The following is a 288358-nucleotide window of genomic DNA, read 5'->3' as shown; positions in this document are numbered from 1 at the left end:
TGTCGTGGGAACCACATATGTATCCTCATAGAAGAAGATGTTTCGTGCAAGAAGTTGTGCAGCTAGACACCCTCCAAAGATTAAACTACCAAGCTCCACATGGTATGCTTCAAAGGTTCCTAAAATTGCCTCCATAGGCTCCCACTCACTATAGTTTGAGGGAAAAATATCTACGCAGAGGAACCCAAGAACAATCAAAGCAGTGCTCAGTATACCATTATTAGCACACAATTGATTTACTACATGTGGGAGCAATACTACAAGGCACCTTGCCATCCCACATACGTGCCTATCTACAGGTACATGCAATGGGCTTGGGACTTATTCAAGAAGGAGAAAACAATGAACCCCAAGCTATAGTACAACTTTCCTTGGTTCGCCCCACTGATGTCCTAGAGCCCATGCACAGAGGCCACCATGCTGACAAAGATGCATACATTCATCGACCACTTATTACAATCAGGTCCTTGGACCCAACCATTGTGGGAACCATTGTGCTTCTTCAACTTGTTCATGCTCCTAGAGGCCTTTTTAGATTGGAACCACTACTACGACACTAGCCAAGGCCTTACCTTCAATCTCAACAAAACCCTGAAGCAATTGTTCGGTTACTACTATGAGGGCATCCAATGAATGCCCACATGGAGCCTATAGACTTTTGAAGACATGATGGACCAGCTACTATAAAGTCTATCAATCTCCCCTGCATCCCAGATCGCGGTATGACTTCATCCAAACTTACTCCCTCTACTACCGTTGAGTCTCCTTGCCAGCTCCGAGGACGAATCTGAATTAGGGAGGGGGGGTATGTTAACCACACTGGTAACATTATTTTTAAGCGTGGTTACGCTTCTTGTAACTTGTTATTATGTAACTACACTAAGCACTTCATGTAAATGATGATGAATGGGATGATTGAGCTTACAACATGTGTAATGCCAGCCCCCATAAGAATAAGGCTAGGTGTACATAGAGCTAGGAAATCCATTTTGGGCCCCCAATTGTTAAATGGGCAGCCGGCTATCGTGAAAAGTGAGCTCAGCACCAGAGCCTCACCATCTACAACTTTCTAGGTACATCTCTGGATGGGGGGCCATGGTGGGCAAAAACATGGTCAATGGTACAACCCATCACCTGGAATTTTCCTTCAAATTGTAAACCTCTCCAAACAAAAACTTAAATATTCACAATACATTGATCTCTAATCCTTTGTGAAAATATCTAAATTAGCCTCACAAGTCAACGTAATTCTTTCATGCCTCGCTAACAAGTGGTTACTTCAACAAGTAGTAGCTCAATAAGAGTCTATTTGACTCATTTCATGTATATCTACTTTATAGAACACTTAAATATACATAAAAGCATAAAAGGCACATGGGAAGAAGCACGTAGGAACAGATTCTATTCAACAACATTTGACAAGAACTTGCCACAAAAAGGGACATCATTGAAGGCCGAATTTCTCAAGTGATGAAAGTCGCTTCAATGAAACAGATGAGGAACTAGAACACAATCTCATTCTAATGATTTTATCTACATTCCTCTAGATCCTTCCTTCTCTTCTCCCCCATTATTAACATCTCTTAGTTTCCCAACTAACAAAAATAACATGTAACTCTGCTTATGATTGCCAAAAACAAAGTGAGCATATAATATACCAAAAAAAAAATCAAAGCTCACAAAAATATAAAAATGCAATCACTCCCCCACCACCCCCACCCTGTTAGGAATTCCTGCTAATATCTAACCTTTTCATTTAATCACTAGCCTTTCTTATTCCTATCGGAGGAACAAGGACCTTTGAACATCACTCAACATCAAAAGCCATCACCAAAGCTTATTATTCCTCCCCGCCAAAGGTCTTCATCAATGTGATCACACGAGGACGCAATCGGCATCAGGAAGGGAAAAATGTTAACTCATTTCTAGGGTTGACAAGATATACTATCATTATCTTACATCAAGGAATCAAGGTAGACACACCAAAAGCTCATACATTCAAGATATGAAGCAGCGATTTCCAAATCTACAACTTGGACGGATGCCCGTAATGGTCTGATGGAATATGTATGGCAATTTCCGCTTCAAGAGCATGAGGTAGCAAGTTAGGATGAAGTCGCAAGTGATATACTTCATGGATACGTTATGAGAGTAGTCATTGTAATATCATTAGGCCTCTTATAAGCCTAAAGTGCCCGGTTGGCCAACAACTTAAGTGAGTGTGAACACTTATGGCCATGTATATAAGTGAAAATCTCTCATAATACAAAAAACTCTCCCATTGTGCAATAGAGTTACTTTTGCTATTCCTCTTGCTAATCTTTCTCTAATCCATGCTAGTGAGTGTGTGTGTGTGTGTGTGTGAGTGAAGTGAGGTGGGAGGAGGGACTAGTACACGTAGTGTAATGCGATAGTGTGATAACACTTGTGGGAGGCATGGTGGAATTGCTTCTCAAGGAGTTGTGGAGGAGCTTGCAGACCTCAAGAGTTACGAGCTCGGCCTCGGAAAGATCCCTAAGATAGTTACGGTTCGCGAGGTAATCTTCGTATTAGATGTGTTTCGATAAGGGTTTGTTGGATCCCCAGCAATGGCGCCAAAAATGTTATAGCTCACCCAAACCCTCATCAAACACATTCAACAAGAAGATTACATGGCGAACTGCAACTGTCATGGGGATCTTTCTGATGGTCGAGCTTGTAACCCTTGAGGTCTCCAAGATCCGCAACTCCTTAAGAAGTAATTCCACCATGCCTCCCATGAGCGTTGTCATAGCACTGTGTTGCACTATATGTAGTCATCCCTCCTCTCACCTCACTTCACTCACACACACTCACTAGCATGGATTAGAGAGACATTAGTAAGAGGATTAGTAAGAGCAAGAATCTATTGCACAATGGGAGAGCTTTTTGTATTATGAGATATTTTCACTTATATACATGGCTATAAGTGTTCACACTCACTTAAGTTGTGGCCAACTAGGCACTTTAGGCTCATAAGAGGCCTAATGATATTACAATGACTATTCTCTTAACATATCCATGAATTACATCGCTCTTGGTACTTCATCCTAACTTTCTACCACACGCTCTTGAAGTGAAAATTGCCATACATATTCCATTGGACCATTGCGAGCGCCCATCCCAATTGTAGATCTGGACACTATTGCTTTCATATCTTGAATGTATCACCTTTTGGTGTGTCTACCTTGACTCCTTGATGCAAGATAATGGAAGTAGCTCTTTTTAACCCTAGAAATGGGTTAGAAATGCAAGATAATGGAAGTAGCTCTTTTTAACCCTAGAAATGCAAGATAATGGAAGTAGCTCTTTTTAACCCTAGAAATGGGTTAACATCAATATATCCATCAAATGCAATGGGAAACTCCTCCACTTGCAACACTTATTTTGCACTACACAGGTAAAAACATGCAAGCTACTATTCAATGGGGGCAGGTTCCTATCAAATGCAACACACTCTGAACAGTAGTATTTTGGCAGGTTTTCTATCAAATCCAAGACACTCTAAACCGTAGTATTTTGCCTTCAGAACCACAATCATCTTTAAGAATAATTGGAGCTATTTGTGTGCCCTGTTCAATAGAAACTTTATAGAAGGAATGAGCCATCTTCCCCATTCTCTAGTGTAGTTATTTCTCTCAAAACTTGGGAGGTTATTTTTTTATTTTTAATCACCATAGCAAACTCTCTCAATTTTTGACAGTGAAGATAATGCTTCATTAGGCAAAATATGGAATCTCATTTTTGCCCCTTAAGGATTTCCACACCTCCTCTCTCTAGAAAAATGGGCTCATGGTGAAATTTTTGCAAATCAACTCAAAAGTGAGCGGAGTTTGGACATTTGGAATCTACTCTTTGAGACCTTTCCAATGATATATAGCATGATAATTTTGAATATTCAAGAAGTCCCCAAATTGGTGATGATGTGGCATGCCACATCATCACCAATTTGGAAACTTCTTCAATAATCAAAATTTTCCATCATACTATATATCATTGGAAAGGTCTCAACAATGAGTAGATTCCAAATGTGCAATCTCCACCAACTTTTGATTTGATTTGCAAAAAATTCAAAAAATTCACCATGAGTAGATTCCAAATGTGCAATCTCCACCAACTTTTGATTTGATTTGATTTGATTTGCAAAAAATTCACCATGAGCCTATTTCTATAGAGAGAGGAGGTGTGGAAATCCTTAAGAGGCAAAAATGAGAGTCCATATTTCAGCTAATGATCGATAGGTGCGGTAATCACTATGGACTTTAAGGTTTATAATTTGAAGGCTTTAAAGTGAAATAATAGTATTTCATTTTAGCTCATCGATTGATGGTCATCAAATATTTTATTTTTCTATTATGATTGCCAAGCCAATGGAATCCTAGCAAAAATTAACTTTAATTCAGTATATGGGCTTTTACAGTCCCACAAAGTGCAATAGTTATTATTTCATTTATGCTCATTCAGTAACGATCGCCCCAAAAAATTTGTTGTTTTGTAATGATTTTCAGAACACGTTATATCAAATTTTTAGTGAAAATAGGAAATCTCAATGTTGGCCCACGAAGCCAAAAATCAAAACGCTTTTGAAATAATAATAACAAATTGACATCTTAATATCAATTTGATATCAAGTAATTCCTATTTCTTTTATCAAATAATATCATATTGACACTATTTCACGTAGGGACAAGGGGCATGCCATTTATTTTATCATTTAATAATATCATATTGACATTTTAATAAGCCTAATTTTAGGATTTTTTGAATATTAAATATTCTAATAAAGATTTTTAAGATCTTGGTCTTTAGCTACCATTTTATTTATAACTCTTCTTGATATGCATATAATATGAACTAGTATAAAGTATCCTCTGTAATGCAACACCTAAGTTATGTAAGGTGACATAAACAGCTTATAAATAGCAAATTATCTTATGAGTATAAGCTGACCCTAAGAAGAAAATTATCTTAGGAGTACAACTTGTGCAAGGAGGTCGCATTGCCATCGCCCATCAAGGGGAGAAGAGGCTCACCATCGCCAGCCAAGTTAGCCCTCTTTGCACTATAATGCCATGGTTTTTTTTTACTTTTGGTGGTTTTCCTACAACAAGTGGGGTTTGCCTTGGCCTTGGCCAAGGCTAAAATATATGGCAAACAGCCCTCATCGACGCGGGCTACTTCCGATATATTTTGACCATGGCCTTGCCTTACTTCCCACATGCATATGGGACTTGAAAAGGGCCACCACCAAGGCGACAGTAAGGGCAATCCACCAAGGCGACAATAAGGGCAATCCACCACATGCATATGGGACTTGAAAAGGACCACCACACCAAGGCGACAGTAAGGGCAATCCAGCAAGGCGGCCGATGGGCAACGCTCTCCAAGAATGCCAAGGTGCAATGTCTTCTACACTACTCATGATGGGATTGATGGTTTGAAGCTATGCAATGGTCGAGATTGTCTCAAGATTTGAGAATCAAATGGACACATGCACGCATACATGTGCCTATTGGGTTTGTCACATGAGGGGTGTTTGGTATTGATTTATTGAATCATGAAACATGAAAACTATTAGAGCCTCATACCTTCTAAAACCAGTGCATAACAATCTCTCAACTTGCAAATTCAATGCCAATAAATTTATGAGCTTAGTGAGAGAGATGTCAAGCTCACCAGCCAGTCATAACTACCTTGTAGAGCACATGCTAGATCTACACCAAGCTATGCTGTGTGCACAAACCTAAGTTTCCAAGCCCAACCTTACTGCCATTAGATCCCACAATTCTCTTCTCTATGTATTTTCAATTTTGTTTTTAAGTAAACTTCACAGATCCACCAGACAACATTGACACTTATAAAGCACTTTTTCAGACCCTATCTGATGGTTTGTATGGTTGTTATTGAGATCGGCTAACTGTGATGCTAAGACTCTTATTGAGGATGAGCTATTAGAGAGTCTATCATAAGCAATTAAATCAAATACAATTAAACTTAAGTAGATGAATTGCATAGACAAAGGAAACATATTCACTAAGTAGATGAATTGCATAGACAAAGGAAACATATTCACTAAGCATTAAAGCCATGCCAAGGCCATTGCTTTATTGCTTGAAGGTGGAGGATACATGCATGTAGGAATACCCTTATTTGAAGGAGGATACAAGTTGATGAATGACACTTGTAGCCACCTCGATGCCTTCCTGTGTGCATAGAATAATCTCCTGAGAAGGCATTCTAATCCTCTACTTCCAGGTATGTTATCAAATCCAAGCCCAACTCAGTAACCTTGTTTACAGCTTCAGACAACGAGCACATAGAGTACCTCAAGTTGACAAGGAGGAGCTCAAGGTTGCCAGGCTACACTTCAAACTTCCCATTCTCTTTGGCCAAGGCCAAGGCATGGGTGTGGACCTTGGCCATGGCCTTGGCTATTGCCCTTGAAGTTCCATGATGATTCATGTTTTTGAATGACACTTGTAGCCACCTCAATGACTTGCTATGCATAGAATGACACTTGTAGCCACCTCAATGACTTGCTATGCATAGAATACCCTCCCAAGAAGGCATTATAATCTTCTACTTTTGGGTCTATTAATCAAATTCAAGCCAAACTCAGTAACCTTGTTTACAACTTCAAAAACGACGAGCACATAGAGTACCCTAAAGTTGACAAGGGCTAGGTCAAGGTAGCCAGGCTACACTTCAAGACTTCGCATTCTCTTTGGCCATGGCGAAGGTCAAGGCATGGGTGTGGTCCTTGGCCATGGCCAAAGATGATGGGAAGTAGCCTGCGTCAAGCCATGTCCAAGATCCACACCCATGCCTTGGCCTTGGCCATGGCTAAAGAGAATGGGAAGTGAAGCGTGGCTATTTCCCTTGAAGTTCCATGGGGACTCTAAGTTCATTCTTTTTCTCATGAAGCTCAACTACAAACAGAACAATGTTGGAGAGGATTTCATTGGCTTAGAAGGGATGGTGAGTTGCTTTCAAGCATCTTGATGCAATGGTGGCTTGCGTAACTATTTTATGACCATTGGTGGGAGGAAATTTTGTTATTGACATTTTCTTTTTGTCTTTAAATGACTACCTAGAAAAACAGTGACCTGAAGATTATCTTTTAAATGATGCCATCTATATTTTTTCAATCACTCAATGATGTAACATTGCTAAAATGTCATATGTGATTATCTATGATAATATTGATGATGAATTATTTTATTAGGTGATGGCAACCATGTTTTGTCATGATTTGTTGTTATGTATGAAGTCTCTTTTAAGTTCTTAAGTAACAACTTGATGTTATGTTCTAGTTGTTTTGATGCAACTGGTGGGATACATGTTCTCCATGCATGATTGTTTGATATTTTTTTTCACAGAATGGAGAGAAAAATTGTAGACTCATCAAAGAGTGGGGAAACAAAAACAAATGGCAAGAAGAAAGAGCAAGCACAGTTTTCTCAAGGAACGTAATAAAGAAATTACGGAAAAAGTTAGTCCTCCTAGGATTACCGAGTTGAATGAGGGCTGATAGACATGGATGTGGGATGGATGAAGTGGGGGAGGAAGAGCAAGTTGATGACACAAATTGCAATAGAGTCTTCCCTGCAAATCCTACCATATGTATCCACCTCTGTGAATGAGCCATGTGCGAGTGGGGAAGGTACGTCATCACGATTCGTGGTGAGGAAATCATAAGGAGGACAAAGATTATGAGCTCTACAGTCTGCCCACCTATCCCTTTATGTCGCTTGATTCCACATGCCAAATTCCATGGACTTTGAGATGATGTCTCTTCTCTTAAGGCAGCCTTTCAACATGAGGGTTACATGGAGGAGAAGGGGGTTTTTATAGTTTCCTTGTGTACATCATGTGGGGAGGAGAGCATGGTCATCGAAGACATTAAGCAGAGTTGGGATGAGCACTGGAGGGCTGTCAATATAGAGTTTGAAAATGACATCACGCATAGTGAGATGAGCTGAAAATCTTAGCTAGACACATGATTTATGTCTAGGAGGGAAATCATAGGACAGTGGCATGGTCATCAATCATAACATAGAAGTTCTCTGACACAAAGCGTCGGCATGTGAGAGTGCTTTTCACAATCATTAATCCTAGGAAGGTTAGTGAGATTGCGTTGTTGATGGGACCTCAAAGAATGAATGTGTGAGTGTTTTTTGTTTCTTAATATTATTGAGCCTGTTGTTAGAATTTTACCTTCTCATTTTGTTTTTATTGTGTAGTCTCTCAGCGCATGACTTTGTGGTGTCCTCTCTCAAAGACCAGGTATCAATACTACAAATACTTGAACAACTAACTCTCATGATTATTTGAGAGAGCTTCTGGATTCAGATGTGAACGACAATAGGAAACACCAAGGGAGTCGCCAACCATGGTTCCCCTTGACACGAGATTACCTTGGAAAGCTTGTGTATAATGTAGGTTTCCATGTGCATGTTGGATTACTAGTGTATGGATTGTAATGTGCTTTCTTTTGAGTTCGAATGTGTTGTCTATGTAGGTGCAATATCAAAATACATTGGAGAAGAGACTTGGTCCTTTCAAAGGTCAAGCTTTCAATGAGAAGTTTGCTAAGTTTGAGAAGAAAGAAAGTGAAAACCTCACTCGGACAGAATAGGCAAGGTCTTGAATATTTTAGATCCAAAGTTGGGTGATGAATGGAAGAAGGTAGTACTCTCTTTGAAATGGTGTGAGGATAGTTTTGTTTTGTTGGAGAAGCTTAATTTACTAGCTTTGTGTGATGTGAGCATGGATGTGAGGTTGCGATGGCTTTCACTTTTTGAAGCGAACAAGACTACAAAATCTATGTTTGCTCTTCTCAAGGGCAACCATGAGTATAGAATGTGATCTTCAAACTTTTTTATCTTTATGCGCAGTTTCTTTTCATGATTTATTGTTGCATATGGGATTGATATGTTTTGGCATGCTGTCCTCAGGTATTTCGGACAAAATCATGAAATGTTCTAGATATTTTAGTGGACTATGTGTACATCTAGGGCATTGTGTTGCCATCTGATTACACACTCTAGGATTACTATGAGGAAGTGAAGATAGAAGCACAAAGATACATGTTCCCACTGGTGAGACTAAGGTCCATTCAAGAGATAAAGAGGTGAAGGCTCTGAAGAAAGTGGATATAGTGCAGATAGTTGCACAACATCTAGTGTTCAAGTACATGCAACCTCACCTCTCCCTTTGGAGCCCTCTCTTTGCATGACTTTGTATATTTGTTGTGTTTTCATCAAGTTTTGCATACAACCTAACTTTGCATTGTTTTTTCAAAATATATTTCCTTTGTTTGAAGGAAAGCCAGCTTTTGGGTGGTTTGCCTTTCTGGGAAAGGCAATGGATCTCTATGACTAATGTGGAAACCACCATGTACCCCCAAAATTTTCATTCACGCAACCGCCGCCTGTTAGGAGTTGGATAATTGTCCATGGTGATTGGACATGGAGAAAGACCACATCCTAGAATGAATGAGAGAGAGGCCTTCAAGGTGCATTCTATGATGAAAAAAGGATGCATCGAATGATCCCCCATTGTTAGCACATGGTTTATTGAGAAATTTGTGAAAACTTAATGTGAAGTATGTTATTTGTTCTTCCTAAGTTTGTTTGGGACTTGCAAGTGTGAAACAAAAAGAAAGTAAGTAGCCAGTGTTGTTGAGCCAATCTGGACCACATTGATGATGACTTGTCTACCAATGAGAATGATTTGGCTCGTACTGGGGAGTGGGTGGCTTCCTCCACTCGTAATTGTTGTATGTGAACATTGCATCGTGGTGTTTATGTGATGGTTTTTTGTTATTTTGTGCTTTTGTGCATAGTCTATTTCTTCATCTACATCTACTTTGAAGCTTTGGCAAACCTTCATTTTTTTGAGAGAGAAAACACTACGCTTTGATGGTGTCTCTCCATGCATGGCGTTTCATGGGGAATACATTGTGATCGGGAAGGCTTTTGCTAGTGGTCAGAGAGACACAGTGTACATACGCATTCACAAGTTATTCACAAGGAATAACCATATGAGTGTGTGCACACAAGGAAAGGAAATCAGGTCCCATGGGCGGCAGACTTTGCTATGTTGGACCTCCCATTTGAGGGGGTCTCCATGGGAGTGCATAAAGGCCTCCATGGGATATGTTGACGAAGGACCATGTTTGTTATGGTCTGTCTTTGGCAGCTTATCTTTCCGATAGTGGTCGGTTGGTGGTGGCGTCCTACATGGTAGGTTAGAGCTTTCCTTGAACTCAATTTCCTGTTCATATCATAGGTTCCAACTTAGTCATGAGGTTTGTGCAGGTGATTCTATATGGGGTGGATTGAGCGCTATTCCAGAGTATATGACATGGAGGTTTGGAGATTGTTATCTTTCATCACTCTGTATATATGGTTATGTTGAGTAGGAGGGCATCATAGCAGAGGTAATGTGACTTGTTCTTTTAATGCCCTATGGCAGTTACGTCACTATTTTTTGTTGAAATGAGTGATGCTAGAGTGCCAAGTCACCTAGCTAATTTATTCCACTTGAGCTATCATAGCTTTGTTGTACTTTCCTCATATAAAAGGAGGACATTTGAAGCATTGGAATACAAGCACAACATCGGGAAACTTTTGTTACATCAAAATTCATCTCAATCACTTTCATTGCTCAACTTAAGTGAATTTTCACTGCATTGGGTTTATCTCTAGTTTGCAAATCACTTGTAGAAGGGTAAGACACTGCTTGAGCACTAAAATCAAGGCTCAAGGTAAGACCCCCTTCTAATCATGGAGCATGTAGAAGTCATCTCAAGATTTAATGGTGGTGATGGTTTTTTACATGGCAAAGCAAGACTGTGTACTTGCTTATGCGTAAGGGGCTTTGGCACCTTATTTTGTGAGGATGAAGAAGTGGAGGTTGAGCCACTTCAAAACAACAAAGCATTGGGCCTCATCGCTCAAAATCTTAGTGATGATGTGATTAGTCACATTGCTGGCATCAAGGATGCCAAGTTGGCATGGTAGGAACTTAACAAGATTTTTGGCACCGACTCAAAGAGCTCAAAGATCAACCTTCTCATGCAATTCTACAAGCTCGATAAGAAGGAGACAAAGACCATGGCACAACACATCAGTAAATTCAAAGGTATCAAACAACTTAGTGCATTAAAGAAAGTCATTGGAGGAAGATGAATCTATTGTTGTATTGCTAAAAAGTGTTGACAAAGAACCTTATGAATCAATTGCTGCTACACTTAAAAATGTGCCCAACAGTAAACTTCAAGATGTAGAATATTCTCTACTTGAACAAGAATCCAAATTCAAAAATAAAGAATCATTCAAAACACATTCAAGTGAGCAAGCACTGTATACAAAGGGTGGGAGATTTCAAAGGACAAATCAATCAACATCTCAACTTCCAAGATGCTATCAATGTGGAAAACTTGGTCATACCAAGAATCAATGTCACAATAAAGATAAACCAAAGCTTGTTTGTGACTATTGTGGAAAAATTGGTCACCTAGAGGAAGATTGCTATCTCAAAAAGAAGCAGGCAAACTAAATTGAAGTCAAAGCTGCCCCAACTAAACACGCACTCTTCTAGAGAAAGAACCATTGTACTTTTCACCCCTCTTGTCTCCACAAAAAGTGTGATGTAATCAGCCTCTAAGATGCCATATGATGCACTCAAGTTGAAATTCATTGCCAAAGTAGCATAAAGGCCAAAGAAGCCTAGCACAAGGGGAGAGAGAGGAAGAGTGAAAGCCTAAAAATTTTACCCAATCTAGCATCAAGGTGTTGAAATGAGTGATGCTAGAGTGCCAAGTCACATAGATAATTTATCCCACATGAGCTATCATAGCTTTGTTGTATTTTCCTCATATAAAAGGAGGACATTTAAAGCATTGGAATACAAGTAGAACATCTCAAGTATTTCTATGAGTACAAGTTTCCATCTTGTAACCTAGTTGAACTTGAGTCTACACTCTCATCCACCCCATGAGCATTGTTCATTTTTATCCACCTTAGATTAGTGGTCATTAGTGTAGGATTAGATTAGGATTAGGATCTGATTAGGTAGTTGATTAGGGAGCTTGATCCATAATTTCAACATTTTTATGATGTATTAGATTATGTTGTGTGGTTGTGTTTATACGTGTGCCTCTTATAAAAACACAATTTCGGACTCCTGTGATGTACCTTGTTCACAAAAGAGGGATGTTTGCACCCACTTCCACTCCTACAACAAGTAGACCATTGTTTATTGTGAATGGGAGCCATGGACTCATGTGTTTTGCATTACCTACCGGTGAGTGAGCGCATTATCAGTATTGGAGGTAGGGTAAAAAATAAGACACCTTCAACAATGTGAAAGTGTAGATGGGTAGGCGAATATGCACTCTATAAAAACCTATAAATTTAGAAAATCGGGCAAATCTTTTGAAATTCTTATACAAAATTGTAGTGCCTAGTGTTTCTTCATATCCTCTAAAAATTTGGAAATAATTGGGAAAATAATATTTTGAATGATTGGTATAAAATAGGCTAGAAGTTTTGGAGAACCCTAAAAATAGCCATTGTGCTATGAATAGCCCCTATTTTTTTCCCTCATTAGAGGATTGGAGCTTCGAGGCAGGCTAGAGATGAGCCATACATTTCTATCATGTTTCTTAGAGCTGCATTGCCGTCCATAGGGTATTGTCTTGGAGATGGGGTGTGGCACGATGCCCGCTCTAAAGACATGCCTTCGCTAGGGAAGATCATGTGTTCCATTGGGCATAGATGATGGCATCATCTCTGGCTATGTAGATGCGTACTTGCGCAGCTACATGTGTGCAAGCTCATCTATGAGGATGAGAGTGGATGAGCACTTGGAGGATGCAAGTTCAGGGAGATGATGTGTTTCATTGGATGTAGATGATGGAATCATCTCCAGCTATGCAGATCCATACTTGTGCAGCAGCAACACGTGTGCAAGCTCATCTACGAGGAATGAGAGTGGATGAGCACTTGGAGGATGAGATTGATGCTAATGCAGGGGTGAACCCCATGATGATGACTAGTGAGCTTTGATAGTCCCTCTTTAACTAGTTTTGGTCCTTTTTTGCTAGGTTTAGGATGGAGCTTTGATAGTCCCTCTTTAACTTGTTTTGGTCCTTTTTTGCTAGGTTTAGGATGGAGCTTTTCTACTACACTAGCATTCCCATTGGTCCTTTTTTGGCTTTGTCTCCGTCATATGGAGTGTTTCTTGTTCACTGTTCGTGAGTGACAATGGATGACTATTTTTGTGTTGTATTTTGGGTATTTGGCTTGTCCTTGGGCACTAATAGTTTGGACATCGGCACTTAATTATTTATCTAAATTATTTTTGTGTTGTATTTTGGGTATTTGGCTTGTCCTTGGGCACTAATAGTTTGGACATCGGCACTTAATTATTTATCTAAATTAATGATGTCCTTTTTGTGACTCTCTTTTTGGTTGTTTGGTTTAATTTGAATTAACAAACATACCCTAAACCCTATGGGATTCAATGCAGGCTTCATATTGCCGACACATGTGTAATTTGTTGTCATTGTCGTGTGTTTCCCTCTTTGTGTGCAGAGGCTACAGCTCAAAGAATGGTTGTTGACCAAGAAGTATAAAAGGATGTCATCACACACATCATTAAGCATCGTGATTTTATGTGGATGATGAGTGTGAGGAGGGTTAGATAGTGTGACAACCATCCTCTCGAATGAATACTCTCTCTTTAATTGTCTAGTCGCATGTTTCCTCAATGTCATTGATGTCATGACACGTACGCTTTGAATTCCATTTGGTTTTTATTTGGTTCATGGCTCTCACATGTAATGTTAGATTATCAAAATGAATCAATGCTTGAAAACCACATGGTTGTAGGAGGGTGAGGAGGTGTTGGTTGTTTCATCTATTTTTGTAATCTTTTCAGTGCTTTGAGTATGTTACATGATTCACCTTTTATGATTGCATGTTGAATTGAGAACTTTTAAATGACAATACGTGTTAATATATTCAAAAGCTATTACAAGACCTAGTGGTTTGGATGGATGTAGGAATGGATCCATCACCTAGAGCACTATATGGTTTTTGCAGTCGCTCAAGTTTGGGGCTTGCTTACTTATGTCGCTCGGTGTCTTATAACACTACTTTCTTTTAAGTGCACATGTTTGTTCAATGTAGGTGCAATATCAAAATGCATTGGAGAAGAATCTTGGTCCTTTCAAAGGTCAAGTTTCCAATGAAGAGTTTACTAAGTTGGAGAAGAAAGAAAGTGAAGACCTCACTAGAAAGTACTCAAACAAAATAGACAAGGTATATTTTTGGTGCATTCTTTCGCTTCTACCTTGCAATGCATGTCTTGAAAGTAACTATGACCCTCGAGTTGAAGATTACTTTGGCTTTCAGATCTTGAATATTTTGGATCCAAAGTTGGGTGATGAATGGAAGAAGGTAGTACTATCTTTGAAATGGAGTGAGGATAGTTTTGTTTTGTTGGAGAAGCTTAATTTTCTATCTTTGTGTGATGTGAGCACGGATGTGAGGTTATGATTGGCTTTCACTTTTTGAAGCGAACAAGACTATAAAAGCTATGATTGCTATTCTCAAGGGTGACCACGAGTATATAGAATGTGATCTTCCAACTTCATTGGCTTTGTGGGTGGTTTCTTTTAATGATTTATTGTTGCATATAGGATTTATTTGTTTGGTGTACTCTCCTCAGGTGGCTCCAAGAGAACTTGTTCTTGACAAAATCCAGAAACATTCTCTAGAGATTTTAGCAGACTATGTGTCCATCCTAGAGGGCTTTTGCTCTTTGATTATACACTCCATGATTACTATGAGAGGAAGTGAAGATAGAAGCACAGAAATACATGTTCCCATTGGTGAGAAATACTCAGGTTTGTTCAAGAGACAAAGAGGTGAAGGCTCTGAAGAAAGTGGATATGGTGAAAATGGTTGCACAGCATCTAGTATTTAGGTACATACAACCTCGCCTCTCCCTTTGAAGCCTACTTTGCATGACTTTGTATATTGGTTATGTTTTGGTCAAGTTTTACATACAAACTAACTTTGCATTGTTTTTTCAAAAGATATTTACTCTATTTGAAGGAGAGCCAACTTTTGAGTGGTTTGCCTATTTGGGCAAGGCAGTGGATCTCTATGGCTAATGTGGAAACCACCATGTACCCCCCAAAATTTCCATTCGCTTAGCCATTTGGGAGTTGGATAATTGTCCATGGTGATTGGACATGGAGAAAGGCCATATCCTAGAACGAGAGAGAGAGAGAGAGAGAGAGAGAGAGAGAGAGAGAGAGATGCCTTTAAGATGCATTCTATTGATAGCTGTTTTTTCGGCTATCCACATTACCACAAGGAGCTACCTCGGCCAAGGAAAATCACATAAACTCTTTGTTATAAATACCTTTTCACTGTAAATAGGCGTGTGTGCGTTAGGGACTTTACCCATATCTTCTATATATTTTTTATATTATTAAAAAAAAGTTTTTGCTAGCTACTCATCAAAAATAAATAAAATTATTACGGCCCATTTTGTGTAAATATTTCATTTTATATAAGGGCCTAAATATGGGGATCTCTATTTTCTCTAGTTATGTAAATACTTCATTAAGTGTGTGTATTACAAAACCTAAATATATTTTTATTTATTTATTTATTATTATTATTATTCTTCATAATACTTTTGGACCATCATTGTACATAAGCTTCAACTTCACCATGCATAAGTAAATCCTATGCCCTCACATTTCTACCCACACCATGTAGAAATCCTACTATCCAAATCACTTTTTCCCTTAGACTATTTCATCTTTTATTCTCTCATCTACCCTAAAATAATGAGGGTCTCCCTCCTTTTTGACTTCTATAGTTTAGTATTTTTGTATATATTTTTTACTATTAAATATTTTATATATTTTTATTAAATACTTTTTTATATATCAATTATTTTTGTATATTTTATTCACAATTAGATCTCTTTGTTTATTTTATTTTCCTATCATAATAGCCATATTGTCATGATATGTTGACTAGTTAAATACTAGCTTGTTTTTTCTTATTATGTAAATCCTTTATAAAATGGAAAAAATCTCCTCCATGCAAGTGTCCACATACACTTGAGTCTCTAAGGTCAGGGTATGATGTATTGGGGGGCTCACTCTTGGAGCTATCAAGAAATTCCACCAATGGGGACCCACACAAAGATTTTAAAAATTCAAAAAATACATGATTCTGCTGAATTTTTTGCGCCCGCCTCCACTCCGAATTTGGACTGGTCATCAAAAGACAAAAGTTAGCTCGGGAGCTCAGAAATATGCTCAATTTTTTTGAGAATTTTTGGAGCTAATGGTGGTGAGATATAAATTTTTTATTGGACCCCAGTCTGCCCACTTTTTGGCAAGGTACACCTAGTCTCTTCTCACCTCCCTTACACATTCATCACCTACACACTTACTCATTCCTTCTCACTCCATCAAACCTGCAAACTTCATGTCCTCTCTCACCCTCTCCACCTTTTCCCTCTCCTTCCATCTCCATTTGCTCTCATATCTACTCTACACCCATACCTCATCTCCATTTCTCTCCCTACTACTCCCATATTACTAAATTATTTTCCCAATCTCAAAAAATACATAAAAATTCAGCATGAATGTATCATATTAACCTCTACAAATATGGGGTTTCCATCTACAAAAACCCCCATGTTCTTCACCTGAATCAACTTTTGTAGCGTCAAATGCAAGAAGGAGATCGGCGATTAACTTAAAGATCTACATATGGGAGAATCCAAGCTTCTTCGAGCTTTCAACCACACAAAGGATCTTTCCAAATCTTTACTCCTCTCACTCAACCTCTCAGCCCTTCTCACCCATTTTGTACATTGTGTTACTAACCTTTTATAGTGATTACTAACTACTAACCACTAACATTTGTAAATAAGCACCCACTCTACTACTTTTGGAGTAAGCATTACTACAAGTTATTTGCTCAAACCTCTACATCACACTCTCCTCTCATCTTCAATAATTCTCTCACCTTGAGCCCACATCCATGTGACTCAAGGGATAAGAAGAGGCCCACTCTCATTTCAAAATAAAAAATCCATAATCTATGATTTCCCATAATAAGATTGATTAGGCTTAATCCTAATTGGAGCTTCTCGAACCTATAAATAGAGCCCCCTCCATTCCTTGTAAAGAAGGAGATTACACACATTGTACACCACTCCCAACTCTAGTGTGTAAGGAGATAGTGAACTTGTGAGCTCTCTCTATACATCAATACCTTTGATTGCATAGAGAAGCTTGAAGCTTGAAGCTAGTTATGTCATTGTGAGGGCTTGAGTAATGCCATACTCCCTATCATAATTGTATCTTGCCTTTGTGCATAAATAAGATTAGTAGTTTGGGTGCAATTGTGTACAAAATCTTGGACTCCTACATCTCCAAAGTTGATTTAGCAAAGCGGTCCGATGTTTTGATTTAAGGTAAATACGATCCTTGTATTTTGTGGTGTGATTTTATGCTTGGCGGCTTGAGGGCCTGTTTTTGATTTGTTGCCTTTCATTCCATGGTAAGAGGGTTGTATGGTGAGAGGGCTCCCGTAACCTTAAGACCATGTGTATACCGACAACAAAATCAAGCTTATTAGTGTCTCTCTAAGTTCTTCTCCAAGCTTGGTGTGCATATATTTGTGTTATGCTAGTCTCCTCCACATATAATACCATATGTTATGAGTGTTTGTTGAGGGTGTGTGTGTCTTTTGATTGATGTATATGGTTAGCTTGTATTGATTGGCTACAAGGAAAGATCTTTGGTGTCCTAGTTCATACACATAACTAGGTGGTGCCCCTTTCTTGTTGAGTGTGTGGTTTTGGGGTTCTTATGTTTGTGTTGCATTGTGCCCCAAGCCCATTGAGCAACACGGGAGCCTTGAGGAGTGCTTAGAGGCCGCTCTTCTTGTTGCCCACCCCGGCGGACTGCCTCACTATGATGAAAAAGTATGCATCAGATGATCCCCCCATTGTCAGCACATGGTTCGTTGAGAAATTTGTGAAACTTAATGAAAAGCATGTTATTTGTTCTTCCTAATTTTTTTGGGAGGCTTGCAGGTGAAACAAAAAGAAAGCAAGCAACTAGTGTTGTTGAGCCACATCTGGACCACATTGATGATGACTTATCTACCAATGAGAATGATTTGGCTCGTACTGGTGAGTGGGTGGCTTCCTGCACTCATAATTGTTGTGAACATAGATCATGGTGTTTGTGTGATGGTTTTTTGTTATTTTGTGCCCTTGTACAGAGTCTCTTTTGTTGAGAAATGTGGTGCGAAAGAGCATAAGAAAGAGGTAGGGAGTGAGTTGAGTTGAGTAAGCCAAGAAAGTGCAAAGCCTAGCATGAAGCCACATGAGCAAAGGGGTATATCCCACATTGAGTTGAGTTGCCCAAGGGCGTAATATATCACTTACACACATCTTAAGCCTCTATATGAGTACGAGTCTTAATCTTGTGACCTAATTATACTTGAGTCTATTGCACTTACTCATCAACTTGAGTAAACTTAGATTACATTCACCTTAGATAATTCACTCTAATCATATTAGATTAGTGTAGGATTAGCACTAATCATCTTACACATCAACTTGAGTAAACTTACATAGATCATTCACTGTAATCATATTACATTAGTGTAGGATTAGCACTAATCATCTTACACATGCACATGATATCCATGATTTTGAACATAGTATCAGAGCCTTCCCTATCCCTACATTACTAATCTTAGTCCAGATTAGTCTAAACTCTTCACTAATTAATTTTTTAGTCACACTAATCACAATCTTATCCTCTTTGCTAATTTGTCAAGCCCATTTCTCACTACCCTCTTCACCATTTCCCAAGATACTTTAGGGGCTTCATTATTGCATCGTTGCTAACCCTCACCTCAAGGGGATTAAGCGAATTCATGCCAGCGCGCTGAATTTTGTGAAACAACGCTGAATGCTTTTGTGCTCCATTTGTCGTGCATACTTTGAATTGGGGCAAGCCCCTTTAGGAGCTTGTTAGCAATACCAAGGGAGGAGTCTACAACTCGAATTTGGTAGCATATCATCCACTAAGCTAGTCATAGGAAGCCAAAAACCAATCATCGATTTTAGGAAAAATAAGCTTGTTTCTTGGAGTTTGAGTTGAGTTTTTCTATATAGGCCTCTTCTACACTTCAAGCACAGCATCATCATGCAAAAACCCCCTTTGATGTCTACTTCCACAAGCTCAACTGAAATCTCCAAGTTTCAGCTCTCTTATGTTTTTAGAGAGCACACTATATGCTTTGATGGTGTCTCTCCATGCATGATGGTTCATGGGGACTACATTGTGATAGACAAGGATTTTGCTAGTGGTCAAGAGGCCCAATGTACGCACGCATTCATGAGTTCTTCATCACAAAGAATAATTCTACGAGTAGTGTGCACACTAGGAAAGGAAGGAGGTGCCATGGGCGGCAAACTTTGTTATGTTGGACCTCCCGTTTGGAGGGAATCTCCATGGGAGTCCACAGAGGCCTCCATAGGATATGTTCATGGAGAACCATGTCCATTATAGTCTATTTTTTACGGTTGCTTCTCTTTTTAGAGGCTGCTTCCCTTTTCAACAGTGGTTGGATGGTGGTGGTGTCCTACATGATGACAGGTTAGAGCTTTCCTTGAACTCACTTTTCTGTTCACCAACTTTTTGTCATAGGTTCCAACTTGGTCATGAGGTTTTTGTAGGGGATTCTATGGGGTGGATTGAGCACTACTCCAAAGTATTGACATGGACATTAGTTGGCATATTGTTATCTTTCATCACTCCACATACGAGTATGTTGAACAGGAAGGCAACATGGCAGAGATAATTTTACTTGCTCTTTTAATACCCTATAGCAGTTGTATCACTGTTTCTATGGTGTTGTGTAACTGGATTCTATTGCATGGTTGTGTTTATACATGTTCTTCTTATGAAAACATAGTTTTGGACTTCTATCATGTACCTTGTTTGCAAAAGAGGAATGTTTGCACCCAATTTCACTTCATCAAACAAGTAGAACATTGTTTGAGGCACTATGAATGGGAGCCATGGACTCGTGTTTTGCATTTCCTACCGCCAGTGAGTGAGCGCACTATCAGTAGAGGAGAATTGGAGCTTTGAGCAAGCTAGAGATGAGCCATACATTTCTATCGTGTTTCTTTGAGATGCTTTGCCGTCCACATGGTATTGTCCTAGATGGGGTGCAGCATGGCACCCGCTCTGAAGGCATGCCTCCGTTTGGTGATATATCATGTGTTTCATTGACGTACATGATGGCATCATCTTTAGCTATGTAGAGCCATACTTGTGCAGTTACACGTGTGCAGGCTCATCTACAAGGATGAGAGTGGATAAGCACTTGGAGGATGAGATGGATTCTCATGTGGGGGTGAACCACTCTCATGATGACTAGTGAGCTTTGACAGTCCCTCGTCGACTTCTTTTGGTCCTTTTTTCTAGATTTGGGGTGGACCTTTTATATAACACTGACATTCCCATTGGTCCTTTTTTGGCTTTGTCTCTGTCATATGGAGTTTTTCTTGTTCACTATTTGTACGATGGATGACTATTTCTGTACTATATTTTAGGTGTTTGGCATATCCTTGGCACAAGTAGTTTGGACACCAGCACTGGTTTTTTTAATCAAAATTAGTGGTGTCCTTTGTGTGAATCTCTTTTTAGTTGTTATCTTGAATTATAATTAACTAATATACCCTAAACCCTTTGGGATTCAATGCAGGCTTCGTATTGTTTACACATGTGTGCTTTTGTTATCATTGTAGTGTATTGCCCTCTTATGCAAGGGCTACAACTCAAACAGTGGTTGCTAACAAGAAGTATGAAAGGATGTCACAAACACATCATCAAGCATCGAGCTTTTATGTGGATAATGAGTGTGAGGAGGGTTAGATAGTGTGCTGACAACCATTCTCTCAAATGAATATTCTTTCTCTCTTTAATTGTCCAGTCCCATGTTTCCTCGATGTCATTGTTTTCATGACATGTACAATTTAAATTCCACTAGTTTTTATTTGGTTCATGGCTGTCACATGTGTTGATAGATTATCAAGATGAATCAATGCTTGAAAACCACATGTTTGTAGGGGAGGAAGCATTGGTTATTTTGTATATTTTTGTAATCATTTCATTGATCTGAGTATGTTGCGTGATTCACCTTTTGTGATTTCATGTTGACTTGAGAACTCTTAAATGATAATACGTGTTAATACATTTAGAAGCTATTACAAGACCTAGTGGTTTAGATGGATATAGGTAGGGCCATTGCCTAGAGCACTATATGGTTTTTGCAATCGCTCAAGTTTGGGGCTTGCTCGGTTATGTTTGCCCAATGTCTTGTAACAATCTTTATAAATAATATGTAAGAAGTATTTTTCTTAAGAGATTTTTAGGACGCTTTGAAAGCTTTAGTTATTTTCAACAAAAGGCTTTCTAAAGTTGTATGCTTTTTTAAAGCCTATATAAGGCTTGTAAATATAAGAGAAGGGGAATTGATGTTTTGAAAGAAAGGAGTGTGATGTTTTTATGAGCTTCTACATATGCAGGCTTTTTACCTTTTTTTGTGAGCTTTTTTCCAACTCTCAAGGCCGCCACACCAAGTTTATAGCATCAAGATCAACACCATAGCAACAATATATTTACCTATCACTAAAGATGTCTACACATAACCTATATTATTTCAGAGGCTACACTATTTAAGACAAAAAGGGGACTCTAAGGGGCTTAAATACATACATTAGATTTAAAAAATTGACGATAAAATTTGATACTTTTGACATCAACAATCAGAAGGCTGAAAAATGGTAGAATGGACTCTAAACACACCTATGTTCTGACCATCTTTCTTCGCGCGTAGTCGATGTTCAGGAAAGAGGGGTGCTGCCAACCCCTGGACCATAAATGATCTCAGAAGCTAACAGTCGATTGTCAACTTCTGAGCTCATTTACGGTCCAGGGGGGCTGGCAGCACCCCTCTTTCTTCTTGAACATTAGCCGTAGAGAAAGATGGTTACATAGGCGTATTTATAGTCGATTCTACCATTTTTGGGCCTTCTAAACTCATTTTCAATGTCAAAAGTACCAAATTTTATAATTAAAAAAAGATTGAATCTAATTTGTGCATTTAATCCCCTTGGAGTCCCCTTTTCTCTTAAATAATGTAACCCCTCAAATAATGTGGATTATGTGTAAACATATTGAGTGATAGGTAAATATATTGTTGCTATGGTGTTGATCTTGATGCTATAAACTTGGTGTGATTGTATAATGATGGAATTTTGGGACTCCTTGAGCCCTCTTTTTTAAAAGTATGCTTCTTCTTTCATTTAAAAATTTTCCCCAATAATCTAGAGTTCAAAACAATCTCGTATTTTTTTTTAAAAGCTCACACATAGAAGCTTGCAAAAAAAAAATCTCCAAAAGAAAGCATGGTGATTGACAAGGATAGAAAATGACAATAGTGAGATCTTTCAACATGTGCATACTCATGAGAGAGAGAGAGAGAGAGAGAGAGAGAGAGAGAGAGAGAACTTCAATGTGTTGTACATAGCCAAGAAGCATCAGTAGTATGTTAGAACACCACACCATCATCAATGAATGGAACAATGAGAGTAGCGGTGGGCGGATGGCTGAAAGAGACACACAATATTGGCTTTTCATGTGGCTTCTCTTGCACACGAACTGCATGTGACTTCTTGGCTTTAAGGAAGAGCTTAGAGCTCTTGTGTGTGCCTCCCGGGTTCAAGTCATGCTATTGCATGCTTTTCATGTGGCTTCTCTTGCACACGAACTGCATGTGACTTCTTGGCTTTAAGGAAGAGCTTAGAGCTCTTGTGTGTGCCTCCCGGGTTCAAGTCATGCTATTGCATGCTTTTGGGGTGTGGTGTTCACACCGTAGATGATCATGGTCTTTGTCCACTTCTGTTGGTGTGGCTTGGTTGGTTGGCCATAGTCGCATATGGGACCTACCATTTTCTGAGCTAAAACCCATGAGCTCCTGAGTTAAGGTATCACAAAAGAGGAGCAATTAATAACTTTTTGAGAAAAATCACATGATCCCACCAACATGTTTATCCAAGAAATCTGGATACATTATTAAATTATATATTTCTTACATTCCAAGAAAGAAACATTGATATTACATGATGGCTAGAAAACAAGCACCACAACTAAATATTAGGAGTTACATGTGAGGGTGGTATGGAGAGAGACTAGTGGATTTAAGACACGTGAATGTAGGCATATGTAAAGGAGATTATGCCCATGTAAGAGACTCCTCTCCATGCACTTAATCAACAAAAGTAGGAAGGACAAGGAGTTCATGGGTCTATAGAGGAGATCATCCGTAGATACATAGTAGGATAGACTTAAGTAATGTCATAGAAAAAAGCATAAGAAACAGATTTAAAATTATCCAATTATAGATCTAGATTTTATTTTTAAAATTCATAGTAAATCACATTTTTTGTAAGAATTAACCCATTGAATGCGCTCAAATGGCATTTTCCCTTTGATTTGAGTGGCTGGATGACTATATTTGGACATTAGATGTGAGAATTATGGCAAATTTGAAAAGTTATCCCAAGTGCTTTCGCTCCAGCGCGAAAGGACTTGGGCTTGCCTTCTTTCACAAGCTATCCCAAGAACTTTCTCTAGAGAAATTACTTGGGCTTGCTTTCTTTCACACCAAGTTATCCTAGTTCATGTACATGTAGAGAGGAGATGTTGCTATCTTAGGGACTCCTCCTTAAGTAATTTCCCTAGGGGGAAGTAGAGAGGAAAAGGAGGTCATGGTAATGTAATGGAGAACATAGCCATGCTAGGGACTTTTCCCCAGGTATTTTCTACAAGTAAATAGTAAGGATATGGAGGTCGTGTGCTTGTAGAGGAGGCCATGCCAAGAAATTCTATTGAACATGTATCCCCACTAACTCTTTTTTCTAGTATGTTGCATAATTTCTTGGATAAATGTATGAATTAATGCATGTGAAAAATTATAGCTTGGCATTTTTAACTCGGAGGTTTTAGCTCAGTAAATGCGCACACGTTGCATATTGGCTACTCTTCATGGTTGGGGGATTTTTTCTAGGGAGAATTTTCTAGCGAGTGCTTTTTTGGAATCGAGTGAGAGGATTCCAAAAAAGAGTCCCTCCCCCTCCATCAAGAGAGAGAGGGGTAAAGAGAGTTGAAGAGAGATTCATGACATAATTATTTGAGAGGGAGAGGGTGAGAGAGAGCCAAATGGAGTGAAAGAGAGAAAAACATGACAACATTATATCCTCTACATTGAGGTTATTGCTTCAAAGTGAAAATAAAACCAAGTTCATTCACATACAACTTCCAAATACAGAACTGTTGTACACCATCATCTTTACTTCTCAGGCCTCGCTTGTCCTTCAGGGTGAAGACACAAAGTAAGCGAATGGTGTTCGTACCCTTCCGCACTTCCTCGAGCAAGACATGCTCATATGCATCATCAAATAAAACCATGGGCTTGCCATATGGCAATTAAGCCCACCATTTTGGTCTTCACTCTACAGAAATATCATCATCATCATCACCAAGAAGTGGACAAGATGTGATACCTTTCCATACTTGTGCACCATCTACGGTCTTTTGCATGCACCATCTTCCATACTACCTTTCCATACTTGTGCACCATCTATGGTCTTCTGCTTGACCTCCACATTGGTGGCCTCCCTCACGATACGTGCACCAATAACTTCAATGCTAATATTTGATGAGGTCATCCACAAACAATATAAAGGAGGGTTGTGGGTCGTGTACTCTACTAACAAGGCTTAGCTAAATGGTGATTTACAAAGTGCAATGGAGCTTATGTCTATATTTTTAGTAGTGGGAGAGGTGTACTCTACTTTTGCAAAACAAACAAAATAAAAACACATTTCTTCTTTTTTATTGTCAATAATAAAGGCATCTTTCCTCAAATTTCTACACCACAAAAATAAAGGCATCTTTTTGTACTTTTTGGGGAATAGCAAGTATGTATTATTTTTTTGTACATGTAATTTCAAATAAGGGTCTATGTGCTTTGTGTCCCACCTTACTTCTCCCTTCTCTCTCTAACTCACCATTCCCCTGTCATTTCCCTAAGATTTCTAACTGTTTGATGCTCGTAACACAAATACCATTCATCAATAGATGACCATGTTTTACAATAACATACCTACTTGAAAATGCGTAGCCCATAGCGAGACGGGGGAGAGGAAGGGAGGGAGGGGAGAGAAAGATATTGCACAATCCAACCCTCTACAATGAGGTTGCTTCCACACTGAGGTTACAAAAGTCCTAAAATACTATAGGATATGTGAAATTCCATGCATTCAATGGTCTAAATTAGGCTAGGTTCTCTTACGAGAGACAAGGCATTGTAGAGATCCAATTCCAATAGAATAGGTTGGTGGATGAACATATTCTCATCCTGGATCAAGCCAAGCACACGTAAACAAATGAAGTACAAGTGCTTGCATGAAAGATAAGGCTTCTTCTTGGACTCTCTATTTGTAAAATTTGGACACGTACAACACGGTTTGTCTTTCACATGCACATCATATTTTCCAACATGTGTATCATTCACGTGCAATTCGATCTTGAAAACTTCATGCTTGTGCTCTAGTCTTTGCTCTTTTTCTAGCATCGTAGATTTCATTTTCAAAGCTGCCTTTATTTTTTTTACCACTTCCTCTGATACCGATGTGTGGTACTTGACTCTTATGCCATTTTGTATGCCTGAGCCACGTTCCTCTATGTTAGTAGTGGACCCATATGGTGGTTCTTTGGAACTTGCTATTGTAAAGAACCTTGTAGCCCCACTGCTGCTACTAGGTGGGGTGGGCATAACAGCTTCTGCATTCTTGCTTCTCCACTTGGTATCCACCTTCCCATTATGAATATACCTCCTCGTCTGTGAGGTTAGTTCCCATAGCAATTGGCCATATCTTGGGTGGTGGATTGGGCTTTGGGTCTATGTTGGTGTCCCACAATATAGCAATGAAGCACGTAATCAAGACAAAACCATATCTATTGTATAATGAGACCATTAGGGTGCTTGCACACCCTTTGCAAATCTAGCTATGTGTTTCCCACACCTGTTACCCCCACAAGGCGTTCCACTGCATGTGACCTTGTTGCTAATGCATGTCCTTCGAATTGCCCACATTGCTTCATTCACCTTGTGCTCAATCACACTAAACTCAATCAAGGCGTTTCAACTGCATGTGTTTCCCACACCTGTTACCCCCACAAGGCGTTCCACTGCATGTGACCTTGTTGCCAATGCATGTCCTTCGAATTGCCCACATTGCTTCATTCACCTTGTGCTCAATCACACTGAACTCTATAACTTACATTGTTCTTTTAGGAGTATTGGTTGTATCATGCTCCTTAAAAATGATCTCTTGTGACGTGCACATTCTTTGTCAATGAGGGGGGTAGGCGCCTTATACACGGGTGTTCCTTGTTGCTTGTTTTCAAACCACTTTGGTTGGGCTTGTAGACAACCATTCTTTTAGTTTCTCCAAGCTTCGTCCTCTCCCTATGTGCTTGCCTTGACAATAAGAGACTGCTTAGTGCTTTGCAAAATTGCATTTTCCATATCAATAGTACATGCATCATAAAGAGAAATCTTGCGTCTATATTCTCCCCCTACAAGCCAACTACCATGCTTGCTTTCTGCTAGGTTTGTTCTTTTGGATATTTGGACCATCATTACTTTGTTCTATTATTGTCATGACTGAACCCCAATATGTTATGCAAACCTCCCACCAACTCAAGCAAGAGTCCTTTGCTAAAATATTCCTATCCATCACATGACCATTGCACCCCCATTGACATACCCCCATTGACATATCAATTGAACCTCTACTAGTGCAGCTTCACTCTGGTAGGAGCCATGTGCCACTTCTCATACATTACTTTGTGCTCTCCTTGAGATGTGACACATTGTTAGCCCATTCTTAGGGTTAACAAGAAATACCACCATTATCTTACATCAAGGAGTCAAGGTATGTGAGATCCCCCTGTTCCCACCGAGCAACGGATTCGGGTACTAGCAGCGGAAGTAGCACTTCTCGCACGGGACAGGGGTCCCACATTCGGGGCCTCGTCCACGGATATCCGGACAAGAGACTAATCCGTCGGTTTTTCCAAAACCGAACCCGGAAAAAACTTCCCTTACCTGGAAAGCACGGGCGATTCCACCAGGATAATTTTTTACTCTAACGTAGTCAAGATCATTACTGATCACGCTGATCCAACTGCACCTATAAAGATACTCGGTCGGATCAAGGAAGAAACTTGCACTTGGATCATTGGGATCAACGCTTTTTTTCCCCATCAAGAGGCACAGCCGTTGATTCCTATCCATAGAACAATTACTATCCGGGACTTACTTCATCTATCGTAATAACAGAAATTGAGTCTCGGTTTACGGATCCATCAGTCCAGCCTAACCCCATCCGATCCCATGGGTTAGCCAACCGCCCAACCACTGTAGTGATGGGATCCAATTTGGAATTTGGTTAGGTTTTGTCCCGGGTACCAAGGAAAAGAGTTCCAAGGCCCCCTAGCCGGAATTTCATGCAAACATAAAACTAGCCACACCACTTACACACCCAATATGAAAATTGCCTTTTTCTTAGCATCAGCTAACTTTAAAACAATCCTTTAATGAAACCATAGTACCACTGATCACAATCTCCCAAATTATCCAGTTGATTCATAATTTCCCATCATTCCCTTATCAGAGTATCTATGGCATCATTGGCAACTAGAACGCTCACCACCTGTCCACACAGGGGCCGTTTCAATAGTTCCTAGCCCATAATACTCAACAATATAATCACTTATCAAGATGGACTCTCGTTGAAGATCAGCAAGATCAACCAACAGATCCATATAAAAGAGCCATGGACTCATCCGTTGAGGACCAGCAAGGTCAGTCAACCAGATCCATGCCCGGTTCCAGAAAACAACTCTTACTCCTTGTCCCAATATCTTCCTCGACGCACGCGTGGGTATCCTGGGCGACCCAGAGCCCGAGCACCGTATGGTCAGCACCCTCTAGGATCCTTCGCAGGTGACCTAGCGCTTCACTCATAGGCCGCTTCCTTGGTCCCTCATCCACCGTACCGGAAGCTCACCATTTTAATCGAACCGAGGCTGGTCAAGACCTCGGCCGACCTTGCTACGCGAGACGTCCTCCATTGACTCTCCGTCAGCAGTTGCAACTTTATCAGTTAGGTCTCCACGACCTTAATCACAAGACGGTCAAAATGCTTTCCCAGCATTCTTGACATAAAACAGCCATTTACAAACAGCATTTACAAACAGTTTACAAATACAATTTCTATATTAACTCTCATTTTTCCACATTATCCCTCATGCAATCCACATTACTTATTCCACATTTCATTTATATGTGTACTCATCCAATCATATCATTTTCCATCTCTTCACTTCAGATTCCTTCACATCACATATCATATATTCACATCCATATCCACATCCATACATCCACATCCACATCCACATTCACATCCATACATCCACATCTACATGCTTATCTCCATTTTCACATCCTCATTTATACATCCACATCCCATATCCACATTCATACATACACATCCATATCCGCATTCATACATACACATCCATATCCACATCCACATGCATACATTCATTATCACGTCCTCATTCATACATCCACATCCACATACATACATACATACATTCACATCCACATCCACATTCTCATTCACATCTATACATCCATATCTACATGCACATTCACATCCATACATCCACATCTATATCCTCATTCACATCCATACATCCACATTCATGCATCCACATCTACATGCCTACATCCATACATACAAATCCACATTTACATCCATGCATCCACATCCACATCCTCATTCACATCCATACATCCACATCCACACCCACATTCACATCCATACATCCACATCTACATGCTTATCTCCATTTTCACATCCTCATTTATACATCCACATCCCATATCCACATTCATACATACACATCCATATCCACATCCACATGCATACATACATCCACATCCACATTCCCATTCACATATATACATCCATATCTACATGCACATTCACATCCATACATCCACATCTATATCCTCATTCACATCCATACATCCACATTCATGCATCCACATCTACATGCCTACATCCATACATACACATCCACATTTACATCCATGCATCCACATCTACATCCTCATTCACATCCATACATCCACATCCATACATCCATACATCCACATTCATACATCCACATCCACATCCACATCCACATCCATACATCCACATTCATACATCCACATCCACATCCATACATCCACATTCATACATCCACATCCACATCCACATTCACATCCATACATCCACATTCATACATCCACATCCACATCCACATGCATCTTATCATATCTTATCACTTCCCATATCTTTTATGCATACCTCTATGCATGAAATTCAATTATGCTAAAAGTAACACTTTTATAATAAAATATTCAACTTTTATGCATACCTCTATGCATGAAATCCAATATGATAAAAGTAACACTTTTGATATAAAAAAATTATCCTTTATGCATACTTCTATGCATGAAAATTAAAAATGATAAAAGTAACACTTTTGATATAAAAAATTTTCCTTTATGCATCCTTCTATGCATGAAAATTAAAAATGATAAAAATAACACTTTTAATATAAAAAAATTATCCTTTATGCATACTTCTATGCATGAAAATTAAAAATGATAAAAGTATCACTTTTGATATAAAAATTTTCCTTTATGCATACTTCTATGCATGAAAAATTAAAAAAATGATAAAAGTAACACTTTTGATATAAAAATTTTTCCTTTATGCATACTTCTATGCATGAAAATTAAAAATGATAAAAGTAACACTTTTGATATAAAAAAATTATCCTTTATGCATGATATTAAAATTCAATTTCTCCATGATTATAATGAAATTCTTTCAATTAATCTAGGATGATAATTCCTAGAATATGGTAGGAAGTCCTCTTTTTATGCTTTGAATGAAATTATTTTATGCATAATTTTTATAAAAATTTTGCCATAGCTCCGCTGCTATGACTGATAAATCTCAATTTTTTCTAAGGGATAAAGCTTATCATTAAGGAAATAATTAAAATGATCTCTAATTGGATCATTAATCTATAGTGGATTGAATCATCAATATGCATAAACTAAAAGCATAGAAAAAAGCCATTAAATTGGCCTCAAGCATAGCTTAATCTTGGGTTAAGGAAAAGCTTTATGAAAAGCTTGATTTGGATTGAGAACGGGTCATGAGTATGACCATTTCTTGAGTGAGAGAGAGAGTTTACATAAAAATCATTAGAATTTAAACATAAATGAAAATTAACTTCAATAGCATTTATTAACTTATGTAACTCTTCACTACTATTTAAACTTCAATAGTATTTAAAAAAAAACCATACCAATTAAACTTCTCAAGCTTGAGAGGGGTTGAGAAGAGAGAAACATTGAGAAATTATAGAAAGATCAATATTCACTAATTACCTTACAACTTGCTTGATTCTTTGTTCACGGTAGAGGCCCCCAACCAATCAATTGGTTAAGTATGTTGATGGAGCCACTAATGGGGATTGAAGAAAGAGGGAAGCTCCAAAAACTAGTGAATTATTAAATGAATTCACAGTTTCTGGCTTAGGTGGAGTAGAGTAACGATGCATAAACACTATATATTTTTCAACAAGGGGGAGGCTTCTATTTATAGGAAAAATTGAGCTCCTAACCAAACAAACTGATTCTAGAATTTTCTAAATCAGTTTGGTCAATATTTGACCATTTTTAGGTCAGTTAAGCTAACTTTTTGGAACTAGACTTAAATGAGGAGAGAGGAGAGATGAAATATCTCAATTTTTATGAGTTTAAAACTCATTCAAGCATGTGAAATATGCACCTCCTTTAAAGAACTCCCTTTCCTTACATATGTCATATTTTTAATATTGCTCATAGTTTTTTACTAATAAACCTTGTACATTTTCAACTCTTCATCTTATGTGAAATATGCACCTCCTTTAAAGAACTCCCCTTCCTTACATATGTCATACTTTTAATATTGCTCATAATTTTTTTTACTAATAAACCTTGTACATTTTCAACTCTTCATCTTATGTGAAATATGCACCTCCTTTAAAGAACTCCCCTTCCTTACATATGTCATACTTTTAATATTGCTCATAATTTTTTTACTAATAAACCTTGTACATTTTCAACTCTTCATCTTATGTGAAATATGCACCTCCTTTAAAGAACTCCTCTTCCTTACATATGTCATACTTTTAATATTGCTCATAATTTTTTTACTAATAAACCTTGTACATTTTCAACTCTTCATCTTATGTGAAATATGCACCTCCTTTAAAGAACTCCCCTTCCTTACATATGTCATACTTTTAATATTGCTCATAATTTTTTACTAATAAACCTTGTACATTTTCAACTCTTCACCTCATGTGAGCATTTACTCATTTTTGGGTATTTTCTTTTTACAAGTTGGATTTATCTCCTCCCTACACATGGATTGATGCTATTGGTCCATAGGAACCTTAATTGGACCATAGTCTAAAGATTTCTGAAAATCTAGACCCTTAGGCTAAGGTTCTTTATAGCTATTTTCAATTAATTCCAATTGCACATTGGAAAATTCTTTTTGAATTTCTGTTTCAGGGGAACTCATCTGAATTAGAAGAGATATTTTTCTATCCAAAAATATTCAAAATCTGAATATTCTCTCTCTAGAATATTTTTCTCTCTCTAGGCTAAAACAGATAGAAACAAGGTCTTTATATTTCTGAAGAGGGATTGATTACAGGGAAAGATACTAGACATCAAAAAGGGGGTGGGGGAGGAATCTTACATTCTACCCCACTTAAAAAAATGCGAGATGTCCTCATCTCGCAAACTGGGATAATTTCGCAAGATGCACGAATATGAGACTTAGAGAAAAATTTTAATCAAGATTAACCACCAAGATAAGTCTTAAAGAGAGCAAGATTCAAAATACGAACAAGATTTAAACTTTATTCATTCTCGGAACTTATACAGTAAAGATAGAGAAACTCTTTACACTTCCATAAGCCCGTCCATCATATGGTCACAAAAGCAGTCCTCACAAGCTGCACAAGTATAAGGTAACTCATCTATGGGAATGATTCTGTGGGTTATTGCTGCGCCTATCTCAGTGGTATGAGGTGTTCTAACAAAAGGACCTCTGAGAGGCAAGCCAAAAACGGGGTAAAGGCATATCTTCTCATGAGGAAGAAAACACGCCAGTAAGAAGACCCGCTCAGAAAACCCAGGATGTCTTGATCTCATGACGCAGTAGTATCGGGGACCCAAACCCAAAGCTTCAATAACCATGGCCAAGCGGACATTGTTACGGAAGTGCTGCTGACCCCAGGGTGTTACCCTAGTTATGTCTTGATAGGTCCGCCATTTGGTCTGCGCTACAGAAGTTCCCAAGTGAGGGAAAAGTGAGCGCTCATACTGTTCTATAAAATCCTTCTTCACAGACTCACTTGCGTCTTGAAGGTGAGGAATCATTATGGATAAAACTAATTCTTGTTGCCAAGCCATGAAGGAGATTAGGAAGAAAGGAGATCGATGGGAGTAAGATTACTGTGAGCGACAAGTAAAAGTTACGACTTATATAAAGGAAGGAGCTAACGTAACTTAGAAGCCAACGGTAGCTTGCCACTGAAGTTTTACCGTCTTTCCATGATTTGGGTTTGGCACAATTTTCTATAGAAGGCATTAAGAACTTTGAGATGAGGAGATAAAAGAAGCTCGTAAGCTAAGTCACTTACTTTCTTTGAAGTCAGATAAGGCTCACAATATCTGGGGGATAACTTCTTAAACTCCCCAATAGATAAAGAACTTCTTTTGTGCCGTACTCGAATGAAGACCAAAACCTTGGTATCCAAAACACCGATTTTCACTTCTGAACTCATTGTTCTGAATCCTTAAAACAGCGTGACTCCTGAGAAGTATTCTAGGGAAAGGGTCTTCCTTTTTTTAAACAGAATCTTTCTTTTATTTTTGAGAGGGAATAATTTTAAGATCAAAAAGGGAGATTCTTACTCCTGTATGCCTCGAAGGCTGGGGAGGAATCTTACATTCTATCCCGCTTAAAAAAGTGTGAGATGTCCTCATCTCGCCAAGTAGAGGACAACTCTTTTTCTTAAGATCCAATTTATTCTAGGGTTCCTTATATTCTGGTCAACCCAACAGAATACGGGGATAAATATCCCTTATATAGAACTCATCATTAAATAAATTCATTTCAGATCATATCATTCATATCTTTAACACGATAATGGTCCATCAGATCGAAATTTTTTCTTTCTGAACATTCCTCCACGGGAATTTCAGTCAAGCAAGTTTTCAATTTGTCATCCCTTAACTTGATATACCGAGTCAAGTGTTAACAGTAGTACTTTGACAGCACAATCCACTAATCTCATAGTGATTTGTTGAAATCATTATCATCATTTATCATTACAGGGACTCGTCCCATTCATCCTCATTGCGGTTTTGCTCAAGTTATTATATTTCAACTAAATTTCAAAAATCATCATTTTTCAATCAGAATCCCAATCAATTCATCAGTTCCCAAACAAAATTAAAAATCATATCAACCACATTCAAATTCATCATCTGGATAGCATTAACGCTTATAATTTCAAGTCTTAGATTTACTCGTATATACTGTCAGTAAAGAGCTGCAGTTATACTCTCGGTATATACGGATAGTCACGGCCCTTGGAATTATAAGGTAATTACCATCATGTCTAGGCCTCAAGCAAGTCAGGGATTCTATATAATTGCGGTACTTCTATCTGAAGACCCAATTACCAAAATACGAATTTCAGTTTGAATATCAAATTGTATGAATTATATCACACAATTACAACCTTTTTGTGTTTCTACATAAATTTTTGACATATTTGTCTTCTCAGTTGATCTTTATTAACCAATTCGCTCTGATACCAACTGTGAGATCCCCCTGTTCCCACCGAGCAACGGATTCGGGTACTAGCAGCGGAAGTAGCACTTCTCGCACGGGACAGGGGTCCCACATTCGGGGCCTCGTCCACGGATATCCGGACAAGAGACTAATCCGTCGGTTTTTCCAAAACCGAACCCGGAAAAAACTTCCCTTACCTGGAAAGCACGGGCGATTCCACCAGGATAATTTTTTACTCTAACGTAGTCAAGATCATTACTGATCACGCTGATCCAACTGCACCTATAAAGATACTCGGTCGGATCAAGGAAGAAACTTGCACTTGGATCATTGGGATCAACGCTTTTTTCCCCATCAAGAGGCACAGCCGTTGATTCCTATCCATAGAACAATTACTATCCGGGACTTACTTCATCTATCGTAATAACAGAAATTGAGTCTCGGTTTACGGATCCATCAGTCCAGCCTAACCCCATCCGATCCCATGGGTTAGCCAACCGCCCAACCACTGTAGTGATGGGATCCAATTTGGAATTTGGTTAGGTTTTGTCCCGGGTACCAAGGAAAAGAGTTCCAAGGCCCCCTAGCCGGAATTTCATGCAAACATAAAACTAGCCACACCACTTACACACCCAATATGAAAATTGCCTTTTTCTTAGCATCAGCTAACTTTAAAACAATCCTTTAATGAAACCATAGTACCACTGATCACAATCTCCCAAATTATCCAGTTGATTCATAATTTCCCATCATTCCCTTATCAGAGTATCTATGGCATCATTGGCAACTAGAACGCTCACCACCTGTCCACACAGGGGCCGTTTCAATAGTTCCTAGCCCATAATACTCAACAATATAATCACTTATCAAGATGGACTCTCGTTGAAGATCAGCAAGATCAACCAACAGATCCATATAAAAGAGCCATGGACTCATCCGTTGAGGACCAGCAAGGTCAGTCAACCAGATCCATGCCCGGTTCCAGAAAACAACTCTTACTCCTTGTCCCAATATCTTCCTCGACGCACGCGTGGGTATCCTGGGCGACCCAGAGCCCGAGCACCGTATGGTCAGCACCCTCTAGGATCCTTCGCAGGTGACCTAGCGCTTCACTCATAGGCCGCTTCCTTGGTCCCTCATCCACCGTACCGGAAGCTCACCATTTTAATCGAACCGAGGCTGGTCAAGACCTCGGCCGACCTTGCTACGCGAGACGTCCTCCATTGACTCTCCGTCAGCAGTTGCAACTTTATCAGTTAGGTCTCCACGACCTTAATCACAAGACGGTCAAAATGCTTTCCCAGCATTCTTGACATAAAACAGCCATTTACAAACAGCATTTACAAACAGTTTACAAATACAATTTCTATATTAACTCTCATTTTTCCACATTATCCCTCATGCAATCCACATTACTTATTCCACATTTCATTTATATGTGTACTCATCCAATCATATCATTTTCCATCTCTTCACTTCAGATTCCTTCACATCACATATCATATATTCACATCCATATCCACATCCATACATCCACATCCACATCCACATTCACATCCATACATCCACATCTACATGCTTATCTCCATTTTCACATCCTCATTTATACATCCACATCCCATATCCACATTCATACATACACATCCATATCCGCATTCATACATACACATCCATATCCACATCCACATGCATACATTCATTATCACGTCCTCATTCATACATCCACATCCACATACATACATACATACATTCACATCCACATCCACATTCTCATTCACATCTATACATCCATATCTACATGCACATTCACATCCATACATCCACATCTATATCCTCATTCACATCCATACATCCACATTCATGCATCCACATCTACATGCCTACATCCATACATACAAATCCACATTTACATCCATGCATCCACATCCACATCCTCATTCACATCCATACATCCACATCCACACCCACATTCACATCCATACATCCACATCTACATGCTTATCTCCATTTTCACATCCTCATTTATACATCCACATCCCATATCCACATTCATACATACACATCCATATCCACATCCACATGCATACATACATCCACATCCACATTCCCATTCACATATATACATCCATATCTACATGCACATTCACATCCATACATCCACATCTATATCCTCATTCACATCCATACATCCACATTCATGCATCCACATCTACATGCCTACATCCATACATACACATCCACATTTACATCCATGCATCCACATCTACATCCTCATTCACATCCATACATCCACATCCATACATCCATACATCCACATTCATACATCCACATCCACATCCACATCCACATCCATACATCCACATTCATACATCCACATCCACATCCATACATCCACATTCATACATCCACATCCACATCCACATTCACATCCATACATCCACATTCATACATCCACATCCACATCCACATGCATCTTATCATATCTTATCACTTCCCATATCTTTTATGCATACCTCTATGCATGAAATTCAATTATGCTAAAAGTAACACTTTTATAATAAAATATTCAACTTTTATGCATACCTCTATGCATGAAATCCAATATGATAAAAGTAACACTTTTGATATAAAAAAATTATCCTTTATGCATACTTCTATGCATGAAAATTAAAAATGATAAAAGTAACACTTTTGATATAAAAAATTTTCCTTTATGCATCCTTCTATGCATGAAAATTAAAAATGATAAAAATAACACTTTTAATATAAAAAAATTATCCTTTATGCATACTTCTATGCATGAAAATTAAAAATGATAAAAGTATCACTTTTGATATAAAAATTTTCCTTTATGCATACTTCTATGCATGAAAAATTAAAAAAATGATAAAAGTAACACTTTTGATATAAAAATTTTTCCTTTATGCATACTTCTATGCATGAAAATTAAAAATGATAAAAGTAACACTTTTGATATAAAAAAATTATCCTTTATGCATGATATTAAAATTCAATTTCTCCATGATTATAATGAAATTCTTTCAATTAATCTAGGATGATAATTCCTAGAATATGGTAGGAAGTCCTCTTTTTATGCTTTGAATGAAATTATTTTATGCATAATTTTTATAAAAATTTTGCCATAGCTCCGCTGCTATGACTGATAAATCTCAATTTTTTCTAAGGGATAAAGCTTATCATTAAGGAAATAATTAAAATGATCTCTAATTGGATCATTAATCTATAGTGGATTGAATCATCAATATGCATAAACTAAAAGCATAGAAAAAAGCCATTAAATTGGCCTCAAGCATAGCTTAATCTTGGGTTAAGGAAAAGCTTTATGAAAAGCTTGATTTGGATTGAGAACGGGTCATGAGTATGACCATTTCTTGAGTGAGAGAGAGAGTTTACATAAAAATCATTAGAATTTAAACATAAATGAAAATTAACTTCAATAGCATTTATTAACTTATGTAACTCTTCACTACTATTTAAACTTCAATAGTATTTAAAAAAAAACCATACCAATTAAACTTCTCAAGCTTGAGAGGGGTTGAGAAGAGAGAAACATTGAGAAATTATAGAAAGATCAATATTCACTAATTACCTTACAACTTGCTTGATTCTTTGTTCACGGTAGAGGCCCCCAACCAATCAATTGGTTAAGTATGTTGATGGAGCCACTAATGGGGATTGAAGAAAGAGGGAAGCTCCAAAAACTAGTGAATTATTAAATGAATTCACAGTTTCTGGCTTAGGTGGAGTAGAGTAACGATGCATAAACACTATATATTTTTCAACAAGGGGGAGGCTTCTATTTATAGGAAAAATTGAGCTCCTAACCAAACAAACTGATTCTAGAATTTTCTAAATCAGTTTGGTCAATATTTGACCATTTTTAGGTCAGTTAAGCTAACTTTTTGGAACTAGACTTAAATGAGGAGAGAGGAGAGATGAAATATCTCAATTTTTATGAGTTTAAAACTCATTCAAGCATGTGAAATATGCACCTCCTTTAAAGAACTCCCTTTCCTTACATATGTCATATTTTTAATATTGCTCATAGTTTTTTACTAATAAACCTTGTACATTTTCAACTCTTCATCTTATGTGAAATATGCACCTCCTTTAAAGAACTCCCCTTCCTTACATATGTCATACTTTTAATATTGCTCATAATTTTTTTTACTAATAAACCTTGTACATTTTCAACTCTTCATCTTATGTGAAATATGCACCTCCTTTAAAGAACTCCCCTTCCTTACATATGTCATACTTTTAATATTGCTCATAATTTTTTTACTAATAAACCTTGTACATTTTCAACTCTTCATCTTATGTGAAATATGCACCTCCTTTAAAGAACTCCTCTTCCTTACATATGTCATACTTTTAATATTGCTCATAATTTTTTTACTAATAAACCTTGTACATTTTCAACTCTTCATCTTATGTGAAATATGCACCTCCTTTAAAGAACTCCCCTTCCTTACATATGTCATACTTTTAATATTGCTCATAATTTTTTACTAATAAACCTTGTACATTTTCAACTCTTCACCTCATGTGAGCATTTACTCATTTTTGGGTATTTTCTTTTTACAAGTTGGATTTATCTCCTCCCTACACATGGATTGATGCTATTGGTCCATAGGAACCTTAATTGGACCATAGTCTAAAGATTTCTGAAAATCTAGACCCTTAGGCTAAGGTTCTTTATAGCTATTTTCAATTAATTCCAATTGCACATTGGAAAATTCTTTTTGAATTTCTGTTTCAGGGGAACTCATCTGAATTAGAAGAGATATTTTTCTATCCAAAAATATTCAAAATCTGAATATTCTCTCTCTAGAATATTTTTCTCTCTCTAGGCTAAAACAGATAGAAACAAGGTCTTTATATTTCTGAAGAGGGATTGATTACAGGGAAAGATACTAGACATCAAAAAGGGGGTGGGGGAGGAATCTTACAAGGTAGATACACCAAAGAGGGTCATACATTCAAGATATCAAGCAATGGTGTCCAAATCTACAATTTGGACGGATGCCCGTAATGGTGTAACAGAGTATTTATGGCAATTCCTGCTTCAAGAGTATGTGGGTGGTAGCATGTAGGATGAAGTCCCAAGTGATGTAATTCATGGATATATTATGAGAGTAGCCATTGTAAAAGCATTATACCTCTTATAAGCTAAAGTGCTCGGCCGGCCACAGTTTAAGTGAGTGTGAATACTTATGGCCATGTATATAAGTGAATTTCTCTCATAATATGATAGACTCTGACTCCCATTGTGAAATTGAGTCTTGCTCTTGCTAATCCTCTTGCTAGTCTCTCTCCCTAATGCATGCTAGTGAGTGTGTGTGAGTGATGTGAGGTGGGGTGAGAGAAGGGACGAGTACACGTAGTGCAACACGACGGTGTGACAACGCTCTCGCAGGAGGCACAGTGGAATTGCTTCTCAAGGAGTTGTAGAGCTTGGAGACCTTAAGGGTTACGAGCTCGGCCATTGGAAAGATCCTCATGACAGTTACGGTTCACCAGGTAATCTTATATTGGATGTGTTTCAAGGAGGGTTAGGGTGAGCCATAACATTTTTGGCACTGTTGCCGGGAAGCCATCCCTTGGCTTTTTCCATCGTTTTTCTCTAATCTACACATTATCCATTGCCCATTGTCTTGATTAATGGTTTTCCATTAAAAAATATGTGGATTTGATGGTGATTTGTGTGTGATTTGGTGTAGAATAGCTCTCTTTTTTGTTTTTGTAAAGAATGCTTTTTGCTTAATTTTTACCTTAATTTGTTGTTTTTGTTATTGTTAATGTGGTTTTTCATGTTCTTAGGTCTTTTATATAGAGTGTATTAGGCTTATTTTGCATCTGTTGCATCAAAGAATGCATTAGAATGTAATTTTTAGTGAATGTTAGCTCTCTTTAGAGTTAAACATAGAACTAGAATCATTAATTTTAGCTTAATTTGTGTTTTTTTTTTTGTTGGAATTGTATGCAATAGATTGTTAGCAACCATTAGGAGCAGCTTAACCATTCAAACAAATCTCAAAAATATCAAAAAACTCTTGAAAATGACTAATTTCTCTTAATTGACTAGTTTTTGTCAAATTAAGGTTGATTAATCAACTTCAAGAGACAAAAAATTAAGCAAAATATGTTTTTTTGTCTAATTTGGTCATGTAAGTAGTCGAAATTAGTATTTTTAAGTGTTTTGAGAGCATCTAGATGCATCAAAATACCTAATTACATAAATTTCTTCATCAATTGGAGAAATTTGGCTCTCATTTGCTTTATTTTGCCTTAAAAGAAGAGACTAAAATTAAGAGCTTAATTAATCTCTAATTATATATTAATTTACACATTAGTTAGCTTAGCAATGCTTTGCTTTATCCAATGATATGCTCAATTGTGTAAATTAATTAGGGATTAGTGATTAATTAGAGTCCTTGATTAGTATAAAAGAGGAAAAGATTAGTTAAAGGATTAATCTTTGATTAATTCTTAATCACTTTTTTACATAACTCATTAAGACTAATAAGTATTGAATGAGATGCTCACGAGTTGTCAAATTGTCCATTTTGGGGGTCATTTATGAAGGGCGTAAGGGGGTGTCATAAAAAGGTTCACTTTTTTTATTCCCACTTGTCTTTTTAGAATATGCCCCCCAAACAAGGAAATTTCAAATTTTCACCAGCCTCCAAAAAAAAAATTTGGTTCACGTGTGAACCTTTTCTACACTCTCATGGCGTAAGGTCTCACGCCCAGGAGTGCGCGCACAAAAAAACAAAAAATCAAAAAATCAAAAAATGGTTCATGCATGAACCATTTTCTGCACTCACACCTTAGAGTCTCACGTCCTAGGGATCCACGCCCCCAAAAAAATCAAAAAATGGTTCGCGCGTGAACCATTTCCTACACTCACTCCTTAGAGTCTCACGTCCTCGGGCCAAAAATGTTTTTTTTTTTGAAAAATGGTTCTTACATGAACCATTTTCTACACCCACGCCTTAGAGTCACACCAAAAAAATAAAAATAAAAAAGAAAATCGGTGCACATCCTAAGTGATTCACGACGTGAATCCTTAAGTGTTTCATGGCGTGAAACAGTCCCCGTGCAAAAAAAAAAAACAAATTTAATTTTTCCATGAAGTTCGATTCACGATGTAAAACCCTAAGCATTTCACAGCGTGAAACACTAGGTATCTCACGGTGTGAAACAATCCCAAAAAAAAATCAAATTTAATTTTTTCGTGAAGTCCGGTTCACGTGAAACCCTAAGCATTTCATGACGTGAAACACTATCTCATGGCGTAAACCAGTCCCATTTTTTTTTTATAAAATCCATGAAGCGAGCTTCACGCCGTGAACTGCACCCTGCTAGTACGACGTGAAAGGGGGTCCATCGGCCCAAAAAAACACCCCTGTTTGGAGGCTCGTATCTCTTAAACCGTGAATCCGATGAAGGCACTCTAGTGCTCATCGAAAAGCTGACATCGAGCTCTTCAAATTTGGTCTTGAGTGTCCGAAGTCAAAATTGATCGTCTTGGCCTTCGACCAGTAGCAAAATTCGACACGAAAATCGAGGCAAAAAACAGTCCGAAAAGCACAAAATCGTAAAACATAGCACAAAAACGACTTTGAACCGTATTCAAGCTACTTTTTGAGGGTCTAAACGATAAAATCACAAACGACTCAAAGAGACAAAGTTGTACTCCAAAAATACTACAACTCTCTCATACAGAGGTTTTCCAAATTCCTTTTGGAACACCTTAAAAAACGGGCTACGAAACAGGGATTAAATTCTTGGGAAAAAATTTCATCTTAAGATAGTGATAGAAAATAGGTTTTAGGACCTCCTCTTCCATCTGGGAAGTTACTAGCATGTACTTTTTTTGGAAAAATATCCTTAAGAGATTCACGTGCGTGTAGCGTCTAAGCTAATTAAAACAAACGGCGTTTGACCCAACAAAGAGTACGTCAAGCTTTTTAAGGCTATAACGGACTGTGAGAAAATATATATTTTTTTTAAAAACACGCGCACTTACTCATTAAGGAGCAATTAGGCAATCAGACATGGCAACGAGATAGAGGGACTACGTGGGCCGACACTCTCACTGAACCCAATGGCTGCCATCTTCGAGCCATTGAGATCAATGCCCCAAATGCACCTCCCAATACCATTGGCCATGCCTATAATGGGCTGTGAGAAAATATAAAAAGCAAAAAAAAAAAAAACATATGTGCTTGCTCATTAAGGAACAATTAGGCAATCAGACATGGCAATAATAGAGGAACTATGTAGGCCGACACTCTCACTGAACCCAATGACTGACATCTTCGAGCCATTGAGATCAATGCCTCAAATGCACCTCCCAATACCATTGGCCATGCCTACAACAAGTGTGTCATTGGTTTTTACACCCCCTGTCACTTCAATCCTACTGGGCTTTAGCCCCCTTTACCTAACATTTCCGCCAACCCTTTTCAAACCCTGGATACTCACACCTTAGATATATTGACTAGTCTAGGAAGGGGGGTTGCCCAAGGACCGAGTGAGTTCCCACCCACAAGAGCACTAACATACGACCTCAGTGACTCATACAAAAATACGGTTGTACCAGATCTCCAAAATCATGGGCAAATACGATAGAACAACGGATCTTGTTCAATTCATTCAAATATTTGAACAGAGATGTGAAGCCTTTGGAAATCCCAACTACCCCACCAAGGTACATGCATTGAACCTATGCTTAGTGGGAAAAGCTAGTCAATGGTTCATCACATTGATGTCGGCGATCAAGACCAACTTCAAAACCTTGAAAATAGCCTTTTTCCACCACCACGGCTTTTCAAGATAAGGTGATCGGTGGAGTGCAACGAAAGAACTCTATTCAAATGAGTATAAACCAAACGAAACCATTAGAGACTTTATCCTTCGGATAAAACTTTTGGACTCACGATATAAGTCATGGGAAAAATTAAACGATTCTCAACTGAAGAGATGTTTCATGATGGGCTTAAAGAAAAATAGCTTACACAACTTGATCATTGTATCCAATCTAGAAACATTTGATCAATGTTTTAAAGAAGCAATATGTTTAGATGATAACATGATGGAAGATGATCACGATACGATATGTTCCTCATTTAAACCAAGTGAAGCAATGGCTAAAGAACGATTGATCTCGGAACTATCATTCCCTGAATTCTATGCAGCCTTGCTTAAAAGCTTTCAATCAACATCTCTAACAGAGGATGAGATCCTTCACAACCAAACATCCTTAATGCCTCTACAAGTGCAAAATACCTTGTGTTCAATACAATCACTACGACCATCCCAATCCCCATTGTGCATACAAGGCACCTATTTTTCTATATACTGCATATGTTGTGAACCCTTTGGTCATGATGCTACAAAGTGTCTCAATTCATCAACAAGTGACTCAAAACCTCCATCTCCCGTGCACCAAGCAGAAACAGTCCAAAGGGTAAAAACTACTCAAGAAGTAGTTAATCGAACACTTCAATGTTTCTATTATCGGGGACCACACAAAGTGGCTGATTACAAAGTTTGGAATACTTCCATGCCCACGATCACTAACATTTTGCAACCCCTGTGTGACCGTTGTGGCATCGACCACATGTTCCAACATTTCCCAAGGCGAGTTGCTTCAATGCAACTTGTCTCACAAAATACAACTCTTAACATCTTAAGTGTACAAAACGGGAAATTGTCCACGGTACCCTTGAATGTGCTTACACGCTTACAATCCAAGGCATGAGAGACAGTAAAAAAGAATGCAAAAGATAACACTTCAAAATGGGTAGAAGAACATGCCTTAAAGCAGAAACCAAAAGAGAAAACAAAACCTACTAAAGCCAAGAAAAACAAGGGACAACAAACTATCGAAACCAAGGTTGAAAAAGAGGACAGGGAAAAGGAGCCTGTGGAGGAAATAAACCCAAAAGGGGACATAAAACCAAAAGATCCAAAAGCTACACATGATGCAGAAGCAAGGGCTACCACACAAACCACAAAACCCATATGTGCGACATAGGATACAAAAGCCCAAAAGAAAATTTGATCTTGTCGTATAGACAAACATAATGAAAAGCTGACGATCTTGTCGTATGGACAAACATAATGAAAACATGATGATCTAAAGAAAGTCAAAAGATGAAACAACTTCTAGTACGTCACTTAGTGAGGATGAAATAAGTTCTGGTTCATCACTTGGTGCACTTAATAGGCCAATCAAGAACCTAAGACCCACCCAACCACCCCAAATTGAAAACCATGATCATATGACATATGCGAAATGCAAAAAGCAAGCTCACGAGAGTATGCTTAGCATGGTTGAGTGTCTTACAGGTTCACCGGTTGTGATTGAACCTCATAATGCTAATTCTAAAAAAGTAACAAAAATATAAAACCAGGAGGAGTACTGCTTCACCTTTCAAGAGAGGAAGACATACTCTCTACAGAAGAGTCATTAGAGACAGACTCCACGAATTATGCGGTTGAGAAAGCACGTGAGGAATTCGATAATTCCCTTACAAAATTAAAGCAGTCTCTCAAAACCTCATTTGGAGGAATGCTCTTCTCTCATGGTGGTGAAGCCAGCATAGCATCAACACTCAACATGAGTTATACCAAAGACATAAAGAGCTCCATAGAACGAGACTATGAGGATTCACAAGTTTCCAAAAAGAACTCACTTAGAATTGTCAGAGGACCAAGTGTGCCATTGTACACATTGGACACTCTTGAAAAAGACGAGAGCCAAAAAGAGGACGAGAGTGAATGGGAATATGAAATAGAAACGAGATCTGAAGCTAAAACACAAACTGAAACATCCATGGTTCCTCTTCAAGATTCTATCATGGTATGGTTATATTTCCCTACACGTAATGATGTTGTTAAGCGCAAACGCACGTCGATTAGCCCTCGAGCTAGTCATAACATCATGTCAATAGACACTTGGGTGTCATTGGGACAGCCTAAACTCATCCCTACAGACAATGGTCTTGCAAGAGAAGCTAATGGAGGGTTGTTGTAAGATCAGGGTGTCCAGTTTTGTCCAGTTTATGCTGGACTGGGACAATGCTTGGAGAGAAAATTCGAGAGGGGGGGGAGGCAAGGTACTTCAAATGAGATCAAGCAACTAATAGAAAATATATATGTACTTAAATTAACCCAATATAACTTAAATTAATACAAATTAGTCTAATTAATAAAAAATATGATGAAATGATAAAAGAAATGATATTTCCATACTTAGAGTGATCCAATTTTTTTTCCCATAGATGCACCATTACAAGTACACTAGTCCCTATAGGTTTTAGATGATTTACATAAAAAATGTAATTTTACTAATTATATTATTAATATTTACAGGCCTTCTGATAGCCTCGAAGAATTTTGAAAAAGAGATTATTAAAAATCCAATCATTGGATTTGCAATTTTGACTAACCACCACATTCTACTAATGTCTCACTATTTACCACTCTTTTGATCTACAAGATTGAGCATTTCAAGTGGTAGTTATTGTGGATGCAAAAGTGGCATATATTATAACACTTTAAAGACCTTGAAATATTTAAAGAAAAGAGACAAATAGCTTTCAAATTTTCTTAAAAAATCAAGTTAAGGTCTATATTATGTGAAGATCTAAGGTCCAAAGTGAAAACCTCATATAAGTTTATATGTAAAAGATATTAGCATTTTATGAAATCAGTCCAAATTTGGGACAGGGTGTATACATTGACTTTGTACCTAAGGAAATGAGGACTTTCGACTATCTGAAGCTTAATCAGATTATGCAACTATATTTCTAACTTTGCATGTGATGTTCACCTGAAAGAATTCCCTTTACACAAGACTTGAACATGCCATGTTTGGGGTACTTTGAACATAAAATGTATATTGAAACTATATTCCCAACTTTGCATGTGATGTTCATCTGAAAGAATTCCCTTTACACAAGACTTGAACATGCCATGTTTGGGGTACTTTGAACATAAAATGTATATTGAAACTAACCCCCTTACTTGCAAGCTTTTTGTGGTTATGTGTTGGAAGCAGATTTGATCTTGGGGCGTAAATGGACTATTACTACCCAAGCACCACTGTGCTTTGTGAGCAATAGGGTCATCAAATGATGGTCAACGGAAAAAAGTTGACAATACCATACTGCAAGGAAGAGGATCCAACCTTAATGGATTTATATGATGATAAACGCAAAAAGTTACAAGCCTCTTCCATGAAAACCCCTCTACACAATGACCTACCATCTGTGTCAACGACTGACTCCAATAAAGCATCTACTCTCCATCTACTCCTTTAACCCCATTCTTACAACGAAGTTCGATGCCAAAACCTCGCAAATCAACAGCTATTCCTGAAGAAGTCCCCTCTGCGCAACCATCTATCTCCAATAAGGAACTCAAAGGAAAAGTCCCGGAGCCTATGCCTCTTCATCGACAAACCCCACCAAAGGAGACAACCGCATGCTCGAAAGCCTCATCATCATCAGCCACTCCACAAGAGACTCTAGCCTCATTATCGTCAATAATGCACATGAGTCCCAAACCTATAGCCTCAGTGATGAAGGAGAGCTCACAACATTCCACTTTAACCAAAAAGAAAAACCCACCAAGACAACAAAATCAAGGTATATTAATGGTATCAAAATGTGGGTGGAGAAGCAGCTACTTGTTGCTCAAGGCTACTACAAAGGTTCCAATAAACTTTGGGTGCCTCGACAGTCAAAGCCTCTTCCTCAATGCATCAATCAGGGGCCAAGGAAAAAGAAAAGTACTCCATAACACCGTCCACAAAAGCCTATGCAAGCTCCTCAGGGAACTCTAACATCTCAGCAAGTGTGGGTACCCAAAAGATTACTGCAAGCACAAGGATACTACCGAGTAAATACCAACGCTTGGATTTCCAAGCACATCAAAGTCCCCTAAGCCTTCACAAAGAAAGAAACCTCAGCACCAAAAGAATCAGCCGCCAATTTATAATGTTCATCAAAGGTGGGTGCATATGCACGTACTTCAACAACAAGGATACTCTGATATGGTAATCCCATCATATGGTTGCCAAAATCGAACAACGTAAAGAGAACCTCACCACCGACTTCAACCCCAATAGCTTCCACAAGAATGGAAACTCAAGCAACACCAAGCAAGTCACTCAACCACTCTCGGCATTCAACACCTACATAAGAGCTTGTGTGTTCAAGCAACCCCAATAGTAACCTACCACCTCAACAACATTTGAGCCAAAAATTCAAGAATCAATTCCCACGTCTGCAATGGAGACTTATGAGCGCATCGAAGGCAAACTCACAATTCTCTTTTCACCCCTCTAGATGTGAAATGCAAGTTCAGAAGCTACGCGACAAATATAAGAACCTAGTCTCTCAAAAAGGAGAATAGCCCCACAAGAACTTGTTGCTCGGAAGGTGGTAGGTTTTTTTTTAAAAAACAAGGGAGAAATGCATATGGCAACTCCCAAGGATCTTCAATAGTCATTATATCTTCTTAAGCTTATCGCTTACTATTCTTTTGGCTATGTTAATGTAGCAGCTACTCCATGAGTACATATAGTCATTATATCTTCTTAAGCTTATCGCTTACTATGTTAATGTAGCAGCTACTCCATGAGTACATATCCATACTATAAGATTCCTCCTCAGCCTGAGTAATGAATAAGCCTTTACTTCAATCCCCTGTAATCATTCCCTATTTTTAAATACAAGAAAATATTATTTTCCTTGTTTTTGTCTAGAGAGAAGAAAAATTCTAGAGAGTGGTAATTCAATATTGAGATATTTTTGGATATATAAATTCTACAAATATCAAAAATATGTTTTCCTAAACCAAAAAATCAAAATAAATTTTCCAAGGTGCAGTAGAAATCAATTAAAAATGATTTAAAAGACCTTAGCCTAAGGGTCAAGATTTTCAAAAAAAATTAGATTATAGTCCAATTAAGGTTCCTATGGACCAATAAGATTAATCCAAGTGTTGGGATGAGATAAATCTAATGAATAAAAGAAAATACCCAAAAATGAGTAAATGCCTACATAAGATGAAGAGTTGACTGAGTACAAGATTTATTAGTTAAAAACTATGAGATATTTTAGAGTAATCATACAATTTTGACACCTTGGTAAGGAAAGGGGGAGACTTCAAGGAGGCACCTATTTCACACATGATAATGAGTTTTAAATTCAAAAATATTAAGATATTTTTATCTCTCCTCTTTCTTGGATCAAACTGGATCAAAAAGGGAGCTAAACTAGTCCAAATCTTGTCCAAATTCAGCCAAACTGAAGCTGAAAAATTCGAGAACTTAGTTGGACTCAGTTAGTGGACTCCCTTACCTCTATAAATAGACCCTCATTCTTTTGTATTCTCATCTGTGAACTAGACCATGCTAGTATTACCTTAAAATAAGTATACTTTCTATTATCCTCTAAAAATCCTCTACAATTTGGAGAGATTGGAGCTTCTCTCTCTCTTCAACCTTCCTTGGAGCTTTCCTCTCAACATACTAACCAATTGATTGGTTGGGGGCCTCTTCTGAGAATAGAGAAGCAAGCAAAACAAGAAGTAAGATGTGACTTTATGGTTTTTTCTTTAGTCTTCTGAATGTTTTTCACTTCTCAACCCCTCTCAAGCTTGAGAAGTATTCAAATGAATGGTTTTTCAATGCAAATGAAGCTCTCCAAAGAATTCTAATGATTAATCACAAAAAGTTTACATTTATGCTTAATTAGAATGTTTTTTTATGTATATCTCTCTCCCCCCAAAGAATGGTCATTCCTATGACCAATTCTCCATTCAAATGATACTTCTCATGGAGCGATTCTCAATTCTAAAATCAAACTCTATGCTAGTCAAGCTAGAGGCTAAAGAAATGTCTTTTTAATGCTTTTATGTTACATAAATTACGATAAAATTATGATTTAGATCCATAAATTGGATTTAGATCTATTGATAGTTAATCTATCATAAGTGTATTACTAAGTCTTATGCTTTTCAAAATTATTAAAAATTATCAGTAAATAGCAGCAGAGCTATGGCAAAATTTTTAGAAATTAACACATAAATCATTTTTATGCATAATAAGAAAAGAGAACTTCTTACCATATTCTAGGATTAGTCATCCTATATTAAATGAATAATTCTCGTCATATCCATGGAAAATTAATTTTTAATGCTTATATATAAATAGTTAATTAGAGAAAAAGAGAAATTTTTAGTAAATTTATTTTTATGATAAAAGAAGAATTCTCATGATAATGGAGATCCATGCATTTAATGGAGAAAGATAAAAAATTAGAATATTAAAATAATAGATATTTCATTTAAAATTAAAGAGAAATTTTAGTTAAATTTATTTTTATGCATGAATAAATTTGAATGATGAAAGAGGAATTCCCATCATATTTGGAATTCAATCATTTAAATGAGAAAAGTGGAATTCTTAGTATAATGAAATTAATGGATATTTTTATTTAATTTTAAGAGAAATTTTAGTTAAATTTATTTTTATACATAAGAAAAATTTAAATGATGAAAGAGGAATTCCCATCATATTTGTAATTCAATCATTTAAATGGAAAAAGTGAAATTCTTGTCATATTTAAATTAATTGATATTTTTATTTAATTTTTAAGAGAATTTTAGTTAAAATTATTTTATGCATGAATAAATTTAAATGATGAAAGAGGAATTCCCATCATATTTATAATTCAATCATTTAAATGGAAAAAGAGAAATTCTTGGTATATTTGGAATATTAAATATTTTTATTCAATTTAAAGAGAAATTTTAGATAGATTAATTTTATGATAAAAGAGGAATTCCCATGACATTTGGATTGAACTCATTAAATGAGAAAAAGAGGAATTTTAAGCTTATTTAAAAAATGGATAATTATATTTAATTAAAAGAATAATTTTTATGATATTTAAGTAGAGAAAGATTTGAATTAAATTTTAATGATAAAAGAAGAATTTTTCACCATAATTCCACCTAGGGAATTAAGGTTGAGAAATTAAATGGTAGAAAGAATATCTTTAGATATTTTACCTCGATACGGTTAAAATGGTGCGCTTCCGGTACGATGGGCAAGGACCGATAAAGCGGTCCCTGAGTGAACTGCTAGGACACCTAAGGAGGATCCTAGAGGGTTCTGACTAGGTGATACACGGGCTCGCGGTTGCTAGGACACCCAAGCGTGCGTCGAGGAAGCTTCGGATGGACTAAAAAGAAAGATTTTTGTGAATCAAATTTTGATATTAAATCTTGTTGGTTGGCCAGCTGGTCTTCAACGGAGAGTCCAGATGACCTTAGTGAAGATATCTATATTAGCCTCGTAAGACGATGTAATTCTTTCAATCCACGCTAAAAAGTGGTGACTTTAACACAGAGCAGCTCAATAAGAGTCTATATGACTCACTTCTTGTACTTCATGTATATCTACTTCATAAGAGCACTTAAATATACATAAAAGCATAAATAACACATGGGAAGCTAGGGGGGTTCGTTATAAGTAAACCCTCTCTGTATCACGTGCGTTCAAGGCCTATTTTAGAAATCCCTTATCTGTGAATTTTTCATGAATAAAACATACCCTTTTTCTATTCAACCTGTGAATACTCCCTTTAAATGCTACCCTTCTGTATGTAAAAAATTTGTAAAAAAGGGATGTTAAAAATCCCTTCTATTGAACCCACGTGTTACGCTTACATATTTATGAGTGACCCCCCCCTCCCCCCCGAGATGGGAAGAAGCATGCAAGAACATGTCCTACTCAACAACATTTAAAAAGAATCCTGCCACATGAAGGGACTTCATCGAAGGCCAATTTCTTCAAATGATGAATGTCGCTTCAATGAATCAAATGAGAAATTGAGAATCACCATCTCATTCTGATGATTATGTCTATGTTCCTCCGGATCCTTCCCTCTCTTCTCTCCCATTATTAACATCTCTTAGCATTCCCACTAACACAAATCACATGTAACCTTGCTTATTATTGCCAAAAATAAAGTGAGCAAAAAATACCAAAAAACATGCTCACACAAATAAAAATGTAATTATTTGAAAAAAACCCCACCTCCCCACCCCGTTAGGAATTCCTAGTAAACCACTAACCTTTTCATTCACTAACTAGCTTTTCTTATTCCTTCCAAAGGAACAAATACCATTGAACATCACTCAACATGAAATCCATCGACAAAGCTTGTCCATTCTCCCCACACAAAGGTCTTCAACGTGATCACAAGGACGCTCGACATCAGGAAGGGGGGAATGTTAACCCATTCCTAGGGTTAACAAGAACTACCACCATTATATTATATTAAGGAGTCAAGGTAGATACACCAAAGGGTCATACATTCAAGATATCAAGTAATGGTGTCCAAATCTACAATCTAAACGGGCGCCCGTATGGTGTTACGGAGTATTTATGGCAATTCTCGCTTTTAAGAGCATGTGGTAGCATGTAGGATGAAGTCCCAAGTGATGTACTTCATGGATATATTATGAGAGTAGTCATTGTAATAGCATTAGGCCTCTTATGAACCTAAAGTGTCCGGCCGGCCATAATTTAAGTGAGTATGAACACTTATGGCCATGTATATAAGTGAATTTCTCTCATAATACAATAGAGTCTCCCATTGTGTAATTGAGTCTGCTCTTGCTAATCCTCTTGCTAATCTCTCTTCCTAATGCATGCTAGTAAGTGTGTGTGAGTGATGTGAGCTTAGAGGAGGGATGAGTACACATAGTGCAACACAGCATTGTGACAACACTCTTCGTGGGAGGCGCGGTGGAATTGCTTCTCGAGGAGTTGTAGAGATTTGGGATCTCAAGGGTTACGCGCTTGGCCATTGGAAAGATCCTCATGATAGTTTCGGCCCACCAGGTAGTATCTTATTAGATGTGTTTCAAGGAGGATTAGGGTGAGCTATAACACACACACATACTTTGTTGTGTGGGCCTTGCTCCCAATTAAAAAGGCAAGACATCTCCCTATCTATCAGGACATTATTTTTTCCACCATTGAATACATGTCAAACTATATTCCAAAGAAATTTTCCCTTTCACACCATGGTTTACCATCACCTCATTAATGCATTCCCAAAATAGACATTGGGTCTCCATATCTTCCTCTTTCCTTTCACATGTCGCAATTGTTAGAAGATCCTACACACAGTGTGAAAACTCTAGTCCTTTACGATGTAACACACTTGACCACCTCTGACTAATTTTATATTGACATTTGTAATATGCCACCTTGGATCATACACATGACAAGCCACGGTCATCCAATATGATTTTCATCGGGTGTGGTCGAACTGTATCCATGCATGTCGTAGGTCCCCAAAGTCAGTCTGTCACATTTGATTCAACCAAATCCAACCCTGAAGTGGCTCTAATAGTGGACATCTTGAAATCAAAGCACTTCTCACCTGAGGACCCTTGTCCCACGAACCTGCTTCCATGAAAAAAGTTGTAAGTGCACTCTCATTTCAGCTTTAGAAGTGCATCCAAGCCAAAGATCTTCTTAAAAGACCCGTTTCAGGCTGCACAATTACTGACCTCCAAAACCTAAAAATCAAATTGTTCGGGTTTCACACTTCATTATTTAGATTTTTATAACTCATTTACAAAAACATAACTATCCAACCAATTTAGCTTACCAGCTGTCTTCCACCAGTGGTCCCATCTCCTCTGCAATGTTGATGAACTCTTTTTGCCCAACAAAATGTGAGGAACCACCTTCTTGCACTAGCGTTGCCATCACGATCTCTTTTTCCTCACACATTTGTACCTTTCTTGCCCCAACATTGCGATCTACTCCTAACACCTTGGACACCAAGTTTACTTTGTCCTATCATTTAGTGCCTTTGATGTGCCTGCCCATACATTGTGTTATGGAAGTTGATGTGTATCATTAATTAGCTTATCGTCTCATCGAAGGACATTACATAATAGATGTAGCAATTTCATGTAGCGATGCACATCTCCAGCACTTAGCAGTAATGGCAAAGGAGCTTTCCAAATGCATTGTTGCACTCCTCTTTAGTGGTCGGTGCCTTGATCATGCTTCCAGTAAAATGTGATGTGTTTGAGACCCCATGGTTCTTTAAGCGTGAGCAAAGCTCATTCACACACTTCAAACTACCTAGGCAATGGCTTCTCTGACACACTCCAGGGAAAGCAATATTGGAGGTTTACGGCTTTAACAACCAGTGGGGATCATACTTATGCTCTATGGAGTCCATTCATACACGTGTTTCCATGGTTGGTGGGAACTCAAATGCGATATCACCATCATATTGCCTAGGAATCTCCACAACCTTGATAACCTCTTTGACATTCAACAAAATAGTGGAGCAACGATGTAACAACGATTTAAATTTTCATTGCCTCCTTTTTCCATCTTTCTTTCTCACTTTTTCTTCATCCTTGATCTGCTTCCTCCTCTAATTTCTCTCTCACTTGCTTCTCAACTTTACTATATCACGTTTCTATATCCCCCCCCCCCTTTCCCCCTTTTTCTTCTTATCATTCTTCTTTTCGCCCCTTTGTGTGTTGTGTTCCCTCTTTTTTTATTATTTTTTCTTTCTTCTTTCTTTTTCTTTTCTTTTTCTCTCTCCTCCCTCTCCTTCCATGTCATCTTGCCCTTTTTCTTTTTTCATGTATTTGTTTTTGCAAGGCGGCTCGCAAGAGAGGTCGGAGAATGCCTTGTGTGCAAAACCTTTCTGGGGGCAAGAGATGCATGTTCCTACAAGATCCCCAAAGTTGCTTGGCACATCTGTACAAGGCCAAAAGATGAGGGTGGACCAGGCTCGGGGGGGGGGGGGGGGGGGTCACTTACAAAAAATGTACCTATCACGAGAGTTCAACACAAGGACATTTTAAATAATTCAAACTTATAGAAATATATTTAAAGAGGGGACTTATTTATTATATTTTTAAAAAAATTACAGATTTGAATAGAAAAGGATACATTATATTCATTCAAAAATTCACAGATAAGGGATTTTCAAAATAGGTCTTGAATGCACGTGATATAGTAAGTTTTCATAGAGTGAACCCCTCGAGAGACCAGGAATCCCCAACCTCACCCTTCTTGCAGACAGACTAGCTAGAAAATGGCTTATTAGATGTTTATTATATCCTAAGGAAGATAGGGCCATCCTCTTGCAAAGGACTTTCACCTCTACTCAATCAAAGGCTTCAAAAAGTGGACAAACCTCCCCACTATCCCTCTGTTCTTTGGCCCACTCCAAATCACTCTAGAATGGTTGGAACAAAATCAAGCACTGATCTCAACTAGTAGACAACATTCGTTTCAAATACCATATCCTTGATCTAGACTCAATTGTAGAGCTAAATAATTCCATACCTTCATATAATATGAATAAACTCAATCATATCCTTCATCTAAACTTACTTTGGTTTTCCTTATAGAACTAATTAATTCCATACCTTCATATAATATGAATAGAGCTCACAAACTCCACAAAAAGAGACTAAGCACTTTGGTGACCTATGGGACTACTGCTATAGGCTCTAAAAATATATTAAATCTAGAAACCCTTCAATAGGCTCCAAAAATAGATTAATCTAGAAACCCTTCAATCCTCTTTCAGACTCAACGGAGAAGACTTAGCTCTGATCCATTTTAGAATAAACCATTGGCAGGTTAATACAACTAGCCTTATACAATGCAAAGGGCGCTGCTCACTAAGAAACATTAGGTGGAACCAGTTTGAACATATTCTCCTAATTGCCCCCAACGGTTGACCTTGGGCCACCTATACGCATCAAGTTGCATAATAGATGGCATATCATATGGGACAAAAAACAATGGGATTTCATACTCTCGAAGATCTAGTCCCCCATCATCTCCCCAAAAAAATCATCCTTTGGTTGATCGTACATTAGGCCCTCTTGACGAGCTCTAGAGCACTTAAACAGGGTTTAGGGAACGGGAGCTATGCACGATCTCTTCATTACATGTGGGTTCATATAGGGAAGCTCTAAAATTCCTTCACTATTGCATTAGTTTGTCTCATCCACAAGAATTGAGCTAAAAAGAGTTGCCACTGCGAGAAGCCAATGGCATGTCTGACTATACTTTAGAATTTAATATGTGTTGAATATCTGTGGGCTATTTGGATTAGTCGAAATGCATGTGTGTTTAGTAAATCATATCTCAACATTGTGTTAGGTATGAGGGAAGGTTTATCTATGCAGATGAGACAAGGAATTGAGACGTGTTACAACTATGTCAATACAGAAACTGGTTCATGAATCTGATGAAATAATTTAAGTCCGAGAAGTGAAGGAAGATTGTTTTAGGAAAAAAATGATGGCCAACCAATGAGGAACTTTGCTCCAAGATTCGAGGGGTGACTAAAGAAAAACGCCAATTGATGCATACTTGTGTCCTTTATTTCTTCTTAAGGAGGACCTGTAAGCAATTCTGAACTCCAAGTTAGGCTTCTTGGTGTAAAAAGCCCAAATATCTCTGTTTTATGGACGTATTTCTCTAAGTGCCGCTTTTTAAAAAGAAAAAAAGAAAAAAAGAAAAAAGAAAGTATGCTTGTTACTTAAGGAAGTACAGATATTTCTCACGAAGGAGGAAATATGCATGTGTACGAACGTGGCTTCTTTAATTTTCCTTGACCACCTCTTTTTCAATTTTCGTTAAATTTTCATGGCCTCCTTTTTTCCATCTTTCTTTCTCGTTTTTCCTTCCGTCTTGATTTTCCTCCCCGCCCCCTCTTTTTCATCGCCCCTTTGTCTCTCTTTTTTCTTGTACCCCTTTTTTTTTTGAATGTGTTCCCTCTTTTTTTAAATTATTTTTTGGAGGGATCACAGAATGCCGGTTACCGGCTATGGTAGGTGGCAAGGAGGGCCAGTTGGCTGTGCGAGCGCTGGCCGAGCTCGGTTGTGCCACAGAACCGCCCTAGCCAGCTCATTCGGGCCACGCTACCTCTCCAACGTCCCTGCCTAGCCATCCCCCTGGCGGGTTAGCGGCTATGGTAGGCATCCAGCTGGAGGTGGCAAGGAGGGCCAGTTGGCTGTGCGAGCGGAAGCGGAGGCAGGGTGTGTGGGCAGCAGGCAGAGGTAGGTAGGCCAAGGGGGGTGGCTGGGGAAGAGCGAAGGCAAAGCTAGGGCACCAGGCAGGGAGGTGCGTGGCCCGAATGAACTGGCAAGGGCGGCACAACCGAGCTGCGAGAGGCAGGGGAGGCGATGGAGGAATAACGTGATGCCTTCACACACATCCCCCCCAAAAAAGAGACATTTTGCGTTTTGAATAAACAAATGCTCCTTTTTTAGTGACGTTTCGTTTTATAATACCCCCACGACTCTTCTTTTTTTTTTTTAATTGGACTTGAAATGAGAGGAAATTGCGTATTTACATCTGGCTTGTGAATACCCACACACCATCGCCGGCACATCCACTTGCAACTAGCGCCGCTCAAACCCAGTGCCTCCAGGATATCACTCGGCCTCTTTAACCACTAGACTACAGCCGTGGGTGTCCCCCATGACTCTTCAAGTGCCTGGGGGCTAGGAGGGCTAAGCCTTTTCTAATCAAGATGCCTTCTAATTCTTAAACCTTGAAAAAAACATGGCTTACCCCAATCAAATCAGTTTTTCTCTATGCTAGCCTTTGAAAAATACACTAAAGGTTCTCGGAAAAAAAAACATTAAAGGTTGGTTTTTTTCTAGCACTTTGTGGGGCTAAGCCTTTTCCCACCAGATGTTCTCTTGCAAGATTAGTATAAGACTTGTCACATCAGGTGTACAAGGGTGTAAGATTCCTATAAAACTTGACACATGAGGTGTAAGAGGGTGTAAGAGCCATACATGCTCCTCCCCTAAGTGGACTAATGGAAGTTTAGGAAGCTAATTGCTTTCTTAATTAAAATTCACAATTTTAATCATTTTTTCCATGGAGAATCCATTTCTCCCTCCACATGAACTTGATTTTTCCCAAATTGGAGCATGGGTTGGTGGGCTTTAATCCTCTGTGCATGTGTGCACATAAAGTGCACACTTGCACACAGTTGCAACGGTACACCATGTAATCTAGCACCAAGTTTCCATCATCTAGCAATCCTAATCCTCTTTTGCATTCACAAATCTATGAAACCTTAATCTTGCTTTTATCTTTTGTTAATTATGTTAAGACTTGATAACCTCTTAATCACAGTGAATTAAATAATATTTTCGTCACTTATTTTGCATGTTTTTTGTCATTTGCATACTCATTCTCATCATTTACTTGCATTGAACGTGGCTCCATAATTGACCATATAAATGTCCTTTTCATGAGAATAGGGCATGAGCAATGATGACACTATGTATGTGGAGATGCACCAGCCACTAAAACAACCATCCTGGCCACTTATCTCAGATCCAAAAGTGTTTAAGCCAACTTGGTCCACTTTCCCACTGAAAGCACTAGTACTCATCTTCATCATATTGTTTTTTGATGTATCCAATAACCCTCTTACAACCTTTGAAAGCACTAGTACGCATCTTCATCATGCACCGAAAGGGAGTGAATTTGTGGAAATTTTGTAGCACACACCAATGTAGGATTATCAACAATAGTACAAGCATACTAAGTGAAGGACCATCAAGTATCTAGCTTCCGAGGATAGAAATTTTATAGCACACACTAATGCAAACACTGAAGGATTCTTAACATTAGTAAAAGCATACTAAATGAAGGCATTAAGAGAAATATGGACTCTCCATTTTGCCCCTTAGGAGTGAATAAAAAAAGATTGGCCTGACCAATGAGAGAGCTGGGATTCTAGATCCATGTAACATGGATCTTTTTATCATATCTTTACCCAAATCTCTTAAGACAATAAAATAATAGAGCCCATATCTTAAAAAAATAGAGAAATATCAGATTTCATGTCATAAACTATTCTTTCATGTCAGATATACCTTGTGGTCAGCACATGGAAGTTTGAAAACTTTATTTCATTTTTTTCCATTTTTTATGTTCAACTTTTTACTTTCCCTCCTTTTGCATTCAGGCTACCTTTTCATTTTCCCCCTTTTTTTGGCGGAATTCAGTTTCGCCATATCTTCTGCAACTTTGGTTCTTTCTTCACGAAAATTTATAGGTATGTTGTTCTCCACTATAGCTCTCTCCTCCTAAAATTTCATCTCATTTGGACAAAACGTCTGTGAGTTATGCTCGTTTTCTCACATGAACTTTCTCTTCTCTCTGCACACCACAGATAGCTATCTTGATGTAAAGTGGCATCAAATTCTTGTGAGTAATTATCATATGTTTAGGGTTTGTCTATGTTTTGTCTTAATGTGAGTAATGATCATAGGTTTAGGATTTGTTTATGTTTTGTCTTGATGTGTTGCTGTTTATTTTCACAGGAGCAAGGTTGTGAGCAACAAGGTTGTGTAAATCAAAGCAGTAAGTTGCTGTTTATTTCTTGTTGTTTTAATCTTTATTTGTTGCTTACATTCTTCTTTGCACAGTAATGATTTGAAGTGGCATAAAATACCACAGTAATGATCATAGGTTTAGGATTTGTTTACGTTTTGTCTTGATGTGTTGCTATTTATTTTCACAGGAGAAACAAGGTTGTGAGCAGTAAGTTGATGTTTATTTCTTGTTGTTTTAATCTTTATTTGTTATTTAAACTAAGATTACTTATCAATGCAAGTGCCCATGTGAGGCTTGGATGACTCAGTTACTGGGTGAGTCATGGCATCTCAAGAGAACTCACCCACGATGATATCATTGAGTGCTTGATGGTTTTTATTCATAAGTACTTCATTTTGCAAGACACTAATTGTTTATTGTTGATTGTTGATTTTATGTTTTTATGTTGGTTGTTGTTTGTTTTTTATGACAGGTACTTCATTGCAAGACAAACTTTGTGCACTTGCTTCAAGTTTAGGAGGTGGCGACTTCTACGAGGGGAGTGGCTCAGCTTGGACCAAGACATGCAAGATGGCACGCATTCAGCACTCATTGATGTATGTGGTTATTCTTTGGGAGGGTCATGACCCTTTTAGCGTTAATGTAGAGAGTCATTGGCCCCTTAGTTTTCTGAGGCAGGAAATCCAACTTATGTCCAATAATCCCCCTTGTAATTTCTATTTTAGGTTGGATGGTAGGAAGGTTGGGAGTTGAAGGTAAACATTGCAAAGCATGCAAGCAGTGTGTTGCTCCACACATCCTTGAGATTGTGGAGTCAATGTAATTCTTATTCTTCCAAGCGAATATAAAAAGTTTTTTCTCTAAAAGTGTTGTAAATTTAATTTTTCTTCATTTTCATAAAGTGTTGTGGTTTTTTAAGTCTATTGTGTTTCAAATCCTTTAACCTATAAGAAAATAATGATAAACATAAGTAAGTACAAACGTAAATATAAATATAAGTATATATTTAAGTGTAAATAATAATATAATTAATTATGCTAGAAATATAAATATATTTTTATGATTTGTTAGTGTCATTAATTTTTAAGTATAGATATAAGTTTAAAAATAAATATAACTTTAAGTATATATTTAAGTGTAAATAATAATATAAGTAACTATGTAAATAATATAATATAATAATAATAATATAATGTAATGTGAAATAGAAGTATGATTTATTATTTATTATATTTTAATGAAGTATCCTTTATTTACTAGAGTATAAACATAAGGTATAAAAATAAATATAAGTTTATAGATATTTGTAAGTAATATAATAAACACAAGTATAATATAATTATGCTAGAAATATAAATATATTTTTATGATTTGTTATATTTTAATGAAGTGTCATTAATTTTTAAGTCTATAGATATAAGTTTAAAAATAAATATAACTTTAAGTATATATTTAAGTGCAAATAATAATATAAGTAACTATGTAAATAATATAATATAATAATAATAATATAATGTAATGTGAAATAGAAGTATGATTTATTATTTATTATATTTTAATGAAGTATCCTTTATTTACTAGAGTATAAACATAAGGTATAAAAATAAATATAAGTTTATAGATATTTGTAAGTAATATAATAAACACAAGTATAAATTTATTAAAAATATTATAAATTTAAGTATAAGTATAAATATGAGTATAAGTTATAGATCAAACTCATTTATACTATCTATTCTCTAGCTCTCCCTGTGTGTGCTAGCTCTCCCCACTACCCATCATGGCCACCTCCCTTGCTTTCACTGCACGTGGATTAGCAGCACTCATCACTATGCTCACCTTGGGAACTAGATCTACCCTAGGTTTTGCAAGAGTTTAGACCTCGAGGAGGCTATCATCTCCACCTTAGACCCAAACTCCACCTTACTAGCTGTATTTTGTGATGCAATCGATGACTTCACCTACTCTATCCCACATTCCACCTTGAGTTGGATTCCTTTGGAGTTCCTCTTTGACATGAAGAGTGGATCCAACCACAAGAAGGTGGTGAACAGAGCTCTAGCTCATGTTGGACAAGATTTCCGCACTACCGCTGTCCCAACCTCCTATGAAGAGCACATCCCACTCGATCTTATTGAGCGGGATATTGCTTTTGCTATTTACATCTTGAACTTTGATGTTTAAGAGCCAGAGGATGATGACATCTAGGATCTCCCTCTACTGGAATACATAGACACAGAGCCAGAGGAGACCACTCTAGACCCTATCGTTGAGGCCGAGAGCTCTCGCATGGCGCTTGCATCCATCCAGCCTAATGAAACCCAAAGTCACGACCCACCACTAGCTTCATTGAGTGCCATCACCATTGAAGGGGTGGAGTACCTTCTCATGTAGGATGTGTTGGAGCTCTTGGACTTGAGGGAGAAGGAACTATATAGTATACTTGTGCGAGATGCCAATGATGATTTCTTGGACTTTGATTACCAAGAAGCCCTACCACAGGTTGATGAGGTAGGGCGATATGATGATAGTGTAGATGATATCTCTGTTATCATTGTCGTCCAAAAGCAGATTGAGGATGCAGCTCCTCAATATGAGATCTCAGATGAAGAGTTCGAGCGCTTGAAGAATGAACTCTTCGGACCTCGACCATAGCATGCGACACCTGTGATCCCCAGTCGGACAATGGCAGACCCATTCCAGGAGCACATCTGGAGGCACCCTTGCAGAAGGAGCTTGACGAAGCAGAAAAGGTATCTCCTTTTACCAGTTGCTCCCCAATTTGATATTTAGAGCCTCTAGGGTTGCAGATTCAGGGCTTCCCACGCGAGCCTTCGGATAGTGCACTTCCTAACCTCTGATGGGCATGGGATCATACATGTGAGGTCTACATGCCCTAGAGGCCCTAAATATCAAATTTGGGGCCATTCTTTAAAAAAAAATCATCCTCTCCCATGCATTGCATGATCGATGCTGAAATCAATTTTATTGGTTTGCAGGAAATTCTGTATCTTGATGAATTTGCATCGAGGCTGAGTGGAAGATCTGAGGGCCAAGGAAGGGTTTAGGACTCTGCACTCAAGTACATTGGCAAACTTGCCAATGATGTGATAGTCTTCCACAAGACTTGCTCTCCGGGGTATGCGGAGAACTTTTTGAAGATTATTGCAATTACAAAGGGTGCTGCATTCAAACTTATTTCGACTAAATCAAGTTTGGAAAAAGTTGCTCTACTTCGACGCTCAAAGTTACTTTACTTGTTCTCGACTCAAAGGTCAGGGCCTTTACATTCTGTGGTGGCCCCTGGTGTTGCGAGGGTACACGATCCCATTGTCATCACACTCAGGACAGAGCTTGAAGGGTTCCATGTTTTGATTCCAGCCATCAAGGCGGCTTCAGAGTCTGGAGAGCCTAGTAGTAAGAAGCCGAGGATATAGCTATGATGATTATGTAACTTTGATGACTATGTAATTTTTTATGCTATGAATGGAAATTTGTGTTGCAGAGTTTTTTGTTTAATACGTGTCTTGTAATGTATTTAATTAGTTGACTCAAGCAAATAAATTCAAATTACACACGTAAATCAAATAAACATTGTATCCATTCGAAGACGCATATAAATCAACAAATTATATAAACTCAAATTAAAAGAGACTCAAATTATATAAACTCAAATTAAAAGAGACTTATTTACAACACACGATAAGAGAAAAAAAATTTAAAGATATACATCTAACTTTACATAGCTTTTGAGAATTACATTCATGCGAGATACCAAAATAAAACTAAAGATCCTGGCCTGGAGGATCTCTCCAGCGTCGCATGCGTTGCACCAACTGCATGTCCTTTTCACTTACGGGGTGACCCTCTTCGCATGGACAAGTGCAAACACCGTGTCACCAAAAATGTCCACTAGGTACGCCTCCGCAGCCTCCTGGAGTCCCTCCGAAGCTTTGCCTGTCCACCATGTAGGTGGTGGGCTTGATGCTGCGTGTCACCAAAAATGTCCACTAGGTACGCCTCCGCAGCCTCCTGGAGTCCCTCCAAAGCTTTGCCTGTCCACCATGTAGGTAGTGGGCTTGCCTGTCCACCATGTAGGTAGTGGGCTTGATGCTGCGCGAACCCAGAACCTCCTATCACGAGACGGTCTTGCAGATCCTGCATGATCTCTCGCACCACACGTTGGAAGAAGGAGAGCTTCGATATGAACAAGTTCACCATCTTTTGGTATTTCCTAATCTCACGGCGGAGAGCCACAGTGCCAGGCCTCCACCTAAGCTTGCGATGTTGCTATCGTGGTGGTTGGAGGGGGGGTACTCCACGTCCCACCTTGGGGGGCCAAACTCTCCTAGCAATTTTCTTGGAGCGAGCCATGCTCTTGGAGGTGAGAGAGAGAAATGAAAGATGAGAAATGAGGTGAAATGAGGGTTACTTCCATACTTATAGATGAAAATTTATATATTTTCTAAATTAGCTCAATACATAAATTTGATACTTTTTAATTTTTTAAAATAGTTTTCCTTATCAGAATGAGCTCTAATTTTATGTGTACATATAAGTATCATGGAACATCTCCAAGATAAAATATCAACCCCATCAGAAGTCTGTAGGGCCCTTGTCCAAAGGCTCGCGTGTATAGACCTGCTATTAGAAAAATAAGGCCTCTACACACGAGCCTTCGGACAAGGGCCCTACAGGCCTTTGATAGAGCTGACATTTTATCTAAAACATGTAAACTATATGATCTATGCACAGAATAAATTTCAACCCATTCTGATCATTGCACACCATGCACCCATTTTTTCTAGGAAAAAAAAAATATTATCGTAGAAAATAGCAATTGCACGTGCACATGGACTGGCTTGCACATGCACATGGACTTGCTTGCACATGCACATACATGCTCATGATGTAAGCCACATGATCTATGCATAGAAAAAATTCAGCCCATTATGATCTATGCACACCATGCGTCAATTTTTCTCGAAAAATTTAAGAATATACACCTACACATGCACAAATAAAAAAGCACCTACACATGCACATGCACATGTACTTAGAAGTTTTTTTCCATGAAAATATAAGAATATACACTGACATTAGAAATGAAAAAAACTTAAATATTCAAATCAATGGGCAAGTCCATTACACAACATTGGAAACAAGAAAACTTAAAATATCCAAATCCGGTACATCGCATAAAGTACAACTAGTTGAGTAGAACTGAAGGAAAACGTGAAATCACAAAACGATACGCGAGCATTTACACAGCTCTTCAAACCATGTCATGGTTAAGTTTGAATACATCACTATTGTTACAAATCCTACGAACAAGAGTGAGATCCGAGGGCTTGAGTGTGATGTGTCGGGCATGGATGGCTAACAGCTGACCATCATGCATGAGATCCACCAAGTAACTTTCAGCCGCCTCTTGAAGCGCAAGCAACGCTTGGGCTGACCATCGCTCCACATTACATGCTTGATCTCTTGAAAAGTACTTGTAGTGATTTTCCCTTTGTAGATCTTGCAGTATTTCTCTCACCAACCTCGAGAAAGGCACCTTGGGTATAATCAACTCAGGACTCTTCTCGAACCTCCTAATTTCACGAAGAGCGGCGGTGCCTAGTCTTCATCTTCTCTTCTTATGCGTAGGTGGATGAGCATTTCCAGAGCTGGAGCAGCGGGAGGAGCTTGACCTTCATCATTGTCGGGGTGTCAGTACGTTCACTAGATCCGGATGAATGAACTAGTGTCTTGGAAGGCATGTTGTTTGCTCTTTTCTGAGTACGCACCATACTCCCAAGCTAGAAGGAATGGAGACAAATGGAGGAATGGAAAAAAATAAAGAAGTGCCTTTATTTATAAATGGAACTTACTATAAGTTATTGACACTTACTTTTATCATAAACATAAAATGTTATTTCATAATTACAATTCTATCGATATTTCCATTTGCTACCAACTCTCTCTTGGGTTGTCAACCATTCTGCATGATGTTCTATCGATATTTCCAACTCTCTCTTGAGTTGTCAACCATTCTGCATGATGTTCTTTGGCCATGCTATTTCATATCTTGCTTTCCTCACTTCATATATTGCCTTGCGAACAGTTCTGTGTCATTGGATTTGGACTTTATTAATTTGTCCTCATATCTTATCTCTATTCTCCTATACAACCATTGGAGTAACTACCGCATAGGATTAGAATCATTGATTCTACCTACATGTGCCGTTGCTTTTTGGAATCCGCATCAAGCTTGCCAATGAGATCACTCCATGCCTTGTGTGGACCATATCGCCAAACTTACTTGTTCAGCAAAATATGGATGAGCCTCAAGTATGTGCTGCATTCAAAAACACATGATCCACAATTAAACTCAAAATATTACATTCACAATTTAATTGTAAAAATGAAATGGATACCACTCTGACTATATAGTGTGTAATGCAATTTGAAGTCCATGCCTCGGTCATTGAGTTATGAAAGTTTACACAACTGCCTCTTTAAATGCATTAGCATCATCAGAATTGAATGTCATCTTTTGTAAAAGTGCTGCCAATTTATCAAGTGCAATCCACACATTTGCCTTTGCTATTCGCACTCGTCCCCCATTGCTCCGATCAGGGATAGCCATGTGTAGTTTTTTCCATGCTTCGTACTTCTCTGGTTGTTTTACAAGAAACTTACCGTCTTCATCTCGTGTGGTGGAGAAAAGAATTTCCTAGCCTTCACTCCTCCAAAACACGGTTTGCATGGTAAATTTTCACTCTTTCCTGACTTTTTCTCGTCCTTTTTTATTTCTACTTGGCCCCGGTGCATTGGCCCGGGTGCAATCCAACATCAGTATCTCAAGTAGGCTGCATCTTGTAGGCAAAACACACGTACTCAAACACCAACTTCTCTATTATCCTTACTATGCAATGCAAGGTGCAAAAGTGGATCCTTGTTAAGGGTATTTCTAAAATATGATCCCACTTAGGATCTAATGGCACCAACATTCCATTCCTTTGAACACATTGGTCACGTGTTGGAGCACCATGTTGTCTTGTCCTTGCAATCCATTGTTTCTTCCCATCCTTGCCTTTCTTTCTGGATTGCGTGCAATATAAGCAAGGAAACTCAGTTGATGCTGAATTTGAAACACCAAACATACATTTCAATGTTTTCAAATCACCAGCAAGATGTCATTCTACCTTGTATTCACCAAATCTATCAACATGCAAAACTTCACCATTGTTTTGCCATCGTACAATATCTAGTATCTCTATTAAGTTAAAAAAAATCTTAAGTACTTCATGGTCCTCCTTTGATGTCTCAAATGCAGCAAGCCACCATATTTCATTCTCCGATTGTACACTGAAATATTTTGGAAGTTTTGAATTGATGCTAGGATCCAACGCCCTATTCATTAGTGTCAAGCTAACACGTTCAAGCTTTTGGCCCTTAATGAGTTCACTCTCATCAAGCTTCAAAACAAATTGAAGCTTACCTCTGCACTCTTCGACAGACATATTGTAAAACTTTACCATCACTGCTTGTAGCTTGCATACATTCAATACAAAGTTATTGTTTACATGCAATTTAAAGGGTACTTCCTTTGATCCAGGCTTAAGCATCTATGTATGTTCCAAATGCATTGGCTCACCAATTGTGTCTAAGACTTTTGCATTAAGATATTTTTGTGCCCGCTTTACATGGAATGGTTTAGCGATGGGCATCACCCATCTCTTGTTAAGAACAGCCTTAAACCTTGCTTATAAATCATAGCATAGGATTCGGAGCTAATCCCTACCTTGTCACATATGTCATAAGCATTTGTAGCTGTGAAGGTGTTGCTTACCTCCTTCAAGTGTACTCTTGCAACATCATCACCAATGGTTTTGAATTTGGGATTTTACAATGCATACTTCACCATACCTTTGCTTAAGACCTTTGCAATTACATCATTAACCTCTTCACTTGGATTGGAAAACATATTCCTCATGTTTGCACATTGTGCATAAACCCGCCGATTATATTGCCCACTCCCTCTAGTCAACTCATGAAGTGGTTTGAGCAACCTCACACGCTCACGTGCTTGTTTGGTTTTCGTTGCGGGTCTAGCAACAACAGTATTTGTTGCAAGCATTTCTACTATCTTTTTGTTTTCCTTCTCCAAACCCTGCATTTTGCAATGCAGTTCTACATTGTCTACCTCGACAACATGCACCGCATTTTCCATAACATGTATCGCATCTTGTAGACTCTGATACTCTCTCTCCTTTTCACTTAGTGATTTTATGAGCTCCTTAATCTTTGCATCCATGCCCATCATGGTACGCTGAACAGATGTGTAAACACTATGAGCTTGCATTGCTAGCCTCCTAGTGTATCCCAATAATCCTCCATTACTTTCACACACATATATAATGAAAGATGTAAGCCCACTAAATTGTGGAGGTCTTTGGGTAATTGGATCGGGTGGATAAATATACTCCTCAGTCCAAAGACAATATTAAACTATAACAAAACAATATAACAAATAATAAGATGGACATACCTCCATTGCTCTCTTGTTCTTTGATTCTTTTACTCTTTTGTTTCCAAAACTAAATCAATACTATTAATCAACAATTATATTTCACACTTGCACTCAGAAAATTAGTAATGAACAATCCAAATAGCACATAAATAACATCATTAAACTCAACTATTATCTTCTATTTCACACATGACTAAATCACATTTAGAACAATAAGATGGTCAAAATAGAAAAGAAAACATAATAACTCTGACAAAATTAAACCATAACAAATAACAAGATGTACATAACTCCATTACTCTCTTGTTCTTTGATTCTTATGCAGAGATTAATGAACAGAAAGATGATTGAAGGGAAAGATAAATATGTGGTTCCAACTAAATGGCACCAAATAATAATCAACATACCCTTCAATTTCTCAGTTACCTACTACAGAAGAGAAGAAATCCCATGATTAAGAAGATCTAAACTCATTAATGTGATTTAGGAGGGAAAGAAATCTTATGAGCATACTTACTAAAGAAAACAAACACAGATTTGAATTTTCTTTGTACAAAGGAGGAAAAGTGAAAAACCTAAAGCAATATCTCATCAAAGCAAACTAAAATCGCCCTAAACTGAAACCTCTACTTTTCTTATTCTAAAAAATCTAGAGGTCTCTAAATCAAGAAAAAATTCATAAACCCCTGTATACTTAATGAAAAAATGACGAAAATTAACAGTCACTCTTAGAGCATAGAGGAGACATGGGTAAAAAGAAATTCGAAAATGTGATGTCTACATCACGTTATTCTATTTTTTAACTTCTCCCATTTTGAAATACGTAAATGCAATCTATTTGGAAGGATTTAGAAGCTGAAAAGTCGTGGGGGTATTTAAGAGTGTCACATCTTAGATGCTTCACGTTTTTAGATCAAAAAGAATATTATTATTTCAGATTTGAGAATTTTGAGGACAGGTGGTCCTAACTTTGGAATAGTACTACAATAAAATAATAAGTGAATCTCTTTTAAAAATAATATAAAGAGATCTCCTTGATTCTACAAGACCTAATATTATAACGTTATTTTAGAATCTTTTTCTAGAGAGAGAAGTGAGAGAAACCTCTTAAAGGGCAAAATGGAGAGTCCATATGAGGATAGAATCTACCTTAGAAAGGGGGCCATGTTAACATCCTTTTGGGGTTTAACACATTTTGATGTAAGTGTATACAATTTGATGTATTATTATAATATAGAAAAATAAAAAGTTTACCCAAGAGTAATATACCTTAAGTCCATGTAAAGACTAATGTAAAGCCTTCCTATTTTGTTAGTCTTTTTTATGTTTTGGCCAACCAAGTGTCAACACAAGGGCATGGTACAAAAAATATTATATTGGACAGACTTCTTATGCACTTGTCTAGAGAGAGAGAAAAGAGGAAAGAGGAAGTGAGCTTGAAAGAGTGGATTAGGTTATGCACTATGCCTTTGGTTTTTTATGTGTCAGAGATTGAGTGAAAGAAAGGACCATCACGCATACACCACCAACTGCAATGAATGACACATAATTCAAGCGATTCGAGAGCCAAGAAACTTGGAGCACGGCTCAATGTGGATAACAAGTTCCCAATGGTGATTGCAATCTCATTCTAGCCTTTGGATGACTACTCCTAGTGATAGTCCTTAGCAATCCAAACAAGGTCAATTGACTATCTATTTTGTTTAGTCTTTTTTAAGTTAACACAAGGGTGTAGTATAAAAATAAATATCATTATTGTATGGACAAACTCTTGTGCATAATTAAAATGCTCGTGTCTAACTCATGAGAGAGAGAGAGAGAGAGAGAGAGAGAGAGAGAGTGGATTAGGTTATGCACTGTGCCTTTCTCTTCACTACATAACTTGGGCCCTTTGAGATCAAATGGTGCCGTTGTTTTGAAAAATGCATTCACTTGATGAGTTCTAAGGAAACTCGATTCAAGCTTCATTATCTTCCTCCATAGCCTTTGGATAACCGGTCATAGAGATAAACCTGTCCTTAGGTCTATGGGGCAATCACAACTGGGTCAATTGACTTTACTTTAGCTCATGAGTTTTAAGGAAGCTCTATCTAGCCGTCATTAGCTTCCTCCAAATCCTTTGGATGATCGGTCCTAGTGAAAAACTTGTCCTTCGGTCTATAGGGCACTGTCAATTGACTCACTTTTTTTGGAGAGAAGAAAAGACCAATGTGTATTTGGACATTTGTATTTGTGCATGCATAGGGTAGTAAGATTTTCCTTAAATAACCCTGAGGCCTTTTAGGTTTTGTTGTGGAAATGTATTTCTACGTTGGAAACCATAATCTAGGTGCCCCGTGTGATCACACCTCCATGGGCAGCCACCAAGTGTATGGCCAGCCCTATCAAGAGGCAAAGGGTGCCTACCATGGCACAACCCTCTTGCATGGGACCACCAGCCAAATCCCATCAACCTCCCATCATTTTTGCAAGGTCTGAAAATCGAACGGTCTGAGCACAACCTGCCGACACGATGAGGATCATGTAAGAATAGACCCAAGCATCTCTGATCCTCATACTGCATAATCCATAAGAGGGGGCTGAATCCATCTCAAAAGAGAGAATGGCATATCCCGCAAATCTCAGCAATACTAAAAGGAATATTTGAGAATCCTTGGATCTGATTTTGATCCAATGGTCTGCTTGGTTCGAAGTGATTTATTATGAAGCAAAGAATTTCAGATCCATTCTTTGTTCCAATATTTAGTCCTGCACTAAGCACGTATAGAAAGCAGCTATACCAAAGCAGCCGGAACAATTAAAAAACAGATTTCACTCTCCTCCTCCTGTTGGCATTTACAATGGTATGACATCAAGGACAATGTATTTCATTGAATGAAAAGGGCAGTTTTAAAAATCTGTTTTCCTCTTAAGTTGAACATTTTACAACCTCTTCATATTTGAGAAGAGAAGCAATTATTAGCTACTTTATTGACAAAATTTCAGGCTTCACAGAAGCAATAATTTATGTTTTTGAGGCTTATTGAAGCCTTCTATATATGCAACCTGTTTGAATGCACAAAAACCAAGTGTTCTCTTCTTGTTCGGGCATGCTTTGTCTTGTCAGCCATCCATTGGCAGTGCCATGGGTTGAATCAAAACACCAGAAACTAGGATCCATTCTTTCCATTGTGGTGCACATTATATGCCACCTTACTGAATTTCTGAACGCAAGGTTACCAAATTTTATCTTTAATGGATAGAAGAAACTCTTGCCTCTCATTGTCTCACTTCTAACAGTCCTCCAGCAGGTTGAGATCCACATATTCAACAGCACTCCCTGATAAAAACGTGAGTCACGTTCCCCACCTCAAAAAAAAAACATGTCAATCCAACCTGTTAAAAATCTCCTGGTAATATTCATTCATAACCCTGCTCTGCTTGAACCTGTCATGGCAGCCTGTGCTCACTGTAAATAGTGAAACTGAACTCACTACATTGACGCTGAAGGTCTGGAAGAGGAATGACCTGAATGCCCTTCGAAAGATCCGGTTGCCACACCCTGCAGTAATTCTTGCAACTTTTTTGCATTCAAAGGCTTGCTGATATAAAAATCCATGCCAGCTGCAATGCAACGCTCCCCATCTCCAGACATTGCATGTGCTGTCATAGCTACAATTGGGGTGATGCTATGTTTATGTAGAGACTTCTCCAGCTCCCGTATTTTGGCTGTTGCTTTAAACCCATCGCAAACAGGCATTTGAACCTACAAACAATACAATAGCTCAAACTATGTAAAATCTGCAAACTAAATTACTAAAACAGAACCTGCCTCTATGAAAAGATCTTCAGGAGACTTGAATTCAGATTCAGGGCTTTCTTTGAGAGTTAACAACAAACAACATCAAATCCTATATGACCAATCAGGCTGTAGACTGTTCAGGCCCTTAGGGAAAGTGATACAGCAACGTGCACCCTAGAAATACAGCAACCAATGTGAACCAATTGTATGCCTTACAAGCCCTTAGCACCCTGGCATTACATCATTCATAAACAGATCCTACAATGTTCCTTTGTTACGGGCGAGTCATTTTGTTTTTCTCTGACGCAAGTCTGGCTTGAAGAGGGCAAGATTCCGCCGCCGCCACCATTGGAGCGTAAGGAGGTCGACCCTCCGCTAAACCCTCTTAGTATACTGCAACAAATCTTCGGTCCTACTGCTCTCAATATGACCACAGAAACAACAGCACACATGGTACCAGGCTCTCTTGTGAGTGACACACTGACATTATTAATTACACAACCTTTTCATCATTACCTTGATTTTTCCACGAGTGGATCCTCCTGTAGTCGCAATTTTGGTGCCCACCCGGAGGCAGCTTGGGGCTTAGTCTTCCTCCCCAAAGGCGTTACAACTTGTGGCCGCAAAGTGGCCACAACACGGGATTCTAACTCAAGACCTCCCCTCCCTGAGTCACAAGCCCACATGGCTAGGCTACCCACCTGTTGGCTTGCCATCATTACCTTACATATCACACAATACCTTCTTACATATCACACCACCATGTTAGTTGTTTTTCAACTTTTTTAATTTTTTTAAATAAGGTCAGTCCCATATATGCACTTGCATATAGCCTATTTGGCATGATATCAAACCTACCTAAGCCATCTCTTAACTATCTGGCCACGTATGGTGTCTCTACTTATAAACAAATTGGCTTCTCCTTCTTCAAAGCATTCGGACAAGGCTTCTCTAAAGTTCGCTACGCTTCCTAGCCATCATGCAGTAGATTGCATCTTGGAGGGCCTTCTCTCATCATAGCATCATCTAGGTCCAATAACTTATCACAACTTCCTTCTGGTCGTGCAGTGATCAATGTGGCCGCCTTGAGCGTCCCCCCACCCCCCTGAAAGAGATGTTTCTATTAGTTACCAAGCAAAATAGCCATAATGGCTAAGTACAAACTTGGCTCCACATAGCAAAGCGAGAGTCAAGAAACAGAAAAAGGGGAAGCATGCTCTTCCCCTCTAGCTGGCTCCTCTAGGAGGAGAAGGCTATCTCATACAATGGGGGGCAGGGGAAACAACCACACAGGTGGTCTAGAGTGCAAAGCTGGGTGTGTGTGTCTGTGTGCAGGCTTCTTCCCCCATACCCAACATTGGTATCAGAGCATTAGGGTTAGGGTTTCTGAGCATTGGGGGTTTCTCCCTGCATTCCCTTAGGTCTACTGCCGCACTGCTTGTATCGTACGGCGCCGCCTGTCTACACTTCGCCGCTTCAGATCTGCCGCCGCCGTCCCTACGCCGCCCTGCATCATCCCTGCGCTTCAGATCTGCGCCGCCCTACGTTGTTCCTGCGCCTCAGATCTACGCCGCCCAATTCGTACTGCGTTGCCTGTACTGTGCCGCCTTGTGTACCTACTCGTACTACTGTACCCGCCAACTGTATTACTGTATCTGCGCGATTGAAGCTGCTCCACAACATTGGTATTTCTACAATTTTTTCAAATACTCAGAAATTGCTAAATACACTGCATTAATTTTGGGGCTTTTTACCTTTGAGCTCAAAATTACAACATTGGCATACATTGGCATTGATTTTGCCTGATTCGGTGTGTAATTGCACTAGCAATTTGGGGATTTTGCAAAAATTGACACCATTTGTAGGTCTTTTATAGACATTTGCAGGCATTTTGGGTGTTACAGGCAAGATTCAGTTGACATTGGGGCATTCCCCCCAGATTTTTGGGTGTTACAGCATTACTAGTTTGTACACACTTGTGTGACAGCCATGTCTGGGAACACTAGTGATTTATTTGGAATGCTCTCCGTTGAGGATAAGTTGGATGGCACCAACTATCCTATGTGGGCATACATGATGAAACATGTACTTGTTGCAAAGAATTCGTGGGTTTATGTATCAGGGGCTGATGTCAGGCCTATTGCTCCTGCACGAGCAGCAAGTACTTCAGGAACCATTGATGCAGGTGATGATGTATCTTCAAGTGGTGCTGTATCTTCTGCACCTTTGCCACCCACTCCAAAACAACTCAGATGGGATGCCAAGGATGCTCAAGCACATGCTTTGATTGCCCTTTCATGCAAAAGGTAGGGTTATACCGCACGTTCGTTCATGCACTTCTTCTAAGGGTGCATGGCATGTACTTGCTTCTTTGTATCAGGTTTGCAATGAGGCTCATGTTGCCTATCTTCGCAAGAAGATTGAGTCTGAGCATATGGATGAGGGTGATTCAACGGACAAGTTCCTTACCCGCATCAAGGATTTGCGAGAGCAGCTCATCAACATTGATGAGGTCATTCCAGATGGTTCACTTGTATCTATAGTGCTTCAGGGTTTGCCAGAATCCTATCAGGGTTTTGCTACTACTATTCATCTACTCATGAAAGGTAATCCAAACTTGTATACCTTTGATGAGTTGGTGACTCTCTTATTGCAGGAGGAGTAGTCTCGTTCTAATAGGACCACTATGCTTTCTGCTGATCAGGCATTTGGTGCCTTTGATTGAAACAAAGGTAAATTTGGGGCTGCATCTAGTGGTAAACCTAAGGGCAAACCACATGCCCATTCAGATTCTACCTCGTCTAAAGAGGGTGACAACAAGAAAAAGAAGAGCTGCAACTATTGCAGAAAACCTAGCCATCTTATTGAGGAATGTAGGAAGTGCATTAAGAGTGAAAAGAAAAAGAAGCAACAAGGTTTGGATGCTACTGTGGACACTAAAGAAGAGGTTAACTTTGCTCATGAGGGACATGCATTAGTGGTTACATGCAGTTTGCTTGCTTCTTGTATGTCTATCTCAGCTGGAGATTGGTACTTTGACAATGGTGCTTCTAAGAACATCACTTCTTGCAGAGATCTATTTGCCAATTTGCAGGATTCACCTCCAGGTGGCATAGTTATGTGTGCCAATGATGTCTCTTACTCCATCAAAGGCATTGGCAATGTGGAGCTAACAGCATGTAATGGGGATAGTTTTACTCTTTGTGACACTTTATATGTACCAGGCATTAAGAAGAATCTCATTTCTGTTTCAGCCCTTGCATTATCTGGGTTTAAGGTTCAGTTTTTTGACCATTGTTGCTCAGTGTATGACAGCAGAGATTCAGCCTCTCTTATGCTTTCTGGGACATTATGCAATGGCTTGTATAAGCTTGACATGTATGACAGGAGTACTTATTCTCATGATGCTATGCTTGCATCCACCTCCCGTGTGTTGAGTGACATTGAGTTATGGCATGCTCGGTTTGGTCACTTGAATTTCCCATCTCTTGTACGTTTGCAGAAACGAGGTATGGTGCATGAGCTTCCTCCTATGCAAGTTCCCTTCAAGCATGTATGTGAGGGATGCATCCTTGGAAAGATGCACAGGAATTCCTTTCCTAAAGATGGTGCTATGAGGGCTGTCCATCTATTACAGCTCATTCATAGTGATCTTTGTGGCCCCATGAGGGCTCCATCTTTTGGAGGACACTTGTACTAAATCACTTTCATTGATGACTACACTCGGTTTTGTTGGGTGTATGATTTAAAAATGAAGTCAAGTGCCTTTGCAGCTTTCAGAGACTTTCGTCCCATGGCTGAAAATGCTTGTGGACACAAGCTTGTCACATTGCGTACAGATTGAGGGGGGGATTATGTGTCAAATGAGTTCACAGCTTACATGTAGTTACATGGTATTTCTCATCAGTGTACTACCCCCTATACTCCTAAGCAAAATGGAGTTGCAGAGAGACGTAATCATACACTTATGGAGATGGCACGTTGCATGCTCAAGAGCAAGGATCTGCCTAGTAGTAAACTTTGGCTTGAGGCGGTTGTGTGCGCCAATTATGTGCTTAACCGTTGCCCCATTAAAGCCTTGAAATCTATGACTGCCTATGAGGCATGGAATGGCAGGATTCCAGTGGTGACTCATATGAAAGTCTTTGGATACAGACTCTATGTGCCTAATAGAGGCAAGATCATTGTGTCAAGAGATGTTATCTTTGATGAATATGCATCTCAACCACTTGTCTCATGTACCAGACAGCCATCTATTGGGCCGGAAGATGCATTTGATACTTTGTTGCCTTTATTCAATTCAAATGTGGACAATGTAGAGCCAGTTTCAGCTCATTTACAGCCACCTATGCCTGCTGAAAACCAGCAAAATCAGCAGCTGAACTTGCCCCAAATTGATCCTGAAATGCCTCATATTGATCAGGATACCTTGGGTGATGCATTGGCAGAGGAAGATGCAGATACTAGGAAGTCAAAAACTGTTCCTAGATGGCTGGTTGACACTTTGCGTGATAGCTAACAGACTACATTTATGCCAGGTAGTACACGTGCTACTTCTCGCCATGCATCTTCACATTATGTGGATACAGCTCTTGTTGCCATCGCTTGTAATGAGGAACCCATTTCTCATGTTGATGCATTGGAGGATGACAATTGGATGGCAGCCATGCGTTCGGAGTTGGACTCCATTGACAAAAATGGTACTTGGGAGTTAGGTGACTTGCCTCCAGGCAAGCGTGCTATTGGCACAAAATGGGTTTTCAAGCTTAAGCATAAGCCTAATGGTTCAGTTGATCGCCATAAAGCTCGCTTGGTCGCCAAAGGGTATGCCCAACGTGAGGCATTGACTATGAGGAGACCTTTGCTCCCACTTCACGTATGACTACCATACGTACTGTTATTGCATTGGCTGCCCACAAACAATGGCATGTACATCAGTTGGATGTCAAAACTGCCTTTTTGAATGGCGATTTGCAGGAGGAAGTTTATGTGTCTCAACCTCCTGGCTTTGTTCAAAAAGGTGCAGAAAGTAAAGTATGCCGTTTACATAAACCATTGTATGGTCTTAAACAGGCTCCTCATGCCTTGTACCACAAAATTCATGCATACTTCAGAATAGTTCAACTGAGAGTACACTTTATGTATGCCACATTGAACAATGTTCTCATCCTTATCTTTATGTGGATGACATACTCGTCACTGGCCCTAAAGAGGGTGATATTTCAGCTTTTAAAGCTGAATTGCAGCATGCATTTGATGTCACAGACATGAGGCATTTACATTACTATTTGGGCATACAATTTATACCTTTTGGGGGTATCATGTTATCTCAACGCAGATATGTTGAGCAGCTCCTTGAGCATTTTCACATGATAGATTGTAAACCAGTTTCTACTCCTATGGAACCAGGTTTGAGCATGTTGGTGAGCCTTTTGATGTTGCCACCTATCAGCAGGCTGGGGGATGCCTTATCTATTTATGCTCAACTCGTTTGGACATATAGTATGTTGTTTCTCAGTTGAGCAGATTGATGCATTGTCCGAGCACTATGCATTGGCAAGAGTGTAAGCGTGTCTTTCGCTATCTTAAAGGCACTGCAAACTTTGCCTTGTTTTATGGCAGTTCTTCTACACTATGCTTGCTTGCATTTACAGACAGTGATTGGGCAGGTTGCTATGACACGCGAGTGTCAACCAGTGGTAATTGTTTTCTTGGTGACTCATGCATCTCATGGCTCAGTAAGAAGTAGCCTACAATGGCCACTTCTAGCTGTGAAGCTGAATACAGGGCAGCCTTTACAGCTGCTGTGGAATGTGTTTGGCTACGACGCCTTTTAACCAATCTTGGTGTTGGACAACAATCCCCTACCACCATTTACACTAACAGTCAGAGTGCTTTGGCAGTTGCATGAAACCCAGTATTTCATGCCCGCACAAAGCATATTGAGGTTCACTATCATTATGTCAGGGAAAGGCTCCATGCAGGAGAGATTGACTTGGCTTATGTGTCTACACATGCCAATATAGCATATGGGTTTACAAAGCCTCTTTTTCGAGGGAAAAGTTTGAAGCTTTTCACAAAGCTTTGAGCTTACAGCCTCTACCAGGGTAGTCTGCTACACCCTCTTCGTTCACACCATTCACTTGAGGGGGGTTTGTTGGTCATAACCACTCCCGGCTAGTTCAGGTGTGAACACAACTTACTCACAGGCACTTTTTCCCTGTGACTGGACACAGGTTTTTTCCCTGTGGTGAACACACTTATGTGTGTTGGGCACTTTGTCCTAGGCTACTTTATGTACTCACATTGTACTTTCATTATCATTATGAGTACATCTTTTCCAGCACTCTTGAGCTTTACTCGTTTTCTCTCTCTTGCAGCTGTCTGTGTGTCTGTGTGCAGGCTTCTTCCCCCATACCCAACAGAAGGCCCCACGTCGCTTCCGCATGATGCGGTCAAAGCCACCCTAAAGTTTCCCCCACTGTCCACAGAGGGTATGAATGATATCAAGCCAGATGCCTCGGATGGACACCGCTAGCGGGGTGAGGGTGCCCTCGATGGCCTCACTACATCGAGCTCTCCAAATGTGCCACGCAACAATACTGCTGTGAATCTCCCATCTCTATCTAGAACTTGGAGTCCAATGATCACTGGATGGAGTTGGGATTGGCGCTACAAAAATACGAAGGTGAGAGACCTAAAGGGCTAGTCCCCCACTCTCCTCCTCATATGCCATGATGGCCTCGGCCTCAGTGGCCCAAGCAATAGTGCCCCACATAACTGTGGGGAGGGGGCCCAGTCCCCATAGTGAAAATGTGGAGAATCCGCTACCAAACCTGCCAAGCCTTCGGGCAATCCCAAAGACAATGACGCTGGCCAATAAATCCCCCCTATAGTGGTAAAATGAACCTGTACAAGGTTGGTAGCAGATCACTCTTTGTAGGAGAGTAAGCCCAAAGCTTTGGGGAAAGTGTCAAACCCCTCTCGAGGCAACGCCTTCGTGAACAGATCTGCAACATTGTCATGTGTAGAGCAGTAACATAATGTGATCTCCCTTGCATGTATCCTCTCTTTGACATAATCATAATGAATCTCGATGTGCTTAGTGCATGCATGAAACACTGGGTTTCGTTCCACAGCTATAGCACCCTGACTGTCCATGAGTATGGTAGTGGGTGTATGTTGACACTCACGAAGATCAGCCATCAATCTCCTCAGCCATACACAATCTACTGTGGCGGTAAAGGCTGCCCTGTACAAGTAGACGTGACAACAGTAGGTTGCTTTTTGCTCAACCATGAAATGCATGAATGCCCCAAAAAGGAACAAATCCCACCGGCGGATTTCCCTGTATCATAGTCACCACCCCAATCTGAATCACTGTAAGCAAGTAACTGCAAGCTGCCCCCCCCCCCCCCCCCCCCCCCCCCGCGCCCGGGATATACCAAAGCAAGATCCAGGGAGCCCTGAAGATAGCCGAAGATCAGCTTCACTGCTTGCCAATGCTTTGTACCAAGGTTGTGCATAAATTTGCTACAACGGGAAACCCCAAACGAGGCACAACTCTAGCCTTTTCCATTGCTGTCCGCTCTTGCTCCATTGCTTCCTCTACATTTTGAGGTGTCATAAGCTCATTTATAGGCTGATTTTGAGCACCCAGATGCTGTCCATTTTGCAAAGTTGATGGCTAATCTATTGTGACATCAATTCGCAACAGGAGAAGTCCTTCAAAACATGTTATGTGCGCCTGAAGGTACCTGTCAAAAAAATTCGCAACAGGAGAAGTCCTTCAAACATGTTATGTGCGCCTGAAGGTGGCTGTCCAAAAAAATCAGCCAATGGCTGGTCTGAATTTTCAGCAAACACAACGTCTCTGCTGTCCAACATCCTTTGCGTGGAAGGATTAAAGAGACAGTGGCCTTTACTGCCACTACTGTAACCCACTAATATGCACTTAGTGGCTTTGTCATCAAGCTTACCTCGCAATTACTGAGGTACATGTACATAAGCAATACATCCAAAAACTCTAAAGTGATCAACTTTAGGTTTCCTCTCGTGCCAGGCCTCATATGGCATTATGGTTTTCAATGCTTTGATAGGGCATCTATTCAACACGTGTAGCACACCTTGAATTTATGAGGCGAGCCTTTGCCTTTAGCCATGCATCTAGCCATTTCCATCAATGACCTATTCTTTCTCTTAGCAACACCATTTTGCTGAGGAGAATATGGCATCGTGCATTAATGCTTTATGCCCTTTACTACCATAAAAGCTTTGAAAGCAATGGACATGTATTCCCTCCCTCGATCTATACAGTGGGTCTACACTTTGCAACCTATTTGATTTTCAGCCTGTGCCACAAAATACCAAAAACATGCAAATACATCAGATTTTGCTTTCAAGGGATACACCTAAGCAAATCTCAAGTAGTCATCGATAAAGGTTACAAAGTAAACATGCTTTCCAATAGATGGTGTCCGCATAGGACCAAAAACATCACTGTGCACAAGCTATAATTTCCGAAGAGCCCTTGAAACCAGCCTTCAGAAATCTGACGGGCGGTGAAACAAACACTCCCACATAAAACACTTCATCACCCATGGGAACCTAGAAAAGGGAAACAAACAGGGGGAGCTAGAGTGCTCCTGCAAATAGTACAAGGACACCAATTGGCCACAAAACGCAGTCGCCTCCCTTGCAGTATTTCTTTATTTGAACAAATATAGGTACAAAGTACAGCTTGTCGAATCCTTACCAATAGGATCCCTTTTAGCTTTTCACCCAGGACTTTCCCGATAAGAACTCTCACTAATACAGCAAAGCATTCCAAAGAGAAGGCACACCTGTACAACACCCCCCTGCTAGAAAAGGTCTTCCCCATCTCTACCATGGATCCCATAACCCTTTCCAAAACAATAGTAGTGTTGAACCAAACCACATGTCCTTCCTATAGTCACAGCTTGCATGTAACCTCGAGAAAACTAGAACCTGTTCACATGAATCCAGAGGCATGCTTTCCACATGAAACCAAAGACCTGTATCTGATAAACCATAGACCTATATCCATAAACCATAGACCTGTATCCTCGTTACCAAAGTACTGTTTCTTCTCGAGAGACCAATGTCCTGTTTCCATGACAGATAAATACACATATGCACCATCCAATCACAGTGCCAAAAACCCATAGACCCGCTTCCATAATGCTGGTCTAAGCGTGTCCGGTCTGGCTGCGGAGATGTCTCAGCGATGCGGTCTGCTCCATGCTGCAGAAAACCGCCCGCCTGGCTGTCACATGCAAGTAACCAGCTCCACGACTACCATCACCTGGCCAGAATCGCTGCTGCGTGCCCATCCTCTGCACCCCCTTCCCGCACCTGGCGTCCACACTTGCTTGACTGCCCACCTGTCTAGTCGCTGGTTGCTGGTAGCCTGTGCACATAGCACGTTTGGTGTCCTTTCACTGGCAGCAACCCGCCTGGCTATAGCCATGCGCTCAGCTCGCCTGGCTGAAGCCATGCGCCCAGCCCGCATGTCAGCGCCCAGCAGCATCAGCCGGCGGCGGCACGGCAGCGGCTAGAGGCAGCAGCGCCCAGCAGCAGCAGCAGCAGCATTTGGTGGCAGTAGCGCCCAACAGCAGCAGCAGCCCCTTGCGCAGCTATAGGGGCAGCAGCAGCCGCCTATGCGCAGCAGCGCTCCAGGAGATGCGCCCGCGTAAACCATCCGGCCACCTTTTCTGCTCTCGAATCCGCCACCCTTCAATTTATAAGGAGGTGATGCGCTTTCTCTCAAAAACACCAAAAGCAAGGATTTAAAAAGGCATGCCTCCATAAAAATAATATTTTAAATCATCAAAGGTTTTAAAACCTTATGAACTCAAAATCCCTTTTGTCCCCTTTCACACTTGGACTGGCCACATATTGGTTTCCTTTTCATACCCAAACTTGATGCCTGTTCACACTTGTCCATCCTATGCTCGTGCCCGTGCCCACCTGCTTGTTGTCGAGAGGGAAAAACACAGGGTCGTAACATACCCCCCTCTTGAAAAATAGCAAACGTCCTCAATTGCGCTCAATAACACAGTAAGCATCCAATGAAGAAAGATTCCCCATATGACCAAAGCAATGCCCCTCTAGTGCATCTGCGTGATGAAACAATCATCCTCAACAATAAGACCAAACCGTCACTTCAGAGTGACAAACAACTCTTACTTGTTCCTTCAGAACTTGCAGCAAAAGTCTAAAATCAAGTGGAAACACGTAACCTATGTTAGCCAAAAACAAAACCATGCATCATTCTACATATGAGAAACATATGCATGACACATATATGCATTCGCAAACAATATGCTCCTGAAGATGCTCTACCCACTCCAAAATAACAGTCTCAGGGTTGCTCGCAAGCCTAACACCCATTTATATCCCGCAGGAGTTACGAGTGATGGTACAACATGAGCATATGAAAGCACTCAATGCATCTAAACTATACATCCACTAGGTACTTCCCACATATGTCCCTCTTGATGCTTTACCCACTCTGCTCATGGCCATCCCACAGGAGCCACATTTAGTGATACATCCATGAACATAATAAAGTACTTGATGTATCACACCAACATACATACATCTCATCCTGACACATCCAGAGTATTACCCATGTATTCCCAAGGGTACCAGGATCCAATGGCAAGAGAATACCATAATACCTCGGAAAGTGTATCAATACATGCACAAATAGAGTTCAATCCATATATGAACCAAACCAACTCTAGGACTGCTCGCAAGACTTATGCCCTTCATAGAGTCTCGAAGTGTTAACTCAGGTTGTTGTAAACTTTGAGCTAAACCAAACCATGCCATTCCAAAGGAGATCAACTCCACAAATAGCATCATCTCAATATCCAATTGACCGATCCTCCTGTGGTCATGAACAGCCAAAACCAAAGTCCTATTTCTTCTCAAAAGACCAATGTCCTGTTTCCATGACAGATAAATTCACATATGCACCTCCCAATCACGGTGCCAAAAACCCATAAACCCGCTTCCATCATGCTGGTCTAAGCCTGTCCGGTCTTGGCTCCGGAAATGCCTCAGCGATGCGGTCTGCTCCATGCTGCAGAAAACCGGCTGCCTGGCTGTCACATGCACGTAACTTGCTTCACAACCGCCAGCACCCGGCCAGATTCGCTATTGTGTGTCCATCCTCTGCACCCCCTTCCCACACCTGGCGTCCACCTGGCTGCCCGACTGACTGTCCGCCTAACTGATGCTTGCCTGACTGCCCACCTGTCTAGTCGCTGGTTGCTGGCAGCCCGTGCACATACCACGTTTGGTATCCTTTCGCTGGCAGCAACCCGCCTGGCTGTAGCCATGCGCATAGCCCGCCTGTCAGCGCCCAGCAGCACAATCGGCAACCGGCGGCGCAAGCAGCATCCGGCGGAGGCAGCGCCCAACAACAGCAGCAACAGCAGCAACCGTCTATGCGCTGCAGCACTCCAAGAGATCCGCCCGCGTAAACCATTGTAACTTGGTTGAACACAATGCTAATCAATACACTTAAATACACTAAGATTTGATGGACACTTGTTCAAATACAAGAAGTAAATTGCTGAATTGACAAGAGACACACAATGAGCCGGAACGGCCGACCCCTCCCTAAAATAAAGTATATTGATCTTGGGAGAATCAAGTACATAGTGTCATGGGCATTTCTGACCTGATTTCCATACCAGTGTATATGAATACAGTATTGCAAACAAGTGGTTGTCGATGTAGACTTGCAACCCACACTACCCTCTCAAGTGCCCACGTTCCCTACCATCTGCTCTCTATTGTTCCACTAACACATGGTAGCAACAATCTGCAAGAGAGCACGTAGGACAAGAGAACACTACACAGGGTATGTGATCTTGTAATCCAGTTCCTCCCTCCTGCTACTTGCTCCCATATTTAAGCATAAAAGCTTACCAATAGCAAGTAGAGTCAATGACAGCGGAAGTTTTCGAGATGAAAGTCCTTGGAGTGTTGAGATCTTTGATTTGTCGCCTTTCTTTGCGACATCGACAAACCACTTGTTTGCAATACTGTATTCATATGCAACCCACACTACCCTCTCAAGTGCCCCTGTTCCCTACCATCTGCTCTCTATTGTTCCACCAACACATGGTAGCAACAATCTGCAAGAGAGCACGTAGGACAAGAGAACACTACACAGGGTATGTGATCTTGTAATCCGGTTCCTCCCTCCTGCTACTTGCTCCCATATTTAAGCATAAAAGCTCACCAATAGCAAGTAGAGTCGATGACAGCGGAAGTCTTCGCGCGATGGAAGTCCTTGGAGTGTTGAGATCTTTGATTTGTCGCCTTTCTTCGCCACAAAAGTCTTCAAGAGGATGAAGGGAACCTTGGGAAAGCTTCCCCTATGGTTCAACTTCAGAAAGGAGAGCTGAAATTAAGGTTTTCAGTAAAAAGACCAAAAATTACAGCAATAAAGAGAGCTGTTTTGCTGAATTACAAAAGTCTTCAAGAGGATGAAGGGAACCTTGGGAAAGCTTCCCCTATGGTTCAACTTGAGAAAGGAGAGCTGAAATTAGGGTTTTCAGTAGAAAGACCAGAAATTACAGCAATAAAGAGAGCTGTTTTGCTGAATTTCAGTCATTTTGGGAGTGTGTAGGAGAGCGATTAGCATCCGGAAACAATCTAGGAAACTTGAAAATCACCTTAGCAAGCTTGGAAATGGAGTTGGGAAGGAGAATGTGCAGAAAATGCAGCCCCAACAGCCCTCATGAAGGAGGCGCCAAACTCTAGAGAGAGGAAGAGGAGTGAGGTGGTGAGTTGTCCACTGTAGGCAGGTGCTTTGTGGAGCAAGTTAGAGTGGACACATGACTGGTTACTCCCTTTGTAAAAAGGGGATAAGGTCTGGGCGGTGGACATTGGGTTATGTCCACCTCGGGACATCAGTGTGTGTGAACACCGGGCTGGTCATAATTTATAAGTGAGTTTTCGTCGCCCAAAACTTAACGAAGTGTGTACACACTCACTTTTAAATTAGTGCTAACTCCTAACGCCAAGTTTATGACCAATACTTACCACCTGCCACATGCCACATAACCATGTCAGCAGACAGTTTCACACGCACGGTTTGCAGGCGGGCGTCCCCTTACGTGACGCTAAATATTGGTCAAGCAAGCATGAAAACAGCTTGCAATTTCAATTGCAAGCACATAAAGATGCTATGCAATGCAGCATTGGTATGGACAATCCCCGTTCATGAGACTATATCAAAATAGACGTGCTCCAAGCAAGTACACGAGGTACCAGACCCAATGGAACACCAATCCACCAAGCATTTCCGGGCATGTACACGGAGGCACAAGTCCTAACGGAAAGCCAAGTCTACAGTATCACATGAGTAGCATCAATCCCCAGCATAAACAACTGCCATCGACACCAGTCCAATGTACATACATGATAAGAAAGCACGGGCGGACCAATTGGGTGGCCAAATGGTGACAACCATCCTGCCACCTTTCCTGCTCTCGAATCCGCCACCCCTTGATTTATAAGGAGGTGATGCGCTTTCTCTCAAAAACGCCAAAAGCGAGGATTTAAAACGAATGCCTTCATAAAAATAATATTTTAAATCATCAAAGGTTTTAAAACCTTATGAACTCAAAATCCCTTTTGTCCCCTTTCACACTTGGGCTGGCCACATATTGGTTTCCTTTTCATACCCAAACTTGATGCCTGTTCACACTTGTCCATCCCGTGCCCGTGCCCGTGCCCACCTGCTTGTTGTCCAGAGGAAAAAACACAGGGTCGTAACATACCCCCCTCTTGAAAAATAGCAAGCGTCCTCGATTGCACTTAATAACACAGTAAGCATCCAATGAAGAAAGATTTCCCATACGACCAAAGCAATGCCCCTCTAGTGCATCTGCGTGATGAAACAATCATCGTGAACAATAAGGCCAAACCATCACATAAGAGTGACAAACAACTCTTGCTTGTTCCTTCGGAACCTGCAACAAAAGTCTAAAGTGGAAACACGTAACCTGTGTTAGCCAAAAACAAAACCATGCATCATTCTACATATGACAAACACATCCATGACACATATATGCATTCGCAAACAATGCTCCTGAAGATGCTCTACCCACTCCAAAATAATAGTCTCAGGGTTGCTCGCAAGCCTTACACCCATGTATATCCCACAGGACTTAGGATTGATGGTACAACATGAGCATATGAAAGCACTCAATGCATCTAAACTATACATCCACTGAGTACTTCCCACATATGTCCCTCTTGATGCTTTACCCACTCTGCTCATGGCCATCCCACAGGAGCCACATTCAGTGATACATCCATGAACATAATAAAGTACTTGATGTATCACACCAACATACATGCATCTCATCCTGACACATCCACAGTATTACCCATGTATTCCCAAGGGTACCAGGATCCAATGGCACCAGAATACCATAATACCTCGGAAAGTGTATCAATACATGCACAAATAGAATTCAATCCATATATGAACCAAACCAACTCTAGGACTGCTCGCAAGACTTATGCCCTTCATAGAGTCTCGAAGTGTTAACTCAGGTTACTACAAACTTTGAGCTCAACCAACCCATGCCATTCCAAAGGAGATCAACTCCACAAATAGCATCATCTCAATATCCAATTGACCAATCCTGTGGTCATGAACAGCCAGAACCATATGACAAAGATCAATGTCCCGATCTTCCTCAGTCATACTTTTAGTTCCAAAGGCAAAAGCCATCTCTGTTAACCATAAGTGTAGAGAGTTTTCCATAGTTGCAGTTGTAGTTCATGGTGCGGCCGACTGTGAACCATACTCAACTTTACCATCTCATGTGACTAGTACACAATTTCATAGAAGTCCCATAAGCAGATGTACTGTCAGCCTCAGTACCTCGAGTGAATACAAAGATGTCACCAAGCGACTTCTAGATAAAAAATTAAGCCTGCCTATAACAAGGAAGTGGAGGTGCTACCCCCCTCGTGAGCATCAGGCAATGCTCCAGACCCATGCTCTGCTAAACCTGAATGAGCCGTAGCAAGAGTCAGCTCCAACTCAAAGGCATCAAGATAAAGCTGCAATACCTGAGGTGAATCTGCTAAGTCACCCTCTTGCATCCACTTCGCATCCATCGGTGAATAGTTCTTTAAACTTCACAAGAGAGCGACAGGAAACTTAACCTCGTAATTTTCTTTCCTTATGTGCCAGTATCTGCTCTGGAATAAGAACCTCATCAAGTTCCTCCGCTTCCGTCTGAGCCGCATCTGATACATCCACAGGCACCCAAAACCTGCTTGTACTCCACCCAATTGGTAAGCACAAGTCCCCAATGAAGCATAGTAGATCACCACTGTAAAACATAGAAAGAAGCTGCCTTTCGAACCCATGAAGCCTCCGTGAAGATACCACCGGTAACAAAGTGTCGAAAGCCATAGCCTTCAACCCATCTCTTGCACTGTAAAAATTCAACTCCTTCTTTTTCCTGGCTGACTACTTCCTCTTTTCTCCTGAGCTTCATCTTTAGCTTTTGCTCTTCACCTCATATAGGCAAAGACACACAATCCTGCACTGTCTCCTGTACTTCCTTTTCACCTTCCACATGTTGAAGCTTTTGATGTGACAACCACAGGCTCACCTCCTTGAGAAAGTAGACGATATCCCGGCAATGGAACCATGAAATCGGCCTTCAGAAATCTGACGGGCGGTGAAACAAACACTCGCACATAAAACACTTCAACACCCATGGGAACCTCCAAAAGGGAAACAAACAGGGGGAGCTAGAGTGCTCCTGCTAGAGTGCTCCTGCAAATAGTACAAGGACACCGATTGGCCCCAAAACGCAGTGGCGCCCCTTGCGGTATTTCTTTATTTGAACAAATATGAGTACAAATTACAACTTGTCGAATCCTTTACCAATAGGATCCCTTTTAGCTTTTCACCCAGGACTGTCCCATTAAGACTCTCGCTAATACAACAAAGCATTCCATAGAGAAGGCACACCTGTAGTAGAACACCCCCCTAGTAGAAAAGGTCTTCCCCATCTCTACCATGGAACCCAGGACTTTCCCAATAAGAACTCTCGCTAATACAACAAAGCATTACATAGAGAAGGCACACCTGTAGTACAACACCCCCCTGGTAGAAAAGGTCTTCCCCGTCTCTACCATGGAACCCACAACCCTTTCCCAAACAACAGTAGTGTTGAACCAAACCACATGTCCTTCATATACTCACAGCTTGCATGTAACCTCGAAAAAATTCGAACCTGTTCACATGAATCCAGAGGCATGCTTTCCACATGTACATCGCCCCCCTGGTAGAAAAGGTCTTTCCCATCTCTACCATGGAACCCACAACCCTCTCCCAAACAACACTAGTGTTGAACCAAACCACATGTCCATCCTATAGTCACAACTTGCATGTAACCTCGAGAAAACTAGAACCTGTTCACATGAATCCAGAGGTATGCTTTCCACATGGAACCAAAGACCTGTATCTGATAAACCATAGACCTGTATCCATAAACCATAGGCCTGTATATTCGTTACCAAAGTCCTATTTCTTCTCGAAAGACCAATGTCATGTTTCCATGACAGATAAATCCACATATGCACCATCCAATCACCGTGCCAAACACCCATAGACCTGCTTCCATCATGCTGGTGTAAGCCTGTCGGGTCTGGCTGCCGAGATGCCTCAGCGATGCACTGCTCCATGCTGCAGAAAACCGCCCGCCTCGCTGTCACATGCAAGTAACCTGCTCCACGACCGCCATCACCTGGGCAAATTCGCTGCTGCGTGCCCATCCTCTGCAACCCCTTCCCACACCTGGCGTCCACCTCCTTGGCCCACTGGCTGTCCGCCTAACTGATGCTTGCCTGACTGCCCACCTGTCTAGACGCTGGTTGCTGGCAGCCCGTGCACATAGCACGTTTGGTGTCCTTTCGCTGGCAGCAACCCACCTGGCTGTAGCCATGCGCAGAGCCCGCCTGTCTCAGCGCCGAGCATCATCATCATCAACAACCGGTGTCCCCGGACACGGCAGCAGCGCTCCAGGAGATGCGCCCGCGTAAACCATCCGGGCACCTTTCTGCTCTCGAATCCGCCACCCTTCGATTTATAAGGAGGTAATGCGCTTTCTCTCAGAAACGCCAAAAGCAAGGATTTAAAAACGCATGCCTCCATAAAAATAATATTTTAAATCATCAAAGGTTTTAAAACCTTATGAACTCAAAATCCCTTTTGTCCCCTTTCACACTTGGGCTAACCACATATTGGTTTCCTTTTCATACCCAAACTTGATGCCTGTTCACACTTGTCCATCCCGTGACGGTCCCCGTGCCCACCTGCTTGTTGTCCAGAGGGAAAAACACAGGGTCGTAACATACCCCCCTCTTGAAAAATAGCAAGCGTCCTCGATTGCACTTAATAACACAGTAAGCATCCAATGAAGAAAGATTCCCCATATGACCAAAGCAATGCCCCTCTAGTGCATCTGCGTGATGAAACAATCATCGCGAACAATAAGGCCAAACCGTCACGTCAGAGTGACAAACAACTCTTGCTTGTTTGCTTGTTCCTTCAGAACCTGCAGCAAAAGTCTAAAGTGGAAACACGTAACCTGTGTTAGCCAAAAACAAAACCATGCATCATTCTACATATGACAAACATATCCATGACACATATATGCATTCGCAAACAATGCTCCTGGAGATGCTCTACCCACTCCAAAATAATAGTCTCAGGGTTGCTCGCAAGCCTTACAATCATGTATATCCCGCACGACTTACGACTGATGGTACAACATGAGCATATGAAAGCACTCAATGCATCTAAACTATACATCCACTAAGTACTTTCCACATATGTCCCTCTTGATGCTTTACCCACTCTGCTCATGGCCATCCCACAAGAGCCACATTCAGTGATCCATCCATGAACATAATAAAGTACTTGATGTATCACACCAACATACATGCATCTCATCCTGACACATCCACAGTATTACCCATGTATTCCCAAGGGTACCAGGATCCAATGGCACCAGAATACCATAATACCTCGGAAAGTGTATCAATACATGCACAAATAGAATTCAATCCATATATGAACCAAACCAACTCTAGGACTGCTCGCAAGACTTATGCCCTTCATAGAGTCTCGAAGTGTTAACTCAGGTTGCTGCAAACTTTGAGCTCAACCAAACCATGCCATTCCAAAGGAGATCAACTCCACAAATAGCATCATCTCAATATCCAATTGACCGATCCTGTGGTCATGAACAGCCAGAACCATATGACAAAGATCAATGTCCCGATCTTCCTCAGTCATACTTTTAGTTCCAAAGGCAAAAACCATCTCTGTTTACCATAAGTGTAGACAGTTTTCCATAGTTGCAGTTGTAGTTCATGGTGCGGCCAACTGTGAACCATACTCAACTTTACCATCTCATGTGACCAGTACACAATATCATAGAAGTCCCATAAGCAGATGTACTGTCAGCCTCAGTACCTCGAGTGAATACAAAGATGTCACCAAGCCACTTCTAGATGAAAAACAAAGCCTGTCTATAACAAGGGAGCGGAGGTGCTACCCCCCTCGTAAGCATCAAGCAATGCTCCAGACCCATGCTCTGCTAAACCTGAATGAGCCGTATAGCAGGAGTCGGCTCCAACTCAAAGGCATCAAGATAAAGCTGCAATACCTAAGGTGAACCTGCTAAGTCACCCTCTTGCGTCCACTTCGCATCCATCGGTGAATAGTTCTTTAAACTTCACAAGATAGCGACAGGAAACTTAACCTCGTAATTTTCTTTCCTTATGTGCCAGTATCTGCTCTGGAATAAGAACCTCATCAAGTTCCTCCGCTTCCATCTGAGCCTCATCTGATACATCCACAGGCACCCAAAACCTGCTTGTACTCCACCCAATTGGTAAGCACAAGTCCCCAATGAAGCATAGTAGATCACCACTATAAAACATAGAAAGAAGCTGCCTTTCGAACCCATGAAGCCTCCGTGAAGATACCACCGGTAACAAAGTGTCGAAAGCCATAGCCTTCAACCCATCTGTTGCACCGTAACACTTCAACTGCTTCTTTTTCCTGGCTGACTACATCCTGTCCTTGGTATCTTTTCTTCTGAGCTTCATCTTTAGCTTTTGCTCTTCACCTCATATAGGCAAAGACACACAATCCTGCACTATCTCCTGTACTTCCTTTTCACCTTCCACATGTTGAAGCTTTTGATGTGACAGCCACGGGCTCACCTCCTTGAGAAAGTAGACGATATCCCGACAATGGAACCATGAAATCGGCCTTCAGAAATCTGACGGGCGGTGAAACAAACACTCGCACATAAAACACTTCAACACCCATGGGAACCTGCAAAAGGGAAACAAACAGGGGGAACAAGAGTGCTCCTGCAAATAGTACAAGGACACCGATTGGCCCCAAAACGCAGTGGCGCCCCTTGCGGTATTTCTTTATTTGAACAAATATGAGTACAAATTACAACTTGTCGAATCCTTTACCAATAAGATCCCTTTTAGCTTTTCACCCAGGACTTTCCCAATAAGAACTCTCGCTAATACAACAAAGCATTCCATAGAGAAGGCACACCTGTACAACACCCCCCCTGGTAGAAAAGGTCTTCCCCATCTCTACCATGGAACCCACAACCCTTTCCCAAACAACAGTAGTGTTGAACCAAACCACATGTCCTTCCTATAGTCACAGCTTGCATGTAACCACGAGAAAACTAGAACCTGTTCACATGAATCCAGAGGCATGCTTTCCACATGTACAACACCCCCCTGGTAGAAAAGGTCTTTCCCATCTCTACCATGGAACCCACAACCCTCTCCCAAACAACACTAGTGTTGAACCAAACCACATGTCCTTCCTATACTCACAGCTTGCATGTAACCTCGAGAAAACTAGAACCTGTTCACATGAATCCAGAGGCATGCTTTCCACATGGAACCAAAGACCTGTATCTGATAAACCATAGACCTGTATCCATAAACCATAGGCCTGTATATTCGTTACCAAAGTCCTATTTCTTCTCGAAAGACCAATGTCATGTTTCCATGACAGATAAATCCACAGATGCACCATCCAATCACGGTGCCAAAAACCCATAGACCCGCTGCCATCATGCTCGTCTAACCTTGTCTGGTCTGGCTGCTGGGGAGATGCCTCAGCGATGCGGTCTGCTCCATGTTGCAGAAAACCACCCGCCTCGCTGTCACATGCAAGTAACCTGCTCCACGACCGCCATCACCTGGGCAGATTCGCTGCTGCGTGCCCATCCTCTGCACCCCCTTCCCACACCTGGCGTCCACCTCGTTGGCCCACTGGCTGTCCACCTAACTGCTGCTTGCCTGACTGCCCACCTGTCTAGTCGCTGGTTGCTGGTAGCCTGTGCACATAGCACGTGTGGTGTCCTTTCGCTGGCAGCAACCCGCCTGGCTGTAGCCATGCGCAGAGCCCGCCTGTCAGCGCCGAGCAGCAGCATCATCAACAACCGGTGTCGCCGGCGGCGGCAACAGCACTTAACGACAGAAGCGCCCAACAGCAGCAGCGCTCCATGAGATGCGCCCGCGTAAACCATCCGGGCACCTTTCTGCTCTCGAATCCGCCACCGTTCGATTTATAAGAAGGTAATACGCTTTCTCTCAAAAACGCCAAAAGCAAGGATTTAAAAACGCCTGCCTCCATAAAAATAATATTTTAAATCATCAAAGGTTTTAAAACCTTATGAACTCAAAATCCCTTTTGTCCCCTTTCACACTTGGGCTAACCACATATTGGTTTCCTTTTCATACCCAAACTTGATGCCTGTTCAAACTTGTCCATCCCGTGACCGTGCCTGTGCCCACTTGCTTGTTGTCCAGAGGGAAAAACACAGGGTCGTAACATACCCCCCTCTTGAAAAATAGCAAGCGTCCTCGATTGCACTTAATAACACAGTAAGCATCCAATGAAGAAAGATTCCCCATATGACCAAAGCAATGCCCCTCTAGTGCATCTGCGTGATGAAACAATCATCGTGAACAATAAGGCCAAACCGTCACGTCAGAGTGACAAACAACTCTTGCTTGTTTGCTTGTTCCTTCAGAACCTGCAGCAAAAGTCTAAAGTGGAAACACGTAACCTGTGTTAGCCAAAAACAGAAACATGCATCATTCTACATATGACAAACATATCCATGACACATATATGCATTCGCAAACAATGCTCCTGAAGATGCTCTACCCACTCCAAAATAATAGTCTCAGGGTTGCTCGCAAGCCTTACACCCATGTATATCCCGCAGGACTTACGACTGATGGTACAACATGAGCATATGAAAGCACTCAATGCATCTAAACTATACATCCACTAAGTACTTCCCACATATGTCCCTCTTGATGCTTTACCCACTCTGCTCATGGTCATCCCACAAGAGCCACATTCAGTGTTACATCCATGAACATAATAAAGTACTTGATGTATCACACCAACATACATGCATCTCATCCTGACACATCCAGAGTATTACCCATGTATTCCCAAGGGTACCAGGATCCAATGGCACCACAATACCACAAGGGAGCGGAGGTGCTACCCCCTCTTGAGCATCAGGCAATGCTCCAAACCCATGCTCTGCTGAACCTGAATGAGCCGTAGCAAGAGTCACGAAGATTATCGTATAATAATCCATGCTTAAGAATGGGAAACGTTGCCGGTCTGCCGTTCGGGAGGAAAGCAGTAAAAAAGCAAACGTGGCTCCAACTCAAAGGCATCAAGATAAAGCTGCAATACCTGAGGTGAATCAGCTAGGTCACCCTCCTCCATCCACTTCGCATCCAACAATGAATAGTTCTTTAAACTTCACAAGATAGCGACGGGAAACTTTACCTCGTACCTTTCTTTCCTTATGTGCTAGTATCAGCTCTAAAATAAGACCCTCATCAAGTTCCTCCAGTTCCGTCTGAGCCTCTTCTGATACATCCACAGGCACCCAAAACGTGCTTGTACTCCACCCAAGTGGTAAGCACAAGTCCCCAATGAAGCATAGTAGATCACCACTGTTAAACATAGAAAGAAGCTGCCTTCTGAACTCATGAAGCCTCCATGAAGATACTACCGGTAACAAAGTGTCGAAAGCCATAGCCGTCAACCCATCTCTTGCACCATAACTCTCCAACTCCTCCTTGTTCCTGGCTAACTACTTCCTGTCCTTTGGGCCTTTTCTCCTGAGCTTCATGTTTAGCTTTTGCTCTTCACCTCATATAGGCAAAGACACACAATCCTGCACTGTCTCCTGTACTTCCTTTTCACCTTCAACATGTAGAAGCTTTTGATGCGACAACCACGGGCTCACCTCCTTGTTAAGAAAGTAGAGGATATCCCGGCAATGGAACCATGAAACCGGCCTTCAGAAATCTGACGGACAGTGAAACAAACACTCACACATAAAACACTTATCACCCATGGGAACCTGGAAAAGAGAAACAAACAGGGGGAGCTAGAGTGCTCCTCTAAATAGTACAAGGACACCGATTGGCCCCAAAATGCAATGGCGCCCCTTGCGGTATTTCTTTATTTGAACAAATATGAGTACAAAGTACAACTTGTCGAATCCTTTACCAATAGGATCCCTTTTAGCTTTTCACCCAGGACTTTCCCAATAAGAACTCTCGCTAATACAACAAAGCATTCCATAGAGAAGGCACACCTGTACAACACCTCCGTGCTAGAAAAGGTCTTCCCCATCTCTACCATGGATCCCACAACCCTTTCCCAAAAACCACATGTCCTTCCTATAGTCACAGCTTGCATGTAACCTCGAGAAAACTAGAACCTGTTCACATGAATCCAGAGGCATGCTTTCCACATGAAACCAAAGACCTGTATCTTATAAACCATAGATCTGTATCCATAAACCATAGGCCTGTATCCTCGTTACCAAAGTCCTGTTTCTTCTCGAAAGACCAATGTCCTGTTTCCATGACAGATAAATCCACATATGCACCATCCAATCACGGTGCCAAACACCCATAGACCCGCTTCCATCATGTTGGTCTAAGCCTGTCCAGTCTGGCTACGGAGATGCCTCAGCAATGCGGTCTGCTCCATGCTACAGAAAACCACCCGCCTGGCTGTCACATGCAAGTAACCTGCTCCACGACCGCCAGCACCTGGCCAAATTCGTTGCTGCATGCCCATCCTCTGCACCCCTTTCCCACTCTTGGCGTCCACCTGGCTGTCGACCTAACTGATGCTTGCTTGACTGCCCACCTGTCTGGTCATTGGTTGCTGGCAACCCGTGCACAAAGCACGTTTGGTGTCCTTTCGTTGGCAGCAACCCGCCTGGCTGTAGCCATGGGCTCAGCTCGCCTGGCTGTAGCCATGCACACAGCCCGCCTGTCAACGTCCAGCAGCGGCGGCGGCGGCTGGCGGAAGCATCGCCCAATAGCAGCAGCATCTGGTGGCAGCTGCGCTCCAGGAGATGCGCCTGCATAAACCATCCGGCCACCTTTTCTGCTTTCGAATCCGCCGCCCTTCGATTTATAAGGAGGTGATGCGCTTTCTCTCAAAAATGCCAAAAGCAAGGATTTAAAAACGCATGCCTCCATAAAAATAATATTTTAAATCATCAAAGGTTTTAAAACCTTATGAACTCAAAATCCCTTTTGTCCCCTTTCACACTTGGGCTGGCCACATATTGGTTTCCTTTGCATACCCAAACTTGATGCCTGTCCACACTTGTCCATCCCATGCCCGTGCTCGTGCCCACCTTGTTGTCCAGAGGGAAAAACACAGGGTCGTAACAGCCCTTGTTGATCCATCTTTTGGGAATGCATTTATGTGCATCTTACCCAATATGTATTTCGGTGGCAGCTCTACACGAGGCATGTCCTGCACCATTTGATGCCTTTGCAACAGCATCAGATTGCCATAATTCACATGCCCAAACCTGGTATGCCACAATTCTGCCTCTTGCATGGCAGGTATAAGAGTGGTAACCACATGATCATCATGCTCTCTCCTCTCAAGCAGATATAACCTATGGTACAATGTGCCGGATGTGACTAATGCATAGCCACCTTCACGGTCTTTGACTTTGCACCTATCGTCCTCAAAGTTCCCTGCATATCCTCTCTTAGCAAAAGAGGAGATGGATAGCAAGTTCTTTGTAATCCCAGGCACATATGATACATCTGGAAGACATAAGTCTGCACCATCTATTGTTGTGAGGATCACCTCACCAACACCCTGAACTAGATAAGAAGAAATGTGTGCACATGTTACCCATTGGCCTTCAGGGGCAACCATAAGCTTCTTAAACAAATTCCTCTGTGAGGTAATGTCTTTAGAAGCACCACTATCAAAGTACCATGTGTCGTGTCTTTCATTGACACTAAGAGACATATGCTCTAATGATGCATCATAACTACAAGTAAGAAAAGTCCACTCATCCTGCACAAGATTTACTAACGCATCATCTTTCAATGTAAAAAGCACCTGCATGCAACAACCCAATGCACCGGAGTGCTATGCCAAGCAATCACAAATTCCTGAGCAAACTCTTTGCTTCAATACAAGGCGCAGTAAATGTTTGGAGTGTCCTAACAACACAAACAATGCAAATCTCTTCACAATCAGTGCATAAACATCCAATCAAGGCCTGTAGAATGGAAAGCCCCAAATTTTTGTGTACCAGAGAGCTGAATGCTGTGCCAATTGCACACAAATGCGAAAAGCCCCAAATATGTGTGTTCCCTGCAACAACAATTATGCAATTAGCACTAACTTCTGAAAACCCCCAAATTTCGGCAAAGCCTCCAGCTTTAATTTTTGCAATTGAGCAAAAATTCTACAGTTGCATGCATGAAATTGTCATGTTCACCTTGAATTATGCAATTAGGCATGAATCTCAAAAAATCCCCAATTTTCACTAAACCTTACACCTAAAATCTTCAACTATACTACTGCCTGCACCTAGAATTTTTCAATGAAGCATGTAATTCACAAAAGCCCCAAGAATAGAACCCAAACACAAGTACTTGTAAGCCCTGCACCAGATCTGCCTCTATAGAGTTGTGGAGAGGGGCGTTGTAACGGCGCAGGCACCCAAGTAGATACTCCAATCATAGTTTGAATACACTTGCAAAAGTGGAGACAAGCGAGAAGTGAGCTCGCGCTGCTGAACTTCTGTCCCTTCCTTCCTTGCCCCCGCCTCTGTCCTTTCTGCTCCCGCCTACCCCTTCTGCCTCTGCGGCTCTGCCCCAACTTCTCCCGCTTACCCACTGTCGCCTCCTTCCTTGCCCCCACCTCTGTCCCTTTTGCTCCCGCCTGCCCCTTCCGCCTCTGCCCTAGTTGCTCCCACTTTGCCCCCCACCTTCTACTCCCACATGCCTTTCTCCCGCCCCCCTGCCACTTCCTCTTCCTTGCTCTCACCCGCCTCTTCCTCCCCCACCGCTTCTTTCCTTTAGCAACATTTTTTATTTGGATTCGACTCGGCCGCCCATTGTCAATTGGCTCTATGGCTTCTACTACATGCTACAGCCAATCTTTCGTCACCCCCACAAGCCGGGAGAATCGTCAATTTTTCGCAAAACAAGCTTACCTCTCTTCAGCACGACATTGACATTGAGGTCTAGACCACCCTTGTTGCAAAGGTTTATAACTCCCACCCCTCTCGTTCGCAGGCCCGTGAATGGCTTCTAACAGCTCTCCCTTCGGAGCTGATTGTGCACTTCCAGGATACTTGTCTCCTTGGTTGAGGCTTCTTCTAGGTGGACTTTCATTCTCTAGAAGCCCCTTCTCAGGTTTTGGCTGGCAACCCCTTCCCTCTAGGCCCTAGGAAGATTTTCTTCTTTCAGTACCAGGTAGGCTTTGATCTAGCGGCAGAGGATCAGCGCCTTATCCCAGTCTCACTATGGTTCCCTGCTCTTCCTTGGTCTTATTGGAATCTCTTTGTTTCCATAGGGGCATCCTTTGGCCACGGTTTTAGAGGTACCGGCCCTTCCGGGCTCACCCGCCTCAGCTTCCGTGGCTGTTACCGCCACTTCTGATCGTGTACCCCGAGTCTTTGTGCTTGTTCCTGATCCATGAATTACTGACGACCATATCATGCTTCAGAGACCTAACGGCTCTCATTTCCGCCAGAGGATGGAGATTGAAGGCAGACCGGATTTGCCGTTGACAGGGCCACATTGCTAGAGATTGTCCTAGATCAAGAGGCCATGCTAGGAGGCGGCGTGGTCCTACCCATCAGATGCCTTCTGCAGTTGCCCAGACTCCAGTTGACCCTATGTCCCAAAAGACCACACAGCGTTGGGTTGCGGTTAGAGATGGCAAGCGCCCCGTACCTGCCCCTCTATCTGCACCCCTAGTGGAGCACCCCAACCCTTTTGGAGGATGAGGCTCTGCAAGCACACGATTTGGATCCCTCACAGGAGGATGTTGCATTACAATTACAGGATGATTGCACCCTCGAGGATGATGTTGCGGAGTCGCACTGTCATGGTACCTCTGCAGATTTGAGAACCTGCCCTGGCTTTTCCCCGGAGTGGGAACGAGAGGTAGGGTTTTCATTTTCAGATTTTCCCTCCCTTACCTATGCGAGACGTACCTCGGTCTCTAAAGGGGGTCCTTCAGAGATCTGGTTGTTTCTACTCTGAGTCCTTATGAGGATTGTCTCATGGAACATGGGAGATTTTTTCCGCATCGTCGGAAACAAATTGTCAAAACTCAGCTTCATTGTGCAATCACGGGTGAACCTATGGATGTATTGCTCTTGCAAGAGCATAAATTGGATGCTAGTCAGTGTGGGAGATCATGCAAGCTTCTCTCAGGACACACCTTTTGCTCACCACCTACAGTGGATCCTTCTTATGCAGGGTACTACACGCATTGGTATTCTCAACCTCTATGCTCCTAACCATAGAGGTGAGAGGATTGTCTTTTGGAAATCTCTCACTACGTTGATGCCTCATGCTGAACATTGGATTATTGGTGGAGATTTTAACATGGTTGAGATGCCAATGGATAAAAGAGATGGACATGAGGGTTTGGCGCATCCTCTTGAGAGAGCGTCTTGGGAGAGGTTTATACTCTCCATTCATGGCAGGGAATGTTGGCATGAGGATGACATTATACTCTCCATTCATGGCAGGGATTGTTCGCATGAGGATGACATTTCAAGGAGACCATTCACTCTTCTTTATTCATGGTCTAATAGGAGAAGGGATGCAAGATGTATCTATGCACGGTTAGACCAATTTTATGTGGATGATTGGGTGCTTGACACAGGGGGGGGATATACTTTTATTGTTTGCAGGCACCTCTAAATCGGATCATTGCCCAATGGTTTTACGCATTAGAGATCCAAGTCGCCATGGTTCAGCACCCCATGTACACATCCCTCATCATTTGTTCTCACATGCAAAGCTATCACGTCGCATGCTTGATATTTAAAGATCTCACGATTTCTCGCAGGCCTCGCAAAGTATGGCCTCTACTCTCTGTGATATTAGTGACTTTTATCACACGTGTCATTTCTAAGAGAAAAGAGGCCTTGGATTTAGAAAGGGCTATTAGGCGTAGACTCACTGCGCCTTAAAGAAAGAGCACAAGAAACATCCTCATGCTTAATGGGTTGCAGATTCTTTATGTACTATTAGGGCAAAGCTTCATCACTCTCTTGAGCAATGTGCGGAGTACTGTTACCATGCCCAAGAATCCTTTTGGACGACCCAGATGGGTGGAAGATGCAATAAACATTTCTTTGCTACTCACGGTCTATCTCATGCCAAAGATAGTGTCAAGCAATTGCAGGATTCACATGGCACTCTTCATTCAAATCCTCTTATGGTTAGATAGATTGCCACTGATTTCTATCGCCAACTTCTTAGTGTTGATCCTCACTCTGACTTGAGACATAGGTCACAGAGGAAGGTTTGGAATGCATTGCCACATTTGGTTACTGAGGAGATGTGTGCCGTTCTGGATGACCCTTTGTCTATCCAGGAGTTCAGTCGTGCTCTTCATGCCTTACCTCATGGTAATTGTCTAGGGGAGGATGGCCACTCTCCTATTTTTTTCATTACTTTTTGGAATGAGATTGGGGCTAAGATCACATCGGCTCTCCAAGAGATGTGGGACACAGGTTCTATGCCTTCTTCTCTCGTTGCCTTCTTCTCTCATTGAGGGACTTATCTATCTTATCCCTAAGAGTGGGGATAAGACATTGATTGGCCAGCGGAGACCTATCACCTTACTTGGGACTGCATTAAGATTCTTGCTAAGGCAGTGAGCATTAGATTGCAACCAATTTTGCAGGATGTCATTCATGATACTCAGAATGGATTCTTACATGGAAGGAGCATCTTTGATAACATTTTCTCGTTTTGGGAGGCTGTGGAATGGGCCAAAGCGAGTAATCAGCCCTTAGCCATTCTGCTCTTGGATTTTGAGAAGGCCTATGATAGAGTGGATTGGGACTTCCTTGAGGGTACTCTTAGCCATATGGGTTTCCCTCAGAGATCAAGGGAATTTCATGCATGTATCGTGATGCCCATAGTAGTGTGCTCGCTTGCGATGATAGAGGAGAGCGGTTTCAAATCTCTCACTCAGTACGGCAGGGTTGCCCTTTAGTCCCATTATTATATATCATAGTTGCAGAGGACATGAGTATCTTCCTCTGCTCCACTGCTGGTATTTTTATGGATTGAGGTTGCATCTTCGTAGTCAAGAGGAGCTGGTTGACTCTGAGTTAGCTGCTGACACAGCCATGTTCTTGGAGGCCACACACATATACTTACGTTCCTTCCAGGTAGCATTGGAAGAGTTTTGTTTGGCAGCAGGGGCACTCATTAATTGGCACAAATCTGTTGGCTTTTGGATTAGTGACTCACCGAGAGTTGCTTGGGGTGCAAAGCTTGGGTTTTACTTGGATCAGTAGAGGATGCATTGCGCTAGATATTTGGGATGCCAGGTTGGAGTTGATATTTCTCCTGCACAATAGTTTGCTCCGGTACTTATGAGCATCCGGAGGAAGCTTCTTCATTGGAGCTCCATGAGATTAGATTTAGCCTCCAGAGCTTTGGTGGCTAGTCAAGTATTGCTTGCCTCAACTTGGTTTATTGCCTCTTGTTGGCGCTTCTCTCGTGCGTGCATTGGTCAATTGCAGAGATTGATCCACAAATTTCTTTGGTCGGGTTTGGATGGCACCACAAACACTCATGCCAGGGTAGCTTGGCTCACAGTTATTTAGCCCAGATGTCACAAGTTGGGCGGAGAACTACCCGGAACAATAATGAAATAGACCAACACTTTAGATACCAGATACAGAGCATCACAACATAGCGGAAGAACCATATAAAATACAAATGCACCGCACTGAGCCAGAACGGCCGGTCCCCAATAGGAACTTCTTTATTCACACAGAAGCTTTTACAAGATACCAAGGTGCGGGTGCATTCAGCACCGGATTTTCCACAAAGCATTAGCACAAATCTTGCTCAGATATCCATCCAGTGCTAAGATACAATCATAGCTCCAAAAGCCATCTGATAAATTGTCTCAAAACAGTCCCAAAAAATCAGCTCGTAATCAGCCCATAAGCTGTCCATAAAACAGCCCGGTACGGAGCCCAAAATATCCCCGAAGTCCATGCCAATTCAGCCCCAAAACAGAGCCATAAATCAGTCCCAGAGGAGCTCTCAAATCAGCCCCTCAATCAGTCCATAAACAGTCCATAAATAGCTCCCAAAAAAAGTCAACCAGCTCTTTGGCTGCTTGGGAGGAGTCAACCTGCTGAAAACAGCCTAGAAACTGCTGTACGGCCAGTGCAAGAGAGAAATAAAGAAAGAAAGAAAGATATATTAACGTCTACGAGAGGCCAAAGTCGGCCTATGAGAAAAAAAAATACAACTGTGTTCTTCCGGTCATCGGAAGAAAAGAAAAAGAAAGAAAAGAAAAAGTGTGCATGTGTCTGGATACAACTGTGAATCATCATGGATCGGTGGAGAGCAAACTGCAGTCAGCCAGCAAAAGAGAGAGAGAGAGAGAGAGAGAGCTCCAGAGTGATGCACGCTCCCCCCCCCCCCCAACCAGCCCCCAAGCCCTGCTTTAATAGAGTAGAGTTGCTATATTTGCAGCACTGTTCCCTTTTTGCCCAAAATAGCTGAGCTTGCCCAAAAATATCAACTTTTTAGTTTTCCTTGGCTTGTACTCCAAGTTTTTGCCGAAAAATATAAACTTTATGCTTTCCTTGGCTTGTACTCCAAGTTTTAGCCCAAAAATAATTGAACTTGTCCAAATATATCAGCTTTTATGCTTTTCCTGGCTTGATGCCCAAGTTTCATCTAGGCGCCTCGTTTTGTCCACTTGTCCAAGCCCAAAATAATAATATGTCCAGCCCGTCTTTAATGATGTGAGAACACGCCGACTTATAAATATTATAAGTCACTTTATTGGATAAAATCCCATGCTGCACATGATGTATGGCCATCTTTCATGCCAAACCATGCCAATAAAATGTTGTAGCTTTCTTCTGTGGAAAATCCCCATTCACACCTTGGTGGTTCTACCCTGTGTGTGAAACACTAGTCAAGATTGGTGAAGGGACCAAATGGTGACACCTGATGAGAGGGGGGGCTTAATATTATTGATTCAGATGTTCAATGCAGGGAGTTGCTCTGCAAACTTGTGGTCAGAGGTTTCCTACCAGGCACTCAGCCTTGGAAAGATTTTTTCATGTCTCAGATATCCGAATGTAGACCTCGTGTTGGGAGAGATTGACTGCCCAGCACATGGTTTTTGTTCACAGAGGCTGATATCAAAGCACCATCTTCCCGTCTTATTGCAGCCGTTGTCAGAGCATGGAGAAGCATGAGACCATTTTTGCGACCAAGGCTTCCTAGGTCTTTGGATAAGGCTGACCGACAACCTATTATGTGTAACGAGTTCATCAGGGATGAGGCCGGTCGGCCACTTGGTGCATCTAGTTACATGCAGTGGTTAGGATGGGAGAGACATGCATACACAGTTCTTGCTTGGAAGACCTTTAAGAGTCTTCTGGTGGATCGGAGAGCTGCATCCATTCAGCATCTTAGGGGCTCTCGCATACGTATTGATCAGATTGATGCAGCTATTCCGCATGAGTGACTCTCTGAGACCTTTCATGGAGACTACCACCCAAGTCGGTTGGGAGTCTTTTCGAGGATAGGCATACCTCTGCAGGTCATCGCTCTCCAAAGGCCAAGAGGCTACAAATTGCATCATCTATTCTATCATGCCTGGAGGGAGATTGAGGAGATATAGCATGGAGGGGATCATCCCAAATACTAGGCTTAGTCCAGTGAGGATTGTTGGTCATTCGGGGAAGCATTGGTTCATTGATCCTTCTCCTCAGATAGTGACTCAGGGCTCTTGGTGTTTGTGGCTATATGGCGGTAGTCCTATCCGATATCTTTAGTGAGATCCAAGAGAGTGGGAGTGGATTGATGCCTTCGATCCATTGAAAAGCCTTCCCTTTTTTAGTTTTAGGGTCCGGAATGCTAGGCTTCTCCTCACTCGACAGATGCATAGGATCCCTACTCTCAGGCCTCACTGGGAGAGAGAGATGATATCTCTCCAATGATACAGCGCAAATATTGGCATAGGCTTTAGCACTCATACAGAAGGAGCCAGATCTCTCATTTCTTTTGGCTATGTTTACATGGTGGTCTCCCCACCAATCAGTGGAGATCGGTTTTCGGTGTACCACCTACCTGCCCGAGATGTGCGGCAAATTCTGAGACTGTAGCATTGTTTATGGAGATGTAGCACTGCACAGCATATTTGGGGTTCTATAGCCCACAGCTTATAGGCAGATTGAGTGGCCACGCCATGTATGTGACTTGGGGGGCAATTGCTTGGCTCTCCCAGTCTGGCCCGCAGCTTTTCTACAAGGGCAGTGTTACAGACTCTACCATTTTCATTCATAGAGGTATTGCCCAACATGGTTTATTGCAGGATGTCCCTCGCTCTGATTACACCCCCCCCCCCCCCCCTAGACAGAGGATTGACACCAGTTGGGAGATTGTTGCTAGTATTACAGCATGGCAGATCTCGAGAGCTAGATGCACGGAGGCTATTGAGGGTGTCCAGATTTTTGGGTCTCAGTGCATTAGTACTATATGGAGGGATGTTATCAATACTCTCATGGCTACTTGGGCTCATATTCAGGGGTCCTCTCGTTCCGCACAGGCAAAGCGCGTTGTATTTATGCGGGAGTGGGACCATGGCATTTTCTTTTCCTCTAGTCCCACAGGTCTCTCATGGCATCGTGATGCTCCTCAGTGATCGAAATCACCTTACATATTGGGATGATTCTATTCCGGCTTATAGCCGTGATTGTTGTATGTTTTTCATACTTAATAGAAGTCTCTTTCCTGGAAAAAAAAATACACTTGCAAAACAATGAGAAATTTTACATTGAATGAAAGCTATCCTCTCTCAACACATCATTGGGGGCGGAACACGCCGCCTCCCCTCCCTCAGGAGGAACAACTTCATTCCAAGGAGTATTTGTTTAGTACAAGTATGAGGGTGCTTTAGCACCAGATTTCCAACATGTGCACGAAAGACAGGAACAAACACTTTCCTTGTTCCCTGACCAATGGCTAAGGAAAAGCAATAAAATGGTCTATGACAAAAGGGTAAAGTGAATCAATAACATGATACAACCAAGAGAATCTCACAGGACCACGTCCCAGTCTCTCTCGTAATGGAAGCAACCGTCCTCTGTGTTTATTCTCAATAAGTTATAACAAATCCCCCAAATTCTTAGAACCACAGGACAGCTTGCCTTGCATTGTTTAATAGCATATTCAAGACCACACCACTGGCCACTTTGTCTTTGCACTTGCTTGTGTCGGCTTTCAGTCACTGTATTGTACCCCTCTTTCTTTACTGTCTTGTATTGCATATACCGTCATAAGGCCAGATGAATCCAAACTTACGAATAATTTTAAAAGAAAGAAGAGAATCACCAAAAACAAACAAAATTTTATATTTCTTTTTAAAAAAAAGCTTAATAGAGACCCCGAGAAAAAATAATACTAATAATAGTAATAATAACTTGCAAAAATAGACAAATACATAGCTAAATCACGCACAAACAAAGTCTTTATTGAACCACAACAAAAGAATTTCTAGCAAACAAGCTAAATAAATTTTTAATAACTAATTAGCAAAAGAATGTCTTGTATTGCAGCTTATGTGTGTGGCCTTGTCTTGTGACTCCTTGGCCCACTACTTCTCTTAGCTGGCAGCACAAGTGCTGTACATTGACGGGCAGCAGATTCAACAATAGTAGAGTTGGGTGTCAACAGCAAAACGAAGCCGGTAGAGCAGGTACGGTACTAGTACAGCAGATACAGAAAGTAGCCGGCAACAGGTACAGCAGGTTCTGGCAGCAGGTACAGTAGGTACTGTACGTCAACAGCCAGTGGATTCAACACGTGCAGCAGGTACGGTACAGATAGGAGCAGCAGGTGCAATACCCTCAGTTGCAGCATGTATAGACAGGCAGGTGCAATGGGTATGGCCATAGTCACAGGGGACGGAGGGGACGGACCCTTGGAACAGGGGGACGCCGTCCCGGGAACACTGTGGGACGGGGACGGACAGATGTCCCTAGCTGGGCGTCCCTCACAAGGGACGGCGTTCCGGGGACGGATCCAAGAAGGGACAGTTGTGGGGGACGGCTGCATGGGAACGCCGCAGGTTACTGTTTGGGCAATGGTCACATTTTTGACCTTTTTTTTTGGCTGTTTGGGAGGGGTTTTTCATGGGCCTTTAGCCTTGGCCCATAGGCCTTGAGCCTTTGAGACTTTGGGCCTTGGCCTCTCTCTTGCCTCCCTCCCTATAAGAAGACACACACACACACTCCCTCTCACACTTCAAGCTTTAGCTTCACACACACACACACAAGGTCACTTAAGGGAACGAAGGTGTGGATGGCAGATGAACTCACAGCCACACAACTAAAAAACAGGAAACAAGAACTCAATAAAGTATACGAAGCAAGGAAACAAGGAAAATGGGCAGTCTACCGTAGAGGTAGAGCTGTTATTGCAGATTTCAGGACAACCAAACATGGTAGTAATGAAGAGTAGCTGCTAGAGAAATCCTTCATGTTATCTAGGATTCTCCTACGGTCATGTAGGGAATTTGAACTATTTTTAGTTTTATCTTTATTTTCATTTTGTTGCCCCCGAAGTGGAATGTAATCACATGGATGTATCTGATTAGTCCTATAGGTCAGATGTGGCCTCTAAAGGACGTTAATATAGTTTTCTTTCTTCTTTCTTTCTTTCTCCCTCAAGCGGCAAGCCTCAAGGGCCAAGGTCTCAAGTTTCAAGCTCTCACACAAGCAAGCTGTAGCCTCTCAAGACACACACTCTCTCCCTCACACACACACTCTCTCAAGCTTCACACACACACACCCCCACCCACCCTCACACTCAACTTCTCAAGTTCTCCCTCAACTTTCAAGGCTCAAGCCTCACTCCCTCTCTCTCTCTCTCAAGCTATCAAGTGACAAGGAGGCATCCATCATCCATGGCATCCTCCTTGTAGTAGTGGCTCTTCAAGTTCCAACTACCCGTAGAAGGACGACGGGATGGACATGGTGGGATGAGGTCAATCACACCCCATCCCCTCATGGAGGTGGTGCACAGCCATGGGCATGCAAGCTTTGCCCGTATAGGCGAGTGGGTGGTACTGACAAAGTAATTTTTAAGTGTCGTTCCTACCCCCGTCCCCGTTCCCTACATATGGCCGTCCCCGTCCCCGTTCCCGTCCCTTGTGACTATGGGTACGGCAGTTGTCGCCTGGAGGCTTTCCATACGTGTGATTGATCCTCCGCAATGTAGACCTGGTTGACCACCTCTTATGCATACAAGCTTATCGAAATTTTAGAGAGCCACATAAAAATGGAAGTTTTCTCTATTGGGGTGCATGTGGCAACTTCTATACGTTTCCTCCTTTCCACGAGTTTATGTTGCCAAATAGAACACTTGTGATGCCCAACCTTAATGATAGTGCCCAATATTATTGATAGTGCCCATCCACATTTAAATGAGTGTGAACCCAATAACTTATAACTTGGTTGCCAAATAAAAATGTCTCCTTTATGGCCTCTTTTCACATGTTTTAAACCCTATAAAATGCCATAAATTTGTCAGCCCTCTTTTCGATCCGCCACCTCCTTCGCCCACTCTTCACTCCTTTTCTCTCCGCCTTCTCCTGTCTCATTGTCGCCACCCTCTTCCCCACTGTGAACCCCCTTTTTTTCCCCTTCGAGCCTCCACCCCTTCCCCCCTCCAATGTTTTCACAGCAGTTATTTAGCATGCGGACTGCTACATTTTGGCAGGTGTCAGCTTCCTTTGGTCTTCACCCCTCCAGGAGGACTCCATGGCAGCCGCTTCATCAGCATGACCACATAGGATGACACATCACCGGGTAGTGTATTAAGTGCAAATGCTCATCCAACTTGACAAGGTCCTTGAGGGATGGCCATTATGCCTAAGGACCTAGTGATGTGTAGCATGGAGGAGCAGATGGACAGAGGGGGGACCTAGGTACGGTGTGGCCAATCAAATGCACACTGGACGCCCAGAGATCACTGGTATATATGTGGATGGCAGGTTACACAAACTATGCCATGCTAGGGTTTCATCTGTTTGGAGAGCTCTTCATCTTCTTCTTCACGTTTTGGTGTTTGAAAGATAGGGTCAAAGTTCTCGCTTTGTTTGGGGTCTTTAGTATTTACAAGAACGTTATTGTGCTCTCATACCAATTGTAAGCGTCCAAAACCCTCTTGCTCCTCCCTCAAGCACACAAATTTGGAGAAGAAGAAGAAGAAGACAAAGGGCAGACAGGAAGGAAACAAGAGAGGTCTTGAGAGGCCAGGGAGGTAGAGAGGGAGGCTTGCAAGCTGGAAGGGGAGGAGGAGAGGCCGTTGAACATCTAAGAAGCGTTACCATATTTAACTCCTCAGCACGCACTACTTCTGAAGCCTACAGCTTCTTCTACTGATTTGAGTACTTATGTAGAGAAGAGGTTTTAATCCAACGCCACATGGCAGATTCATGGGAAGAGAAGTTTTAAGGAAATAAATTGCAGCATGTACCACGGTCATACTGAAAGTAATCATCCTGCCTTCTATTTAAACACTGGAAAGAACTCTTAGCAGCTGCATATTTGTGCCCGCCTAACAAAGAACTCAGTTTTTAATCCCCTACCCCCCAGAAACTTAAGGTTAACACTCACAATAACTTGGTGGGGGGGAATTGAAGGCTTTGCATAACATGAGCAGCCAATTCGGGTTACTCTGTAGGCACATTTGTGCATCAGCTTCCTTCAAGAATAAGCCACAATACGTACTTTGTGACTGCACTTTTTACAAAGAACTGCTTTCTTGAGTCCAGCCCCAACACACGCCGAGGGGATGATGGTGTTCTACGTACATTTAGTCCAAATTTGTTCGCATGTAATATTGTAGCCATATTCTTTTCATTTTCCAAAATTCTAAGCCCATGCAGCCTAAGTACTTCAAACAATCATAAAGTTCTTTATTTTTTATTTTTTGCTTGCACAACATGTATTGCACATGAGCCAGTTAACAACAAAAACTGCATATTGGTGAAGCGAACACACATCCATCAAAATGAGGTCAAATGCTTCCTTAGTGGCCTGTTCCACAGCTTCTGCTCCATTACGAGCCAGGACAGCTGTATGGCCCCATTTCTGTAATAGAATAGCAACCACACGACGCTGATTTACAACATTGTCTTCTGCAACCAGAATATGCAGGCTCTTGGCAGGGCTTTCAGATCCTTTAGATGCTTTACCCTAACAATCCAACACAAAGATAAAAATTGCATGAACCTCTTTGTAAGAAATACGGAAAAGAAAGGCCAAACACCAAAGACTGCTATGGCATACATACATACCTCTAAAATACATAGAGTATCCTGGGTGCCTAGTGCTGACTGCAGTGCCCTGAGAAGTAAGGAGCGCTTGATAGGCTTTGAGACATGGTTGATTACACCAAGGTCTTTGCACCTAACAGCAGAATATGAACGTAATTAAGACCTTCCTCAGCTACTATAAACACTCTGCAACAAGTGATTGCATTCTCACAGTTGTGAGGCATCCCTAAGGTACAGTAAAGTCAGGAAAAACAAGCACATTATTGGCTGTAAGCAAAATCTCCAGACGATACCTGGTTGCATCTGAGAGATTGACTGACGTAAGCAGTATAATTGAGGAGGGAACATAACCTAAACTACTTGAATTTGTATGCCTTCCTGGAGAATGATTAAGAGATGTACAGTTTTGTGGGCCCTGCTCGTACATATGCCCGTGAGTATGTGAAAAACCAGAATTTCCCTTTTCGGGCTTGTCAAGAATAGTAACATCATTCACATTATGTAATGATGAGGACGATGCTTGATTCAATTTATTGTCAGTGAAAGTTTTGTTCCCTTGATCCTTGGATTGTGCTGATAATACTTCTTCAGAAATTCTCTCCAAAGAATCCTCCCTTTCCTTTGGTAGAAGTGGTGCAGACACACAGCATTTTCCCAAAAGAGTGGGTTTTTCACGGAGAAAAGAAATCAATTCAGAAGCATCAGTGCCTTTTAACCACATGTCTAACAGCACTACATTGTACTTCTGGCCAGACTCAGCTGCCCTTTGGAAGGCAGACAAAGCAGCTTCCACACTGGCAACTGCATCAGCTTCAATTCCCCAGTTCTGAAAAAAAAAACTACAGTTCATTACAACAGTTTATTTCCTAAAGACGATCATAGTTCTTCACGGAAATAAAGACGACCATAGTTCTTCACAACCTTCAAAAGATGGCACAGTAAATTACTTTCAATAACTCCACCAGGATCCTTCTAGTGGTCTCGTTGTCATCTACAACAAGGCCACGAACATCCTTGAACATGTCGACCCTTGGAAAAAAGGGCATGCTGCAGGACGGAGGTATATGAAACCTGGCTGTAAACCAAAAGGTGCTTCCATGATCCTCTATTCCATCACTTTCCACCCACATAGTGCCACCCATTGCAGCAGCAAGTTTGAATGATATTACCAGACCTAAACCCGTTCCTCCATATAGTCTGCAGCAACCACAACCGTTTTCAAGACCTCCAGGCAAAACATCCCTAAATCAACCAGAAAATCTGCATCCAAACTAAGCACAAGTCCCTTCTTTTTGTTGCTGAGACTTAAATGAAATATAAATGTCAAGAAAATATTTACTGAATAATAATAATAAGTTCTAAGAAAAATTCCAGCATCAAGGAAGGACATGGAACAATAGACTAAGCCTCAGAGATGGTTGCAAGTATAGTAGCTGAATGGATCTGGAAAGCCAGATTCTTAAGAGGTTAGATTTTTCATGTTCAATCACTTTTCTATCAGGCTCCCTATAACTTGTCTACCTCTAGAACTCTAGAGATGTACATTTCATGAAAGGGTGGGGTCAAACCCCCTTTTTTTATTCCAAACGTAGACAAGCCCACGACCAAATCTGGGACACCCATCGTGCAAGTCTGCAGAACTGCACAACCTACCTCCACTGACACTGTTTAGACTGAAGTTGGACCTAAATCTTTTTTTTCCCGGGAAATAGATCCTTCTATTAGTTAATGAAAAATAGCCACAATGGGCTAAATACAACCATGAAGGGCTAGATACAACCTCGCCTCATCTACAAGGTGGCGAGCAAATAATCAAAAGGTGGAGAAAGATGCACTTCTCCTCTGGCTGGCCGCTCTATGATGAGGGAATAACCACACAAGTGGTCTGTAATGCCAAATGGGATCACCACCTGTCTTGGTGAGAAAAGGGCCAGGCTACCAGAGCCTCAAGAAAGCTTCCCACCACTTCCACATGCGGTCAGACCCACCCTGCAGCTTCCCTCACTGACCACGGAGGGTATGGATGATGTCGAGCCAAATGCTCCTGATGGACTCCGCAGGCAGAGCGTGGGTACCCTCAATGGCTTCACTGCATCTAGCTCGCCATATGTGCTAGGCTGCAATGCTACTGCAAATCTCCCATCTCTGACAGCCTATGGACCTAAATCTGCCTGGCACAGCTGCGTCTTTCCTTCACATTGTTCTCAGCTCATGTCTAGGGCCGAGCACTTGGCCTAATAAGCTGCCAGACATCTGTACACCCCTCAAGCAAGTTACAGAATCGTGATGGATCATGCACTGAAAAATGACTGACTCAACATGTCCCTGGACTAGGGCTCACAATGGGGCACAGTGCACAACCACCCAAAACTTGCACGTGATGATGATTAGTACATCTACACGGAAACCAAGTATGGGCCAAAGTGGACATCACCAGCCCAAAACTTGTGCAGAATAATGATTAGCATGTAAACGTGCAGGGTGCGCATAAGAGGACCCTTTAAATAACCTGAACCACTTTAGATAACCTGCAGCACCCTAAAAATATCCACAGTCATCAAGTATGAGGACATTACAGCAAGGGACTTGGGACATTTCAGACCCACATATGGTGAGCCAAAAAGTGGTCTTTCAAGGCCTAAAAAGGGCATTCCTCCAATCTCTCTGTCCCAGCACCCAACTAGCCTCGCATCAACTAATAACTACCTCGCATATCAATTTATCAATTCTGCATGGTTTGGACATTAAAAAACCCCTACTTTCTTGGGCATTATGACGGTTCACCACCTCTATAATCGCAGTTTGGTAGCCATGAAAATTTGGACTACGAAGTACAAGGCATAGAACTTTTCAACCATTCAACGATCTTCAAGTCATCTAGTGTATCAGTGAATATGTAGTGGTAACTATTGGTTTATCTCCAGATTTTCTATCATGATTTGTGTCAAAGTTCATGTCTGTGTGGTGAATTCGATTGACCACAAAGTCACATTTGCCAACCAAACCACCAACAGCAATTGTCAGAAGTAAAACAAACCAATTCAGGCAGACCTATTTTTCTAAGGTTAAAAAACGAACCTTTATCTTTCTTTTTGGAAGTAGTTTTTGTATTAGTTATATTACAATATCACCACAAGAAGGAAACCACACATCTCAATCAAAAATATATATAAAAAACCCTGCAAGGCCAGCATCACGGAGCACCAACGATCTCCACCACACAAAGACAGATCTGTGAGATTCTCCAACCACATGACATGCCCTCACCTTAGCCACATCTGCCATCAGGAGGCTGATAGAGTCATGTTTCAGTTTTCAGTTTTCATGTTCTTTTTAATTTTTTCCATGGCACTGTATACCCATGGTATCATTGTACTATTCATGGTCTCTCTTTCTTCAGCACCAGCACCAGCAACCCAGCCCACACACCTCTTGATACCTCCTCCATCGGGCCATCAAGACACCGCCACGCTCCCAGGGAGTCACCATTGATAGAGCAGTCGTCTTATGTCATGCTCGTCGGCCACGCCCACTAGGATCCCGACCACGGCATCCTCACCATCGCCAGATCAAAGCCATTATTGCTCGGCGTCGGAGGTGCCTACCTCGCTTCTACGACCTCTCCATTCTAGACAGCCCCATGGCGGAGATATTTGATCCGAGGAGAGGGCAGCACTTCAACTAATCAGCATACATGGATCTACTTGATATACATTTTCAAGTATTTTCTACTCAGTATCATCTAGGAGTCTTACTTACAATTCTTATAAATGTAAGATAGTTAGTTTATTGTACTTTTCAGTTTCATTTGGTTGTTCTCTTTGATGAGACACCAACTTCAGATGTACTCTCAGTTTTGGTCTCATAGGCCATCGCGGCCTCTTAGAGACGTTATCAGATGGGACACCGTCTACAGGAGATCGGAGTCCCATCTGACATGGTTTGGAGTATCATCGCCCTCTATGAGTCCGTCACCGGACGAGTGACAGCCCTAGGAGGTACATCACAGGAGATTTCCAGCACTATTGGGGTAAAACAGGGCTGCCCTCTATCACCCACTCTTTTCGGCATCTACATTGATGAGATCTCGAGCTTCATTGATGGATTAGGCGGGGCTGGTCCCACACTCGCAGGCATATTGATCCCCATACTACTTTATGGAGATGACATCGTCCTCCTCTCAGACTCAGCCGAAGGGCTTCAGAGATAGTTGGATGCCTTACATGACTTTTGCACTCAGCGGGACCTCTCTATTAACCTTGGTAAAACCAAGGTAATGGTCTTCAATACCTCTCGCTCCTTCACATCCAGATTGAGCTTCACATATAGAGGGGATCTTGTGGAGATTGTCTCATCCTATGTCTACCTTGGTGTCACTTTCAGTGGCCCACGCTTTACCATGCTTCCCACAGCACATGCCAGAGTGATGCGGGGATATGCAACCTTGAGATTACTTGAGCGGCAGTGCTTCCAGGCACATTTCCAGGAGCCCAGGATGAAGGGCTGGCTTTTTGACACCCTCGTCACACAAGCCTTGATGTATGGAGCAGCTTTCTGGGGCCAGATTTATCCGATGAGGATTGGCAGCGAGTTGCGAGGCCCCAGGTCATGATGTTCTCCCGAATGATCTGCAACAAACCATCAGTCCCACATCAGATTATCCAAGCAGAGTTTGCTGCAGCCCCGATGGTAGTAGAGGCACTCTTCCAGACAGTCACATACCTCCATCGCATCAGTCACATGGATCCCCACAGGTACCCGAGGCTTGCCCTAGAGTCCTCCAAACAGCTTGCACTTGAGGGGCACTCTGGAATATAGTATGCACTAGTTTCCACTTGGTTCTCAGTATATGGGCTCTGCATGGACCGCCTGCCCCCCCTTCAGTGTAGTTTGGACTCCCCTTTTCTCTAGCTATCTCACGAGGATACCAATCGGGTTATCCCGTCAAATCTTCTCAGCCTCTACACACATTGCACATGGATCACACCTCCGGAGCTCCCCACGAAGATGCACTTCTACAGAGATCACTTCCTCACACTCACTGAGGATGGATTCATCCAACAACCGGGCTACTTGAGTGTTCACATGTCCCATGCCATGTGGATTGCGATTGGCCAGATACGGGTTTCATCCCACTGCCTCAGAGTGGAGACAGGTAGAGCTGAGTGCATCTTCAGAGCCGGGAAGCTTATACGGAGACCCATAGAGGAGAGGATCTGCCGACTATGCCACACAGAGGTTGAGACGAAGGAGCATTACATATGCCGCTGCCCAATATACTATGAGATCCGCGGGAGGTGTCACTGTCTATTTCGTGAGGGATTCGCTCCACTCTCTAGGATCATTGACTTCCAGGACTAGCGTTGCCTGGGCCTCTTCCTGCTTGAGCTCCACACACATAGGGACACCTTGAGAGAGCCTCGTCCCTAGCCACCCCGCCCCCTCCCTCGCCAGCCAACCATCACCAGTTTCTTCTGGACCTAGGAGGTGGACACCGACATAGTGGATCTTGTGGACCCTCCACGAGCTACTCTGGACCTACCTTGCCTGAGAGGAGTTACCTCGGACCGAGCCTCTGCACTCCAGCGTGCCCGATGCCCTTGTCCCCCCCGTCGGCCACAATCACTCATCAGTTCCAGATCCAGGACATGCTCCACCGCCATCGAGCTACCTTTCCACGTGACATAGCTGAGGGAGACCTCTTGGCCATACTCATCAGCCCCATGCTTGATATCTTGGAGAGGGGTATACCATCTACTCAGAGCTGATGTTGCTCCCATGTTTTTATGTTCTTAGTATTCCATGATGAGTTTCCATGGACAGTTTTGTATCACCCCAGTGAGATGGCCGGCCCATGGATTAGCGGTTTGGGGCCTATCGGACACAGATCAGGCCACTGACAGAGATACACATGGCAGTATGGAACTCTAATGGTTCACTATGGGTGCAGCCTATGGGTGCAGCCTGAACGACTGGAGCATGTTATGGTGAGGAGAGACATCATACTTCTGACAGAGACACATCAGAGCCCAGAGAGAGGGCTACCTCGAGTAGAGGGATTCCAGTGGGAGTCAGCATACAGGAGGACCACACGCCAGGGTACCTCGAGAGGGTCGGGGGGAGTAGCAGTTCTATTCAGACGGGAGCTACAGGGGAGACTGAGAGTGGTAGCACAGGATCCAGAGGCCAGATACATCTGGATCAGCTTACAGCTCTCACAGGACAGGGTTATATACATAGCCCTATGTTACTTTCCTCCATCAGGATCCTCCTATGTCACTACAGAGGACATGCCACAGGAGGAGGAGACAGGAGCCTCGCCATACACTTGTCTGTCAGAGGAGATTATGTATTATTCTACACTAGGGGAAGTATTTCTTACGGGTGACTTCAATGCCCACACATAGAGCAGACAGTGTGAGGTGTATGACTATGATGACATGGAGATCCTCCACCCTGTGGATCCAGAGGAGATAGGGGCTAGTCGGACATCAGAGGACACTGGACCAGACAGAGGACATTAAGGGGACCACTTACTAGAGTTGGGAGCGAGGCATCGTCTCGTTATTTATAACAGGATGCTACAGTGGCCGAGATCAGGAGGGCTGACATGCTTCCCACATGGGGGTCATACACGGACCGGAGACACGGTGGTAGACTACATTATGGGGTCTTTGGAGGCATCACAGCTTGTCACTTCATTCTCCATCCCACCTCGTCCTATTGGGGCAAATCATACATACTTGGCATTTTCATTAGCCAGATCACCAGTATCACCATCCCCCCACATACCGACGCCACACTACCATCTACTTCACACATGACATGGCAGACATATACACTGGCAGAGTAGAGGATGGGCTCCTACTCATGGATCCCCTGGCACCTATGGATACCATTACAGCCCAGCTGGCATCACTCCTACACACGGCTACATTACAGAGCTTCCCACATCGTGTCCACTCAAGAGAGCCTGCGAGATCTGGGACTATGCCCCAGAACAGATGCTATGATGACGAGTGCAAAGCCCTATACTCATGGCTCCGCATACAGAGAGCCTTGGGAGCCATCACAGAGCAGGAGTCGAGGAGAGAGATGAGGAGACTTATTCGCCGCAAAAGGTAGGCCTTCGCAGAGATACAGGAGCTAGAGATCTTCCATTTCTTCATGAGTAGAGATAGCCCTATCTCATGGCGGCACTTCAGAGAGCCCCGGACACCGACACCCATTGCAGACCCACAGACATGGCACACATATGCAGAGGGCCTATACCACGCCCCACAACAGCCACCTATACCTCAGCCACAGGAGCCTCGACCTACCACAGCTAGCTTCTTTACCCACTCGATGGTAAAGGAAGCTATCCGCCGCCTACAGCATGGACGGGCCGCCGACCATATGGGCCTACAGGGTGAGCATCTCATATGCAGTAGATTCTATGGCTCCTTTTCTTGCACACCTGTTTAACAGGGCACTAGCAGAGGGTTTGCCTGCGGAGTGGACGATGCACACCATTGTGCCGATCCACAAAACAGGGGATATGCTCGATCCGAGCAACTACACGACGGTTATGGTTGGCCACGTGTTGGCCAAACTCTATGGTGCAGTGTTGGAGCAAGAGCTTAGCTTATATGCTGAGCGAGCAGGTTTACGCTCATCAAGGCAGGCAGGCTTCAGGAGAGCTTTCTCTACCACTGACCATGTATTCACTTTGAGATGTATGATTGATCAGGCCAGAGTGAGGAAGAGAAAGCTCTATTGCTGCTTTGTGGATTTCCGCAAGGCATTTGACACAGTACCTCGAGAAAGACTCTTTCAGCACCTGCAGTTTCTTGGCATACCAGCAGATATGACATGGGGCATCTATGCATTATATGAGCAGGTTTTTGGGCGAGTCAGATGCCCAGGAGGTATATCCGAGACTATTGCTAGCACCATTGGTGTAAAGCAAGGATGCCCACTTTCCCCCACGCTATTTGGGTTATACATTGATGAGGTGGCTGACTTCATTACACGGGGAGGTGGAGATGGAGTTGATCTAGTAGGTACCTCAATACATATTATGCTTTATGCTGATGATATTGTATTAGTGTCTGAGTCTCCAGGAGGTCTACAACAGCATCTACATGCACTCGATGATTTCTGCACACAGAGGGATGTTACTGTGAACCTTGGGAAAACCAAGGTTATGGTCTTTCATACATCGAGACAAGGCAGGAGTCAGCTGACATTCACTCTCACAGGACACCAGGTGGAGGTGGTGACATCATACGTGTACGTAGGGGTTACCTTCTCTGCAGCAGCCACGCTCTTCACCATGGGTTCAGCAGCCAGAGCTAGATTGACACAGGGATATGCAGCATTGGCTATGCTGGAGAGACAGTGCCACCAGGCGCATTTTCAGGAGCCCCGGACGAAGGGATGGCTATTTGACACATTAGTCACACCGGCACTGATGTATGGAGCAGCGGTATGGGCGCCAGGCCTTGCTACCCATTGGTGGACACAGATAGAGAGACCACAGGCCCTCATGATGGCAAGCATGATACACAGCAAACCGTCAGCACCTCATGACATTATCCGAGCAGAGTTTGTTGCGCCTCCTATGATGGTAGAGGCCATATTCCAGACTATATGCCTGCTAGACAGATTCAGAGAGATGCCACAGGACAGATTGTCATACAGAGCTTTTGAGGCATCTAGACAGCTGGCTGAGGCAGGAGACAGAGGATCATGGTATGCATAGGTCACACATTGGTTCTCACAGCATGGCCTAGACATGGATCATCTACCACCATTCCAGTATGACACGGATGCACCACATATCCGTCTCTCTCATAGTGAGAGGAACAGAGTATTGAGACAGGACCTATGGCAGCTCTATACACGAGAGACATGGATATCGCCTCCACAGCCTCTTCCACCAAAGATGCTATACTACAGAGATCACTTCATGAGTATCACTGATGATGGATTTATAGAGACGCCTAGATACATGGAGGGCTTTTTACCACACGGCTCCCGAGTAGCTATTGGTCAGCTTAGAGTGTCATGTGCACAGTGTGTATCTACCGTGTGCTACACGCATGCAAGACTAGCTTCAAGGTTTGGGGAAGCTTGGAGCTAGGCAGGCTGATTGACGAGCTGAGTTAGGGATAGACTAACGGGCGGGCACCCAAGTATGGACGGACAGGCGCCCAAGTGTGGACGCCCGATGATTGGCCAAGAGCCTATAAAAGGGTGGCCAAGGTTAGTTATTGGGATATAGAGAGTCTCGCGAGTTTGTGAGAGCTCTATGGTCTTGGAGCCTGGATCTAGTGCAGACGTGCACCTGCTTTACGCAGCCGAGGCCGGCAGCAATCTCGAGGCCTTCGAGGGTAGCTTCACGACGACGGTATGGTATGTCATGTGCACAGTGTGTATTTACCGTGTGCTACACGCACGCAAGACTAGCTTCGAGGTTTGGGGAAGCTTGGAGCTAGGCAGGCTGATTGACGAGCTGAGTTAGGGATAGACTAACGGGCGGGCACCCAAGTATGGATGGGCGGGCGCCCAAGTGTGGACGCCCGATGACCGGCCAAGAGCCTATAAAAGGGTGGCCAAGGTTAGTTATTGGGATATAGAGAGTCTCGCGAGTTTGTGAGAGCTCTATGGTCTTTGCAGACGTGCACCTGCTTTACGCAGTCGAGGCCGGCAGCAATCTCAAGGCCCGCAAGGGTAGCTTCGTGGCGGTATGGGACGTCGCGAAGAGGAGATTGGTCGGTACGTCAACCTAGTTAGCTCAGCTCGTGGCTCAGTGGGGACAGCCAAGACTGAGGGCTTGCCCACGGCTGTCATGGTTGGGAGGTGAGTCAGGCCTGCACCCCCTTGTTGTTTGTTTGTTTGTTTGTTTGCAGGATTCGAGTCTCGTACCAGGAACGATCACGAGGAGATCCGTTGGGGTTTTGACAGTGGTATCAGAGCATGCCTCGTGAACGAGCAAGTCGGTTAGGTAGAGAAGAGGAGGTCGAAAAAAGGTATGTGTTAAAAAAGCTTGCTGTTTTTTCTGTGCATACTGCTATTTTCAGATTCAATATGTGTTTTTTTTTCATCAAAGAAACCCATGTTGATGGGGATGGTAGTCTAAGTAGGGTCGGTTTGCTTTGCAAAGAAGAGGAATGATGTTTGTGCAGTCGCACGAACTGCAGAGAGAAAACAGAGAAAAAAAAAAGGACGTTGCTTTTGGCGAGAGAGAGAGAGAGAGAGAGAGAGAGAGGCGTTTGTGTTGGAACGGCTGGTTGTGACGCGTTGCAGGCAGGCACATAAACGGGCGCCCAGGGCTGCAAAGCCAGGCGGCCAGGCCTGCCAAGCTAGGCGACAGGCACCTTGGCCTACGCAGCCAGGGGCAGGCGCCTAGGCCAGGCCAGCAGGCGCCCAAGCCTACGTTGGCTTGTGGCCACGCCTACCCAGGCGGCCAGCAGGCTGGCGGGCACCTAGGCCTACGTAGCCAGGCCTACGCAGCCTAGCGCAGGCACCCAGGCCAAGCCAGGCAGGCGCCCAGGCCCACACGGCCTTGTGGCCAGGCCTACGTGAGGGTGGCGCAGGCCAGTGCAGGCCACCTGTGCGACCACAGGCGCCGGCAGGAAAGCAATCACCGGCAGCATCAACCAGCGGCTCTAATCCGGGAGGGAAGTATAAAAAAAAGAAGCCTTCAGCGCTTTTGTTTTTTTTTAGATTAATTTTTTTTTTTTAAGTTTAAAAAACCCCTCCAAGGTTAAAGGTGTTTTATTTTTTATTTTTCTTAAGAAAATTGAATATATATATATATAAAACACAAAAGCAAAAGCTCAAGTAGCTTTTGGGGCTAGTTTTATAAACCCCTTAAGTGGGCTTCTTGCCACACATCTCTCAAGCTTTCAAGCTCTCAAGCTCTCAAGTTCCCTCGCACCTTTATTGTGCAAAGATCGAATTTTCTCTCCACTTGTCCTCTTCACGATGTCGACCCAAGAATCAGAGTTGGAGCCCCTTGTTGAACGCGAAGGCTTGCCGGCTACGGAAGATACCGATGCCGATCTTTTTGACGATTATGTGTCAAAATCAGATTTCCAAGAGTTCAAAGTAGCTCTCGAAGCTTCTTCGTCGGAACGTCAGGCACAAATCGCAGCCCAGATGCAAGCTTTGCAAAACTCCATCGCTCTCTTGACCACTAACCTCTCTACTCTTTCGGGTATGGATACCTTGGCTTCTGCTTTGGGTCCCAACATTCCTCCGGAACCGTTCGAGGGCGAGCAAAAGCAGCGCACCAAGGAGATCGTGGACACTTGGCTACATAAGTGGCAAGTTCACTTTCAGTTTCATCCATATGATGATGGGAAAAAGATCCAGTTAGCAGCAGGTTTCCTGTCCGGCAAAGCTTTGCTTTGGTGGAAGGAACTCAACCCTAAGCCAACAACTTGGGCACAATTCAAAGACGTCTTCAAGAAGGAATTCCTCAAGAAAGAGGATGATTATGATGTTGTTGCCCGGTTTTCCGCTTTGACCATGACCTCGCAGCACCTCACTTATGAGGTCTACCTCCAGAAGTTTAGGGACTTGCAAAGATGGATCCCACTACTCTTTTGGGGTTCTTCGTAGGCTGGTTTACCAAACTCATATCGTTTACAAGTTAAAAATAACAAATGCAAAACATTGGAAGAAGCCATTCATTCAGCTCGTATCTATGATGATACAATGGTTTCTTCCAAGTCTAAACCCGTTACCGAGCAGGGGAACAAGCATAAAAGAAAATTCTCCGCACCTATAGCTAACACGACTGAAAGAAAGTCTTCGGACCAACCTTCGAAGAATTCAAGTTCGTACAATGGTTTCTTCCAAGTCTAAACCCGTTACCGAGCAGGGGAACAAGCATAAAAGAAAATTCTCCGCACCTATAGCTAACACGACTAAAGGAAAGTCTTCGGACCAACCTTCGAAGAATTCAAGTTCGACACCAGCGAAGAAGAAACGACTCCTTAGGGCTTTAAAGCTCAAGAAGGAAGGACGTTGTTTTATCTGCGAAGAAAAAGGACACATGCGTAACGAGTGCCCAAAGCAAAAGGGTGCCAAGACAAACGCAGGACCCAAGCCAAAGGCAGCTAGCCAGTTGTCTTTGACAGGTACGTCAATTACTGTACTTTCTCGCCCTAGTACATGTTCTGATTGTCTGTTCAACTCTAAAGTATTTGGCTTGCATGATCTTCTCCGCGTTTATGGAGAAGTGAATGGCCATAGAATTCACATTCTTCTAGACCCTGGCAGCTCATACAACTTTGTTAACTACAAACTTATGCAGAAATTGAGTCTTGATACGACACCCAGCGATCATACCTATGAGGTACGCCTACCTGCGGGAAGGCAAGTATGGGATCGAAAGGGGCAGATTCTTCCAATCCAGATTCAGGACTACAAAGATACTCTGGAACGCTATGTTATGCACCTAGAAAATGTAGACTTGTTATTAGGGATTGAGTGGTTTAAGACTCTTCAAGTCCAGATAGATTGGTCTAGTCATATTTTTTCTTTTTAGCATAGGGACACCAAGTATAGTATTTTAGGTGATTGTATACATCCCTCTCAGGGACCTCTTGTAAATACAATTGATTTTGGAAATATAATGGATTCTTCTTTGTATACCGCTTTCCATTGTGTATTGATTCCACTTTCTTCCTTTCTCATCCCTTCCATGGATGTAAATGAATTAAGTGTGCTTGAAAGCAAAGAATTACAGAAGATACTTGATTCTTTTCAAGACGTATTTCCTAAGGAATTGCCATCGGGTTTACCACCTGAACGGGCAGTAGATCATCGTATTGGCTTGATCCCTGGTGCTCATAATGTAAGTATTCCACCTTACAGGATGAGTCAAGCTCAGGAAGATGAGTTGGCTAAACAACTCGAAGATTATCTGAGGATGGGCCAGATCTGTCCAAGTAAATCACCTTGGGGTGCACCTGTGTTGCTTAGGAGAAAGAAGGGCATGGCGAATGTGTATAGATTACAAGAGATTGAACAAGCTGACCATTAAGAACCGTTATCCTCTCCCTAGATCAGATGACCTGATTGACCGGTTAGCAGGAGCGAAATATTTCACGAAGATAGATTTACGTACTGGCTATCACCAGATACGTACCGTTATCCTCTCCCTAGATCAGATGACCTGATTCACCGGTTAGCAGGAGCGAAATATTTCACGAAGATAGATTTACGTACTGGCTATCACCAGATACGTATTCATGAAAGGCATGTCAAAAGAACCGCCTTTCGGATTAGGTATGGCCATTACGAGTTTCTCGTATTACCTTTTGGGTTAACCAATGCTCCAGCCACTTTCCAACAAATGATGAACGATCTTTTTCGTGAACATTTGGGAAAATTTGTGGTGGTGTTCCTGGATGATATTTTGATATATATTCGTACTCTTAAGGATCATGTCAGACACCTCACGATTGTCTTATCTATTTTAAGACAGAATCGACTATATGCTAAATTAAGTAAATGTGAGTTCTTTATGACAGAAATCATTTACTTGGGACACAAGATCACTAGAGATGGATTGAGCATTGACTATGACCGAGTTCAGAAGGTTCTGGACTGCTGGCCTATACCTAGTCCAAAAGAACCGCCTTTCGGACTAGGTATGGCCATTACGAGTTTCTCGTATTACCTTTTGGGTTAACCAATGCTCCAGCCACTTTCCAACAAATGATGAACGATCTTTTTCGTGAACATTTGGGAAAATTTGTGGTGGTGTTCCTGGATGATATTTTGATATATAGCCGTACTCTTGAGGATCATGTCAGACACCTCACGATTGTCTTATCTATTTTAAGACAGAATTGACTATATGCTAAATTAAGTAAATGTGAGTTCTTTATGACAGAAATCATTTACTTGGGACACAAGATCACTAGAGATGGATTGAGCATTGACTATGACCGAGTTCAGAAGGTTCTGGACTGCTGGCCTATATCGCGAACAGTGAAACAACTTCGTTCTTTTCTCGGTTTCGTAGTTTTTCTTCGGAAATCTGTGCAGGAATACTCTCAGCTCACACTACCGATGACCGACTTATTGAAAGGTCGTGGACGTAAGTCAAATCAGCCTATCACTTGGAATAACGATTTGGATATGGCCTTCAGACTTTTGAAAGATAAAGTCAAGGAAGCACCTATCTTAACATTACCTGATCCTAGTCGGCCTTATGTTCTTGAAACCGATGCTAGTGACTATGCTATCGGGGCTGCTCTATTTCAAGATGGTAGACCGGTTGCTTTTGAAAGTAAAAAGCTAGACGACACTCAATCTCGTTGGCCACCCCTTGAGAAGGAGCTTTATGCTGTGATTCATGCTCTCAAGGTTTGGAGACATTATTTATATGGCTCCAAGTTTGTGGTATTGACTGATCATCAGTCAATCAAGTATGTGTGTGATGTGGATGATTTGAGAGGAAGGAAAGCTCGTTGGGCTAAGTTAATGCAAGATTTTGATTTTGAGATCCGTTATCGGAAAGGGTCCATGAATAGTGTTGCAGATTCGCTAGTCGAATTAGAGAGGTGAATACTTTGTCATTCACCGAGATTTCTACTGACTTATTTAAGTCATTGAGAGGGCTTTGCAGGACTGATAGTTATTTTGGTCCATTTTGGTAGAAGATCCAGGACGGGAGCTCATTGATTGACCAAGACTCAATGCCTGAGCAGTCTACCATTCAGACTGCAGGAGGCCAATGGATGATTCGGAATGGTTTACTATTCCGTAATGACAAAGTTTGTGTACCACAGATCCCGGACATTAGGTCCAAGATTCTTAAGGAGTGTCACGACGCCCCTTCTGCTGGACACCCTGGGGTACACAGGACACTATCGTTAGTGAAACACACTTTTATTGGCCAAAGATGAAAGGGTATGTAGAAGATTATGTTCTCAAGTGTCAAATTTGTCAGCAAAAAAAAAAAGTTAAACGCTTTAGACAGGCTGGGTTGTTGCATCCTTTGCAAATCCCAGGTAATAAATGGGAAAGTATTTCCATGGATTTTATTACCGGATTGCCAAGAACATATAAAGGCCACGATTCTATTTGGGTTGTGGTAGATCGCTTGACAAAAATGGCTAGATTTTTACAGACCCGGAAGACTATTACATCTACGCAATTAGCACGGTGTGAGGTGAAAACAAGAACAAAGACCATGCCTCTATAGCCCCTCACCTCCCAAACTTTGAAAATACTAACACGAACGGGGGCACCACCAGCCACCAGCTGGAACACTTCTCATTGTTCACCACCCACCCACACCATAAAGATAGCTCAAAACCCCGATAGACAAATGATCATCCAGCAAAAACATACACAGCACCATCCACACCATAAAACTTTGAGAAATCTAGTCCCATCTTCATCACACTTCAAACAAACTCAGCAATTACACCAAAAACCAAGACTCTGGCTTGGATTTACTGCCAAGGGAATTCACCCTTGCGTCTGACAACCAAGCCTCTCTCACGGTCTCTGCTTCTCTTGGCAACATTGCTGTCCCTCCTTCACGGCTTCACTGCCAGCCACCTCTTGTCTCACTGCTTCCAGCTCTGCACAGCCAGGTGTCGTAGGCGAGCCCCACCTGTCTCCAGCCCACACATCAGCACCTCTACTGCAGCCAACACACAACACCCAAGGCACTCTCTCTGGTTAGCATCCACCGGCGACCCCTCTATGTTTGTCGCCAACCCAACACCAAAACCCAACGCCAGGCTTCTCCCCTGTCGACTGCACAATCGCCAGCCTTCGCAGCAGCCCACCTTGCTCTTGTGGCGAACCTGCCAGCCACACACAAAAACCTTCCTCTTCACCTACCAAAGGCGGCCTTCACCTGTTGACGCCAGCCCCTCTCTATCGCCTCTTCAGCACCAGTCTTCAGCAGCTGCAAAACATCACCAAGGCGGCTCCCCAGCCCTCGCCTGGCCCTCTGTCGCCAGCCATAGCTACGCCAAGCTCTCGTCTGACCTCTGCACACGCTTTTTCCCTGCTCTGCTGCGCTGCGGTTGTGCCAACCCCACCAAAAAAAGACGGCCACTCTCTCTCTTCAGAGGGCGCCCCACCAGTAACCCTCGACTTCCCCAGCCTGTCTCCTCTGTGTGTTGCAACCAGCAGCCTCTGCAACTCTCTTCTCTCTTGGCTCTCTCCTGTCGAGAGGTCTCCCTTTCACAAGGCGGCAACTTCACTTTTGCCTCTTCGCCAACCCTCTAGACGTCACGTTGGCAGCAAAATAAACCTCCAAGTGGTTTCCTACAAGCTGGCCACATCGATATTATATTTTTTTTATTTTTTCTAAGGCCTCAAGGATAGCTACAATCACTCTTTCCCTAGCTTTCAGCATTAATCATCAGCTGCACCTCGACTTACCAAACACGTCAATTCCCCATGCTCCAAAGGCGGCCTCTCTTTCGAATTGGTCGGTGCCCTGCATTTGGCAACCACCCGCACACCATACTGCTGCAATAAAAAAACTTCCAATCTCAAGCACCTGCTCCCAAAAAAAACAAGCGTGTACTGGCTCACTACAAAGCCATTCACTCTGTACATTTGCCAGGGCATTCAGGGCAAAGTTTATTCGCAAACCATGCATCCCATATGTACACAAGCTCAAAACACTTCTCAGATTTTTACCTGACATACTTTGCCCAACCCCTAGCCTGCTGAATCATTTATGATCAGCAGCAAAAAGCATATGACCACGTTTCCCTCTGTCAATCCTTTGAGCATCATACAAAGTAACCAAAACATCTCTATTCCAAGTGTTCAAAGAAACAGTGTCATCTTCCCCAAACATAATTTGCCATCCCACTTCCCACAACGGTACATAAGAATTTTTTGAAACAAAGCTCTTGACATACATACCATCCTGCCTCATCTCAATTCCAAAATCACTGATGTAGCCAACACCAATATTGGAGAACCAGTGAAGCAATTCCTGTTGAGGGTAATAACTGATGAAAGCTTCATCAAGAAAAACTTATTGTGCTATAACACTTTCTTGTCCATCAACATGAGAAACATCACCATCAAAACCAACCACTACAGGCAAAACAAATTCTCCTTCAAAAGGCACCATTCCCAAAGTATCCACCTCAGTTCCTGTATGCTCATCTTTATCAAGGCCAATAAGAAATTCATCTATCACAGCATCCATAGTCTCATCCATAGCATCAACATCATTCATAGACTTTTGGTGTTGCTCCTCCTTCATAGCATCAATTCTGCTTGTGGCTTTCTTCACATTAATGCACATCTGGTCATCCAACTCCAACTCAGGTTCATCATCCTGTAGACTTTCTATATCCCACTCATCCCACAACGGTATATCATCCAAAGACTTTAAAGCATACTCTTTCACATCACATGCATACCTTTGCTCATGATTCACTTGTACTTCCTCGCATTCTTCCTGTATGGCCTCTTCTTGTTGGGCAACCTCATCACTAAGCACTTTCTCATCAATAACCAGGGCATCCATGTCTGCATCCTCCTCACTGGATGAAGTGTCTTCTGTTCCCTCACTAGTAGTAGTGCTACTGGTCGTGTCATCAATCCTTCCAGCCATGTCCTCCTGTAAATTGTAGCTTTTCTGCCCAACCCCCAGTGGAAAATCAGTCACCCGAAACTTCCTACGAGACTTTTGCTTCCGCTTGACCTTTACATCCCCTCCTTCCTTCACTTTACCTTTCTTCTTGCAGCATCCCTGCTTTCCCTTTCCTGTGGCGTCCGTTTCCCCAAAAGCATCACATCAGCTTCTGTCTCCTTCATCTTCTCAAGGGTGACCACATCTATCACCTTAGTTTTACCTTTCTCTTCATTTGTCAACCCACTGGTCCCTGCTTCACCTTTAATTTCAATTCCATAATCATTTGCCCTGTTGGGAATCTGAGAGGGTAAGGGATACATTCGCTGAGGCTTATCACATTCAGGACTTATATGCCCCAATTCACCACAATTCCAACATGTAGGAATAAACCGTCTACCCCTACCAAAACCACGGCCACTTCCATAGCCTGCTGTCTGACCTTCAACCCCTTCCTGATTATAACTTCTGTCTCGGCCACGTCCACCACCTTTGTTCTCCATCATTTTCAAACTCAGATTCTTCATACAATCCACCATTTGCCTCATGTCCTGTTGAAGCCCTTCATCAGAAGCTATAACAGTTGTGGGTGCTACCTTTGTCCCCGGTGGTATGACATTATTCACTTGAGCTTCTGTCGGTTGCACTCTTTCCAGTACGGTTCTCATCGGTACCGCTTCTACCCTTCTAATTTCAGGTCTCACTGCCACTGGAACCATCCCCAGCTGGTTCATCCGTCGCAATTTCCAATCCTTTGATTTAGCAATCTCTACAGCATCCTCATAAGATTTGGGCTTCTTTAATTCAACCTTCCAGCGAATACCTCCCTTCAATCCCGCAACAAAACGATCCTTCTTCATCATGTCCGGAGGTACTTGATCCTCCCCCAAAGCCCTGCACAAGGTCTCCCACAGCAAAGAGAATTTCTTCACATAATCATCAATTGGCTCCAATTCGCCCTGTATCAACCCCTGCACTTCATGCCAAACTCTATCTGGATCCTCGATCTTCTTGAACCTGTTCAAAAGTGCAGTCTTTAATCCATCCTCAGTCATTGGAATGCGTGGCTCAGCATCCTTTAACGACTCTTCCAAAGTTCTAGACCATGCCCTCGCATCTCCCTTCAAACATATATTCAGCAACCGCAATACCTGTGCCGGCTCATTGATGTGGTTACTTATGCATGCAACCTCCATTCTTTCAAGAAAATCTACTACATCTTCATTAGGACCAACAAAAAACTCTGGATACGACATCATTTTTATCCCCAAGCTTCACCTTCAAACCAAAGAAAAAAACTGGAAACACCTTCCTTCAATCTCTTACTCTGGGGCATACACCCTCGTAGGCAAGAGAAATATACCTGAGCAATCCTCAATGGGGGCACCAGAAAGCTGTGAGGTGAAAACAAGAACAAAGACCATGCCTCTATAGCCCTTCACCTCCCAAACTTTGAAAATACTAACACGAACGGGGACACCACCAGCCACCGGCTGGAACACTTCTCATTGTTCACCACCCACCCACACCATAAAGATAGCTCAAAACCTCGATAGACAAATGATCATCCAGCAAAAACATACACAGCACCATCCACACCATAAAACTTTGGGAAATCCAGTCCCATCTTCATCACACTTCAAACAAACTCAGCAATTACACCAAAAACCAAGACTCTGGCTTGGATTTACTACCAAGGGAATTCACCCTTGCGTCTGACAACCAAGCCTCTCTCCCGGTCTCTGCTTCTCTTGGCACCACTGCTGTCCCTCCTTCACGGCTTCACTGCCAGCCACCTCTTGTCTCACTGCTTCCAGCTCTGCACAGCCAGGTGTCGTAAGCGAGCCCCACCTGTCTCCAGCCCACACATCAGCACCTCTACTGCAACCAACACACAACACCCAAGGCACTCTCTCTGGTCAGCATCCACCAGCGACCCCTCTATGTTTGTCGCCAACCCAACACCAAAACCCAACGCCAGGCTTCTCCCCTGTCGACTGCACAGTCGCCAGCCTTCGCAGCAACCTACCTTGCTCTTGTGGCGAACCAGACAGCCACACACAAAAACCTTCCTCTTCACCTACCAAAGGCGGCCTTCACCTATTTGACGCCAAAAGGCGGCTTCCCAGCCCTCGCCTGGCCCTCTGTCGCCAGCCACAGCTACGCCAGGCTCTCGTCTGACCTCTGCACACGCTTCTTCCCTGCTCTGCTGCGCTGCGGTTGTGCCAACCCCACCAAAAAAAGACGGCCACTCTCTCTCTTCAGAGGGCGCCCCACCAGCAACCCTCGACTTCCCCAGCCTGTCTCCTCTTGTGTCTTGCGGCCAACAGCCTCTGCACCTCTCTTCTCTCTTGGCTCTCTCCTGTCGAGAGGTCTCCCTTTCACAAGGCGGCAACTTCACTTTTGCCTCTTCGCCAACCCTCTAGACGTCACGCTGGCAGCAAAATAAACCTCCAAGTGGTTTCCTACAAGCTGGCCACATCGATATTATTTTTTTTTTATTTTTTCTAAGGCCTCAAGGATGGCTACAATCACTCTTTCCCCTAGCTTTCAGCATTAATCATCAACTGCACCTCGACTTACCAAACACATCAATTCCCCATGCTCCAAAGGCGGCCTCTCTTTCGAATTGGTCGGTGCCCTGCATTTGGCAACCACCCGCACACCATACTGCTGCAATAAAAAAAACTTTCAATCTCAAGCACCTGCTCCCAAAAAAAACAAGCGTGTACTGGCTCACTGCAAAGCCATTCACTCTGTACATTTGCCAGGGCATTCAGGGCAAAGTTTATTCGCAAACCATGCATCCCATATGTACACAAGCTCAAAACACTTCTCAGATTTTTACCTGACAACGGCAGTTTATCGAGCAATTGTTTAGACTATACGGGTTACCGCATGACATAGTCAGTGATAGGGACTCTAAGTTTACGAGTGATTTTTGGAAACTTGTTTTTGAGAAGTTGGAAACAACTTTGAATTTGAGTTCCTCTGATCATCCTCAATCTGATGGCCAGACTGAAAGAGTGAATCAGATTTTGGAGGATATGCTTCGAGCATATGTATCCAAAAAACAGAGTTCATGGGAGAATTATCTTCCTATGTTAGAATTTGCATATAACAGTACTAAGCATACGAGTACAGATTTTAGTCCTTTCATGCTTATGTATGGTTTTCAACCTAGATCACCTGTTACAGTAGGATTCTCAGGACTTCAGCATGATGCAGCACGTAATTTTTTACAACATATGCAAGAAATGTTACAAGTTACGAAGGAATCTATTAGAAGTGCTCAAGATCAAGACAGATTTTATTCTAATAGACATCGTTGGATTCTTCTCCGAAGCTTCCGCACAAAGATTCAGCAAAGAAACCAGATTTTTTTTTCTCGCTCGTGCGGTTGGTTTTTAGACGCCGGTGGACTACCCCTTTCGGAGTGACTCCTGTCCCTCGAAGGACGGTTGGTTTTTAGCCTCTGGAAGCCTCCGGAAGTCTCCCACACAGATAGTGGATGGTCAGATTGCGTTCTCGAAAGGAATTGCATTTTCTTGCTATGGCGAGCTTCGACGATGAGAGAGACCAAGAACCATGGGCTTCGAGGTTTGGGAAAGCTTGGAGCTAGGCAGGCTGATTGACGAGCTGAGTTAGGGATAGGCTAACGGGCGGGCACCCAAGTATGGACGGGCGGGCGTCCAAGTGTGGACGCCCGATGACCGGCCAAGAGCCTATAAAAGGGTGGCCAAGGTTAGTTATTGGGATATAGAGAGTCTCGCGAGTTTGTGAGAGCTCTATGGTCTTGGAGCCTGAATCTAGTGCAGGCGTGCACCTGCTTTACGCAGCCGAGGCCGGCAACAATCTTGAGGCCCGCGAGGGTAGCTTCGTGGCGGTATGGGACGTCGCGAAGAGGAGATTGGTCGGTACGTCAACCTAGTTAGGCTCAGCTCGTGGCTCGATGGGGATAGCCAAAAGACTGAGGGCTTGCCCACGGCTGTCATGGTTGGGAGGTGAGTCAGGCCTGCACGCCCTTGTTGTTTGTTTGTTTGTTTGTTTGCAGGATTCGAGTCTCGTACCAAGAACGATCACGAGGAGATCCGTTGGGGTTTTGACATAGAGTCTCATCACATCGATTGGAGATCGAGACTGGCAGAGCAGCACGGATCCCCCGAGAGGAGAGGGTATGCAGATTGCGCAGAGAGGAGGTGGAGAGTGAGGAGCATTATGTATGCAGATGCAGAGCATATACAACCATCAGAGAGAGAGATCCCATTTTATTCAGAGAGCCACATTCCCTACGCTAGATCTTTGAGGCAGCAGACCAGCGCATACTGGGGAGATTCATTCTAGACATACAGCGTCACAGAGAGACATCATTACAAGCTCAGACAGCTCCAGAGGGGGGACGACAGACACAGATTACTACATTTTTTCAGAGATCCACCCCACTCCCAGCCCCTACATAGCAGGGAATTACTCTCCAGAGAGAAGAGACACTCAGAGCCCGTAGGAGACAGAGGACACCTGGCTTTCGGACACCACGCCTATACCAGAGAGAGATGACAGAGATCAGAGCTCAGTTTCACAGAGAGGGTGCGGAGCAACTGGCTCGCTTCAGAGCAGACCTAGGCATGTTCTTCAAGGAGCTGTGGACACACCCTGCATTGATGTATACCATTTTATACCCCCAGTATGGTACAGGATGGAGCTAGCTAGGTTGCATATCATGATTGTATACTCCATGCATATAGCTTTGCATTCTCCTAGTAGTAGAGCTCCATCCCCTGCCCCACTCATTGTACTTATTGCACACCCAGATTACTTTTTCATTTTGTTGGGACGACAGAGGATACCCCACACAGGTACACTGATTTGTCTCATAGGCCGAGTTCGGTCTTTTGGAAGACGTTAATAAAATCTTTCTTTCTTTCTTCTTTCTCCAATGGTTAATAGCAACAGGGTTTTGTCTAGCAATTAGATCAAAGAGAGAGACACAACAGTTGGACTCAACTCAAACGCTACATCAAACTCACGTCAGGTAATCGAAACAATTATTTTTTTTGCTCAATCACATCCTACGACCTCAGTAAACTCCGATGAATGCTTAAAAAAGATTAGAGCCATGATTATCCAAATCAAACTCTGCACTTTAATCCTACCCATGAGAGTTCTTACTCTTTCTATCACAAATATTGAAGCCAAGGTTCCATGGTGATCTACTGATGGCTGAGATAGTTTCTTGTACGTTGCATTGCTTCATTAACAATATAGATGTAGGATGTCACTGCTCGCCTACAGGCGTAGACCCATTCTCACTAATCAAACGGATTTTAGAAAGGTATGCTCTACATACCTCAATGAAAGGTCTGTAAAAGCCCTTGCTTTCTATGGACATTCTTGATGTATAATGTCGACATGAAAGGACCAAACTACTCCTAAGAAGGAATCTACTGATAAGGAGAAACAGATTCTTTGACTCGACCTTTAAAAAAATGCTACATTGTGTATTAAAATGCTCTTCGAGAGGACCACCTTTGTGTTGAGGAGTCTACTTGAGAGAAAGCTTGAAACAGCAGTCGTTGCTTGCTTTCAGGTATGCCCAAGCCTGCGAAAGACAAAGTGCAAAAGACGAAGTTTATTGATGAGGCCAAAACAGTCAAATCAACATGCTGGGTACCACAACCTTTTAAATTCAAAGGATGGAATGCGCACCAGTGTCTTTTACTGCAAAAAGAAGCTCAACAGCATCTGCAGTTCTACTTTTAACAGACACAGAAACAGCTACCTCCCCTTCCTTTGTGAACTTTATGCCATTACCTGCAATCTAAATTTCAACTCTCCGGTAGACCATGTGCATTAAACTTGCACAGGATATATCAAGCCATAAACAACAATAATATATATCTAACAGCCTTTACACACATAAATTGAGGACAAACGTGAAATCTTTCCCCTCCACGTAGCAAAGGCGGGTTGTACGTGTGAGCAGCCTAAGAAAGAAAGAAAAAAACCAATTCAACAAAATCTCACCAATCAAGTTGACAAATATTTGCAGTAGCCTCCCTGGATCTCCCATAATCTGATCAGGAACGTCAGCATCAAAACTATAGCATAGTTCTAGACCATTTTTCAAAGCACGTGCCGCAAGCACTGACACAGCATGCTCTAGTTGATCAAACAAAGAAAACTGTATTTCCTCAATGTCCAGTTTTCCTGCTTCAATCTTACTAAAGTCTAATATATCAGTGATTAGCCGTAGCAGATGTTGGGCTGCAAAGTGCACCTGGAACAAGCAAAGCCAGCAATTTGAAGTGACAACAGACCAGAGGAGAATCGAACATTTTACAAAGAAAGTGCAACCTGATTTGCCATTCACATAGATAATAATGATAGATTATTTACATAGTCAAGATGCTCCTGCTGCTCGGGAGTTATTTGTGTGTCCAGGCAAAGTTCTGTAAAATTGATAATTGCATTCAAAGGAGTACGAATTTCATGCGACATATTTGCCAGAAACTCAGATTTAGATCTGTTTGCCGCTATGGCAACATCTTTGGCTTTCTCTAGCTCTATCTCTATCCTTTTTCTCTCTTCGATCTCCTTTGCAAGACCTTCATTAGCACGAGCCAAATCTGATGTTCTTTCCCTGACCTGTGCAAAAACAGTCAAAACTTCCTGCGTTTGATCATTCTAGAATCTTAGCTCGTTAGAACATGCTAAGCCCAGTCAGCAGGCACTTGCCTGAGTGGCTCATAACCCTGCCACCTAATTAATGTACATAGATATATACATACATACATACATGTGTATATGTATATAAATACACATACACTCATGTAAGCACACACAACACAGACATACATACACATGCATACATTCATTTATAGATCAATTTCAAATATAAGTCTTAAACGATACTTGATTGGGTAGATTCTTCTCATGAAGCTTCATTTCCTACTTGTTTAAGAACTCCGGAACTTGAACAATGCCACACCAATCTGTCGCATTTCATCTCTAATATACCTGATTGGGCAGATTCTTCTCACGTAGCTTCATTTCCTACTTGTTTGAGCACTCATAATTTAATGATGCCAGTCAAATCTATGTCTCATCTTCATCTCACATATTAAAGAAATGATTATCATTTCTTCGCCACTGAGATACATGTAGATGCGTGCGTGCATGTGTTTATATTTATGCTAAGCGCCCAAAATAATGTGTAGACCCCAACCTTATGTTCGAGTATCAACTGATGTCTTGAAATTTGATGTGCCATGCTATTGAATGTATCTTTCAGATCTGCTATCTCGTCTCGAAGTAAGATTGTCCCCTTTCTAACCCTTGCTGTCATGTCACCTTGACCAAGAGCCACCGCGGCTCTTCCGAGTTCAACAATAGGGGAAGTGAAAACCTGGTGAAAGTAGCAAAAAATGAAGCTTCTCAGCAGAAACCGCATGTAAGATCTGCTCATCAGAACTGACTACTGAATAGGATTATAGAAACTGCCCACAGACACATCCACATGCTTAAATGAACAAGCAGAAAGGAATGACATAAATTTATGCTGAATACAAGAAGTTCGAAATGATTTAATTAACCTGCAAGGTTTTGGCAAATGGTACCGTTCTCTCGATTACAACCTGACCCACATTCCAGAAATGAGCCCCCAAGAATCCATGAACATAGAAATGTTAAGATTCAAGGCTCCATATTGGATCCTCTTGAAAAGCTCATATATATTTCGTGAGGGTCTATCCACAAAGCTGCAACACTCTAGGAGTGCAAACAAACAAATGGCCAAACTCACAATCATCCTGAGCCCCAAGAAACAGGACCTCTAGTGTGCCACCAGGGCCACAACACTCCATAACAGCCTCCTCCCTAGCCTCTCTTGAAGAACGCACAACACACCCCCCCACCCCCCAGTGCATCACCCAGCAAAACCTGGCAGGTTTCTGAACTGCACACACCCAACAAGCACGAGTAGCGGACCCCGGGCAAGCCTGTCGCCACCATGTGACCATGGCCGTGGTGGTGAGGACCACACCCTAGCAAACAAGGTAACCATTTCAATGGCAAGCTGTTATGAGCATTTATGTTGTCACCAAGTGTGACATAAGCTGGGCTTATCATGGACGCCATGATCAAGAATTACAAGCTCGACATTGGGAGATAATCCAACACAATGTGCAGAGCCCCCTTGATTTTGTTTTCAACTTCTGGATCATTGGGGACCAAGGGCCAATCAACGGCATCAATTTCTTGGTCAATGGCTACATCAGGATTGAGTTCGACTCGCCGCCAGCAATCACAAAAAGTACCATCTCCCAGAGCCCAATCACGATTCGGGAGGCACAAGCTCCCTTTGCCAAACGGGACCACTATTTCTCTTCTGCATCCTTTGGCCAGAGTCACCAACTTCCCAGTTACCATTTGCAACTCCCTGGCTCCCCATGGAGTACTTGCTGCTTCTTCCAACGATTGGAAGTACCATGGGTCAAGTACTTGAGTTCCTAGCAAAATGGAGGCCGTCGCTCGGGCGGCTAGACTCCCCTTGCTTTGGATACTTGTAGCAAGCCTCCCTGGAGAACCTACACCACCAATTGGTGATCCCCCACCTCAATGGCTCCCATATATTTCAGGAGGAGGAATTCTCCGAGCTCTGGGCTCTCAAGCTAGTGCTTTCATCTGCCGCCAGATGGGACAACTCGCTCGCACTTGCCCATGCAGTAGCATCGTGGTAACACGGGCATCCAGCATCCCGACAGCCGTAGCCCTAGGTGTGGCAACTCAGGCATCAAGCGCCTTGTCAGCCATAGCTCTATGTGTGGAGCCCCCACCAACGACGACGACTCCTCCATAAGTGCCTCACCCCCAAGACGAGCGAGCCCAAGAGTAGAAGGCCGCCACAACGACTACAGCACACCGAACGCCAATTGATCGTAAATCTCCATCTGGTCGTCGGTCTATGGGTGGAATGCACTGGAAAAATTCAAATTAGTCCCAAAGTTGTCAAATAATGCCCTCCATAAATGACTGGTAAACTTGGCACTTGGATCTAACACAATGGTCCTAGGTATGCCACCTATGGGGTACCAATGCCTAATAAACAACGTAGCAACATCTTCAGCAGTAAGGTTAGCCCTACAAGGAATAAGCATAACAAATTTGCTAAAACGATCAACAATCAAACACTGCGTATTACACTTACCCATGCTAGGAGGCACGTTCGTCACAAAATCCATGGAGATATCCTGAAAAGGTTCTTCGGGAATAGGTAATGGTTGTAACAACCCTATCTTCTTCCCACCAGGAGCTTTCACTTTTTGACAAGTTGCACATGACTGAACACGTGTTGCCTCATTCTAGGCCAATAAAATTGCCGCTCTAACTTCTCCAAGGCTGAGTTCATGCCCCTATGAGCACCACTAATGGCATCATGGGCATCGTGGAGAAGAGTTGCCTGGAATTGTTTCAACACACAAAGTCGACCTTTGTAGAAAAGCCAACCATCGCGTATCAAGAAATGTCATAGTCCTATGGCGTCCAATGCATGTTTCAACTGAGTACCGAATTCCACGAAATTCACATACTTGTGCTTCATTTCATCTAGTCCTATACCAGCAAGATCCATCCATGTGCATTAGAAGTGGAACATGAAAGGCGTCTACTCGATCATTCCACCAAACTACTAGAAAATCTAGCTCCAACGGTGTTGACAGTCACTTCAATTCGCACTTGGCATCATCTAAAGCCAACGCAAAGCCTAGTAATCTATGTGAACGTTGAAGTCGCCCCCATAAAGAGAATGTCAGGGCCTATATCACCACAAACATAGACCGAGTAGTTCTTTTCTACAAGGACTTCCCAAACATAGACCGAGTAGTTCTTTTCTACAAGGATCAGCTTACAAGACATGTAAGCAGCTGGATGCCCATTCCGTTGTTGCAAGACCGCTACGATAACGATGTTACTCGCATCAATGCGATCACCTGGAATAGATCATCCCAAGAGGGTAACACTAAACAAGGAGCCTCAGATAATGCAACCTTAAGGTCCTTGAAAGCCTGTAAACCACGAGGGATCATCTAATTGCCTCCGAGTCTCAATAATAGAAAGCTCTCCACACTTGGCCGACCTGATACATGTCCTCTAGGATCTGTTCTGGTGCCTAACCAGACCCTAATCATGTCAAAATCTATGTTTATCTACTACCCAAACCAGGGGTTAGCCCCTTCTGCTAAACTTGATGACGGGATTCCAACCTTTGACCCTAGATGACTGTCGTCATTCCCTATCTCCACATATGGTCTCCCATACTTGTCATCCTTCCCTTCCTAGCCACCTTTTCACTGAAAACCTTGCCTTAGGCCTCCGAATCCACTCCAAAATCTGTTGTAGAGATCTGTGCATATGTTCCATTTTATCCCCTTTCCATGGACAGTTTTGTATCACCCCAGTGAGATAGCTATATTTATGTTTTCTTTCTGTTTTATTTTCCATTCCATGATGAGATATGCCATGGACATTATTGTATCACTTTGGTCTCATATGCCCATTGGGTCTTTAGTAGACGCTTAATATATCTTTCTCTCTCTCTCTCTCTCTCTCTCTCTCTCTCTCTCTCTCTCTCAGGCTGCCCATGAAGTATACCGGCTGTTGGGGACTGTTTTGGAAGCTTCCATCGCGAAGAAATATTGAAGACAAGGTATTTAATAATTTTATTATGATTTCCAGCCACTGTATTTGTTGTACCAGCCACTATACCAGCTGTACCAGCCACTGTACTTCCTCTACCAGCTGAATGGAGAGCTGAACCTGTTGTACCAGCTCTATTGCATGAAGACCCATGGTTTTTGGGGAAGAATCATTACCCACACGGAGGTATATGGATTATATTGTTGGCTCGGCATTTCTACAGCCTATGTTCCAGCTTGGTTGCCTCGTGTTGGGCTGTGTTATGGCATTTGTATATGGATAATCCGACATCTCCTGTGGGGAGAGTAAGGCCCTCAAAGCTTGTACATGATATTATTCTCCTTGGGTAATAAAATACTCCAAGGGGGGGGGGGGGGGGTCGGCCCATTCCGGCCTCTATGTGGTGTCACATGTGCAAGCTCCACTTTCAGCATTTTTGGATGTTTTGTCCAGTTGTTATGTTTTATGCAAAGTGATGATGGATATGTGTTAAGGTTGTGGCCATGTTTTAATGTTTTAATATGCATTGATGGTATCAACAAGTGTGTCAAAGACCCTAGTCCCCCAGGCACCATGAGTTTCATTGGTATCATGCATCCAAAATAAAGGGAGCCAAAAAGAATATTCCATAAACCTGAGGATGGATCCTATCATGTGCACAGAGTGTATCTACCGTGTGCAGCATGCACACAAGACTAGCTTCAAGGCTTGGGGTAGCTTGGAGCTAGGCAGGCAGATTGGTGCGCTCAGCTAGGGATGGACTGACGGGCGGGCGCCCAAGTGTGGACATCTGTGACCTAGTGTCAGGCCAAGAGTCTATAAAAGGATGGCCAAGGTCAATCAGTTGGTCAAAGTCTCGCAGGACTCCGTGAGACTCTGACCAACTGACTGACCTTGGCCACCCAGTCCCACGAGCCTCTGACTAACTGACTGACCTTGGCCACCCTTTTATAGGCTCTTGGCCGGTCATTGGGCGTCCACACTTGGGCGCCCACCCATCAGTCCATCCCTCCATCCCTAGCCCAGCTCACCAATCTGCCTGCCTAGCTCCAAGCTACCCCAAGCCTCGAAGCTAGTCTTGTGTGCGCGCTGCACACAATAGATACACTCTATGCAGATGACAGATCCAAATCCCTAGAAAAGAAGTCCAGGAATCCATAGACCTGTATATCATAACTCTTAGCACATGCTCCATGCTGACCACACACCTTGGAGTAGAGGTGGACTTTATCCACATAAAAGCATCATATCCATGAGATATCCAAATATTTCTTCTCTATAAACGCGGACAGATTAGTCCATAGAAATTGCTTGTGAAGCCCAATATCTATATAGATCTCGTCCAAGAAAAAAATCTCCATAGATATAATCCATCCCAATAAAGGGAGCCATGAAAAGAATTCATCCCATTAAAGGGAGCCATAAACAATGTTTCCCTGAAACCATCTCAAGGCAAACAATAACACCTTTCTCCTTGCATGGCTATACAAGGGTTAGTGAACATCAAAAACACTTCATAGTAAATAGCAAAAGCACCAACTTTGCAAACTCAAAGTATACTTAGCTTTTCTTTGCCAGGCTGGTCATGGAGCCAAAAGAAATATCTCTTCACCATATTCTTAAGATATCCCGAGATATATCCATATAGCTTGCCTATAAGCTTCATAATATAATCCACAATTTCCATATGGAAAGAGTGCTAAATACGTACACTTAAAGCCAACTTTATACTTCCAAGATAAAATTTTGTGAATTCATAAATCCTTAGATCAACAAGCTGTCTTCTGCTCATACTCTTACTTCATAGGCTATGAAGCCGCTAGCCATGCTTAATAGCAATGATGGTAAGTGTGGTCCCCACTTGAGATCTTTTCTCTTCCTTATTGATAGAAGGAAGCCTCCGCTTCCAAGAAAGCCTATGCTATGATACCAATGAAACTCGTGGTTAACATACCCTATGTAGTGTTCTCTTGTCCTACGTGCTCTCTTAAAGATTGTTTCTACCTTATGTGGGTGGAACAATAGAGAGCAGATGGAAGGGAACATGGACACTTGAGAGGGTGGTGTGAGTTGGTGACTGAAATGCCTATAAACTGTGTAGCAAAAATCCTTATGGAACACCAAGCTATCTATGCCTGCGCGAGTGATTGTTTTATCTTATTACTTGAGCCCATCTCTCCTCCAAGGTGTGTGGTCAGAGTACCAACAAGGAGTGCAAGTGGTAGAGTGGACATGACGCTTGGTTGGCAAGGGACTTATGTCTATGCCAAGGGTCATGTGGACTACTTGTTGGCAGGGGACTTATGTCTACACCAAGGGTCATGTGGACTGACACCTTGTTGGCAGGGAACTATGTCTATGCCAAGTGTCAGTAAACTGAAGTCTGGTATGCTCAGGACTTGATGTCTGCGCTCATATCCAGTGGACGTTCTACATCCGCGTGCATGATCAATAGATGTTCTATTTCTCGGCCTGGTCTTCGCATGTGCTCGCATGCAAGCCAGTGGAGAGTAGCATGCGTTTGACGTGAGACTGGAGATTGGGGAACAAGAGATTGCTCCTTCGAGTTGGTGGATATGACACCAAAACTTATTTTGTTTGGGTATACTCTTGGAGCATGGACACAAAGAGATGATATCTGGACTTCTGGGACTGTTTTGTCTCGCCCATTTATTTGGGACATGATTATGATATCTAGACTTATGGGACTGTTTTCTCTCGCCCATTTATTTGGGACATGGATTCTTTCAGTCATTGGATTTTTGAGACTGTCTAGTCTCGCCCACTTGATGGGACATGATTATATCTTGGATATATGGCTTGAAACTTAAAGCTGCAGACAACTTTTAAGAAGCTGGGGAGGATGTCACTAGCGTGGACATTTCGCAATATGAAAGGGGTCTGGTGGACTCCAGGACGTCTAAATATTTTGGAAAGTACAAGCTTTGGGAATGGGAGATTATCTTGGAATACAAAGGACCACACTCCTAAAATTTAGGAGAGTTGCTATTTTTGGCCCGACTCCGATGGAAATTATGTTCGCGTCATTACATCTGGAATTGAGTAGATACCAAGAGTTGGCAAAGTGCCTATGACAGAATGTCTACCAGTTGGGATATTTTTAGAGATAAAGTTTATGGAAGGACCCATCTCTTAGATTGGGACATGTGGCAAGAAAGTGGACCAAAGTGAGCCAAGTGGCCTAACACTTGTTAGAAAGTTGATCAAAGTGAGACAAGCAGCCTCACACTTGTCACTTAAGCTTTTGTGTGGCTCTCCACTTGTCATTATAGCCTTCTCTTGCCATTTTAGCTCATGGGAGGCCCAAATCTATAACTTGGAGTCCTTTCTCTTCATTTGGAGGAGTCTCTCTTGTTGCACACTAGCCTCTACCACCGTTACAAGCTGCCCTAATGATGGCTACTCTCTCTCTCTCTCTCTCTCTCTCTCAAGCTCCCCATGAAGTATACCAACTGTTGGGGACTCTTTTGGAGGCTTCCATCGCGAAGAAATACTAAAGACAAGGTAGTTAATCATTTTATTATGATTTTCAGCCATTGTATGTGACCGCTCCCTACAGGAAGCCTACAAATCGGAAGACAATATACACATATTTAGAACACTTAATTTAACTGATATTAAACAATGGAAGCAACATCAGCAACACTTAATTTAACTGATATTTAGAACACTTAATTTAACTGAGATTAAACAATGGAAGCAACATCAGTAACAAGAATACTGGAAATACTGAAAAATACGAATGACACCAGCACTGGGGCCAGTCCCTCCCTCAATACTTTTTGTATTTCTTGGAGTATTTATATTTGTACAAGTGTCACGGGACTCACAGGCCAGATTTCTCCACCAGGGAGTGAAAACAACCAAATAAAACTGGTTCAAGTCGATGAAGAGGTTTGGTCGGAGTAGCCTCAAATCACAGGCTCATTCCCACCTTCACTGGGTGCACACTTGCCTTTCACTGGTCTTCCGGAACTGTGCACAAACAGGCACACCAGCACTAACACAGGCAACAATGATACACCGCGGAGGGAACGTATCCCGGTTCTCCCAGATAAGCTTTGTACCTGGTTTTTCCTCATACCCTCATGACCTTCACTGGCTCCTCTATAGGTGAGGACGCGGTCAAGGCAATCATGGGAAAAACCACTACCCAATGGCTTTCTAAAGTGTATGCAACTGGAGAAGAAACTTGCCTACACAAAGCTTGGAATAACAATATTTCACTTTTAATTGTTATCTGAATTTGAAATTAAAATATAGAAATAAATACCTGGCATAGGATTTAATTCAAATCTCAACAAAGAAGGACCATTTCCCTTTTTGTGTGCTCCAAATGGGTGCAATCAACTGATGAAATCAGGGCAACCAACCGGTACAAACAGTGTGGCAGAGCCAGCACAGTTGCAAGTACACATGGGCAAGTACAGCAGCTCCTCAGGCAAGTACAGCAGGTACAGCTGCTAGGAGGCAGGTAAAGCTAGATACAACTGCTAGGAGGCGGGTACAGCCAGGTACAGCTAGAGCAAAGAGCGGGTACAGCCAGGTGTGCAGCTGGAGCAAAGAGGCAGGTAGTCAACAAAATAATCCTCATCTACCCACTTTGCATCAATTGGCAAATAATTTTTGAATTTCACAAGGTATCTCTTGGAAAGCTTCTGATGTGGTAACTTTCTCTCCTTGTGAAATACAATCTGCTCTGGTTGAAGGATCTCCTCAAGCTCACCAATTTCTAGTGGATCTTCTGTGACAGGCTCCTCTAGATCTGGCCCCACATACTTCCGCAAAAGACTCACATGAAAAGCATTGTGAATTTTCTAATGGCTGGGTAAAGCAAGCCTGAAGGACACTTCATTGATCTTGTCAATCACTTTGAAGGGTCCATAATATCGAGTAGAAAGCTTTGGATATGATCCCTCTCGTCCTGTGCTCTTTCGAAGCCTAGCTTTCTCAAATTTCAGCAATACCCAATCACCTTCCTGGACTTGCATGTCCCTTCTATGCTTCTCAGCAGCCCTTTTATGCTTGTCTTGTGACCTTGCAATGGCTGTCCGCACCTGAGCAAAGCTACATCCAAGTCACGCACATACTCATCGGTTGCAAAAATCTCATCCTTTGTACAAAGGATGGGTGGCAAGACCACTCTACCATAAATAATCTCAAACGGGGCCTTTCCCGTGGAGACATGAACTGTGTTGTTGTAGGCAAACTCTACAAGTGGAAGATACTTCTCCCATGCAGTCTTTTGATCTGCCACATAACACTCCAACAAATCCAACACGGCTGAATTTGCAACTTCACTTTGGCCTTCCATTTGGGGGTGATAAGCTGATGAAAACTCAAGTTTAGTGCCCATGTTATCAAATAAATCCCTCCAGGAGAGGCTCGTAGTCCTGGGATCTCTATCCCCAACAATGGACTTAGGCATACCATGATGCTTGAAGATGTTATCAAATAAAGCCCTCCAAAAGAGGCTCGTAGTCCTGGGATCTCTATCCCCAACAATGGACTTAGGCATACCATGATGCTTGAAGATGTAAGCAAGAAAAAGCTTCACCATATGATCAACTTTAATGGTTTTCTTGACAGGCAAGAAGTAAGCTTACTTGCTAAACCTGTCCACAATGGTCCAAATAGCATCGTTCCCATGCTGGAATCTAGGCAAATCCATAATGAAGTCCATAGTAATGCTTTCCCATGGCTGCGAGGGAATAGGCAATGGCTGAAGCAAACCTGGAGGCTTTTGCCTGTCAAATTTCACCTTTTGGCAAAAGTAAGACATGCTCGTACATATGCCTCGATGTCTTTACGCATGCTTGGCCAAAAGAAATCTCTCACAATCATGCCTGTAGTAGGCATGATACCTCTATGACCAGCATAAGGTGGAGCGTGACATTCCTCCATAACCTTTGGACACATATTCTTCACCACACATAAACAGTTATCCTTCATAAGATAACTCTCTTTGATCACATAAGAGGCATGTGAGTGACCAGCCATCAAATCAGTCCATATATGGCAAAAATCAGCATCCAAATGATACAAATCTTGCATGGTAGATAAGTCCCCATGAGAGGCCACTGAAACTGCAGCCACATAAGGCCTCCTGGATAATGCATCTGCCACTACATTTTTCTTTCTTGGAGTATGTACAATCTGAAAATGAAACATGGAAAGAAAGTTTGCCATTCTCATCTGCTTCTCCGAAAGCTTTGTTTGAGATAGAAAATATCTCAAGCTTTGATGATCTGTCTTGACTACAAATTCAGCCCCAAGAAGATAATGTTTCCATATCTTTAAGACATGAATTACAGCCAAGAGCTCTTTCTCATAGATACCCATATGAAGCTCGGCATCATGCAATCGACCACTCTCATATGCAACTGCATGACCTTCTTGATTTAGGACAGTCCCTATACAATTCCCACATGCATCACATTCCACCATGAATGGCTTTTGCAAGTCGGGAACAATCAATACGGGTCCACATATGATAGCATTCTTGAGTTGCAAGAAGACATCCTGTTCCTTTAGGAGTCCATTTAAAAGTGGCTTTCTTCGTGAGATCATGTAGAGGCGTGGCAATCATAGCAAAATGCCTTATGAAGCGTATGTAATATGAACATAACCCCAGAAAGCTACGTACTTGATGTACATTTTGCAACTCTGGCAAATTTTGAATGGTTTCAATCTTGGCAAAAATCCATTCTTACACCATCCTTGGATACAATTAGACCAAATAGTGTATCTCTGAAAGAAAGAACTCACTTTTCTTGGCATTAATGAAGAGTTTATGCTTCCGCAACTCTTCAAACGCTATGGCCAAATGAGTCCTATGCTCTTGCTCATTCTTGGGAGAAAACCAAGATGTCATTAAAGAATACACTTGTGAATTTTCGATGGGGTCGGAATATCCTATCCATCATACGATTGAATATGGCTGGGGCATTGGTGAGACCAAAAGGCATCACCAAAAACTGATACAATCCAAAAGCTGTCTTGAATGCAGTTTTGTGGACATCCTCAAGCACCACTCGTATCTGGTGATAACCACTCTTCAAATCAATACGGCTGAAACAAGCCGAGCCATCAAGCTTATCCAAAATGTCATCAATGCGCTGGATTGGAAATCTATTCTTGATGATGAGCTTATTTAGAGCTCTATAATCACACACATGCGGAATGACCCATCTTTCTTTTGAACGAGAGGCACGGGAGAGGAAAAAGGTGAGGAACTTGGCTGAACCAAACCTTTCTCCAAAAGCTCATTAACCTGCTTCATAATCTCTCCTTACTGTGTGGCACTCACACGATATGCGGGTTTGTTAGGTGGAGAACTACCTAGCACAAGATCTATGCGATGATCCTCGAGCCTTTGAGGAGGTAGTTCACCTGGCAATGCATCAGCAAAACAATCTTTGTATGAATGAAGAAAATTCAGCCTACCTTGAGTCAAAACATCCACATTTTCATGACTTGGTTCAATGTTGTCACGAACAAAAACCAAGTACGCAAAAAGACTTTTTTTCATTTCTTTATTTATCTGGATGTGAGATACAACTGGGATAGAATCCCCTTCCTTGCCAGCATCAATAACATGCATGCGGCCTCTATGCATAAAGGAAATTCTGTTTGTCTTGTACTCTTTGTGGGACTGAAGCCTATGATGCTATGGCTTGCCAAGCAATACATCACATCCATTAAGTGGGGCAACCAAGAAATGCTCATGATCAAGATATCCCTGAATATGTATGCGCAACTTCCCAATAAGTGGAGTAACCTGCACCTCTTTACCAACAAAGGCAGCTTCTGCTTCAATTTGAGGCCCCATGTTCTCAACCTCAATGCCCAAGGCGGCTGCCATCTGGGTAGAGATTAAATTATTTGTTGCACAATCATCAAACATAAATAGAGCGGGCTGATCCTTGATTTGACTCCATGCTTTGCATACCATCCTCTCTTTTCCATCATGCTGCATGCTTTCCTGCACATCGGGAACTGCATGCACATTTGCCTTGGGTTGCTTGTCCTCATGCTTTTGTTTGCGGTTGGGGCATTGTCTAAACATATGCTCTTTACTGCCACAAGAAAAGCATTTCCCCTCCTTTGCATATTGCTCCCTTTGCTCTCGGGAGTCAAGCCAAATTTGTTCTTCTTTGGCCCATGATCCTTGGATGTGGTATTTTCAGCTTTACCTCCCTTCTGGACATCCCAAAAGCTCTTTTTTGCAGGTTTGGGACTTTGCCCTTGGAACCACCTTGATCTTGCTTGATTTTGAGCACCAATTGCTCCGTAGCAAGAGCAGATGCTATAAGCTGCTGTAGAGTGTGTTTCGGGTGCAATTCAATGCCCGAACGATAGGTTGGTTGCAACCCGGAACGAAACTTTCTTTTCTTTTCATCCTCGGAAAGTTGCATGAAAGGAGTAACCTCGAGCAAAACTTTCCAAAATTTGCTCACATATTGCTGCACACTCTCATTATCCTTTTGATCAAGTCTATCCCACTTTAATGTGAGTGTATGCTTTGCATTGGGTGGCAAGAATTGGACATAAAATCTATCCTTAAACTCTTTCCAAGTGCAAATGGGATCTTTGGTGGTCTTTTAAGTGATCCACCAATGGACAGTTGTCCCCTTCAAAAACATGCTTGCATGACGGATCTTGGACTTCTCAATGAAGTCCTCTTCACTAAATGCAATATCAAACTGGGCCACAAAAGCAAGCACCTTAGAAGCATCAAACTCCCTATGATAGGCATCAAACTTCACTCACTTGTCCCCGGCCTTGAACTCCTTGAGCTTTTTGACTCTCTCAAGAGGCTTATGCCTTCCATGCAATGCATCGGAATCCCGTGAAGCACTTGATTGGCCCTTCGAATTCGGCACTTCCAATGGGTTGCCCTGGCTGTCCATTGAGTCAAGTGTTCGTACTTGCTTCCAATCTCAAAACTCCATGTCTCCTCTTGAGAAAGAGAGACGACCGGGCTCTGATACCAATGTGACCGCTCCCTATAGGAAGCCTACAAATCACAAGACAATATACACATATTTAGAACACTTAATTTAACTAATATTAAACAATGGAAGCAACAACAGCAACAAGAATACTGGAAATACTCAAAAATACAAATGACACCAGCATTGGGGCCGGAAAGGGCCGTCCCCCCCCCCTCAATACTTTTTGTATTTCTTGGAGTATTTATATTTGTACAAGTGTCACGGGCCTGGCAGGCTAGATTTCTCCACCAGGGAGTGAAAACAACCAAATAAAACTGATTCAAGTCAATGAAGAGGTGTTGGTCGGAGTAGCCTCAAATCATAGGCTCATTTCCACCTTCACTGGGTGCACATTTGCCTTTCACTTGTCTTCTGCGACCGTGCACAAACAGGCACGCCCGTACTAACGCAGGCAACAATGATACACCACGGAGAAAACGTATCCCGGTTCTCCCAGATAAGCTTTGTACCTGGTTTTTCCTCATACCCTCATGACCTTCACTAGCTCGTCTATAGATGAGGGTGCAGTCAGGGCAATCATGGGAAAAACCACTACCCAATGGCTTTCTAAAGTGTATGCAACTGGAGAAGAAACTTGCCTACACAAAGCTTAGAATAACAACATTTAACTTTTAATTGTTATCTAAATTTGAAATAAAAATATAGAAAAAAATACCTGGCATAGGATTTAATTCAAATCTCAACAAAGAAGACCATTTTCCTTTTTGTTGTGCTCCAAATGGGTGAAATCAGCTAATGAAATCAGGACAACCAGCTGCTACAAACAGTGTGGCAACCAGCACATTTGCAAGTATACGTGGGCAAGTACAGCAACTCAGGCAAGTACAACAGGTACAGCTGCTAGGAGGCCGGTGTAAAGCCAAGTACAGCTAGAGCAAAGAGGTAGATACAGCCAGGTGTACAGCTGGAGCAAAGAGGCGGGTACAACCAGGTACAGCTGGAGCAAAGAGGCAGGTACTGCAAACGTGAAGAAGACACGTACAGCAACCGTGGAGGATGCGGGTGCAGCAGCCGTGAAGAAGGAAAGTGTAACCACCAACCCACACGTGGGTATTTTCCAAAAAGAGTCCCATGCAAGGCTTTTTTTTTAAGGTTATAAAACCTTTAATCAACTTTTTACTTTGGGCCCCCCTCATAAGCAAATGTCCAGCCCCTATTTAAAATGGAAGCGAACACAATACCTTATAAATATTAAGGTTTACTCTAGTTTATGGATTTTACCTTTTAAAAAGGCCAAAATGAAAATACTTACCACCTGTTCACACACCACACCACCGAGTCAGCAAATAGCACTCCACGATACACTGGGAGCGTCCCCGCCCAGTAGTGTACTGGCACGGCATAACAGGCAGACACACGCAAACAAGTCATGCAAAAACAAATTTATGCATGCAGGCATAAATGCATGTGCACAAATAATGGACGAAATCTCCCTTTCATGAAACTTGTACAAGAGGCTCCTGTTGGGCATAAAACTGGCGCGACAGAAATAAAAAGATACGTCCTCGTCTTCCTATGGAGTGACAGTCCCATAGATAAGATGCCATCCTGGCCATACACGGGTGGCACCAATAGGCTCCCGTCCATACAGCACGGAGCAAGTCACACACGGGTGGCACGAAACTGGTTCCCGTCCATGTGACACCAAAAAACTGGCCCTTTCACATGGGACACTGGCCTAGCCCCATGTGAACATGGCACAAATCTGGTTGCTCTATGGAGTGACAGTCCCATAGAAGTGGCTCCAAAAATGGAGATGGACCAAATGGTGACATTGTACCTAGTGTAACGGCTGTACCAGCCCTTGGACTTGCTGTACCAGCCACTGTTTTGGCTATACCAGCCAATGTACCTGTTGTACCAGCCACTATACTTGTTGTACCGGCTGAATGGAGAGCTGAACCTGTTGTACCAGCTCTATTGTATGAAGACCCGTGGTGTCACACATGCAAGCTCCACTTTCAACATTTGTGGATGTTTTGTCCAACTGTTATGTTTTATGCAAAGTGATGATGGATATGTGTTAAGGTTGTGGCCATGTTTAAATGTTTTAACATGCATTGATGGTATCAACAAGTGTGTCAATAGCCCTAGTCCCCAGGTGCCACGAGTTTCATAATTAAAGCTATTATTTCACCACAAAAGTGGAGCTTTTGCCAATATCAGCTCTCTGCATCAACATTAAACCTTGTGCAACTTGGGAAAATTGAGGCTTTTCCAAAATTCATTTAATTGAAGCTCCTGCAACAACATAAATTTGGGGGTGGGCCAAAATTGGCAAAATTGGAGCCTTATGCAGCACATAGAAGTTCCATAGAGCCATGGAAGGTGTGGTAGCCTAGAAACGCTGTTGAAAGCGACTGCGCTTAGTTGTCAAACGCCTTGGAAGTCATTAAACTTCCATTCCCTGTGTTTATGTGCGAGTGTCATGGGTCCACTAACCGGATTGTCACCCGAAAAAGATTTGTAATAAGTGTTCGACATGTATGTCAATTTTTATGTGTTTGTACTGCCTTGTGTTATAAAAGGCTTCACTACTTCAATTTATTCATGTTTAGGTTTAGGAGGGGTTGATTTTTGAGAGACTGATGTAAGTGAAAGTCGTGAGTTGTTCCCTAGACCTTTGAGTCTCTACGTGTCCATGCTTGTTAAGCCTCTGAGCCAGACTTGTTGAGCCTTTGAGCCTTTTGTGCCAAGCTCACTGGCCTCTGAGCTACCCTGCCTGGGTGTCCCGCATGTCTTGCTAGAATAATCCGAATCCGCCGCTGCAACCTCCGTCTATGCTGGGATGCCCTCCTCCGTAGTCGTGGGCGTCTGGACCACCCAAGCTCAATCGCACGATCAATCAGTGTACCGCTGGTGTGGGCGGTATCCATGTCCTGCTGCTGCTGTGGTCCATCTGGCGCAGTGATGCCTGGACTAAAGAAGTCTGTAATGTGCCTCTGAGTCTGGCTCTCTGTGCGCCTAAGCAGGCTATCTCTATATCTCCGCAACTCAAGCAAGAACAATCCCAAACACCTCTGGTCCTGGTACCCCATGACTTTGGAAAGTGGTCCAAAACCCTCTATGAATAAACAGTGGAAACGACCACGTATCTCATAGTATGCAGTACAATGGCATATATAATGCAGCTCTGTCTCTGGCTCCCCATGGCATACTCGGCATATCCTGGCCTCGGCTGGTATACATCTATATCGACCAATCTCAATCTCAAGCTGGTGTGAGGATGTGCGAATCTGACCAATAGCACATCGTACTGCATGAGACAAGTGTACATCCATGTAACTGGGTCTGATCACAAAACCATCTGCTGTGAGCTGAAGAAAATGCTCTCTGTAGAAAGCCATCTTCGTGCCCAGCTCCTCCGTCGGCTGTATCCATGTCCTCCTAATGTCCAGCTGAACTAAATCCTGACGGATGAGTCTGGTAATCTCTGTCCGTGTAAGAGTGAGAGAGGGTGCATCAAGAGAATACTGGAAGGGAGGCAATCTGTCCATGCTAAAACCATGTGCCTGGAACCAAGATGTCATCTGTCCATACCAACAAGCCGTGTCTCCCTGTAAAGCTAACTGTCGGGGGGACTCAAGGGCGAGGCGTGCATATCTGTCTCGGGGGAGATCCCACAAGCCATGTATGTAGGAGACTGATCTCGAAGAGCCTCCATCACCAGAGGGGCAGCCGCCAGCTCTGCTCGAATAATCTCATGAGGTACCACGGCCTTGGCTATAATAATCCTAGCAATCATAGATACCCAAGGCCTCTCGATACCTCTCCATCCGCCTACGTTGTGACCCAATGAAGGTCCCTTATCTGCACTCCATAAAGCATAGCTGATGTCACTAGAGTGTCAAAAAGCCAAAGTTTCGTTCGAGGTTCCTGAAACTGAACCTGCGAACACATCCTCTCCAAACCACCCAGGGCTGCATGTGCTCTAGTCAATCTAGTCTCTGCTGCTCTCCTCATCGAAAACACTGGCCCACTCAATACTACTCCAAGAAATGTATATGCATCTGCATACTCCACAATCTCCTGCCCATATGTAAATGTGGGAGCTGATCGCCTAACCCACTGTGGCGTGGTGTTAAACACCATAACCTTGGTTTTGCCAAGGTTGACAGACAATCCACTATCATGTGCAAACTCATGTAAAGCACCCAGATGACGCTACATACCCTCAGGGGAGTCAGAGATCAACACAATATCATCAGCATATAACAATAGTGGGATCCATGTACCTGCTAGCTGGGCTCCTCTATCCCCCAATCTCTCAATGTAGTCAGAAGCCTCATCCACATACATACCAAACAATGAAGGGGATAGCGGGCAACCTTGCTTCACTCCTATAGTGGAGTGAACCAAAGTAGAGACCCCTCTGGGGTGCGTACTTGTCCTGCAGCTGATCTATATAAAGCCATAATCCCCCATATGAGCTCTGTGGGTACCCCCATCTCCTGTAATCGCCTCATCAATCTGGCTCTGGGCACTGTATCAAATGCTTTGCGGAAGTCCACAAAGCTACAATAAATCCGTCGCCCATGTGACCTGCCCTCCTCAATAATGGCCCGCAGAGTCAAGATGTGATCAAGAGTAGAGAGACCTCTCCTGAACCCTGCCTGTCCCTCTGCTCGAATGCCCTCTCTCTCTGCCCATCTACTCAACTGCTGCTCACGAATGGATGCATACAATCGTGCTAGTGTGTGACCAATCATAATAGTGCGATAATTCCCTGGCTCCATAGGGTCCCCTGACTTGAAGATAGGCACGATGGTGGACCTACTCCAAGTCTCGGGTAAGCCTTCACACATAGCACGATTGAACATCACTGCTAGAAGCTCTGCCAGCATGTCTCTCGCATGAATAAAGTGCTCAGCAACCAATCCATCATGATCATATGCTCTCCCAGTCTTCATCCTATCAATGGCCTTCCTTACCATCTCTGCGGTAAAGAAAGTACATGTCTGTGGGCATGGTGCTGGCGGGTCAGGAAAAGGTGTCTGTCCAGGAACTGTATATAGAGATGCTGCATAGCTACCCCAGACCTCTGTAGAAGTGATGGCCAAAGCAGGGGAGGACTCATGAAACAAACGCCAAGCCTCCCTCGAATCCTAGCTCAAGAACAGCTGGTATAATTCCTGCTCTAGCTGAGCAAGGAAGGCCCGCTTCTTTCTTCGCACAAGGCGCCGGAAGGCAATACGTGACTGTCGATGAGTAGTGACTCCCAAAGCAACCTCCCGATGTAGTCTTGCTCTTGTCTCTCTACACTCCTGATCATACCAGCTGTTCTGGGGCATACACCGAGAACTTTGTCTCTGGCCAGGCTGAGTATGTGGATATGCCTCTCTCGCTGCATCCTGTAAAGTCCCTGTCAGTATATGGGTCAGCTCCTCCAAAGGTCTCCCTGGCTCCTCTGTGTACAGACGTCTATAAATTCCATCTGTGTAGACAGCATCAGTCTCTGAAGTAAAAGTATATCGAGTGTGATCTGCCCCTCGTGTCCTCTGAGCTGTGGTAAAGTGAAAAGAGATGGTCAATGTCAACAATGCATGATCCACTACTACCCCAATGGACCGAGATCCAACTGTGAAGTCCTCAATGCATGAAACAAAGCTCGGCGTAGCCATAACATAATCCACTGTGCTAGCACCATGTCTATGTGGAAAGCAAGTAAATCCAGCTGCTGATGGAAACCTCTGCAAGCCATTAAGTATGGCCAACCCATGTGCAGTCCCCATATCTACCAAATATCTCCCATACTCTGTGCACTCCACATCCTGTGAGCGTTTGTCTAATCCCATATCCAGAGTGTCCAGCTCTCTGAGCATCTCCTCTGAGGTATCATAAAAGGCTGTAAGGCGGTTGCCCGTCCGGGCATTAAAGTCCCCTAACAGGATGATGTCTCTATCCCTAGAGAACTCCCATATGTCATCATCTAGCACAGAGAAAGGAGACTACCCTCTAGGTGCTGCATATGTCGATGTACTAGGAGCAAAATAGCATATGGCAATATACAGGAATCTGCCTGTGTCGGCCCTCAGTCTCACCCACATATATTTGGCCTGATCATCTCTCCGAACGATGTGTAGAAGCGGGTGCAGCTCCTCCCTGAAAAGAACTGCCACCCCCCTGATCCTCTACTACTGTGTACCGATCTCGTCCCTACTCTGCAAGCTGTCTCCCATGTGTATCCTGTCACCTGTGGCATCATCTGACCAGGGGCCTGGTGAGTCTCCGAGTAGAAGACTATATCTCTATCTCTAAAGCTGTCCTCAAAGGCACCTACATCAAGTCTGAGGGATCCATTGCAGTTCCAGGCTGCCAGCTTTAATTTGGTCCCATAGGTCTCGCACCTTCATGTAGAGCGTCGCTCCACGATGACCACCCTCCCTTCTCTATAAAATGCTATCTTTCCCTTTTCTCTTGCTGCCCTAATCTCTGGCATGACTTCCTTCATATGTGCAAGCTGTGAAAGAGTAAGATCGTCACCAAGAAAAATGCCTGTATTCTTTAAAGTGGGTTGCCTCTTCAAGAACTCCTTCTTCGCCTCAATAGAGGGGAAGCGAAGTATGAGAGCTCTTTCCTTTGATGTTTCCTCGTTGCCTCTGCTTTTTTTGCAAGGGGGGTGGGGATGTGGATGGAGTGCTAAGGCAAGATGCATCTCTATATGCTGAAGGGGTAGTACAAGCATGCTATGCAGATCTATGTCTAACTCCATCCAGTGCCATAAGAGAGAGAGAGAGAGAGAGAGAGAGAGAGAGAGAGAGAGCATGATTGTCATTTCTGCTGAATGTGATCAATCTGCACACATTTCCTAGCGAGTGCCTATAGCAGATCTATAGGTGATAGCTTCAGCTATCTGGTGATCTGGACCCCATCCTCTCTTGAATCAAAGGGAGGAGTAGACAGCTAACGGGCGAGCTAGATCACAGCAGAGAATGGCAAGCATCACATAACAAGCACGGGGCCAGCAAGTTCCGAATGAAAGCTTGCCAACGTTCCGAGTAAAAGCTTGCTGATGAAGGACTGTCCACACACCCCCAACCCACCAACGGAGCCCATACAGAGCATATTGATTGATATCATTCACACCCTCCGTGGACACTGAGGGGAAGCTTCAAGGTGGGACACTAGGGGGAAGCTTCAGGGTGGCTCTAATTGCATGTGGAAGCACCATGAGGCCTTTCTACGGCCTTGGAGCCACGGCCCATTTCTCACTAACAGCCGGTATGTTTGTCTTCCCCCCCCCCCCCCCCCCCTCTTCTTTTTTTTCATTTTGATTATCTCTCCCTCTACGGAGCTGAGTTTGTACTTAGCCTGCGAGGCTGTTCTTTTTGGTAACTAATAGAAGGATCTCTTTTCCAGAAAAAAAAAGCGTAACCGTTAGTAGCGAAACATAGATGAGAATAGGGAGACTTAGTAAATAGCGCTGAGAGTAGGGAGACTTAGTAAATAGCATTGAGAGCATCGCCAAGGGTGAGGCTAGACCAATGCTGAACCAAAATGTTAACCCTCACTGAAGTACTACCAAAACTCATTGTCCAGATGTTTGGTCATGGCTTGACCTTTTACCTCAGCCAGATAAATACATCTGATGCCAAGCACCCACTATTACTGTAGACAGGCCTGTTAGTGCTGAAGTGAAAGCTCCAATATACAATGCTAACACAAGAAAAAATAACCTACATAAGCTCCAATGTCCGATGCAGAGATGAAAACTGTGGAAACCCTAAGTCTAAGTAGAGACCAAACAGTATGCTGTTACCTTGGCTAACCCTAGAGAAGCCATCACACCCAAGGTAACAAGAACAACAATAGTAACAATGATCACTGTCCGCACATTTCGAATAGGTGCATATGCCTCAGAGATATCCAGCTTTGCCAAAACACCTTGTAGATTTTTCACAAAATGTAAAAAAGTTACCAATATGTAAAGCCAGTCAAAATATTACATCATGACAGAGTATACATTAGATACACACCCCAGTGCATAAATCCAACAGGTCTATATGCTGCAATGACCTTGACACCACTGTAGTCGTGATACATCAAGATACCAGACTCCCCATTAATAGCCTGTAACATTGCACCATGGCTAGGAGCCACAGTGAAAGTTGGATTCTGCAGCGGTGGGAACAAATAACGAACCATGTTCATGCTCTCTGGCACACCTACCAGCAGTTCACCGGTTTCTTGAAGCCCCGTTCTGTCATAGACCAAGTTCACTAATTTTGTCGCATTCACCCAAGTCATCAGCACACCAATCAGTGTTTGTTTCTGCATATTAAAAAAGCAAGACAACAAAGAATTTCAAGTCATTTATACACAGTGAAAGCCATTCAGCATCTGAAGCAAAAAAGAAGCAAAAAAAGGTAAATACTGTACACAGACAGAGTCTAGCTGCTAAGCTTCCATACTACATTTAGATAAACTAGCAAGTGGCATCAGCATGGATTTATCCATAAGTGTGTGATAAAATTGTTTCCTTCACAGCATGTTCTTTAAGCTGCCTATTGCACCACTTTCACCTCTCTCTCTCTCTCTCTCTCTCTCTCTCTCTCTCTCTCTCTCTCTATATATATATATATATATATGTGTGTGTGTGTGTGTGTGTGTGTGTGTGTGTGTGTGTGTACATACATACATGTATATATATATATATATATATATATATATATTGTTGCGCCCCTCCCTTTCTGTTCATGCTGCATGCTGGTGGCTGTCCACGCTGCATGCCCCTCCCTGCTGTCTGTGCTGCACACCCCTTGCTACCACGTTGGCCCCTTGCTCCCAGCGCCCTGCTGTTCACGCTGTGCTGCCGCCCCTTGCTACGTGCTGCGCGCCCTCCCTACTGTCTGTGCTGTGCACCCTGCTGTCTGCGCCTCTTGCCACCATGCTGCGCTGCACCCTCCACCCTGCTCAGGCCCCCAAGGCAGCCACTAGAGGGAAATAGCCAAGATGAACCTACAGGAGCTGGAGGCACACATCAAGACTGTAGAGGACAACACCAAGAAGGCGTTGGTCTGAGCAGGAGGTGTAGGACAGGATCTTGAACCGACATGAAAAGCAGTTGGAAGGCCTCCATAAGGAGATACAGGGAAAGAAAAATAAGATTGAAGAACTGGAGGCAAAGGTGAGCCACCAAGAGGAGGAGATTCAGACACTGAAGGAGACCCTAATGCAACAACAAGCAATGCCAAAGGCTGCCCAAGTGATAGGGGAACTCCAGGCAGAAATGGAAGCCCTAAAGGCTACTGTCAAGGACTGAATATACAGGAGGGTCTAAGGATGGACTTGGAGCAGCTAAAGGCTGCCAGTGATAAGTTGCAGGAAGAACTGCAGACCACTAAGAAAGATTGGGTGGAGGTGGTGAAGCAGCACAAAACCCCATAGAGCATGAGACTCTCGAGGAAGAGAACCACAAGAAGGATAGGGCCCTCCATGTGCAAGTGTGGGGGCTACAGGTGGGGGCTGTGAGGGCAAAAGGACGAAAGGACCAGATGTACGAGAGATCAGAGCAAAACCACACAGCATGAAATATGTGAGTGAATATATATATAATGGTGAGTGCAAATATGTACAAGAGCCCTCAGGTGTGAGGTGACTCTGAGTAGAGAGACCAGTGCAGAAGCAGAGATGATGTCGGAGCTGAAGCACGGTCGGTGACAAAGACTCGCGTCGATGTGAGGGAAAGCACTCCAAGTGGTGGTCGGTGTTGAAGGCTCACGTCGGTGGAAGCAGAGGCACTCAGAGGTGATAGCGGCAATGGAAGATGAGGTGATGCAAGCTCTAATGACAAGGGTGTTGCTATACTTGAGGTGGTCGATGAAGAGCAGAGAGGGCTGCCGCCCCAAGTGATGGTGGTGGTGGAGCAAGCTCTGATGACAAGGGTGCTGCAAGACCTGAAGGGTGCACGCTTTGATGACAAGGGTGTTGCGTACCTGAAGTGGTGAGGAGCAAAGAGGGCTGCTGTCCCGAGTGGTGCAAGCTCTGGTGACACTGCTGCATACCTGAAGCAGAGAGTGGGCTGCCGTCCCGATGTAGCAGGGAGTGGGCTGCTGTCCCGATGGTGAGAGCTGAGCCAAAAACGCTGATATGCTCTATGTATAGCAGAGGGGGCTGCTGTCCCATGGGCTGAGGCAAAAACGCTGATATGCTCTATGTATAGCAGAGGGGGCTGCTGTCCCATGGGCTGTGGCAGAACGCAGACAATATGCTGATGTAAGCACTGATGTGAGCCCTGATGTATGCGCTGATGTAAGGCTGATGTAAACGCTGATATAAGCCCTGATGAAAACGTTGATGTCTGCTGATGTAAAACACAGATGAAGTGCTGATGTAGGTGCTGATCTATGCTGATGTAAAACACAGATAACAGTGCAGAAGTAAGCCTGATGTAAGCGCCGATATAAGCCTGATGTAAGGCTGATGTAATCCTGATGTGAGGCTGCTGTAAAACGCTGATGTCAGCCTGAGGTAAACGCTGAAGATAGCAGAAGAAAAACGCTGATGAAAAGTGTGTGGGAGAGAGAAGAATTAGGGTTAGGTTAATTCATGTGGGAGACATACACAGAGAGAACAAGGGAGAGAAATGAAATGAAATGAAATGAAATGAAATGAAATGAAATGTTATATTAACGTCTTCAAAAGGCCATAATGACCTATGAGACCAAAAGTTACATCATGGTGGATCTGATACAATGTCTGGATTAAAAAAAAAAAAAAACCCAGAAAATGAAAAATAAAGATGATACTACTGGCACCTAGAAAATGAAACTGGAACTGGAAGGTACACTATGGAGGTACCTCCATCTCATAATATGTGCCGCATCGGACACTGGCGGATCTCCTCAATATCCTCTGTGGTCAGCACCCTGACTGGGTGTCTCGCATGCCTCGCAAGAATAATCCGAATCTGCCGCTGCAACCTCCGTCTATGCTGGGATGCCCTCCTCCGTGGTCGTGGGCGTCTGGACCACCCAAGCTCAATCGCACGAAGAGAGAGAGTTGTGGGGATAAGTCAACTCATGAAGATATGAGAGTGTGTGACTCCCCTATCACACATGTATATTGCACTAGTACACATAGTGCACTTAGTACATTAAAAGTACTAAGTGTACTATGTACTATAACTTATGGGCTTGTACACACTATAAGGGTGGGCATAATGCCTTTACCCCAACAACCTCCCACTTAAAGGCAAAGTGCCCTTAAGTAAAGGAAAAGAAAAATCAGCATGTACATGATAATATACAAGGCCATATCAAGGCAAAAACTGGCCTCATCCAATGCCCATCAAGTGTCTGCAATGAGCAAACCGCTCCGGAGGCAAACTCTTTGTCAACAGATCTGCCGGGTTGTCATCCGTGTGAATCTTAACAAGCTGAATTTGCTTGTTCTCTATCACCTCTCTGATGAAGTGATACTTCACATCCACATGCTTCGTCTTTGCATGAAAAACAGGGTTCTTTGCCAACTGGATGGCACTCTGACTATCACAATGCAACAATGGAATATCCCCTGTATAGCCCAAATCAACCAATAACCGAGATAGCCATAATGCCTCCTTGCAAGCCTCTGTGGCTGCAATATACTCGGCCTCTGTAGTAGATAAGGCAGTGCACTTCTGCATCCTGGATATCCATGACACAGCACCTCCTGTGAATGTAAATACATAACCGGTAGTAGACTTCCGGTTATCTGGATGACCGGCATAATCCGAATCCGTGTAACCATGCACTAATGCATCCTGTTTGCCAAAGCATATGCACATATCCTGTGTGCCCTTCAGGTATCTCATGACACCTTTCACTGCTTCCCAATGCTTCTTGCCAGGGTTGGCCATGTATCTAGAAACCACTCCCACTGCAAATGCAATGTCCGGCCTAGTAGCAACCATGGCATACATGAGACTGCCACAAGCTGAAGCATACGGAATCTTGGCCATATCAGCCCTGCCACTATCTGACTGTGGGCTGTCCATAGCACTGAGTTTCACATATAGAGGCAAAGGAGTACTAGTCTTCTTCCCCCCGTCCATATTGAACTTCTGCAAGACTTTGCCAATGTATTCCTTCTGAGACAAATACAACACATGCTGATTTCTGTCCCGAAGTATCCGCATACCCAAGATGTGATTTGCATCACCCAAATCCTTCATATCAAAGGTTTGATGCAGCCTCTGCTTCAAGGTATCCATCTCCTTACGAGATTTCCCGGCAATCAACATATCATCAACATACAAGATGAGGATCAATAGACTGCCATCCAAAGCTTTCTTGGTGTACAAGCAGTGATCTATGTCACTTCTCCTGAATTTCTGGGATTTCATGAATGTATCAAATTTATGATACCATTCCCTTGGTGCCTGTTTGAGCCCATAAAGACTCTTTTTCAGCTTGCATACAAGCTTCTCCTTTCCACTCACTGCATAACCCTCTGGCTGCTGCACATATATCTCCTCATGGAGATCACCATGAAGAAAAGCAGTCTTCACATCCATCTGAATCAAGTCCAGATCATCATGTGCAACCAAAGCTAATACAGCTCTAAGTGTGGTCATTTTGACCACTGGAGAGAAGATCTCATCAAAGTCCACACCATATTCCTGCTTGAAGCCCTTAGCCACTAACCTGGCTTTGTATCTTGGCTTTGCATCTGGTGCAACTTTGAGCCTGTATACCCACTTGCATGGCAAAACCTTCTTGCCTGCAGGCAAATGCACCAACTTCCATGTTCCATTTTTGTGCAGAGAATCCATCTCTGACTTCATGGCACGCTCCCATAGAGCTTTGTCTGCCCTCTGTAAAGCCTCCTTATAACATGAGGGCTCCCCACAGTCAGTAAGCATCAAGTAGTCAACCCCTGGAACAAACCTGTCAGGGGCTCTGGAGGGTCTAGTGGACCTCCGTACCCAATGACCATCATTTGCAGGTTGCTGTCCAGCCTGCATATCACCCATTGGTGGCTCCTGTTCCATGCCATAAGGCTGAAATATCATGCCCGGTATTTCTTCTAACTGTGGTATATCCATAGGGATATCTTCTGCCATCTCTGGCTGTCCATTTGGACCATTTTCAGCACCATTTAAGGGCTGGTTTTCCTGCTGTAATGGCTGATTTACAGCCCTTTGTTGTTGTCCATGATGTCCATCATCATCAAAGATGACTCTGCCAGGCTCCTGTTGCCTTGCAGGCTCTTTATACATGCATGTTTCATCAAAAATGACATCATTGCTGCGTATAATCTTTCTATTCACGGGATCCCAAAGTCTATACCCCATTTCACCTCTGTCACCATATCCTAGGAATATGCATTTGTGAGACTTAGGATCAAGTTTGGTGCGCATTTCCCTGCGTATGTGCACGTACGCAACGCAACCAAACACTCTCAAGTGCTTGTATGACGGAGGCTTCCCTGTCCATACTTCTTCTGGCACTTTCCCACCAAGCCTCGTGTTAGCTGACCTGTTTATAAGGTGAACGGCTGTCATAACAGCTTCAGCCCAAAAACCATGAGGTAATGCAGCATGTGACAACATAGAACGAACCTTCTCCTGAATGGTCATGTTCATCCTCTCTGCTGTCCCGTTTTGTGGAGGATCATAAGGAGTAGAGAGCTCCCTCTTGATGCCTTTAGCATCACAAAAGTCCTGAAACTGTTTGGACATATACTCTCCACCATTGTCGGAACGCAAAGCCTTCAGTGTTTTGCCAGTTTGATTCTCAACAAGAGCAACAAACTTCTCAAACACTGAGAATGTATCACTCTTCAAACGAAGAGGATAGACCCACACGTTACGTGTGGCATCATCAATAAAAGACAAAGTATTTTGCCCCTCCCAAGGAAAGCTGAGGCATCTCACATACATCTGTATGCACAAGCTCTAACTGAGCATCTTTCTGTGCAAGAGCTTTCTTGTGGGGGCACTGTAGTTGCCTACCATATATACAATGCTCACAAAACTGAAAACTTGAAAACTTTAGAGAAGGCAAGTAACCCAAACGAGACAATTGCTCCATTCCTTTGACACTCATGTGTCCCAACCGGCTATGCCACATAGAGATTTCCGGCAGCTCGGTTGCATTTACATTAGCATGGTGACAAACACCTGCATGCATGAAGTAAAGAGTGTCCACCTTAGAGCCTCTGGCAACAACCAGTAAGCCCTTACTAATTTTCCACTTTCCACGACCAAATGTGGTAACATAATCAGCATCATCAAGCTGTCCAGTAGAAAGCAGGTTCTTCTTGATCTCAGGCACATGCCTGACATCATGGAGCATAAGCTGTGAGCCATCTGAAAACACAAGCCTCACATCACCTCTGCCAAGAATCTTGCATGCATGGTTATCACCCAAATAAACCACTCCTTCATTGCCAGCAGTATACCTGACAAACAAGTCTCTGCAACCTGTGACATGAAAGGAGGCACCTGAATCAATGATCCATGAGTGCATACCATGACCACCTGTAAGAAGTGAATGGGCATCAAGTGAAGACGTAAATAGGACCTCATCCTCACTGCCACCTGCATGTGACACATTGATTTCTTCAATCTTGACTCCACTTTTGCCCTTTGGCTTTACATCTTTGGCTTCATCTTTGTCTTTGTCTTTGCCTTTTCCCTTTTCCTTTTGATCATTTTTCCATTTGTAGCATTGCTTTTTAATGTGTCCCTTCTTGCCACAATAATGGCATTCCAAATCCTTTTTGGAGCGAGACTTGCTCCTTCCCTTTTCTTGGCTTTTTCCCCTTTGCTGGGATCTCCCACGTGCATTCATTGCATTGGACTTTCCAACAGAGTTGTTTTTCCTGTTCATCTCTTCTTGAAGAAGAGCACCCTCAACATCTGCATATGACAGCATAGCATGCGAATTGCTAGTGGCTGTCCTGAATGTGTCCCAACTCTCTGGCAAAGTGCATAACAGAAAAGTGGCTTTGAACTCATCGTCCATTGCCAACTTTTGATTAATGACCTGGCTGACAATACCATTAAACTCATTTAGATGGGCTGTCATAGACGCCCCTTCCTTCATCTGAAGACCTATGAGTTTCTTCAACCAATACACTTTGCTTGAGGCACTTTGTTGGGCATACAAGTCCTGCAATCTCTGCCACATTCCCCAAGCTGTCTTCTCTTCACGAATGCTGAAAAGTAATGAGTCTGACACAGACAACATGATAGTAGATCTTGCCAGCTCATCCATATCTTCCCACTCTTCAGCAGTAAGAGAAGCGGACATCACACCCCTTTCTTTGATAGGCTTGTGCTGCTTTTTCTGGAGCAACACATTGTAGCACTGGGTTTGCCAAATATCATAATTATGCGAGCCTTCAAGCTTCTTGATGTGAAGCAATGAAGAGCTCTCACTTGTGGTTGCCATAGCAATATGCAACCTGTCAATGCCTGACTCCCTGCAAAATGTGCAAACACTGCACCAAAAGCACACAAAGTGCTCACAGTTGTTCTCCCAAGCTTTATCTCCCACTGCGGAAGCACAAATGCAACTTTTCTCCCACTTTATGTGATGAAATCACCAAAATCTGGTTACGGCAGATTTAGGACAGCACCTTAAATGTGCTCTGTTGCCCTTCCAAAGTACTGTACAGCAGTACTAAGTGCTCACCTGTGATGTACCAAACCTGTACCGGCAAGTACAGCAGCTGAAATTGAACCTTTTCCTCACTCAAATCAGTGTACAGCCATGCCAAAACTTGCACAAAGCTGTGCCAAATCTGTACCAGCAGGTACAATAGCAATAAATGCTCTCCTGGCTGTCCAAATGAGTAAAAATCAGACTTTTACAGTCCCGAATACTGCATACAACAGTTCCGAACAGAAATTAGGCAAAAGCCCCTTGACTGCAAGCTGATTTCTGAGGATTCAAGGCATAAATGTCTCAGAAATTGGGCAAAAGCCCCTTGACTGCAAGCTGATTTCTGAGGATTCAAGGCATAAATGTCTTGCCTGCTGCTTTGCCAAGCTTAACAAGCATAAAATCTTGAAAAGCCCCTTGATTTAAGATCAATTGCTGATCATACATGGTACATTGACGCACATGAAGGCATCCAAAGTCTTCACGGTGCTTCCCCCTGGCCACATATACATCCAAATAATGAAAGCCCCTTGATTTACAGGCACATTGAGTGCTTGTAAGGCATCAACACATTATCCACAGCATCAAATGCGATTGCCTGCATGCAAATCAACCCAATCGGCACAAAAGCTCCTTGATTTGCACTGCAATTTTGCCCAAATGTGCGATTTCTCACATCATACAGCATGTATGAGTGCTTAATTGCACAATTACATCAAAAGCCCCAAATTTCGACATCCAATTTCCTGCAAATTGATCCTAATTGTGACCAATTTCCTGCAAATTGATCCTGATTGTGACCAATTTCCTGCAAATTGATCCTGATTGTGACCAATGTCACCCAATTTTGCCAATTTTACTCAAAATTGAGCAATTGGGCACCTGTACCTGCTCAATTGATTATTGTACCTGCTCAATTGCAAGTCCCAGAAAAAAAATGAAGCAAGATACCTTGTAATTTCTGAATTTTGTTGCAGGAAAGGGGGGTGTGCTGAATTTGGTGCTGCTATTGATGCTGATGCTGATGCTGATGCTGATGCTGATGCTGATGCTGATGCTCCTGCAGCTGTAGCTGATGTACGGATGGCTGGCTGCGTAGCAGATTTAGGTCACCTGCAGGTACTGTACGGGCTGGGCGACTGTACTTGCAGCTGACGGGTACAATCGTGCAGAGAACGTGTCCCCGTTGTCGCCCACGAGGAGAGCTACGCAGCCCATACAACCGCCTGCTGTGTAAGCGTTGTTACGCTTTGGCCTGCGTTACACGTGACGGGAAGTTGGAAAAAAAATGAGCGCCGCAGTTGAATGCCCCTTCGCCTGCGTGGCGCTACCCAACTTTACACGTAGCAATCGAATTGCTGTACGACGCTGCACTCCGTGTCCGCCTGGCTGCTGGCTAGAACTCCACGCTTCGCTATGAGCTTGTCTCCACGATTACACGCATGCCTTCGCTTGTGTTTGCCTGCTTCGCCTAGCGCCAGTCTACACCCAGCGCTACACGCTTCTTGGATTCAGCGCTTATCCGCCCAATGTATGGACGTATGCTGCGCTGACACCCCTGCATTCGCCTTCTTCTCCACCTGCGCGCCTGGGAGAGCAGGACTACTTAAGCCAGCTGATAGCAGTCACAGGGTACGACCAGCACAGGGTACGACCAGCAGAATGGCTGTGTGAAACGAGAGCTATGCAGCAGAGAGATTCAAAGGGCACCGGCTCTGATACCAGTTGTGTGGGAGAGAGAAGAATTAGGGTTAGGTTAATTCATGTGGGAGACATACACAGAGAGAACAAGGGAGAGAGAGAGTTGTGGGGATAAGTCAACTCATGAAGATATGAGTGTGTGTGACTCCCCTATCACACATGTATATTGCACTAGTACACATAGTGCACTTAGTACATTAAAAGTACTAAGTGTACTATGTACTATAACTTATGGGCTTGTACACACTATAAGGGTGGGCATAATGCCTTTACCCCAACAAAAAGGATGTAAAGCTCAGATGATAAACGCTGAGGTAAGCCTGATGGTGTGCTGAAGTAAACGCTGATGTACACCTGATGATGAAACGCTGAAGTCAGCCCTGATGTAGGCGGCCAGCAGATGATAGCAGAGAGGGCTGCTGTCCCATGGTGGCCTGTAGCAGAGGGTGGGCTGCTGTCCTGGGTAGTGGCCAGATGGTACCGGATATAACAATGAAGTGGTACACCAATGATAAAAGATAGGCAAGGCTATATATACTGAGGGGGGGGTGTTGGTTGGTCACCCTAAAAGGTGTAGGCCAGCAGCCAAGACAAAAAAACCTCAATAAAATATAAAATACCCAGGAAATTCCCTTTTCAGGGCTGGGAAAAATATTGTTTTCTTCACAGGGGCTTCCCCCAAGGCAAATGCCATGATGCTTTGCCAGATGCTAGGAGGGGACGGGACCGCCCACCCCTTTGCAGATACATGGAGGACATGGGAGGATATGACAAGAGAGCAACGCCTCATCATCAGATTCCCTGATGCCACTGCATACAAGCTTCTAAGACAAACGGGCTGCCCTCAAGGGCACACAGGTGTACATGAGGTACGATCTCACCCTAGCACAGGTGGCACACTGGTGTAAGGCGATGGTGACAGTTCAGGAGGCCCGTAGAGCAGGCAAGTGGGCTATCTACAGAGATGGCAGGGTCATTATCATTGAGCACCATCCCAAATAGAGACGCGGGGTCTATGAGACCAAACACCTAAGGTTAGCAGTATGGAACTGCAATGGCACCCTTGGTTGAATCCAAGAGGTTTGATTCTCACAAGCAGGGATGTCTTTTTCTACAGAGAGACTCATTAGGGCCTTGAGAGGGGTTTAAAACATAGCCAGGTATGAGTGGGAGACAGCTTTCCAAGGCGAGAGACCCGCACATCAGGAGGAGTACGTGGCTCAGGAGGGGCAGCTGTCCTTTTTAGACCCCACCTCCAACAGATTCTTAGCATCATCCAGAAGGTCGAGGATGCACAATATCTTTGAAGGCGGCTACAGCTTACCGGGGATAGAGTCATCCACATTGCTATGCGTTATTTTGCCCACCTCCTTCTATCTCCCTACCTGCCCTCACATCAAAACTCACCAGCATTCTCCACACATTTGCCACCACTTCTTTCATCTAGGCGCGGCGGTCTACCACCAAGCCACCTTGCGGTTCTATGCCCAAGACGAATGTCGAGCCACACACTCTCATCTTAAGCAGAAGGTACACATTGGGCAAATCACAAAGCGCCAAGCACAACAAATTTCTCAACGCCTCACCCAACACAAGAAACGGGAGTTCTACGCTCGGAAAGAGGAAGAATTATAATGACTCTTCTTAGGGCCAACTGTAGAGAGGCTTGGAAGAAACTCGGACAGTAATTGCCCCAAAAAGGGTTGAGCAAAATCTTGACACACTTAAACTGTTAATACTATTAAACAAGATGAAATGGCGCAAAACCAAATGAGAGAGCAATGCTGAAATTTACATGACACTACAATAGGGCCGGAAAGGGCCGACTGCCCTTGTAATATGATTGTATTATCAAGGATTCGTCAAGATACAAACTTCATGGGCATCACATGTCAAATTTCCAATGACATCCATGCGATGAAAACATTTTGCAAACATGTTTTGTCGAAGTCAGGGTTGATTCCATAGCTTGTCTCAAAGAACCTCACTACCCAATCCCCAGTGTCTTGGAAGCAGATATGCTCCACTGGCATCCATACACAAGCATGTGTGCCAAGCCGAGTCATAGAAGACCTTAATGGTCAAGCACGCTAGAGTAGGTAAAGAGAACTTGAAGAAGCTCTTACCGCTGAATTTGTTGATTTTGAGAGAAGAAATCAGATTTTGATCAAATTGTCGGCGATAGAAATGCTCCAAAGCATTTTTAGCAAGTACATATCCTAGAGATACGAGCTCAAAAGGACTCCCAAGGGCCAGACAGTAGTGTAGCACTCATTTGCTAGCTGATCCAACAATTAGCTCCAAGTACATAACAATCATCTCCCCCTATTTCAATACAACTTAGGCTTCCCACACCTCAACCTCTCACGTTGGGTCTACTTGGCCTACACTTACGCCATAGTTGGGTGTCATCATTAGAGGGATAGAACATGAGTTAGAGAGCATTTTTTAAGACTCACCAAGGATGGATTATTTTAGATTCTGAGATACATGCAGATCCACATGTGACATGCTAGGTGCATCACAATTGGTCAGCTCAAAGTATCCTCCCACCGCCTCCAAGTAGAGACTGGGATAGCCGAAAACATTCCACAAGAGGACCACACATATGCAAAGTATGCACCATAGTGGAGGCAGAGGATGAGGCCCACTATATGTTCAGATGCCCAGTGTATTATAAGATATAGGGGAGATTTTCTTTTTTCGAAAAAAGATCCTTTCATTAGTTATATAAAAACGCCCGTAGGGCTACAAAAGATCCTCTCCTGCTCACAAGAAAAACAGAGCAGTGAACAAAGCAAGGCAGCCCGAGAGACTCTCCCTAGGTGCTGAAAAGTACAAGCATCAGTACAAAGAATTAAGGGGATAAATCATACAATAGGAGGGGGGAAAAGCCAACCAGGTGGCCTGTAATGCCAACAGGGGGACCCCGCGTGTAGGGTATAGAAGGGGCCGCTGTGCCAGGTGGTGTGAAAGGCCTGGCGCTGCAAGATCGCCTCATCCGAGTCGCCCCGGATGCGGTCATACTGTCCTCGCAGGGTGTGGATCAACTCCTGCCAAATCCCCCGTACAGTCTCTGCTGATGGCTCCAGTCTCCCCTCAAAGGCCCTGAAACACCGGGCCCTCCAGGTGAACGAGGCTGCTGAGGAGCTCCCATCGTAGATCCCTCTCCTATGTCCAGCTGGCGGACGAGAAATCCGGTGAAGGAACAAGGCGAGGCTGGCCCCTAATGAATCTGATGGCCTGGCTATCCTACTCCGTCTCATAGCCCATAGCAAGCCCTAACGAAGTCGACCAAGCAGCGGCACCCCACGTATACATACCCTCTGGAGAGAGGGGGGCCAGAATACGCAGCATCCGCAGCCAAATCTGCTGCGCCTGACGGCAATCCCATAGGCAATGTCTCTGTGTCTCCATTGGGTGGCCGCATCGGACGCAAGCCGCCGGAAGACCGCTATAAACAAGCCAGGAGCCAACTGTTGAGCCCCTGTGGGCGACCAACCACACTGGAACGTCGAGATCCTGCGGGCCTGTCGACTAGCCCAGAGCCGGGCCCAAAAATCCTCCAGGAACTCCTCTGAGAGTACCTGTAGCCGCCAGTGCCCCGCTGCAGCTGGAGAGACCATCCTCCTCGCCGTCAAAATGTGCCGCCCCAGCCGAACAGTATACTGGAAAAAGGTGATCTCTGTGGCCTCAAGTGTCACGTGCATCCCGCACTTGGATGCCACGTAGACATTTCTGTACAGAAGGTGCAGGACCTGGGATGGTGAACTGGTCCCATGTGAGCCCAGTCCGGGACGAGTCAGCCAGGGATCCATCTCAGTCGTCCGAGGTCAGGTGTGCATTGTCCTGCACATGAGTCCAAGGTCAGGTGTGCACTGTCCTGCACATGAAGCAGTGCCAGTCCGCGCTGTGAGTCTCCCTCTGGAATGATGTCAGATGTTCTGTGTATCTGGTTTGCAACTGGATGCCAGGCTTCTATAGGCATGTAGGTTTGCATGTAGAGATGGGGCCAGCCCATAGGGCTACCCCAGTGAGAAGAATTGCACTTGCACTCTTAGTATGGGCATGGGGGAGGTGTAGAACCACCCCCAAGGGGCCAGGAGGGCCCAAGCTTTGCCCACCAGCCATGGCATGGGCTGGAAGGGGCTGTCGGCCAGCTGTACTGCTGCTGGACAGGCAGCCGACTGGGTCAGAAACCCTAATCAGCAGGTAGGCCAGGTGTAGGGGCAGTCCCACACCTCTGCGCAGCATGCCCAGCAGCCAGGAGCTGTCCCAGAAAACATGCGCAGGCTGGACAGCAGTTAATTAAGTGTGAAAGCATTTTATTAATAAGACACAGTCGTGGAGCTCCCTGAAGCCAGCCGACTCGGTGCTAAGTGGAGTATAAATACTCCAGCCCATAATCCATGAATCTGATCTCATAATTCACCAAGTGCTCCAAGCAAACAAGGGCCAGGACAGCCAAGAAGATTGCTAAAGCAAAGGGGTGAAGGACTGAAGGTCAAGGGCAGGTTTTCCAGCCAAGAAAAGGTCAAGTACTTTGTATTTGTTTTCAGATTTACATCATTCTAATAAAGCAAATACACCATCCGTGGTGGGGGCCCTACAGAGGGTAATTGGGACCCAATACTGTGTCCTCTCCATCTCCCCTTTCTCTCTCTATTTTCTGCACATCGTCTTTCAGTTTGTGCGTTAATTCCGTCGCGAAAAGAGTGCTGATTTCTGAGTTTTGAAGTACCGATCCTTCTCCGAAACTTCCACATATTACAGTGGTATCAGAGCTCACTTCAAGGACAAAGATTCAGCAAAGAAAACCAGAAAATTTTTTCGCTCGTGTGGTTGGTTTTTAGACACTGGTGGACTACCCCTTTCGGAGTGACTCCTGTCCCTCGAAGGACGGTTGGTTTTTAGCCTCCGGAAGCCTCCGGAAGTCTCCCACACAGATAGTGGATGGTCAGATTGCGTTCCGGAAAGGAATTGCATTTTCCCGCTATGGCGAGCTTTGGCGACGAGAGAGAACCAGAACCATGGGACCAGAGTGCACCAGGCAGCCCAGCTAGGGCACCCGGCTTGAGTGTACAAGACATGTTCCAGCAGATGATGCGAGCAATCGCAGACCAGACAACCAAGTTGGATGAGCAGAAGGCGCGGATTTTGGCTCTGGAGGAGCGTTCTCGCTCTCCAGCGTCGCGTTTTCCATCTCCTCCTCCCTCTCCTTCCGTACCCCAGATACTAGATCCTCGTCACAGGGACCCTCTCGAGGGGTCACAGCCGCAGCCAAGCTCCCTGCTTGAGATGCAGATGCGTGCATTGGAGATTCGACAACGAGAAGACGACGCCATGCGACGAGTGGAACACGAGCGTTACCTCAGAGCTTTGGACGCCAGATTGACACCGACGGCGCCCTCAAATCATTTTCCCGAGAAAATGAATTTCAGTAAGTATAATGGTAAACTCGATCCCACTACTCTGTATTCATGGTTACATCAATTTGAAGCTTACTTTGCCGCAGTTAGGAAAACAGATACTGACAAAGTGATCTTGGCTAGTTGGTACTTGGAAGGTGAGGCCATTCCTTGGTGGACTCAGTGGGCTCATGCCCACACCAGAGCAGGTATGGCAGCTTATGGGTGGGACGAGTTCGTCCGTGACCTTAAGCAGCGGTTTCTACCGCCCCACTACCTTGAGCGACTCGAAGACGAGTTCAGGGGAGCGCGTCAGAACGCGCAACCAGTCCTTCAGTTTGCCAATAGAATTTCGACCTTGTGTCTGCAATTAGGCTTATCTGATACGGACAAGAAAGGGCAGTTTTTGTATGGCCTGGACACGCAAATCCAATGGGAGGTGCGTATGTTTAGGCCAGCCACCTTTGAGGACGCACTCTCGCTTGCGCAGAGTGCAGAAATGAAACACAATGGTGGCAAGCCCAAGACTTCCCAGCCGGCTTCTCCCAAGGCTAACGCCTCGGGGGGCAAAAGCCAGAACCAGACGGGGTCTTCCCCAGGACAGAGCCCGGGAGCCTCTGGCTCCAAGAACTCGAACAATGCGTCTAAGCTTACTCCAGACCAAAAAGCGGAGGCAGGCAAGACGGGTGGCAAGTTGAGTGCTGAGGAGCTTTCTCAGTACAGGAAGGAGGGTAGATGTTACTTTTGTCACACAAAAGGACATACTTCTCGGGATTGTCCGAAGAAGCCTCCAAAGGCCGCCGCCGCCTCCACAGCTTCCGTGGTGAGCACAGCTCCCACACAGACCCCAGTGGCTACCCCTAGTTCTTCAACCCCCGGTGCTTCAGTTGGAGCAATTATTAGCCGGGAGCTCAAAGATAAGCAGAAGGGCGCCCATGACCAGGAGTATGAGCGCAACGAATTGCTCAAGACCTTTGGCTACATAGGTGGCCAGAGAGTCGTTGTCTTGTTTGACAGCGGCAGCACGGAGAATGTGATCACGGAAGAGGCCGCTAGGCGTGCCCGTTTCGAGCTAACTCCGGTGGACAAACAAGTTGAGGGTTTTAGCACAGGTATGACAACGAGCGTCAAGTATGAAGCTCTAGGTGCTAAGTTAGTAATTCAGGGCATAGAGTTTGTGCGTGACTTTATGGTTGCCCCTCTTGTAGGAGCAGACATAATTTTGGGTATCCAGTGGTTTCACAAGTTTCTTCCTGATGTCAAGTGGGACAAGCGCACGTTCCAGATCGATCGGAATGTGTCAAACACTCCGGTGACCATTAAGTGTGAGCCAGGTATTCCAAACTTTCCGCTCATAAGCCACTTGCAGGCTAAGCGAGCAGTCAGGAAAGGCGCACACTGTGCGATGATTTACATCCAGACAGCCCAGACGGTGGCCAGTGCTTCCGAGAAGTACTCGGTTCTCCATGAAAAGTTCCAAAAGATTTTTCTTCGGGACAGTCTCCCTCCCCAGCTTCCCCCATCCAGACCGGAGGATCACAAGATTGACCTCCTCCCAGGCTCGGAACCCCCGAGCAAGTTCCCGTATCGCCTTTCTAAGGCAATGGAATCGGAGTTGGACCGCCAACTCCAAGAATTGTTGCAAGCTGGCTTCATCCGCCCCAGCGTGTCGCCATTTGCAGCACCGATCTTATTTGTCAAGAAGAAAGATGGGTCTTCTCGGTTGTGTGTCGATTATCGTGCACTCAACAAGCTGACTATCAAGAGCCGATTCCCGATGCCTCGAATTGACTATATCCTCGAGAGGCTGAATGGAGCTAAGGTGTTCTCCAAACTGGATTTAAAGAGTGGGTACCACCAGGTTCGGATTGTTGAGGGGGACATTCCCAAGACAGCTTTCCGTACAGAACGGGCCCACTATGAATTTGTGGTTATGCCATTTGGATTGACGAACGCCCCAGCTACATTTAACCGCATGATGATGCGTATTTTCCGGGAGTTGATTGGAGTGTGTGTGTTCATATTTCTGGACGACATACTCATATTTTCAGCTACCGTTGAGCAGCATGACATTGATGTGGAGAAAGCCCTTAAGTTGCTGGAAAGCAACGAGCTCTATGTCAATGAAAAGAAGTCAGAATTTTATCTGTTCCAGGTACATTACTTGGGATATATAATCAGTGCCGAAGGCATTCGACTTGATCCGGCTAAAGTGGCCGAGATTGTTAACTGGGAAGTACCTCAGACTGCTTATGACATTAGATCATTTGTGGGTATATGCCAGGCATATTCCACCCCACATTGACAAGTTTTCTGATCTCTCGGCAGACCTCACCGATCTGCTAAAGGGAGTGAAAACAAGGAGGCAAAAGATTCGAATGACTCCACGAGCGTTGGAGGCATTCCAGAACCTCAAGGTGGCTTTATCAGAAGCGCCTTGTTTAGCCCTTGCCTCGTGGGACGAACCATTTCAAGTGATCACCGATGCGAGTAACATCGCAATTGGAGGTGTATTGCAACAGAATGGTCATCCAGTAGCTTACATGTCTCGTAAGTTACTGCCCGCCGAAAAGAACTACTCAGTCTATGATCGTGAACTCCTAGCAGTTATACAGGCCTTGAAACATTGGAAACATTTCCTGTATGGACGTGACTTCGAGGTTCGCACTAACCATCAGGCATTGCGCTGGATTCAGACGATGCCAAGTGCACAGTGGAGTGATCGACAACACCGCTGGAGTCAGATATTCCAACAGTTCGGTGGTATGATTGAGTACCTTCCAGGAAAGGCCAATCCAGTGGCCGATGCTTTGAGCAAGAAGGGACAAGTATCTGCGATTCAGACCACTAGACTTCACCTTGTTGGTACAGGACTAGAAGACATGAAGCACACGTACGCGGATTCCGAGGAATTCGGTACTCAGTGGGAACAGGCATTGGATGCCACAGGACCATGCCATTTTCTGATACGCGATGGTTGGCTTTTCTACAAAGGCCGACTATGTCATGAAATCATTCCGGGCAGCTCTTCTCCATGATGCCCATGACGCCATTACAGGTGGTCATAGGGGCATGAATTCGACCCTGGAGAAATTAGAACGGCAATACTATTGGCCAAAGATGAGGCGTGATGTGTTTACATATGTACAACGCTGTGACATTTGTCAAAAGGTGAAAGCTCCTCGTGGAAAGAAGATAGGGTTGTTACAGCCTTTGCCAATTCCTGAGGGTCCTTTCCAGGACATTTCGATGGACTTTGTCACAAATCTGCCTCCCAGTCCGAGTAAGCGCAATACACAGTGTTTAACTATTGTTGACAGGTTCAGCAAATTTGTTATGCTTATTCCTTGCAGGGCCAATGTGACCGCCGAGGATGTTGCCCAGCTACATTCGGCATTGGTACCCGATTGGTGGGATTCCTAGGACCATAGTGTCAGACCGAGATGCCAAGTTTACCAGTCATTTTTGGAGGGCATTGTTTGATAATTTTGGTACTAAGTTGAATTTTTCCAGTGCATTCCACCCACAGACAGATGGCCAGACAGAGATATACAACCAGTTGGCCTTTGATGTGCTGAAGGGTTATGTCCACGATCAGCAAGGTAAGTGGGAATCGTTTTTGCCTTTAGTTCAAGCTGTTTTGAATGACTCTTTTTCTTCAGCTATTGGCAGGACTCCATATGAGGCAGCGTTTGGAAGGCCTTTCCAGTCGTTGTTAACCAGGACTTCGTCTTCAGTACCGGAGGCGAACAGAGTGACGGAGTCTTACCAGGAGATCCTAGAGTCCGTTAAAGACAGATTGGCTAAAGCGCAAGAGGCCTACACTCGACAGGCCAATAAAGACCGAAGGGACATGAAGTTTTCGGAAGGGGATTGGGTGTATCTTCGGATTATGAAGCAAAGATTGAAGCAGGTGGGCAAGCGATGCCCAAAGTTGTCTTTCAGGAGCTTCGGACCATTTCCCATCCGGAAAAAGATTAATGAGGTGTCTATGCAGTTAAAGCTACCTCCGAGTTGGACTATGCACGATGTATTTCATGTCAGTTGGTTAAAGCCATATGCAGGTCCACCCCCTTCAGAGGTCAAAGACGAAGCGGAACCAGACATCATTGATGAAGCAGAAGTAATGGTTCCAGAACATATCCTTCTGCACCGTTTCAAGCATGGCTCAGGCCGAAGACTACGACAGTTTCTCACGAAGTTTCAAGACCAAGGAACTCATGAAGCGGTATGGCTCGACAAAGAATTTTTCGACGACTATCCGGCATTATTGACGGATTATTTGGAGGCTATGCAGCTTCCGTCAAGTTAAGCAGAAGGGGATGTCACGTGCATCCCGCACTTGGATGCCACGTAGACATTTCTGTACAGAAGGTGCAGGACCTGGGATGGTGAACTGGTCCCATGTGAGCCCAGTCCGGGACGAGTCAGCCAGGGATCCATCTCAGTCGTCCGAGGTCAGGTGTGCATTGTCCTGCACATGAGTCCAAGGTCAGGTGTGCACTGTCCTGCACATGAAGCAGTGCCAGTCCGCGCTGTGAGTCTCCCTCTGGAATGATGTCAGATGTTCTGTGTATCTGGTTTGCAACTGGATGCCAGGCTTCTGTAGGCATGTAGGTTTGCATGTAGCGATGGGGCCAGCCCATAGGGCTACCCCAGTGAGAAGAATTGCACTTGCACTCTTAGTATGGGCATGGGGGAGGTGTAGAACCACCCCCAAGGGGCCAGGAGGGCCCAAGCTTTGCCCACCAGCCATGGCATGGGCTGGAAGGGGCTGTCGGCCAGCTGTACTGCTGCTGGACAGGCAGCCGACTGGGTCAGAAACCCTAATCAGCAGGTAGGCCAGGTGTAGGGGCAGTCCCACACCTCTGCGCAGCATGCCCAGCAGCCAGGAGCTGTCCCAGAAAACATGCGCAGGCTGGACAGCAGTTAATTAAGTGTGAAAGCATTTTATTAATAAGACACAGTCGTGGAGCTTCCTGAAGCCAGCCGACTGGGTGCTAAGTGGAGTATAAATACTCCAGCCCATAATCCATGAATCTGATCTCATAATTCACCAAGTGCTCCAAGCAAACAAGGGCAGGACAGCCAAGAAGATTGCTAAAGCAAAGGGGTGAAGGACTGAAGGTCAAGGGCAGGTTTTCCAGCCAAGAAAAGGTCAAGTACTTTGTATTTGTTTTCAGATTTACATCATTCTAATAAAGCAAATACACCATCCGTGGTGGGGGCCCTACAGAGGGTAATTGGGACCCAATACTGTGTCCTCTCCATCTCCCCTTTCTCTCTCTATTTTCTACACATCGTCTTTCAGTTTGTGCGTTAATTCCGTCGCGAAAAGAGTGCTGATTTCTGAGTTTTGAAGTACCGATCCTTCTCCGAAACTTCCGCATATTACATCAAGGGATGCATAAGGATCATGCCACTCGTACTCACCAGGGTCCCACTGTAGCCGGGCCAAGGGGCGCGCTGCGTATGCCCATATGCGCCAATCCGGGAGCACATCTGCAGGGTCTGGGTCAATATGCCACTTCCGAGAAGCGGCGGCCACTATCCGTATCCTCTGAAAGGTGCACTCTGCAACCAAAGGCGACTCCACCTCCACTCTCTGAAGTCTGCCCTCATCCTGAATCTCATAGTAGAGGCATCTGCCATCCTCAGTGCAAGCTCTGACAGCAATCAGGATCTCCAACTGTGTAAAGGCTCCCATCCACCGTGGGGCCACTAGCTCGAGAGGCGTGAACCACTCCTCTGTGAGTGCCTCCTGAATGTCATCCCTCATAATCAACCCCCCTCTGAAGTGACTCAGCCTCTCCACCTGGATCTCCTCTGGGAGACTGCAAAAGGCCTGCCAGTCTCCAAAGCTACGTGCTAGGCCTGCCGCCAAAGGCCCCCAGCCTAGACGAGGCCGAGAACCCAGCATATGACCCTGCTCTGTGCGAACCGCTGGGCTCCAGATGAGCGACTGTCTGGCCCGCTCCTCAACACAAGAAGGAGGTCTCTGAGAGAGCCCCGGTCTCAGCAGCTCCCAAGCTCTCAGGATGCTCAAAGCAAATCTGTCCTCCCATCCTCTACTGAGGCCTGTCCTCCTCATCTCTATGAAGATCCATCGAATCTCTGGTGCCCAAGTGCCCCCTGCTGGGGGAGCCCGAGCCTGCAGCCGCTGCAAAAGAAGCTCTTTCCAAGGCTCAGCGCCGCCTGGAAGCAGCCCCCGAACAATAAGCTTCCCCAATAAGGCTCTACTCTGATCGACTGGATCTATAATGCCCAAGCCTCCCTGGGCCAGCGGAAGTGTAATAACTGCCCAAGCAACCTTTGCCCGAGCTGGCTGACCGTCCCGCCCGGACCAAAGAAAGTTCTTGATCAGCCTCTGTACCTGGCTGATGCAAGAGCTCGAGAAGATCCAGCAAGACGTAATGTACCACATGGTCGCTAAAAGCACTTGATTTGCCACCACCACCCTCCCCGCCAAGGATAGCCGAGCTGTACTCCAATACAAAAGCTTCTTCCGAATGCTCAGAAGAAGCGGGGCAATCTGCTGCTCAGGTGACAAATCTAGTCCAATCTGGCATCCCAAATATCGCACTGCTGTGCTAGGAGGAATCCATCTAAAACCGGGGTCTGGGCTCCATGCCGGAGTGGGAGCTCTACTGATCCAAAAGGCCACTGTCTTGCGCCAATTGATCAATGCTGCACTAAAAACCTGGAGCGACTGCTCTGCCCGAAGAAGATTGGCCTCCTGGCCATGCAAAAATAAGCCCGTGTCGCCAGCAAACTCAGCATCGAGCAGGTCCTCCCCCCGGACTGGGAGCTGGAGTCCTCTCAATCCAACCTCCTCTGCCGTCAAATACATGCTCATAGCCTCAGCAAAGAAGAGAAATAGAAACGGGGCGAGAGGACACCCCTGTCGGACTGATCTGGTCAGTTCAAAACTCGGCCCCCGTCCTCTTGCAATCAACACCTGGCTACGAGCTGTGGAATACAGAGCCGCCACCCCTCTAATCTAACCTGGCTCAAAGCCCAGGCGAAGCATAGTGCCCTCTAAGAAACCCCAATCGACTCTATCGTATGCCTTCTCAAAATCGAGAAGCATCACGACCAAGTCCTCACCAAGAAATCTAGCTCGAGCCGTCGCCTCCCAGAAGGTGAAAATGTTGTCAAGGATACTACGCTCCTTGACGAATCCTGTCTGGGTAGCATGAATCAACTCCCCCAGGAAGGGCTGGATCCTCAAACTCAAGGCCTTTGCTAAGAGCTTGTAGACAGTATTGAGGATCGTAATAGGTCTCCAATGCCGAATCTCATCTGATACTCCCTCCCCCTTGGGGATAAGAAAGATCAAGCCCTCTGAAAAGCTCTGTGGCATCACCCCAGTGTCCAAAACATACTGAAAGCCCCTGCGGAGGCCTGGCCTCAAAAGGTCCCAATAGCGCATAAAAAAGGCAGGCGTCAATCCGTCCTCCCCTGGGCAACTATGGCGCGGCAGGACCCTCAAGGCCTCAGCAAGCTCAACCTCTAAAAGAGGCTCACCCAAAACTGTACGCATACGATCAGTGACCCTCCTCTGCACATGGGCCCACACAGTCTGTCTGCAAGCATCCCGAGCCTCAGTGGCTGGCTCCGCTGAAAGCAGGTCTCTATAGAACCCAGTGGCAATGGCTCTGATCTCCCCGGGCTCAGTAGCTACCGATCCGTCCGGCCTCCCAAGCTGACGGACTCCTGCTCGAGCATGGCGGGGTCCAGTGATCTCAAAAAGCTCCCCAGTCACTCTATCACCAAGCTGCGTCCACTGAGAGGCCTGGCGACGATAATAAAACTCATGTCTCTGCTCCTCTGCCTCTCTAACCTCCTGACGTGCCTGGCTCAGCTAGGACGCCACCCACTCACATGCAGGCTGCTGCTCCTGAAGGCGCTGAAGCGAAGCAAGGCTGCGTCTCAGCCGATGCTCCCGCTCGCGAGTCTCTCTCAGCCGTGTCAAAGCTGCAGCGTGCAGAAAAGAGCTAAGCTCGATGAGTCCCTGGGCACACTGGCCTGTTGCATCCTGGTCAGAGCACTGACTATCATGCCAAATCCTCTCAATGTCCTCAGCGAGACTAGGATCTGTAAGTACCCTCTCCGGGATCCTCAACTGCAAGCTGGGCTCCCGTGTCCTCTCCTCAAGAGTCAAAATAACTGGCGCATGGTCTGAAAATGAGGTGCCAGCGAGAATGCCAACGGAGCCCCCTCGCTCCCCTAACCAGTCGCCCACATAAAAGCGATCAATCCGTGATAGATTAGTCCCTCCCTGCCGGTGATCCGACCGAGAGAAACTAAGACTGTCCTGAGAGCGGGAGAAGGCCCCATGCTGCCATGCATCAGTGATCCTCAATGACATGCAAAATCGCTCCCAAGCTGCAAGCTCCGTGCCGTGCAGTGTAACATGACTGCCTCCCACCCTATCGGCCGGGTCCTCAAGCATGTCGAAGTCTCTCCCGACACACCAATGTGCGGCCTCTGGCAATGCATCCGTAACCTGGGTCCAGAACTCTGCTCTGGCACTAGCATGGTTGGGCGCGTAGACGTTGAGCACGCCCAAGAGCTCATCATGCATCCTCAGAATGACATACTGTGCTCTGCCAGGCACAATGATCCCTCGATCCACAATGGCCTGCCCGCCATACATCTGCAATGACCATGCATACTCCTCCCTGTTCACCCAAAGGGCCAAACCCTGCAGACCAAAAGGTGTCCCATCTACCAGGCATCACCGAACCATATCTCCAGATCCTGCTCTCACCCAAGTGGTGCTCCTGCATCATCAAAATATCAATACTGCCACCAACCAGGCATCTCTGCAGCTCCTGCCTCAAGCAACCATGATAGCGTATATAATGTGCTCCGCCAAGGCCCTGTACATTCCATGAGATGATCCTCATGGATGACCTGCTAAGGTGGATGCTGTCTCAGCCGTGCGGCGGGCCTTCGCAAGCGGCTTGGATGGAGAATAGTCCCCATCCGAGCGGCTACGAATCTGCCCACCCGGTGTGCTGCAAGAATCACGGATCAGGCGCCAGTGGCTGTGTCCCATGGCGACTGCCTCCCATTCAGACAGAGCAACCTTGTGTATGCATACATATCCAGGGTCGCGTGCTAAGTTTGCCACTATGCGAACGACCAAATGACGAATCCCTGAGGCATCCACACTCCCGGGATCCAAGAAAAAATGAGCCGACTCCCATAGTCGGCCTATCACATCTGTCACCTCCAGATCGCTCACATGGTGGGAAAACTCAACTGCCTGAGTCTTCAAAGTGCTAAGAGCGAGCTCCGAGAACGAGAAGGCCACCGCTGAATCAAGTGCCTCCCCGCTGAATCAAGTGCCTCCTTCCCGCGGGCCGGATGTATTACTACATGAACTCGGATGGGTGCTGGCTCATGGGGGCCCTCTGCTCCAAAAAGCCGTGTGAAGGAGTAATCAAAAGCCTCCGAGCGCTGTCTAGTGCCGAGGCGACTCGGCCGACTGCGGATAGATGATATCCGTGAAGCCCGAATCGGCATGGTAAGTCTCCTCTGCGGTGCTCGATCAAGATCGGTGCTCAGAGCCCTCCGGACTGCAGGTGAACGCCAGGGGACTGCCAGGGCCTCCCGGGGAGCTGAGGTGGGCGGGGGGGAGGAGGGGGGGGCGAGGGGTGTGGAGAAGGAGCCGCTGCCGAAACCGGAGCGGGGACGGGAGGCGGCGAAGGTGGAAGCGAGGCGGTAGGGGGGGATGGGGGTGGGGGGGTGAAGGAGGGGGTGCTGGCATCTCCTAGTCCTCAGTCGTTGCAGGGGTCTCCTCCTGTAGGGGAGCAAAGCTGTTCCTCACGGGAACCCAGTGATGCTGAGACTGTGGCTGCTGCTGCATCGGTCTCTGGGCGTGCTGCTGTGGCTGTCTCCCTCGACGGCGCCCCTGTCTAGGCTGCCACTCCGAGGTCTCTGTGGCCTAAGCAGGTGTCTCGGAGGCTGCCTGCCGAGCCGCATCTGTGGGCAGGCCATCAGGGGCCTGCTGTTGCAGTGAGGGTCGGGGTCTCCTGCGAGGACAGGCCTTGGCCAGATGGCCGACCTGCCTGCAAATAAAGCACTGGTTCGGGGGCCCCGAGAACTCCACTCTCTGATCAATCCATCCCCCCCCTATCCTAGGTAGCTGAATGACCTTCGGAAGGGAGGAGATGTCAGGAACCAAAACTCTGACCGAAGGTAGCCCAGCTGCTCTGGCCACCACTGAAGCTGCTGTGGGGCCAGTCTCTAGCACCGAACCCACCAATGCTCCTAGCCTAGACAAGAGCGGCAGGTACTCACGGCGGAGTCCAGGGAAGCAAACTGTAACATGGAAAAGGCGCTCTCCCTACTCGGCCGCTGCTGGGTCAAAGCCATGCTGCCAAGGTCTGAAGAATGCCCGAGCACCCCTGATGTCTAGGGGACTCATGGCTAGGACCTTGGCCACGCTCTAGGCAGTCTCAAACTCGATCTGGTAGTGACCACGGCCCAGTAGCTGAACGTCCAGGATCTTGCCCACATCTGCAAGAAGGCGGGCCTGGAGAAGATCCCGGATCTCCCCTCTGCTGGGACGAGTGCCGACTATACGGCAGATGGTGGAGTGTGCCTGGAGGCGTTCCACCTCTGCGGCGAGGCTCGCTTCCTCTTCTGGCGAAAGAGAAAGCCTGATGGGGGTATTCTCAGGGGCGGGCGAGGGGGCTGCAGGAGAGTCCCTCTGAGGTGGGGCGGGAGGAGCCTCCATCAGTGTCTGAAGCTAAGTCGAAGGCGGAGCGAAAGCGGAGAGTCCTGCAAGAGCCGAGCTGCACACAAAGGACGGAGGGGGAAGGCGGAAGGCAAAAAGAAAAAAAAAAAGGAAGACCCCAGGGGACGAAAAAATCAGAAGAAGGTCCCAATGAGACTTCAACGGCGTCTGCATAAATGAGCTCAACAGCCCCACAAGAAAGCTCAAGTCCAATCTGGTGTTCAGCAACCCCATCAATGAACCAACTAGCTTCCGGTACAGAGAGGCATCAACTGGCTCACAAGGATCATTCACTGAGTAAGTTTTGTGTTCGGGTCCATCAGTGACGTGATAGGCTTGCAGTTCTCTATCCCAAAGACCTCAAGCAACTCATGAACATACCGCTGTTGAGAGACAAAGAACCCCCTCTGGGTCTGCCAAATCTCCAATCCCAAGAAGAAGTGGAGTAAGCCTAAATCAGTCATCTCAAACTCCTTTGACAAGGCAGCCTTCATCACTGCAATGTGCTCCATATGACCGCCGGTGAGAATAAGGTCATCCACATAAAGGATGATCAACATGACCATACCGCATTCCCGAAAGAGATATAGGTTGGGATCTGCAACTGATCTCTGAAATCCAGTCCGTAGAAAGAAGGAATTAATCTTCTAATTCCAAGCCCTGGGAGCCTGCTTAAGACCATACAAGGCCTTCCGCAACCTATAAACCATCCCCTTTGATCCTGGAACCTCAAAGCCTGAGGCTGCTCAACATACACGTCTTCCTGCAGGTCACCATTAAGGAACGCAGATTTAACATCCATCTGAAATACGGGCCACCGTTGAGAAGAAGCAAGGGCAAGAACGGTCCGAATCGTGGTCATCCTCACTGTCGGTGCAAAGGTATCCTCATAGTCAATGCCAGGCCGTTGAGCATAACCCTTAACCACTAGTCTGGCTTTGTAGTTATCCACTGACCCATCTGACAAATACTTGGTCTTAAAGACCCACTTGACACCAATGACAGACCGTTTCGACGGCCTCGGAACCAACTCCCAAGTGTTATTCTTCTCAATGGCATCTAGTTCCACCTGCATGGCTTTCCTCCAAGTATCCTGTGCAAGGGCTTCCTTGACGGAAGTGGGCTCTTTGTCCTGCATGATACGAGACATCAAAGCATATTTTACTTGTAAAAGCTCCACTGAATGACTTTTATCACGAACTCTATGCGATCTTCAAGGTCTGTCCTCTGTGGTCCATTTGGAGGGAAGCTCCATAACACCCGACCCTCGAAGGGTGTCTACCAACCACCTGGGTACTCAAACAGAACGCGGAGCCTCCTGCTGCTGCGAGGGCTCATCTCCAGCTACGGGCTCAACCTCCTCAACTGACTGAGGCTGTCCAGCTGGAACAATCGGCTGGGAATCATCATCATAATCATCTGGGTCACCCAGAAGTGGCGGCTCATCAACAGTGGAAACCGGAACATGTTCATCAAAAACCACATCCCTACTGACGACAACCTCGTTCCTCTCTAGATTATACAACCTATATCCCTTGGAAAGAGAGTTATATCCCACAAAGACAAGCTTTTGGGACTTTGAATCGAGCTTCCCCCTCTGCTTCTTTGGAATGTGAACATATGCATCACTCCCAAACACACGGAAATGGGAGACATCAGGTTTCCTGCCAAAATACGCCTCAAAGGGAGTCATGTTCGGTACTGAAGTCGTCAGAGAACGGTTGAGGATATGGACAGCCGTAGCCACAACCTCTCCCCAAAGTGGACGAGGAAGATCACGATGCTCCAGCATCGTCCTCGCCATCTCCACCACAGTCTTGTTCTTACGCTCAACTACTCCATTCTCTGACGGCAAACCTGTATTGGCCAGCTCCTGCTTGATGCAATATTCCACACAAAACCACACGAATGCATTGGAAGAAAGTTCTCCTCCTTTGTCAGCCCTAAGACTCTGCAAGCCAGACTCTTTCTCCACCATCACATGCCACTCCTTGAACCGAGCAAAAGCTTGGTTCTTCTGAGAAAGAAAATAAACCCATGTGAATCTACTACAATCATCAACAAGCAGCATAAAGTACAAGAACCTCCCAAGGATGTTGTCTGCATAGGCCCACACAAGTCAGTGTGTACCAACTCCAAAGGTTTCGAAGCCCGCCTGGAAGCCTGCTTCGGAAAAGATTCCCTGTGCTCCTTACCACGAATGCAAGAACTACAGCGTCCTTGCCTGTTGCCAACATCTGGCAAGCCAACCACCATTTGGTCCCGGAAAGCTCGCCGCAGCGCATCCACATTCAAGTGGCCAAACCGAAAGTGCCACAAATCACCAATCTGAGAACCTGTCAAAGAGGAGAGTGCGGAGAGTTTGTATATATCATTCTCCACGCCGCCTTCCCAAACAACCTGGCCAGTCTCGCGGTCCCGTAGAGCAGCAGAATGCTCCTCAAACTCCACCCGGAACCCAGTCTTGCACACCTCATGCATTGACAACAGATGAAAACCAAGTGCGGGGACATAAAGAACACGAGAGGAATGCTTCCCCGCTCTGCCATCGGGAATGATCTCCATCCGGCCCTCACTCTGTGAATCGGTATGGTGGAATTGTCGCCAATGAAAATGCGACCTGACTGCCATTTCAAATCCTGAAAAAAGTCACGAGAAGGAGTCATGTGCCTAGAAGCACCACTATCAAGAATCTATTCTCGAGTATCCTTGGCGGTGAAGCCAATTGCCTCCTCGCTCGAAGAAGATGAAGCATCAGTGTCCAACATCTCCAAGTGCACAAAGGCTGGAGTCTTTGCAACTAAAGCTGAAGAATTAGCATTCTTCCCAATCCGCTTGGGACACTTTCTCCAATAGTGGCCTTTCTTGCCACAATCATTACAGGTCCTCTCGGCCTTCAGTTTCTCTCGGTCTAAATCGAGCTTCTTCTCAGAAGACTTCTCCGATGAAGACTTCCCTTTGCCCTTGTTGATGTTGTTGTTATGGCCTCTCGACCGTTGGCCAGTCAAGGCCTCAGAACCTCCGCCCTGTGGAGGGTTCGTGAATCGCTCTTCTTGGTCCAAGACCATGGGCACAAGCTCCTCCCATGTGATGGTGCTGAGCCTGCCACTGGTGATCAAAGAGGAGTAAAAGGCTGAGTACTGAGAGGGCAAATGTGACAACTACGTTATGATCATATCCTTGGTCGATATCTCTTTCCCTACTGCCTGGAGAACTTCCTGCTGAAGAGCCTACAGCTTGTTGATGTGCTCCCACATCGTCGACGACTTCACAGGATTCATCACCCGCATCCGAACTTCCAAGGAGATTCTCTTCATGGGTGATACCCTGTTGTAGAGAGAAGCCAAATGCTGCCAAATCCCTCTCGCCAACGTCATATGTTTTATGTGATTGATCACCTGTGGTGTGCAATTGAGGAAGATGAAAGAACAGACTCGAGCATTAACACGATCCCATAATCGTGCATGTGCCTCCCGTTCCTTCCGAATAGAGGGTAACTCCCCTTCTTCCAACTCCGGCCGTGGAACCCCAACAACAATGAAATCAGCCAAGTCATAGGACTCCAAAACAGATTCCATCATTACCTTCCATATGCCGTAGTTGTTCTCGTCCAACTGTCAGTCCACCGGGAACGTGGGGAGTGTCGGGATCTTCACATGCTTCTCAGCCATCTCAAGCAAATCTGCCATCTCAAGGGTTCACAAGGTCTTGTGAAGGGAGGGTGGGTGGGAAAAAAGAAGAAGAAGAGGCTGCAAATAGAATGCAAGGTGGCTGTCCAACGGTGATGGCCGCCTTCTACCCGATCTCCAACTCCCGTACAGCCCAAACAATCTCCAATCAGCACCTCAATCAGCAAACCCTCGACGTTCCACTGTCTCCAAGCTTCAAGCCACCTGGGTTCTGATACCATGTCAGAATGCACAGCGGAAATGAAGACAACTGCTGTAGAGAGCAATACACAGATGAAAGAGAGAGAGAAGCTAGTGTAACTCTGCTATATACACCAATAAAATCCCGGAATACAGAATACAGAAGTGTGAGGGCAAGGGGCCATTTTATATGGCCCCTGGCTATTGGTCGGCCAGCTCAAAACAGGCCGACAGCATTAAAGGGGGTGGTCAGTCGGCCAGATCAAGATCAGTCGGCCAGCATTAAGGGGGTGGTCATGCAGCCTGCAGACAAAGTCGGCCAGCACCTGGGGGCAACTGACAGCCCACACACAGCTCCAAATAAATGGGAAAAAATACGGAGTGTGAGGAAAAATGGGAAGACACCAAATACATGCGGGCACACCCACAATAGAAGTGTACAGACAAGAGATGACTGCTAACAAGCCACATCTTCCATCAAGAGGCTTATACACTCATGTTGCAGTTTTCAGTTTCACATCCTTTTTCTAGTTTTTCCATGGCAATGTATACCCATGGTATCAATGGTATTATTGTACTATTCATGGTCGAATGGGCCCTTCAAGTCTTTTGCACATGTCTCTCTCTCTCTCTCTCTCTCTCTCTCTCTCTCTCTCTCTCTCCGACTCTATTTGGACTATACATTGATGAGATCTCTGATTATATTGGGACACGAGGGGACAGAGGAGCCCAGTTGGCTAGCACTTGGATACCTCTGCTCTTACATGCTGATGATATTGTGCTTATAGCAGACTCACCAGAGGGTATGCAGAGGCACTTGGATACTTTACATGCTTATGCATAGGACAGTGGGCTCTCAGTTAACCTTCGTAAGACCAAGGTTATGGTGTTTAACACTACAGCTCAGTGGGTCTGGAGATCAGCGCCTATTTTCACATATGGGCAGGAGACAGTGGAGTATGTTGACTCATACACATATCTTGGAGTGGTGTTCACTGGGCCCACATTTTCCACGAGGGGGACAGCAGAGGCCAGATTGACTAGAGGATATGCAGCACTAGGAGGTCTAGAGAGGATGTGCTTACAGGTACAGTTTCAGGAGCCACGCACTAAGTTGTGGCTTTTTGACACGCTGGTCACATCGGCTATGCTATATGGAGTACAGATCTGGGGGCCTAGCCTAGATCGTCACAGTCGATCAGGACGCACATACGATGGATAGAGATCGATGGAGAGACCACTTGTGTCCATGATCTCCAGGATGATTCGTGCTAAGGCCTCGATACCCCATGAGATTATCTGAGCCGAGATGGGAGCACCACCGATCGTAGTCGAGGCTCTTGCCAGATCAGTGTCCTTCATTCAGAGCACCTAGGAGCTTCCCCGACACCGGTATGCACGACTTGCTTTAGAGTCCTCTCATCAGCTAGCCATGGAGGGCATGTTGGTATGCGCAGATAGCATCCTGGTTTGAGCTCTACGGGTTCAGCTTAAACAAACTTCCACCCTTCCAGTACTCTCTAGAGGCACCCTCTCTCACCTTGACACATTCTGAGATTAGTAGAGTCATCAGACAGGACCTCATTCAATTGGACACTAGGAGGACATGGCTAGAGCCCTCACAGGAGTTAGGGACGAAGATGGCTTTCTATAGAGACCATCTTCTCCGCACCACTGAGGATGGCTTTATACTTAGACCGAGCTAAATGGATACCCATTTGTCTCATGGATTGAGGTGCACCATTGGGCAGATCCGCACCTCTTCACATCAGTTAGAGATAGAGACAGGTAGATTTAGAGGCATACCTCCAGGGGACAGGATATGTCAGATTTGTTGGATAGAGCCAGAGACAGAGGAGCACTACATCTGTCGCTGCACAGCATATTATGAGATTCGAGGGCGCTACCATTGCCTTTTCAGAGAGGGATTTGGACCACTGGCTAGAGTCATGGACTATTGTGATCAGCGATGCTTGGGTTTTTATCTCCTGGAGATCCGCAGGCTCAGAGAGTCCATTATGAGGAGCAGACGCCCGACTGGCAGGGAGTCCACACAGAGACAGATTACTGACTTCTTTAGAGGGACTACCCGGGAGGGGACACAGCCAACAGCCCAACAGTGGGCACCCCGTGGGACTCTAGTTGAGAGAGCTATCCAGTTGGGCAGATCCAGACGCCCGAGGGTTCGCGGATCCTTACATCAGAGACGGTGCCTACACCGGAGGATTCAGAGCATCATTGCGAGGCATCGGGCTCGTCCGACCAGGCATCTCACTATGGCAGATATCCAGGCCATCCGGCAGAGACCCATGCTAGAGCTCCTAGGATGATTACCACTCCAGCCATATACTGTTGTACTCACTGTTACTTTTGTACTCCCCCATATTCATGTATTCATGTATCCATGTACTCATGTACCCCATTTTGACTAGTAGCATTAGCTTCCCACTCTCCCTAGTTGCTGCTTCCGGATGCTCCCTACTACTGATGTATTGTAGGGCTAGATACTTACCTTCAGTCCTTTCTTTTCTTTTCCAGATAGTGTATCAGATGTCACATGGTTGTAACTTTGGTCTTAGTGTATCAGATGTCACATGGTTGTAACTTTGGTCTCATAGGTCACTTTGGCCTTTTGAAGACGTTAATATAACATTTCATTTCATTTTATTTCTCTCTCTCTCTAATCTAATCCTCATTGAGTCATGCATTTTGGCTCTCACGTATACCTACCTACCTCTCTCTCTCTCTCTCTCTCTCTCTCTCTCTCTCTCTCTGTGTGTGCACCTTCTTCCGCCACCCTGTTTCTTCCCTGCTCACGCATGTGCGCCTCTTGCTACTGCCCGCCCTAATTGCACTGCGCACTGTTGTACTTTTTGCCGCCACGCCTGTGCGCTAGCAGCTCCCTCCGCCTCCCCTTTGCCCTGCGCGCTACTGTACCTTTTGCCGATGCACCGCCCTGTTTCTACCCTACTCGCACCCGTGCGCCCGCCGCTGCCCCCTCTCTGTGCACAGCTGCCGCCGCCCTGCTCCCGCCCATTCACCCTCTGCTCTGTGCTCCTGCCGCCCCCTCTTCGTGTGCAGTAATGTAGAATGCCATTCGCCCTATACTCTGTGCACATGCCGCCCCCTCACTATGCGCAGTAATGTAAAATGTCTCAAACCCGGACCAATGGTTGAACCCTCAACCAGAACCCACTCCTGCCCTTACCCCATCGCGCATCGGGCCGTCTCCCGTCTTCTCCTTGACCACAGCTTGAGTTGGGTGACTGTGACAATGGTGCTCCCTCTTGAAGACAGAGTGAACAAGATCGAAGAACAGGCTCAAAAGGCCCTTTCAGACCAAAAGAAACTGATAGACAAGACATTGAACCGGCATCAAAAGGAGATTCATGTCGTCATGACTGAGACTCAGGGCAAAGAGGAAATGTACAAACAGCTGCAAGCTGAGATGCGACAAGAGATGGGAGCCTGGAAGGACGCATGCCTGCCTGCTTGCATGGAGAAATGTATGGAATTACTATGGCAAAGAGGAAGGAGAGCTAGCCACACAAGAAGCTCTTGCTCTAGAGATTGCCCAGTTGCGAGATGCCAATGCCAAACTTGAGCGAAACTAGAGAAGGCTAAGAAGGCAATCACAGCAGAGATTCAAGAGGCCAAATCAGGATTCCCGGAGGAGCATGCAAGCCTCTGAAAAGACATGGAAGCAACCAAAGAAGAGGTTGGAAAAACCTCCAAATGGGTTGAGGTTGTGAAAAAGCAAAAAACAATCCACACCCCGAATGCCACATCCATCATGACGGCCAAACTTGAGGAAGAGAAGTGTCGCCAATCTAGGGCTCTACATGTGCGAGTAACAGGCTTGCAAGCGGGTAACTCACCAAAAGAGGACGGTGATGAGACTTTATGTAGACAAATGGGCCTCATGACACCCCTTTTGTAGATGCTTGGCGAGCCGGGAAGGACTTGAGGAGGGAGAGGCCTCTCCTCCTCAAGTTCAAAGATCTGGAGTCCCGTTTGGCTTTCTTGAAGAAGAGGGCCACCCTCCGAACACCAAAATATACCTTGGAGATGACCTCACCCCCCTGCAGGTGGAACACAAGAAAGCCAAGATGGTTCAGGTTATGGAAGCCCGCAAGGCAAGAAAATGGGTCGTTAATCGTGATGACCGAGTCATCATCACAGATAAACGCCCCACATGACGGTGCGGGGCCTATGAGACCATAGATGCATTGAGGATGGGAGTATGGAATTGCAATGGAGCTCTATGGTCAGACACAGGAGACTTCACATAGACTTACACAGATAGGGATATTATCTTCTACACAGAAATGCATCAAAGTCTTGAGAGAGGGCTACCCAGAGTGGAGGGTTGTACATGGGAATCAGCTTTCAGAGGACAAACACGTAGCACGGGGGGGGGGGGAGGGGGGGGGGCGGGGGGGGGAGAGGATTTGCATGCTTGTTTCGCCCTCATTTGAGAGGCATGCTCACAATGGTTAGACACGATGAGGAGGCTCGTTTTATGTGGATGCGATTAGCCAGGCCTGCTGGCTTGAGGGTGATGCATATTGCAGTATGCTACTTCCCACTAGAGAAATCAGAATATGCATGCAGGTTGACAGAGAAAGGGGAGTGTCACATGCACTCTGCACACTGTAGTGCATGGTGACAAACTAGCTCATCATCAGTGCAACATTGTATCAGTATTAGTACCTTTCAGGTTGATATTTGTCGTACGCCGTAACCCCATTGTAATCCTCAGTCTAGGATAAGTCAGGCACAAGCTATGTAGGTCATTCTCAGCCTTAGACAGTCAGTCAATCAGTCCAAGTCCCTTAACCCACTTGAAGAGACACATTCATGCATGTAAAGTCAGTAGAAACCTTAGGATTTGCATTAGAAAGCATTCTGCATATTGCATATCATTCATTCATTGCATCTAGACCATTGCAGAACCCCAGATATCATTCATTCATTGCATCTAGACCATTGCAGAACCCCAGATATCATCTAGAATATTTACTAGGAATAGTAATTTTTCTATCATTTTCAGCAATTTATACATCTTTTATGCATTTATTGCGGACATGAGCAATCGGCCAGCTCTGTAGTCAGCCGACTGGCTCCTTTGGTCCATATAAATAGATCAGCATCATATTCATTCATTCATTCATCATATTCAGCAGTAGAGAATTCGAGCACTTGGCATCTTCAGCACAAGGCGCATAAGCGATTGCAGTTTCCAGCCATCATACCTCAGCGTTTTCCTCCTACAGCACTAGGCGCCTCAATGCATGAGCATTCAGCCCCCTGCATCAGCAAAACGCATCAGTTTCAGCATTCAGCCAGCAGTCCACCTTGCGTTTTCTGCATCCACACAGTTTTCAGCATTCATCTACTCATTGTTTTGCTCCAGCCACTTGGTGAAGGTAAAACGCAGCATTCATATTCATTTACAGCATTCATACACAGTCTAGAACAGTCCCAAACAGCCCCTCACTCAGCCTCAGCTTTGCATCCCTCCCTCATTCCATTGGGAAGAGAGTGCATAGGCTCGAGATTGGACATCATTGGTGCTTCTACAGTCGTGTACAGTTCAGCCCAACTCTCGGTCTTCAGAGGTCTTGTGTTTGGCTTATCGTCAGTCACACCGTCAATCTCTTCAAAGATAATAAAGCAAATACTATCACGGTAACAGGATAGGGGCCCCTTCAGTGGGTAATTCGGGACCCCATACGGTGTACAGTTCTCATCTCTCTCTCTCTCAAATCTCTTAAAAGTTTGAAGTCTTCAAAGTGTATTGCTAAACTCGCGAAACTCAGGATACAGAAGACAGTGTGAGCATTTGTGTGACAGGATCCTCCAATACGAATACTTCCGCTGCATGTTACATTGGTATCAGATTCAGCTTGTCCACACACACCGCATCCTAGCGTGAGAGCATCCTTGGATGGTTAGATTGCGTTCCGGCATGACCACCGACTTCAGCATCATGTCTAAAGAGGAGAGTACCCATCAGCTGGAAGATGTCTCCCCCGAAGGAGACCTTGCTCTTTTGCCTACCATAGACACCATAGCTCTACTCAGGGCTCAGAACCAGCTTCTCATGGAGCGCCTCCAACTCTCGGAGGCAACAGCAGCACGCCCCCCTCCTCCTCCGCCTCCAGCAGCCCCCGACTACATCTCCCTCTTCTTTCGGATGGAACAACAAAGAAGAGAGGACGAGGCTCGAAGGAGAGACGAAAAAGATCGAGAAAGAGCAGAAAGACGGGCCTATGAGGAAGCCCAACGCAGGATCGACGAAGATCGGCGTGAGGCTGACCACACCGCTCGGGAGCACTAACGTGAGCTTGATCAAGAACATATGTTACTTCAGCACCAACGGGAAAAGGAGGCCATACACCTGAGGTATCAGCATCTCCTCTCAGTTTCCCCAGCCATAGGTGCCACTAGCCAGCAGCCCGCAACATCAACCACCGTCATTCGAACTCAGTCAAACTTCAGTAAGTATGATGGTAAGTGTGATCATTCAACACTTAATCAATTTATTCATAAGTTTAATGCTCATTTTCCACTAGCTAGGATCACAGACCCTCAGGATAGAGTCCATGTAGCGGCTCCCCACCTTACAGGTGAGGCAGTCACTTGGTGGCAGCATTGGTCTAGTATTCATACAGACCAGACCACAAGTGTCAGAGCCTTTGACTGGGACATCATTGTCCATGACCTGAAGACCAAATTTCTCCCACCCCAGTATATGACCAACCTGGCAGACGAGTTCTATGGACTCAAACAGAACAGGTCACTCGTGCTTCATTTTTCTGGCAAGGTTATTACTTTAGCACAGCAGTTAGGGTTATCTAAGCAGGCCAAGATGGATCAATTCATTCGTGGATTAGATCCTAACATCTGGTTCACAATTCGTAACTTTGAGCCCAGCACATATGACCAGGCTTTGACTCTCGCTCAGAATAAAGAGATGAAGATGAACGGAGGCAAGCCTAAGCAGTCATCACAGTCCAGTACCAAACCCCAACCGGGGAAGGGTAATTCGTCTTCTAAAGACACTAAGACAAACAACAGTCCTAGCTCTAGTTCAGGGGGTAAGGAATCCAAGCCTAAGAAAACCCTTGAGGAAAAGGCTAAAGCAGGCATCACTGGGGGCTATCTTCCTTTGGAGGAGCAAAGAGAGTATCAGTCAGAAAACCAATGTTTTTTCTATCTTACCATTGGGCATGGTAAGAAGGATTGTCCAAAAAGGCAAGCGGACCCGCTGCTACCACCAATGCGGTTCAAATCTTACCTTCTATGCATCCCATGTCATCCGTGGTACTTGATGCTAAGCAGGAGGGTGAGGCTACAACCACACAGAAAAGCCTGATCCGAGCTTATGGCTCTGCCAAGGGCCACCAGTTCATGATCCTTTTTGACATGGGCAGTTCTGACTACCTTAGTGCCCTATCATTTGGAGGTAGACGGGTTTACACCTGGTCTCCGCACGCACATATCTCAACGGGCACAACAGTTTTCTTTTCAAGTTCAAAAGGCCTCATTCCAACGAGATTTCATTCTCTCTCCTCTTTTGGGGTGTGACATGATCTTAGGAATCCAGTGGTTTCGTCAGTATGAACCTATTCCCAATTGGGAGCAGGACACCTTTATTATCTCTAAAGGTTTACCTGAGCCTGTCATGATTCGGGGGGATAGGAGCATTCTTGGCATTCCTATGATTTCTCATCTCCAAGCCAAACGAGCTATCCGCAAGGGAGCAGAAGAAGTATTGCTTTATGCTCAGACAGCTTCTATCTCATCGATAACCATTGTCTCATCTTCTTCAATCCCTCGGTTGGCAAATCTCCTTTCTCATTCAGACATTTTTAAGGATGATCTCCCACCCAGTATCCCACCTTCTCGTCCTGTGGATCATCATATCAATTTGGTCCCTAGGGCAGAATCTCTTAGCAAGTTTCCCTCTTGTCTTTCCAAGACTTTCAAGGGCAAGCCAGAACACCAGTCAGTTCTCAAACATTTGAAACCTGTTCCTTATGGACGCATTTTCACAATCACCACAGACCACCAAGCACTTAAGTGGCTCCCGACGATGCCAAGTGCCCAGTGAAGTGATCAGCACACTAGACAAGGTCAGCTCTTCCACCAGGTTAGAGGAATGATCAAGTACATCCCTGATCAACATAACCCAGTAGAGCAGATGTTCTTAGTAGAAAGACCAGCATCCAGACCAGTCAAGAGTCTACCATTCTCAACATCTCTAGAAAAGACTTAAATAACATAGAAGATCAGTATGTCGATTCCGCAGAGTTTGGTACTCAACCCAGTTTAGCCCTCAATTTTAAGCCTTGCCATTATTCAGTTCACAGACAGGCACGTAAGTTTGGACGAGATATCCACTTCAAGAAAGGAAATTGGGTCTATCTGCGCATCATGAAACAACGATTGAAACAAGTGGACAAACGTTGTCCCAAGCTTTCATTCCATAGTTTTGGACCTTTCCCAATAGTTACAAAGTTAAGTGATGTCTCCATGAAGTTAAAATTGCCTAACAATTGGACGATGCATGATGTTTTCCATGTTTCTTGGCAAAAACCATATGTTGGACCAGAAGTGTTTGATGTTTCAGATGAACAGTACCAGACGTGGTAGACGAAGCCGAAGTCATCGAGCCTGAGCAGATCCTTCTTCATTGTTGGACGCATGGTTCCCGTCGACGGATACGTCACTTCTATACGAAGTTCCGAGATCGAGGTACCCACAAAGCCGTATGGCTAGACAAGGAATTCTTTCAAGAGTACCCCCAGTTGTTGGCGGACTACTTGGAAGCCATGAACCTGCCGCCAAGCTAAGCAGGAGGGAATGTCACATGCACTCTGCACTGTAGTGCATGGTGACAAACTGACTCATCATCATCAGTGCAACATTGTATCAGTATTAGTACCTTTCAGGATGATATTTGTCGTACGCCGTGACCCCATTGTAATCCTCAGTCCAAGATAAGTCCTACGTAGGTCATTCTCAGCCTTAGACAGTCAATCAGTCAATCCAAGTCCCTTAACCCACTTGAAGAGACGCATTCATGCATGTAAAGTCAGTAGAAACCTTAGGGTTTGCATTAGAAAGCATTTTGCATATTGCATATCATTCATTCATTGCATCTAGACCATTGCAGAACCCCAGATCACATCTAGTATTTATCAAAATATTTACTAGGAATTTTCTGGTAATTTTCCCATCATTTTCAGCATTTTATACATCTTTTATGCATTTATTGTGGACATGAGCAGTCGGCCAGCTCTGTAGCCAGTCGACTGGCTCCTTTGGTCCATAAAAATAGATCAGCATCATATTAATTCATGCATTCATCATATTCAGCAGTAGAGCATTCAAGTGCTTGGCATCTTCAGCACAAGGAGCATAAGTGATTGCAGTTTCCAGCCATCACACCTCAGCGTTTTCCTCCTACAGCACTAGGCGCCTCAACGCATGAGCATTCAGCCCCCTGCATCAGCAAAACGCATCAGTTTCAGCATTCAGCCAGCAGTCCACCTTGCGTTTTCTGCATCCATACAGTTTTCAGCATTCATCTACTCATTGTTTTGCTCCAGCCACTTGGTGAAGGTAAAACACAGCATTCATACACAGTCTAGAACAGTCCCAAACAGCCCCTCTCTCAGCCTCAGCTTTGCATCCCTCCCTCATTCCATTGGGAAGAGTGCATAGGCTCGAGATTGGACATCATTGGTGCTTCTACAATCGTGTACAGTTCAGCCCAACTCTCGGTCTTCAGAGGTCTTGTGTTTGGCTTATCGTCAGTCACACCGTCAGTCTCTTCAAAGATAATAAAGCAAATACTATCTCGGTAATGGGATAGGGGGCCCTTCAGTGGGTAATTCGGGACCCCATACGGTGTACAGTTCTCATCTCTCTCTCTCAAATCTCTTAAAAGTTTGAAGTCTTAAAAGTGGATTGCTAAACTCGCGAAACTCAGGATACAGAAGACGGTGTGAACATTTGTGTGACAGGATCCTCCAATACAAATACTTCCACTGCATGTTACAGGGAGACCCCTATGCGCCATTATTTGCAGACATTGCAGAGTTCTCCCAGCAAGGAGACGTTGTCGTGCCACAGCACGTCTATGGTGTGAAACCATGCATGTGAGGCTGTTAAATACAAATCTAGACGTGTGGATTAAGTGTCTGTGTACATATGGGATGTATGGCGTGTGGAGGGTTTTGTTTTTGAGGCTTGTGCAGGCCTGTCTGAAACAGGATCCATGGAGATGGTATCAGCCGCTTGGTCGTCTTGAAGTGTGTACGCGTCCCCAAGGATCGTGGGTTGCATTTGGAAGGTATTGGGCATTTGGGTGTGAAAAGGAGGTGGCCATCTTGTAGGCCTCATAAGAAGAAAATAAAATAAAAGATAAAAAACGTGGCTTGAAAAAGCAAAGGCCACATGGGGCTTTAGGTGGCTGCCAACGCACCATTCTAGAAGCTGGTCGGCAGCTGGAAATGGAGAGAGCCGCCGCCGAGGTGATGCTGTGTGTGGGGAATAGCCAAGAGTGTGTGTAAAAAAGTCGGGAAGCAGACGCCGTCGGGGAGCAGTTTAAGGAACCGCCTTGTGTGTATAGAGGGGGGGGTTCCTGGAATAAGGCGGCTGCTGTAAAAGACAAACGCAAGGAGGCGCAGCTGACTGGGCAGCGGGAGGAATAAGGGAAACTCTGTGGTGCAATTACAAAGGGTGGCCGCTGCAGACGATGGGGAAGGGGGGGGAAGATGTGGCGCGCGTCTGACAAGGCGCAAGGCTGCTGGTGAAAAGCTGACGGCGACTTGGAGAGGACACCAGTAGGCTGGTGACTGGAGTAGCTGGTCGAGGTGGCTGGCGAGGGTGATCGAGGCAGTGTAACAGGCGCTGCAGAGGAGGGTCGTCTACAAGGGGGAGGCAGGTGATATAAGTAGCAGTGGAGAGGACATCACTGAACTGCTGCGCAGAGTGATGGGTATGCAAGGAAGCTGCTGTTCGTTGAAAGACTGACGGGCTGCAGAGGTCAGAAAGGCACCGGTGGACTGAAGCGGCTGCACCATAGAAAAAGGGTATACTGGTGGCCCTGGTTTTGTTCTAGCAGCTGTGTGGCTGGTAATAGGGTTGGCCTACGTGTTGGTTCTCTGCTGCTGCTGCTGCAGACGCAGACTGAAGGGGTCCCATGAAGGCGGAAATTTCTTCCCTCTACTGTTCTTGCTTCTCTTCACGGGTGCTGCAGTGGCAGGTTGCGTATTTGTGTACATTGGCCAAAACAAGTCCCAAGATCAGCTCTCAGCTACATTAGACTATGTGGTTCAACAATCAAAAGATGTGGTCATCCGACTGCAGAATACTTCCACAGTTCTTTCAAATGCCCAATCATTAGATGTTCTGAATTATGCTCTGCCGGCTTCTAAAAAGACACAGATCCAACAGTTGGACTCGCAACTGACAGAGTGCCGCGTGTCTTGTGAGTTTGTTGTTTTTTTTCTCATGGGTATTGTTGCATCATCAATCATGTTCTACACACATATAGCATATGTTATGTGAATATCTTGTATGATGATGAATCTTTGATGATGATCTATGGAAATGATGATGAGTGTTTCTTCTATGAGTTGTTGAAGACATCCCATTGAATGTATGCCTGAGTCAAGAGATTGTGATAATACCATGCTATACCTTGTTCCATGAGAAGCTGAGAAGACATTTAATGCTAGGGATTTTGGATGTAACTCTCACAGCCAGACACCCAGTGTGTTCCCAGCGATACCGCCCACGTCACGACAGCTTTGGTGAACCCGACGTGAAACCGCTGGGGTGAGAGTACGTAGAGATGGCTAGCAAAATGGAGCATTTATATGCAGAAATGAAAGAGCTTGAAGAGCGGTTCAGGAATATTGAAGAAGAAAAGCGAATTCAGGAAGCCGTGGAAATTGTGATGCAATTGGTATATGACAGGGTCAATATATTTGATGGTTACGATCCAGAAAGCTATCTAAGGTGTTACGAGACAGAGATGAAGGATCAAAGGGTTCCAGAAAACATGATGATTGCATCTTTTGCATACCTTGTAAGTCCTGATTTGAAAGATGAAGTGCTGGAACTAGCAGAGTATCACTCCAAACGATGGAATGATTTTGCAGATGCACTTATTTATGCAAGTTCCAGGTATAATGTGAGCTGTGATAGTATTCCAGCAACAATCCGAGCCAATTTAGAAGCGGTTGTCGATGCATGTCTTATGGAAGACAATCAATTGCTATTCAAGGCTGATACAGAGATTGTGGAGGTTGTTTATGCTAAATTGGGATTGCAAAAAGCCATTAGTGAGCAACAAGGCCTTCACAGTGCAAAAAGGGATGCTTTGCTACAGCCTCATAAAGATGCAATGGGTGAACTGTGCAAGTATAATCTGTTTTCTGAGGGTGCAGACATACAGGGTCCTATGATCATACCACATGATGTATGTATGCCTATGCTTGAGGAGACACTTGATTCAGAGAGCTTCAGGACAGGTGTTTCGAAGGGTATTCCTCAGGTGTCGTATCATATGTGTGAAGAACAGCAGGAACCAATGCTTCTTGCTGAAAGCATGATTGCAGAGTTTGAAGATCTAAGACAAGAAGAAGATGCTATCATTACTGCATTCTTATCTGGTTATGATGCTTATAAGCAGGATGATGTACATGAATATGCAGACGGGCCACAAGTATGTGTGATTGATTTAGAGGGGGTGAGTGATATGGGTGATTCCAACAGTGATGTTGCTTCTGAGGCTGGTTGCCAAGGTTCTTTGGATTTGGGTTATTCTGGAATGCTAACAGGGTGTTCCAACAATAAACAGGGTGATGCTATGTCATCAGTGTCAGGGTTACCTTGCAACCACATTTGTGAGCAACAATCTCGAGCTTGGAAGCCTGTTTATGATGATGATTTGGAGAGGGAAATTGAATCTGTCTTTTTGGATCATGCAGGGTTCAATGACATACAGATTCAAGGGTACTTGGGTGAGGGACCCATAGTTCTAAGCCCATCTGCAGACATGTATCAAGAAATACTGGGAGATAACATGCAAGATATGCAAAGTGTGGTCACAGAGCCTCAAGAGGCTGCATATGAGCAACCAAATGGATATAGTTATGGGGGTATGAATGTTCATGATAATCAACATGTGGGATTGCAAGATGATAATGGCTTCAATGTGATTGATCCTGGATTGGATGCAATCTTAGATGATGCATTGGATGATTTCATGGTATGTAATAGATCCCCATCAGCTTTGGGCTCTTCTATGCTTGATGCTAGTCAACTGTTGGTTGCAAGTGAGGATATGCAGGTGTTATGTAAGCCAAATGATTGTGATGAGATTGATCCAGAGCTGGAGGCTATTCTCGATGATGCCTTGCTGGACTTTGTATGTGTTGATGCTTTTCCGTCTTTGGATGGGAAGAATGAATGTTTGTCAGTGGGTGAGCTGGATCCAGGCAAGGTAGATTTGGATGGGATGTTACAAAGTGTGTGTTCCATGCTATTAATGCAGTTGTTACTTGGTGTAGCCATACAATATGTGGTGCAAAGGCTTCAAACATGGCCTGAGGAAAATTTTGAAGCAAATCATTTTGAAGAGCATCCCACTTTGAATGATGAGGATAATCATGCATATGCAGAGAATCTAAGTGAGGATAGGGCTTCATATGAGCAAAGGATATGGCACATATGCCAAAAGCGATTGGTATTTGATCCAGGTGGGAAAGCAGGACCATTCAGATGTGATTGCTGAGGCTTGTACATATACCAATGTTGGTGTGCAAATAATGCCTGGGCAGTGAGTTCCAGGACCTGTGTGGCACATACCAGAGGATGTGCAGGTTTAGAGGGGGTGGATGTCGTGCCACAGCACGTCTATGGTGTGAAACCATGCATGTGAGGCTGTTAAATACAAATCTAGATGTGTGGATTAAGTGTCTGTGTACATATGGGATGTATGGCGTGTGGAGGGTTTTGTTTTTGAGGCTTGTGCAGGCCTGTCTGAAACAGGATCCATGGAGATGGTATCAGCCGCTTGGTCGTCTTGAAGTGTGTACGCGTCCCCAAGGATCGTGGGTTGCATTTGGAAGGTATTGGGCATTTGGGTGTGAAAAGGAGGTGGCCATCTTGTAGGCCTCATAAGAAGAAAATAAAATAAAAGATAAAAAACGTGGCTTGAAAAAGCAAAGGCCACATGGGGCTTTAGGTGGCTGCCAACGCACCATTCTAGAAGCTGGTCGGCAGCTGGAAATGGAGAGAGCCGCCGCCGAGGTGATGCTGTGTGTGGGGAATAGCCAAGAGTGTGTGTAAAAAAGTCGGGAAGCAGACGCCGTCGGGGAGCAGTTTAAGGAACCGCCTTGTGTGTATAGAGGGGGGGGTTCCTGGAATAAGGCGGCTGCTGTAAAAGACAAACGCAAGGAGGCGCAGCTGACTGGGCAGCGGGAGGAATAAGGGAAACTCTGTGGTGCAATTACAAAGGGTGGCCGCTGCAGACGATGGGGAAGGGGGGGGAAGATGTGGCGCGTGTCTGACAAGGCGCAAGGCTGCTGGTGAAAAGCTGACGGCGACTTGGAGAGGACACCAGTAGGCTGGTGACTGGAGTAGCTGGTCGAGGTGGCTGGCGAGGGTGATCGAGGCAGTGTAACAGGCGCTGCAGAGGAGGGTCGTCTACAAGGGGGAGGCAGGTGATATAAGTAGCAGTGGAGAGGACATCACTGAACTGCTGCGCAGAGTGATGGGTATGCAAGGAAGCTGCTGTTCGTTGAAAGACTGACGGGCTGCAGAGGTCAGAAAGGCACCGGTGGACTGAAGCGGCTGCACCATAGAAAAAGGGTATACTGGTGGCCCTGGTTTTGTTCTAGCAGCTGTGTGGCTGGTAATAGGGTTGGCCTACGTGTTGGTTCTCTGCTGCTGCTGCTGCAGACGCAGACTGAAGGGGTCCCATGAAGGCGGAAATTTCTTCCCTCTACTGTTCTTGCTTCTCTTCACGGGTGCTGCAGTGGCAGGTTGCGTATTTGTGTACATTGGCCAAAACAAGTCCCAAGATCAGCTCTCAGCTACATTAGACTATGTGGTTCAACAATCAAAAGATGTGGTCATCCGACTGCAGAATACTTCCACAGTTCTTTCAAATGCCCAATCATTAGATGTTCTGAATTATGCTCTGCCGGCTTCTAAAAAGACACAGATCCAACAGTTGGACTCGCAACTGACAGAGTGCCGCGTGTCTTGTGAGTTTGTTGTTTTTTTTCTCATGGGTATTGTTGCATCATCAATCATGTTCTACACACATATAGCATATGTTATGTGAATATCTTGTATGATGATGAATCTTTGATGATGATCTATGGAAATGATGATGAGTGTTTCTTCTATGAGTTGTTGAAGACATCCCATTGAATGTATGCCTGAGTCAAGAGATTGTGATAATACCATGCTATACCTTGTTCCATGAGAAGCTGAGAAGACATTTAATGCTAGGGATTTTGGATGTAACTCTCACAGCCAGACACCCAGTGTGTTCCCAGCGATACCGCCCACGTCACGACAACGTCCCCCTATTAGGAGACTTTTATGCACGGACAAAAGGGGAACAACTGCAAACATATGACTTCCAGGGAGATGCCATTATGTTGTCAGAAATTGACTTGGCTGCGATGGAACTCCAGAAGACCAACCAGGATATGGGGAATGCAAAATCATATGGTAGACACTTCTTGGAGATGGGGGCAATGCATGAGCTGGTTATATATAATGGGTTGTCCAGATGGCTGCAGTCGGACAGCCTTACATCTTTTCCGCATGGGGGAGGCACTAGTACGGTGGATTACCTCATGGGATCTCCCGCTCTTATACCACACATCTCAGACTTCACCATCCCTCCTCCCCCCATACTAGCTGATCACGCATTACTTTCTTTCACGATCTCATGCCCCATCTTACCGCCCACACCCACACCCCCTGTCACCACCTTCACCCGGATTCATTTCCATCATGATCTTGACCACATCTATGAGGACCACCTCTCCCGCCACATTTCCGCTCTCGACTTATCCCTCCCTATCTCCACCATCACATCCGAACTTTCCTCCATCACCCATGACTCCGGCCATGCCAGCTTCCCCTACACCACATGCTCCACAGCAAGTTTGCCAGTGGGATCCCAACCCTAGAATGGATGGTATGATGAAGAGTGCAAAACCACCAGGCTTCGCCTCTTACGCGAGAGGGAACATGGGCTGATTTCAGCACATAAGATGAAACGCATCTTTCGTACATTCACTCACCGAAAGAAACGGGCATTTCTCACCAGACGAGAACAAGAGTTACACCAGCTCTCTTTGAGCAAGGACAACTCAGAAGCTTGGTGCATTCTCGAAGAAAAAAGAGCACCTACACCTATTACATATCCTAGCCTTTGGGAAGCCTATGCACGACAGATGATGTGCCAAACCAGCCTATACCACAAATGTCACACATCCCTAGGCCTACATCATCTTATCTCTTTGATTCCCCCAATGTCACTAGGGCTCTTAAAAAGCTGCATAATGGGAGAGCAAAAGATCATGACAATCTACGCGCGGAACATTTTGCCCACAAGCACCACGTATTGGCTCCCATTCTTGCCCTTCTTTTTACAGAGCACTCTATGAAGGCTTCCCACCCTCCTGGACTACCAACACCATTGTCCCCATCCACAAAGCAGGAGATCCCACGGACCGAGGTAACTACAGGACTATCATGATTGGTCACACAATGGCCAAAATCTATGGGGCAGTACTAGAGGACATGATGAGCTCTATGGCAGAGAGGATGGGAAACACGGCATCAGAACAGGAAGGCTTCAGGAGAAACTTCTCCACGCTGGACCATATCTTTACTTTACGGGCTATAATAGAGGAGGTGAGGTCCTCAAAGAGACATGTGTATTGCTGCTTTGTGGATTTCCGCAAAGCCTTTGACTCCGTCCCTCGATCTCGTCTGATAGGACGCTTGCAAGAGCTCCAGTTCTCACATGAGATGATATGGGGTAAGATGGCATTATATGAGGCAGTACTCCGCCGAGTACATGCACCCAGTGGGACCTCGGGAGATATATGTAGCACTATTGGGGTTAAGCAAGGCTGCCCACTCTCACCTACACTCTTTGGCCTATACATTGATGAGATCGCAATATTTGTGGATAGTTTCGGAGATAAAAGTTCACCATTAGCTCAGACAGTAGTGCCCATATTGCTATATGCTGACGGCATTGTCTTGATCTCAGATTCAGCCGAGGGTTTACAGAAACACTTAAATGCATTGGACAGATTTTGCAGGGAGAGAGACCTTACAGTCAATTTGGGCAAAACCAAGGTTATGGCGGTTGCCTCATGATTTTCTTTCATATACAGAGATGCCCCAGTGGAGATTGTGCAGAAGTATGTGTATCTAGAGTCACTTTTACAGGCCCTTTGTTTTGCATGACCACAGCTGCCACTGACCGACTTGCGAGGGGGCACGCCTCCCTAGCCTGTATGGAGAGAGAGTGTTTCCAGGCGCATTTCCAAGAACCCCGCACTAAGTGTTGGCTCTTTGATACTCTAGTATGACCAACGGCTATGTATGGTGCACAGCCCTTTGGGGGGCAAGCCTAGGGAAGGATCACTGGAGGAGCATAGAGAGGCTACAGGTGATGATGTTGTCACGCATGATCAGGAGTAAGCCATATGTACCACATGACATTCTACATGCAGAGTTTGGGGTGGCCCCACTGGTTACAGATGCCCTTTTTCAAACTGTCACTTATATTCAGCATGTATACACGCTTGACAGAGATCGCCTCCCACGACTAGCACTAGAGTCCTCTATGCAATTATACAGCGAGGGGGAGAGGGAGCGATTGAGATGAGCTAGATTGCCCTCCTCCTCAGAGACACGGCCACCACCAGTACCGACACATGCATGGTACTCTGAGGTAGTCGAGTGGTTTCATGCACATGGCATATAGATGGACCGTCTTCCCCCGTTTCAGTATAGCTTGGATTCCCCATACCTTGATCTCTCACGTCAGGAGATCAACCGGATCATCCGGTTAGATCTACTCGGGCTACACATACACCAAACATGGGTGTCTCCGTCAGAGATTGGTAAGAAGTGTGAGTTCTACTGAGATCACTTCTTGAGACTCTCCGAGGATGGATTCTTTGAGATCCCGGGATACATACAGATACACATGTCACATGCCATGCGTATCACGATCGGCCAGCTCAAGGTATCCTCCCACCGCCTCAGAGTAGAGGATGGCAGAGCTGAGGATATCCCACATGAGGAGAGGACATGCACAGTATGCATCACAGGAGCAGTAGAGGATGAGGCCCATTATATGCTCAGTTGCCCAACTTACTATGAGATACGAGGAAGATTCCACTGCCTCTTCCGAGAGGGATTCAAACCACTCACACAGGTGATACAGTTTGAGGATCAGAGGTGCTTGGGCATGTACTTGATGGAGCTTATTAGACGACACAGGGATGTAGTGTTGAGGCAGCATGCGGAGAGATTGCCCCGGCTCCGACAAGACACCTCACAGAGAGCCATCACAGATTTCTTTGTGGTACATACATCCACATCGGAATCCACTACCCACAACAGTTCCTCTACTACAACATCAAATCATCCCACCACCCATACCCACGCTCCAGCTCCACGCCCCAAAGGAGTTCTTAGTGAGAGAGCTCAATCCATTCTGCGAGCCAGACGTCCCCAACCCAGAGCATCAGGACCCTCCACCACACAGAGACGGATTCGTGAGGTTCTCCGCCGACATGTCACGCTCCCATCACAGAGGCTTGACATTCACTCCACCATCAAATCGGTTCTGGCCGAGGCGGGTATCGTCATTTGCTGATCACAACATATCTCACTCTACACAGGATCATCGTCTGATCACATGTACGGTCAGATGTTTTCATTTTACTTTTTCTTTCAGTTTTCCATGGTTCAATATATTCATGGTACCATTGTATTACTTTTGGTCTCATAGGCCCTTGGGGTCTTTCGTAGACGGTAATATAACTTTCTCTCTCTTGAGATTGTGCGGGTAGAGATGGGGGCTGCACCGATAGTGACAGAGGCTCTATTCCAAACAGTGACATACTGGCACAGGCTATGGGAGCTTCCACTTGATAGATACCCCCGGCTAGCCCTGGAGTCCTCGAGACAGGTGACACTTGAGGGAGATACAGAGTGCTGGTATGCACAGGTAGGTACTTTGTTTGGCATGCACGGTACGCAGATGGAGGCACTCCCCCCGTTCCAATAAAGCATAGAGGCCTCGTCATTTGCTCTCAGCCGCACGGACCAGAACGGGGTTATTAGGAAGGACATTGTCAGACTGGATACTCAGAGGACATGGAGTTCACCTAGTCGTCCACTGGGGATGAAGATGGCCTTCTACAGAGATCACCTCCTATGCCTGACAGAGGATGGGTTCATCATCTGCCCATGCTACATGGACACACACCTATCCTTTGGGGTGAGATGTGCGATCGACCAGATCCGCACCTCGTCCCACCAGCTGAGAGTGGAGACTGCCAGATATGGGCCTAGGACAGCTGCACCAAAGGACAGGATATGCCAGCTCTGTCACAGAGCCCGAGACAGAGGAACATTACATATGTCGATGCCCTGTATACTATGAGATTCGGGAGAGGTTCCACTGCCTCTTCCGAGCTGGGTTCGGACCACTTTCCACGATCATGTACTTCCCAGATCAGAGATGCCTGGGACTTTTTCTTCTAGAGCTCCGTAGACACAGGGAGTCCTTAGTGAGATCCAGATCAGCTGTACTTGCTCAAGGACAAGCACAGAGAGCTCTCACCAACTTCTTCCATACCAGCACTCCGAGGGCCAATCCACCCATCATACCCAGACCACAGGCTAGTGCAGGAGCTCGGCCAAGAGGTGTGACACTCGACAGAGCCATTGAGTTATGCAGAGCTCGACGCCCCAGACCCCATGGCCCTCGCCCACGGCCACACCACTGTAACGGGAGGCGGACGCGTGTATTGGAATCGTATAAATGTGAACAAGATTCTGAGCACTTAACACTTGAGCATTACAACCACAAAGCTGAAAAATGACAGTACACCACATAAAGGGGCCGATGATAGGCTGACCCCCCCCCCTTTAGGTTATATTACCAAAAGAGTCTGCATAGTACAAGTTTACGGGTGCCTGGGGATTCACCACCAGCCTGCACCTGATTCTTCCAAATACATCATGAATGAATACATTTCAAACAAGAGAATATGTAGGTACATCCGCCCTACACACAGGTACATCCGCCCTGCACAAGCCTCTTCACAGGTACATCCGCCCTGCACAAGAGTATTACAATCCTCACAGGTACTCCGCCCTGCACAAGATGTAAATGGATCTTTAGGCCCTGTTTCCACGCGAGAAACTGATCCAGAAACCTGTTTTCTCCGCGAGCAAGTGTCCCCAATGCTTGCCCTAAGCACCGGTTACACCAGGAATCCTTGAGACACATCCATGCTCACATATTCCATTGCTGTCCGGCCTGTTTTGTGCAATAACCAGTCCAAAACAGCAATTTTCTATCGCGAGAAATCCACCTGTAAGGGGTCCTACAGCCCTGTGGAGGTCCCTAGAGCTGTCCTGTACTGTCCAAGTTGACTTTGGACACCTGTAACCAGCCCAAAACTCGCAATAACCAGAAATTGCAGGTCTGAAATTTACCAACCAGCCCTTTAGAAGAGTGTGGGGATCGTTGTCCAAGCTTGTGTGAGTCCGGGAAGCAAGCAACCAGCCCTGTAGCAACTCCCAAAGCTCCAACCAGCTCTCCAATGTGTTGAATAATGAATAAAACAGCCCAAAAGGCCTCTTGAGGGAGGCGCCTTTCTCCAGTGCCACCTAAGGGGCTTGGTGGGTGCACAAACTGGCTGACATGTGTCCCCCATAAGGTGTCCAGGTAGGTGTCCAGCCCATAGTGCTCCATTTGTCCTGTTTGTATAAGTTTAGGTCCAACCAAATGGGAAATGGCCATAAGCTGTCCGGACTTCATTAATTTTGGTCCAACCAAATGCGAACGCATTATAAGTTGTCCGGCCACTTATTAATGAGTGTGGACCTGCAAACCAATAAACTTTAGTAGTAAATGAAATAAGCTGTAAATTGAGTGTGGACGCACTTACCACCTGCAAAACCCATAAGCCCACAGTTTTAGGCCCAAACAGGAGTGCACACACGTGTCCACAAGGTGCCCGAGCGTCCCCGGTTCCTCGGACTTCACAAGCCAAAATAACAAGCATTGTCCAGGCAGCAAGACAATGTCACACAAAGTAAAATAAAGTTATGGCATGCATCATTTATGCATTGTGCACATGTAAACTTGAAGAACCATCTACCATCATTCTTGTACTTGAAAATATTCCGCCTGCCATCATAACACACCATGTGTGCATGGCCGGAATCCACACGGGCACCGCCCGAAAGTCCACAAAAGTCCTGCCATGTCCTTGGACTCATATGCATCCACTCATATGATCCATACACATGCCCAGGTATAATACATACATGCATCCGCATGTTTCTAGGCCTGACACGCATCCGCATGTCCCTAGAATATAGGGATTTGTGACATCCCCCCGGCTTCTAATCAGTTGACCGCAACTGAAAAGCCTCCAGATAGGCCTTCAAAAGATCTGGGTAATCCTCAAAGTAGGCCTCATCCATCCATTTCGCATCCAAAGCTGAATAATTCTTGAACTTCACAAGGTACCTACGAACAAGTTTGCCTCCCGCAAGCTTTCGTTCCTTGTGAAAAACAATCTGTTCAGGTTGAAGAATCTCTTCCAGCTCATCCACCTCGGATGGGTCTTCCAAAACCGGCTCAAACGGTGTCGGTCCCACATAAGGCCTCAATAGGCTCACATGAAAAGCATTATGCATGTTCCAATGATCTGGGAGTACAAGCCGAAATGCAACATCATTGATCTTCTCCAAGATCTGAAAAGGTCCATAGTACCTGTTGGAAAGTTTAGGATACTTTCCCTCTTTTCCTGGCCTCTTCCGAAGGCGTGCCTTTTCAAATTTCACCAAGACCCAATCACCTTGTTTGAATTATACATCCCTTCTATGCTTATCAGCTGCCTTTTTATTCTTGGTTTGAGACCTCTCTATGGCTGTCCGTACCTGTGCAAATGCAGTATCCAAGTCTCTGACATACTCATCTGCTGCAAAAATCTCATCCTTTGTACGAAGGATGGGTGGTAGTACCACCTTGCCATAGATAATCTCAAAGGGCGCCTTGCCCGTAGAAGTATGTACCGTATTGTTGTAGGCAAATTCCACAAGTGGTAAATACTTCTCCCAATCCGATTTGCGGTCGGATACATAGGATTTCAGCAAGTCGAGGACGGCTGAATTTGCTATTTCACTTTGCCCATCTGTCTGTGGATGGTAAGCTGATGAGAAGTTCAGCTTTGTACCCATATTGTCAAACAATGCGCGCCAAAATAAACTTGTGGTTCTAGGATCTCTATCCCCCACAATAGATTTAGGCATGCCATGGTGTTTGAATATCTGTGCCAAAAACATCCTAGCCATATGATCTGGCTTTATTGTCTTGCGCACGGGAATGAAATGTGCCTGCTTGCTAAACCTGTCAATAATGGTCCAAATAGCATCATTTCCCTGTGGCGTCCTTGGCAAATCCATAATGAAATCCATAGCAATGCTTTCCCATGGTTCATTTGGTATAGGCAAAGGCTGAAGCAATCCAGGTGCTTTATGTCGGTCAAACTTGACCTTTTGACATACCATACATTCACGTACATATGCTTCAATATCCTTGCGAATATGTGGCCAAAAGAAATACCTCTCCAAAGCTTGTGCTGTGGCCAAAATGCCTCTATGACCTGCATATGGAGGAGCATGGCACTCATCCATAACCTTATGGCGAAGGTTCTTTACCACACACATACGATTTTGCATCATGAGATATCCATCTCTTATGACATAAGATGGGACAGCAATACCCTCTTGCAAATCAGCCCATACATGTGCAAAATCCTCATCCAAATGATAAGTATTACGCATATCCGATAAGTCCTCATGGTATGCAACTGTAATAGCATGAACCTATGGTCGTCTAGATAAGGCATCTGCCACCACATTCTTTTTCCCTGGAGTGTGTAAAATCTGAAAATGAAACATTGAGAGAAAATTTGCCCATCTCATATGCTTCTCTGAGAGCTTACTTTGACTCAAAAAGTATCTCAAACTTTGATGATCAGTTTTGACCATAAAATCAGCCCCTAAAAGATAGTGTTTCCAAATAGTAAGGGCATGAATTACAGCCAACAACTCCTTCTCATAAACCTGTAAGTGAAGCTCTGCATGTTGCAGGCGTCTGCTCTCATAGGCAATGGCATGTCCTTCTTGGTTCAAAACAGCCCCTATGCAGTCCCCACATGCATCACATTCCACCACAAAAGGTTTGTGCAAATCCGGAATAATGAGTACCGGTCCCGAGATGATTGCACTCTTCAATTTTTGAAAGGCATCTCTCTCTTCTTGTGTCCATTTAAAGATTGCTTTCTTCTTCGTTAACTCATGTAACGGAGCGGCAATGAAAGCAAAATGCTTGACGAACCTCCTGTAGTAAGCACATAAACCAAGGAAGCTCCTCACTTCATGGACTGATTTCAGCTCTGGCCATTCTTGCATGGTTTGTATCTTTGCGGGATCCATGCGCACACCATCCTTTGATACAATGTGACCAAGATAGTGAATCTCTGGGAGAAAGAATTCACTCTTTTTTGCATTTATGTAGAGCTGATTTTCCTTAAGCTCTTTAAACACAATAGCCAGGTGCTCACGATGTTGGGCTTCATTCTTTGAGAATACAATAATGTCATCAAAGAATATACCCGTGAACTTTCTATGCTTTCTGAACACCCTGTCCATCATCCTGTTGAAGGTAGCGGGTGCATTTGTAAGGCCAAAAGGCACCACCAAAAACTCATAAAGACCAAAGGCTGTCCTGAATGCAGTCTTGTGTACATCTTGAGGTGCCACTCTCACTTGATGATACCCACTCTTGAGGTCTATTCGGCTGAAACATGCCGAACCTTCAAGCTTGTCCAAGATGTCATCAATACGCGGAATGGGAAACCGATTCTTGATGGTTATCTTATTGAGGGCACGGTAATCAACACACATCCTGTAAGTACCATCCTTCTTTTGAACAAGAAGTACCGGCGAGCAATATGGCGAGGAACTAGGCCGAATCAAACCCTTTTCCAAAAGTTCATTCACCTGTGCCATAATCTCTTCTTGTTGACTAGCACTCACCCTGTATGGTGGCCTATTAGGTGGAGAGCTACCGGGAATTAGATCTATGCAATGATCTTCCGGCCTCTCTAGCGGCAACCTTGCTGGCAAAGCATTCGCAAAACAATCTTTGAACTCATTCAAAAAGTTAAGCTTGTCTTGATCTAATGTACTAACATCAACACTAGAATGTTCAATGGTATCACGTACAAAAACCAAGTAAGAACAAGCTGATTTCTTTATTGCCTTATTAATTTGTACATGGCTTACAAGAGGTATGGTACTTCCAATAGTACCAGCATCTATAGAGTGCTCACGGCCTCTATGTACAAAGCTGATTTTCTTCTCTTTGTAAGCCTTAATAGGCTCTAAACGGTGATGCCAGGGCATCCCCAACAAAACATCACAACCTGTAAGAGGAGCCACTAAAAAGCTCTCATGGTCGAGGTAGTCCTGTATATGTACACGGAGCTTACCAATGACCAGAGTTACATCAACCTGTTTGCCCTCAAAGGCGGCATCTGCATTCATTTGCATTCCCATGTCTTCCACATTGAGACCTATGGCGGCAGCCATTTGTACGGATATAAAGTTATCTGTGGAAGCATCATCAAAAAGAAACAAAGCGGGCTGATCCTTCAATTTGCCCCAAGCCTTGCATATGACTCTACTCTTGGGCTCATGCCCTGTATTACCCTGCACATCGGGTACAACATTCACAAGAGGCTTTTCCACATTAGGCTCAGCATTCTTAGGATTTTGTGGGCATTTAGGATATATATGATCTTTACTGCCACACTTAAAGCATTTTCCAGCCTTCCTGTACTCTTCCAATGGCTGTTTTGAGAGCCCAAAATTGTGGCGTTTACCCCCCGGCTTCTTTTCGGAGTCATCCTTTGCATCTCGGCCATCTTTGGGAGCATTCTTAGGTGGCTGTCCACCCTTTTTCTGGTCATAACCAGCCCTGAATTTGCTCTTGTTTTGACCTGCAAATGGCTTATTTGTGGGTGCTTTCATGTGCAAGTTCTCCGCAATCATGGCTGAGTGTATAAGCTCTTGTATGGTCTTATTTGGGTACACTCCCAAGCTTTGTTGGATGATGTGATGGAGCCCCGATTCAAACTTTCTCTTCTTCTCGTCCTCTCCAATCTTCATGAAGGGAGTAACCTTGAGAAGGACTTTCCAGAACTTTGCTATGTATGAAGCAACGGACTCTCCCTCATCTTGGGACAGCCAATCCCACTCCTTGCGTACATCCTTTGCAAAGTTTGGTGGTAAGAATTGATCATAAAACTGAATTTTGAAAGAAGACCAAGTTGGGGCAGCACTTCCATCAAGTATTTTTGCAAGCCACCAATCACTTGCCGTATCCTTGAGATGCATTCCCACATGCCTGAGCATAGACTTTTCCGAAAAGTCTTCATTGCAAAAAGCTATCTCAAACTGTCTAATGAAAGCAAGTGCTTTGGTAGAGTCCATCCGTCCCTGAAAGTTTTCAAACTTTACATCCTTGTCACCGGACTTGAACTCTCGAGGCTTCTTCCTTCTATAAGCATCCCTATGTACATCCTGTTCATCTGCATGATGATGATGCCGCGATGAAGATTCACGATCCCTCTTCGTTCTCTCTTGAGCCACACTCTCCAAATGAGTTGAAAGCTCAACACGAGAACGGATATGTCTACTTGGAGCAAAGCGGGAATGAGTAGAGGATCCCTCATCCTTACTCTTCTCTTGACCTGCATCAAGCCTAGCACCAGGGACTCTTGTCCTTTCAGCATTTGGCACTTGCTGTGCTCTTTCTGTTTGTTGTGCATCATGTGCATCACCATGGGCAGCCATGAGGGGTGGCTTCTTGAAAGCCAAACTACCATCTGCTTCAGTGTATACATCACCCTTAACCATTAGGTATGCAAGTGCAAGCTCTCGGGGTTTCTCTACATCCATTTCCTTTGCAATTGCTTCAAAAGTGACTTCATGGACCGAAGCCTTTGCCTTCGCAGCCAACACCTTTTGTACATCCGGGTCATTTTTCAATGACCTAAGCTCTTCGGTTTCAGCCCTATAGCGTCGCACTTGACGCCTCAAAGATTCCAAATCAGAATGCATAGTGTCATGAGTACCTGCATCTCCATAGACATCATTGCCTGTAGCATCTCTTTGTTCTCCACACTGTCAGAAATGTGGCTGTCCATGACACTCAAATCAGGTCACCACTTATGATTCCAAGCCTCAGACCGTTTTCCAATGAGGGGAAAAACTGAGCTCTGATACCAATGTAACGGGAGGCGGACGCGTGTATTGGAATCGTATAAATGTGAACAAGATTCTGAGCACTTAACACTTGAGCATTACAACCACAAAGCTGAAAAATGACAGTACACCACATAAAGGGGCCGATGATAGGCTGACCCCCCCCCCTTTAGGTTATATTACCAAAAGAGTCTGCATAGTACAAGTTTACGGGTGCCTGGGGATTCACCACCAACCTGCACCTGATTCTTCCAAATACATCATGAATGAATACATTTCAAACAAGAGAATCTGTAGGTACATCCGCCCTACACACAGGTACATCCGCCCTGCACAAGCCTCTTCACAGGTACATCCGCCCTGCACAAGAGTATTACAATCCTCACAGGTACTCCGCCCTGCACAAGATGTAAATGGATCTTTAGGCCCTGTTTCCACGCGAGAAACTGATCCAGAAACCTGTTTTCTCCGCGAGCAAGTGTCCCCAATGCTTGCCCTAAGCACCGGTTACACCAGGAATCCTTGAGACACATCCATGCTCACATATTCCATTGCTGTCCGGCCTGTTTTGTGCAATAACCAGTCCAAAACAGCAACTTTCTATCGCGAGAAATCCACCTGTAAGGGGTCCTACAGCCCTGTGGAGGTCCCTAGAGCTGTCCTGTACTGTCCAAGTTGACTTTGGACACCTGTAACCAGCCCAAAACTCGCAATAACCAGAAATTGCAGGTCTGAAATTTACCAACCAGCCCTTTAGAAGAGTGTGGGGATCGTTGTCCAAGCTTGTGTGAGTCCGGGAAGCAAGCAACCAGCCCTGTAGCAACTCCCAAAGCTCCAACCAGCTCTCCAATGTGTTGAATAATGAATAAAACAGCCCAAAAGGCCTCTTGAGGGAGGCGCCTTTCTCCAGTGCCACCTAAGGGGCTTGGTGGGTGCACAAACTGGCTGACATGTGTCCCCCATAAGGTGTCCAGGTAGGTGTCCAGCCCATAGTGCTCCATTTGTCCTGTTTGTATAAGTTTAGGTCCAACCAAATGGGAAATGGCCATAAGCTGTCCGGACTTCATTAATTTTGGTCCAACCAAATGCGAACGCATTATAAGTTGTCCGGCCACTTATTAATGAGTGTGGACCTGCAAACCAATAAACTTTAGTAGTAAATGAAATAAGCTGTAAATTGAGTGTGGACGCACTTACCACCTGCAAAACCCATAAGCCCACAGTTTTAGGCCCAAACTGGAGTGCACACACGTGTCCACAAGGTGCCCGGGCGTCCCCGGTCCCTCGGACTTCACAAGCCAAAATAACAAGCATTGTCCAGGCAGCAAGACAATGTCACACAAAGTAAAATAAAGTTATGGCATGCATCATTTATGCATTGTGCACATGTAAACTTGGAGAACCACCTATCATCATTCTTGTACTTGAAAATATTCCGCCTGCCATCATAACACACCATGTGTGCATGGCCGGAATCCACACGAGCACCGCCCGAAAGTCCACAAAAGTCCTGCCATGTCCTTGGACTCATATGCATCCACTCATATGATCCATACACATGCCCAGGTATAATACATACATGCATCCGCATGTTTCTAGGCCTGACACGCATCCGCATGTCCCTAGAATATAGGGATTTGTGACATCACCACACGAGGATCCAGGCCATCATCTCCCATCATCGCAGGACCTTCTCGCGCCAACTCAGTTTTACCACCTTGAGCACCATGTCACAGCGGCCCATGAGGGATGTATTAGGGTGATATGAGAGCTCTCTGCTCATGTACCTAGATCAGATTTTATAGTTCTAGATTTTTGTTATCTTTCTTTATTACTATTTTGTACCCAGGATGATGTACCTCATGGATATGATGTAACCTTTTGGTCTCATAGGTCATTTTGGCCTTTTGAAGACGTTAATACAACTCTCTCTCTCTCTCTCTCTCTCTCTCTCTCTCTCTCTCTCAGTGAAGATTTGAAGTTCCTTCAAGCTTCTGCATATAACAATTACAGCCAGTTAGCCCTATACCTCCACCTCTTTTTGGGGAAGAAGACCATGGCTATGAAGACCCAATACCAGTCTTGCCTAGATGAGATGTAAGATTTCCAAGAAGTTTACTCCAGAGTATAACGAATTCGCATGATCATCACGTCAGCCATATGTCAGCCTCGACAACCAAATAAGGCACGCACTCGCTCAGAGACCAACAGCCCAAGGCTTATCAGAATAAATGGGATGACGCATAGATGGACACAAACAATGAGCCCTGCTTGCCAGCCAAATATGGAGGTGTACAAAGTGTAGTTGATTATCTCATTAGCTCTCCTGCTTCAGATGCAAAGGCCCGTAATTTCTAGATTCCAACACCCATGCCTAGAGCACCAATCTAACCTACTTATCCTTCCACATAACACCCAATGGCATTCTATATTGCCTCCATTCCAAGTTCTCTCCTACTACCATTATCATTTTGAAGACGACCTATGTTGCATGCACGGAAGCCTTGCTATACTGATCCATAGCCCTAAGCTTGATTAAGAACAAGATGTTGAATAAACATGATTAAGACAGAGGAGAGATGAGAGAGAGCGAGTTGGTGTCAGGGTTTTATTTGTATTATAATACAAAAGGGTGACTTGAAAGTCTGTACATTTTCTACGCCCTTGGTCTACCCAATAGGGTGACCTTTGGCCTTCTACATGCTTCTACTAACTTCTAAATTCTTCAAAAAGGTTAATGATGCAATGCAAATGATGACTTTATGCTTATATATGGGTTAGAGGTGCTGGTCGGTCCATGGTGCTGCCATCGTCGGCTTGCTGTGGACACATGATATTGCATAAAATATCCTTCAAATGCTGCACTTACTTCCAACACATGATTTTGCATAAAATATCCTTCAAATGCTGCACTTACTTCCATGCTTGCCCCGTCTGCTCGCCGACTCACTGATGCCTGGCCGTCGACTACCTACTTGGGTGCCCATCATGTGGCTACAGACTGCTGTTTATACCCTAAGCTAAGCCTTAAATGCTATCCTAAACACAGATTATGATGTTCATGCTCAGGTTTAGGCCATGGCATGGGTGTGCACATGACATTCCCTAAACTTGATAACGGGGTGGACACTCTGTCATCCTTCTTCTCCCTGGACTCCTGACTTTGACCTTCTTCTTTGACTGACACTTTTCCTGAACACCTTCCACTTCTGATCTCCACTTCCAAGTCTTGCTAAAGAACTCAGCATATGTTCCATTGTTGTCCCCATGCCTGCTATCCCTTTCCCTTAACACAGCAGTGGATCACTTGCCGAAAATGATCATGCATGTTGCTAAGTCTTTGGAACTGATCTAAGAGGAACATACCCCTAGAGAATGCTTTCCTCCAGCTTCCCGGTTGTAGACCACTCCATATGCTACCCTAGGTGCATTCTTCTGATGGATCTCTGTACCTCCTTAGGACTATGCTTAGTGGCTGAGCCTGAATGCTCTGATACCAATGTTGCATGCACGAAAGCCTTGCTGTACTGATCCACAACCCTAAGCCTCAATAAGAACAAGATGTTGAATAAACATGATTAAGACAGAGGAGAGAAGAGAGAGAGAGAGAGTTGATGTCAGGGTTTTATTTGTATTATAGTACAAAAAGGTGACTTGAAAGTCTGTACATCTTTTGGGCCCTTGGTCTACCCAATAGGGTGATGTCACATGCAAAAGCTCTAGGAGTCTTCTTTCAGCCCTAAACACCATCCTGGAACATGCTTGATGTAAAATGCAACCAGAAGATAGAGAGAGAGAGAGAGAGAGAGAGAGAGAGAGAGAGAGAGTTGAATATTCAGTATATTCATATGGTACAAAAAGGATGTACAATCTTGTAGCCCTTGGCTGCCTTCATGAAACGGTAGAAACCTAATCTGATACTTATTCTAGTGACCTAGTCCATGGCTGGGGACTGAATGAACAAAACAATGAGCTACTATGCCCTTCTTTGGGACATGAAATTCCCCATGGACGCCAGGTCCTAGACAAAGCCCCTTCAGTTTGCTAAAGCCAACATGTGATAATTCCTCATAAATTTGGCCGACAGCCCCTGACTCTTCCATAAGTTCTTTTGCCCCAAACTAGCAGCAACAACTCCTAAATCTGGTTCTTTATCTTGTTGCCCCTTCAGAAAATAGCTCTGAGAATAGCCTGCACATGAAAGGCGACCTCTAGCCTTCTACATGCTTCTACTGACTTCTACCTTCTTCAAAAAGGTTGATGCAATGCGAATGATGACTTTATGCTTATATATGTGTAACATGCAACGGAATTATGCGTAATGAAGGATCCTGTCACACAGAGTCTCGCACCGCCTTCTTTATCTTGAGTTTCGCGAGTCTTTAGCAAACCACTTTATCACTTCAAACTTTAAGAGATGAGAGAGAGAGAGAGAGAGAGAGAGGGAGAGATCTCTACAACTTATTGGGTCCCAAATTACCCATTGAAGGGCCCCCTCCTATTGCTAGGAGTATTTGCTTTATTATCTTTGAAGAGAATGACTTTATGACTGACTTGGGACTGTAGATCACCCAAACGCAAGACCTTTGAAAGACCAAGAGTCGGGCTGAACTGTACACGGCTATAGAAGCACCAATGATGACCGATCTCAAGCCTATGCACTCTTCCAATGGAATGTAGGAAGGTTGCAAATCTAAGGCTGAGAGAAGGGGCTGATTGGGACTGTTTCTAGGCTGTGCTATGCACTATAAATGAATGAGAATGTTGTGTTTTACCTTCACCAAAGAGGCTTTAGCAAAACGATGAGATGTATGGATGCTGAATTCTGCATCAAGGCTGAAAACGCAAGTACTGAAGCGCTTCCTTCCTTGGCTGAATGCTGGCTGATGCATTTGTTGATGTGTGCTCTATATGCTCAAGCGATGAGGCTCCAAGAGGCTGAAGACTGAAAGGCTTATGAGATGATTATGGAATGATGTGAAGCAATGCTATTTATATGCACTTTAGCTGCTGGTCGGCTGGCTGTGAAGCTGGCCAACTGCTACATGACTTGATAAATGGTGGAATAATGGTAATAAATGCTGGAAAATGCTGGTAAAAATGCTATAAAATATGGTAAAAATGCTAGATGATATTCCAAGGCTTCTACAATGGTCTAGGTGGTCTATGTGCATATGGGATGAATGATATGCAATATGCAACCATGATCTGATGCAAACCCTAAGGCTTCTATTGACTCTATATGCGTGAATGATTCTCTCCAAGTGGGTTAAGGGACTTCACTCACTCACTCACTCAATCTCTAAGGCTACGGAATGACCTACATAGCTCGTCTGACATATCCTGGACTCAGGATTACAATGGGGTCACGGCGTACGACAATTATCAAATCCTAAAGGGTTCTACTACTGTACAGTGTTGCACTAATGATGAGCCATCTTGTCACCATGCACTACAGTGCAGAGTGCCTGTGACAATATGGGTTAGAGGTGCTGATCGGTCCATGGTGCTGCTGTCGGCCTACTGTCGGCCTACTGTGGACACATAATATTGCATAAAATATCCTTTAAATGTTGTGCTTACTTCCATGCTTGCCCCATCTCCTCGCCGACTAACTGGCACATGGACGATTGCCTGCCTGGGTGCCCATGTGGCTGCCGACTGTTTATACCCTAAGCTAAGCCTTAAATACATTATAGGTATCTAAATGCTATCCTAAACAGGGATTATGATGTTCATGCTAAGGTTTAGGCCATGGCATGGGTGTGAACGTGACAACCTAGATACCTATAATGCTAGTCTCTCCCCACTCCTGCATGTTTGTCATGTGCATGCACATGGACATGCATAATCCCAGTGCTAACCCTTGAGAGGCAACAGAAAAAACAGATAAGCTAGGGCATGAGCAGGGCACTTGGGATCCCAAGACTACACCCGGTGGGTGCAAGATCTGGCCGACACGTTGTTCAGGGGACTTCAGGCACCATCAACAGCAAATTGAATATTTGGTATTTTAGAACGATTCAGTCCTGAAGGGATCGAATCCTTAGACCAGGACTTAATGGAGTCGGATAACCTTTTTATCGGGCAGCCTAGGGCTTGCCAAGGATTGTACATTTTTGTACTATATTAAATATACTGAAAATACAGCTCTCTCTCTCCCTCTTCTCTCCCATCTTCTATTTGCGTTTTGCCTCAAGATGTTCTTGAAAGGTGTTTAGCGCTCAAAGAAGACACAGAGATTCCGCACATGTGACATTGGTATCAGAGCATCGGGCTCAGCAAGGCTAAACACTCATGGTGTCCCAGATGAAGGTGCACAATCCAAGGACAGTAACACAAGACATGGAAGAAGTTCCCAAGAGGTTGGTTGGTGGTGTTCCACAAGACCCAAGGGGAATGGCAGCCCTATGAGTTGGAAGCCACTTGGGGCATACCAGGAAAGGCTTTCAGGAAAACGGTTCCAAGGGATAATATCATCCAAGGGGTGGAGTGAGGGTGCCAAACTCAATACTCAAGAAAAGTAGACCAAAGAAAGTGTTCAGGGACAAGGCAAGAAGGCAAGGGGACAAAGTGGAACAGATGCACAAATCTTCATCAGATTTGAAGTGGTATTGGAGAACAAGGCAGGGTTTTTAGTGAAAAGGTTGCCATGAAGGGAAGGATGACAAGTTTGGGAATTCATGAGGAGACAAAGGGATGATGACAGTCATCCAGTGTCAAAAGTTGGAATCCCGTCATCAAGCTTAGCAAAGATAAGCTAGGGCATGAATAGGGCACTTGGGATCCCAAAAATACACTCGGTGGGGGCAAGATCTGGCCAACAGGTGTTCAGGGGACTTTAGGCGTAGTTGGCAACAAATTGAATATTTGGTATTTTTGTTGCTGGCCGACTGCCTACAGTGGGGTCCCAAAGCCTATAAAAAGGCTCAGCCAAGAATCATTAGAACCATTCAGTCCTGTAGGGATTGGATTCTTAGACTAGGACTTCATGGAGTCACATAACCTTTTTATGAGGCAGCCTAGGGGCTTGCCAAGGATTGTACCTTTTTGTAATATATTAAATATACTGACAATACAGCTCTCTCTCTCTCTCTCTCTCTCTCTCTCCATATCTTCTGTTTGTGTTTTGCATCAAGATGTTCCAGAAAGGTGTTTAGGGCTGAAAGAAGACACAAAGCTTCCGTGCATGCAACACTCTTATAGAAGACCCTCCCAAGTCATTGCTAAATCCACAAGACTGTCCGACAATCCTTTCGTACATTATTAAATCCAACAAGGTACCTACTTTACACTCAACTTTCCAAAAAGTGTGGCACAATGATGAGTGCAAGAAGATGCAATGAGAGCAAGTCCCAACAGGTAAGAATCGCTTAAGATTTTGAGTGGCAATAAGTCTAAGGATTTCTTGTCAAGGTTTCTAGAACAAAACTCGCTTCATTGGGTTAGAGCTTCCTCATGAAAGGACCTAGGTGCCCATGAGGGGACAAGAGTGCAAACCAATTCTGACGAGTGCCTCCTCGCCCAAGCCCTAGCAGTCCAGAAATACTAAAAGAAAAATGAATGCTCCTCCAATCTGTTGAGCTGAATCTTGCTATTTCATCAAGTCAATAACATGAGATCCAGGATGCATTGTAGTCAAAAAACCAGTAATAGGCAAACCAAAACCAAGTATAGAACCCTTTCATAAACATCCACAGCCAAGTGCTCAGACATGTAGGGATCCAATCAGGTTAATTCTTTTGCATGTCTAGGCAAATATGCATTCACAACCATCCACGGACGAGTGAAGCAACTCTGAGGTGCCAGTCCAGCCATGGCCATGTTTAACAAAAAGTGTGACCAGCAAGAATCCCTCGGTCATCATGCAACCATGCATGAAAAAGGGCCCCATAGGCCCCAGAGAGTTTTGAACCCTCAACCTCTTTTACAAACAGTCATGAACTAACCACTCGGCTCGATTGGAGTTCCTAAAATCCTGATAAAGACAAAATAGGTAAACTATGTCCATCCATTGTTTGTGAAACCAAGAACCGACATGCAGCTCTGGATGCTTGGAGAGATGAGCCAGATAAGGCTTTTTGGGGGCTTCACCATCCATGGATGCTTGTGAAGCCCCCCATAGTCAGCCATTTTGGAAGGTCTAAAGATCAGAAACATGTTTTGGCCATTTCCACTCCCCATAGACTCTCCTATTTTCTTACATCTTCATGTGTATTTCCTCTCCCTCTTCCTTCCCCTCCCTCCTTATATTGCATCCTCCTTGCTGACATGGTGTTTCCTGCCTAATTGCAGTTTTCGTTTCTGTTTCCCATAACTATGAAACAGGGATGACACAACTTTCAAAAAAGAGAAGAGTTGTGATGTCAATGCAAATTCACTTGCAAATTAACGGCATGATTGTACCTGATAGATGGCTCGTGAGACATTGTACATCCATCCCAGATGCACTTGTATGGGGTAAGAAATCTTCAATCTATCTGTCCGAATGGAATCTATGTCAGTTCGGTGGATTGTACTATCAAACACATTATCATTAGTTGACATTGCTAGTTGACCTTGAGTGTCATAGATTGCAGCATATATAAAGTCTGATATGACTTCAACAGCCGATTTTAGATCAAATTCTGCCAAGCTCTTGTTGGCATTTCCATTCGACATATAGTTGTTAATGATTACTCGAGTAGCTATCAACTCTGTCTTATCTGTTTCACTCAGCAAATAGTCTCTCAGCTGTTCCTGTCGTAAAGTAGAGACCGTGATGAGCCTGCGTTCTATCTCCTCCACCAACTGCTCATGAGTCTTCAGCCATAGAACAAGGGCAGGTGCACCAGAAGCAAGCACAACCTACACCCAAACAAAAAATGCATCAACCACAAAAAGCCCTAAAAGTTATAATCTTCACATGTAACAATGGCAGGTTTGTCTACTTACCAACAAACCAACAAAAATGGTAAGCTTAAGACAGATGGATGCCTTCAAGCTTTTGGTGGTCCTGCCCATAGAGTCATCACTTTCTGCTTCCCTGGTATCCCTGTAGTCGGTTTGAGATGGTAATGCGGCCATGTCAATTGAGGAGAGATCACAGAGAGGTTGGAGGCCTCTGCAGCAACCGACCCAACTGAAGCACCTGGCCATAGTTTCGCTTCTTTACAGCATCAGGAGATCTATGGTAAAAGCAGGCATCCTATTCCGCAAGAAGTCGCTTTCAAGTACGGAAGGGCTTTACCACTGCATAGACTAGTCTAGGATTTTCACTGCATGCAACCAGAGGTTTTTCACTGCTTTTTTTTTGGTTGTTGGAGGGCAAAGGGAGGGAGACCCCGGAGAGGGAGTTTGGAGGGAGGGAGGGAAAGGGGTGTGTGTATTCTCAATGCCTCTGAAAAAACTGCAAGATTTTGACTGCTGCAGAAAAGGCAGTGTTTGTGCTGCTTAAAATACTGTCAGGTTTTAATGCTTGCTGGATTTTCACCGTTAAAACTGGGAGATACTTGGGAGAATGAGAGAGAGAGAGAAAGCCCCGCGCTGCGGGGGGGAGGGGGGCGCGGGGGCTCTGCTTCAACTTGTCAAGGGTAGTAGACCTTGAAGAGTACAAAGAACGAGCAGAACACCACAGCAAGAGGCAGAATCTTCAGATTGAAAGAGCTGAAAAGCCTGCTCTGCTCTAAGTGCAATCTACGGATCATTCTGCATCCCTTTTCCTATAGAGATTCGAGGCTCTCTTTTTGCATAAGAGGAGTCTTCACTTCGGCTATGGAGATTTTAAATTAGATGTAAGATAATAGCAGCCTCCCCGTTCGCAGAGTCGACGCCTCTTATTCGATTAGTTCCTCGAGGTTTCAAGCTTTTCAGCTATAATGGAGATTCCAGGCTTCTTTCTAGAATTCTCTCTGCATATTGAGAAGCTTTCCTTCTGATACCTGCATCTGTTTACTCACCTGCTGCTATTGCCGTGCTACTGCAGACAAGTCGTTCTTTCTGCTAAGAAAAGATTCTCGCCGTAGCTTTCCTCTTGCCCATATTAGAAAGCCTATCATCGCAATGTACAAATTGCACACGTTTGAGGAAACGCAAAAAGGCTGAAGCATCAAAGAAAGCAGAGGGAAGACAGGAAATGGACGAAGACACACGCGCGTACACACACACACACACACACACACACACACAAACAAACACACAGATGGCAGCAGAAGAAAAAAGAGCAAACCTTTGCTGCATATACACAAGAAAAAGAGGGACGCAAGGCCCTGCACGGAAAAGAAAACAAAGATTGACGCTCGCTGGCTATGGCGGACCAGAAGCTCAAGGCTGCAGACGAGAAGGTTCAAAAGCAGAAACAACTCGGAATTCCTTTTTTCGCCTGAATTTTTTTCTCTTCTGCTGCTGCTGCTGCTGCTGCTGATTATTATTAATCTGTTCTTAGTTGACAATAACTAATTATTTATTTTTTGAAAAACAATAAAATTATAACATGGGCCTTCCCGGCTATAGCCGGTCGTGCCATCGCAATCCCGGTTACGCCGGCCGGTTTCGCGGTCAGCGATAACAAGGAAAATGTGAATAATTATATTTTCTTAATAATATGGCACCATACATAGAGGGGTAAAAGAAAAAAACTAAAATTTGGAAAATGCCAATGGAGCTTTTGTCTGCAACCTTCAATTGCAAAAGAAAATGCAAAAGCTTTGCGACTTTGAAGGTCATATAGCTAAAATGGACCTTGTGAATCTCTCTACAACAACTAATCCTTCAATTGCAAAAGAAAATGCAAAGCTTTGTAACTTTGAAGGTCATATGGCTAAATGGACCTTGTGTCTGTTTCTGCAGACTAATCCATCAATTGCAAAAGAAAATTCAAAGCTTTGTGACTTTGAAGGTCATATAGCTACCGTGGAAGCTCATGAAAACATGAAGTCTCAAAGGCAATGGAGGTAGAAAAAAAGCTTCAAGATAGAATGTGAATGCTCAAGCAAAGAGTTGAAATCAGATTGAAGGCCAAGTCATCCCACACTCCCAAGCAAAAATGGAAGGAGGCATTAACACTAAAGATTAGAGTGGGGGGTAGTGCTCAAAAAGCACAAGCCTTCAGTCTATTTCGCAGTGGCTAAAATTCAAAAAAAATCAGCGAAACTTTAAATTTGTCTAGAAGAAAGCCAACAAAAAATACCAATTTTTTGTTGTAAAACTAGCCAATCAAAAATCTTTGTTTAAGGAAACTCGACCACACAACAGGCTTGTCCTTTTTCTCACTGGCTAGGAAAAATGTTTTTCAAAAGCACTGGTGGGGACCTTGCATACTATGGGATTCATGATGGGCATTCAACACACTAAACAATGCCACCCTCACAATTACCATCAATTTTATCTCCCTTCATAAAAACCATGTATATCTCACCTTTCTCATTAGGGAACATATAAAAAATATTCACGCAATCCAAAAATCAAGAAAAAAAACATCACATTGGATAGTAGAGGACCTCAAAATGGCACAATCACAATAAAAAAGAGCATAGCTAGAGAAGGTCAAGAAGCACACCAAAGGCGAGAAATGGGAAGACCCTCATGAAAAAAGTTCAACAACCCAAAAACAATGGACCCTCACTCCTAGAATGATGTATCCACATCACTCTATGAAAAGTGTAGGTTTGTCATTATGTATTTTCCTCCTTCACTTTTATTTCATGATCAAAATGAGACCTCCTATGTCCTTTGTTTTGTAATTAGTCGCATGGGTCATATTTGGCCCCATTGAAAGTCTCTCTCTCTCTCTCTCTCTCTCTCTCTCTCTCTCTCTTGCATGCACGCACGTACGCATGCACACGCACACACGAGAAATATAATCCCTCTATATTGTCAAATAGATGATGGAATTGTCTATCTAATGAAGTTTATACAATCAAAGGTGCTTATGCTATATGCAACTCTTTTTTCAAGTCAGATTTTTCCTCTTAAACTTGGTGCTTTGGTGTAGCAACTCTAGGGGGTGTTTTGATTGCTACTTGTAAGGTAGATGGTCCAAACCCACACCAAAGGTTTCAACATCCATAAAAATTGAGTCACTTAATTTTTAGGATTGAGTTTGACCTCTCCCTTCATAATGTTCTTTATATTAATATAACATGTATACTCGTTAGACATCACATTTCTCGACATTGTACTCAGTACAGTTGATTTGTACATCTAGTCCTATCTAATAATGAGTTACAATCATTTTAGCTTTATTCTCCACTTTGGATTGTTTGCTTTAAAAATCCCATAAATGATATAGTGATAATGATCCTAATAACAAACATTGGAAAGCTCTTTTGTTATGAGGGGGGGACCATGTTTTTTAATGAATTGGGGTACATTTTCTTTGCTAGCCATTTTTCTTTGGCACAAGTAATCTTGGATTGTGGCATTGCTCCACTATCACATGAATGAGAACGACTAGTAGTTACATCCTCAAATGTCAAGATTATTGTCTTTGTCAAAAAAATCAATGGTTTCTCAATGCAAAAATTAAATTTCTTATCATGTACTTGTTGTGCCCGACTATTCCACAACCATCTTCTTGGAGAGAGGTCGTTGAAGGGGACGAGCAACAACAATAAGCATGAATAATGGATTTGGCCACATTTCCTTCGCGCTTGAAGTATGAAGGGGTGGTTGCAATGGACGAGAAAAATATGAGATTTTTTTGAGATGTCACTCTTTTGAAGATAAAAGAGTATCTTACTTGCTTTTTTTAATTAGATATGTTGTGGTATCTTTGAGCGTGCATGCCACCAATCTACCCACTCTTGGCATGATAAGAAACTCACATGCAAGTACAAAGTGTGCTATTGGGAATTTGGAGTTCTACATAGTACTTAGGAGCCCAATCTTATACGTTGATTTCAATGGTGGCTCATTTTATGGTGTGATAATAATATATATATATATATATATAATTATCTACATGTTTTAGGTGTAATACACACATAAAGACAAAAGGTTCTATGTTTGGACAACTCTCGAAAAAAAATATTTTTTTGAACCCTTATAATTAAAGGCAATGCCTAGGCTTAATGAGGATTTAGACTTGAAAATCATTACAAATCTTACAAATGCCAAGATTTATACCTAAAATGTGTAAATTTCAACCCTTAAAATTAAAGGCCACATCAAATTTCAACCGGGAAAATTACACTACGAACCGGGTTATGTGAGCATTGCTTTGATTTATCGATTTGCCATCCCCAAAAAAAAAACTCTTTTTTCCCCCATTTAAAACAAAACAAAAAATGTTTGTTTGACTAATTCTTCTCTCTCTTTTTATATATACATATACATACATACATACATACATACATACATATATATATATATATATATATATATATATATGTTAATTTATACACACACCAATCATTATATATTCTATCTCTCTTTCTCTCCTGCCCTTTGTCACTTTCTCTCTAGCTCTTTTTATTTTTCCCATCAAAACAAAACCAAAAAAAACATTTTTTGACTCTCTCTCTCTCTCTCTCTCTCTCTCTCTCTCTCTCTCTCTCTCTCTCTCTCATTTTTCTTATTTTTCCCACTTAGAAAGGGGCAATTTCTTTTTTAAAAGAAGGGGAGTTGTGTGTTTTAAAGGGAGGAAAATTTTAAAAGGGCAGGTGCTTTTTCCTAAGGTTGTGTGTGCACGCATGTGTGTGTGTGTTAAATTTTTTTTTAAAGAGGCGGTTAGGGGTTGTTTTTCCAAATATGTGTGTGTGGGCGTGTGTAAGTGTGTATGTGTGTGTGTCTGTAAATGTGTGTGGATAGAGGGGCATGTGTATATCCGAGTATTATTTATGTGCCACAATCGGTAAATCAATCCCCTGATGCACTCTTTCATTATACATGTGCGCGTCACATAAAACTTGCAAGACATAGGTTTACTTCCAATAAAAACTCTCCTTCAGAATTATTTATCATGTAATGTTAGCTGTGCATAGTGTGAGGGGTGGGTTGCCTAATGAGGTCCAAATCTCCCAAGATAAAATGTTATAACTAGCCCTAATGTCAACCAAGGCTATGGCCATGACTAGCCCTAATGTCATACCAAGGTTATGGCCACATAGTTAGGTTGTCTTTCTAGGGAAACTCTAACTCAAGGCGACCAAGCACCACCGTTTTTCTAGGTTTAGCTGCATCCTAGAGGTTAGTTATATGTACAAAGATCTATATGCTTAGGGGGCTACAACTTTGGTTCTTCTCTTGTAAGCGATCAGCTCCAGGTGTGCTCTTCATTTTTCATAATCTTCTTCTCGTTTCTCATCCTTTTTCTTGTGGTTTTAATAGAGCATGTCTTGGGAGATCCATATCAATGTTATAGCTTACTACCATTGAAATAACCTTCCATCTCAACCTCATCATCTAGGGTCTCTATCTTTACTATAACATGGAGGAGCAATTTTTGTGGCACGGTAGGGACCTTGACCTCTGTACTTGAGTTTTCGTTTGATGTTCTTGATGCTATGTCTCCTTGTCAGGCCTTTTGGCAACTCAATGGGACTCTTCTCTCATGCCTCGGGGAGCCTAGACTCCAACCCGAACCCAATATGCCATGGGAAACATGCAATGCATTCGTGAGGCAACTCTCACTTACCTCTATCTCGTTTGCTTGAATCGAGGACTCCTCGTGATAGCTACGTCAATGGAAGCACGCCGAAGTAGCTCAACAAAGCCGCCACCACCACCACGCCTCAAGTGCAGCCACTGCTCTCTCTCACTCCCTCCCTCACACACACACTCAAACAAGCATTGAAGGCAAGAGATAGGCAAGGTTTGAGAGAAGAATAGAGCACTATCTTCACTTGAGAGTATACAAGAGTGCATATAAGAATCAGGATTTAGAGTTACAATTTGACCTTTATACTTTTCTCATAGTGTTCACACTTGGCCGGTCAATGTTAAAAATGAGATCCTAGTGCATCCAAGACTGCCTACACTAGTGCAAACACTTTGTCCTAGCTAGTAACTCTAACCTTATTATCCCATGGCATGCCTTTCGTATATAAGTAGCGATCGCACATGTAAAATAATCCATTACAAGAGAATTATGAATTCTCTAGTGCCTAGGCTAGTCAAAATATGTGGTGGCCGATCGTGGTGTCATAGAAGTCTTCGACACAGAGTCTTCCACATCACTTAACATGCCCCCCTTCTTGATGCAGATTCCGTCCTTAGAAGATGTCATTGAAGAAGATTTGATGTTAGAGGATGAAAGCGATATAAGGCTTGGGATGGTCTGCATGGCAACAAAAATAACAAGTAATATGTTCTTGGAGCAACAAGCATAAGTTAACAAAGAAATAGCTGAACAAGTAGTTATGAAATTAGGGATAAGACTGGTTAAGCTTCCCAAAGATGCTACGAAGATTAAGATTAATGCATATCTAATTAAAAATAGGTACGGTTCTATGATTCATGAATTGAGTTCAAAAAATATGCCTATGGTTATGACCATACTCTCAAACACAATGACGTGCATACAAACCATCTAAAGCTATATGTTAGCTCTAGAAGTAAAATTGCATGTGATTAGATGATTACTTACATAACAAAAGTGTGTGTGTGTGTGTGTGTGCGTGTGTGTGTGTTTCCTTGTTTTGTGAAATAAAGAGTGATAAACTGCCACCCCATGGAGACCAAAGCAATGGCCCAGTGACTCCCGCCAAGAATATCAAGAACCGCTAAGAGCCTCCGACGACGATGGTTTTTTAGTGAAGCAAAGACACAAGGTTCCACCCTATGAGAAATCAAGGCATCGGTCTTATGGTACCATTGCTAGTTTTCCAAAGACCTACCAGGATTCCACATGGCGATGGCTATCTTCTTGGTCTTTTATGCCTTTTTATAATGTAACAACCATCTTTTTCACTAACACATTACCTTATCTTGGGATACTTTATCTTTAGATACAGAATCCTAAGACTAGGACGATTTAAAAGAAATGATGCTAGCATTAATATTCATCTTACAAGCTACTAAGAAAAAGGCAAACCAATCAAGTGTAATGCAATTATTGAAGTATAGAATTGCAAAAGAGAGATGTATGACAGCTAGTTTCAAATACACCTGTTTAATTTGAAGCTCATGGAGTCATTGCTTATCTTTTTGCTCTTGATCTTGGTGAAAGACTGTGTAGCTACTTGTCAAGAATGAATATTTTTGTGTAGGTGCTTGTTGTTGTAGAAGACTTTGTTGTTGCATCATGATAAGTCTGTAAAAATCCTCAAGAAAAGCTATACCCATGTTGATTAGCCAAGACTATGAAGTACATGCCTACGTGTCATTGATTAGTGCTCTCTTCTGTGACTGTTTTTTTTTGGACTTTTTTTTGTATTTTTGTGATTATGAAAGAAAGAAATAATGTTTAAGCTCTGTAGCTTGATGAAACCATCCTTTCCAAATGCTATGTTGAGACGGCCTAGGTGATGGTACACATGTGAGTGCTTTTGAGAAGTACTTACATCCAACTGAAGAGGTGGCAATGTGCTTTCATAAGAGTGAATTTGGCTTAGGTACTCTTCATGATGTATTGGCATGTCTATTTCCTCTTGAGGGGGTGTTGCACTGAAGAGTTGGAGTTCACTAGCATGAATTAATGCTTTGATGGGTGAAAAAGCCTCTTGGCAAGGAGATCTATGGATTTTTGATGTTGAAGCATGGTTTGATTCCCCCCTTCCTGAGCTATGTTTTAACCTCAAAATCTTTTTAGGTAGCCAAGTTTGGAAAGGTGGGGATGTTGTAGACACATCCATAAGTGCTTTGCCTTTGTCTACTCTCAATGAAGCAATTGCTATTGATGGTGGAGTTGTCGCAATCTCTGTTCGGATAGGTTTCCTGTTCCAAGTTTGATTTGGACATTGGGGCACATTGGTCATGGTCATTGATGAAGAAACCTTGATGTACTTGGGTTGGGGTGGTAAGATGGTAGGTTTGTTTTTGTTTAGGGACCTAAATCCAAGGTTTTCCTTTATAAAAGCATTGTGCTTGTAGAAGCTCCTTTTGAATCCACCGAGGAGTACTTTGTTGCTTTGACCTCCTCCGTTTGCTATTGTTGTTTCTCCTACTTCTTGTAAGCTTTGGTTTTGGTGGAGAGGAGTCAATGGTTGGACAAACTATTGGAACTTCTTGGGAAGTCTGCTCTCTAGTAGGTTTATTTGTGGACTCTACAACATGTTTTGGTTTTCGTTTATGAGCTCTTTGATTCTTCTTTTTTGGAGTAGTCGATGGAGAAGTTGAGGTCAAAGAATCTTCCATTGACAATGGTGTAGAAGGATGTGAGCAACTAGCTTTAAATCCATTTGATGGAAAAGCTTCCTCCTTGTGATCATCCTTGAGAGCTAGCAACTTCATTGAAGGTTGCATAAAGACCAGAGTTTTGAATTTAGGATGTTCTACCATATGTTCTCTTTTGTAGAGTCACTCTTACCTTTTGCACTTGTCAACCAATTAATTGTACCTAAGGGTGATTGGCCCTTTGCTCATTATCACAATAAGTGTCGATTTTTAACAAACCAAGCACTTTTTTATATTTCTTCTTGCTACCCCTCACTCTAGCTTCACTTGGTTCAAGCTTCGGTTTTCCTAGTTGGCACCAAGCAGCAAAAGAGATTAGTTGTGCATGGTTTCCCCATCAATCAAAACATTAAATAGCACTTTCCCATAAGACTAGCCAGTTCAATACATTTTCTTTTTAGTTCCAGAGGTGCTAAGGTGAAACCACAAGTGCTTCAACACATGAAGTAACAGCTATTGGAATAATCTCACTTGTGTGATTAGAGTGCCAAGATGATGTCATGGCCATGGTTTCACTAACTAGAGGAACATATGGGTCACTAGCTAGGATTTCATCTGGGGTGTTGTTTATGCTTGTGTTAAATGGTTCTTGGACCTTTTCTTGCTTTTGTGGAGTAGTTGATGGATTTGTCAAAAATCCGAGGGATGTCATGCTAGATGCAATTCTCGAGTTGGTTAATGGCTTGTTCCCTTGCTTAGAGGCTTGAGCAACTATAGGTGCATCTGCCTTTAAAAGCTCTTGAGATTTCTTGGCATGAGTAATAATGTTTTTCTCTTTTCTCATTTCTTCCACGGAGTGATCCAGTCCCATCATCATCAAATGAAAACTCGGTTCGATTCCAAGGTCCTCGATGGCTACTTGCATGAGTGCTTGCCAAACCAAAGGATAACATTTCTTGGTGACAAGATCCGTAAGCATGTTTGTTGCTATGTTATACTCCCAATCTTGTCCCTTTAGAATTCCTTCCATCCATGTGCTCAAGGGTCTGTGAGAAGTCTGTTCAGGGCTCCTCTCTATGGTACCCATGGTCTCTTTTTGAATAACACTAAAGCTTGAAGTAGGTGATTGAGGAGATTTTGGGCTATCTTTAGGGCAAGTTGTTATGTCCACTAAAGAGTCCAAAGAGCCAATGGAACTGGCATTTGAGCACATAGCACTAGTAATCGGTCCTCCTTGTGGGTCCATGGTGGAGTTCTCAGTTGAGCCAGGCATATTATTCATTTCCATAGTTGTGACCTTGACCTAGGAAGCTCACTCTCCTTAGCTGCCATAGCCACATTAGTAGTGAGCATCTTGTTGCCATCCCCCTCATGTGGAGGCTTATTTGGAGCTTGTTTTTTTGGAAATCCTGGTGGGGTGGCATGATAGAAGTAGCACATGATGGGCTTTGAGAGGTGATGTTCCCACCAATTTCGGCACCCCAGTTTCTACCTTAATTTCTTGAGCTTGTGGCCTGGACACATTTGTAGGTAGGGCGATTGCAGGCAAGTGTCTCTTATTCTGAACTACCTTAGCAATGCAATTGGTAACCTCTTGAAGATGCTCAGCTTGTTTCATGGTACCAAATATTGCTTGCACAATTTCTTGCCAAAGGAGTTCATAGATTTGGTGCGTGGACAAGTCCCTAAGTAGTTGGGTCTTAATGTTGTATTTCCAATCTACACTTTTGAGTACCCCATTCGTTCATGTGCTCAGATATCCTCTAGAAGATGGAGCAACATTTGTCGAGTTCTTTGGAGCCTCTGAGGCAGGTTGTATCAGAATTGCTTGAGTAATGGGCACTAACGGATCTGTTTGGTCATTGTGTGCCTCTTGAGGTTCTAGATTCCTTATAGAGTTTGGCACTATGACATGCATTTGTTTTTCAAGTGCTACTTTTGAGGGTTATGTAGACTAGGTGTTATGTGACTCTTGACTTGTAAAGTCTAATGGAATTTGGCTTGGTTCAGCTAGTTGGGGTGTTGGATTGTTGACAGGTGTGAACGTCTCCTTGCATTTTAGCATTAGCTTGGGTGTGAACACCCCCTAGCATTAGTAGCATTAGCTTAGGCTAATGAGTTGTGGGATTTGGTTATTAAAAGATATCATATCAAGAAGTGGTTACAAGAGGGCTAGTGGGGAGTTAGGATCTTGTGAAGGTTATGGGAGCCCAAGTCACATGGGGGTATCCCAATAGCCACATGGGGGTATCCCAGGAGTCACACGGTTGGATGGCTATATAAAGCCCCTCTTGCATGCAAATTGTGATTCTTACACATGATTCTTGGATACACAATATACATGATGGATATGAAATACACTATGATGTTTTGCTTGTATGTTTATGTTGTTGCTTTTATCTTATTCTTGATCCATGTCTCCTACACCATGCTCATGTGTACATGTGTACTCCATGGCTATGTGTGTAGGAGCATGTGTTTTCCCCCATGTTAGCAAGGCTATGCTAACATGGATCCACTAGGGATAGGGTAGAGTTGGTTGGTGTAGTTTCTTGAACAGGCATAAGGCATGTCAATCGATGCCGCTCACTTTGTACTATGCTCATGAGGTAATTAGCAACCTTGGGCAGGTTCTCAACACCTTTTTCAAAGATACCAATAAAGAATAAGATACCAACACCTTTTTCAAAGATACCAATAAAGAATAAGATTCTTTGCCAATTAATACTATATAGTTGTTGGGTAGCCAAATCCATAAGAACTTGTTTCTCAATGTTGTATTGCCAGTCTTCTTGGGCTTTGAGCAATCCATTTGTCCATGTGCTTAAGGGTCCTCTAGAAGTTGGGCTTACATTGGAGGACATGGTTGAAAGGCTAGCCTCTAGTTGAGTTTGTGTTGGTGATGTGGGAGCTATGGGGTTGGCTTGGGAGGGTTGAACTGCTAGCCTTTGTTGAGAACGAATCTCAATTACTTCTTTCATTGCATTAATAGCTCGCCACATGGCTGCTACTCTTTCAACTTCCTCCATCAGAAATAAGTTTTTGATTGGGGGTGGTGTTCGGGGACTGGCGTCACTACTAGCTAGTGTGCTAGTAGCAATGCCCAGTTGACTTAGATCTTGGGATTCATCTAAAGAACCACACAAAGATGTGGTGTCACCTAGTGCTAACCTAAGGTTTTCTTGTATGCTCGTGACCATCCCCTCTAGGAACATAGAGTCCATGGCCAATTGGCTTGATCCAACTGGAAGTGTCACGGAGGTGTTCTCAGTCATTTTTCGTCCCTGAGTGTGTCAATAAGCACCCTTGGTGTGAGAGGAACTAAGCTACAGAAGAGGGAGAGGGAGAGTAGGGGTCGATGGTGGGGGGATTTGGGCCTAGGTGGGTTGTGTGTGTGGTTGTTTTTTTTTTTGTTACTCTATAGAGAGAGTGGGAGAAAACAATGTTTTTTGCCTTTTGTGTTTTTTTAAAATAAATGTTGCAGCGAAAGAAGGGGCGTGGGGCAGACGTGGAGCAAACGAGCCTTAGCTAGTTGCTGTGGAGCAACCAAGTGGTAGGGAGGGCAGCAGGTGAGGTGTCAGATGTAGAGTTAGTTGTGTGTGTGTGTGTGTGTGAGAGAGAGAGAGAGAGAGAGAGAGAGAGAGAGAGAGAGAGAGAGAGAGAGAGAGAGATTAGTGGAGTGTGAATTTTGTTAGTGTGTGAGAATAGTTATGTGTAGGTGAGTTTGTGAATTATGTGTGTCACTGTGTGTAATAATTGCGAGGTGAGTTAGGTGAGTCACTTGCACATGTGAAAGAAAAGAGAAAAAATAAAAATAAAAACAAAAAATGCAATAAATAAAAAGTTGAGTGTGTAAGTGTTGGGAAAGTTGGGAGATAGAGGGGTGTGTGTGGAGGGGGTTATGGGTATGGACACGTGGATCAAAATTGTGGTTCTTGTGTGTAGGCGATAAGGCAGGCTAGAGTGTTGTGTGGTGTCTATTGAGAAGAAGATAAGGTTTTGGCTAGTTAGAAGTCCCCGTTGTGGCCATGGTGGGAGGCCGACCAGCCTGTAAATAGAAGGTCTACTAGAGGAAATCTTGCAGCACCCATGGAATCCCCACAAGTCGGCCTTTAGCCCCGCCCTGCCCAAATCTGTTCAGCTTTACCCTTCCTTCAAGGGCTGGTTCCTCTACATTGCCGACCGCCTATGGTGGGAGGCTGTAACTTCCCAGCCTCTCTTCCTCCTATGAATATCTACTGTGCGCATTCCTTTTGCTTCACTAAGTGCTGCGCCTCACCTATTTCTATAGCCACCTTCACGGTGGGTGCTTTACTATTTGCTGAGCTGGCTATGATTTTCACTAAGTGCTACGCCTTGCTATTTCCTTAGCCACCGTCTCACGATGGGTGCTTGACTCTTTGCTACGTTGGCCATGATAGGTGTTGGCCACCTTGGGCTGGCTGTGGTTGGTTCCCCTGCTCCTTAACTGATGGTGCACTCCTCACTTTGTTAAACCCCACATCAATCTATTGTACTCTCGACACCTTACTAAAAAACCTTTTCTATTTGAGCTGAAATGGACCTCGCTTCATGCCGTGAGAGTTGAGGTGAGGGTTTGCTTCTTCTTCATGGCGAGCAACCCATGGTTTGCTGTTAAGCGTTGATGGGCATAAATGGGTGGGAAAGGCTTTGCTTTCCTCCGTTGGATGGGTGGCCATTGTAGCAGAGAGCTTATGGCCTCTCAGACTCTCTACTTGCTGAGCCCTATAGCAAGGCTATGATGTTTGCATTGGGTATGTTTTATAAACTAGGACTTTAAACTCAACATAGAAAACTCCTCACTTACACGTAGGCTAGCCGTGTGGTGGGAGGCCGTTAAACTTCCCACCGCTTTTATATTGATGTAGCCAGTACCTTGCCGGATGTTAACTCAATTCTAGGATTAACAAGATCTACCGCCATTATCTTACATCAAGGAGACATGATAGATACACCAAAGGGTGATACACTCAAGATATGAAGTAATAGTGTTCAAAGCTATAAATTTGACGAGCATTCGTAATGGTGTGACGGAGTATTTATGGTGATTCCCACTTCAAGAGTGTGTGGTAGCAAGTTAGGATGAAGTCCTAAGTGATGTACTTCATGGATATATTATGAGATTAGACATTGTAATAGCATTAGGCCTCTTATGAGCCTAAAGTGGCCGGCTAGCCACAGTTTAAGTGAGTGTGAACACTTATGGCCATGTATCTAAGTGAATATCTCTCATAATACAACATACTCTCACATTGTGCAATTGAGTCTTGCTCTTGCTAATCTCTCTCCCTAATGTATGCTAGTGAGTGTGTGTGAGTGAAGTGAGGTAAGAGGAGGGACGAGTACCCGTAGTGCAATGTGACAGTGTGACAACGCTTGTGGGAGGCACAGTGGAATTACTTCTCAAGGAGTTATAGAGCTTGGAGACTTCAAGTGTTATGAGCTCGGCCATTGGAAAGATCCTCACAACAGTTGCGGGTTCACCAGGTAATCTCTTGTTGGATGTGTTTCAAGGAGGGTTAGGTGAGACAACATTTTTGGCGTCGCTGCTGTCGAGGAACCATCCCTTGGCTTTTTCCATCGTTTTCCCTCTAATCTACGCATTACCCATTGCCCATTATCTTGATTAATGGTTTTCCATAAAAAAGACATGGATTTGATGGTCATTTGTGTGTGATTTGGTGTAGAATAGCTCTCTTTTTTATTTTTATAAAGAATGCTTTTTGCTTAATTTTTAGCTTAATTTATTGCTTTTATTGTTGTTATTATGGTTTTTCATGTTCTTAGGGCTTGCACATAGTTTGTATTAGGCTTAGTTTACAGCCATTGCATCAAACAATGCAATAGAATGTAATTTTTAGTGAATGTTAGCTCTATTTTAGTGTTAAACATAGAACTAAAATCATTAATTTTAGCTTAATTGTGTGTTTTTTGTTTGAATTGTTTGCATTGGAGTGTTAACAAGCATTAGGAGTAGTTTAATCCTTCAAAAAATTTCTTAAAACTATAAAAAAACCCTTGAATTTGATTAATTTCTCTTAATGGACTGGTTTTTATCATTAAGGGTGATTAATCTTATTCAAGAGGCTTAAAAATTAGAAAATGTGTTAATTGGGGTCTAAATTGATCATGTGAGTAGTCGAAATTAGTGTTTTTGAGTGTTTTGAGAGCATCTATATGCATCAAAACACCTAATTACATCTATTGGCCAGAGGAATTTGACTCTCTTTGCTTAATTTTACCTTAAAAGAGGAGACCAAAATTAAGAGTCTAATTAATCTCCTATTTTAGATTAATTTACACATTTGTTGATGCACATAGATTAGCATTCTCTTGTTCTATCCCAATGATGTGCTCAATTGTGTGAATTAATTAAGGATCAATTGTTAATTAGAGTACTTTATTAGTGTAAAAGAGAGAAAGATTAGTGAAAGATTAATCTTGGATTAATTCTTAATCCCTTTTTTATATAACTCATTAAGGCTAATGAGCATTCAATGAGTAGATGCTCATGGGTTGTCAAATTGTCCATTTTGGGGGTCATTATGAAGGGTGTAAGAGGTGTCATAAAAAGGTTGACTTTTTTTATTCTCACTTACCTTTTTGGGAAAATGCCCATATCTCTTTAATTTTAAATTCAAAAACATACCCCCCTCCCAAAAGGGAAATTCGTATTTCCCACTAGACTTAAAAAAAAATCAAATTTAAATTTTCCGTGAAGTCCGGTTCACGGCGTGAACCATTTCTGCAACTTCACGGCCTAAGGGTTCATGCCCTAAGAACCTGCGCTAAAAAAAAATCGAATTTAATTTTTTCGTGAAGTTCGGTTCACAGTGTAAACCATTTCTGCAACTTCACGGCCTAAGGGTTCACGCCCTAGGAAACCGAGTGCCAAAAAAAATAAAAAATCGAATTTAATTTTTCCATGAAGTCTGGTTCACGGCATGAACCATTTTTACAACTTCATAGCCTAAGGGTTCACGCCCTAGGAACCCACATCAAAAACAAAATCGAATTTATTTTTTCTGTGAAGTCCGATGTGAACCGATAAGGGTTCACACGGCGTGAGACCTTTCGTTTATGCGATAAAAAAAATAAAAATAAAATAAAATCCATGAAGTCCGCTTCATGGTGTGAAAAGGGGTCCATCGGCCAAAAAAAAAGACTTTGGAAAACACCCCTGTTTGGAGAGGCGCGTATCTCCTAAACCGTATATCCGATGAAGGTACTCTAGGGCTCATCGAAAAGTTGACATCGATCTCTTCGACTTTGGACTGGCCGTCTGAAGTCAAAATTGATCATTTGGCCTTCGACCAGCAGCCTCAAAATTCGACCCGAAAATTGGGGCAAAAAATAGCCCAAAACCACGAAAAATCACAAAAAACACTGTAAAAACGATGATGAGCCATATTCGGGCTACCTTTTGAGGGTATAAATGATAAAATCACGGACGACTCAGGGAAACAAAGTTGTAGTACACCAAAAATACTACAACTCTCTCATTCAGAGTTTTTCAAAGTTCCTTTTGGAACACCCTCAAAAACGTGCTGCGAAACAAGGAAAAAATTCTTGGAATTTTTTTTGTTTTGAGACAGTGAGATGGAAAATAGGTTTAGAACCTCCTCTTCCATCTGGGAAGTTACTAGCATATGCTTTTTTCAAAAAATTATCTCAGGTTCGCGTCGTGCATATATCATCTAAGCTAACTAGGGTGAACGGACACCCGTTTGACCCAATGAAGAGAACGCCAGGCCTTTCGAGGCTAAAACAGGCTATGAGAGAATATAAAAAGCAAAAAAAAAACACGTGTTTTCTCATGAAGGAGCATTCACACAATCAGACATGCCAACGATAGAGGGATTGCCAGGGATCAGACAAGGACTGAACCCAATGGCTGACTCCTTCAAGCTATTGAGATCTATGCCGCAAATGCACCTCCCGATGTCATTGGCCATGCCTATAACAAGCGTGTCATCGGGTTTTACACCCCCATCACTTTGATCCCACTGGGCTTTGGTCCCTTACCTAATATCTCCACGAATCCTATAGGTACCAACCCTTTCCTGGATGCCCACACCTTGGACATACTGACTAGTCTAGGAAGGGGGGTAGCCCAAGGACTCAGTGAGTCTCTCCTAATAACAAGAGCACTCACATACGGCCTTAGTGGCTCGTACAAAAGTACGGTTGTACAGATTTCCAAAATTATGGGCAAATACGACGGAACAACAAACCCTGTTCAATTCATTCAAACATTTGAACAGAGATGTGAAGCCTTTGGAAATCCTAACTGTCCCACCAAGGTACATGCGTTGAACCTATGCTTAGAGGGAAATGCTAGTCGATGGTTCATCACATTGATGCCCGAGATCAAGACCAACTTTAAAACCTTGAAATCAGCCTTTATACATGGCTTTTCCAAGCAAGGTGATCGGTGGAGTGCAGCAACAGAACTCTATTCAATTGAGCGTCAACCAAATGAATCCATTAGAGACTTTATCTTTCGGATAAAACTCTTAGACTCACGATGTGAGTCATGGGAAAAATTAAACGATATTCAATTGAAGAGATGTTTCATGATGGGCTTAAAGAATAACAGCTTACACAACTTGATCATTGTATCCAATCTGGAAACATTCGATCAATGTTGTAAAGAAGCACGTTTAGATGACAACATGCTGGAAGATGATCATGCTACGAGATGTTCCTCATCTAAACCAAGTGAAGCAATGGCTAAAGAATGATCAAACTCGGAATTATCATTCCTCGAATTCTATGCAGCCTTGCTTAAAACCTTTCAATCGACATCTCTAAGAGAGGATGAAATCCTTCAAAACTAGACATCCTTAATGCCTCTACAAGTAAGGAACGAAATGCCTTGTGTTGAGTGCAGTCACTACAACCATCCTAATCCCCATTGTGCATATAAGGCACCTATTTTTCTATACTGCATATATTGTAAAACCTGTGATCATGATACTAAAAAGTGTTCCACTTCCTCCACAATTGACAAAACCTCCATCTCCCGTGCACCATAGAAACAGTCCAAAGGGTAGAAATTGCAAAACAGTTAATCAAACACTTCAGTGTTTTTATTATCATGGACCTCACAAGGTGGCAAACTGCACAGTTTGGAATACTTCCATGCCCATAGTCACTGACACCTTACGACCCATGTGTGAACGATGTGGCATTGATCACATGTTCCAAGATTGCCCAAGACGAGTTTCTTCAATGCAACTTGTCTCACAAAATATAACTCTTAACATCTTAAGTGTGCAAAATGGGCAATTGTCCATAGTACCCTTGAATGTGCTTACACGCTTACAAGCCAAGGCACGAGAGACGGTAAGAAAGAATGCAAAAGACAATACCTTAACATGGGTTGAAGAACATGCTTTAAAACAGAACCCAAAACAGAAAACAAAACCTTCTAAACCCAAGAAGGACAAGGGACTACAAACTATCGAAACCAAGGTTGAATTAAAAGACAGGAAAAAGGAGCCTGTGCAGAACATCAACCCAAAAGGGAAAATAAACCCAAAGAAGCCAAAATCTATACATGATGCAGAAGCATCCACCTCAACGACCACCACACAGACCACAAAACCCATATGTGCGACACATCATACAAAAGTCTAAAAGAAAATTCGATCTTGTCGCATGGGCAAGCATAATGAAAAACTGACAATCTAAAGAAAGTCAGAAAATGAAACAAGTTCTAGTACGTCACTGAGTGAGGATGAAACAAGTTCTGACTCTTCACGCAGTGCACCTCATAGACCAATCAAGAAACTAGAACCCACCCAGCCACCCCAAATTGATAATAATGATCACATGATATATGTGGAACGCAAAAAGCAAGCTTAGGAAAGCATGCTTAGCTTGATTGAATGTCTTACAGGATCACCGGCGGTTGTGAATGAGTCTCATAATGACAATCCTAAAAAAGCAACTAGAATACAAAGCCCATAGGAGTACCGCTTTCCCTTTCAAGAGGAAGACATACTCTCTACAGAAGAGTCATTTGAGATAGATTGCACAAACTATACGCTTGAGAAAGCATGTGAAGAATTCGAGAATTCCCTTACAAGATTAAAGCAGTCTCTTAAAACCTCATTTGGAGGAATGCTCTTTTCTCATGGTGAAGCCAGCATTACATCAGCACTTGCACCTTTAAGGTCTCAATATGGGTTATACCAAGATATAAAGAAATCCATAGAATAGGAATGTGAGGATTTGCAAGTTTCCAAACACTGCAAGAAATGTACAATTACTATTCGGGGGAGGAAGAGACCTTGGAGGAGTGGAACTTCCAACATATTTTACTGAAAAGATCCCTAGGATTCTGGTTGGATTGAAAATTTCAAATAAAATCACCACAGCTCAAGCACAGCTTTATCCAACACGAGAACACAATCTCATGACCCTCAAGCTATGGGATTTGTTAGGGCAACCAACACTCACGGCACATCCTGAAAGAATTCCCTTTACACAATACTTAAACATACCATGTTTGGGGTACTTTGAACATATAATGTATATTGAAACTAACCCCCTTGCAAGTTTTTTGTGGTTGAGTATGTGTTAGAAGTAGATTTGATCTTGGGACATAAATGGACTATTACTGCTGCCCAAGCACCATTGTGCTTTGCTAGCAATAGAGTCATCATGGTGGTCAATGACAAAAAGTTGACAATACCATACTGCAAGGAAGAGGATCCAACTTTAATGGATTTCTATGATGCTGAACGCAAAAGGTTACAAGCCTCTTCCATAGAAGACCCTCTACCATATAACCTACCATCTGTGTCCACAACCGAATCCGTTAGAGCATCTACTCCTTCAACCCCATCCTCACTTATGAAGTTTGATTCCAAAACCTCACCTCGCAATTAACAGCTATTCCTGAAGAAGTTCCCACAGCCCAACCAACTATCTCTAACAAGGAACTCAAAGGAAAGGCCTCGGAGCCTATGCATCTTCATCGACAAACCTGTCCAAAGGAGACAACCACATGCTCAAAGGCCTCATTGATAGCCACTCCACAAGAGACTCTAACCTCATCATGGTCAACAATGCCCATGAGTCTCAAACCTGCAGCCTTAGTGCCAACCAAATTCAAGGAGGGCCCCAAACCTTCCACATTAACCCAAAAGAAAACTCCACCAAGATAACCACAATCAAGGTATCTTCATAGTATCAAGATGTGGGTGGCAAAGCAGCTACTTGTAGCTCAAGGCTACTATGAAGGTGCGAGTCAAATTTGGGTGCCTTGACAATCAAAACCTCTTCCTTAACGTGGCACTCAAAGGCCAAGGAAAAAGAAAAGTACTCCACAACACCGTCCACAAAAGCCTATGTGAGTTCCTCAACGAACTCCACTAAGTCAACAACAAGTGTGGGTACCAAAAAGATTACTGCAAGCACAAGGGTACTACCAAAATACCACACCTTGGATTCCCAAGCACATCACAAAGCTCCCTAAGCTTGCACAAAGAAGGAAGCCTCAGCACCAAGCACATCAGCCACCAGTTTATAATGTTCATCATCAAAGATGGGTGCTTGTGCATGTGCTTCAACAACAAGGATACTATGATGATAATCCCATCATATGGTTGCTAAAATCGAACAACGTGAAGAAAACCTTAGCACGGGCTTCAACCCCAACAGCTTCACCTAAAGTTCGACAAGAATGGAGGCCCAAGTAACACCAAGCAAGTCACTCAACCATTCTTGTGCATTCAGCACCGACATAAGAGCTTTTGTGTTCAAGCAACCCCAATGGTAACCAACGAGCAGTCTTATCTACTGCCTTGACAACATGTGGGCCAAAAATTCAAGAATCAATTCCCACATTTGTAAAACAGGGACTTATGAGTGCATCAAAGATAAACTCACAATGCTCTTGTCACCCCTTTGGATGTGAAGCGTAAGTGCACAAGAACCTATTGCTCGCATGTCATGCTCTACCTGACCCATAGAATCATTTCAATAAAAAATCATCGAGGTTAGAACCTGCACTTTCATGGGTTTAGGCCATTTCACGAAATAACCTTTCACAACCTTAAAAAAAAACCCTACAATCTCACGGAATTCAAGAATCAATTCCCACATTTGTAAAACGGAGACTTATGAGTGCATCAAATATAAACTCACAATGCTCTTGTCACCCCTCTGGATGGGCAGGAAAACAAAGTGTGCAGGTTGAAAAAGGCTTTATATGGTTTAAAGCAATACCCAACAAACTCCCCTTCGGAGCAAAAGGTGGTGAGACCCAACATGCAAAGAGATAACCGATCTACAACTCCACCGAGATACCGCAAAGAGCGAGCCTTGCTGTTCACACCTCCTGTATCATAGCAATCCCCTCAATCAGCTTGCGACCAACAGTTGAGATCATCACTAAGTCACCCCCTAGCTCAAAACTGGGTAGAGGACATCTCTAGAGCCTTTCTAGATCCAAGGCTTATTACATCACACACAAAAAAAAAACAATCATTTTAGGGAGACTACCCCAGGTAGAAAACCCTTATTGATACTCATAAACTCACTCATAATAGAGAAATCAGAAAACATAATCTTTCTCCTGAAGATGAAGATCCCGAATAGCACAAGCATTGGCTTCAAAGGTGTTGATGTTGAATTCTTCTTCTTCACCTTCTGCAACAATGTTAGCATGGTGCTCTTGCTGCTCCCTTTCTTTCTTCTTGAAAGAGAAAGCTTCTTTGTGACTAAACCTCTTGCAGTAACGGCATTGAATTTTCTTTCCATCTCTCCACTTTGAAGAGGATGCAAGGGCCGTATCCATGGATTCATCCTTGCTAGAGGTTTCATCCATATTTCTGTGATCTTTCTCCAGCAGTAAGCTAGGTTGGGAACCCAGTCCTTGAGAATCTCTCCAAGGTATACATGGGAAGAGAAGATACGGATAGAGCCATCAGAAATGCTTCACAAAGATGCTAGTAAAACTAGCTGAGGAGGTGTAGTTCACCAAATGGGGAAGTGAAAACACTTCAAACTGAGTCGAACAAGTCATGGATAGCAGCATTGCAACCGAAAAAATGTGGGGCAGAATTTCCACAAAGAATGGCGGCAGATTTGGTTAGGCGGTCGGTTCGAGGAGATCCCATAGTCATGCTTCAGATCTGGGTAGCAAATCGGTGAAGAGCAATTGCCAGCAGCAATGTGACGGGTAGCAAGGCGTAGCATGAGCTGCACACATCTCCACGAGATAGTCGTTCAGGATTGTCGTCTCTAGCTCTGATACCATGTAAAAGTCACATGGAGAGAGGGTGAGAGATGGAGGCAATGTGGAGGCAAATGGTGAAGTTGATCGCAAAGTACAAGCCTCATTTTATAGGCAGAGGATGCCTTGTGTTCTCACACACAGTCATCACTGATGATGTCCGTGATAGGAATCTCACTGACAACATAGATGATGTAGTACACACCTAACCACCTACCAAACCAAACATGTTCATGATGGCACACCTACTAGGCCACAACCCCTTTCACACTCACACACAAAGCTAGAACCCTGTTCACACTACTTAGCTCTGAAATACCCAACAACTTTGACCTTTTCCTACTTTGTGAAGTAGTCGATGACGACTATGATAAAGCACGCTTAGGCTACCTTAGTGCAATTGGGCGAATGGGAACCATGAAGTTTAAGCCCCATTTTTCAAATGATTGTTCGAAATCCTTTCTTGCCTCAAGATCATATAGTCGCGGTAACCCTTTAACTCCATACTATACCCTAGGAAGATACACTTTTTATTTTTTAATCCCACAAGAACACACATATAACAATCACATCTAAATGTTAACATTGAAGGTTTCTTCCTAAAGTAAGCTTGACCACCTTGGTGTAATTCCTGTTGTGACTATATTCACGATAATGTTTACTGCCTCCGCCTAAGGTTTGTTTAATCTTTCAATCTTAATTTTTGAAAAGAGTTTGCCCTTTCCCTCTGGAATTTCTCCCAAATCCCTCTACATTTTTATTATGGTTTTCCTAATCTTATAAATTAATTGGAGTTTTTAATTTCACTCTTTTGGCATATCACGTTCTCCTCTTTCTATATTCAGGATTAATTTTATAGGCTTTTAGGTTTCAGCTACAGATCGTGTGAATTTAGTGTTTCTCTTAGACTAGTTTTATTGGTTTTCTAATATTGTTTTAGGATAAGTATTGTTGATTAAGGGGTTTTTTAGGATATGAGTTAAAAATCCTTCTATGGTTTGTGTATTTTTTCCTTTTATATACCTTCTAAAAGATCCAAACGCCTTTCTAATCGATCAAAGGTGATAAATTCTTTGACTTTTACATATGCTAATAATTGATTTTTAAAGATCCAAAGGCCTTTCCAATTGGTCAAAGGTAAGCAATTCTTTGACTTGTTAATTCTACTTTTCCTTGCTATGTCAATCAATGCGATCAGGACCAGGTTGGCCAGGTGTGCAAGGCATGCTGGGTTGGTCACAGCAGCTTTAATGGAGTTTATGTCCATTTGAGCTGGCTGACAGCAATTGGCTAGCATGAGTGGATGTACAAAAGCCTATATAAGGCTTAGCCTAGAAATCTTTTCGTTCATCTGACTCCTCACTTGTAGAGGACCTTAGGGGATGCAGCTTGCAGAGGGTAAGAGGGCTGGCCTATTATGAGCCTCTAGTGGGACTTGGGAGAGTGGACATGGTAGGATCCAGAGGACAGAGAGGAGTTGCCTAGTACCCCCTTCTTTGCTTACACGCCATGTCTCGGCCACATGGGTCACGCTTGATTCTCTTCTCTATGGTAGCTTGGTGCATAGGTCATTGTAGATTCTGTTGTGTTCCCTAGGGCCATTCTCTCAAGATTGCATAATAGAATGGACCTAGGGCCATTCTCTCAATAGATTGGACTAGGGACAATTCTAAAATTTACCACAGTGGTAGACAATATGGGAGTGGAGAACGAAGGCATACCCATTCTTGCTGCAAGTCTTAATATTTTAATATTATATGCAAGCACATGTAGAGATTGGTCCAAGGACCATTCTAAAATTTACCAATAGTTGATACAAGGGAGTGGGCTCGGGGGGTTCAACTCAAAAAATGTTAGTGTACCACGTGAGTTCAACAAGAGGGGTTTTTTTATTAGAAGTGGTTGACACAATGGGAGTGGAGAATGGAGCTAGGACCATTCTTGTAAGTCTTAATGTTTTAATATTTTATGTAAGCATATGTAGAGATTAGCCCAAGGAGTATTCTCAAATTTACCAATAGTTGATACAAGGGAGTGGGAGAATGGCCCTGGGTCCATTCTCAAGCACATTGTGTAGGTAGAATGGCCCTAGGGCCATTCTAAAGCATACTATGCTTGCAAGAATGGCCCAAGGGCCATTCTACCATGCAATCTTGAGAGAATGGCCCTATGGAACACAAGAGAATCTAGAGTAACCCTTGGACCAACCTACCACACACATGAGAATCTAGCTTGGACCTAGGGGGCCAAGATACCATGAACAAATCTACACCATCTTCGCTGGTAGCTTGGCCTTACGACCAATCTACCAGCAGACATGGTGTTCCTTTGTAAATGGTAGCTTGGTTCTATGACTAATCTACCAGCAAAGATGATGTAGGTTTGTCCATGGTAGCCTAGCTCTAGGGCTAAGCTTTATTCTCTCAAGATTGTATGATAGAATGGCCCTAGGGCCATTCTCTTAAGAGATTGGCCCAAGTACAACATTTCTAAAATTTACCATAGTAGTTACACAATGGGAGTGGAGAACACAGCCATGACCATTCTTACAAGTCTTAATATTTTAATATTTTATGCAAGCACATGTAGAGATTGACCCAAGTACCATTCTAAAATTTACCAATAGTTGATACAAGGGAGTGGAGAATGGGCCTAGGGCCATTATCAAGCATATTATGTAGGTAGAATGGCCCTAGGGTCATTCTCAAGCACATTGTGTAGGTAGAGTGGCCCTAGGGCCATTCTAAAGTACATTATGCTTGCAAGAATGGCCCAAGGGCCATTCTTATAAGCATAAGGGCCCAAGGGCCATTCTACCATGCAATCTTGAGAGAATGGCCCTAGGGAGCATGAGAGAATCTAGAGTGACCCTTGGACCACCATAATACTATGCAAGAGCATGAGTCAAGGAGAGATTATGTCTCTCAATTATAACATCTAAACTCTTGATGTAAATTTTGGAGAGGTTGACTCATGATCAATTATTGATGTGTTTTTGTAAGGGATTAAAACCAAAGGTACATAATTATCTTATCTTATATGCTCAAGGGGTTCACTCAAAAATATGTAAGTCTACTATGTGTGATCATTAGGAGAGGTTTTTTAAACCAAGATTTTGAGAAAACTTTACAAAAATCTACTTACATAAGGGGGTTTTAAATGGCATTTTGAAAAAAAAACCATAAGTTTATAAGAAAAAGGAGTCATTTTATTAAGTCGAAATTCATAGCACTCAGCTTGCCATTTCGATCATATAGATGGGCTTATAGCAAGCCATACCATATTTGGACAACATGTCCAATGCATACTGTCTTCGTGATAGCCATATTTGGACAACATGTCCAATGCATACTGTCTTCGTGATGATAGCCATATGCTCTCAAGTGTCCTGATAACCTCAATGCCAAGAAAGTATCTCAACTCACCCAAATCCTTCATGTCAAACTTCTTCTCGAGGGTCCCTTTGTACTCTCAACTTTCTCTTCATTGTCACCCCTAGCAATCAAGTCATCCACATAGATGGTGATGACCACAATCCCCCTATTACTCTTTTGCACATAGTGAATGATCAATATATGCCAATATGAAAGACAATGGTGTTAAGATACTATGCAATCTTATCATATGCGCTGCTTTTGGTGCCTTATTCAAGCCATACAAGGCTTTACATAGCCTACACACATAATGTGTGGCTCAAATCTTCATAACGAGGTGGCTGTTCCAAATATACTTTGTCTTGTAACGAGGTGGCTGTTCCAAATATACTTTGTCTTGTAACTCACCATGCAAGAACGCATTTGCTACATCCATATAATATAAATTCCAACCTTTTGACATAGCCCCTACAATAACAGCTCTCACTATTATTGCCATCTTGGCAATGGGACTAAATCTCTCCTCGTAATCAATGCCATAGGTTTGAGCATAACTTTGGCAAACCAATATTGCCTTGTACTTGCTAATGCTTCTATCTGAATTATGCTTCACTTTTTAGACCCACCCACCACTTACATCTAATAGCCTTTTTATCCTTAGGCAAAGGTACCAATTTCCATGTCTTATTTACATCCAATGCAACCATTTCTTCATCCATGTCTAATAACATTCTCAAAATATAGGGTTTAACCTCGTGTATAACCATGTATAAATAATGGTGAGCTACATAACCATCATACATCAATCTCTACACATGGTTTTCGACCCTACCCGACATGTGTGGTCTCGGATCTATCCTTAGTGTGTCCTTGAATATCTTAGCCTTCCTTCTTGCACTATGTTTCTTGATAGTTGGAATCCCAAACTCCTTATCAAGGCTCTTCTCTAAGCCTCTAGACTCTCCATCAATAATATATGAATTCCCTGCTCTACTGAAATGTTAGGCATACCAAGAGACTCATCAACTTATCTTTACTTTTATGTGATGCCACTGCATGATCTATCAACAGCCCACTGCTAGTAGACGACTCTCCTGGTCCACTCAATGACCGTGATTGTTGACTTGTATTCTATGTAACAACCACCTGCTTCCTGTGCATGAGCCCCAATCAAGTCTTTTATAACAGTATACCAATTGCTCATCTTATCAAAAGACAACATCCCTGCTCATCTCATGTGTGATAGGGTTATAACATATGTACCCTTTCTCAAGGGAGTAACCAATGAACACACATTTCATCTTATCAAAAGACAACATCCCTGCTCATCTCATGTGTCATAGGGTTATAACATATGTACCCTTTCTCAAGGGAGTAACCAATGAACACACATTTTTTAGCCTTCGGATCTAATTTACTGCATAGCTTATTAGGGATGTGTGCATATGTAATGTATCTAAACACTTTCAAGTGTGAAAATTCTAGTTTTATGCCAATATACTTCTCCTCTAGTGAGTGCCTTGTTGTTGTGGGGCTCATATTCATAATATAAACTATAGTTGTAATCTGCTTCAGCCCAATAATGGTGAGGCGGCATGCTCTTCTCAGCCCCACCATCAATGCACGAGCAACCTTTGTAATGTGCCTACTCTTCCTCTTTGCAACACCATTTTGCCTGCGGAGCGTTCTTGCATGTGAATTACCTCTGAATTGTCGTTGAATTGCATGTGGAGTGTACATGCATGTGAATTACCTCTAAATTCCATGCTTTCTCAAGTAGTTACTAAACTCATTGGAGAAGTACTCTCCCCCTCCATCCGATCTCAGTAACCTAGAAACCTGTTTTCTTTTAAACCAACATTCTGAAATTCTTAAAGTGAGTAAACACTTCACTTTTCTCTTTCATGAAATAGCCGCACACGTTCCTTGTGTGGTCACATCAATGAAAGATACATAGTAAAATACCGTCCTCCCATTGATCCCATCTTTGTCAGCCCTCGTACATCTGAGTGTACGACATCAAGTGATCTCTTACTTACATTCCAATCATGTGGAAATACATTCTTTGTTTTCTTTCCAAACTAACATTTTTAATTAAAATGGTTCACATACTTTATGCATTCCACCTACCTCTTAAACTTTGGCAAACCTGTAATAATTTTTGAATCCTGCATAGAATTAAATCTTTTCTCATTTACATGACCAATGTGTTTGTAGCAAATATCTATATTGGCACAACACCTGCACCTTGTGCAAACACTGCTTAACCATCTGCCCCGAATAGAAACCAAATTCTTTGTTATATTAGGCACATGAAGTACATCAACTAAGTATCTCATCTTGCCATCCTACATAGCCAATGGCACATTCCCATGTGAGTAATAGGATGATATGTTTCATCTCCCATCTCTATATAACCTTTTTTTTTCCCATATTTTTGACATCTCTAAGTCAGTCACCATGATAGGTCATATGGCTAGAGGCTCTCGAATCCACATACCATACATCGTCATCGTTTGTGGAGATATTTGCAGTCATTGAATTCAACATGTGTTGCATAACAACCAAATGCTCACATCTGTGGTGGAAAAGGCATGTAATTATGTGGTCTTTTTCATCAATCATTAGGGGAAATTTGGCCTCAAATTGGGCTCTTTAAGGATTGCTACACATTCTCTCTCTTAAAAAATGGGCTCATTGTGAAATTTTTACAAATCAACCTAGAGGTGAGCAAAGTTTGGACATTTGGAATCTACTCTTCGAGACCTTTCCAATGATATATAGCATGATGGACAATTTTACATATTCAAGGAGTCCCCAAATTTGGTGATGACATGGCTGAAAAGATGCAGGGGAGAAGAGAGCTTGAGCTCTTGCAAGCACACACACACACACACAAGCCCTAGAAGAGAGCACACAAGGTGAGAGGCTGAAAATTCATCTTCTTCTTCACACAACAAAAGAGGTCTACAAAGAAGATAAAGTGACTAACACACATAATAGAGTATATACAAGCGGTCCATAATGTGAACACGCTAAAAGGAGTGGGTAGATGTAGACTAGTCGGTGTAGTCTAGTTGTAGAATCTCTGGGTGAAGATATGTTGGTGCCAGCTACCAAACCCACCAGTGATATAAATGTTGAAAATAATCATGCAAGTGCCTCGTGAGTGTCAGCTCATGTTGAGCTTTACATCTCAACACTCCCCCTCAAGCTCAACTCCAGCTCATGAAGTCTAAGCATATCTCAAAATCTACGGAGCTTCTCACCTTCCAAGGCCTTCGTGAAGATGTCAGCAACCTGATCCTGTGTGCTGATGTAGGCCAAGTCTATGTCGCCTGCCAAGACTCTCTCTCTGATGAAGTGGTAATGCACCTTAATGTGTTTCATCCGTGCATGAAAAATTGGGTTCCTGGCAAACTGTATGCTGCTAAGATTGTCACAATATATGACAATCTTTCTCTCCACATGCAACCCTAAATCAGCAAAAGTAGCTTGTGTAACCAAGCTACCTCACATGCTGCCACTGCAGCTCCTCTGTACTCTACCTCTGTACTTAAAGAGGCAATTGTGGGTGCTTCTTGTTGCTCCATGTCATAGCAGCACTCCCCAATGAAAACATAAATCCATTGGTAGATCTCCTGTCTGAGATGCTACCTACCCAATCTGCATCTATGTACCCATATAGCTCCAATGGTACACCCGCTACATGAAACAATGCATAATCAACAGTGTCCCTCAAGTACCAAAGTGTTCGTCGCACATTGTCAAGATGTGGTTTGCGCGAAACATAAACTGGCTCTCTAAGCCAACAATGTAGCTCAAATTTGGCCTACTGATCGTGACATAGATCAAACTCTCCACAATCTTCTTGTACATAGTGGGATCCTCCAACACATAACCTGCATCCGCACTAAGCTTGCCGTTTTGATCTAATGGCACCGAGATTGGCTTACAATCAGCTATCCTATACTTGGACAACATATTCAATGCTACTGTCTCTGTGTGATAGCCAAATACCCTCAGGTGTGTGAATGACCTCTGTCTCTGTGTGATAGCCAAATACTCTCAGGTGTGTGAATGACCTCAATTCCCAAAAAGTAGCGTAGATCTCCCAAATCCTTCATCTCAAACTTCTTTTTGAGAAGACTTTTCACATGCTCAATCTCTTCCAAGTTGCCACCCCCAACAATAAGATCATCTACATATATGGTGATGATCATAATACCCTTATCACTCTTACGCCCATACAAAGAGTGATCTGCATCTACCATATGAAAACCAATAGTGACAAGATACTCAGCAATCTTGTCATGCCATGCTCGTGGAGCTTGCTTCAGCCCATACAAGGCCTTATGAAGCTTACATACATACTCTAGGTGACCTGTATCCTCAAAACCTAGTGGTTGATCCATATACACCTCTTCTTGCAAGTCACCATGCCAAGAATGCATTTTTTACATCCATCTGATGTAAAAACTAGCCTGTAGCTACATCCACAGCAAATCACAACTCTCACAGTTGCCATCTTTGCAACTGGGGGGCGAATGTCTCCTCATAATTAATCCCATGTGTCTGCACATATCCTTTGGCTACCAGTCTAGCCTTATACGTGCTTATGCTACCATCACTGTTATGTTTCACCTTATACACCCACTTACAACCAATAGCTTTCTTGCCTTTAGGCAGTGGCACCAAATCCCAAGTCTTATTTCCATACAATGCATCCAGCTCCTCATTCATAGATTTCTCCCAACACACATTTCCAATAGCCTCATCAAAACATGTGGGTTCTACAACCTGCACAACTTTTGCCATATACGCATAGTGATGTACCACCACATAACACTACAAGAGCTTGAGGGCATACCGACGCTAAAATACCGACGCAAATGTCGAACGTCGGTATGCCCGTCGTAATGTTGGAGGAGACAAGTCGAGCGGGGTATTTTCAAATTTTCGTTTACCGACGCGTATACCGAAGCACATATCGACGGTTATTCCGAAGCATATACCGACGCATATTTCGAAGCATATACCGACGCATATTTCGGAGCATATATCGACGCTCGTAAGTTTTTTACAACCGAGAGCGTATTTTCTCTATTTTCCACAGCGTTGCAGAGAAGGTATGCAACGTCTCTTTCTCTCCCTCTCCTCTTTTTTCCTCTCTCCTCTTTTCTCCTTCTTTCTTCTTTTCTCCTCTTCTCCTTCTCCTAATATGTTCTTGCTTTTACTTTTTAATTTAGGAATTAGGGTTTTGTGTTTTTTTGGCTCTCTATGCATGTTGAGAGCTCTCTATGTATGCATAGATCTCCTAATGCATGCATAGAGATTTTAGGGTTTTGTATTAGTTCTTATTCTTGTGTTTAATTTACTAATTATTTTGTTTAATATTTTGTTTTGTAGCTCTTTCACCAATCTTTCACCAATCCTCTCCTTCAGCTTCGCAAAAAAGAGGTAGATCCTCTTTCGATTTTTTTTGTTTATGCTCTTTTCTACGTATTATTGCATCCCTGTTTTATGGTTTAAGGTTAGTTTAGGATTCTTGTAAGCTTATACATAGGATTAATTCAATATCTATGCATAAAACCTATCATAAGCTTGCAATCTCTATGCATAGCCTTCTTGCAAGCTTTATGCATAAGCTCTATTCATAGAGCTTGCGAGCTTGTGAAATCTCTATGCATAAGCTCTATGCATAGGCTTTATGCATAGAGTTTGCAAGCTTATAAAATCTCTATGCATAGGTTTCTTGAAAGCTTGCATGGACATTGTACATAGAGCTTGCATAGCCTTCTTGTTGAAAGCTCTATGCATAGCCTTCTTGTAAAAGCTCAATGCATATGCTCTATGTATAGGCTTTATACATAGAGGTTGTAAGATTATGAAAGCTCTATACATAGGGCTTGTAAACTTATGCAAGCTCTATACATAGAGTTTATGCATAGAGCTATATGAATCTAGCTGAATGCATGAATTAAGATCTATGCATAAAGCTTAATACATAATGTTTTATGTATAAATCTTATGGATGAGCTTTATGCATAAGGCTTCACATGCGTTATGTTTTTATGCATAAAGCTTTTTTTGATGTAGAGTGCCTTGCATGGATGGAAAGCATAAGCTTTTTGAATGTTTATACTCTCTTATACATATAACATATATTTCTTATGCTCTGTTTTTCTATGCATAAGGTATTCTCTTTATTCATAGAGTTTATATATGTTATCAAGGTAAGATCTCTTATCCATGTAAAACAAGATCATGTTTATTACACCATTGGGTGATGGGATTAAGGGTTAGCATAGTGCATAAGGCTTATAGCATAGAGCTTATGCATAAGGCTTATAGCATAGAGCTTATGCATAGTCTTGCATAGAGCTTATGCATAAGACTTATGCATAGAGCTTATGCATAAGACTTATGCATATGGCTTATGCATAGAGCGTATGCATAAGACTTATGCATAGAGCTTATGCATAGAGCTTATGCATATGGCTTATGCATAGAGCGTATGCATAAGACTTATGCATAGAGCTTATGCATAAGACTTATGCATATGGCTTATGCATAAGTCTTGCAGCCTTATTATGCAAGCTTATACTTAAGGCTTACAAGCCTTACTATGCATACGATTGCATAAACCTTATTCATAAAGCTTGCATAAGACTTACGTATAGAGCTCAATGTGTAGGCTCTATTTACAGAATCTATGCATATAGATTTTTGCATAAGGCCTTTATAAATAGCTATTTATGAATAGAGATAGCTTCTCTCTCCATCCTTGTTCAAATTCATCTTAATTTTGTATGGAGAGAAGATAAGCTAATGTATAAGTTATTTTTAAAATCTCCCTCAACGGCTGGGGAAAAGAAGCCCGTTTGACGCTTTTTTAAATATTTTTAAAGTCTCCCTCAACGGCTGGGGAAAAGAAGCCCGTTTGACGCTTTAAATGTTATTTTTTAAAATCTCCCTAGTGTGTAGATTTTTCCCTATTGCATTTCAATGGTACTCTGCACTATGTCTGAGAGCTACTAAAGCTCAATGAAGAAATTGTGTGCGCTTACCCTGTGGATGGCACCTTCTCAAATTGTTACTTGATCTTTTAAAAGTCTTTGGCCGGTTCAAGTCATCTTGTGCCAGATAATGCACCCATGAGAGCTTCCCTTTAGAGTTGGTTGAGAAAACTAGGGAATGCTCATACCATATTCTCTCTTTCAAGCACTAACTTGATTTCAATTCTCAGGCTAGGGTCTTTCAACTCTAGAAGAGAATTTGAAACAAGTACTACAATGTTGAGCTTTACACCAATGCCAAGGCAATGAAGTTCCAAAACTACACTAAGAATTGCATGAGTTTGAACTTTTGCAAAAAATTTAAATTCTCGACACTTTCTTATCCATCTGCATAGGAGTTCTTCGCCATACTCTATTTTTATAGCCTTTCTTTTCACAAAATTGGTTCTTTACAGAATTTGCAAGAGATGTTTACACTCAAGGAACCTTGTATGTAAGTTAGGAGAACCTTGAAGTGTATGGGCCACATTGGCTCATGCCAATAGATTGGGTTGAATTTTCAATAAGGCCATACTTGCAAACATAATGTTAGTCGACAAACTTTTTGAATTTTTGCATTCGAAAATATAAAACTTGTACACTTTTGCATCAACTAGTTATCAACATGCTCTTTGCATAATAGTGATGCTCAAATTTGTAGTAGAACAACATGCTATACATCTTCTTGAAGGCAATGTGGTAAAATGTTGTAAACTAGAGTATGTGTTTGTAAACAATGTTTTCTTAACACCTTTCTTGTTTCTATTACTTTTAATACATGAAGATTTATTCTAATTTGTGTAGCTTTGTACTATTCCAACAGATTTATAATTTTTTCCTATCTTCTTTGCAATGAATTATCAAGATTTGAAAGATTTGATCAAAAATCACTTACTATTCTGTTTGTGTGTCAAGATTTGATTTCAGCACAATAAACTTTGCATGATTTGTAAATTGCCTTGTTTTACACTATAGATCTGCATCAGTCCTCGATAATCTGTATCAACTGTACATATTCTTGAAATATGTACCAAGATTGTATACTCTTTCTTGAACTGTATCGAATTTATGCACAACAATCTTGCTCTCTGCACAAGAAACTATACTTTGCATAAACTCTACAATCTGAAAACTCTGCACATTAATATGAAAATCTACAATATTAATCTACATAATTTGTGAAAACTTTGCACAACAACGTTGATTTCTGTATAGCAACCTGTTTCTTGCAATGTTTCTTCCAAGAACTCAAGATCTAGGAATCTTGGGTATGTTCTTGAAGAAATAAGAGCTTAAAGGATTAATATTTGAAACTCTACGCTCTCTAAGCAAGATAATGCTTTTGCCTTCCGATTCATCGCCTCATTGCCCTTTAAGGCTAAACGCCACAGAACCGGCTTAATCAGACTTAAGATAGTAATCATTGAGCTGCCATAAAGCATCCAAGTAGTTAGAATTATCACAATACAAACGTCAAGTTCACTCAGCTGTGTTAGGCTGCCCTCGCCCTTCTACAGCTCCAGTTAACACCACTCAACCCCCTCGAGCTCCTGTAGAATCACACAGTGATGGATCAATCTTAGGAGGCATCGAGGGCGGTGTCATTGTGGAAGGAATGGCTTTTGGCACTGGAAGTGCTATTGCTCATAGAGCAGTAGATGCTATCATGGGACCTCGAGTTGTTTAGCGTGTGTATACTTTTGTGAGCACTTCAGCTGGCTGCCATGACTTTTGCAGGCATAACAGCGTGAACAGCACATCATTGGCAGCAGTAGCATCTCAGCAACCATTCACAGCAAGTAACAGCATGGACAACACGCTATAGGCAGCAGTAGCGTCTCTGCAACCATTCATAGCAAGTGCAACCCGCAAGAAAATAATATTTCCTTCATCACCATGCTCAGACTGTAGCGTAGGTGAGAGGTCAAGTGAAGAGGCAGCAGATACAAAATATCAATCAAAACCCAAAATAAATTTAAAAAAAAGCATTGAGAAACCTGAGCAAGCTCAACAGCTTCATCACCTTTATCTAGGAGGCTCAGCTAGCAACACATATGAGGCGCAGACCTCACAAGAGAGCTCTGTGGTGCTAGCAAGAGCAAGCAACTCTGTGGTAATCATCGTTGAAAGAAATAAAAAGGAGAAGTGTACAGTAGCATGATAGAGCGTTGCAGCTCTCAGCCCCACCCTCGGGGAAATTGCAGCTTTCAGCCGCCTCCCTTGCTCAAGCGCACAAAGAAGTTGTGGGCTGTTTCAAAAAAAAACGTGCAAGGTTTTTTTTAACCCATTTGCCTTAGGGTTTTCTACCCTTCCCATTTCTCCCTTTTCACACTTGTTCTTTTAGCCCTAGTGTTTTTGGGCCTTCACATTGTGTTCTCATTTACAGTTGGACCATTTTCATATTGGGTGGGATTCATTGTCCATTTGTTCATTATCCACCTACACCTCCTTGGACCATACGTACTTCCACACATTTTCATTTGCTATATGTGTTTGAGGGGAAACTTACACACGTTTTGAGCTTTTCATATGCTATGTGTGGACTATCGGGGTTCTCTCATATGTGAGTGCATCTTTGTGAGTTTCTTTGGATTTGTTCACGATGCGTACTTGATATGGGGGTCTCATTCACACATTTTGGGCTTCTTTCATGCGTGAGTTGACTCTTGCGAGTTGTGGGGAGCGTTGACACACTTCGAGCTATTGTTCACATGCATTGTGTTGTTGGCATATGTTTATCGATTGCTTTGAGATTGTTCACATGCATTGTCCAGAGCATTGTGGGTAATGTTCACATGCACACTTTTGGGTTTTTTTTTCACACCTCACCCCTAATCATTGGGCATTCACGTGCACACTTTTAGCCATTTGGTTTATTTTTGGGAGTTCATGCACACATTTTTGGCCATTTGAGCATATTAGTGGCTTTTCCACATGCGATGTGGCATTCTTAAGCACATTTGGGGGTGTTTCCACACTTTCGGGCATTTGCGGGATGATATGGGGATCCATTACTACCTCTACCCCGCCTACGATCGCCGTGCTACCCACCATCATCGTCGTTGCCATCACTACAACTCCATCCCACATGCTGATCGTGCAGCATCTGCTCATACCCTATTACTTTGGCTTTATGCCCGTCATCTTGATTTACCATTTTAGGTGAGGAGATGTAAATCATTTGCCGAGTTCATATATACATTTGGCAGATCGTAGCTTCAACCTCCAGATCCTTCTTCACCGACATCATGCTATGATGACACATCATATTCATGTCACTTATGGATATTTAAGCTTGAGATATTGTTGCCTAGCCAGTTTAAACACTTATTTGATGAGGGGGATGTCCATGCCAGATGGTCCAGACATTCTACATATGGTGATTTTGTTGAGGATCTATGTGGTTATCTTTACAGGGATGGTTTAGCATTGTTTGCATGGGATGATGTATGTGGAGACTTGATTGAATGCCCTAAATTTGTGAGCAGAGATGATTATATACCTAAGGATAGGTATCATTATGACATGCATTCAATGGGTGATGACGTGGATAGTGATGATGATGTTCATGCATTGACTTTATATGATTATATGGGTGATGATGATCGTAGTGATCATTCATGGGATACATTTTTTTAGTTATTGCATGACAGGTTTGGATCCTTGGAGGAAATGGATTGAGCATGCTACCACTTACGTCACTACCATAGTGGCGTTCGCATCATGGGCCTTCAGAGCTTCTATGACTCACCCATGACATCAATTAGCCATCATCTCATTGATTCTCATTTACTTAGACTCATTCATTGTATTATGATGGGGATGATGTTATATTGTATACACACACACATGATGATATTGATGTATTGCACACACATACACATGATAACAGTGATACAAGTGCACATGATGCCATTGACACATATGCATATGATGATGATGTATGTGATAGTGATAGTGAGGGTGATGTGTGTGAGTTAGATCATGTGGGCATGATCTCGAGGGATGGCAGCGAGAATTACGAGCATCATAGAGCTACCTATCTCTATTCCTAGTGATCATAGGGATACATTAGATGACCATAGTGATGCATTCCATGATCTTGATGGGCATTTGACTAGTCATGATCATTTATCTAGTCATACATCCCTAGCTACACATGAGATTGACACTTCACATGTCGTTGAGCACATCATAGACCATGAGGAGCATAGACCCGAGGTTCTAGTATTAGATGTGTTGGGCTACTCCTCTAGATTTGTTACATGTGGACAGATTGCGGATATGACCACTACTCCTAGTTTTCATAGCATTCCTAGCAGCATTTGTGTGGATCAAGTTGTCGTGATTGAGTAGTCAGGGATAGTGCATGAGAGTAGTGATGAGTTCGTGGAGGTGAGATCATAGGAGTATGCATATCGATCATATTTTTAGCATATCCTATGACATTGACCTCGAGAGCTTTACATTTGATCTAGTATTTTCTTAGATCCAATGTTATTGGAGATTGATTTATGATGGGATTTAGGTCATGTAGGGACACCATTGATGGAGATTGTCTATACTTTTGGGGATGACCTTAGTGGCCTTGGACATTCCATTCATAGTGAGTAGACATTCATGTCTTCTAGGTGCTCTTGCCCAAGCTTTCATGGTCTTTCTTGGCTATTGCCCTAAGATGGTGATCCACACCCATGTTGTCACTCCATGCTTTGAGTGGCCAACCTTAGTCTCTTGCATCATGAAGTAGGTTTGGGTGCACATGCACATGGGTAATGGGGCCTAGGCACTTGGGTTTAGGGACATTTACATGTGTACTTTTGGGGGCCTTGGGCTATATTAGGCATAGGGCTCATGGACATATTGTACCCTTTTTTATCATATTCACTTTATAGACATTCATGTCTTCTTGGTGCTCTTGCCCAAGCTTTCATGGCCTTTCTTGGCTATTTTCCTAGGATGGTGACCCATACCCATGTTGTCACTCCATGCTTAGAGTGGTCAACCCTAGTCTCTTGCGTTGGTATCAGAGCTCTTGGCTTAGATCCCTAGGATTAGAGTTCTTGTCTTAGATCCTTGCTTAGGGAGTGATTATTGAATCATTTTCGAAATATGCTTAATCTAATTTTAGAATGTTTTTTCTTGATCTTGATTAATGATAATCATTTTTGGATTACTATTAATTCAATTTTATGAAATGTATTTTATTGATCTTGATTAGTGTTAATCATTTTTTAAATTGATTTTTACATAATTTTCAGATTTGCTAATTTCTTGTTTGACAAGATTAGCAATGAGATTTCTGTTAATCATTTTTGAATTTGTATTAAACACTATTTTTAAAACCCTAATCCACTTTAGTGAACTTCTTGATCTTCTTGATCTTTCAATTTTCTTGATTTTAGAAATTAGGGTTTGTAGAGATTTTAGCAACCAATATTGAGAGATTTTCTTGCATTATCTTCCTTAAAGAGCCTACAGTTTCAAATATTAATCCTTTAAGCTCTTATTTCTTCAAGAACAAACCCTAGATTCCTAGATCTTGAGTTCTTGGAAGAAACATTGCAAGAAACAGGTTGCTATGTGTAGAAAATCCAAGTTGTTGTGCAGAGTTTTCAAAAAATTGTCTAGATTAATATTGTAGATTTTCATATTACTGTGCAGAGCATTCAGATTGCAGAATCCATGCAGAGTACAATTTGTTGTGTAGACATCAAGATTGCTGTGCAAAAATTTGATACAGTTTCAAGAAAGTGTGCACAATCTTGGTGCAGATTTCAAGATTATGTATAGTTGATATAGATTTTCAAGGATTGGTACAGATCTACAATGCAGAATAGAGTAATTTACAAATTATGCAAAGTTTATTGTGCTTAAATCAAATCTTGACACAAATAGAATAGTAAGTGATTCTTGATTAAATCTTTCTGATCTTGATACTTTCTTGCAAAGAAGATAGAGAGACTACAAATATGTTAGAATAGTACAAATCTACACAAATTAGAATAAATCTTGATGTATTAGAAGTAAAGGAAGTAAGGAAAGTGTTGAGAAAACACTATTTATAAGCACATACCCTAGTTTATAGAGTTTTAGCACATTGCCATCAAGAAGATGTATAGCATGTTGTTCTATTACAGATCTGAGTATCAATATTATGCAGAGAGCATGTTGATAACTAGTTGATGGAAAAGTGTACGAGTTTTACAATTTCGAGTGCAAAAATTAAAAAAGTTTGTTGATTAACACTATGTTTGCAAGTATGGCCTTGCTGGGAATTCAACCCAGTCCATTGGTGTAAACCAGTGTGCCCCATACACCACAAGGTTCTCCAAACTTGTATACAAGGTTCCTTGAGTATGAATATCTCTCGCAGATTCTGTAAAGAACCAGTTCTATGAAGAACTCCTATGCAGATGGATAAAGAAGTGTGCAGAGTTTAAATCTTCTGAAAAAGTTCAAACTCACGCAGTTCTTATTGCAGTTTTGGAACGGCTTCATTGCCTTGGATTTAGTTCAAAGCTCAGCATTATAGTACTTGTTTCAAATTCTCTTCTAGAGTTGAGAGTCCCTGGCATGAGAACTCGGGTTGTTTAGCATGAGTATACTTCTGTGAGCACTTCAGTTGCTACCATGACTTTTGTAGGCATAGCAACGCGTCATCGGCAATAGTAGCATCTTTGCAACCATTCACACCAAGTAACAGCGTGGACATCACCTCATCAACAACATTAGCGTCTCAACAACCATTCACAGCAAGCGTAACCTCTTGTTCTCAGTGTTACACATTGATCAACATAGACTCAGCGCTTTCAAGAAAATAATATTTGCTTCATCACCATGCTCAGACTGCAGCCTAGGTGACAAGTGAAGTGAAGAGGCAGCAGATAAAAAACATCAATCAAAACCAAAAATAAATTAAAAAAAAGCATTGGGAAACCTGAGTGAGCTCAACTAGCAACACAGCTTCATTGCCTTTATCTAGGAAGCTCAGCTAGCAACACATATATGAGGCATAGACCTAACAAGAGAGCTCTGTGATGCTAGCGAGAGTAAGAAGCTATGTGATGGTGAGCAAATTTATCATCGTTTTTGAAAGATAGAAAAAGAAGAAGTGTGCAGTAGCATCATAGAGCCGCCGCCCTCAGGGAAATTGTAGCTCTCAGCCACCTCCCTTGCTCAAGCGCACAGAAGAAGTTGTGGGCTATTTCAAAAAGAACGTGCCGGGTTTTTTTAAACCCATTTGTCTTAGGGTTTTCTACCCTTCACATTTCTCCCTTTTCACACATTCTTTTAGCCCTAGTGTTTTTTGGCCTTCACATTGTGTTCTCATTTACAGTTGGACCATTTTCATATTGGGTGGGATTTATTGTCCATTTGTTCATTATTGTTCCTTGGACCATACGTTCTTCCGCACATTTTCATTTGCTATGTGTTTGGGGGATAACTTACACATGTTTTGAGCTTTTCATATGCTATGTGTGGACTATCAGGGTTCTCTCATATGTGCGTGCATCTTTGTGAGTTTCTTTGGATTTGTTCAGACGTACTTGATATTGGGGATCTCATTCACACATTTTTGGCATCTTTCATGCATGAGTTTAATCTTGTGAGTTGTGGAGAGTGTTCACACACTTTGAGGGCAGAGATGGCAGCGAGCGTTACAAGCATCATAGAGCTATCTATATCTATTCCTAGTGATCATAGGGATATATTAGATGACCATAGTAATGGATTTCGTGATCTTGATGGGCATTCGACTAGTCATGATCATTTGGCTAGTCGTACATCCCTAGTTACACATTCGACTAGTCATGATCATTTGGCTAGTCGTACATCCCTAGTTACACATTAGATTGACATTTCACATGTCATTGAGCACATCATAGACCATGAGGAGCATAGACCTGATGTTCTAGTATTAGATGTGTTGGGCTACGCCTCTAGATTTGTTACATGTGGATAGATTGCAGATACGACCACTACTCCTAGTTTTCATAGCATTCCTGGCAGCATTCATGTGGATCGAGTTGTTATGTGATTGAGCAATCAAGGATAGTGCATGAGAGTAGTGTTGAGTTCGTGGAGTTGAGACATCGTAGGAGTATGCATATCGATCATATTTTTAGCATATCCTATGACATTAACCTCGAGAGATTTACATTTGATCTAGGTATTTTCTTAGATCCAATGTTATTGGAGATTGATTTATCATGGGATTTAGGTCATGTAGGGACACCATTGATGGAGATTGATTTATCATGGGATTTAGGTCATGTAGGGACACCATTGATGGAGATTGTCTATACTTTTGGGGATGACCTTAGTGGCCTTGGAGATTCCATTGATAGTGAGTTGTTTGATACCACTTATCTCTCTTGTCTAGACACTTTGTCTCAGTGATGGAGATCTTTATGATGATCCAGCTTTTATTTTAGAGGGACACACACATATAGAGTGTCTTGCACATGGAGATATTGTGCATGGGTCAGATCATACTCATACATACATTGATATGGTGGATCATGCCTTTGACTTTTCAAGTGGTGCTACATGTGATGGTGGCATAAGTTCACATTTGACTCTACATGAGGCTGACCTTGAGATATGTTCTACTGGCTCCTACAGATGTCAACACGAGCCTATGTTTTTGGAGCCATAACATTTTCCTTTGGATGCATTCTTTGCCATTTGAGGAGTATAGTTTTTGGATATGTGGCTTGACATTCAGATGCATCTATGACATATTCCAATCTTGGCCTACACAATGATTCTTTTGTGCCAGGACCATTTGACATTCTGGCCAAGAGTTTTGAGCCTCTTCGGTGGATACCTTTTGTGTGCCAGATCCCCACTCTGGTCATGAGGGACGGGCTTATGAGTTTTTCTTTCGATTCTGGAGCTACTATCTCTTTGGAGTCGAGCTTACCTTTTGATCCAGGAACTACTACCATTTCAGCTTTGACGGTTCGGGATGTATACCACACATATCCCTTTGATCCTGGAGGATACTCGACTAGCTTTGTCATCAAGAGTGGTTCCTTATCCTCTTCACTTACACCAAATTATCATGGCGCCATTGCCTTAGATTTTGCATGCCCCAGATTTCCTTTTGATCTAGGAGGCTGCATAGATAGCCTCATCATCGACGGGAGTCCTTCATCCTTTCCATTTGACCCTGGGGGGTCATATGATTCATGTATGGGTCTTCCACTACATTGACATTCCGCCATGGATGTGATTTTTTTTTGGCTTTTGTACATAGCCACTTGTATGTGTCTTTTCTTGGGGCACGACCACCCTTCGATTTCGAGGACAAAATCATTGTAGGAGGGGATAGTTTGTAATGAAGTAGGTTTGGGTGCACATGCACATGGGTAATGGGGCCTAGACACTTGGGCTTAGGGACATTTACATGTGTACTTTTGGGGGCCTTGGGCTATATTAAGCATAGGGCTCATGGACATTGTACCCTTTTTTATCATATTCACTCTATAGACATTCATGTCTTCTTGGTGCTCTTGCCCAAGCTTTCATGGCATTTCTTGGCTATTGCTCTAAGATGGTGACCCACACCCATCTTGTCACTCCATGCTTTGAGTGGCCAACCCTAGTCTCTTACAGGAGCCCTCCTCCACACCATTGGTTATGGCTTGCTCCAAGCTCTACATCTTTGAGAGCAAAAACGAGCAAGCATTGGGTGCCATAGTCGGAGTAGCAAATCTCTTATTAATGGAGTCATTTGGGAGCTCTGAATAGGAGAACTCAATTTTTTCCTTAGTGGTGAGGGCAAGGCATCGTGATGCTATGTCGGGAGGAACGGGTGTCGGGAGCGGGCTAGTAAGAGGCTGGTCACCTACAAGACTGTGTTGGTTTACAAGAAAGACAAGAAGAGGAAATTGGATGGGAAGAAGAAGAGGGCGTTCATTGGGCATGACGCCTAGATCAGATGGGAGGCGGAGGTGTTGGGCAGGTTGAGAGGCCAGCCGGGTATCATTCCATTGGAGAAGACATTGGAGGGCGTGGATGGTTGCATTCACCTACTTACGACATATTGCGAGGGAGGCGATTTCCGACTTCGCCACTGAATGCAACCTCTGTGAGTGCAAGGCTGCTCGTTTGTTCACCATAATCACACATGCCCTCGCCTCATGCCACCAACTAGGCCTCATCCAAAGAGACGTAAAACTGCAGAACGTGTTCCAAAGGAAGGAGGGAAGGATGAGGAGTTCCAAAGCAAGTTGGATTCTGAACAAGAGCTATTCATCCACATTGTGTCAGATAAGGTGTCCAATAGTCCGACCATCATTGACAACAGGATTGGCATGTCCAAGGCTCGTATGGTTCTTGATGATGTTTTTCTAGTTGCCTAATGCTTCCCCCGTTCTCTTGGCTTTGTGTTGGTGGCAAGGCGTAATGTGAGCTCTTCTTTAGATCTGGTTAACAACCTCAAAACGATTGCACACTAGAGGAAGAAGAAGTTCATGGAAGCCATAGCTGCCAGAGCCGATGTGAGCATGATAAGGTAGTTCGGTGAAGGCTTTTACTCTGCTTATCTTGTGGCTGAGAAGGTTGTGGTCAAGTCGAAGCACAACGATGATGAATAGTACGAGTGTATACTAAGCAGCTAACGCATGGCCAGCATACACCAAACATACTGGCCATGTGTTAGCTGCTTTTAGTATACACTCGTAGCATCCCTGATGCTTGATTATCTTAGCATCTTTAATAAATGCAACTACCTCATGCACAAGATGTCTTTGTGCATAAACGTAAGCAAGCACTCTCTCTCTCTTTCTCTGTTTGTTTGTCTGTCTCTCTTTCTCTATTTGTCTGTCTCTCTCTCTCTCACACACACACATCATCAAAACCAAGTGCACTCCATGCTCTGAAGCTTGCAAAACAAGATAGTTTTTTTTAACCTTCTTTCACCGTGTTTTGTGTGAGTGCTTAGGTAGCATACTTCGTGTAGTGTAGAGCATATTTGAAATGCTCGAATGAACATGAATTTGAAAACATACTTGGAAGCAGTGCTAGGATGACATCCGCAATCAATGAGCTTGAAGCCTGTTCTTATGTTCGAAAGGGATTCAAAAGTACCTCGCAAATTAGAAAATTATAAATTCATTACCACATTTGAAAATGATTTTTCTATCATGAATCAATACATAGGGACTAATGCCCTTCTTCAACACGGAAGGTGTTTTGGTCCACTTTCGATATCGAAAGTGCTATTTCAAAAACGGGAGAAGGGTACGTTCTCCAATGTTTATTAAATTTTTGGGAGGAATGAGACAACTCCTTGCCATACTTTATGCATGGTTTTTTTTATAAATAAACTTCACTCACACAAACGAGCATGAAAATCCTATGTCTTGATGAATGATGTGTAACTCAGATTCAAATGTGGTAATGAACTTGGAATCATCTTCCTTGCGATGTACTCTAAGATCTCTGTCGATGTCCATCGATTCCTCACGTCAAATATAATCATTGGGTTGATGTTCATGCTCGTTCAAGCTCTATAAGCTGTTCATATAAACTCTAGAAAGACATGCATATGAAGAAGACGTGGGCATTAATTATTTAATGCACACACAACAAAGTGAATATTCACACACAACAAAGTGAATAAGGATCAAGCATGTAATCAATCCAATTATCTAAAAGAATCACGTACGATTAATGTATTGACCGTTAAAATTAATATATAAGTAGTCGGTTTAAACCCTCTAAATGTTAAGGTAATCGTGGCAACATCAGAGAAACAGCGAGAGAAGCACGTTCCTGAAGGACCCTTTACTAGAATGGAAGTGCGGGAGAGCGTGGAGTTTGTCGTCTTCGATTGAAAACAGAAAGTCTCATTCAATCAATTTCCTATATGCCCCTTTTTAGCAAGGAATGAGAGGGGCATCTCTAACAAAGAAAACACTTGTCACCTTCTTCAATTGGCCGTGCAGCATGGATTATATTATCATTGAAGACGATTAAGCTCCTCATGGAAGTCGTCAAATGCTTGAAATCATGAATAGACCGGCCTTTGGCGTGGTGCTGTACGTGTGGGAAAACGTGGTTGCACAGGATGCTTAATTTGCTCATGGCTTAATTAACCGCACAGGCTTCCATCGCATGAATCTCAACATCCCCTTTTGGCCTGGCATCGGTAGCTATTTGCTATGGCTTCGTAGATGTCATTAAGTCCGAGCTTAGGGAGATCTAATGACTTTACTATATTGCTTTATAATTAACAATACGGACCGTTAGGGTAAGGTTCACCGAACCCTAGAGTTTAATTTGGCCCTATAAACACTACAGACCACCTAATTAGGGCTGCTAATTAGCAGGCTTTCGAGTGCGCATAATGAATCAACACAATATTTGGCATCATTCACTGCCAACGTGTTTGTGTTCGATCAATAATTATTGATAAAAGGTCTCAATAATCAAAGCGAAGACGACAACGCATGCACTGCATGCAGCCATGCAGGCTTGCAGCATATTCGTTTGTCTCACATGAAACTGCACTAGCAGTCGCAAGTGCGCACTCCTTCTTTCCTTTTCATCTGCAATCCTGCTGAACCCGATTGGCCAACTGTTGCATTGTCAGACTACTTGATTGCCCTTTTGATGCTATCACAACTTTTTTTCAGTTCCATGCATCCATCTTTGTACATCCTTGGTGAGCACACCAAGGTTGCTTCTTTTTTTTAAAAAGGGTATGTAGCCGAGCTAGAAGCTTTCACACACAAGCCCACGACCTCTTGGTTAGGGTGGGTCATGATTGTTTTTTTGACGGCCTCAACTCATTTTTGGACACTTTGGTCGTTAAATACAGCATTTGACCGTCCAATGTGAAAAAATGGGCACTATATTTCTATTAAAACCGTTATTTTAAAGGGTGACTCAACCCGTCAAAGATCATCATTGCTCATTACTACATATACCAACTCTCTTCATTGTTCGTTAAGTTCCACATCGATCTCTGGGATGGGTCATGGACTCACATGATCCTATCCTGCTCACGCTTCAATCAGATAATTTATCTTCATGGCAATCCACCACATTTCTTTAATATTAGTAGCCCATGATAAATCATGTTCTCTAGTTTATATTTTTGAGCAACATATTTAGTCCCCCTTTGGGTGTAATAGCTTGACATGTGTTTATGGGATTTCTCATGCCATGTGTCCACTAGCTACAATCTTTTCCCCCACAACTCTTGAGTTTGTGCCTTCACATTCTCCCTTATTTTTAGAAGGGGCCATCGAGAGTGCAGGACTATGATATGCAATTCTCAAAAAGGTCACAAGATGTGCGGGGTCATAAGGATGTGTTTGCCCCATCACATGACACTAGCCAAAAAGAGGTCTCTCCTAATAATCTTATGAAGACAAATGTTTTCTTTACAACCTGCATGTGTCTATAGGACTTTTCATGCCACATGTCCATAGGTTTAACATGCGCAATCCTGGTGAACCACAATTACACACACACATTCACAAACACTTGTGCCTTCACAGAAGTTGCACTCTATGTGGCATGGGTCCTTCTCTATCTCTCTCTCATGGATAAACATTTAACAACAATCAATGTGAAGGTGGTGGTGGAAAGAGGTGGAGCACTAGTGTAAGAGGAGTAGCAAAGAGTGGAGAAGCGCTAGTGATGGATAGTGTAAGAGGAGTAAGAAAGAATGGAGAAGGGCTAGTGATGGAAGAGGGGAAGCCAAGGTGCACAAATTGGGTAATTTTTGGGGGGTTTCACTCATGGGTAGACTTAGACTATACAACAAGCTATTACATCGACATAAAAACCACTAATACAGAATGGGTAGCAAAGTTTTTGAGTGGTGTCTCATGCATGGTTTTTTTTTAATAATGTCGCATGCGTGGCTTGAGAGCCACGTGGAATATTGGACAGTTAACTCATCTGTCGAGTGATGCAATTAAAGCTTTGTTTGAGAAATACACCTTGCTAACATCCTTGGCAATTTGAAGGGCATCCATGGTTGCCCCGAGCAAGCCCTTGCCAGACAATCCTGCGGCGTAGAGGCCCCTTTTACCCTTCCAGTTCTCTAGCTGGGATCTCGGCAAGCCCTGGTCTGTGAAGAATTGATCCTCATCCTATAACATCCGGAAGATGTAATAGCAATTAATCAGATCATCAACAGTAAACAGCGGCAATTGGGCAATAATTAAAGCTTCAATGGTCTTAAGAAAATAAAGGCGTTTTATGTGGGCAGTTTTCTTTTTCTTTGAAAGAAACACCCAATTAGCTTCTTACGTGCAGCCAACTCCGAATAATACTCTTGTAGCCTGTGGCCAGAATGACTGCATCATAGCTATCAGTCGTGTTGTCAACGAAACGGACGCCAGAGGCGGCTAAGCATTCAATTGCCGGCTTCACCTGCAACCGTGAGAAAGACCTCTGCTATCACTAAAGCACCTCTCTAACCACTAAACCAGCACTAAAATCATCCATACGCTGAACTTTTATCTAATTAGCACAATTATTTGATTAAACAGGAGCAAAACTCACTTTAATCTCGCCGCTCTGTATCTTGGAGAATGTTCCCACGTCGAGAATGGGAGTCTTTCCCATCTTGTTCTTCAGCTCAAGAGGTCCTACTTTTGGCCTTCGCAATCCATAGAGAAATGTATCTCCGAATCTCAACTGGCTGTAAGTTACTAGAATACAGTCTACCAGTCGAATGGGCAGTATCTTGCAGAGCGTCATTCCCACAGTAAAGGTAGACCTTCCAAACATCTCTCTCGGTAGAACGTGCAACTGCAGCAACCCATATGGAACATAGCCTTAGTTCCATCACCATGCATGATCATTCGCACAGGTTCAGTTAATACAAAAATATAGCTGCCTTAGTTAATCCCACAAATCATTCCTGGAAGTTCATTACCTACAAAACCTTAATTCCATGCATGATCATTCAATTCATACAGAAAGACAATCTTAATTATCCCAAACATCATTGCCACAAGTTCAAAAACTACAGCTAACTGCATATATAACCCCCCACTTCATAGGTACTAATCGTTACTGCATCTGCTACCAAATGCGGGGGTTGAAACTACACCGGTTGCATAAGAGAGGTTTTGAGCCCTTCACGATCTACTCTATCTTGACATGAAATCTAAGGTTGCTTGGTGCGATATGAAAAGGATACATGCAGGAGTGAGAGAGAACTTACAGGGCTCCTCACTACAATCGAGGTTGTAGCTCCACTGTTGATGAGGTCCAAGGCAATCTCCATGCCGGAGTTCCCAGCCCCAACAACAAGAACTTTCATCTTCTGAAAATCAGAACCGTTCTTGTATTGGCTAGAGTGAATGATAGTCCCTTTGAAGTCCACTCCACCGGGCAGGTAAGGAACCACTGCCTCTGCATTCTCCCCAGTAGCAACAACCAGCCACTTGCAAGCATACTGTGTGAAGACCATATCCTTTTCAGGGTTGAATTTGATGGTGCTAGGGTCTACGCAGCACCTTCGCGTCTGCACTAGCCATTCTCCTGTCTGATGGCTATACGTTGCTAGCTCTACTGCCTCATTGAAAATTGGCTTGATGGAGAACTTGTGAGCATAGTCTTCCAAGTAGTCTACAAATTGCTTTCTTGTAAGAAAGGTGGGATAGGACTCTGGCAATGGCATGAAGGGGAGCTCACAGCAGTGCTTGGCTGTATGCAGTTGAAGACGATCATAAGTGTGTTTTTTCCACAAGGATGCTATGCACTCTGCCCTCTCTATCATTATATAAGGCACCCCTTGTTGCTGCAGGCAGGCTGCAGTGGCCAAGCCTGATGGGCCTGCACCGATGATAACGGCCCCTTCCAAACGGTGTTGTCTGTCAACAGCATAAGGAGGCATGGCTACAGTGATCAAGCAAGAATCAAAACAAAACTAGAAAGCATCAACCCTTATTTCATTTGAAGAGGAAAGTGTAGTTTCTCCTACGTGCAGAAACTTTCAACTGAGAGGGTATGAACTGATATATAATTGGATGGATTGGTACCTACGCTATCAAGCGCTGCGCTATGATTAAGACTAGGTAACAGTTGAGAGTATGGGTCATGAAGTACTGCAGGCGTTGAAAGTCTGGGTACGAGCAGATGGCTCACGGCTTTTTAATTCTCTTACAGATTCTCTCGTGAGACTCAACAGCTTAGAAGGGATTAGGCAGTGTGCCAGGTGATCTAAGGATACCCAGAGAGAGATACGGAGAAGGACACATGGAGAAGGGGTGGAAGTTGCCACCACTACATTCCTTAACAAACGAACATAATACGCTTGAGGGCCTCATAGAAAGCCATGGAGAAGCTCGCTGTGATGGACCTATATATACAAACTAGAGGGGTGGCACTCACGCAGAAAGAGTAACGTTGCCAAGCCAATAAACCATATATATAATCCATACCTACAGCTCCTCACCCAAGTATCGGTGGGGAGGAGTACTGATGGCCAATGGACCATATATGATCTATGGGATGACACCTAGCTTGGACCATATATGACATCTCAGGATTGGGAACCCAATGTTGCATAAACCGCTACTCTAATCGGATATATGACCCATATGATGATACGGAAGTGTGTGGATAGGACATAGATCTCAAGATTGGGTGCTTGCAAAAAAAGGGGTATTTTAATGTATTTGTATTGACTAGAATTATGAAAAAACCGGTTGAGATATTAAGTAACCCTTAAATTTTAAGGAATGATTTTGAGAACAAAAATCAAATAGATTTAAGAGCTATTTCTATTTTGATTGGTTGAAAAATATTCTTTTTTCGAACATTGAACTCGATGCATAAACTACAAGTTAGACAGTCTCAAAAAAACGAGTCTTTGAGATCTTGAGATTGGGAACCCGATGCATAAACCATTACTTCAGCATTCTAGAGAAAAGGGATACTTATAAAGAAATCTCTGGATACTTGATTTTTGATGGGCACCTTTGCCCTTCAAAATTGACAGGTTTGATGAATTTTTTTAAAATTTTAGTGTATTGTTTACAAGCATTTTAAATTTTTGCATGTATTTTATGATCATAATGTTCAAAAAAACAGGCATGACAGCCATCAAAAAGTAACTAGTCCGATGTCCAAACTGCTACTGCAGCACTTAAGGCCAGTGGAAAAAGAGAACCCTTGAACTGGTTGTATTGCAGCTTTTGAACAATTTCAGTTAATATATATAATTATTATTGATATGAAAAAAAAAAGGAGAACCGTATTGCAGCTTTTGAACAATTTCAGTTAATATATATAATTATTATTGATATGAAAAAAAAAAGGAGAACCCTTGGGCTGCTAGCTCAGTCCACAGTATCATCAACTATACACACACTGGAATTTGGCACAAGGGGGATGTCGTGGCGGCACCCGGCAGTTCCCCGCCGAAAGAGGAAGGAAATTCGGGAGATTGATTTTTTTAAAAGCGATTCGGCCCCAATCATTTGGCCGCAGGCAGTATACTATACACCATTTATGATTCATCAGTCTTTACTGAGCCATAGCATGCGAATCTCTTAAAGCTTTCCAGAAATTTGGGCGCTTTGCGTTGCGCTTAATTTAATAATAATCAGGCAGCCAGGCCTTTCAGTGTGCACTACTCTCAAATCACACACTCGCCATCAATCCACACAAGCAAAATTTCACTAAAAGAGGGTTTTTCGATAAATGCCCCAATCATCACCTCATCATTAACCTGATCGTCAGGGGCTACCCAAGCTGACTGGGAGTCAGGACGTCCCATTGTAATTGACAGGCTTGATTTTTGAAGGGCATCTTTGTCCTTCAAAATTAACTGGTTTGGTGAAATATAGCAAACTCTTTTGGTATTTTAGTGTTATTTTTGACGGGTGTTTTAAAATTTTACGAGTATTTCACAGCCAAAATGTATATAAAAAAAAAGGCAGCTTACGGGCTTGACTCTTCTGTCAAAAGTAACCTTCAATTAATCTTTTTCACATTTCGCAATCTACAACCTCTGAGACAGTGCTCTGGTAAAAAAGCGACATTCAACCATCTTTGCACCGGCCACAATTTTTAAATAACTCGGCGAGACCACAATTTTTAAATAACTCGGCGAGACCCATATTTAACGAAATATACTGTAGTTATAAAATAGGCATATGGTAAAGATTTATGAAAAACCAGATAGAGGAAAATTACTGTAGTGAAACAAAAACCAGATAGATTTAAGAGCTGTCTTATTTTATTGGTTGAAAAATATGTTTTTTTTTTCAATCACTGGTAACAGGTTGTTTAAACGTAAGCCACGGACAACACCCAACAGCAGTTAAAATGCAACCAAACATTACAACACTGTGTGAGCGGCGCTGATGGCGAAAAATGCGAACCTTTTGCCTGTGCATGAACAGCCTCTTTCAACTTATCTTTTTTCCCAAATTTTCTCTTCCAACCTAGTCAATGTTTGGAAAACTTCTTTTTATAGAGCCTTAGAGCCCCGCCCCAGTATTGCATTAGGAGAGTAGGAGGTTTTCTAGGCCCTAGCTGTTCTCTTGGGACAGAGGAAAGTCCATGTCCATGAGGATGGGATGGAGAGACGAGACTCCATGTCCATGAGGACGGGATGGACAGAGGAGAATCCTTGTCCATGAGCATGAGAAATCTCCCCTTTTTTTCGCTTTTGAGGGAGTCTATAAAGGCCCTTACCACACAAATTTTAAAGTTCTGATTTTCAATTGGTGATGTAAAGTGGCTGGAAAAGATTTAAAAGAATAAATTGACGATAGAAAAGCATCGTAAAAATAACTTGAAATTGAGACGTGTATTGACGTTTGCAGCACCAAGAGCAGTGAAAAGTAACGTACTTTCTTATGGGGAATCCTAAGGTAGCAATACTGTATCCCGTCCTGCCCGCGCCATAGGCGATGGGACGGGGTGAACCTTTTCTCGAACAAGCATTCTCTTTATACTTTACTCGAATAATATGATAAAATCTGAAAAATTTTAGGGAGTCTCCCACCATTTTTTTAGAAGTTTTTTTTTTCCCTATGATTTGACAACCAGCTCTATGTAAAAGCCAATTTGTACTGCACTCTAACAGTGGATTATTGCAGGCAGAGAGCCAGGCAAACATGGGGCTCTACAAGCTCAGGCAGATTGGACCTACTCCTGTGGAGAATACTGAATAGGAAACTACCAGTTAGGGGCATAACCAGCAAGTAGAGCCAGGGGAATCCTTACTGTCCCAGGTGCAAAACCCATAAGGAATCTATGAGGCATGCTTTTTGGGAGTGCAAGGAGGTGTACCCTGTGTGGGCAGCAGTCAGCAGAATCCTCAGTGACTGTGGAGTGCTTGACAAGATCAACTGGAAGCAAGCAGTCATTGGATGCAAGGGCAGGATGAACCCTGCCATATATCAAGTGTGGCAAACACTGAGAGGCTTGATACTAAGCAGGATATGGGAATCTAGGAATGCTATACTACACAGGGGATCCAGCTGTGACTATAGCTCCATAGGGAGAGTAAGGAATCTAGTGGTAGAAGGTCTTGTACTAGCAAGGACAAGGGAGAGAGGGAAGATTAAAGCTACTGTGGATCTACTGCTTAGGAAAGTCTATAAGCTCCAGTGTTCACTTTAGGGTGCTGTATCTTTTTTGATACTTAATATAAATTTCTTTGCATTAAAAAAAAAGCCAATTTGTCTTTCCCAGTAGGTACAATGTATTTGGACCTTCAAATTTTTGGGAAAAAAAAGACCTTCAAAATTTGGGGTTGAAGGTAAAACATTGGCTAATTTGGCAGAAGGTTTTAATGGTAATAGGAGCAAATTTCCTTTAAATTGCACAGTTTACCAGCACTTTAGTGAGACGAAGGTTTTCAACCTGATGAAGAACAGAGGTGCTCATGTACCGGAATCATACCTTCCAACTGAATGCAAGTGTCAATTAGAAGCTCCTTTGTCCTTAGTCCTTAGTATACAGGAGTTCAATTTTCATCACAGAGTGCATCATTACCTTTACCTTAGTACTATATAGCCTCCTGGGTGAAAAAGAACAACCCCCACAGAGATCAATGGGCCTGGCTTTTGAACAAATCAATTTCAAGGCCCAGTAGCTTTCCTGCGCAATATTGGCCCATCACAACTGGGGTGCTGCAGGTCCTTTTTGCAAGCTTCTGAAAATCAATTTCTTCAGGGCTCCTGCACCGCTCCACCATCTGCATGCCTGCCAACGGCTACGTCTGTCAGGAGCGACCTTTCGGGAATGAGTGCTCCTGGCTCCATCTCCATCCTACGCGTGACTGACTTCTTGCATGTCCTCGAATTTGAAGGGCCTGACCCCTCTTATACTGTGCAAAAATCCGAAGGGTATATTATTATTTCTTTAATGCCCAAATATTTTTCTTACAAAAGTAGTTTTTATTCTACCAATTACTGCAATTTGTGACGGGCTATAAAATCGGGTTTTTTTAAAAAAATATATGAAATAATGTTTTTCACGTGTGCAACCCCTTCAGCCTCTCGCCGCATTTTTTATTTAGAGGAAAAGCGGGAAGATCTCCTCATCCAAGTTTGTGGACGGGGAGGCAATGTGCATCTATCTCCTTGCCTTACCACAAAAAATTAGTTTTCCAAGATGCATGTGTGTAAAGGTGGGTAATTTCACTATGCACCAAAAAAAAAACATTCATCTTTAAAAATCAAGCGTATCTTTTTCATAATTTTTAAAAAAAAATAAGGTAGGAGAATATATATTAGAAAAATCTCACACGGAGATAGAAAGAGGCCAGTACAACCATCAGGAACATAATATCAGTATGGTGGAGACTCTCCACCTTATACGACCATGCTACATAAAGGGAACAGAGATGTGTATCCAACGCATCGTCCTTCAGTTTGCAGATGCTAGTTACAGATGCTAAAAAGCACTGAGAGAGGTTGCAAAAAGAGCTTTTTCATAATTTTGAAGATGCCTATAAGTAAAACCTATTCATTGTGACCGTTATCCGAAAAATCGCCTTGGTTGATGCCACAGACCGCTACTGCTTCGCGACCTTCCCTCCCTCTTTCCCCCTGCTTTCTTCCTCACTCTCGCCTCCTCTCTCTCCTTCTTTTTAGTAGAGCAGACACGAATGGCGGAGGCATCCTCTTCGCAAAGGGACTCTACTGAAGCCCCCTCGCTCGCCCCTGATGCCCCCACTATTCGACTCTCTCTCACCGACGAGGAGAGAGCAGGCTTCATCACCGAGATTGAGCGACTCCAGCAATATTCCGTCATTGGAAAAGTCGTTGGAAGCAAACCCAGCCACGGCGAGCTTCGAGATCTTCTTCAGAGCCGTTTGCTCACTGATGTGGGCAAAATCATTGATATACAGTTGCTCGACCGTGGTTTCTACCAGATTGAGTTCGAGTCCCATGAGGCAGCCGCACGCATTCTACAGATGTCTCCATTGGCTTTGCGCTCCTCCAGGGCACATTTTCGACCGTGGATCCATGGTTTTGATCCAGTAGTAGAGACCTCCTCCTCTTTCATCCCGAAGGAGGAGAGGGGCTTTCTAGTGACAACTTGTCTGCCGAGACTCCGCAGGGAGTACTTACACCTCTTGCCACAGATTGGGAAGGCCCTAGGGACGTACATCGAGTCACCTCGCACGGCAGCCTCGGTGGTTGCCAAGGTAGCGGGTCTTCCTTCTGTGAGAATTCTTGTTTCAGACCCGGCTCAGTTACAACTTACGAACGGAGATACAGCTTCCCACCTTGGCAGGTGAATGGCTGGCTCAGAAGGTGGAATACTCTGGCCTCCCAAATACTCTGGCCTCCCAAACCAGTGCTTCATTTGCCGCCAGGTAGGACATCTAGCGAAGGCCTGCCCTAGGCGCACTTAGAGACGGGCCCAGCAGGAGTCCAGACAGGCTAGAGCAAAACCACAGGAGGCTTCTGGCCCACAGCAGACGTCGGGGGGCATTGACTCGGAGACGACAGATACCCCGATGGTGGCTGGGCAGGAGCTCTTAGGCTAGCCAGGCGACCCAGAGACAGCACGAGCTCGTCCTGATTGGCAGCAAGTTACTCGGCGCCGTCATCCTACTGTTGAGAGAGAGACAACTATCCCACGAGGATGGCAGGCCCCGCAAGAGCAGTGGGTTCCCACAGGGAACCGATTTAGTGTCCTTCTGGAAGAGCTGACTGGGGACTCCTTGAAGGGCGCATCGACTTGTCATCCGTAGAGAGAGTCGCAAGAGGAGCCTGCAGGTCCGGGCGGCCATTCATCCTCTTCACCCTCTGCCTCCACCATTCCGCCTTCTTCCTCCCGCCCAGATTCACCCCCTTCCTCTACTGACCCGCATCCCTCGCCTGCTTCCGCCCCTTCACCTGACCTTCATCCACCTGCTTTCTCCCCTCCAGTTGTTCCTCACACCACGCCCACTCCTGGCAGTGCTCGACGGTCTTTACGGAGCTCCTTCTTGGCGAGCAGAGCTGCGCAGGAGGGTAGCTCCTCTCCTCGTCCCCCAGTGGTGATCAGTACTTCCCCCATGGCTACTATTCCGCCTGGATTAGCTTCTTTTGACTATCACCTACGGGGCGAGAGGTTTGGGTATGAGATCACTAGACACTTCGGTGAACTTGATGACAACAGGTCGGCTACTCGTCTGAGGGTGCATGTAGCGATTCTTGCCTCACGTGGGGCAACAGCCATTGACTCGGCAGTGGCCTTCTCCTTCCCACTTTGTGGTAGTTCACAGACAGATTGGACTATCTTAGTTGTTATGCGATTCATGCGTGCACAGATCATTGAGTTTTCACATCATCTTGGAAAGTTGGAGTGCACGGAATTGCTTGCTTACTTCTGGGATTTGGTTAAGTTTATGGTGGTGCCAGGCTCACCAGAGGCCACTGAGCGACATATTATCATGTATTTGATTGTGGACTCCAGGATGACTCCAGGCTATGTATATGTACATGAGGATGAGGTTCCACATGATCTTGCCAGAGAGTTGGCCACTGAGACCTGGAGTTGCTTGAGACAGGCCTTGAGAGGCCGCTTTTCAGGATTTAGGGGACGTTTGGACTCGGATTTCTCTCCGTCCAAACCTATCTCCAAGATTGCTCGGCTAGCGGCTGTGTGGCTGCCTCCTGGTTCTCGCAGTCCCCATGAGGATCATCTCATGGAATGTACATGGGGCTTGGAGGCTCCAATTTTATGCATTACCGTGGGCATCTGCGCCGCCAGGAGATGATGTGCTGCTTGACTGGTGGTCCAGTGGATGTTCTTATGCTGTAGGAGCATCATTTGTCAGAGAGCCGCATTCGGCGTTGTGGTTAGCTTATGCATAGACACTCTGAGGTGTTTTGGTCAGCATCGTTTGGACCCTCTGGTATTCAGGGGGGAGTGTATATGTCTATTGCGGATACTTGGCGGGCTGCCATCATTGACAGAGGCATTATTATTCCTGGCAGAGCACAGTGGATGATTTTTCAGTGGGGAGAGATCAGGCTTGGTCTCCTGAACCTGTATGCCCCGAATCATGAGAGTGCTCGTGCAGACTTTTGGACACAGATTGATGTTGCTTTGCCTCGAGCTGATGAGTGGTGTATTGGGGGTGACTTCAACATGATTGAAGCACCTGAGGACAGATGTGGTGGTAGCCAAACCACTGTTCATGGCACAGAGCTTGCAGCATGGGAGAGATTATGTATGACATTGAGGGTTGTTGATGTATGGCATTCTGAGGGCTTTGCACGGGAGCGAGGTAGTAGTCTCCTCTTTTCTCGTTCAGATCGGCGGATTGGCAGCACAAACCTCCTCTCTCGGATTGACAGGATGTATGCTAGTGATCTACTTGTGGACAGAGGAGGTTCTGTGGGGTTTCCTGTTGGTACTTGTATGTCAGATCATGCGCCAGTTTTGTTGGTTCTCTCTGAGGGGGATAGGAGATTCCCCCAGTCGATGCGTATCCCAGAGAATGTATAGCTTGATGAGAACTTGGCTGAGCGGATTGAGCAGATTTGGATTCGGACTCAGTCGGAGTCGAAATCGCGGGCATAGTTAGTGTCGATGGGCCTTGGGCAGATTAGTGCCCTTCTCAGAGAGGAGACGAGCCGGAGATTGGCGCACACTAGAGAGGCTGAGCGCCAGCTACAGGAGTGTTGCCTCCCTTTAGAGATTGCTTGAGCGTCATCCTGATAGTGAGTTGGCGGGGACACAGCTAGCTCAGGCACAGCAGGAGCTTCGCGAGACAGAGGAGTGCAGGCATGATTTTCTGTTTCATAGACAAGCGGCTCAGTGGACTCAGGTAGGGGACCGCGTGACTGGGGAGTTCTTTTCGATTATTGGACCTCGACACTCTAGAGCAGGAGTGCGACGACTCCGTAGGGCCGATGGTACTATGGCCACGGAGCCAGAAGAGATGCGAGAGATTGCTACGCAGTTCTACCGTGAGTTATTGACAGAGGAGGCTCCTTCGCCGACTTGCATGGAGAGCCGAGAGCAGGTTTTGAGATATGTTCGCAGGACAGTGTGACTGATGATATGCGCTTGCAGGTATTGGGCCCTTTTTCATGCAGTGAGTTACAGGAGGCTTTGTGCTCTTTGGCACGAGACAGTTGTCCAGGAGAGGATGGTCTTCTTCCCTCTTCTTTCTTGCGATATTGGGATCTTTTGAAGGAGGGGTTGAGGCTTGCCTTCCAAGAGATGATGGACAGTGGTATGATGCATGAGGCCCTATCTGAGGGGTTGATTTTCCTTATTCCCAAGGAGGGAGGAAACACCGAGGAGATGATGGACAGTGGTATGATGACTGAGGCCCTATCTGAGGGGTTGATTTTCCTTATTCCCAAGGAGGTATGAGCCAGGTTTAGCGCCTGATCAGGACTTTTCTGTGGTCTGGGAGAAACGGAGGGCCGGCCAGGGCCAAAGTTGCTTGGCCAGTTATCACTTTGCCGACAGCACAGGGAGGTCTAGGGATTGTGGACCCAGCTTGCCAGAGGCGAGCGCTTTTGGGCAAGCTTATTGTTCGAGGACTCTTACCAGGCACTGAGCCTTGTAAGGAGCTCCTCTTACACAGACTTGGTAGATGCACTCCAGCTACAGTGGGCTCGTGGCAGGCAGAGGTCCGATGGATTTTCATAGAGATGCGCAGAGTTGGTTTCCCGCGGAGGACTGAGGACAGATTTGCATGCAATTTGTTGAGGACATGGGAGCAGCTACGCCCTGCTTTGATCGAGATTCCTCCCTCTTGCACTGAGGAGATCATGAGATAGCCCTGGTTTGGAATCCACAGGTTCGGACAGATAGAGGCTACATGGTTGAATCTAGACCGCATGTCTCTTGGGGAGCTTTGACTGCTGGACCTGCTCAGTGCCTTGGTGATTGGATACAGTTTCGGCAGCTTCCTGAGGAGCAGCAGAGTTTGAGGCTTGCAAGTTTGAGGGGTGTTCCACAGATGATCAGTGATATTGAGGCAGCCGTGCCAGAGACTTGGTTTACAGCCCAGGATTCAGACTCCACCCACCTGGATGGGGGCATTCACGCGTTTGGAGATACTCATTGTAGTGAGAGGCTGCTCTGGGGATTGCACATTGTTCTTTGAGGTGGGTGAGGGTGGACAACCTCACAGAGTCATGACTGAGTCGTTGGAGCTTGTGGTTGACTGCATCTTTCAGCGGATCCGAGTAGTAGGAGCTTGTGGCAGACTTTGGCATGTTGACCCAGACCAGGAGGCCATCACCGTTGACTCTGAGTGGCGCCTTTGGGCATGGGAGGCCTGGCCACTGGCCCGTTTACAGTGGGACCCAGGCGAGTGGCAGTGGAGAGACCCTTTTGCCTCGGCAGAGAGATCGCCCACGTCGTTCTTTCAGTATTCGGCATGGCTTGGCAGACATATTTTGCTAGCTCAGCGGCGGTGACAGGCCAGTCCAGCTGCTGTAGAGCATTGGCGGCGTGAGGGCATTTCAGCAGAGTTCCTGACTGCATTCTGACAGCGCATTTGGAGTAGTAGACAGCCCAGGCGTACGATTACCTTTCAGTGGGCTGGTTGCTCATAGAGCCATTACTGTGGGCACTTGGCTCAGTTTCGGTGTGGCAGGCCACCAGATTGCTCCGACTGTGGACACCCACAGGAGACACAGAGGGACTGCCTCTGGGATTGCACTCTTGCACAGCAGATCTGGGGCGACGGATTTTGCGATTATACATCCACCTTGGGGGTCACCAGATCTTTACATGGGGTGCCGTGGCTTGGAGCACTCTTTCAGGACCCACGCTTGGATATGAGACGACAACAGATAGTCTTGCTCTTCCAGCTCAACAAGGTCACCTTCTTCCACTTAAGGTTCCAGACTTCAGCACTGCTTTATGGTCGGGAGAGGGCGATCCTTGCTGGGAGCTCATTAGCAGCCTAGCACTTTGGTTTGTATGGCGGGCACGCTGCAGACGCATCTTTGAGCAGAGGGTCATTCCACCAGCTGAGACTGTTCGGGACTTTTGGCTAGAGCTTATCCACACACTTCGAGGTCAGTTTGACAGACTTCAGGGGACTTCAGACTCCATGATCCTTCGCAGGCTTGCCTTCCTTCGACTATGGAAGAGCAGCCCGTTCTTTAGTGAGCAGCAGGGCATTGTGCACTGGAGCTATAGGCCACCTGTGTGGCTATTCCCCCCACCACCTCATACTTGAGATAGCTTCAGAGAGTATGGGTTTGTGAGTGGGAGAGCCTCCCTTTGTCTATACTGTGATCCCGCCTGATCAGGAGTTTGTAGCCCACTGGGCAGCTCTGTTGATAACTAATGGAAGGATCTTTTTGTGGGAAAAAAAAAACCTATTCATTGTGTGCAAAAAACATTCACCCTTAAAAATTGAAGATGCTGTTCAAATTCTTTCCACCCCACTAGTGACCAATCTAGTGACCAATCCCAACAATCTGCCAGCTTTCTTAGCCTTTTATTATTCAGTTTTTTTTAGTAGAGGACTTTTCTGTGGTCTGGGAGAAACGGAGGGCCAGCCAGGGCCAAAGTTGCTTGGCCAGTTATCACTTTGCCGACAGCACAGGGAGGTCTAGGGATTGTGGACCCAGCTTGCCAGAGCCGAGCACTTTTGGGCAAGCTTATTGTTCGAGGACTCTTACCAGGCGGCGCTGAGCCTTGGAAGGAGCTCCTCTTACACAGGCTTGGTAGATGCACTCCAGCTACAGTGGGCCCGTGGGGCAGGCAGAGGTCCGATGGATTTTCACAGAGATGCGCAGAGTTGGTTTCTTGCGGAGGACTGAGGACAGATTTGTATGCAGTTTGTTGAGGACATGGGAGTAGCTACGCCCTGCTTTGATCGAGATTCCTCCCTCTTGCACTGAGGAGATCATGAGACAGCCCCTGGTTTGGAATCCACAGGTTCGGACAGATAGAGGCTACATGGTTGGATCTAGACCGCATGTCTCTTGGGGAGCTTTGACTGCTGGACCTGCTCGGTGCCTTGGTGATTGGATACAGTTTCGGCAGCTTCCTGATGATGAGCAGCAGAGTTTGAGGCTTGCAAGTTTGAGGGGTGTTCCGCAGATGATCAGTGATATTGAGGCAGCCGTGCTAGGGACTTGGTTATAGCAGCCCAGGATTCAGACTCCACCCACCTGGATGGGGGCATTCACGCGTTTGGAGATACTCATTGTAGTGAGAGGCTGCTCTGGGGATTGCACATTGTTCTTTGAGGTGGGTGAGGGTGGACGACTTCACAGAGTCATGACTGAGTCGTCAGAGCTTGTGGTTGACTGCATCTTTCAGCGGATCCGAGTAGTAGGAGCTTGTGGCAGACTTTGGCATGTTGACCCAGACCCGGAGGCCATCACCGTTGACTCTGAGTGGCGCCTTTGGGCATGGGAGGCCCGGCCACTAGCCCGTTTACAGTGTGGGACCCAGGCGAGTGGTAGTGGAGAGACCCTTTTGCCTCAGCAGAGAGACCGCCCACGCCGTTCTTTCAGTATTCGGCACGGCTTGGCAGACATATTTTGCTAGCTCAGGCGGCGACACGCCAGTCCAGCTGCTGCAGAGCATTGGCGACGTGAGGACATTTCAGCAGAGTTCCTGACTACATTCTGGCAGCACATTTGGAGTAGTAGACTGCCCAGGCGTACGATTACCTTTCAATGTGGCTGGTTGCTCATAGAGCCATTGCTGTGGGCACTTGGCTCAGTTTCGGTGGCAAGCCACCAGATTGCTCCGGCTGTGGACACCCACAGGAGACATAGAGGCACTGCCTCTGGGATTGCACTCTTGCACAGCAGATCTGGGGCGACGGATTTTGCGATTATACAGCCACCTTGGGGGTGACCAGATCTTTACATGGGGTGCCGTGGCTTGGAGCACTCTTTCAAGACCCGCGCTTGGATATGAGACGACAACAGATAGTCTTGCTCTTCCAGCTCAGCGAGGTTACCTTCTTCCACTTCAGGTTCCAGACTTCAGCACTGCTTTATGGTCGGGAGAGGGCGATCCTTGCTGGGAGCTCATTAGCAGCCTCGCACTTCGGTTTGTGTGGCAAGCACGCTGCAGACGCATCTTTCAGCAGAGGGTCATTCCACCAGCTGAGACTGTTCGGGACTTTTGGCTGGAGCTTATCCACACACTTCGAGGTCAGTTTGACAGACTTCAGGGGACTTCAGACTCCATGATCCTTCGCAGGCTTGCCTTCCTTCGACTATGGAAGAGCAGCCCGTTCTTTAGTGAGCAGCAGGGTATTGTTCGCTGGAGCTATAGGCCACCTGTGTGGCTATTCCCCCCACCACCTCATACTTGAGATAGCTTCAGAGAGTATGGGTTTGTGAGTGGGAGAGCCTCCCTTTGTCTATACTGTGATCCCGCCTGATCGGGAGTTTGTAGCCCACTGGGCAGCTGTTGATAACTAATGGAAAGATCTTTTTGTGGGAAAAAAAAAACCTATTCATTGTGTGCAAAAAACATTCACCCTTAAAAATTGAAGATGCTGTTCAAATTCTTTCCACCCCACTAGTGACCAATCCCAACAATCTGCCAACTATCTTAGCCTTTTATTATTCAGTTTTTTTAGTAGAGGGCTAAGGGAGGGTTAAATTGTTTTTGGAATTATATATACTAGTACTCAACCTGCGCGTTGCTACGGTATGTAATAAAAGACATTAAGAAGCAAGACGAAGGAGTGGAAGCCGGAATACAAAGGGTCAATTGAAATACAAAGGGTCAATCGAATACAAAGAGTCAATCGGAATACAAAGGGTCAATCGAAAGAATTTTTTCCTCTTATTTTTTAGAAATCCAGGATTTCTTTTTTCTCTCTTCTCCTTGTGCCTTGGTTGTCGATGGTTAATAAGATAACTAACAAATTACAAATTTATAAAAAAGATCAATTTAAAATTTTATATATACACAAGGCACCGAAGTTGGAGGAGGCAAAGACGACCAACGACCAATCCTGATCAGTTGGAGGCGGCGAAGGTGAAGGCGACCGACCTTGAGGAGGCACGACTGACCATGAGTAGTTTGAGGAGGCGAAGGTGACTGACCCTAAGTAGTTGGAGGAGGCGAAGGTGACTGACCCTAAGTAGTTGGAGGAGGCGAAGGAGACCCTTAGGTGGAGGCACCTAAGCTAGAGACTACATGGAGCTGAGCAAGTGAGGTTGGAGCGAGTAGGAAACGCGGACCGTGAGCTGGAGCATAGGCGGCGACGCGTGGAGTAGGTGAGACCCAGCAGGCAATGCGGAGCTAGCAACGTGGAGCAGACGACGTGGAGCAGACGTAGAGCGGGCATAACCGAGCATGACCCAAGCGTAAGTTCAGGGGTTCTCTAGGGCTGGCACGTGGACAGGAGGGGAGCAGCCATGTGGGTCCCTTCCTGTAAGATATGTAAGATATAACTATTGTTCCCAAACAAAAAAAATTGAAAATGTTTAAACTTTTCAAGCTCGTGGGACTGGGAGTCCAAGCCCTTGTGCATCTCCTTGCCCTATGATGTTTAGGAGAAAATTCTAGTTGTCCTAGATGCAGTGTGTAAAGGTGGTGATTCATTGTGTGCAAACACATCTTTAAAAATCAAGGGTTTTGTTTTTAATATTTTTTTCTAAAGCTTCATGTCAAGGGGATGTAACCGAGCTAAAAGCTATACGACTCACACACACAACCTTACAGTGTCAAGGCTCAAACCCACGACTTCTTGGTTAGAGTGGGTTGTGATGAGCTAAGCCACTCGGGCAATTGCCCATTGACAAATTCTTTTTTTGAAGACGCTTACTAGTAAAACCTCACAAAATTCATGTTTTTTTTTGTGTGCAGAACATATATCACATCATCCTATAAGGCATGATCCATGAAAAGTTCCAAAATAAGGAATTTGAAACCTTCAACTACAAGATTTGTGGCATTTGTAGAAAATCCCGTAGGTTCCAGGACAATGGTCAAAGTTTGGACATGCAAACATGTCTTGGAAAGGCTTCCACCTAAAGGTTTCACAACTGAGCCCATGATGATTGCCTGTATGCAGTTGGGCTACCATGTATCCTGGAGTCAATCTTCCTTTGGGAGGATGAAAGATGGGATGAGCTCTGCAAATTATTGAATTGTAGTAAATTAGACTTGGAGTGCCTGAGATACAAGCATTTTTGGTGGAAGCATTGTAAGATAACTCTGTGTTGTAAATATCTTCAGTTTTTGATACCATAAATATTTTCCCAAAAAAAGATTTACAAATAATTTTAAAACTTTAGAGATACACAATAGATTTTTTAAATTCTTTGTGCACGTTGGTCTCTCCACCACATAAAGGGGGAATCAGATGTTATACACAACAGACTTGCCATGTGAGAAATTGTTTTCACAACGACCTTTTCTGTCCGGACACTACGGACACCGTGGATTCTTGGCAATGTATCGTTAGCCATATAAATAAACTGTTGGGTGCACGGCAGTGCTGCTGCAACATTCTCAGTCCGTTCACAGCTTGTGAAAATACCTCTGGTTTGTTGTTCTTTCTTGCTCCCAAACGCACACGTGAGGCGGGCCCAGAATTGGAAAAAGCCATATCGCATGGTACTTCCTTAAACCTTTTACCTTACGTTTAAAATCGTTAAATGACTTTTTTTTCTTTACCTTATATATATATATATATATATATATAATTTTTTATTTATTTTCTAGAGCATTAAAAATATTATAATGTTAATATACGTGTATCAATCCTCACTATAATACCTTTCAATCTTACATGTTCTTTCGGCTAAGGAGGTTTAGATCCCTTTTAAGTATTGCCAGAAAATCCAATATTTGCAACATATTTTGTCATATATAATGCACTAAAATATTTTTTGTTCTCAAGCTAAAATTTTTATCAAGAATAAAATGCATGCATTTGAAAGGTTTTTAATTAGGTTTTACAAGTTTTCTAAGTTAATGTTTTTTTTTGGGACCAATAATATATATATTCTAAAAGGAGATAAACTTTACATTGCTTCCTTCAAACCCCACCACGGTCACAGCCATAATCAACAAATTTAACAACCTCTATTCAGCAAGCTACACACTAAATCCTATCTATCATCCTCAGAGACAAAAGATGATTCATCCCAAGAAAACTGGTACCCAAGCAAAATGCAAGCTTCAACCAAAGCTTCAGTTGAGCAGCCCCTAGGAGCTTGCTTCTCCAGTACATCACCCTTCAAACTTATGTTTATAGACACGTCTTTTCTCCACGTCTCTCTCTCTCTCTCTCTCTCTCTCTCTCTCTCTCTCTCTCTCTCTCTCTCTCCAGCAAATTTCTAACATTTGGATGTGTCCTTAGCACAAGGACATTGTTTCGGAGATGGAGATTCCTAGACCTTGCTTCCAAAAATACGAAAAATGTGCAAATTTAGTCACATCTATTACAGTTATAGAATGCTCTACATGGAAAATAATATATAAATTCAAGCAAATCTAGTGAATGCTCTACATCAAAGATGGAGGTCAATGTAGAAAGCAATCCAAATTCGAACACTATTGCACACATACCCACCCTGATTATTGGACTACATATACATTGACTATTGCACACATACCCACCCTGATTGTTGGACTATATATACACAAACATGGTCATGCTTAGCTACACATCTGTGTACCCATGCTTCCACAAGCACGGAGAGAACGTTCACATTGCTCTAGATTGGGTATTGAGGTTGGATCTTTCTTTCTTTTTTTGGGGGGGGTGTTGAGTTGGCAAGCGCTCGTATGTGTACTCTATATCACCTATATACTGAGGGGATTCAACAACATGTTGTACTCACATGCCAAGCGTTGTATGTGTACTATAAATACCTATATACCGAGGAGATTGAAGAACATGTTGTACATGCCAAGCGCTTGTATGTGTACTATATATCACTTATATACCGAGGAGATTGAAGAACATGTTGTATGTGTACTATATATCACTTATATACCGAGGAGATTGAAGAACATGTTGTACTCACATGCCAAGTGCTCGTATGTGTACTCTATATTACCTATATGCTGAGGAGAGTGAAGAACATATTGTACTCACATGCTTAGCTCACTCGGTCTCATTAGGGCTTGGTTCTACCATCTCCTTCATCGATGTATCAGCTTGTAGCAACTTCTTTAGGTTGACAAACGGACTGATACCATACTTCGCCACCATTTTGGATTACCAAGAGCACCTTATGGATTCCCAAGGTCTCGAGTTAGTCGAGGACAGAGCTCCAACCTTCTGACATTAATCCCCACATCTATGTATATATCATCACATTAATCTCCACGTCTATGTATATTATCACATTGTTCCCCTCCCTTTTGGAAGAAGGAGACTCCTTGTATATATACAGCTTAGTTATTGCCAAAAATCCCATAGGCCATTTTTTGACCTCTCGCTGACAGTAATATACTTTGCTCTCTCTCTCTCTCTCTCTCTCTCTCTCTCTCTCTCCACACACACACACACACACACACCCCATGGGTAGATCTTTTACGCAATCTCTTTCATGCAAGGAGATGGACTCTTTATTCATGTTGACATTTTCTCCTCTGCATGTGTTTAAGGTATGAGGGCTCAGGGGGTTCACCTAAAAATATGTAAGTATACCACGTGAGTTCAAATGAAGGGGTTTTTTAAATTCAAAATTTTAAGATAAATTTACAGAAATACATTTATAGAGGGTTTTTTAATCGATTTTGGAAAAAAATCCATAAGTCCATAAAGAAAAAGGGGTCATTTTATTCATAAAAAATTCACAGGTAAGGGGTTTTTTTAATACCCCTTGAACACACGTGATACATAGGGTTTCTTAGTAGTGCACCCCTTGAGTATGAGGGTGGCAGTTAATAGGAGATGGCATATGGGTGATGATGATGAGGGGGCACAAGAAGGGAGCATTGTGGTGTAGAGACCCCTATGGTACGACCTTAGGTTTTTTAAACCTTTGGTAGTATTGTACCCCCTTATAACTTTGAGTGAAATAGCACTTGATAACTTTAAGTGATATAAGTACTTCACAACTTTGAGTGAATATAACACTAATCATCTATTTGGCGATAAAAAAACGTGATATTTTCATTCAAAGATTGTTAATTCCTAAAATGTAACTTGCTCGATTCTTTGTTTGAATGCGGTATTTTCATTCCAAATTTGTCAAGTCCTAAAATGAAACTTGCTCAACTTTTTTTAAAGCACAAAATAGACCAATCATCTATTTGGTGCTAAAAAAAACCTTGGTATTTGTCATTTCAAAAACATAGCATTTGCATTTTAGCAACTTAATCGATTATTTTTTTGAATGTATAAATACTACACAATATAGTTGTGTAAATTTTATAGTAGTAAGCTTGACATATTTTAAATTTTTAGTGCTCCTTCTTTGATTCAAGAGAACAAGCATAAAAATCACTCAAATAGGGATTTCAGGTCGTGATGGTGAAAACAAGAAGCCTTTGGACTTCTAATTCCTCATAGAGGATTCAAACATCCATCCTCTGGAGGACTATAAACCCACCTATAATGTCCAAAAAGGTAATGGCAAAAGGGCCTTCTAAACTGGGTGGGCTTTTCTCTCAACTTTTCAAGGTGTCGTGTACTCTCTAATGTATCTTTGAGGATGATCTAGAGTGATTTAGATGAACCTCTATACCATTCACTCATTAAGTTGTCAATGCTTGCTAGCTTAGAATCCTTCAATGAGAGATTTGAACAATCCATGTGACCAAGTCCGCTTAAGGCCTTCTTAAGAGAAGTAACATGGACATTGCTTCAAAAAATCCAGTGATTGACCTTTATGAAGCTATAGATATTAAATGTGACTTGCCTGCTAATCCTTAAGGTCATGTATGTTCAAAGTGCAAGGCATTCCTAGAGAACCAAATCACCCATAAGTAATTGAATCTTATGAACAAAAATAGACAATTGCTCTCCTCGATTAGGCCAATAGGCCAACACTTTTCCCCAATAAACAGTGTGATCAGGAAAGTTGCGTTCCAAAAACATAATCGGGTCTAAAAGGTCCTTAAAGCATGATATCCCCAAAAGATATGAAAATTTTCTTATATAGAGACTTCTATAGAGAAGCTTTACCCAAGGGGAAAAGATTCTAAAGAGAAGCTTTACACCTTGGGAAAATATGAGATGATGTCCAATTTGTTTTCTTGTAGTTTGATTCCCATAAGGAGTGCACCTACTTTCACCCTCCAAATAAAGATCAATGCATGTTCAAGAAGGCGAGACCACCATATGCCCCAAAATCTAGCAAAACCAAACTCTTGAGTGCATCCTAGCTCTCCAAGTCAAATTGAATTCTAAGAAGCCCTACTATCCTTTCATCGTGAGTTTGTTTACCCCAAAGTGCTCTACTTCCAAGGGAGACCCATCAACTTAGCCCTTACCCTCCCCTTACCCTTTAATCCATCTTTCACCATTTTAAGAGGTCATTCTAACTATAGATTCAATAAATTTTTATTATGATACGTATGCCTTCTAATGGATTTTTTTCACTTTTTGACCCCTTATATACGTAATCATTTTGGAACTCTATAAGAAAATAAAACATTGAGCCCATGTGCTATGTTACATATGTTTTAGTCCCATCCCCCTCCCGGCATGCATGTGTGCACCTGCCTAGGCAAAGAAATTCTTTATAAAATATATTCTTCTAGATCTCCCTACTAGAAAGCTTTAGTGATACGCATAAATGTTAAAACTATAAAATAATGAATGATGGCATGAATGGAGAGGATAATATATTTGTTGTAGAACTACATTAATATCATTGTTATTCTCATTTGGAAACGTAACATGACTACTTAATTCATGACAAATCTTTTTCGCATGCAAGGTTTCATCATGCGCCTTGCCATTTTGTCACCTCGAAAGAGTCTCCCTTTTGGTGCTTTTTTCCAAGGCCCCGCCTGGGGGGGGATGTTGCACCATATGGAAGCCCCATATAGCTTATGCATTCTAAGGGTTATTAAAACCTAACACCCTACCTATTTAGGTAGGCTTTTTAGGCTCTCTAATGCAAATGACCAACACACCACACAAGTTGGGATGTTAAATGCTAGAATGGCTAGGTATTTTAGGGTAAAATTACCTTTGAATATCCCCTCATTGTAATGTGGGCACCATATTCAAGTTGGAAATAGAGAATGGTTGTTATCTCAAGAAAGTATTCCACTATGTAAGTTATACACCATATCCCTCCTAACAGATTAAATCCTCTAAAATGTTGGATAAGTGGATACACACAGTAGTTTGTATAATATTTTTTTATGATAACTTTTTTTGCAAATTCTCATTGCACGTGAATATATTCTCATTGGGACATGATTTTTGCATCGCCTTTATTGATTTTTGGATATTAACAATGTGACACACAATGTGAGTGATTGGACTGATGATTATGCACTAAAGTTAAAAATCGTTACACGCTTTTTATAATGCATGTGCTAGCATAATGAGTATACTACGGTCTATCTATAAAAAAACTTTCTCAAAAGATGGTAAGATGAGAAGGTAAGTTGGGCATCTTGCAGATCCAAGGACTAAAGTTGAAGAAAGCTACATGCATTTATAATGCATGTGCACAGCCAATATAAAAAGTTTACTAGGGTCTATATCAAAACATTTCTTTCTCAAAAGAAGTTAAGATGAGAAGGTAAGTTGAACATTATAGGCCTACTTGAAAGTTGAATTCAAAGAAATATGAGATTTATCTTTGTTTATATGTTGATGAGAAAAAAATATTTATTAACACTCAAAAATATGTATTATATTACATGAGTTATCAAAAAAGTGACAAAGTATTTCTCTATGGATTTTGGAAAAACATTATACGTTTGTATAAAAAAGTCATAGATAAGGGATTTGAAAATACCCCTTGGTTGTATGTGACATTATTTTTTATATAACAAATCACTTGATATTCAAATAACATTTTTAAAACACACTTTAGACAATATGACATGTCCTATGGCTACCATAAAACTTATTTCGATGTTTGTATTCATACAAGAGGCTGCATTATTAGTAGTGGCCTATAAAACATCATAACTATGTTTATTGTTGTCTCTTTTTAAAAAACATTCAAGAGGCACCTCCACACTTTCCCTACCATTACCCAAAGCACAAGTGTATACTAACTTTTTTTAATAAATATTCTTCAAAATATTTCCTAGATACCAACACTTCCATAGAAGCCCACAAGAGCTTGGCCACAACCTCTACCAACTCAAATGTTGTGGGTTCCATAGAACTTGTTGTTGTTGCAAGGCTTGGGGATACTATGAAGTTAATGCTAATGCTAAAGTGTGTGGATTCCAAATAAATCCACAAGAACCGTAATATGACACAGAGAAAGAAACCTCATTAGTAGTGGCACCAAATCCTCCCAAGCCAAAAGGTTAAAAAAAGATGGCTTCCAATGTGGCTACTTTATTCTCAAGGGTATCATGAAGGTAATTCTTTTGTATGGGTACCTAAAGAAATCAGTGTGAACAAATCCTCACCACCAACCTTAGTGATGAGAGAAAAAATGTATCATATAGTGTGGAGGCCAAAGCAGTAGCAAGAAGACCACAAGAATTCTCTCCCAAAAAATGGAGGAACCACAAGAACCTTCTTGCACTCAGCTTAACAAGGGGAAACCAACGCATACATTTTCCTACCTATACATCAACCCACTCTTTGATCCAACTACAGAAGCTTAGCAACAAAAAGAAGAACCCGCTCTCTCAAAAAGCAGGGTAGACACAAGAACACAACCCAAATGTGCACATAAGAACCTATTAACAAAGTGTTCATGGTGATTTGATAAAGGGATTGATGATATCTCTATTGCCTCAAGTGTGATCATAAGAACCCATCAATGTTTATGGCGCTTTGATAAAGGGATGGAATATAACTCCACTCTCTCAAAAAGGACGGTAGACAGAAGGACAAAACTCGTGTAAACAAGAACTATCAAAGTGTTCATGGTGCTTCGATAAAGGGATGGATGACAACTTGAATTGTTTAACTTAAATTATGTAAAGGGTGAATTAGAGAATGTACACCAACATCTTCTCTTCAATTCAAGAAGGACATTCAATCATTAAAAATAGATCCAACTCTTGAAAAGGTTAACTTTTTCACCACCATAAAAATATGAAGTTTTTCTTGCCATGAAAAACTTTTTCCATGACTGTGAAAATCATACTTAAAAAAGAGATGAAGCTGATGGTCATCTACATATCCTACCTCTCCCTAGCCTCATCAATTTAAATCCACCCAAAATGACCTTTATGATATTTTCATGTTGTGAAAATATCACCTATGTTTTCATATCTGCCGTGAAAAACTAAACTGGTTTTTCATGCCATCAAGAAAGACATAAAAATTTGATTAACCAAAATTGATGTGCCTTTTGTATATACAAATGGCTAGTGTTCACACTTGGCAGACCATGGATTAAAAATGGTCCATGGCCATAATTTCTAGCCCTAAGGAAGCATATACACAAAGTTTGTGACTTATATAATTGGCATTAAGCATAGCTTTAAAGCGTTTACACTTGGAAA

The 288358-nt window shown here is 43.4% G+C and overlaps 2 protein-coding genes across 4 annotated transcripts; both read right to left on the bottom strand.

Moving 5' to 3' along the window:
• Positions 1-70077: 70077 nt before the first annotated feature.
• LOC147623995 (uncharacterized) lies at positions 70078-219750 on the bottom strand. Of its 3 annotated transcripts, XM_086820681.1 has the most exons (16): positions 219583-219750; positions 218310-219405; positions 217934-218222; positions 217782-217855; positions 153373-153667; positions 153156-153280; positions 132892-133071; positions 132063-132311; positions 131691-131943; positions 131373-131477; positions 131193-131265; positions 108985-109234; positions 108331-108863; positions 108059-108170; positions 107763-107957; positions 70078-70974 (listed from the first exon to the last, which is right to left on the bottom strand). In XM_086820681.1, the coding sequence occupies exons 2-16, from the start codon at positions 218511-218513 to the stop codon at positions 70702-70704; spliced, it is 3210 nt and encodes a 1069-aa protein (XP_086676807.1). In that variant the 5' UTR covers positions 218514-219405; positions 219583-219750; the 3' UTR covers positions 70078-70701. The 3 variants fall into 3 exon arrangements, with proteins under 3 accessions (XP_086676807.1, XP_086676804.1, XP_086676805.1); XM_086820678.1 differs by having other exon boundaries at positions 217782-218222; XM_086820679.1 differs by lacking the exon at positions 219583-219750 and having other exon boundaries at positions 217782-218222; positions 218310-219528.
• A 43439-nt stretch (positions 219751-263189) lies between these two features.
• Positions 263190-266815, bottom strand: LOC147623994 (putative indole-3-pyruvate monooxygenase YUCCA9). The gene is made up of 4 exons (XM_086820910.1): positions 265533-266815; positions 264866-265114; positions 264611-264733; positions 263190-264450 (listed from the first exon to the last, which is right to left on the bottom strand). The coding sequence occupies exons 1-4, from the start codon at positions 266205-266207 to the stop codon at positions 264253-264255; spliced, it is 1245 nt and encodes a 414-aa protein (XP_086677036.1). The 5' UTR covers positions 266208-266815; the 3' UTR covers positions 263190-264252.
• Between the last annotated feature and the right edge of the window lie 21543 nt (positions 266816-288358).

This window comes from Cibotium barometz, chromosome 26 (assembly GCF_041138505.1).
Source record: "Cibotium barometz isolate CiBa-2024 chromosome 26, ASM4113850v1, whole genome shotgun sequence".
Classification (NCBI taxonomy): domain Eukaryota; kingdom Viridiplantae; phylum Streptophyta; class Polypodiopsida; order Cyatheales; family Cibotiaceae; genus Cibotium; species Cibotium barometz.
Note: the sequence above shows the minus strand (reverse complement) of the source record. Positions and strands in the feature narration are given on the sequence as shown.

Coding starts and splice junctions, on each gene's coding strand:
- LOC147623995 (XM_086820678.1), bottom strand. CDS start 218,513: ATGGCCAGGTGCTTCAGTTGGGTCGGTTGCTGCAGAGGCCTCCAACCT. Junction 109,235..131,192: donor GTAGACTCCTCAACACAAAG/GTGGTCCTCTCG, acceptor TGGTTGCTGCAG/ACTATATGGAGGAACGGGTT. Junction 108,864..108,984: donor TCCTGGTGGAGTTATTGAAA/GTAATTTACTGT, acceptor TTTTTTTTTCAG/AACTGGGGAATTGAAGCTGA.
- LOC147623994 (XM_086820910.1), bottom strand. CDS start 266,207: ATGCCTCCTTATGCTGTTGACAGACAACACCGTTTGGAAGGGGCCGTT. Junction 264,734..264,865: donor TACAGAGCGGCGAGATTAAA/GTGAGTTTTGCT, acceptor TCACGGTTGCAG/GTGAAGCCGGCAATTGAATG. Junction 264,451..264,610: donor TTATTCGGAGTTGGCTGCAC/GTAAGAAGCTAA, acceptor CGGATGTTATAG/GATGAGGATCAATTCTTCAC.